General features: G+C 47.3%; 3 protein-coding genes across 5 annotated transcripts; 2 read left to right on the top strand and 1 right to left on the bottom strand.

The window, feature by feature from the left end:
* The first annotated feature begins 58,294 nt into the window (after window positions 1-58,294).
* On the top strand, window positions 58,295-63,857 carry WFIKKN1 (WAP, follistatin/kazal, immunoglobulin, kunitz and netrin domain containing 1). Its single transcript, XM_063932425.1, has 2 exons — window positions 58,295-59,579; window positions 62,357-63,857. The coding sequence occupies exons 1-2, from the start codon at window positions 59,421-59,423 to the stop codon at window positions 63,818-63,820; spliced, it is 1,623 nt and encodes a 540-aa protein (XP_063788495.1). The 5' UTR covers window positions 58,295-59,420; the 3' UTR covers window positions 63,821-63,857.
* A 10,305-nt stretch (window positions 63,858-74,162) lies between these two features.
* METTL26 (methyltransferase like 26) lies at window positions 74,163-119,712 on the bottom strand. Its single transcript, XM_063934692.1, has 6 exons — window positions 119,435-119,712; window positions 110,628-110,787; window positions 108,241-108,300; window positions 99,986-100,053; window positions 75,871-75,949; window positions 74,163-75,584 (listed from the first exon to the last, which is right to left on the bottom strand). Exons 1-6 carry the CDS (start codon window positions 119,629-119,631, stop codon window positions 75,537-75,539), a joined length of 612 nt encoding a protein of 203 aa, XP_063790762.1. The 5' UTR covers window positions 119,632-119,712; the 3' UTR covers window positions 74,163-75,536.
* On the top strand, window positions 106,080-227,965 carry MCRIP2 (MAPK regulated corepressor interacting protein 2). Of its 3 annotated transcripts, none has more exons than XM_063934694.1 (5): window positions 106,080-106,173; window positions 200,816-200,915; window positions 205,457-205,581; window positions 209,359-209,454; window positions 227,247-227,965. In XM_063934694.1, exons 1-5 carry the CDS (start codon window positions 106,095-106,097, stop codon window positions 227,309-227,311), a joined length of 465 nt encoding a protein of 154 aa, XP_063790764.1. In that variant the 5' UTR covers window positions 106,080-106,094; the 3' UTR covers window positions 227,312-227,965. The 3 variants fall into 3 exon arrangements, with proteins under 3 accessions (XP_063790764.1, XP_063790765.1, XP_063790763.1); XM_063934695.1 differs by lacking the exon at window positions 106,080-106,173 and adding an exon at window positions 199,970-200,127; XM_063934693.1 differs by lacking the exon at window positions 106,080-106,173 and having other exon boundaries at window positions 200,524-200,915.
* The last annotated feature ends 60,393 nt before the right edge of the window (window positions 227,966-288,358 follow it).

The following is a 288,358-nucleotide window of genomic DNA, read 5'->3' as shown; positions in this document are numbered from 1 at the left end:
AAGGCTCTCTACCCTTCTGTCTGTGACATCATTCAAAGAGGTAGATGACAGTGGTAAAGCAGATTTATGCACGAGTCGCAGAACATGTGCATCTACTTTTGGAGGAACTTCTCTCTTCGAACAATCCCCAGCAGGAAATGGATAATAAGAATCCCATCTCTTAGGAATCTTATACTTTTTACTGTGCGCTGCCCAAGACTTATCCGTCATTTCCGTCAACTCATCTGACGCTGAAAATTCAGCTTTCACTGATTTTGTTCGTTTAAATACAGGTGCTTTTGCTTTTAACGCTGTCTTGGCTGGCTCTTCCAAAGAAAGCACAGCCTTCACGGCATTAATAAGTTCAGCTACATCTTCTGAACTAAAGCTCTGCGACTGATCATCATACGGAGTTAATTCTATTGTTTCCTCATCATCATCCGATGTATCGTCTTGTGTAGTCTGCCACACAGACGTATCTGTCTTAGTCTTACCTGCCCCTTGGTTGCTTGTAGAGGCTACTGGAACCAAACCATAGGAGGGGAGCTGCATGTATGGGTTCATAGTGTAACCTAACCCTTGAGGTGGTGCTACCGGAGCTAACCTGTCCGCTATTGAAGACAGAGTCTTTGCGAACATATTCCATGGTGGCTCTGTTGGTGGTTGAACCAACTCCTGTTTTTTACTTCGCTGAAAAGCGAAACAGTTTGCACACAAACCCTCATAAGTGACCAATTGATTCATATCAATTACCCCTGACTTAGAAGATAAGCATGTTAGGGCTATAGGAGTGCTTGATAAATTCTCCTCATCACTTTTGCCGCTCACAGACATGGTATTAACCTGTTATCGACTACACAATTTGTGACTGAAGAACACCCTATATGTCAGTATATAGAGGTGAGATCAATCTGACCACAGTGCACCTGATTTGAGGGTCAGAACAGGACTGGCATTACACAGAAAAGTCAGCACACATACTAGCAGTCAGTCACATGTTAAAGCATTAGACATTGTCATATGAGAATACAACCTCCATAATAACATACATAAGTAGGAAAATTGTACTTCTGTTTTAACTGGTTCTATTTTCAACATAACATGCAGAAAACACAGTAATATACAGGTCTCATATGCAATAGGTACTAAAAATTAACAATGCATACTAAAAAAGTAGAGAGAATTTCTAGTACTGTACACCCTTCCTCTAGAGAGCGGGATACAGGGAGACTCACCACACTTCCATATCCAAGCAAATGCGCTCGTAAGACGCTGAGTGGATTCAGACGCTACTGGTGTACACTGCCGCTCTTGGTGAGCGTCCGTGTCCGTTGGTGAGCGTCCGTGTCCGTTATCAGTTATCAACGGACACGGACGCTGAGCGACTTCCACGTGTATGCAGACGCTAAGGCCTGCGATTTGGTCTGGGCGGTTATATCCAGTGTACACAACCGCAGCGTCTAAGCTGCGACCGAGTACCCTCGTGGTAGCGTCTGAGCCGGAAGTGAGGTCATTCAGTTCATGAAACGAGAGACACGCGGGAACTGGCCATGAACTCGGAGGAGGGGCGGCCAGGAGAGCGTCTGAATCCCCCTGTTGACTTAAACTCCCAGGATCGCGGCCTCTACCTAGTCCTGGCGCCTATGATCCCCGGAGCGTAGCGCTGTCACACTCGAGATGTTCGGCGCATCAACACACTGTTCGTAGTCTCCACCAAATCAGTGTAGCTGTGTCCTGACCCCTCTAGTAAGAGGAAGTCCATAGACTCACCGTCTCCCCATGCTCCGGCCACAGCCTGGTTACGTCTGCTGGACCTGCTAGAACATCCGACACAGACGCCCGTCGAGACAGCACTGATACCCGAAGGTAAGCGTTGTTGCGACCCGGTGGGGAGTTGTTGGAGCGACTCTTTCTAATATGCGTTTAAGACGCTGTTAAGAGAAGTCGCTCTAAAAAACATTATAGTAAGTCTATAAAAATAAAGTAATGAAAACTTGAGGCTGCTCTCACAGCAGCCGTGACCATGCGGCTTCCTGCCGCACCAAGCAAAAAAATGATCTGACTGAGTCAGTAGGCGGGACTATATAGTGGAGGCCCCAATGCATCCTGGGAGGCCAGAAAGCTCGTGACCGTGTTGGTGCCATTTTCGCTGTCGCTCGACAATATCCCAATGTTATCCTGTGGATAATCCTGTGGACCCAGCCAGAGAAACAACCTTACCCACTCTCTGTAGGGTAATTCTATCGGATGCCTATCCGAATATAAGACTCACCCATCTGCATGCAGTGCAAATAAGTCCAAAGTATAGAAATAAAATATAATTTAGCTTCCTGTGTATGATCCTTTGTGACCGGGCTCCGTGTCGACCAGGAGTTGACTGCCACAGTATTCTCTCCGCGTCGGGAAGAGAATAAACATTCGGACTCCTTGAGAGGATCGAAGACCAACTCGTCATGGCCGATCTAGAGCTTAATCAACAGAGCGACCAGCACATGAGAAGAAATACTATTACTTCAGCATTCATGAATATACATCATGTCATACACAATATAACATACATATCCTAACTATGTATAACATATACATAAGTGGATTGTCCAGATCCGCCAGGTCCCTAGTGACAGTAATGTGTTCTGAATGTGTATGACCATGTACTGACATGCCCCAGTTGTGGATCTACCAGGAACGTTATGGTCGACAGAAAACTTAGTAGTCGTCGACAGCAGGGAATAGTAAGCAGGCAAAAAATAACATTCTCGGAACCCCGAATAAACCCCTGAATAAAGTACCAACAGGCGTCGGCGATGCCAACAGTGATCCCCACAGCTGCTTGCGACAGAGCCCTCACACATGTCGACATATGTTGACTAAAAACTATAGTGTGTAATCTGACAGGAAAAACACAGAGATACATGCACCACAACAATGATTATACGCCCATTATTGAAAATAGTGCTATATTTCCCTCCATATAGCACTAAAACACTGTGCCCCCCCTCGTTTGTACTGTATACATAGCCTTGGCGGGGACATGGAGGAAAATGGCGCTGAATCTGTTGTGAGGGCTAAGCTCCGCCCCTTCCCGGCGCGCTTAAGCCCTGCCAAAATATACATATATGTTGAGCTGGGGGGGTCCATATACAGCACTACACCCTGTATATATATACATATCGCTGCCCAGGGCGCCCCCCCCCCCCCTGCGCCCTGCACCCTCGTAAGCCGTTGGTGTGTGGGAGCAATGGCGCGGCCGCTGCGTTACACTGGCGGGGTATCGTACGCGGTGCCCGGGCACCTAGTATGTCCTCTTGCCAGCAATTTTAGCCCTCAGTAACTTGCTGCCCAGAGCGCTCCCCCCTAGCGCCCCGCACCCTGCGAGAGCCGTTGGTGTGTGGGAGCATGGAGCGCAGCGCTACCTCCGTTACTTCTGCCGTCACTGAAGTCTTCTTTTCTTCCAATACTCACCCGGCTTCTTTCTTCTGGCTTCTGTGAGGAGGGTGACGGCGCGGCTCTGGGAACAAGCAGCTAGGCGAACCAAGTGATCGAACCCTCTGGAGCTAATGGTGTCCAGTAGCCTAAGAAGCAGAGCCCTTAACTAAGAAGAAGTAGGTCTGACTTCTCTCCCCTCAGTCCCTCGATGCAGGGAGCCTGTAGCCAGCAGATCTCCCTGAAAATAAAATAACATAAAGTCTTTTAGAGAAACTCAGTAGAGCTCCCCTAGTGTGTGTCCAGTCACTCCTGGGCACAAAGTCTAACTGAGGTCTGGAGGAGGGGCATAGAGGGAGGAGCCAGTTCACACCCATTTAAAGTCTTATAGTGTGCCCATGTCTCCTGCGGATCCCGTCTATACCCCATGGTCCTTACGGAGTCCCCAGCATCCTCTACGGACTAAGAGAAAAGGATTTACTGGTAGGTATTAAAATCCTATTTTCTACAATGCTGAATCTTGCCAACACATTTCCTAATTTGAAACACTGCTTTCAGTATCATTGATATTCCTTACTGACAGCAACACATAGAGGCTGTATGAATGGTTTCAGTAATACAGTAGTAAAATGAGTTTGGATGGGAATCTACATACTCAGACTTACAGTGCATCCGGAAAGTATTCACAGCGCTTAACTTTTACCGCATTTTGTTTTATGTTACAGCCTTATTCCAAAATATAATAAATTAATTTTTGTCCTCAAAATTCTACACCCGATACCCCATAATGACAACCTTGAAAAAAATGTTTTATTTTTTTTTGGCAAATTTATTAAAAATAAAAAACTAAGAAATCACATGTACATAAGTATTCACAGCTTTTGCTCAATACTTTGTTGACGCACCTTTGGCAGCAATTACAGCCTCAAGTCTTTTTGAATATGATGCCACAAGCTTGGCACACCTATCTTTGGGCAGTTTCGCCCATTCCTCTTTGCAGCACCTCTCAAGCTCCATCAGGTTGGATGGGAAGCGTCGGTGCACAGCCATTTTCAGATCTCTTCAGAGATGTTCAATTGGATTCAAGTCTGGGCTCTGCCTGGGCCACTCAAGGACATTCACAGAGTTGTCCTGTAGCCACTCCTTTGATATCTTGGCTGTGTGCTTAGGGTCGTTGTCCTACTGAAAGATGAACCATCGCCCCAGTCTGAGGTCAAGAGCGCACTGTAACAGATTTTCATCCAGGATGTCTCTGTACATTGCTGCATTCATCTTTCCCTCTATCCTGACTAGTCTCCCAGTTCCTTCCGCTGAAAAACATCCCCACAGCATGATGCTGCCACCACCATTCTTCACTGTAGGGATGGTATTGGCCTGGTGATGAGCGGTACCTGGTTTCCTGCAAACATGACAACTGGCATTCACGCCAAAGAGTTCAATCTTTGTCTCATCAGACCAGATAATTTTGGTTCTCATGGTCTGAGAGTCCTTCAGGTGCATTTTGGAAAACTCCAGGCGGGCTGCCATGTGCTTTTTACTAAGGAGTGGCTTCCGTCTGGCCACTCTACCATACAGGCCTGATTGGTGGATTGCTGCAGAGATGGTTGTCCTTCTGGAAGGTTCTCCTCTCTCCACAGGGGAATGCTGCAGCTCTGACAGATTGACCATCGGGTTCTTGCTCACCTCCCTGACTACGGCCCTTCTCTCCCGATCGCTCAGTTTAGATGGCCGGCCAGCTCTAGGAAGATTTCTGGTGGTTCTGAACTTCCATTTACGGATGATGGAGGCCAATGTGCTCAATGGGACCTTCAAAGCAGCAGATATTTTTCTGTACCCTTTCCCAGATTTGTGCCTTGAGACAATCCTGTCTTGGTGGTCTACAGTCAATTCCTTTGACTTCATGCTTGGTTTGTGCTCAGACATGCACTGTCAACTGTGGGACCTTATATAGACAGGTGTGTGCCTTTCCAAATCATGTCCAATCAACTGAATTTACCACAGGTGGACTCCAATTAAGCGGTAGGAACATATCAAGGCTGATCAGTGGAAACAGGATGCACCTGAGGTCAATTTTGAGCTTCATGGCAAAGGCTGTGAATACTTATGTATATGTGATTTCTTAGTTTTATATTTTTAATAAATTAGCAAAAATCTAAACAAAAAAACCTTTTCACGTTGTCATTACGGGGTATTGTGTGTAGAATTTTGAGAACCTCACAACACCAGGCACTAATTAAAATATATATATTTAAATATTGTTTATAGAAGTTTAATTATAAACTGCAATAAACACTAAAAACATGCTTGTGAACACGTGAGTGTGCGCTAACTTCATTAACCCCCGTCTGATATGACTAGATATGATAGAATTTTGAGGACAAAAATTAATTTATTCAATTTTGGAATAAGGCTGTAACATAACAAAATGTGGAAAAAGTGAAGTGCTGTGAATACTTTTCGGATGCACTGTATAAAAGGGGGTGCTGCCATAGAATAGTAAAACTCTATGAATTCTACAGATGCCGCTACAAGGCCCTTCCCTTGTGTACATCCATGTGTCTGAATGTGCAAGGGTTGAGACCCCCCACTGTCAGAGTCCCTACACGCTGTAATACAGATTGGTGCCTCTTTATGGCAGATGCAGTTTTTCCATCCATGTATGACCTCCTTTGTTAGTGGTTTAGCATCTGTACATGCAGCCACTTATACAGACATGCCCGCAACATTTCCATAACACCCATAAGACGGACCACCTCCGTGGGTGTGATTAGACACCTCCCTGTCATCTCCAATTACATCTTCAATACACTACTCTCTGTGAGCACCAGAAAATGCAACTGTATAGCCACAATTGGGACGCATGCGCAGTAGCAAAAAATAGCTCCACTGCATCTGAAATTTGCAGTGCACCCAGCACTGGATCAGGTGTAGGATGCCTTTAGTTCCACTGAGGAGATTAACTTATAACTTTTATTAGCATATTCATTTTAAAATGATAAAGGATCATAACATCAAACCGCAAAATATTTGAAGAACATAAGATTTATGGATTTATATGCACAATTCTGTGTCAGTTGTTCCCAAATATACCTTGGGACCTTCTATGGCTTATCTCACACAGGGCGGGATGTATTAAGATACATCGCCGCCCCTCGCCGCTTACCGCAGCGATGTTGATCGCATATGTACTAAGATATGCGATCAATATCGCAATGCGGTGACGGAGGCCCCCCGCGATACCTGTGAGGTGGTCTGCGGGGGGGTCTCCGTCACTTCCCTGGGGTCCCCACACTGCCTTGACGCCGGGTAGCAGCAGCAGGCTGCCCCCGGCACCTCCTCCTCACCCCTGCAGCCAGAAGGACGTCCGGCTGCGTTGCTAGGGGGAGGAGGAGACTACCTTCCGGGTCCAGGGCAGCCTGGAGGAAGGTAAGCCAGGGTGGGAGGGGGGTCAGCGTCTGCGGCTGGGTCGGCGGGTTGCGGCGGTCGGTGATAAGAAGCCCATAGGCTTCTATAGGGTATATACCCTGGACGGCGATAACACTGCGGTACGGTCTTAGTACATTTTAAAATGCGGTAAAAACCCAGTTTTCGGGGGTTTTACCGCATTTTTGCTTTAGTACATCCCGCCCACAGTGTAACCTTCGTCATAGGTATGCTCGCGGATGGATGAAAAATGCAAGGACCTGACTGTTATGTTAGGACCTTACTCCTAGCTGTAGGCTGCTGCTATCACCTCATTCTGTGTCCTCTCTTCTAGCTGTGACCAATTCCACCTAGGATAATCCTACATAGCACGCCCAACATGGCTGCCTCACCTGGTACCTTTCATGGGGGGGCAAATATATAACCCATGGAATTTATTATTCAAAATGACTGCTCCAACCCTGCATTATCCCTATTGTGCTGTCTAGGATTCATTTTTCTTTCTTTTATTTTGGTGTGGGTTTTCTACTTGCTATAATACGTCATCTGTTGTACCATATGCTATGTCTTTGATGTCTATGGGAGAAGGAGCGCTAGATAAATAAAATTATTATCTTATGTTCTCAAAATATTTAGCTTTTTTTTATAATGATCATATATCAAAAATTCTAAAATTCTAAATTTTGAGTTATATACCTAATTTTCCTCTGTGCACCCGCTATAGCCATTCATTGTCTTCTCGTGTATGGATGGAAGGTTTTCTGCCTGCCGCCCATCTATGGTACACACAAATAAAATGTGCAATTATTAATATTGGAATGAGTGTGTCCATCCCAGATGGAGCCCACCATTAATCAATACTCATCGCATTGTTCTGCACATCATCTTCATGTCTGGTGTAGTCAACCTGAACTGACCCCTCTGACTCTGAATTCCCTTGTCAAGACACTTGCCTCCTCACTTACATCTTAATGTATCTTGCACACGTGTGTGATATGTGTGAGAGGCTCAACAAAACATGATCTCGGCCTCTCCTTGGATTGTACTCTAAATATGCATGAAGGCCACATCTGTGTTCTCCTCCAGCTAATGGCTGTGTAAAGACCCTTCTTATAATTGATGAGTCCGTAGTGGAGGGTGAGCCTTTGTCTGATGGAGAACCCTGCAGGCTACAGGCTGTATGGAACCTTTAGGTGAACAGATGGGGCGGTTGCGAATCTCTGTGCACACAGTCTAAATGGAACATAAATTCCCCTCCGCTCAAAATGAGATGTCTAGCATAGGGCACAAATCTTATATCAGTCACAATAGAAGCAGGCCTAATGGGAACGATCAGGACTTTACCCTGATTTCAAAGCCTGCTTTATAATATACATTTACATTTAGTTAAAAAATTCTATGCACTCTTTATATGCTATATATGTACAAGCATATTAGTAGTGATTTACATTGAAAATGTCTATACCCCAGTGAAGTTTATAATCTAATTTCCCTAACAGACACAAACACCTGCCAAATTATTTAGAAGCCAATTAACTCACCATTATGTTTTTGGACGATGGGAGAAAACCCACATGGACATGGAAAGAACATACAAACTCCACACAATATCACCCTTGTCATAATAAAGATTAGCCACCAGCTCTGTATGGCAGAATATATTGCCACTGTGTCATTGGAGGACACATAAAACTAGCATTATATAATTAACTACTGTAAATAATAGTTGGTCCATTTAGCAGAATTATGTTGATTTCCTTTTTTTTTATACATATGTTGTCAGGCTTGGACTGGCCCACAGGGGTACAGGGAAAACCACCGGTGGGCCCCACTACCTGGAGGCCCACCTCCTGCTCTAAGGATCAGGTTCCAGACTGTGCACTTGAATTATACATTATACATATGTTACCTTATACTGGACTATGGTGTATTTTCTACAGTGCATTGCTGTTATTAATCTGGTACATTACCATGCATGCAGCAGCTGAATTTACTGTACATATTTATGAAGGGGCCCAGACGTTGCACTCTCCAATGGTTAGTCAAACCTATGAGGTGGCAAGTCACACCCCCTCTGCAGACTGGCCACACCCCTAACATGGGCCCCTACCACTGCATTTACCCGGTGGGCCCTACATGCCCCAGTCCGACACTGTATGTTGTATACCAATAATATATACCCTAGCCGGGTGTGGATCATTAGATCGACAGAGTCAAAAGGTTGACAGGGTCAGAAGGACGGCATTTTCTAGGTCGACAGGTCAAAAGGTCGACATGAGTTTTTACATTTTTGGGGTGTCATTTTCTTTGTAGAGTGACCGGGAACCCCAATTAGTGCAAATGTGTCCCCTCGCATGGCGAGCGAGCTTCGGGCAAGGTGCTCCGCTACCGCTTCGTTCGGCACAGATTACCGTTCCAATCGTAGTCCACGTGGATCGTTAAGTATTAAAAAGTAAAAAAACAAAGTAAAAAAAAAAACCTCATGTCGACCTTCTGACCCTGTCGACCTTCTGACCCTGTCGACCTAGTGACTGTCGACCTATAGTGGTTGACCTAAACATTGTCGATCTTCAGATCGGATCCCACCCTAGCCTACACAGGACTTTTTATTCATTGCTTCCCTGACTAATCAAACTTCCAGTGTAGTTCTGAGGTGCTTAGGTGATAGAAGACTGATGGTGACCTGTTCCTGTTCCAAGTTGCTAGGGGATTCTCAAGGATGTCTTAGAGTTTGCATCAATTCCATTCCATTAAATCAGTAACATGCAAGAAGCAGCTCTCCAAGGGGTCTATTTATTAAGCCTTGGATGGAGATAAACTAGATGGAGATAAAGTACCAGCCAATCAGCTCCTAACTGTCATTTCTCAAACACAGACCATAACATGGCAGCTATGAGCTGATTGGCTTGTACTTTATCTCCGTCAACGTTATCTCTATTCAAGGCTTAGTAAATAGACCCCAAGTCCTCACCTGCAGCTCCAGATCCTTCCTGATGTATTGTCAGGTTTGTTATAGCGTGTCTCACTTGTGTAACATGCCTGCTGGCAAGTTATTACTGATATGAATGAAAAGTTTCAGATCGCCTATCACAGCAAGAAGCTCTCTGATTATATAATAATTACACTCTAGAACCAAACACTACTTGATTGGCAAAGGAGTAACTTCAGGTCTAGTAAGTCATTGCTTCCACAATACAGAGAGGCACACCCAATCCTGCGCTTATGCTATATCTCCCAACATTTAGGAGGGAGGATTCAGGGGTATCCGTTCACATGGTCGACCATGTTATGGTCGACAGTCATTAGGTCGACCACTATTGGTCGACATTGACATGGTCGACATGGACACTAGAGATGAGCGGGTTCGGTTTCTCTGAATCCGAACCCGCCCGAACTTCATGTTTTTTTACACGGGTCCGAGCGACTCGGATCTTCCCGCCTTGCTCGGTTAACCCGAGCGCGCCCGAACGTCATCATCACGCTGTCGGATTCTCGCGAGGCTCGGATTCTACCGCGAGACTCGGATTCTATATAAGGAGCCGCGCGTCGCGGCCATTTTCACACGTGCATTGAGATTGATAGGGAGAGGACGTGGCTGGCGTCCTCTCCGTTTAGAAATTAAAATAGATAGGAGAGTGAGAGTGAGACACTTCATTTACTTACTGGAGCTTAGGAGGAGTTATACTAGTGACTGATGACCAGTGACCTGACCACCAGTGCAGTTTTATAATTTATTATTATTTAATAATCCGTTCTGTTCTTGTTCTCTGCCTGAAAAAAACGATACACAGTGACTCAGTCACACTCACATACCAAATCTGTGCTCAGCCCAGTGTGCTGCATCATCTATGTATAATATCTGACTGTGCTCACACAGCTTAATTGTGGGGGAGACTGGGGAGCAGTTATAGGTTATAGCAGGAGCCAGGAGTACATATTAAACAGTGCACACTTTTGCTGCCAGAGTGCCACTGCCAGTGTGACTGACCACTGACCACTGTGACCAGTGACCTGACCACACTGACCACCAGTATAGTATATTGTGATTGTCTGCCTGAAAAAGTACACTCGTCGTGTGACTTGTGTGGTGTTTTTTTATTCTATGTGTCCAGCAGGTCCCTCATTATATAATATATACCTGTCCGGCTGCAGTAGTGATATATATATATATTTTATATCATTATTTATCATCCAGTCTATACTAGCAGCAGACACAGTACGGTAGTTCACGGCTGTAGCTACCTCTGTGTCGGCACTCGGCAGTCCATCCATAATTGTATACCACCTACCCGTGGTTTTTTTTTTCTTTCTTCTTTATACATACTACATCTCATTATCATCCAGTCTATATTAGCAGCAGACACAGTACAGTACGGTAGTCCACGGCTGTAGCTACCTCTGTGTCGGCACTCGGCAGTCCATCCATAATTGTATACCACCTACCCGTGTTTTTTTTTTCTTCTTTATACATACTACATCTCATTATCATCCAGTCTATATTAGCAGCAGACACAGTACAGTACGGTAGTCCACGGCTGTAGCTATCTCTGTGTCGGCACTCGGCAGTCCATCCATAATTGTATACCACCTACCCGTGGTTTTTTTTTTCTTTCTTCTTTATACATACTACATCTCATTATCAACCAGTCTATATTAGCAGCAGACACAGTACGGTAGTTCACGGCTGTAGCTACCTCTGTGTCGGCACTCGGCAGTCAATCCATAATTGTATACCACCTACCCGTGTTTTTTTTTTCTTTCTTCTTTATACATACTACATCTCATTATCATCCAGTCTATATTAGCAGCAGACACAGTACAGTACGGTAGTCCACGGCTGTAGCTACCTCTGTGTCGGCACTCGGCAGTCCATCCATAATTGTATACCACCTACCCGTGGTTTTTTTTTTCTTTCTTCTTTATACATACTACATCTCATTATCAACCAGTCTATATTAGCAGCAGACACAGTACGGTAGTTCACGGCTGTAGCTACCTCTGTGTCGGCACTCGGCAGTCCATCCATAATTGTATACTAGTATCCATCCATCTCCATTGTTTACCTGAGGTGCCTTTTAGTTGTGCCTATTAAAATATGGAGAACAAAAATGTTGAGGTTCCAAAATTAGGGAAAGATCAAGATCCACTTCCACCTCGTGCTGAAGCTGCTGCCACTAGTCATGGCCGAGACGATGAAATGCCAGCAACGTCGTCTGCCAAGGCCGATGCCCAATGTCATAGTACAGAGCATGTCAAATCCAAAACACCAAATATCAGTAAAAAAAGGACTCCAAAACCTAAAATAAAATTGTCGTCGGAGAAGCGTAAACTTGCCAATATGCCATTTACCACACGGAGTGGCAAGGAACGGCTGAGGCCCTGGCCTATGTTCATGGCTAGTGGTTCAGCTTCACATGAGGATGGAAGCACTCAGCCTCTCGCTAGAAAACTGAAAAGACTCAAGCTGGCAAAAGCACCGCAAAGAACTGTGCGTTCTTCGAAATCCCAAATCCACAAGGAGAGTCCAATTGTGTCGGTTGCGATGCCTGACCTTCCCAACACTGGACGTGAAGAGCATGCGCCTTCCACCATTTGCACGCCCCCTGCAAGTGCTGGAAGGAGCACCCGCAGTCCAGTTCCTGATAGTCAGATTGAAGATGTCAGTGTTGAAGTACACCAGGATGAGGAGGATATGGGTGTTGCTGGCGCTGGGGAGGAAATTGACCAGGAGGATTCTGATGGTGAGGTGGTTTGTTTAAGTCAGGCACCCGGGGAGACACCTGTTGTCCGTGGGAGGAATATGGCCGTTGACATGCCTGGTGAAAATACCAAAAAAATCAGCTCTTCAGTGTGGAGGTATTTCAACAGAAAAGCGGACAACAGGTGTCAAGCCGTGTGTTGCCTTTTCAAGCTGTAATAAGTAGGGGTAAGGACGTTAACCACCTCGGAACATCCTCCCTTATACGTCACCTGCAGCGCATTCATAATAAGTCAGTGACAAGTTCAAAAACTTTGGGCGACAGCGGAAGCAGTCCACTGACCAGTAAATCCCTTCCTCTTGTAACCAAGCTCACGCAAACCACCCCACCAACTCCCTCAGTGTCAATTTCCTCCTTCCCCAGGAATGCCAATAGTCCTGCAGGCCATGTCACTGGCAATTCTGACGAGTCCTCTCCTGCCTGGGATTCCTCCGATGCATCCTTGCGTGTAACGCCTACTGCTGCTGGCGCTGCTGTTGTTGCTGCTGGGAGTCGATGGTCATCCCAGAGGGGAAGTCGTAAGCCCACTTGTACTACTTCCAGTAAGCAATTGACTGTCCAACAGTCCTTTGCGAGGAAGATGAAATATCACAGCAGTCATCCTGCTGCAAAGCGGATAACTGAGGCCTTGACAACTATGTTGGTGTTAGACGTGCGTCCGGTATCCGCCGTTAGTTCACAGGGAACTAGACAATTTATTGAGGCAGTGTGCCCCCGTTACCAAATACCATCTAGGTTCCACTTCTCTAGGCAGGCGATACCGAGAATGTACACGGACGTCAGAAAAAGACTCACCAGTGTCCTAAAAAATGCAGTTGTACCCAATGTCCACTTAACCACGGACATGTGGACAAGTGGAGCAGGGCAGGGTCAGGACTATATGACTGTGACAGCCCACTGGGTAGATGTATGGACTCCCGCCGCAAGAACAGCAGCGGCGGCACCAGTAGCAGCATCTCGCAAACGCCAACTCTTTCCTAGGCAGGCTACGCTTTGTATCACCGCTTTCCAGAATACGCACACAGCTGAAAACCTCTTACGGCAACTGAGGAAGATCATCGCGGAATGGCTTACCCCAATTGGACTCTCCTGTGGATTTGTGGCATCGGACAACGCCAGCAATATTGTGTGTGCATTAAATATGGGCAAATTCCAGCACGTCCCATGTTTTGCACATACCTTGAATTTGGTGGTGCAGAATTTTTTTAAAAACGACAGGGGCATGCAAGAGATGCTGTCGGTGGCCAGAAGAATTGCGGGACACTTTCGGCGTACAGGCACCACGTACAGAAGACTGGAGCACCACCAAAAACTACTGAACCTGCCCTGCCATCATCTGAAGCAAGAAGTGGTAACGAGGTGGAATTCAACCCTCTATATGCTTCAGAGGTTGGAGGAGCAGCAAAAGGCCATTCAAGCCTATACAATTGAGCACGATATAGGAGGTGGAATGCACCTGTCTCAAGTGCAGTGGAGAATGATTTCAACGTTGTGCAAGGTTCTGATGCCCTTTGAACTTGCCACACGTGAAGTCAGTTCAGACACTGCCAGCCTTGTCAAGTCAAGCGGAACGCGACCTGTCAACATCTCCTCCTTCACATTCTCCCGCAACTGGGGGTGCGAGGAAAAGGCTCAGAATTCCGAGCCCACCCGCTGGCGGTGATGCAGGGCAGTCTGGAGCGACTGCTGATGCTGACATCTGGTCCGGACTGAAGGACCTGACAACGATTACGGACATGTCGTCTACTGTCACTGCATATGATTCTCTCACCATTGAAAGAATGGTGGAGGATTATATGAGTGACCGCATCCAAGTAGGCACGTCACACAGTCCGTACTTATACTGGCAGGAAAAAGAGGCAATTTGGAGGCCCTTGCACAAACTGGCTTTATTCTACCTAAGTTGCCCTCCCACAAGTGTGTACTCCGAAAGAGTGTTTAGTGCCGCCGCTCACCTTGTCAGCAATCGGCGTACGAGGTTACATCCAGAAAATGTGGAGAAGATGATGTTCATTAAAATGAATTATAATCAATTCCTCCGTGGAGACATTGACCAGCAGCAATTGCCTCCACAAAGTACACAGGGAGTTGAGATGGTGGATTCCAGTGGGGACGAATTGATAATCTGTGAGGAGGGGGATGTACACGGTGATATATCGGAGGATGATGATGAGGTGGACATCTTGCCTCTGTAGAGCCAGTTTGTGCAAGGAGAGATTAATTGCTTCTTTTTTGGTGGGGGTCCAAACCAACCCGTCATTTCAGTCACAGTCGTGTGGCAGACCCTGTCACTGAAATGATGGGTTGGTTAAAGTGTGCATGTCCTGTTTATACAACATAAGGGTGGGTGGGAGGGCCCAAGGACAATTCCATCTTGCACCTCTTTTTTCTTTAATTTTTCTTTGCGTCATGTGCTGTTTGGGGAGGGTTTTTTGGAAGGGACATCCTGCGTGACACTGCAGTGCCACTCCTAGATGGGCCCGGTGTTTGTGTCGGCCACTAGGGTCGCTTATCTTACTCACACAGCTACCTCATTGCGCCTCTTTTTTTCTTTGCGTCATGTGCTGTTTGGGGAGGGTTTTTTGGAAGGGACATCCTGCGTGACACTGCAGTGCCACTCCTAGATGGGCCCGGTGTTTGTGTCGGCCACTAGGGTCGCTTATCTTACTCACACAGCTACCTCATTGCGCCTCTTTTTTTCTTTGCGTCATGTGCTGTTTGGGGAGGGTTTTTTGGAAGGGACATCCTGCGTGACACTGCAGTGACACTCCTAGATGGGCCCGGTGTTTGTGTCGGCCACTAGGGTCGCTTAGCTTAGTCATCCAGCGACCTAGGTGCAAATTTTAGGACTAAAAATAATATTGTGAGGTGTGAGGTATTCAGAATAGACTGAAAATGAGTGTAAATTATGGTTTTTGAGGTTAATAATACTTTGGGATCAAAATGACCCCCAAATTCTATGATTTAAGCTGTTTTTTAGTGTTTTTTGAAAAAAACACCCGAATCCAAAACACACCCGAATCCGACAAAAAAAATTCGGTTAGGTTTTGCCAAAACGCGGTCGAACCCAAAACACGGCCGCGGAACCGAACCCAAAACCAAAACACAAAACCCGAAAAATTTCCTGCGCTCATCTCTAAGGACACATGGTCGACACATGAAAATGATCGACACATGAAAGGTCGACACATGAAAAGGTCGACATGATTTTTTTTAACTTTTTTTTTCTTTTGGGGAACTTTTCCATACTTTACGATCCACATGGACTACGATTGGAACGGTAAAGTGTGCCGAGCGAAGCGAAGGCACCATGCCCGAAGCATGGCGAGCGAAGCGAGCCATGCGAGGGGACGCGGTGCACTAATTGGGGTTCCCAGTCACTTTACGCAAAAAACGACACCAGAAAAAGTTAAAACTCATGTCGACCTTTTCATGTGTCGACCATTTTCATGTGTCGACCATGTGTCCATGTCGACCATGTCAATGTCGACCAATAGTGGTCGACCTAATGACTGTCGACCATAACATGGTCGACCATTCATACCGGAACAGGATTCAGGACCCCATTACACACAAGTTAAGGGGAATGCCCTTCCTGAGCTGCCCCAGCCTCCCTCCATAGAGTATGGGTTGCGCAAGCATGGGCACAACATCCATTTACTGAAGCAGGGCAAGGATGACAGAGTGACCTCCCAACCTTTCACCATAAAAGGACACTGGGGCCCACGGGTTGAAGAGTGCCTGAAAAACAGGACTGTCCCACAAAAATCAGGATGGTTCAGAGGTAGTCTTATACACACACAGAACAACACTAGCAGCAGTATCAGAACATTTAGGACTGACTGTTTCCTACCCCTTATTTCCAGTCTACTTTCCTCTTGTAATAATGGCCAGCCGGCCACTCTCCATTCTGGCAGGGCAGGTGCAAGGTTTCGCGGCACCCTAGGCAAAACTTCTGCCTTCTGCCCCTTCCCCCTACCCACCCTTCAGATGAAAGGCATGCTGCTCTCACCCCCTCCCCCCTACTCTGTTAAATGTCTGCTGTTCTACCCCCCCCCCCCCCCCAAATCTGCGTGCATGCTGCTGCTCATCCCCCCAGTCTGTGTGCATGCCTGCTCCTCATCTCCCCCCTCCCCCCACCCCCTCGCCACACTGCTGCTCTCGCCCTCTTTCTTTATCAATGCAGAGAATGCACTGTGCAGCCACCTTATCTGCAGACTGCAGTGCAGGGTTGGAACTGAGTAGTCTGTGAAAGAGCCTGGAATGAAGAGCAGTGCTGCATGTCACCCCCAGCCAGGACTCCAGGAGCTGTCAAAGTTACTGCCTGTGCCGGTTGGAGGTGAAGCTGGAGGCTGCAATACGGGAGCTTAGCAGTCACGGCTACTGTAAAATACGCATTCTGGGGGATTACAGTGGCTGTGAAAGGTAGGACTATGCTACCTTTTTTAGGCAGCTGTAGTAGGCCGCCCCCTCAGGTCCCAGCGCCCCTAGGCAGCTGCCTAAAGCTGCCTAGTGGAAGCTCCGGCCCTGCATTCTGGCCACTCTGCTCTTCCACTAATCAAAGCTAGAAACTCTCCCCATTAAGCTCCTTTGCCTTGCCTTGCTAAGCCCGCTGCTGCCCCCTCACATGTTGCTGCAATTTATTTCTGGCAAAAAGCTTGTGCTGCAGACTGCAATCCCGGCTCATAATTATCAATCTTGGTCCTGTTGGCTACCGCCATCTTCATAGGGCCGGCCCCAGGTCTACTCACATCCTGCCTCAAGAACTTTTGGAGTGCCTCCCTCCTCAATCCAACTATGGGGGTAATTCCAAGTTGATTGCAGCAGGAATTTTTTTAGCAGTTGGGCAAAACCATGTGCACTGCAGGGGAGGCAGATATAACATGTGCAGAGAGAGTTAGATTTGGGTGGGATGCATTCAAACGGATATCTAAATTGCAGTGTAAAAATAAAGCAGCCAGTATTTACCCTGCACAGAAACAAAATAACCCACCCAAATCTAACTCTTTCTGCAAATGTTATATCTGTCACACCTGCAGTGCACATGGTTTTGTCCAATTGCTAACAAACTTGCTGCTGCGATCAACTTGGAATTACCCCCTATGTACATTATGAATCCTATTAAAAGAAGAAAACATGTCCCCCGACAGGAAAAATAATCCCACACATAGGGGTAGATTAAATTAGCTATGGGCCTTTACACCCGAAGCTCTAGCTTTAATCTTAAGTACCCGGAGCTATGAAATTACTGCACGGGGTAAGCCCCAGATGGTGCACTTAACACAGATTCTTCTTTGGAGCTCCTGAGCCTGTGAGGAAAAAAACACATTAAGTGCAACCTCTGGGGCCTACTGCAACGAGTAACGACAATAATTGAACAGCTCGGGGCAGAGCTGGAGATGCGCAGTGAGCAACTGAATGTGCCCCATTGCTGACGACAGGAAAACACACACACACACAGTCACACACACCCACATACACACTGGTCCCTCACAGGAAAAATAAAACACACAGCGCCCCCCCCCCCCCCCACACACACACACACACAGGAAAAATAAAACACACACTGATCACCACAGGAAACACACACACACACACACACACACACACACACACACACACACACACACACACACACACACACAAAGGCCCCTACAGGAAAATTATAGCGCACACTATAAAACACACACTGGTCCCCCCACAGGGAAAAAAATCAAACACACACTGCCCCCCCACAGGAAAAATAAAACACACTTTAAAACATACATACGGATAGGAGCAGTGGAGGCGAGGTCCTCCGGTGCTGCTGCCGGGTGTCTGAAGGCCGGGATCTGGGTCCTGGGGAGCAGAGAATGGCAGATGGAGGTGTCTGTTTCCATGTGTCCTGTTGCTGCAGTGCGGTATCTGGGAGGCTAAGGCCAGAGGTAAAGGCTGTGTGCTGGTTCCACTTATGTCCTCTGTGCAGGGAGCCATGTTGGAGACCAAGCCAAGCCAATAGGTATCCTAGGTATCCTAATTCGCATCCAGCCAATCCGGTGCAGTCTTCCCTTATAAAAAGGGGTTGATGCTTAGCTATGGTGCCAGTGCTTCAAGTTACTTGCTGCTGTAAGGTGCTCAAGCGCTGCGCTTCCAGGTTAACCCCTGGTATCCTGGTTCTGTTGTCACTGCCCGGTACACATCACAAGTCACCTCTTCGTTCAGTGTTCTTCAGCATCGTTTACAAATCACCTCTTCATTCAGTGTTTTTCAGCATCGTTTACAAATCACAAGTCATCTCTTCATTCAGTGTTCTTCAGCATCATTTACAAATCACAAGTCACCTCTTCATTCAGTGTTTTTCAGCATTGTTTACAAATCACAAGTCGTCTCTTCATTCAGTGTTCTTCAGCATCATTTACAAATCACAAGTCACTTCTTCATTCAGTATTCTTCAGTATCGTTTACAAGTCACGAACATTTCGTCTTTCAGAATTCACTCAGACTTATCTCCTAGTCATTGTGTATGATTGAGGTCTCATTAAAACTGAATTAATCTTTCTTCAGTGTATCATTCTCTGTCATTGTCCCCACTGCCTACCTCTCTACTTCTTGGGGCCCAAGTCTTCAATCCATGAGTAAGAATTACATTCAGCCACCTCGTTTCCTTCCTTTGTCGATAGCTGCTCCCGACAATTATCAGTCGTCATATCCCCAACTCAAGCCAAGTGTGACAATACACACTGGCCCCCCACAGGAAAAAATAAAACACACACTGCCCCCCCCCCACACCCACAGGAAAAATAAAACACACACTGGCACCCCACAGGAAAAAAATAAAACACACTGGCCCCCCCACAGGAAAAAAACAAAGCACACACTGGCCCCTCACAGAAAAATAAAACACACACTGGCCCCCCCACAGGAAAAAAAAATAAAGCACACACTGGACCCCCACAGAATAAAAAATACACACCGGCTCCCACATGAAAAAAAAAAAACACACACACACATTGGGCACTCACATGGGGAAGAAACCAAACAAAAAAAAAAAAACCACATTGGTCTGCCACAGTGGAAAAAAAACCACACACACTGGCCCCCGCAGAAAAAGTATAACACACACTATAAAACACACACTGGCCCCCCCACAGGAGAAATAAAACACACTATAAAACACACACTAGCCCCCCCACAGGAAAAATAAAACACACACTGGCCCCCACAGAAAACACACACACACACACACACACACACACACTGGCCCCGACAGGAAAATTTAAACACACTATAAAACACACACTGACCCCCAACAGAAAAATAAAATAAAACACACACTCCCCCCACAGGAAAAAAACCCCACTATAAAACACACACTGGCCGCACACAGGAAAAAAATAAAGCACACACTGGCCCCTCACAGGAAAAATAAAACACACACTGGCCCCCACAGGAAAAAAAATAAACATACACTGGCCACCCCACAGAAAAAAAACACACACCGGCTCCCACCAAAAAAACAACAACACACACACACACCACTCACATGGGGGGGAAACATTGATCCGCCACAGTGGAAAAAAAACCAGTAAAAATAAAACACATACTGGCCCCCCACAGGAAAAATAAAACACCCTATAAAACACATACTGGCCCCCCCACAGAATTACAAAAAAACAACAACAACACACTGGCACCCCCGCCTGGAAAAAAAACCACACACACACACTGCCCACTCACATGGGGGGGGGGGGGGGGGGGGGGAATAAATTATTGGTACGCCACAGTGAAAAACCCCACCAACACATTGGCCCCCACAAAAGACATATACTTGCAGTACACAGTACCTCATCTGAGTTATAGACACTGGCAGTGCCAGAGACTGAGACATGAATTCATCCTGCTGAGCTGTCTCACTCACTCTCCAGATCTGTAAAGGTGATGGTAGTTGTTACCTTATCACCAAGATCTTCACCAGGGCAGTTTCTTATTGAAGCTTCTGTCCTGGCAAGAGATCTTTGATAAATTGCCCCGGAAAAAAACACCTTAATTCCTTGTTGCCACAATAGGCAGTAATAACGAATGGTAATTTTCAAGACTGGACTGCACTTTTTGTTAAATAGGCCCCTATGTGTGTCTGTATGAGCTTGGCACTCTCTATGCACTCCAGAGCTATACTGTGACCGCTATGTCACGCATATAAGAAACAATTGCAAAATAACAGCACTGTGTTGTCTCCTAGGGGTCTGTTCATGAAGCAGTGAAAAGAGTGGAGAAGTTGCCCATGGCAACCAATCAGATGATCCGTACAATTGTATAGTATGCAATTATAAATGTTACTTCAATGCTGATTGGTTGCCAGGGGCAACTTTTCGACTGTCTCGCTTCTCCACACTTTTCACTGCTTCATGTCTAATGGGCTCATAGAACGTTGTAGCATATAATAACAAATGGTTTGGAGTACCAGAGCCGGATTAAGGGGGGGGCAGGGCAGGGGGACAGTACCCCGGGCCCCCCTGTCATAGGGCCCCCGCCAAAGCTGCCTCGCTCTGGTGGTGCTGCTGTCCCCTCTCCAGCCTCCGCTGCCAGCAGCCGCTCTCCTGGCTGCAGCGGAGGCTGGAGATTGCTGCCTGTATCAGTTCCTGATCCGAGCTGCAGCATGGATTCTCCCCACTGCAGCATGGAGCCTTTCCCCCGACAGCTCCTGTTGCCGGTGGCAGGCTTTGTGCGGGGGTATGCCGTGATTCGGTGGTCGGAGCAGAGGGGACGGAAGTAATATAAGCTAATTGTTATAGAATCATGTCATGTTGGCTCCGCCCCCTCCCCGCCGACCCACGAATCACGGCATTTTTTTCTGTGGGGGCGGGGCCTAATGGTGAACTGTGCCCCTGGCTCCCAGCAATATGTCCTGGCTGCGGCATGCTCACCCCTTTCCTCGGGGCAGGCTTTAGTGTAAGTGTACGCACAGTTTGTGTTCTATGTGTGTATGTGTTCTATCTGTGTATACTGTATATATGTTCTATTCGTGTATATGTGTGTATGTGTTTTATGTGTATGTATTTGTGTGTATGGGGGTGCATGAGTTCTATGTAATGTGTGTGTGTGTGTGTCTGTGTGTTTATACACACACACACAGTGGCGTAAGTTCGTCCCAGTTGCCCGGGGGCAAGATACATGTTGGTGCCCCCCTATTTCCTATATTAAGATAAATATTTGTGTGTGTGTATTAGTGATGAGCGGGTTCGGTTCCTCGGAATCCGAACCCCCCCGAACTTCAGCCTTTTTACACGGATCCGAGGCAGACTTGGATCTTCCCGCCTTGCTCGGCTAACCCGAGCGCGCCCGAACGTCATCATCCCGCTGTCGGATTCTCGCGAGGCTCGGATTCTATCGCGAGACTCGGATTCTATATAAGGAGCCGCGCGTCGCCGCCATTTTCACACGTGCATTGAGATTCATAGGGAGAGGACGTGGCTGGCGTCCTCTCCATTTAGATTAGAAGAGAGAGAGTGAGAGTGAGACACTTGATTTACTGGAGCTTAGGAGTACTCAGAGAGTGCAGAGTTTACTAGTGACTGACCAGTGACCACCAGTGCAGTTTTATTATATTATTATTTAATATAATCCGTTCTCTGCCTGAAAAAAAACGATACACAGTGACACAGTAACAGTATACCATATCTGTGCTCAGCCTCAGTGTGCTGCATCATCTATGTATATCTGACTGTGCTGAGTGCTCAGTGCTCACACAGCTTAATTGTGGGGGAGACTGGGGAGCAGTAGCAGGAGTACATATTATTTAACAGTGCACACTTTTGCTGCCAGAGTGCCACTGCCAGTGTGACTGACCAGTGACCACTGTCTGACCACCAGTATATTGTGATTGTCTGCCTGAAAAAGTTAAACACTCGTCGTGTGGTGTTTTTATTCTATAAACGCATTCTGCTGACAGTGTCCAGCAGGTCCGTCATTATATAATATATACCTGTCCGGCTGCAGTAGTGATATATATATATTTTTTATATCATTATCATCCAGTCTATATTAGCAGCAGACGCAGTACGGTAGTCCACGGCTGTAGCTACCTCTGTGTCGGCAGTCGCTCGTCCATCCATAATTGTATACCACCTACCTGTGGTGTTTTTTTTTTTTTTCTATCTTCTTGATACTAGTAGCTTACTTTAGGAGTCTGCAGTGCTGACAGTGTCCAGCAGGTCCGTCATTATATAATATATACCTGTCCGGCTCCAGTAGTGATATATATATTTTTTTTATATCATTATCATCCAGTCTATATTAGCAGCAGACGCAGTACGGTAGTCCACGGCTGTAGCTACCTCTGTGTCGGCAGTCGCTCGTCCATCCATAAGTATACTAGTATCCATCCATCTCCATTGTTTACCTGAGGTGCCTTTTAGTTGTGCCTATTAAAATATGGAGAACAAAAATGTTGAGGTTCCAAAAATAGGGAAAGATCAAGATCGACTTCCACCTCGTGCTGAAGCTGCTGCCACTAGTCATGGCCGAGACGATGAAATGCCAGCAACGTTGTCTGCCAAGGCCGATGCCCAATGTCATAGTACAGAGCATGTAAAATCCAAAACACCAAATATCAGTAAAAAAAGGACTAAAAAATCTAAAATAAAATTGTCGGAGGAGAAGCGTAAACTTGCCAATATGCCATTTACCACACGGAGTGGCAAGGAACGGCTGAGGCCCTGGCCTATGTTCATGGCTAGTGGTTCAGCTTCACATGAGGATGGAAGCACTCAGCCTCTCGCTAGAAAAATGAAAAGACTCAAGCTTGCAAAAGCACAGCAAAGAACTGTGCGTTCTTCGAAATCACAAATCCACAAGGAGAGTCCAATTGTGTCGTTTGCGATGCCTGACCTTCCCAACACTGGACGTGAAGAGCATGCGCCTTCCACCATTTGCACGCCCCCTGCAAGTGCTGGAAGGAGCACCCGCAGTCCAGTTCCTGATAGTCAGATTGAAGATGTCAGTGTTGAAGTACACCAGGATGAGGAGGATATGGGTGTTGCTGGCGCTGGGGAGGAAATTGACCAGGAGGATTCTGATGGTGAGGTGGTTTGTTTAAGTCAGGCACCCGGGGAGACACCTGTTGTCCGTGGGAGGAATAGGGCCATTGACATGCCTGGTGAAAATACCCAAAAAATCAGCTCTTCGGTGTGGAAGTATTTCAACAGAAATGCGGACAACATTTGTCAAGCCGTGTGTTGCCTTTGTCAAGCTGTAATAAGTAGGGGTAAGGACGTTAACCACCTCGGAACATCCTCCCTTATACGTCACCTGCAGCGCATTCATCATAAGTCAGTGACAAGTTCAAAAACTTTGGGCGACAGCGGAAGCAGTCCACTGACCAGTAAATCCCTTCCTCTTGTAACCAAGCTCACGCAAACCACCCCACCAACTCCCTCAGTGTCAATTTCCTCCTTCCCCAGGAATGCCAATAGTCCTGCAGGCCATGTCACTGGCAATTCTGACGAGTCCTCTCCTGCCTGGGATTCCTCCGATGCATCCTTGCGTGTAACGCCTACTGCTGCTGGCGCTGCTGTTGTTGCTGCTGGGAGTCGATGGTCATCCCAGAGGGGAAGTCGTGCTCGTAAGACCACTTTTACTACTTCCACCAAGCAATTGACTGTCCAACAGTCCTTTGCGAGGAAGATGAAATATCACAGCAGTCATCCTGCTGCAAAGCGGATAACTGAGGCCTTGGCATCCTGGGCGGTGAGAAACGTGGTTCCGGTATCCATCATTACTGCAGAGCCAACTAGAGACTTGTTGGAGGTACTGTGTCCCCGGTACCAAATACCATCTAGGTTCCATTTCTCTAGGCAGGCGATACCGAAAATGTACACAGACCTCAGAAAAAGACTCACCAGTGTCCTAAAAAATGCAGTTGTACCCAATGTCCACTTAACCACGGACATGTGGACAAGTGGAGCAGGGCAGGCTCAGGACTATATGACTGTGACAGCCCACTGGGTAGATGTATGGACTCCCGCCGCAAGAACAGCAGCGGCGGCACCAGTAGCAGCATCTCGCAAACGCAAACTCTTTCCTAGGTAGGCTACGCTTTGTATCACCGCTTTCCAGAATACGCACACAGCTAAAAACCTCTTACGGCAACTGAGGAAGATCATCGCAGAATGGCTTACCCCAATTGGACTCTCCTGTGGATTTGTGGCATCGGACAACGCCAGCAATATTGTGTGTGCATTAAATCTGGGCAAATTCCAGCACGTCCCATGTTTTGCACATACCTTGAATTTGGTGGTGCAGAATTATTTAAAAAACGAGAGGGGCATGCAAGAGATGCTGTCGGTGGCCAGAAGAATTGCGGGACACTTTCGGCGTACAGGCACCACGTACAGAAGACTGGAGCACCACCAAAAACGCCTGAACCTGCCCTGCCATCATCTGAAGCAAGAAGTGGTAACGAGGTGGAATTCAACCCTCTATATGCTTCAGAGGTTGGAGGAGCAGCAAAAGGCCATTCAAGCCTATACAACTGAGCACGATATAGGAGGTGGAATGCACCTGTCTCAAGCGCAGTGGAGAATGATTTCAACGTTGTGCAAGGTTCTGCAACCTTTTGAACTTGCCACACGTGAAGTCAGTTCAGACATTGCCAGCCTGAGTCAGGTCATTCCCCTCAGCAGGCTTTTGCAGAAGAAGCTGGAGACATTGAAGGAGGAGCTAACACAGAGCGATTCCGCTAGGCATGTGGGACTTGTGGATGGAGCCCTTAATTCGCTTAACAAGGATTCACGGGTGGTCAATCTGTTGAAATCAGAGCACTACATTTTGGCCACCGTGCTCGATCCTAGATTTAAAACCTACCTTGGATCTCTCTTTCCGGCAGACACAAGTCTGCTGGGGTTCAAAGAACTGCTGGTGACAAAATTGTCAAGTCAAGCGGAACGCGACCTGTCAACATCTCCTCCTTCACATTCTCCCGCAACTGGGGGTGCGAGGAAAAGGCTCAGAATTCCGAGCCCACCCGCTGGTGGTGATGCAGGGCAGTCTGGAGCGACTGCTGATGCTGACATCTGGTCCGGACTGAAGGACCTGACAACGATTACGGACATGTCGTCTACTGTCACTGCATATGATTCTCTCCCCATTGAAAGAATGGTGGAGGATTATATGAGTGACCGCATCCAAGTAGGCACGTCAGACAGTCCGTACTTATACTGGCAGGAAAAAGAGGCAATTTGGAGGCCCTTGCACAAACTGGCTTTATTCTACCTAAGTTGCCCTCCCACAAGTGTGTACTCCGAAAGAGTGTTTAGTGCCGCCGCTCACCTTGTCAGCAATCGGCGTACGAGGTTACATCCAGAAAATGTGGAGAAGATGATGTTTATTAAAATGAATTATAACCAATTCCTCCGTGGAGACATTCACCAGCAGCAATTGCCTCCACAAAGTACACAGGGAGCTGAGATGGTGGATTCCAGTGGGGACGAATTGATAATCTGTGAGGAGGGGGATGTACACGGTGATATATCGGAGGATGATGATGAGGTGGACATCTTGCCTCTGCAGAGCCAGTTTGTGCAAGGAGAGATTAATTGCTTCTTTTTTGGTGGGGGTCCAAACCAACCCGTCATTTCAGTCACAGTCGTGTGGCAGACCCTGTCACTGAAATGATGGGTTGGTTAAAGTGTGCATGTCCTGTTTATACAACATAAGGGTGGGTGGGAGGGCCCAAGGACAATTCCATCTTGCACCTCTTTTTTTCTTTCATTTTTCTTTGCGTCATGTGCTGTTTGGGGGGTGTTTTTTGGAAGGGCCATCCTGCGTGACACTGCAGTGCCACTCCTAGATGGGCCAGGTGTTTGTGTTGGCCACTAGGATCGCTTAGCTTAGTCACACAGCTACCTCATTGCGCCTCTTTTTTTTCTTCTTTGCGTCACGTGCTGTTTGGGGACTAGTTTTTTGAAGGGCCATCCTGCGTGACACTGCAGTGCCACTCCTAGATGGGCCAGGTGTTTGTGTAGGCCACTTGGGTCGCTTATCTTACTCACACAGCTACCTCATTGCGCCTCTTTTTTTTCTTCTTTGCGTCATGTGCTGTTTGGGGAGTGTTTTTTGGAAGGGCCATCCTGCGTGACACTGCAGTGCCACTCCTAGATGGGCCAGGTGTTTGTGTCGGCCACTTGGGTCGCTCATCTTACTCACACAGCTACCTAATTGCGCCTCTTTTTTTCTTTGCGTCATGTGCTGTTTGGGGAGTGTTTTTTGGAAGGGTCATCCTGCGTGACACTGCAGTGCCACTCCTAGATGGGCCAGGTGTTTGTGTCGGCCACTTGGGTCGCTTATCTTACTCACACAGCTACCTCATTGCGCCTCTTTTTTTCTTTGCGTCATGTGCTGTTTGGGGAGTGTTTTTTGGAAGGGCCATCCTGCGTGACACTGCAGTGCCACTCCTAGATGGGCCAGGTGTTTGTGTCGGCCACTTGGGTCGCTTATCTTACTCACACAGCTACCTAATTGCGCCTCTTTTTTTCTTTGCGTCATGTGCTGTTTGGGGAGTGTTTTTTTGGAAGGGCCATCCTGCGTGACACTGCAGTGCCACTCCTAGATGGGCCAGGTGTTTGTGTCGGCCACTTGGGTCGCTTATCTTACTCACACAGCTACCTCATTGCGCCTCTTTTTTTCTTTGCGTCATGTGCTGTTTGGGGAGTGTTTTTTGGAAGGGCCATCCTGCGTGACACTGCAGTGCCACTCCTAGATGGGCCAGGTGTTTGTGTCGGCCACTTGGGTCGCTGAGCTTAGTCATCCAGCGACCTCGGTGCAAATTTTAGGACTAAAAATAATATTGTGAGGTGTGAGGTGTTCAGAATAGACTGAAAATGAGTGGAAATAATGGTTATTGAGGTTAATAATACTTTGGGATCAAAATGACCCCCAAATTCTATGATTTAAGCTGTTTTTTAGGGTTTTTTGAAGAAGAAAAAACCCGAATCCAAAACACACCCGAATCCGACAAAAAAAATTCGGTGAGGTTTTGCCAAAACGCGTTCGAACCCAAAACACGGCCGCGGAACCGAACCCAAAACCAAAACACAAAACCCGAAAAATTTCCGGTGCTCATCACTAGCTGTGTATGGAGTGTTCTGAAAAAAATGTATATACTGTATTTATACATTTAATTGTCTTTTATTTTAATTCACACATTTCTTAGCAGTCATACCCAGGATTAGAAGCCATGACCTGTTACACTGACAGCAGACACTTTACTGATGGAGCTATTTGCTCCTGTAGAGGAAGTATGAGAATTCTAACTATATGAAGTTACGTGTAATTGTCAGAGAAGTATCTTCATATAGTTAAAATGCTCATATTTCCTGTACAGGAGCAATCAGCTTCATCAGTAAGGTGTCTGCTTCCAGTGTAATAGGTTGTGGTTTCTAATCCTGGCTATGACACTTGTAAAATGTGTATATTCAGTATAATAAAGAGGGTGTGATTTGTAAGGTGCAGGGACCAGTGAGGAAGTCAGCTACTGAAAAGATAGCGGCAGCTACTGTATCAATTAACTTAATTTAATGAAGTCACAGAATGGGAGGAGAGGTGCCCCCCTTCAGAGCAGGAGCCCGGCGGCAGATGACTCCGTTGCCTCCCAGAGTTCTGCCTCTGCACACACACACAAATACACATGCGTGCTTCAAAGGAAACCCCCCTTCCGAATCCTTCTTTTGCCCCTGCGGGGGGTGGTTGCTGGTGGGGAGGCCCTCTGTCTTGTGTGCCCTGGGCCCCCCAAGGGCTTAATCCGGCCCTGTGGAGTACAGTGATCCACAGTAAAAAGCCGCGCTTCGGGGCCTAATGACGTCCTGGCTCTGGCCCTCGAAGTATACAGCAGTGACTACCGGAGAGGAGACAGAAAAAGTAGATAAGTATGGGGTAAATACTGCTTCTGCATGTAGCCTAGAAATTCTGGGCAGCTTTATTTTCACAAAGCAATTTAGATTTGCATTTGAACACACCCATCACATATACTGTAACACACGTTACATCTCCCCCACCTCCAAACTCGGAATCAGTCACATTATGCGTAAGATTGTTAATAGGATATTGTTGAATTATATTGCAGTGCTAGACTGTGATAAGGGTATGTAGTTATAGGGATCAATCCAATTAGTTGTTTCATGAAACTCGCAGACATTCGCATGTGTGCTCCCAGAGACGTAGCGGGGAGACATGACACCCGGAGCATGGTCATGTCAAGGTGCCCCCCCACAACCACCACCACCACCACCACCACCACCACACACACACACACACACACACACACACACGTATACAGTAGGGCAAAAAAGTATTTGGACAGCCACTGATTGTGCAAGTTGATCCACTTAAAAAGATGAGCGAGGTCTGTAATTTCCATCCACTTCAACTGTGAGAGACAGAATCTGAAAAAAAAAATAGGATTTTGGTTACCTACCGGTAAATCTTTTTTCTCGTAGTCTGTAGAGGATGCTGGGGTCCACATTAGTACCATGGGATATATACGGGTCCACCAGGAGCCATTGCCACTTTAAGAGTTTGAGAGTGTGGTCTGGCTCCTCCCTCTATGCCCCTCCCACCAGACTCAGTCTACAAACTCTGCCCGAGGAGACAGACATCTTCAAGAGAAGGATTTAACACAGATAGGGGCAGATTCACACCAGCTCACACATACAAGGCACATCAAGCTAATTTAGCTTGAAAACTCAGCAACTGCTGACACATTACTTACCAAGTAACAATGCAGTACTCAACTAAAACGAAGTTGTACTGAACCAAATAATGAAAGCAGGAAAACGAAGCGCTGGGCGGGCGTCCAGCATCCTCTACGGACTACGAGAAAAGGATTTACCGGTAGGTAACCAAAATCCTATTTTCTCCTACGTCCTAGAGGATGCTGGGGTCCACATTAGTACCATGGGGATGTACCAAAGCTCACAGAACGGGAGGGAGAGCGCGGAGGCTCCTGCAAAACTGATTGACTGAACTTCAGATCATCAGTGGCCAAAGTATCGAAACTTGTAGAACTTTGCAAACGTGTTCGACCCAGACCAAGTTGCAGCTCGACAAAGTTGTAATGCCGAGACACCCCGGGCAGCCGCCCAGGAAGGCCCCACCTTACGAGTAGAGTGGGTCTTGACAGACGTAGGACACGGCAAGCCTGCCATAGAATACGCATGCGGGATAGTGAACCTGATCCAGCGAGAGATCATCTGCTTAGAAGCAGGACACCCAATTTTCTTGGGATCATACAGGACAAACAGAGAGTCCGATTTTCTGCGACGAGCAGTCCTCCTCACATAGATTTTCAAAGCCCTTACAACATCCAAGGACTTTGATGAAATTGAGGAGTCAGTAGTCACTGGCACCACAATAGGTTGGTTGATATGAAATGCCGACAAAACCTTCGGAAGAAACTGCTGACATGTCCGGAGTTCAGCCCTATCCTCGTGGAAGATCAAGTATGGGCTTTTACAAGACAAAGCCCCCAAGTCTGACACACGTCTAGCAGAAGCTAAGGCCAACAACATGACAGCCTTCCACGTAAGAAATTTGACCTCAACCTCCTGTAGAGTCCGATTGGAGGAACTGCAACACCACGTTAAGGTCCCAAGGCGCCGTAGGCGGTACAAAGGGAGGTTGAATGTGCAGAACTCCCTTCAAAAAGGTCTGAAACTCAGTTTTAACTCCAGTTGAAACTCCACCGCAGGAAATTTCTTGGTCTCACACCAAGATACATATTTTTTCCAAAGTCAATGGTAATGTTTAGACGTTACTCCTTTCCTAGCCTGTATCAGGGTAGGAATAACCTTGTTCGGAATGCCCCTTCGAGCTAGTATCAGGCGTTCAACCTCCATGCCATCAAACGTAGCCGCGGTAAGTCTTGATAGGCGAACGGCCCCTGCTGCAGCAGGTCCTCCCGAAGAGGAAGAGGCCTTGGCTCTTCTTGCAGTAGATCCAGAAGATCCACTTACCCAAGCCCTTCTTGGCCAGTCTGGAGCAATGAGGATCGCTTGAACCCTTGTTCTCCTTGCAAGTTTTAGAACTCTTGGGATGAGTGGAAGTGGAGGAAACACGTACACCGACTTGAACACCCACGGAGTCACTAGGGCGTCCACCGCCACTGCTTGCAGGTCCCTCGACCTGGAACAATACCGCCGAAGCTTCTTTTTGAGACGAGAGGCCATCATGTTGATTTGGGGTACACCCCAAAGATGTTACCTCCTTGAACACCTCCGGGTGGAGACCCCACTCCCTTGGATGGAGATCGTGTCTGCTGAAGAAGTCCGTTTCCCAGTTGTCTACTCCCGGAATGAAGACTGCTGACAGCGCCAACGCGTGCTTTTCTGCCCAGAGGATGAATCTTGTTACCTCTGCCATTGCAGCTCTGCTCTTCGTTCTGCCCTGTCGGTTTATGTAAGCCACTGTTGTCACATTGTCCGACTGCACTTGAATGGCCCGATTTCTCAGAAGATGGGCCACTTGGAGAAGACCGTTGTAGACGGCTCTTAGTTCCAGAATGTTTATCGGCAGGCCGGCTTCCAGACTTGACCACCTTCCTTGGAAGCTTACCCCTTGAGTGACTGCACCCCAGCCCCGGAGACTTGCATCCGTGGTTAGAAGGATCCAGTCCTGAATCCCGAACCTGCGGCCCTCCAGAAGGTGAGGTAATTGCAGCCACCAGAGGAGTGAAATCCTGGCCTTTGGCGACAGACGTATTTTCTGGTACATGTTTAGATGGGATCCCGACCACTTGTCTAGGAGATCCAGTTGGAAGGACCGCGCGTGAAACCTCCCGTATTGCAGAGCCTCGTAAGAGGCCACCATCTTCCCCAGAAGGCGAATGCACTGATGAACTGACACCCGGGCTGGCTTCAGGACATCCCAGACCATCGTCTGAATCACCAACGCCTTTTCCTCTGGGAGAAACAACCTCTGCACCTCCATGTCGAGGATCATTCCCAGAAAGGACAACCTCCTGGTTGGTTCCAAACGTGATTTTCGAAGATTCAGGATCCAACCATGGGGGTCATTCCGAGTTGATCGCTAGATAAAAATGTTCACAGCACAGCGATTAAGTGAAAAAGCGGCACTTCTGTGCATGCGTATGCGGCGCAATGCGCACGCGCGATGTACTTTCACAACAGCCGATGTATTTTCAGACAAGGTCTAGCAAAGCTTTTCATTCGCAATGGCCGCCGCAGATTGACTGTCATGAAGTGGGCGTTTCTGGGTGTCAACTGACCGTTTTCAGGGAGTGTTCAGGGAAACGCAGGCATGCCAGGAAAAACGCAGGCGTGGCTGGGCGAACGCAGGGTGTGTTTGTGACGTCAAATCCGGAACTGGACAGTCTGAAGTGATCGCAAGCGCTGAGTAGGTCTGGAGCTACTCTGAAACTGCAAAATGTTTATTAGTAGCCGCTCTGCGATGTATTCGTTCGTACTTCTGCTAAGCTAATATACACTCCCAGTGGGCGGCGGCTTAGCGTTTGCACGGCTGCTAAAAACTGCTAGCGAGCGATCAACTTGGAATGACCCCCCATGTTCCCTGAGAAGCTGGGTCGTGAGTGCTATGGACCGTAACAGCTTCTCTTTAGACGATGCCTTTATCAACAGATCGTCCAGATACGGAATTATGTTCACCCCCTGTCTGCGGAGGAGAATCCTCATTTCCGCCATCACCTTGGTGAATACCCTCGGTGCTGTGGAGAGGCCAAATGGGAGGGCCTAGAACTGAAAGTGACAGTCCAAAACTGCGAATCGAAGATTTCCCCCTCCTTCAGACTTGATATCACTGCCATTAGAGACTCCATTTTGAACTTGAACTTCCTCAGAAAGGGGTTTAGTGTTTTTAAGTTCAGAATGGGCCTGATCGAACCATCCGGTTTCGGTACCACGAAAAGGTACGAATAGTAAACCTTGTTTTGCATATGAGGCGGTACTAGCTCAATGACATGTGCCTCCACCAACTTCTGGACGGCTTCTTGCAGGACAGTCCTGTCTGCCTGCAGAGCTGGCAAGCCTGATCTGAAAAATCGGTGAGGAGGGAGATTTTGAAATTCCAGCCTGTACCCCTGGGACACAATATCTTACACCCAGGGATCCAGGCCGGAGGACACCCAGACATGACTGAAATGTCTGAGTCTCACTCCCACCGGCCCCACCTCCGGGGCGTGCAGTCCACCGTCATGCGGAGGACTTTGGTGTACCTGAAGCAGGTTTCTGTTCCAGGGAACCTGCAGCAGCAGGTTTCTTGCACTTGGGCCAACCTCCCCGAAAGAAGGTGTTGGACGGCTTGGCCTTTCTGGGCTTGGTAGACCGAAAGGTCTGTGATGTAACTGAAGAAAAGGGTTTCTTCGGAGCAGGTGTAGCTGAGGGGAGAAAGGGTGACTTACCAGCCATAGCCGTAGAGATCCACGCATCTAACGCTTCCGGTAGAGTCTCCACACTTCTCCTGGATTCCACGTCGGCAGACCACTGGTGCAACCACAGTCCTCGACAAGCTAATACTGCCATGGAAGAAATTCCCGCAGCCATGGAACCCAGGTCTTTCATGGATTCCACCAGAAATCCTGCTGAATCCTGAATGTTACATAAAAACAATTCAACATCACATTTCTCCATAGTATCCAAGTCCTCAAGTAACGTGCCTGACCACTTTACTATAGCTTTGGCAATCCAAGCACTGGCAATAGTGGGACGTAGTACTGCCCCAGAAGCCGTGTACATGGATTTGAGCGTATTATCAATTTTACGATCAGCCGGCTCTTTCAAGGCGGTAGATCCTGGAACAGGTAAAACCACCTATTTTGAGAGTCTGGATACTGACGCGTCAACAATAAGCGGGTTTTCCCATTTTTTCCTATCCTCTACCGGGAAAGGAAATGCCACCAGAACCCTTTTAGGTATCTGGAATTTTTTATCTGGGTTTTCCCAAGCCTTTTCAAAAATAGCATTTAATGCCTTTGACACAGAGAAGGTTAGCGAGGCTTTCTTATTTTCAGTGAAGTAAGCCTCCGCAACCTGCTCAGGTGTTGTATCAGCAATATTCAACACATCCCTAATAGCCTCAATCATCAACTGCACCCCTTTTTTCAAGAGATGCTGCCCCCCGCAACACATCCCCATCACCGTCTGTAGTATCAGAATCGGTATCATCCTGCATGATCTGTGCAAAAGCACGTTTATGTGAATATACAGCGGGGAGCCCTGATGTACCAGAACTGGGCCAGACTGCCATAGAGTTCTGTAAAGACTGAGTTGTAGACCACAGACACTCCACACACACACACACAGGGGAGGACAAAGTTTCACCCTCAAGAATGGCAAGAGAGACACAGAGATTGGAGCCAACCCACACAGAGCGCTTTTAATATAAAGGGAGACCCCCTATCAGCGCTGACTGTGCACCTTAATAGGTTACACAGTCGTCTTGCAGCCTCCTCCTCACCTTCTACAACCCCCTGGTACCGTGAGAGATAGCTGGAGTTGCTTTGGAGGGACTTGCTCTTCCTGGACAGCGCTGTACAGGCAGGAAAATGGCGCTGAATGCTGCTGGGTCCACTCTGAGAAGCTCCGCCCCAAAAATGGTGCTGTCTTCCCGCTCTTCATAGGATTATACTGGCCTGAGGATTTATGCTGGCTGATATCCCGGGACCCCGACAGGCTGTGTGACCAGTGTAGGCGCTGGCTCAGGGCGCCCCTATGTACCGCTGGGCGCCACTATGTACCGCTGAGCCTCCGGAGCGCAGTTAATACTGCGCGCCTACCCTGATGCCGCCATCTTCACACCGGCCCCCCGTTTGCTAGGGGGGTCAGTGACTCACTCGCCACTGATCTTCAGCTCTGTAAGGAGGTGGCGGCATGCTGCTGGGGTGAGCGAACAACTGTGGCGGGGAACGATCTATCCCTTCAGGAGCTCAGTGTCCTGTCAGCGGAGATAGTGGCTCAGACCCCGCAGGGCAGACACTACTCCCTCCCTTAGTCCCACGAAGCAGGGAGCCTGTTGCCAGCAGCCTCCCTGTAAAATAATAAACTCTAAAATAAATTTTACTAGGGAAACTCTGGAGAGCTCCCGTAGCTGTGACCGGCTCCTCCGGGCACATTTTCTAAATTGAGTCTGGTGGGAGGGGCATAGAGGGAGGAGCCAGCCCACACTCTCAAACTCTTAAAGTGCCAATGGTTCCTGGTGGACCCATCTATACCCTATGATACTAATGTGGACCCCAGCATCCTCTAGGACATAAGAGAAAAACCCAGGAAATTACATTGTATGATTTTTAAACAATTTACTTGTATATTCTTGTGGAAAATAAATATTTGGACACCTACCAAGCAGCAAGATTTCTGGCTCTCATGGACCTGTTACTTCTTCTCTAAGAAGCTCTTCTACCCTACACTCATTACCTGTATTAATGGCACCTGTTTGAACTGGTTATCTGTATAAAAGACACCTGTCCACACCCTCAAACAGTCAGACTGCTACCTCTCCACCATGGCCAAGACCAGAAAGCTGTGTAAAGACACCAGGGACAAAATTGTAGCTCTGCACAAGGCTGGGATGAGCTACTCAACAATAGGCAAGCAGCTTCATGAGAAGAGATCAACTGTTGGCGCAATTATTAAAAAATGCAAGAAATACAAGATCACTGACAATCTCCCGCAACCTGGGGCTCCATGCAAGATCTCACCTCGTGGGGTATCAGTGATCTTGAGAACAGTGAGGAATCAGCCCAGAACTACACGGGGGAACCTGGTCAATGACCTCAAGAGAGCTGGGACCACAGTCACAAAGGTTACCATTAGTAACACACTACATTGTCATGGATTGAAATCCTGCAGCGCCCGAAAGGGCCCCCTGCTTAAGCCAGCACATGTCCAGGCCCATCTAAAGTTTGCCAGTGACCATCTGGATGATCCAGAGGAGGACTGGGAGAATGTAATGTGGTCAGATGAGAACAAAATGTAACTTTTTGGTATAAACTCCACTCGCCGTGTTTGGAGGAAGAAGAATGATGAATGGCATCCCAAGAACACCATACCCACCGTGAAGCATGCATGGGGGTGGAAACATCATGCTTTGGGGCTGCTTTTCTGCAAAGGGGACAAGACGACTGATCCGTATTAAGGAGAGGATGAATGGGGCCATGTATCGTGAGATTTTGCTCGAAAACCTCCTTCTCTCATTAAGAGCATTGAAGATGGAACGTGGCTGGGTCTTCCAGCATGACAAAGGGCCTAATTCTGAGTTGATCGCAACAGCAAATTTGTTAGCAGTTGGGCAAAACCATGTGCACTGCAGGGGGGGACAGATATAACATGTGCAGAGAGAGTTAGATTTGGGTGGGGTGTATTCAAACTGAAATCTAGATTGCAGTGTAAGAATAAAGCAGCCAGTATTTACCCTGCACAGAGACAAAATAACCCACCCAAATCTAACTCTCTCTGCAAATGTTATATCTGCCCCCCCCCCCCCCCCCCCTGCTGTGCACATGGATTTGCCCAATTGCTAACAAACTTGCTGCTGCGATCAACTCAGAATTACCCCCAATGACCGCAAACACACCGCCCGGGCAACTAAGGAGTGGAGTGGCTCCGTAAGAAGGTCCTGGAGTGGCCTAGCCAGTCTCCAGACCTCAACCCAATAGAAAATCTGTGGAGGGAGTTGAAAGTCCGTGTTGCCCGGCGACAGCCCCAAAACATGACAGATCTAGAGAAGATCTGCATGGAAGAGTGGGCCAAAATACCTGCTACAGTGTGTGCAAACCTTGTCAAGAACTACAGGAAACATTTGACCTCTGTAATTGCCAACCAAGGTTATATTACAAAGTATTGAGTTAAATGTTTTGATTGTCCAAATATTTATTTTCCGCAAGAATATGCAAATAAATTGTTTAAATATCATACAATGTGATTTCCTAGGGTTTTTTTTTTCAGATTCTGTCTCTCACAGTTGAAGTATACCTATGATGGAAATTACAGACCTCTCTCATCTTTTTAAGTGGGTCAACTTGCACGATCGGTGGCTGTCAAAATACTTTTTTGCCCCACTGTATGTGTGTGTGTGTGTGTGTGTGTATATATATATATATATATATATATATACTGCTCAAAAAAAATAAAGGGAACACTTAAACAACACAATGTAACTCCAAGTCAATCACACTTCTGTGAAATCAAACTGTCTACTTAGGAAGCAACACTGATTGACAATCAATTTCACATGCTGTTGTGCAAATGGAATAGACAACAGGTGGAAATTATAGGCAATTAGCAAGACACCCCCAATAAAGGAGTTGTTCTGCAGGTGGTGACCACAGACCACTTCTCAGCTCCTATGCTTTCTGGCTGATGTTTTGGTCACTTTTGAAAGCTGGCGGTGCTTTCACTCTAGTGGTAGCATGAGACGGAGTCTACAACCCACACAAGTGGCTCAGGTAGTGCAGCTCATCCAGGATGGCACATCAATGCGAGCTGTGGCAAGAAGGTTTGCTGTGTCTGTCAGCGTAGTGTCCAGAGCATGGAGGCGCTACCAGGAGACAGGCCAGTACATCAGGAGACGTGGAGGAGGCCGTAGGAGGGCAACAACCCAGCAGCAGGACCGCTACCTCCGCCTTTGTGCAAGGAGGAACAGGAGGAGCACTGCCAGAGCCCTGCAAAATGACCTCCAGCAAGCCACAAATGTGCATGTGTCTACTCAAACGATCAGAAACAGACTCCAACCCCGTGCAGGACGTTTGGCATTTGCCAGAGAACACCAAGATTGGCAAATTTGCCACTGGTGCCCTGTGCTCTTCACAGATGAAAGCAGGTTCTCACTGAGCACATGTGACAGACGTGACAGAGTCTGGAGACGCCAAGGAGAACGTTCTGCTGCCTGCAACATCCTCCAGCATGACCGGTTTGGCAGTGGGTCAGTAATGGTGTGGGGTGGCATTTATTTGGGGGGGGGGGCCGCACAGCCCTCCTTGTGCTCGCCAGAGGTAGCATGATTGCCATTAGGTACAGAGATGAGATCCGTGACCCCTTGTGAGACCATATGCTGGTGCGGTTGGCCCTGGGTTCCTCCTAATGCAAGACAATGCTAGACCTCATGTGGCTGGAGTGTGTCAGCAGTTCCTGCAAGACAAAGGCATTGATGCTATGGACTGGCCCGCCCGTTCCCCAGACCTGAATCCAATTGAGCACATCTGGGACATCATGTCTCGCTCCATCCACCAACTTCATGTTGCACCACAGACTGTCCAGGAGTTTGCAGATGCTTTAGTTTAGGTCTGGGAGGAGATCCCTCAGGAGACCATCCGCCACCTCATCAGGAGCATGCCCAGACATTGTAGGGAGGTCATACAGGCACGTGGAGGCCACACACACTACTGAGCCTCATTTTGACTTGTTTTAAGGACATTACATCAAAGTTGGATCAGCCTGTAGTGTGTTTTTCCATTTTAATTTTGAGTGTGACTCCAAATCCAGACCTCCACGGATTAATAAATTTGATTTCCATTGATAATTTTTGTGTGATTTTGTTGTCAGCACATTCAACTATGTAAAGAACAAAGTATTTAATAAGAATATTTCATTCATTCAGACCTAGGATGTGTTATTTTAGTGTTCCCTTTATTTTTTTGGATCAGTGTATATATATATATATATATATATATATATATATATAGTCCACACGGACCGGCACTCCCACTATCTTCTGAATACGAGCTCCGGTGCCCTCCAAGGGAGATCCACAACCAGCAAAAAAGAGGCGGCACTCGGAGGCTTTAAAGTGCAAAATGAATTGTATTCCACAAGAGAAAACTAACGTTTCGGGGTCACAATACCCCTTTGTCAAAGTGAACAAATGTGTGCAAAGAAAGTGACGTACCTTAAATACCTAAAGGATCCCCCTCAGTGTGCAGACGCCGTCCCGGCCGCGCTGGCTGCTCGCTTCGCTTCCGGTCCTGCTAAGATGACGTCATCCACATCGCGTCTAGTTGCCGTGGTTACCGTAGACGCCAGGTGGCCCGGACACGGCGCTGCATAGGAAAAAGAGAGTGTAGCTTAAAAGTAGTGCCCTGTTACCAAGGTAAATAAAAACATAGAATGGATACAGACATTACCGAAACATCAGACAGGAATGCACAATGAACTCACTAATGATTAGAGCGTCTACCTAGTGTTAGTACAGAACGCTCAAGCGCTACCAATTTACCTTAAACTAAGGTTAATGGGCACACAAAGGGCCCGCCGATCGGTACAGAACAGTAAATCAGTAATATATAAATGATATATAAAGTAACGCTTCTGTATAGATTTTGTTGAGCATATTAAGTGGAGAATCTGACTGAGGTTTTGGTTATGGGTCAGACGACACATCCCCTGTATATGAAAACAGGGGTGAGAAAATGAAGTGGAAAAAAAGGGGAAAAAAAGAGAGAAGAACAGACAGGAGAGGCAGGAAGATAAGGGCCACTATTTAAAAATGTTGAGACTCAATTTTTCATTGAGGCCATGAGGGCTGGTGGTTCCAAGCTCAAAAATCCATCTGGTCTCAAGCCGTAACAATCTTCCATCCCTGTCGCCACCTCTGATGTGTCTGGGGACATGATCGATAATAAGGTGTTTTAAATCTTTCATGGTGTGGCCGGCAGATGCGAAGTGTCTGGCCACCGGCTGTTCAGATGCCTTGCCCTGCAGTGCTTGTTTGATGGCTGAACGATGGAGGGCCATCCTTTCCCGGCACGTTCTAATGGACTTCCCCACATAGTGGAGGTTACACAGACATTTGATGATGTATATAATGTGAGTGGTGGTGCATGTAAGAACATGCTTGATGCTGTAGGTTTTGTCACGGTGAGGATGTCTAAAACTGGAACCAGTGATCATATGCTCGCATGTGGTGCATTTGATGCATTTGTAGCAGCCCGGTTTCTTCCCCAAAAATACTGGCTCTGGCCGTCTTTGTCGGTCCAGTTCGGCTTGGAAACCTGTGATATCGGAATGGACTATTGTGTCCTTAAGATTCCTACCTCTTTGATAACACATCATAGGTCTCTTTCCATTCAGCGAGGGAAGCGATTTGTCGGTGGCCACTATAGGCCATAAGGCTCTGGTGGCCCTTTGTACCACTGGACTCGAGGTATTATATCTTGTAGGAAATGGTATGACAGAGTCTTGTTGTTTAAACTTGAAGGTTAAAAGCAACTCTCTGGGAATCTTCATCACTTCCTCCTTATGCTTAAGGAGGAGTTGCCTGTTATATCCTCTTTCCATAAATTTAGAAACCATATTATCCAGTTCTGGCTCCAATGTGCTACGGTCACTGATAATGCGGGATACCCTAATCATTTGGGACCGTGGAAGGCCCTCTTTTAGAGGTCTTGGATGGTGACTGCTGGCTTTGAGAAGAGTGTTCTTATCAGTGGGTTTACAGTAAAGGCTGGTATGTAGTGTCCCGTTTGTGATGGTTACTTGAACATCCAGATAATTCAACGTACTTGTGCTTGTCTGGAATGTATACTTAATACTAGAAGCCCTGGAATTAATGGACAACATGAGTGCATTGAATCGGTCCACTCCCCCTGTCCACAAGATGAACAAGTCATCTATAAACCGTGTGAACAGGAGGATTTGAGCGGCTACGGTCTCATCTTTGAAGAATGCTTCAAACTCCTCCTGGAACATAAAGATGTTAGCGAATGAAGGGGAGGCATTGCTCCCCATCGCACACCCAGTTCTTTGTCGATAAAATCTGCCATTGAAAAGGAAGTAATTTTTTTCAAGCGTTATACGCAAAAGGGACAAAAAAAGAGAATGATCAAGTGACTCCATCCTTTCATTTCTTAGGAAATCTTCCATGGCTGACAAACCAGCCTCATGGGGGATACTTGTATACAGGCTGACTACATCCACAACACAAATCAAAGTGCCAGCCGGAACTTGTTTAATTTCCATAAGACGATTGATAAAGCAGGTGGTGTCCTTGATGAAGTTCTTATGTTTAAGAATCAATGGCTGCAAGATGCTGTCCAAGAATATCGACACTGGTTGAAAAATTGAATCACGTGCTGCTATTATAGGCCTACCTGGAGGTGCGCGGAGGTTCTTGTGGACTTTAGGGACAGTAAACAAGATGGGTACCAGAGGATGCTCCTGTTTCAGAGCTTTGTACAACTTTGAGGTTATGGTGCCCTCCTGTTTTGCATTATCTAAAATGACCAATAGGGCCTTCTGATATTCGAGAGTTGGATCCTGTTGTAATTCCTCATATGTATCTGTGTTGCTAAGCTGACTATTAATTTCTGAGATATAATAGTCCAGATCAAGTACCACCACTCCACCCCCTTTGTCCGCCGGTCGTATCACGATGTCCCTGTACTCCCCCAGTTGTTTGAGCGCGGTCCATTCTGCTCGTGATAGGTTGCAATGAGCCTTCGGTGAATCTGGGGCCGCATTGTATTTTTTGACAGAGTCACCAACCAGTCTGGAAAATGACTTTATGGAGGCATTCGTAGATGTGGGGTCAAAGGAGGACTGGGAACGTTGGTTCAAAAATTTCTGATGCTTACTGTCCAGTGGATTAGCTGGGAGAACATCTGCAGCACTGGTTTGAAAAAACTCCTGACGTCTCAGTTTACGCGAGAACTGGTGTAATTCAATGTTCCACACGAAGTCATTGAAGGGGTTGGTGGGAACAAATGAAAGTCCTTTCTCAAGCACGGATTGTTCTGCACCTGAAAGGACCCTCTGTGACAGGTTGTACACTAAGGTTTTTTGCTTGATGAGGCTCCTCTGGTCCCTCGAGCTTTGGCCACCCCTGCGGGTGGTCGCCCTCTTCTTCCTTTCTCTGCCGGTGTGGCCACAGTAACCCCTAAAGGGGCCGTAGGTTGCTGGATAGGACCCTCCGAATCGACCGGTCCGAAGTCACTATCACTATTAGATGTTCCTGCAATATTCTGTTGGGCTTCTCTCCTTTTCCGCCAGCTGTGCTTACTCCGGTAATTATATGGTTTAGAAGAAGCTGCGTTGTCACCCATTAGCCATCTGTAGACCCTGTTCGTGTCATAATCTTCTTTAACGATGGCTAATTTATTGCGCTTGAATTTAATCAAATCGCCTTTGTATTTGTCAACTTGGGTTTGCAGTTTCTGCATCCAGTCGTGATTTGTCTCACTTTGCAAAACTTGCTTATGAAGGGTCTCAAAGATAGTGATCTTCTCGCGGGTAATCCCTAACTCCCTGCCTGCTTCCTCCACCACAAGCAGCATCAGGTCTAAGCTGCATTTGTTAAGGATCCCGACCCATTTTCTGCAAAAGTCGGGGCTAAAGATTTAAAACACCTTATTATCGATCATGTCCCCAGACACATCAGAGGTGGCGACAGGGATGGAAGATTGTTACGGCTTGAGACCAGATGGATTTTTGAGCTTGGAACCACCAGCCCCCATGGCCTCAATGAAAAATTGAGTCTCAACATTTTTAAATAGTGGCCCTTATCTTCCTGCCTCTCCTGTCTGTTCTTCTCTTTTTTTTTCCCCTTTTTTTCCACTTCATTTTCTCACCCCTGTTTTCATATACAGGGGATGTGTCGTCTGACCCATAACCAAAACCTCAGTCAGATTCTCCACTAAATATGCTCAACAAAATCTATACAGAAGCGTTACTTTATATATCATTTATATATTACTGATTTACTGTTCTGTACCGATCGGCGGGCCCTTTGTGTGCCCATTAACCTTAGTTTAAGGTAAATTGGTAGCGCTTGAGCGTTCTGTACTAACACTAGGTAGACGCTCTAATCATTAGTGATTTCATTGTGCATTCCTGTCTGATGTTTCGGTAATGTCTGTATCCATTCTATGTTTTTATTTACCTTGGTAACAGGGCACTACTTTTAAGCTACACTCTCTTTTTCCTATGCAGCGCCGTGTCCGGGCCGCCTGGCGTCTACGGTAACCACGGCAACTAGACGCGATGTGGATGACGTCATCTTAGCGGGACCGGAAGCGAAGCGAGCAGCCAGCGCGGCCGGGACGGCGTCTGCACACTGAGGGGGATCCTTTAGGTATTTAAGGTACGTCACTTTCTTTGCACACATTTGTTCACTTTGACAAAGGGGTATTGTGACCCCGAAACGTTAGTTTTCTCTTGTGGAATACAATTCATTTTGCACTTTAAAGCCTCCGAGTGCCGCCTCTTTTTTGCTGGTTGTGGATCTCCCTTGGAGGGCACCGGAGCTCGTATTCAGAAGATAGTGGGAGTGCCGGTCCGTGTGGACTATATTCATTTTGGAGTGATTCTGCACATTGTATGGTCGCCCCAGCTTGGGACAAGGCACCCCCTGCTTGTTTTTCAGCTTTAAATAGCTTAGGATCCATTGTTGTCAGGAGTGATCTTACTGCACTGTGCACACAAGCACTTTTTAGCCACCATATGCACTTTATTGACTTTTGTACAACCGCACAGTACGTAGCACTTTACTAACATGGACGCAGCCGACACCGAGGACACACCAGGATGTAAAGGAATGTTCTCCACATTAGGGGAGTCATTCAGTTTCACCGACGATGGCGCAGAGCGTCTCAGATTTAAGGAGCACCTCGATCCTAGTGAGACGACAGGGAATATTGAGGATCTGTACCACCATTTACTGAAACTCAAACGACGGGAAACTGACTTCCTGCTACACGGAATCTCTCTTTCTGATTATCATAGGCAAAAAATGGTGCCTAGAGGATTCCGTGTTAGAAATGTCCCCACCATAGGACGATTTAGCCCCGACTTTTGCAGAAAATGGGTCGGGATCCTTAACAAATGCAGCTTAGACCTGATGCTGCTTGTGGTGGAGGAAGCAGGCAGGGAGTTAGGGATTACCCGCGAGAAGATCACTATCTTTGAGACCCTTCATAAGCAAGTTTTGCAAAGTGAGACAAATCACGACTGGATGCAGAAACTGCAAACCCAAGTTGACAAATACAAAGGCGATTTGATTAAATTCAAGCGCAATAAATTAGCCATCGTTAAAGAAGATTATGACACGAACAGGGTCTACAGATGGCTAATGGGTGACAACGCAGCTTCTTCTAAACCATATAATTAACGGAGTAAGCACAGCTGGCGGAAAAGGAGAGAAGCCCAACAGAATATTGCAGGAACATCTAATAGTGATAGTGACTTCGGACCGGTCGATTCGGAGGGTCCTATCCAGCAACCTACGGCCCCTTTAGGGGTTACTGTGGCCACACCGGCAGAGAAAGGAAGAAGAGGGCGACCACCCGCAGGGGTGGCCAAAGCTCGAGGGACCAGAGGAGCCTCATCAAGCAAAAAACCTTAGTGTACAACCTGTCACAGAGGGTCCTTTCAGGTGCAGAACAATCCGTGCTTGAGAAAGGACTTTCATTTGTTCCCACCAACCCCTTCAATGACTTCGTGTGGAACATTGAATTACACCAGTTCTCGCGTAAACTGAGACGTCAGGAGTTTTTTCAAACCAGTGCTGCAGATGTTCTCCCAGCTAATCCACTGGACAGTAAGCATCAGAAATTTTTGAACCAACGTTCCCAGTCCTCCTTTGACCCCACATCTACGAATGCCTCCATAAAGTCATTTTCCAGACTGGTTGGTGACTCTGTCAAAAAATACAATGCGGCCCCAGATTCACCGAAGGCTCATTGCAACCTATCACGAGCAGAATGGACCGCGCTCAAACAACTGGGGGAGTACAGGGACATCGTGATACGACCGGCGGACAAAGGGGGTGGAGTGGTGGTACTTGATCTGGACTATTATATCTCAGAAATTAATAGTCAGCTTAGCAACACAGATACATATGAGGAATTACAACAGGATCCAACTCTCGAATATCAGAAGGCCCTATTGGTCATTTTAGATAATGCAAAACAGGAGGGCACCATAACCTCAAAGTTGTACAAAGCTCTGAAACAGGAGCATCCTCTGGTACCCATCTTGTTTACTGTCCCTAAAGTCCACAAGAACCTCCGCGCACCTCCAGGTAGGCCTATAATAGCAGCACGTGATTCAATTTTTCAACCAGTGTCGATATTCTTGGACAGCATCTTGCAGCCATTGATTCTTAAACATAAGAACTTCATCAAGGACACCACCTGCTTTATCAATCGTCTTATGGAAATTAAACAAGTTCCGGCTGGCACTTTGATTTGTGTTGTGGATGTAGTCAGCCTGTATACAAGTATCCCCCATGAGGCTGGTTTGTCAGCCATGGAAGATTTCCTAAGAAATGAAAGGATGGAGTCACTTGATCATTCTCTTTTTTTGTCCCTTTTGCGTATAACGCTTGAAAAAAATTACTTCCTTTTCAATGGCAGATTTTATCGACAAAGAACTGGGTGTGCGATGGGGAGCAATGTCTCCCCTTCATTCGCTAACATCTTTATGTTCCAGGAGGAGTTTGAAGCATTCTTCAAAGATGAGACCGTAGCCGCTCAAATCCTCCTGTTCACACGGTTTATAGATGACTTGTTCATCTTGTGGACAGGGGGAGTGGACCGATTCAATGCACTCATGTTGTCCATTAATTCCAGGGCTTCTAGTATTAAGTATACATTCCAGACAAGCACAAGTACGTTGAATTATCTGGATGTTCAAGTAACCATCACAAACGGGACACTACATACCAGCCTTTACTGTAAACCCACTGATAAGAACACTCTTCTCAAAGCCAGCAGTCACCATCCAAGACCTCTAAAAGAGGGCCTTCCACGGTCCCAAATGATTAGGGTATCCCGCATTATCAGTGACCGTAGCACATTGGAGCCAGAACTGGATAATATGGTTTCTAAATTTATGGAAAGAGGATATAACAGGCAACTCCTCCTTAAGCATAAGGAGGAAGTGATGAAGATTCCCAGAGAGTTGCTTTTAACCTCCAAGTTTAAACAACAAGACTCTGTCATACCATTTCCTACAAGATATAATACCTCGAGTCCAGTGGTACAAAGGGCCACCAGAGCCTTATGGCCTATAGTGGCCACCGACAAATCGCTTCCCTCGCTGAATGGAAAGAGACCTATGATGTGTTATCAAAGAGGTAGGAATCTTAAGGACACAATAGTCCATTCCGATATCACGGGTTTCCAAGCCAAACTGGACCGACAAAGACGGCCAGAGCCAGTATTTTTGGGGAAGAAACCGGGCTGCTACAAATGCATCAAATGCACCACATGCGAGCATATGATCACTGGCTCCAGTTTTAGACATCCTCACCGTGACAAAACCTACAGCATCAAGCATGTTCTTACATGCACCACCACTCACATTATATACATCATCAAATGTCTGTGTAACCTCCACTATGTGGGGAAGTCCATTAGAACGTGCCGGGAAAGGATGGCCCTCCATCGTTCAGCCATCAAACAAGCACTGCAGGGCAAGGCATCTGAACAGCCGGTGGCCAGACACTTCGCATCTGCCGGCCACACCATGAAAGATTTAAAACACCTTATTATCGATCATGTCCCCAGACACATCAGAGGTGGCGACAGGGATGGAAGATTGTTACGGCTTGAGACCAGATGGATTTTTGAGCTTGGAACCACCAGCCCCCATGGCCTCAATGAAAAATTGAGTCTCAACATTTTTAAATAGTGGCCCTTATCTTCCTGCCTCTCCTGTCTGTTCTTCTCTCTTTTTTTCCCCTTTTTTTCCACTTCATTTTCTCACCCCTGTTTTCATATACAGGGGATGTGTCGTCTGACCCATAACCAAAACCTCAGTCAGATTCTCCACTAAATATGCTCAACAAAATCTATACAGAAGCGTTACTTTATATATCATTTATATATTACTGATTTACTGTTCTGTACCGATCGGCGGGCCCTTTGTGTGCCCATTAACCTTAGTTTAAGGTAAATTGGTAGCGCTTGAGCGTTCTGTACTAACACTAGGTAGACGCTCTAATCATTAGTGATTTCATTGTGCATTCCTGTCTGATGTTTCGGTAATGTCTGTATCCATTCTATGTTTTTATTTACCTTGGTAACAGGGCACTACTTTTAAGCTACACTCTCTTTTTCCTATGCAGCGCCGTGTCCGGGCCGCCTGGCGTCTACGGTAACCACGGCAACTAGACGCGATGTGGATGACGTCATCTTAGCGGGACCGGAAGCGAAGCGAGCAGCCAGCGCGGCCGGGACGGCGTCTGCACACTGAGGGGGATCCTTTAGGTATTTAAGGTACGTCACTTTCTTTGCACACATTTGTTCACTTTGACAAAGGGGTATTGTGACCCCGAAACGTTAGTTTTCTCTTGTGGAATACAATTCATTTTGCACTTTAAAGCCTCCGAGTGCCGCCTCTTTTTTGCTGGTTATATATATATATATATATATATATATTTCACACACGTACAGACACAGACATACATGAACACACACATACATATACGCAGATATATACACAGACATACACATATACACACACATATACACGCAGATATACAGATACACATATATAAACAGACATACATAAACACACACATATACACTGACACATACTGTATACAAAGAAATAAACACATTTACACACAAGCACACACATACATATGCACATACATATACATACATATATACATAAACACACAGTATACACACATATACTCACAGTATACACAGATCAATTCTCACCAAGAGGGCAGCAGCTCCTCGTTCTAGCATGGAGGGGCGGAGTTTCTATGTGATTAACATGCAGGGCCTCCATGGGTAGGAAGAACGGGCTGAGGAAAAGGAAGGGGTGGCCATCACACTGCCTGCATGTTCCATATCACTGAATGCAGATACCTGACAGCCAGGAAGGTACTTCTGCGAAGCCTCCAAACCTCCCCTCTTCCCTAACAACACACCGCACTGCACTTGACTCTCTGCATTGCAATCAGTGACATGGAACATGCAGGCAATGTGGTGGCCACCCCTTCCCTCTCTTCCAGTCATCTCCTCCTATGCGGAGTCCTGGCTCCCAGCTCTGTTACAGAGAGCCGGCGCCTTCTATCCCCAGCGGTGCCTGGAGCTCAAACTCCACTAGCTCAACCCTCCCTACGCCCCTGTGTGCTCCTGAGCATTCTCCAATCCAATTAAGATTGTCTATTCACAGTACTTGCAGAGGGAGTTTGCAAATTGTCAGCAATATGCGATGTGAGAGAATTGCATGAAAAAGTGGGACAACCTTCCTGCAAACCAAAAAAGTTACAATTTTGAGAGCAGAATCATATAGAAGGATGTTAGGATGTTAGTGGGCAAAAAAGGTGTTAAATTGCAGATTTGTGCATTTTGTAATAAAAGTCCAAAACATGATAAAAAGCTAACTTTTTCTGTTTACTTTCATGCGAAAAAAAAACAAACCTAAAAGTAGGGGAAAAAAGGTAGGAAAAAAGATGATTTTGGGGTAATTTGAGCTGACTTAAAAATTTGTAAAAAATAAATAAATATACATATAAAAAGCAATTATTTTTTTCAACAAATAAATGCTCTACTTAAATTTGGGGTGAATAAAGCAACTAAAAAGTTGATATTGGCGTAATTTCAGGCTATTTTTTTAAACCCCAAAAAATGACAATGTAATTATTGGACTAATTAAACTAATTGGAAACTTCAAATTGCCTAATTAGTGATTAGGAGGGGTGTCCAAGGGGTTCTGCACAGTGTCCCACCATTTTAACCTTAAAATAAGGATTTTTCCTACCATCTCTCACCCTCAGTGAGGTGCAAATGGAAAAATGTGAGTTTACTCTGCCTGGTTCTATGCAAGTTTCTAATTGAATTGCAGTGCGAATTTGCAGAGACAACGTCAACTAACAACTCGCATTCTGCAACTCACTAATAGGATTGACCCCATAATGTCCCATTTGCATTGTCTACATTCCTAAAGTCGACATCACAATTTTGACAGTTATGATATCAACATTGTCAAAATTTAACATGTCGGCATGTGCAGAATTTCAACATGTTCACAATGTCCACATCTAAAATGTAGACATTTGATGTGAAATGAAAACATTCTGCACAGAACACAGACGGGGGGTTAGGATTAGGCACTAGGGCAGGTATTCCCAACCACGGTCCTCAAGGCACACCAACAGTGCAGGTTTTAGTGATATCCAGGCTGCAGCACAGATGGTTAAATCAAAATAACTGAGCTACTAATTAAGTCACCTGTGCTCAAGCCTGGATATCACTAAAACCTGCACTGTTGGTGTGCCTTGAGGACCGTGGTTGGGAATGCCTGCACTAGGGGGATGGTTAGGCGGAGGGGAGGGTTTGGCTATGGGAGGGTTAAGCTGTTTTTGGAGGGAGGAGATTAAGCTGAGCGAGAGTTAGATTGTGGGGGGAGGGTTAGGGTAGACACTAGGAGGAGGGTTACGTAGTGGAGGGGTTAGAGTTAGATTGAGGGAGGGGAGGTTATGGTTTGGCATTAGGGGGTGGGTTAGGCTGTGGGAGGGGAGGTTAGGCTGTTTCGTGAGGGGGAGGATTTGGCTGTGGGGGGGGGGAGGGAAAGGGTAGGCACTAGGAGGAGGGTTACGTAGTGGGGGGGGATTACAATTGAGTGAGGGAAGGTTATGGTTAGACACTAGGTGGTGGGTTAGGCTGTTGGAGGGGAGGTTAGGCTATTCCAGTGGGTGAATTAGGCTGTAGGTGGGGAAGGGGGTTAGGGTAGGCACTAGGTGGTGGGTTAGGGTTAGGCTGTGGAAGGGGAGGTTAGGGTTAGGCTGAGGGAGGGTTAGGCTGTGGGAGTAGGGTTTGTGTAGGCACTAGGTGGATGGTTAGGTCATGGGATAGGAGGTTAGGGTTAGGCTGAAGGAGGGTAGGCACTAGGAGGAGGGTTATTGTTAGGCTGAAGTAGGGAAGGTTAGGCTGAGGGAGGGTAGGCACTGGGAGGAGGGTAATACCGTGGGAGGAGAGGTTTGGATTAGGCTGAAGGAGGGTAGTCACTAGGAGGAGGATTAGGCTGAGGAAGGGGAGGTCAGGGTCAGGCTGGGGGAAGGTAGGCACTAGGTGGAGGGTTAGGCTGAGGAAAGGGAGGTTAGAGTTAGGCTGAGGGAGGGTTAGGCTATGGTGGTAGGGTTAGGATTAGGCTGTAGGAGGGAAATCAGGATTAGCCTGAGGGAGGGTAGACACTAGGAGGAGGGTTAGGCTGTTGGAGGGGAGGTTAGGCTATTCCAGTGGGTGAATTAGGCTGTAGGTGGGTAAGGGGGTTAGGGTAGGCACTAGGTGGTGGGTTAGGGTTAGGCTGTGGAAGGGGAGGTTAGGGTTAGGCTGAGGGAGGGTTAGGCTGTGGGAGTAGGGTTTGTGTAGGCACCAGGTGGATGGTTAGGTCATGGGATAGGAGGTTAGGGTTAGGCTGAAGGAGGGTAGGCACTAGGAGGAGGGTTATTGTTAGGCTGAAGTAGGGAAGGTTAGGCTGAGGGAGGGTAGGCACTGGGAGGAGGGTAATACCGTGGGAGAAGAGGTTTGGATTAGGCTGAAGGAGGGTAGTCACTAGGAGGAGGATTAGGCTGAGGAAGGGGAGGTCAGGGTCAGGCTGGGGGAAGGTAGGCACTAGGTGGAGGGTTAGGCTGAGGAAAGGGAGGTTAGAGATAGGCTGAGGGAGGGTTAGGCTATGGTGGTAGGGTTAGGATTAGGCTGTAGGAGGGAAATCAGGATTAGCCTGAGGGAGGGTAGACACTAGGAGGAGGGTTAGGCTGTGGGAGGGGAAGTTAGGATTAGGCTGAGGGAGGGTAGGCACTAGGAGTAGGGATACGGTTAGGCTGAGGGAGGGGAGGATAGGCTGAAGGAAGGTAGGCACTAGGAGTAGGGATAGAGTTAGGCTGAGGGAGGGGAGGATAAAGTAAGGCTGAGGGAGGGTTAGGCTGTCGGGGGAGGGTTAGGATAGGCATTAGGAGGAGGGATAGGATTAGGCTGTGGGACAGGAGGTTAGAGTTAGGCTGAGGGAGGGTTAGGCTGTGGTGGTAGGGTTAGGGTTAGGCTGTGGGAGGGGTGGTCAGGATTAGGCTGAGGGAGGGTAGACACTAGGAGGAGGGTTATGGTTAGTCTGTGGGAGGGGAAGTTAGGATTAGGCTGAGGGAGGGTAGGCACTAGGAGTAGGGATAGGGTTAGGCTGAGGGAGGGGAGGATAGGGATAGGCTGAGGGAAGGTAGGCACTAGGAGTAGGGATAGGGTTAGGCTGAGGGAGGGAACGATAGAGTAAGGATGAGGGAGTGTTCGGCTGTTGGGGGAGTGTTAGGATAGGCATTAGGAGGAGGGTTAGGATTAGGTTGTGGGAGGGGAGGCTAGGGTTAGGCTGAGGGAGGATAGACACTAGGAGGGTTAGGCTGTTGGAGGGGAGGTTAGGGTTAAGCTGAGGGAGGATAGGCACCAGGAGGAGGGTTAGATTGAGGAAGGGTAGGCTCTAGGAAGAGGGTTAGGCTGAGGGAGGGTAGGTAATGATTAGTATATGAGAGGGTCGGCACTGGGTGGAGGGTTAGGCTGTGGGAGGGGAAGTTAGGATTAGGCTGAGGGAGGGTAACCACTAGGAGGAGGGTTAGGCTGAGGGAGGGGAGGTTAGAGTAAGGATGAGGGAGGGTTCGGCTGTCGGGGGAGTGTTAGGATAGGCATTAGGAGGAGGGTTAGGATTAGGTTGTGAGAGGGGAGGTTAGGGTTAGGCTGAGGGAGGGTAGACACTAGGAGGGTTAGGCTATGGGAGGGGAGGTTAGGGTTAAGCTGAGGGAGGGTAGGTAATGATTAGTATATGGGAGGGTCGGCACTGGGTGGAGGGTTAGGCTGTAAGAGGGGAAGTTAGGATTAGGCTGAGGGAGGGTAGACACTAGGAGGAGGGTTAGGCTGAGGGAGGGGAGGTTAGGGTTAGGTTGAGGGTGGGTAGGCACTAGGAGGAGGGTTAGGCTGAGGGAGGGGAGGCAATGATTAGGCTGTGGGAGGGTAGGCACTAGGAGGAGGGCTAGGGTTAGGCTGTGGGAGGGGAAGTTAGGATTGGGCTGAGGGAGGGTAGACACTAGTAGGAGGGTTAGGCTGTTGGAGGAGAAGTTAGGGTTAGGCTGAGTGAGGGTAGACACTAGGTGGAGGGTTAGGGTTAGGCTGAGGGAAGGGAGGTTAGGGTTAGGCTGAGGAGAGTTAGGCTGTGGGGGGAGGGACTAAGAGGAGAATACATCGATAATACATATCAAGCATCATACTTCCGTACAAAAGTTAAGCGTCAAATCAGAACTCCGGATAGAGCAATGAAGTCATCACAGTGACACAATAATATGCTAGAGTATGCGGGAAGAATGTTGTGGGAATGTGATACAGGTTGAGTATCCCATATCCAAATATTCCGAAATACGGAATATTCCGAATTACGGACTTTTTTGAGTGAGAGTGAGATAGTGAAACCTTTGTTTTTTGATGGCTCAATGTACACAAACTTTGTTTAATACACAAAGTTATTAAAAATATTGTATTAAATGACCTTCAGGCTGTGTGTATAAGGTGTATATGGAACATAAATGAATTGTGTGAATGTAGACACACTTTGTTTGATGCACAAAATTATAAAAAATATTGGCTAAAATGACCTTCAGGCTGTGTGTATAAGGTGTATATGTAACATAAATGCATTCTGTGCTTAGACTTAGATCTCATCACCATGATATCTCATTATGGTACGCAATTATTCCAAAATACGGAAAAATCCCATATCCAAAATACCTCTGGTCCCAAGCATTTTGGATAAGAGATACTCAACCTGTACAATACAAAAACTGAGTATAGCTTCCCTTTTGTAGAGATCTGGGTACTGGCCAGGGTAATCTAATCCAGATTAGATTAGTAGGCTGTGAAAGTAAACATCTCAAAGGGGTTAATCAATTCTCAGAATCATTCCCTATCCTCTCATTTTCGCCAGATAGTATGTGCCACAGAATACTATCTGTGGCCAGTCTGTGGAATTTTCCTGGCTCTGCCCCAATCCCAGTCCCCTCCTACCCACATCAGACCAGACCACAAGTGACAAGCCGAAACACCTCGAGATTTTCTTAACTAGGCTGTGCAAATAACTGTATGTGACAACCTTCCAAGAACTTAGGTACATTTTTGGCCCATTAGGTTTCCTTGGCTAGACTGACATGGGGGTCATTCCGAGTTGATCGCTCGCTAGCAACTTTTTGCAGCACTGCAATCAGATAGTCACCGCCTATGGGGGAGTGTATTTTCACTTTGCAAGTGTGCGAACGTCTTTGCAGCCGACGGCACAAAATAGTTTTTTGCAGTTTCTGAGTAGCTCTGAACTTACTCAGCCGCTGTGATCACTTCAGTCTTTTTGGTCCCGGAATTGACGTCAGACACCCGGCCTGCAAATGCTTGGACACGCCTGTGTTTTTTTAAACACTCCCAGAAAACGGTCAGTTGACAACCACAAACGCCCTCTTTCTGTCAATCACCTTGCGATCGGATGTGCGAATGGATTCTTCGTTAAATACATCGGCCAGCACCGATCCTCTTTGTACCCATACGATGCGCCTGCGCATTGCGGTGCATACGCATGCGCAGTTTTGTCGAGATTTAACCTGATCGCAGCGCTGAAAAAAGATGCTAGCAAGCGATCAACCGGAATGACCCCCATAGTGCGCCTTCAGATTGTGAGGCAACATGAATACCACAGACCCTCCCACAACTTCTCTTCATTTGGATATAAGTTTTATTGCTCTCTGTTCCCTACCTGTCAGTTATAATGTGGAATTCCATCAACGGGTTAATTTCAAAGTGGTAAATAGGTGATTTGTATGTGACTTTTTTGGGACTGCACTGTATCCCCCTATTCCCTTCCCCTGTTGCTCCCTTATTTTCTGTAGACACTTTTCTCTTCTTTTGATGTTGAAGTCTCAATGAGTTTCCAAAAAAACAAACAAAAAAATGACATCAACTGTGTATGATTTGATATTTACCTGACACTTGTGCAAATGTGTAATATATTGGTAAGTGAATATATGGATGCGGTAATGTTACGGACGCCAAAATCCTGACCGCTGGAAATCCCCCCCCCCTCCACCAGCAATCTGGCGGCTGGGATCCCAGCGTTGATATGCTGACCACCGGTCTCCAAATCCCACCCCATCCGAATAGATATGTGTGCAGTAAAATCTTTCTTGTGAGAAGTATATGCCATGATTTGTGTTCCAGACCAGCCAGGGGTATCTCGCATTTATTGTGAGAGTTCCAGATCAAACTGAGGTATGAAAAATTTGAAGTCAACGTTTTGTGAGTAAACTTCTGACAGTGGGGGTCATTCCGAGTTGATCGCTCGATAGCAACTTTTTGCAGTGCTGCAATCAGGTTAAAACTCGGCAAAACTGCGCATGCACCGCAATGTGCAGGCGCGTCGTACGGGTACAAAGAGGATCGGTGCTGGGCAAAGGATTTAACAAAGAATCCATTCGCACACTCGATTGCAAGGTGATTGACAGAAAGTGGGCATTTATGGGTGTCAACTGACCGTTTTCTGGGAGTGTTTGGGAAAACGCAGGCGTGTCCAAGCGTTTGCAGGGCGGGTGTCTGACGTCAATTCCGGGACCAAAAAGACTGCAGTGATCGCAGCGGCTGAGTAAGTCCAGAGCTACTCAGAAACTGCACAAACTGTTTTTGTCCCGCTCGGCTGCAAAAGCGTTTGCACACTTGCAAAGCGAAAATACACTCCCCCATAGGCGGCGACTATCTGATCGAAGCGCTGCAAAAAGTTGCTAGCGAGCGATCTACTCGGAATGACTCCCAATGTGGGCTGTTTGCGTATTTCTCTGCAGCCCTGAGCTATCTTAATATAGCTGCATGGCAACAATGAAACATTTTTGGATGCTTTATACCTCTATTTAATTTGTGTTATAATTTCAACAAACTTATTCTTGGTTTCTGGTTTATTTCCTGGAAATTTCAGAAGTTCACAAAACTTATTGGGCCTGGGGCAGAGATGAGCTCAACTTGACTGCAGACGCTCCAGCTTTGGGGGTACGGCCGGGATATAATGCACATATTTTCCCGTATGCATCTTTGGTAGTGGACCACTGCTATCTGTACCCTTGGTTTGATACCGGCTAATATCATCAGTGCTCACTTGCACCATTGCCTATACTTTCTGCATAAGATGTGTCTGAAGACATGAGAATCCACACTTCCAGGAATACTCTGCGTAGTGCATAATTGAGCCAACAAGCCCTCACTTAACTTTGCCTATGTGAGAACGACCCATTAAAGCCAAATTATGCTTCCCCAGTCGCACGTGCAGGTACAATTGGAATGCACACAACTCTACATAGTCTGTAATCGCATGTATTTGGTTCCAGAGCATGCGCAGTGCGAATAGATGCATTCTGAAGTGGGCGCATATTCAACTATGTCCTTTTTCATGGTATAATACGGCTCTGCAAATTTACCCAGGTGCAGGGCATCTATATTCTGCAGGGTTAATGATGAGACAGCACTGCCTGGTAGTGGGTGCTGTTATCATGTCTATTGTCACCCCTGCACCTAATAACTTATGGGCACAAATGTCTGATAGATGGAGTTGTCAATTACAGGATCTGGTGGTGTTCTTTCCCCCTCCGTACCCCTCTGCCTTCATTTATGTATGAAGGGAGGCATCACGTCGAGGATGAAATCAGGTGCATGCCAATTAGACAGCAGATAGAGCTGGTCCCATTGGGCCTGATTTAGAGGTGGGTGCAATTGCTGCCTCGATTGCATTCTCTGATGGAGCCATTACTGCATCTGTATGCTAATACTACAGCCCATGGTTGACCTACTGAGATGTCCACTGGCTGCCACGTTAATCTGCCACTGTGTATTTTAAAACGCACCATCAGAAATTAACCCAGCCCTATTGAGGTTTGAACTCTCCACCTGAACATGGCCACCTGCATCAGTGCAACTGCATCAATCTGTGTCTTGTGGGGCAACCATTAGTATGCATGCGCAGTGTGACTTGGATACTGCACAAGTGGGGCCTACACAATCTTCAGCAGTTGGTTTTAACACCCCCCCCCCCCCCCCCCCACCCACATAACATTAAAACCACCTGCCTAGTATTGTGTAGGTTCCCCTTGTGCAGCCAAACTGCTCTGACCCATCGAGGCATGACCTCCACAAGACCTCTGAAGGTGTCCTGTGGTATCTGGCAGCAACACGTTAGCAGCATATCCCTTAAGTTCTAAAAGTTGCGAGGTGGGGCGTCCAGCTTGGACTTGGTTTTCTATCACATCCCACAGATGCTCGATTGGACTGAGATCTGGGGAGTTTGGATGCCAACACCTTGAACGCTTTGCCATGTTCCTTAAACCATTCCTGAACAATGTTTGCAGTGTGGCAGGGCGCAATATCCTGCTGAGAGAGTCCTCTACCATCAGGAAATACAGTTACCATGATGAGGACTACTGGGTCTGCAGCAATGTTTATGTAGGTGGTGCATGTTAAAGTAACATCACATGACTGCCAGAACCCAAGGTTTCACAGCAGAACATTTTCCAGAGCATCACACTGCCTCCGCCAACTTGCCTTCTTCCCACAGTGCATCATGGTGCCATCTCTTCCCAATGTAACAAAGACAGCACAAATCTTACATGGGTGTAGAACTTCAGGATTGTGTCTGGAGAGAATCCAGGCCAGGAGTTGCTGTTGGCCAGGGTTGAGAAGCAGCTGATTGCAGGCACCTGTCAGTTTCTGCTAAAAGGGTTTTAGACACAAGAAACACTGCTCCTGATGGTGGACAAGGAGCCCAGGTGATAAGCCAGGGGCTGGTTACTGTTAGGGGTCCTTGATCGTAGGGTTTACTGAAGAACTTGTGTTTTTTGCATTTTGAAGACTCTGTGAACTCTCCTTTGACCTGTGAATCCTGCACCTGCTTGTGTAACTGCCTGTGGATGAAAATAAACTTATCTTGGATTTTACTCCGGTTTATGTGATTCTTGTCACCCCAGGTAAACCCAGCCACTACATGATGTAAAATAAAACGTGATTCATCAGAACAGGCCACCTTCTTCCTTTGCTCCATCATTCACTTCTGAAGCTCACGTGCCCATTGTAGGTGTTTTCGGCAGTGGACAGGGGGTCAGCATGGGTACTCTGACCGGTCTGCAGCTACACTGCCCCATTCACCGCAACTGCGATGCACTGTGTGTTCTGACACCTTCGATCACATTCTGTCATAGCAGCATTACTTTTTTCACAACTAATGGATTTTCCTCCATCTCTGGACCAGCTGGAAAAAACTGATTGCTTTATTACCCATTGACATGTACAGTGGAGGGGCGCAGCTCTTACCATTCCATTTAAGATACAAAGTAGGAAGCGAATAATTCCGGATACATTGATACATAAATCTAAATACAGAAACTGAAAGTTTTGAGGAAGATGCATCAAAACCTTCTAAAGAAAACAGGTGATGAAGTTGCCTATAGTGACCAATCAGCTTCTAGCTATCATTTATCAACTAAATTCTATATGATCATTAAAAGATGATTGGCCATCTTCTCCACCAGTCTTCTTTAAAGGTTTTTAGGTACTCTTACAATGCCACCATTGCAGCTACTGATTGATAGATAATCTCTAAACTGTCTGTGAGGGCTTAAGGGCCCTACTCACTGGCCGACCCGCCGCCGAGCTGCCCGACGGCGGATACGGCCGACGAGCGACCCGGCGGCAGGGGGGCAGTGACGGGGGGAGTGAAGTTTCTTCACTCCCCCCGTCACGCGGCTGCATTGAAGTGCAGGCAAATATGGACGAGATCGTCCATATTGGCCTGCATGCACAGCCGACGGGAGACCAGCGATGAACGAGCGCGGGGCCGCGCATCGTTCATCGTAGGAGTCTCCACACTGAAAGATATGAACGAGTTCTCGTTCATTTATGAACGAGATCGTTCATATCTTTCCAAAAATCGGCCAGTGTGTAGGGCCCTTAAGGCCCAGATTTATCAAGCCTTGGAGAGTGATAAATTGCACGCTGATAAAGTACCAACCAACCAGCTCCCAACTATCATGTTACAGGCTGTGTTTGAAAAATGACAAATAGGAGCTGATTGGTTGATACTTTATCACCGTGCAATTAATCACTCTCCAAGGTTTGATAAATCTGGGCCTAATTATGGTAAAACATAAATGAACGCTATTTTACATTCTGTCTGGTCTTCCAACAGATTAACACGTTTTGAAGAATAGATCTGAAAATTACCCTGAACTTCTTGCACATTTTATCATGTATGTTTCCACAATTTTCACTAAAATTTTTGAAAATAAGGTGTAATAAGCACAAATTGGAATAATTTAGATTTAAGAAAGTTACGTAAATGTATTGTCATTTTTTAGATATCACTTTTATTTATTTAGTTGTTTTGTTGTGTTAAATTTACCTCAGGACCTGACTTTCCTGCTTTGCTTGCCCCACTGCATTGTGGGTTTTGTAGTCCCTTTAGAATAGCAATAGTAATGGATTTAGGCACATGGGCTGTTTTGTCAAGGACATGCCAATAGTGGTACTGCATAAGCGTGGGAAGGGGTTAAATGGCAGCGGCCTTTGATTCCCCCTCATTTAGTGTCTGCAAGTGGGAGGGGGATTTGACTGAAAGACACCAACTCTGAATGAAAGGAGACAAGGGGTGGAATTGGGTTACTCCCCCAATCACCCACTCCTATAACAGGGCAGCACTATGCTGCACCCCTTCCTCCCCCCCTCTCTCAGTGTATACCTCTGTGGCACACACTTATAAAACACACATGTAGACAGACTCCCTCTGTCTCCTATACACACTGCAGCTCTGTCACACATACATTCCTGAATATACTTGGGGATGCACACTGCCTGCTCGGACATCTCCTAAATACATACCACTGTGCACACTTTTTGCTGTTGTGTGGCACACTGGGATATTTGAGGCGCACAGAAATCCCATAGCCTCAGGCTTAAATTTAGACTTAGATCGGAGTACGGGTCCCCCAACACTGACCATTGCCTGGAAATATAGAGTGCATTACTTTCTGTCACACATACACACACCTGAGGAACACAGAAGCCGCTTTGCATCATTATCCCAATTACAATGTACTTACCACCCTTACGCTGAATTAATTTACCTGGGTACTCATACATTGTACAGGCACCAGTCTGCCACTCCTCCCTGCTGTCCACATCTCTCCCTATAAAAACAGACACACAACCCCCCTCTCCTCGCACAGACACAGGATCTGCTCCCTCCCTTCCAGGATTCTGCTTGGAAAGTTCTCCTGTCCCACACCAGGGCTGGGAGAGTGCAAGACAAGAGAACAAATTCGGTCATCTCTCTGGAGTCTGTGCCCACAGGATGCCCTGGTCCCTCTCTCACAACAGGCTGCCAGGGATGGCATTCTGATACAATCACCTGGACACATGTTCCTCCTCTAGGACGATGCCCAACTAAGGTTAGATGCCATCTACACATATAACATCACCAGCACCCACCTCTGCACCTACATCTACACACCAGCCTACATGCATAGTATATGGTACATTATACAAGTGTACAAGATGCCCCCAAACACAGAATGTGGAATTTTGTGGCCTTTGTGCTTCTATAACAGCATTTTTATAAATGGTGTTTCATTACAAACGTTTTTCACAGCCTAGTACAATGGAAGTATGTAATATGTTACATACATGCAGCTTTAAATATACATATATATAAACGTACATTTTGTCACGTTAATAAGCACCAAGGACCGGGGGCAAAGTACAACACAATCACATTTTATATGTCGAACTTGACAAAGACAGTGACAGAGCACATGTGTGTGCAGGACCTGGACTATTAGGTGGGGGAGATGCGGCCAGTACTTTATTTTGTTCTCCTTTGCCTGCAAGCACAAAGGGTCAGCTTCAGCCCAACCAGGGGGCACTTTGGCATCTGCCCCAACCAGCTGAATGCCAACCTGTGGGTGGACGCCCAGAGCACCTGTGAAAGAGAGTGTGAAACTGATCAGGTGAGGATGGATAAATACCCTGTACTCAGCTCCTTCTGTCAGCTTTCCAATTTAGAATATTCTGTATTTACCTATGCTCCATTGAATGTAACAATGAACGTTTATGCTGGTCATAAATACACTTTGGGTATGCTTGACCGACGGCCGGATCCTGACCGACAGAATGCCGGAACGGGGGCGAGCACAACGAAGCCCCTTTCGGGCTCGATGTGCTCGCCACAGGTTCTATTCCCACTCTATGGGTGTCGTGGACACCCATGAGTGGGAATAGCCCTCGGCCCCCTGCCGGCGTTCTGGCGTCCTGGATCCTGACGTCGATATGTTGACTGACGGGATCGTAACTACATTCCATAAATACAATATTGGCCCAGGTTGCGACATTATACCTGTAGGGCTTGTTCTATGAGATACTAATTATTATTATTATTGTTTATTTATATGGCGCCACAATGGTTCCGCACTGCCAAAGAACTGAAAACCAGCGATTTACAGTACAGGACAATGTAGAACAAGTGCATGGTATAAACATTGGGGACATCAGGGGACAGGACATTGAAATAATCAGGGTGGCAGAAACTGAGGGTGACGTGCCATTGTAGGGAGCATGGTGTCGATGTAAGTAAGAGAAGGAGAAGCACATGAGGGGAGAGGGCCCTGCTCATCAGAGCTTCCATTCATCATAAGTATCCATGTGCTCTTAACATTTGAAAAATGGCACAGGCGTTTTCGCACAGCGGGCAATCAGGTATGAACTGCGCATGCGCCGCAGTGCGCCGGCGCATGCCAGAGATGCGATCGGCAGCTCTGCCCAGCGATTCCCTCTGCCTAATTGACAGGCAGAGGCGTTCGTTGGGCGGGTCGGCGGCATTGGGCCGCCGTTTTGGGGGCGCGGTCCAGGCAAAGCAGGCATGCCCGGACTGTGCGGGGGGCGGGCCGCGGTGACTGCGTGACGTCACACGCAGCCACTGCGACCCGGAGAGCAACAAGTATCTCCCTGCCATCGCGCAGGCGCTGGTAGGGAGCTACTCTTCAGGTACAAAAGTATTGCCGCTGTGCAATACTTTTGTACCTGTGCGACGGGGGGAGGGCCTGACATGCGGGGCGGACTAGCCCTGTGCTGGGTGTCTGCCCGCATGTCAGGGTGGCTGATCGTAGCCGCGCAAAATTTTGCACGGCTACGATCAGGTCTGAATTAGGCCCATAAATCATATCCCTTCGGCACCATTCAGAACACAGCACATTTATAGTTACACAGCCTGCATCTTGTGAATACATCCAGGCTGGAATGTCCAATGTCTTTAGTGAATATAGCATAGCTGCCTATAACTTGGCACTTCCACCCTTACCTGTCTAAATATATTATTTGACATATAGAGGTGTTTTACTAAAACTTCGACATATGAAAAGTGGACCAATCAGGTTTTTGCTATAATTTCTCTGTTGCTTTGTAGAAAATGATATACAGAATCTGATTGGTTGCTATGGGCAACACCTCCACTTGACGGTTTTAGAAGATTTAGTAAAGCTACCCTATAGCATGTTTGTAATTTCATGATTGAACTTTTGTGTTTTGTGTATTTATATATTATATATTGTTTAACCTTTTCCTGATCACTTATGTTATTTAAATTAGTTAAATACGTTTGATACAGCCTATACTATGGACCGGGAGGCATTTGATATGCCGGCTGTCGGGATCCCGGCGCTCACCATACCGACGCCGGAATCCCGACAGCTGACATACAGACAACTATTCTCCCTCTTGGGGTATCCACGACACCCCTGAAGGGAGAATATGCGCACCACCGTGCCTTCATCGTGGCGAGCGCAGTGAGCCCAAAAGGGGTTCTTTTGCACTCACCCCGCTGCCTGCATGCCGGCGGTCGGGATCCCGGCGCCGGTATGCTGAGCGCCGGGATCCCAAGCGCCGGCATAACATACTACACCCGTATGGACCATCTATAGTGTTCATTATTAATACTGTAATCCATACACTATCCACTGTATAAAAACACAAATGTGTACATTTATGTCTTGGGTCTACTACCGCATCATGGGGGTCATTCCGAGTTGTTCGCTCGTTGGCGATTTTCGCAACGGAGCGATTAAGGCAAAAATGCGCATGCACATGGTACGCAGTGCACATGCTCTAAGTATTTTAGCACAAAACTTAGTAGATTTACTCACGTCCGAACGAAGAATTTTCATCGTTGATGTGATCGGTGATTGACAGGAAGTGGGTGTTTCTGGGCGGAAACTGACCGTTTTCTGGGAGTGTGGGAAAAACGCAGGCGTGCCAGGATAAAACGCGGGAGTGTCTGGAGAAACGGGGGAGTGACGTCAAACCAGGAACGAAACGGGCTGAGCTGATCGCAGTGTAGGAGTAAATCTCGAGCTACTCAGAAACTGCTAAGAATTTTCTATTCGCAATTCTGCTAATCTTTCGTTCGCAATTCTGCTAAGCTAAGATACACTCCCAGAGGGCGGCGGCTTAGCGTGTGCAATGCTGCTAAAAGCAGCTAGCGAGCGAACAACTCGGAATGATGGCCCATGAGTAATGAGAGATATTAGGGTGTACAGCAGTGCAGGTTATAAGGATCTGCTTAAATTCATAGATAGTCCTAACACAAGCAAAGAAGCATCCCAAGAAGGCCTCAGGAGCCGCCATTCAGCTGTCTGATCAACTAGCACACTGCACTCTCTCTAGAAAGAAAGAGCATTACTGAATTTGCTAGTCTATATATATAAAAATGTCTCTTTACAATAATGTTTTCCAGGATTGTGAAGCATTTGAGAAATGTTGCACAAATGTTTGTGGACAACGCAGTTGTGTGGCCGCCCGTTACCCAGACCCCGGCTTGCCAGCTCCTGGTTCCTTCCGTCCTGCTACCTGTGCCAGCTTTGCCTGTGTTCAGCAGGGATCAGTCTGCGAAATGTGGGAAGAGCGTCCGGTCTGTCGCTGCCGGGAGCGATGTGGGAAACAGCCAGGCTTTACTTGTGCCTCGGATGGCCTGACTTACTATAACAGTTGCTACATGGATGCTGAAGCCTGTGCCAGAGGCATCACCTTAGTGGAAGTGCCCTGTAAGTTTGTGTCCTCCTGGCCTCTCACAACTGCAGTCCCTTCTGAGACTACCCCACAACCAACCCAGTCTTCTACCCCTTTGGAAGTGCCAGTACCTCCAGCACTGTATCATTCACCAGCCTCCCAGTCGGTGACTATAGGTGGTACGGTAGGGCTACAGTGTGAGTCTAGTGGAAGCCCACGGCCGGAAATCCTCTGGGAGAAGTTAGGTGATGGACCTCCGTCTCCACTGATGCGACCAGACCAGATGTATGGCAATCTAGTAGTAACCAATTCTGGCCAGCTTGTCATCTACAATGCTCGCCCAGAAGATGCGGGAATTTATGTTTGTATGGCACGGAACTCAGCAGGGCTTCTTCATGGCCAGTTTCCCCTCTCTGTTGTCAGTAAAGGGGCCAACCCAGTGAGAGCAGTCCACCCATCTCAATGCCTAAAGCCCCCAAACCACAAGGAGTGCCAAGGTCTCCTGGTTCTTTATTGGTTCTATGACCAACAAAGTGGTGACTGCCAGACCTTTCTTCATAAGGAATGTCCAGGTACTACCAATATTTTTCATACTTACGAAGAGTGCCGGGCATCATGCCAGGCAAAACCACCTGATCCCTGTACATTACCACCTGTAAGAGGGCCATGTAAGGCTCCAGAGTGGAGGTGGGCATACAGTCCTCTCATGCGCCAGTGCTTTGCTTTCATTTACGGTGGATGCCATGGTAACCAAAACAACTTTGAAAACAGACAGGCCTGTGAAGATCGCTGCCCTGTCCCACGTGCCAAGCAGTGCCAGGGATGTCACCATAGAGGACGGCTTGCACCTAGCTTGTGCCGTAGTGACTTTGTGATTGTGGGGACGCTTGAGGATTCTGGGGAGGAAAGAGTGCTACGGGTGGTCCTTGTGGAGGTACTAAAGGACAACTACATGGGTCTCCATCTTTTCCACACCAAGTACCTGGAAGTGACTGTGGGAGAGAGTGGAGGGAGGGGGTGTGCTTGCCCCAATCTTGCTGTTTCAGGGAACAGTCAGCTCTTGATCATGGGAGAGGTACAAGACGGAATGGCTTTTCTGGGAGCCTATAGCTATGTTCGCCCCGCCAATGAGAAAAGACTGAGAAAAGTCAGAGACATGCTTGAAAAGGGGACATGTCAGATGTTGAGCTGATTTCAAGACTGACAGAGACAAGTTACCATGATATGTAATGACCTAATAGCAGTTCTAATAAAACTCTCCTCTGTGCTCTCATTGTGAGGAGACTGATAAAAACCCAAAAAGTTTACAATATCCATATGACAATATTACAATATATCCCGCAATGCAATGCACATCACAGTGTACCTATTGCCTGCATCCATTATCTCAGTGTACCTACTACCTGCACGCAGCCATTTTATGGGTTGACCCCCTGGTGACATGACTGAGGGGCTTTTGATTTGTTGGTAGTTTATCTCTCCCACGTTATCTCTCTCCTAGTTTTGATACATATGCCCCTGAGTTCCTAGGGAACGGATAGACTCCGTTCTTAGAAAAATTGTATCTAGCCACAAAATGGCAGCCTCCAGTCTGTGGAGATGGATAAACTTTCATGTTTTGGTTTTTATTTTCTTCACTTAATAAGCTCACAGATGTGGTAAATAATCTTTTTGGCTGTAATAGGTGATATATAAGTACATATGTTTTATATTTAAGATATTTTGGGCCAGATGTACTAAGCCTGGAAAAGTCACACATTTCACGGTGATAAAGTACCAGCCAATCAGATCCTAACTGCCATGTTACAGGCTGTGTCTGAAAAATGACAGGAGCTGGTTGGTATCACCGTGCAATTTAGCCCTATTCAAGGCTTAGTCATCTGGCCATTTGTCATCTGTCAACTGCATTTTATATGTGACAACTGCATTTGAATTTTAGCTTAAGCAGCAATCCCACATAGGGGTAAATTTACTAATGTGGGAGTTTTTTTTAGAACTGGTGATGTTGCTCATAGCAACCAATCAGATTCTACTTAACATTTATCTAGCTGCTTCTACAAGATAATAGATAGAATTTGATTGGTTGCTATGGGCAACATCACCAGTTCTAAAAAACTCCCACCTTAGTAAATTTACCCCATAGTTTTTTTTGTTTCTTTAAATAGCAACTTTTCAATACCCTCTGGAAAAACAAATATGGCTGCCAAAGGCTCACAGCATTTCATGTGATGGCAGAGGACGGAGGCAGAGCATGTCACAGTTCACAGAGCAGATGCAAATTACATTGGACCTGATTCAGATCCAGACAGACCGGGACGGATGTAGAACAGTGGGCGTTTCCGGGGTGTGCTGGTGTCCGTTCCACAGACATTGCTTAGAATGTCCAACGGAATTTGGCCACCAAAGTCAAAATGTGTTGCCAATATCTGAAAGATAGTGCAACTGTTTTGCATACAACTGTAGATTAGAGTAGTAGACAGGTCAGCGGACATCCCAGTAGAAAGGACAGTGGCTGCAGGTTTAGCAGAAAGAAAGTAGTCGCAGCCGCTACTTCTATAGCAGACACCTCTGAGTCACCCGCATCATCTGGCTGTCAGACTTTGACGCAGTCAGTTGGCTTCACAGACAGACCGTTAAGACTGTCCGCATGTCATTTGAAGACAGAGGGGGGAGAGGGGTGGGGAGGACGTCACAGTGAAAACAGAGTAACAGGTATTTCTAAAGCCTCTCTGCTCACTAGATTGTGAAACTAAGGTTGCCATCACAGACACAGAACACTTAAAAAAAACAGGCGAATTATCAATCAATAATAGCAGTCTGAAGAAACAAACTAAGCAGAAACTATCATTACCAAGCTGCTTCTCATAGCTGGACACAATGTTAAAAACACATCTAAAGACACGCCAAGCGTAATTACAACACCTATAGACTCTGTGGTGGGTGTCCAAGTCCTTGCACATACAGAGGCACGTCTGTACATCAGGGGAAGGGCTGGTACTAGTATTAGCATATGGTCACAGAAGTGACTATGGCAAAAGGCGCTAATGCGGTAGTAGCAGTTAGCAGCTCAGAATTAGGCCCCTCATTTTTCCATGTGATTGCGGCTTTCATTTCTGGTGTAAAAAAATATTAAAATGCCTATTTTCATTAGTTATTCAGTGGCCATATTTGGCTGTGAGTAAAATGGACGCAATAGTTATGTTCAAACCTGCACAACACTGACACTGCAGGCCTAATTCGGGCCGTTTTCGAACAGCAGCCGATCAGGTCTGAACTGCCCGGGCCGCGTGATGTCACACGCAGCGGCTGTGACCCTCACAGCGATGAGTAGCTTCCTGCCAGCGCACAGGAGATGCTCTGGTGGGGAGCTACTCTTCAAGTACAAAAGCCTTGCCGCCGTGCGACGCTTTTGTATTTGTGCGGGGGGAGGGGGAGACAGGGCTATGGGCCTGACGTGCGTGGCGGACTAGCCCTCTGCTGGGCGTCCCCCCGCATGTCAGAGAAGCTGATTGTAGATGTGCTAAATTTAGCACATCTATGATCAGGTCTGAATTAGGCCCTATATACATTGCATTAACTTTATCTAGGTAGACCAGAGTAATGTCAAATGTTATTACATCTGGAGATAAAGGGCATAAATCAGAGGCAATCGCACTATGAAGCCTTTTGGGGAACAGAGTGTGCACCCAGTGAGATGAGAAAGCATCTGGGTGTGGCATAGCATATAGACAATTAAAGACAGACAGTCATTAGGTAGACACCATATGGTCGACAGTCAAAAGTCAGACAGGGTCAAAAGTGTTTTTAAACATTTTTAACCCAAATTTGGTGAAATCCGGCCCGCTTCGGGCTAAAAGGTAATAGTTTGTGACATGGATAGTAAATGAGGCAAAAGTTGTAAAAAGATACAGAAAAACAAAATAATATATAATTATTTTTGTCTGACTTGACTGTCTGACTTTTGACTGTCGACCATATGGTGTCTACCTAATGACTGTCTTTCTTTTAACGGTCTATCTATAGACTGGAACCTAAAGCATCTCACTGGTGCGATCGCCTCTGCCTGATTGACAGGCAGAGGCGGTCACAGGGCGGGTGGGGGCGTTAAGATGCCGTTGAGGGAGGCGCAGTCCAGACAACACGAGCATGTCCAGACCGTTGCTGGGGCGGGCCACACGCAACCGGTGTGACCAAGAACGTGGCGGGTAGCTGCCTGCCAGTGCAAGGCGTGCCCCCGCATGTCAGCGTAGCCCTGTGCTGGGCGTTCCCCCGCATGTCAGCGTAGCCCTGTGCTGGGCGTTCCCCCGCATGTCAGCGTAGACCTGTGCTGGGCGTTCCCCCGCATGTCAGCGTAGCCCTGTGCTGGGCGTTCCCCCGCATGTCAGCGTAGCCCTGTGCTGGGCGTTCCCCCGCATGTCAGCGTAGCCCTGTGCTGGGCGTTCCCCACATGTCAGAGAATCCGATTGTAGATTTGCTAATTTTAGCACATCTACAATCAGCTCTGAATCACCTCCGTATTTCTCTCCTAGGGGTAAATTTACTTATTCCGTGTTTGCCTGAGCATAGTAAAATTCCAATCTTGGTAATTTACCAAACTCCTGTGCTTGGTCAAATAGAAGGACACAACACGGGTGGACAGGGATATTCGACCAAACACATCATCAATGAAACACAGATATTACCTAGAATAGTTTCTGCAAACACACCCTTAAATAGTGCAAACTCGGTTAAAAAATAATAACAATATTAATAATAATTATTATTATTTAAAAAAAACTGTGTGCGGTCCTTCCCTCCATAAGCATAACCAGCCCAGCGCTCTTTGAGCTGGTCCTGGGTCTAAAAATCCAGGGGAAAAACTGCACAGGGTTCCACAGTATTTCAGGACCGGTCCTGGTTCCAAAAATATGAGTGAAAAAAAAAACCCCATAGGGGTCACACGTATTTTTAAAACCAGCACTGGCCAAGGAGGTAATGCCACAACCGGGGGACACATTTATATTGGTCCCTGTAACCGTAGCATCCCCCCCAACGAGTCAGCCCTGGCCAGGGCACCCTGGGGAAGTGGACCCCCCCAATAAAGGGGTCCCCCTCCCTCTCCTGATTGGCTATGTCCTGTCACTCAGAAGCTCCGATAGAATTCTATAGGGCTTTTCTCCCATAGAACTCTATTGTGGGATTGCTACTATGTGGTAAACCTCAATCCACGAATTGACCTAGTCCAGTATTGCGGGTATTTTTTTATTTTATTTTTTTAAGGTCCCCTGGCTGCCTTCATGGAAAGAAAAGGACTGATCTACACTGGAATAGGCGAGTATAATTTTTTTTACAGATGTTGTGGATTTCTACTGGGCAAGACGGCCGTCAGGCCAACGGGGGAAGTGGGGGTAGTAGTGTGTGAGTATGAGTGTGCATGTATGCTTTATTAAAGTTGTACTTGGGGGGTCATTCCGAGTTGATCACATGCTGCAACTTTTTGCAGCTCGTGCGATCAACTAGAAGTCGTCTATGGAGGGATTGGATTTTTGCATAGCAAGGCTGCGAACGCTTGTGCAGCCCTGCTATGCAAAAGTAGACTAGGGTAAGAGTTACTCACCCTGTGCAATTACTTCAGCGTTGCAGGTCCCGGAATTGACGTCAAACCTCCGCCCTCCAAACGCCTCGACACGCTTGCGTTCGGATCTCCACGCCCTGAAAACGATGACTTGACGACCGGATCCGCCTTCCTCCTGTCAATCTTCTTTAAAGCTATGAACTCGGCACCCACAGCCCAGAAGTGCCAGCTATAGCACTGGGCTTCAGCTTTGGCCGTAGGTGGACCACTATATTGAGTGGGTCCCCACTCCCCCTAGGGTGCCCCAGCCAGGGTTGACTAGTTGGAAGGGGGAGGTGGGTAATGCTACGACTGCAGGGACCAATATAAACATGTCTGCCGGCTATTTTTGGAACCAGGACCAGTCCAAGAGCCCGGAGATGGTTCTTTAAATACAGGGAAACCCCACACATTTTCCTCTCTATGGGGGTAATTCTGAGTTGATCGCAGCAGCAAGATTGTTAGCAATTGGGCAAAACCATGTGCACTGCAGGAGGGGCAGATAAAACATTTGCAGAGACCGTTAGATTTGGGTGGGTTATTTTGTTTCTGTGCAGGGTAAATACTGGCTGCTTTATTCTTACACTGCAATCTAGATTACAGTTTGAACACACCCCACCCAAATCTAACTCTCTCTGCACATGTTATAACTGTCCCCCCCTGCAGTGCACATGCTTTTGCCCAACTGCTAACAGAATTGCTGCTGCGATCAACTCGGAATGACCACCTATGTTTTTAGAACCAGGACCAGCTCAAAGACCCCGGGGCTGGTTATGCTTGGGGGAGAGGGAGGGGACACTGCACACACTTTTTTTCAATTTTTTTTACCATTTCTTACACTTTTAAAACACAGAAGCACTGAACGAATCTCACTGATCAGTTCATGTACGGGAGTGTTTGGCTGCTGTCAAACGCGGCAGACAAACACATACACCATCGGAAAACACGATTAACTAAAGCACGGAACATAGTAAATCCCATTTATTTCGTTAAAAAAAAATTAAAAAAAATTACCCCCTAGAAGCTGAGGCTCCCTATCCATTCAAAAAAACCCTTTGAAATATATTAGTAGATCACATTATGAAATTATATCAGAATAATCAATTATCATCTAGTACAACATCATCCACAAAGTTATGTACAAGACTTTCTTTTAGATTCAAAAGTAGTGTAAAGAAACTATTGTAGTACCACAATTAGCCACAGTAGGGCGCACCATACCCAAAGTATAACTTATGTGTACAGAGTCTAAGGGGTTCATTTACTTGTTTATTGCATTTTACAGCTGAAAAATATAATTTCCTGTCGCCGCAGAATTAGGAAATAATAAATATTTTTTTCTGAGGGTATGTATTAAAAATGTCATGCAGAGATGGTCTCTGAAGACAGGCTAAGACCCGGAATTCTTACCGCACACTTGTGGGCTTTTCGAGTGCGCAGGTGCAGGTGGCACTGTAGCCCATGGGCTAATGCCAACTAAAGAAGGAAACCTTAAAAAATGCGTTTTTCATAAGATTTCCCGCAAAATATTGTTAAAAATTGGAACCACTAAGCCTAAGTTATCATTTTCCGAAGGATTACAGTGGGTATTTATTTTTTTAATACATTTAAGGAATCGTTTTTCTAATGCTATAGAATTACACTTCCATTGGTTCAGTATATGAACGTGCAGTCCCACTGTGCAAATGGCCTTTCCTGGCGTCTTACACCCACATTGTTTTTTTACTTTATTTAACATGAGATCCAAATATACAGTGATCGTGCATAAATGATAATGGTCATAGACCTACTGTTCTGCAAATTGTAGGGAGACGAGCTAAATTGTGATCCGAGATGACAGCGCATGCGGGGCGTAAAAGTGTGCACCAACATACCATTTAGCAGGAGGAGATCATCATCAATGAGCTTGCGTGAGTGAACAACATATATTTAGGGAAGCATTCCGCAATTTATGTATAAGGGAATAACCTTGAAAAAATAAGAATTTACTTACCGATAATTCTATTTCTCATAGTCCGTAGTGGATGCTGGGAACTCCGTAAGGACCATGGGGAATAGCGGCTCCGCAGGAGACTGGGCACAAAAAGTAAAAGCTTTAGACTAGCTGGTGTGCACTGGCTCCTCCCCCTATGACCCTCCTCCAAGCCTCAGTTAAGATACTGTGCCCGGACGAGCGTACATAATAAGGAAGGATCTTGAATCCCGGGTAAGACTCATACCAGCCACACCAATCACACCGTACAACTCGTGATCTGAACCCAGTTAACAGTATGATAACCGTAGGAGCCTCCAGTGGCACCTTGGGATCTCAATGTAGTTTTAGGGTTCCTAAAATCACATTGGTTTGAACCACACAGGGAAGAAATTTCCAGGGCTTGTGGTCAAGCATGGAAACGTCTCTTCACATAAATATCCTAGAGCTAAGGGCCATTTACAATGCCCTAAGTCAAGCAAGGCCTCTGCTTCAGGGTCAACCGGTATTGATCCAGTCGGACAACATCACGGCTGTCGCCCACGTAAACAGACAGGGCGGCACAAGAAGCAGGAGGGCAATGGCAGAAGCTGCAAGGATTCTCCGCTGGGCGGAAAATCATGTGATAGCACTGTCAGCAGTGTTCATTCCGGGAGTGGACAACTGGGAAGCAGACTTCCTCAGCAGACACGACCTTCACCCGGGGGAGTGGGGACTTCATCCAGAAGTCTTCCAAGTGATTGTAAACCGTTGGGAAAAACCAAAGGTGGACATGATGGCGTCCCGTCTCAACAAGAAACTGGACAGATATTGCGCCAGGTCAAGGGACCCTCAGGCAATAGCGGTGGACGCTCTGGTAACTCCGTGGGTGTTCCAGTCGGTATATGTGTTCCCTCCTCTTCCTCTCATACCAAAAGTACTGAGAATCATAAGAAGGAGAGGAGTAAGAACGATACTCGTGGCTCCGGATTGGCCAAGAAGAACTTGGTACCCGGAGCTGCAAGAGATGCTCACGGAGGACCTGTGGCCTCTACCTCTAAGGAAGGACCTGCTCCAGCAGGGACCTTGTCTGTTCCAAGACTTACCGCGGCTGCGTTTGACGGCATGGCGGTTGAACGCCGGATCCTGAAGGAAAAAGGCATTCCAGATGAAATCATCCCTACCCTGATCAAGGCCAGGAAGGATGTAACTGCAAAACATTATCATCGCATTTGGCGAAAATATGTTGCGTGGTGTGAGGCCAAGAAGGCCCCTACGGAGGAATTTCAACTGGGTCGTTTCCTACATTTCCTGCAGGCAGGATTGTCTATGGGCCTAAAATTACTACCTGCAGGATCCAGGGGTCCACTTGCGAGTGAGCCCACTGCGCGCTGAAATTCTTGAGACGGCCCCCCACCGTGCCCGAGTCTGCTTGCAGAGCCCCAGCGTCATGCTGAGGACTTGGCAGAAGCGGGGGAGGGCTTCTGCTCCTGGGAAGAGGCTGCATGGTGCAGTCTTTTTCCCCTTCCTCTGCCCCGGGGCAGGAACGAGCGGCCTTTTTCCCTCTTGCCCTTATAGGGACGAAAGGACTGGGTTTGAAAAGACGGTGTCTTTTTCTGCTGAGAGGTGACCTGGGGTAAAAAGGTGGATTTTCCAGCCGTTGCTGTGGCCACCAGGTCCGATAGACCGACCCCAAATAACTCCTCCCCTTTATACGGCAATACTTCCATATGTCGTTTGGAATCCGCATCACCTGACCACTGTCGCGTCCATAACGTTCTTCTGGCAGAAATGGACATCGCACTTACTCTAGATGCCAGGGTGCAAATATCCCTCTGTGCATCTCGCATATATAGTAATGCATCCTTCAAATGCTCTATAGTTAATAATATACTGTCCCTATCCAGGGTATCAATATTTTCAGTCAGGGAATCCGACCAAGCCACTCCAGCGCTGCACATCCAGGCTGAGGCGATCGCTGGTCGCAGTATAACACCGGTATGTGTGTATATACCTTTTAAGATATTTTCCAGCCTTCTATCAGCTGGTTCCTTGAGAGCGGCCGTATCAGGAGACGGTAACGCCACTTGTTTTGATAAGCGTGTGAGCGCCTTATCTACCCTAGGGGGTGTTTCCCAACGTGCCCTAACCTCTGGCGGGAAAGGGTATAGTGCCAATAATTTATTAGAAATCAGCAGTTTTTTATCGGGGGAAACCCACGCTTTATCACACACCTCATTTAATTCATCTGACTCAGGAAAAACCACTGGTAGTTTTTTCATACCCCACATAATACCCTTTTTTGTGGTACTTGTAGTGTCAGAAATGTTCAATGCCTCCTTCATTGCCGTGATCATGTAACGTGTGGCCCTACTGGACATTACGTTTGTCTCGTCACCGTCGACACTGGATTCAGTATCCGTGTCAGGGTCTGTGTCGACCATCTGAGGTAACGGGCGTTTTAGCGCCCCTGACGGTGTCTGAGACGCCTGAACAGGCACTAATTGATTTGTCGGCTGTCTCATGTCGTCAACAGTTTTTTGCAAAGTGCTGACATTGTCACGTAATTCTTTAATTACTACCATCCAGTCAGGTGTCGACTCCCTAGGGGGTGACATCACTAACACAGGCAATTGCTCTGCTTCCACATCATTTTCCTCCTCATACATGTCGACACAATCGTACCGACACCCAGCACACACACAGGGAATGCTCTGATAGAGGACAGGACCCCACTAGCCCTTTGGGGAGACAGAGGGAGAGTTTGCCAGCACACACCAGAGCGCTATATATATATACAGGGATAACCTTATATAAGTGTTACTCCCTGTTATAGCTGCTGTATTTATATATTAGCTGCCAATAGTGCCCCCCTCTCTGTTTTACCCTGTTTCTGTAGTGCAGGACTGCAGGGGAGAGTCAGGGAGCCGTCCTTCCAGCGGAGCTGTGAAAGAAAATGGCGCTTGTGTGCTGAGGAGAAAGGCTCCGCCCCCTTCACCGCGGCCTTTTCTCCCGCTTTTTTCAGGAAACTGGCAGGGGATAAATGCATCCATATAGCCCAGGAGCTATATGTGATGCATTTTTTTTAGCCATATAAGGTTTTTATATCGTTTTTATTGCGTCTCAGGGCGCTCCCCCCCAGCGCCCTGCACCCTCAGTGACCGGAGTGTGAAGTGTGCTGAGAGCAATGGCGCACAGCTGCAGTGCTGTGCGCTACCTTATTTGAAGATCAGGAACGTCTTCTGCCGCCGCTTTCTCCGGACCTCTTCGCTCTTCTGGCTCTGTAAGGGGGCCGGCGGCGCGGCTCCGGGACCCATCCAGGCTGAACCTGTGATCGTCCCTCTGGAGCTAATGTCCAGTAGCCAAGAAGCCCAATCCACTCTGCAGTCAGGTGAGTTCGCTTCTTCTCCCCTTAGTCCCACGATGCAGTGAGCATGTTGCCAGCAGGACTCACTGAAAATAAAAAACCTATTTAAACTTTTACTTCTAAGCAGCTCAGGAGAGCCACCTAGCTTGCACCCTTCTCGTTCGGGCACAAAAATCTAACTGAGGCTTGGAGGAGGGTCATAGGGGGAGGAGCCAGTGCACACCAGCTAGTCTAAAGCTTTTACTTTTTGTGCCCAGTCTCCTGCGGAGCCGCTATTCCCCATGGTCCTTACGGAGTTCCCAGCATCCACTAGGACGTCAGAGAAAATGTTTTTTTACAGAGAGTCTGGAAACCAACCTGTCCCTAGTGTTCATTCTAGCATCCTGCTCCTGTCACAACCCATGCAGTTCCTCTTTCCTGCCTGGGGTGTCACTCTCTGCTCTGATGCTTTTATCACACACTGGTCTGTATCTCAGCACTGAGTTACAGACAAGAGTGTGCTAGAAACACCAGAGCAGAGAGTGACACTCCAGGCTGGAAAGAGGAACGGGTTGTGACAGGTGCTAGAATGAACACTACTGTCCCTATGCTTTTACGGTAGACGAATAAAGAACCAACACACGTTTAGCAAGTTTCTGTCTTTAATCAGACGTTTCAGAACACTTACACTATTACCCCAACACCCAGTGATGTTGGGAAAAGCCTTAGCGCTATCAGAACAGGGCTGGCTCTCCCTGGTGTGTTTATGCAGCCACAATTTTACACATTATCCTCGGAAGATACAAACAGCTGAAAATAATCAGCGCAGTTTTGCAGACAACATTGTATGCGTATTTTTATGCAGATGCATTTGGCACCTTCCAGTTGCACTTATTTGCATCATTTTACCAATGTAATAACAAAATAACTTTGAAACACACATAAGCGGCACATTTCATAAAGAGTTCCCATTTCCCGAGTCCTGACTCATTTAAGCCATAAGTAAGACTAAACCGAGCAGTATGTTAATGTAATGGTCATATAGTGAAGTAGGTTGGACTTTGATGGATGTTTTACCATTCCGTGAAACTCTGCCAACATGCCAGCGTAGTCTCAGACTGAATTTATGCGGAAGAGTTTCCAAAGACTACAAAGTGGGATTGTGCCTGCACCTGACAACAAGACAGAAAAACAGGCACACTAGTGGGGGAATGAATAGCAATAATAATTATGTATATTAAAGGAAAACAATGATAACTCCTTTACAGCAGAAGCATTGACCTGTCGTGACACTCACATGGCACTAAAGCTGTATGCATAGTAACAATGGCTGTAAATGAGTATTAAGTAACTGGCTGTAGACTGAATGAGTATTAAGGAGAATGTAGCCTATCCATTTATCAGAAATCAGTGGATTCCCAGTGACCTGATAGGCTGAATTCAGATTGTCTGCAGGTGGTGGGAGGAGTGTAATGATTATGGCTGACTAGCAATGCATGATGGGAGTTGCAGTTTCCTGCTGGCACGCCTGTCAGGTAACTGCGCTTGCTGTAAGCATCACATATAGTTAATGTGCCCAGATTTAATAAAAATAATTAACGCTTGTCCATACAAGCACCTACATAACAAAAGCACCACAGCCATGGTAAAGCAACACCACCCACTGCTTCCCATGCTAAGCTATAACTAGTTAAATGAAGCTACCAATTACAAGTATATGTAAATGTATTATTTAATCAGTGCTGCAGATTGTCTTATACCAGTTACCAGCATAACTGAGGTCTGGGTCCTGGAGAATCTTGCCTAGAGGCATCAGAATGTAAATGTGACCTATATTTGACCTACAGTGCATGTGTGACTTATGTTTTTTTCTATATACTGCACATACAAAATACCTAGGCATGTGGATACCCACAACTGCGTGTATACAAGAAACAACCTCATGAAGGGTGTGCAAGGCTTTCTGCGTCTGTGAGAAGTCTCAGGTTACAGGCTCCTTTCACACAGGTAACCCCAGGTCATATCTTCCGGAAGATCAAACACTTGTTATTTGCTGGCATGTCCACCTGCAATACAGCACACAGTCTGGGGTCAGTGACACAAACGTGTGAGCGTGTCACAAGATGGGAGACAGACATTGGTTAGTTGTGCTCATGTGACTAGGGAGGGACAGTCTGTTGTCACATTCGGCGGACTCCAAAGTACAGGGCTAAGATGCCCTTGTGTCTGTCAGTCCGAGTCAGGGGAAGCAATTGTTACGCCAGGCTATACAGCTTTTCCCTGGTAGATTATTAATGTTAGATGGTGAAGTGTCACAGTGTTTGCATCGGTTTGTATCAGAGCAGACATTACCATGGTCTCCAGTGTCAGCCCGCAGGTTGTTGCCAGCTCCTGCAATTGTGAGGTGTCCCAGATTCCCCAATCAGGATTACTGCAAGGCAAAGACATATCTCAGCCTGTGTAGTATACATGCAAAGGACAGTAGCACTGGGAGTATTTTAGGAGGGGGACAATGGGTGTGAGAGGTTAGATCCATACACTCAACCAATATAGAGAGCAGAGGTTATGGAACTGGGGTGGCATATAAGCCTCAGTCATTAGCAATACCCCTGTCAGAAAGAAATGCCTGAAAATCCCAGCAATTGAGTGCCAGGTAGTTTTGCCAGTCCCTGTCGGACTCCCTTTCACACAGACAAGCGAATTACCAGGTCAAGAATTTATACTTGGTCATTTGCAGATCAACCCGGGTATTTGTGTAAAGGGGTCAACCCAAATCGAAATTCTCGGGTCGAAGTTCCAGGAATTTCAACCCGGGTTGGCCGTTTTTACACAGAAAAAGGACCCGTGTTAATTGGCAAATTACCGGTTAGAACTGCTTCACCGGGTAATTTGACTTTCTGTCTGAAAAGGGTATTAAATAATATATTGACAGGATGCATCTTGATGATAACTGGTTCAGCCCACAACACGGCAGGATCCACAGTGTACAAGCAAACTCAATAACATTGTAGCAAAGAGATATAACCAGTGGGTGGTGGAAGATGTCAGAGCAGGAATAACCAGGAATTAAGACTGTACATGGTTAAGCAGGGCTGCGTGTTTCCCGCTGTTCCAAGGACACTGTAACAGCAGGATACATGCAGCCCTGCTACTGGGAAGGGACACTGGGATCTAGCATGAGGTATATTAGGAATAACAGCAGAGGGGTAGCACTGGGATCTAGCATGAGGTATTATAGGAGTAACAGCAGTGGGGTAGTACTGGGATGAAGCATGGGGTATTATAGGAGTAACAGCAGAGGGTCAGCTCTGGGATCTAGCATGAAGTATTATAGGAGTAACAGCAGAGGGGTAGCACTGGGATCTAGCATGAGGTATTATAGGAGTAACAGCAGAGGGGTAGCAATGGGATATAGCAGTAAGTATTATAGAAGTAACAGCAAAAGGGAACCACTGGGATCTAGAATGGGGTACTATTGGAGTAACAGCAGAGGGAAAGTACTGGGATCTAGCATGCATTAGTACTTTAACAGCAGAGGATTAGCACTGGGATCTAGTATGAGGTATTATAGGACTAACAGCAGAGGAGTAGCAGTGTGATCTAGTATGAGGTATTATAGGAGTAATAATAAGATTTTACTTACCGGTAAATCTATTTCTCGTAGTCCGTAGTGGATGCTGGGGACTCCGTAAGGACCATGGGGAATAGACGGGCTCCGCAGGAGACAGGGCACTTTAAGAAAGAATTTGGATACTGGTGTGCTCGGGTGTGGTTCGTTTTATCGACAGTATCTAGGTCGACAATGTTTAGGTCGACCACTATAGGTCGACAGTCACTAGGTCGACATGGATGGAAGGTCGACAGGGTTTCTAGGTCGACAGGTCTAAAGGTCGACATGAGGATTTTTTTTTTTTGGTGTCGTTTTCTTCGTAAAGTGACCGGGATCCCAAATTAGTGCACCGCGTCCCCTCGCATGGCTCGCCATGCTTCGGGCATGGTGCCTTCGCTCCGCTACCGCTTCGCTCGGCACACTTTACCGTTCCAATCGTAGTCCACGTGGATCGTTAAGTATGAAAAAATCCCAAAAAAAAATGAGAAAAACTCATGTCGACCTTTAGACCTGTCGACCTAGAAACCCTGTCGACCTTCCATCCATGTCGACCTAGTGACTGTCGACCTATAGTGGTCGACCTAAACATTGTCGACCTAGACACTGTCGATCTTCAGACCGGATCCCGGTGTGCTCTGGCTCCTCCCTCTATGTCCCTCCTCCAGACCTCAGTTAGAGAAACTGTGCCCGGAAGAGCTGACAGCACAAGGAAAGGATTTTGGAATCCAGGGCAAGACTCATACCAGCCATACCAATCACACTGTATAACTTGTGATAAACTTACCCAGTTAACAGTATGAACAACAACGGAGCATCAGATCAACCCTGATGCAACCACAACATAACCCTTATTTAAGCAATAACTATATACAAGTATTGCAGAAGAAGTCCGCACTTGGGACGGGCGCCCAGCATCCACTACGGACTACGAGAAAAAGATATACCGGTAAGTAAAATCTTATTTTCTCTAACGTCCTAGTGGATGCTGGGGACTCCGTAAGGACCATGGGGATTATACCAAAGCTCCCAAACGGGCGGGAGAGTGCGGATGACTCTGCAGCACCGAATGAGCAAACACAAGGTCCTACTCAGCCAGGGTATCAAACTTGTAGAACTTTGCAAAAGTGTTCGAACCTGACCAAGTAGCTGCTCGGCAAAGCTGTAATGCTGAGACTCCTCGGGCAGCCGCACAAGAAGAGCCCACCTTCCTTGTGGAGTGGGCTTTTACCGATTTTGGAAGCGGCAATCCAGCCGCAGAATGAGCCTGCTGAATCGTGTTACAGATCCAGCGAGCAATAGTCTGCTTTGAAGCAGGAGCACCCAGCTTGTTGGATGCATACCGGATAAACAGCGACTCCGTTTTCCTGACTCTAGCCGTTCTGGCTACATAAACCTTCAAAGCCCTGACCACATCTAGTAACTCGGAATCCTCCAAGTCACGAGTAGCCACAGGCACCACAATAGGTTGGTTCATATGAAAAGATGACACCACTTTTGGCAGAAATTGTGGATGGGTCCGCAATTCTGCCCTGTCCATATGGAAAACCAGATAGGGGCTTTTATGTGACAAAGCCGCTAATTCTGAGACACGCCTAGCAGAAGCCAAGGCTAATAGCATGACCACCTTCCACGTGAGAAATTTTAACTCCACGGTTTTGAGTGGCTCAAACCAGTGTGACTTCAGGAAACTCAACACTACGTTAAGATCCCAAGGTGCCACTGGAGGCACAAAAGGGGGCTTAATATTCAGCACTCCCTTTACAAACGTCTGAACTTCAGGAAGAGAAGCCAGTTCTTTTTGAAAGAAAATGGATAGGGCCGAAATCTGGACCTTAATGGAACCCAATTTCAGGCCCAAAGTCACTCCCAACTGTAGGAAGTGAAGGAAACGCCCCAGCTGGAATTCCTCCGTAGGGGCATTCCTGGCCTCACACCAAGCAACATATTTTCGCCATATACGGTGATAATGTTTAGCCGTCACGTGCTTCCTAGCCTTTATCAGCGTAGGAATAACCTCATCCGGAATGCCTTTTTCTGCTAGGATCCGGCGTTCAACCGCCATGCCGTCAAACGCAGCCGCGGTAAGTCTTGGAACAGACAGGGCCCCTGTTGCAACAAGTCCTGTCTTAGAGGCAGAGGCCATGGGTCCTCTGTGAGCATTTCTTGCAGATCTGGATACCAAGTCCTTCTTGGCCAATCCGGAACAATGAGTATTGTTCTCACTCCTCTTTTTCTTATGATTCTCAGCACCTTGGGTATGAGAGGAAGAGGAGGAAATACATAAACCGACTGGAACACCCACGGTGTCACTAGTACGTCTACAGCTATCGCCTGAGGGTCTCTTGACCTGGCGCAATACCTCTGTAGCTTTTTGTTGAGGCGGGACGCCATCATGTCCACCTGTGGCAGTTCCCACCGACTTGCAATCTGCGTGAAGACTTCTTGATGAAGTCCCCACTCTCCCGGGTGGAGGTCGTGCCAGCTGAGGAAGTCTGCTTCCCAGTTGTCCACTCCCGGAATGAACACTGCTGACAGTGCTCTTATGTGATTCTTCGCCCAGCGAAGAATTCTGGTGGCTTCCGCCATCGCCACCCTGCTCCTTGTGCCGCCTTGGCGGTTTACATGAGCCATTGCGGTGATGTTGTCTGACTGAATCAGCACCGATTGGTCGCGAAGCAGGGTCTCCGCTTGACCTAGGGCGTTGTATATGGCCCTTAGTTCCAGGATATTGATGTGAAGGCAAGTCTCCTGACTTGACCACAGACCTTGGAAATTTCTTCCCTGTGTGACTGCCCCCCACCCTCGGAGGCTTGCATCCGTGTTCACCAGGACCCAGTCCTGAATGCCGAATCTGCGGCCCTCAAGAAGGTGAGCACTCTGCAGCCACCACAGGAGAGACACCCTGGCCCTGGGGGATAGGATGATCAGCCGATGCATCTGTAGATGTGATCCGGATCACTTGTCCAACAGATCCCATTGAAAGGTCCTCGCATGGAACCTGCCGAAGGGAATGGCCTCGTATGATGCCACCATCTTTCCCAGGACTCGCGTGCAGTGATGCACCGACACCTGTTTTGGATTTAATAAGTCTCTGACCAGCGTCATGAGCTCCTGAGCCTTCTCCATCGGGAGAAAAACCCTCTTCTGGTCTGTGTCCAGAATCATGCCCAGGAAGGGCAGACGAGTCGAAGGAATCAACTGCGACTTTGGAATATTTAGAATCCAGCCGTGTTGTTGTAACACTTCCCGAGAGCGTGCTACGCTGATCAGCAACTGCTCTCTGGACCTCGCCTTTATGGAGGAGATCGTCCAAGTATGGGATAATTGTGACCCCTTGCTTTCGCAGGAGCACCATCATTTCCGCCATTACCTTGGTAAATATTCTCGGTGACGTGGAGAGACCAAACGGCAACGTCTGGAATTGGTAATGACAATCCTGTACCACAAATCTGAGGTACGCCTGATGAGGCGGATAAATGGGGACATGAAGGTATGCATCCTTTATGTCCAGAGACACCATAAAATTCCCCCCTTCCAGGCTTGCGATGACCGCTCTGAGCGATTCCATCTTGAACTTGAACCTTTTCAGGTATATGTTCAGGGATTTTAAATTCAATATGGGTCTGACCGAACCGTCCGGTTTCGGTACCACAAACATGGTCAAATAATAACCCTTTCCTTGTTGAAGGAGGGGAACCTTGACCACCACCTGTTGAAGATACAATTTGTGAATTGCAGCTAACACTATTTCCCTCTCTAAGGGGGAAGCTGGCAGGGCCGATTTAAGGTATCGGTGAGGGGGCATCTCTTCGAATTCCAGCTTGTATCCCTGAGACACAATCTCTAGTGCCCAGGAATCCACCTGGGAGTGAACCCACTTGTGGCTGAAATATCGGAGAAGCGCCCCCCACCGGGCCTAGCTCCGCCTGTGGAGCCCCAGCGTCATGCGGTGGATTTAGTGGAAGCTGGGGAGGACTTCTGTTCCTGGGAACTAGCTGTGTTGTGCAGCTTCTTTCCTCTGCCCCTGCCTCTGGCAAGAAAGGACGCACCTCGGACTTTCTTGCCTTTTTGTGATCGAAAGGACTGCATTTGGTAATACGGTGCTTTCTTAGGTTGTGAGGGAACATATGGCAAAAAATTTGACTTTCCAGCAGTAGCTGTGGAGACCAGGTCCGAGAGACCCTCCCCAAACAATTCCTCACCCTTGTAAGGTAAAACCTCCATGTGCCTTTTTGAGTCCGCATCGCCTGTCCATTGCCGAGTCCACAGGACCCTTCTGGCAGAAATCGACATTGCATTTATTCTAGAGCCCAATAGGCTAATGTCTCTTTGAGCATCTCTCATATATAGGACAGCGTCTTTTATATGCCCCAGGGTCATTAATATAGTATCCTTGTCCAAGGTATCAAGTTCCTCAGATAAGGTATCCGTCCATGCTGCCACAGCACTACACACCCAGGCCGACGCAATTGCCGGCCTTAGTAAGGTACCTGAATGTATATAAATGGACTTCAGGGTACCCTCTTGCTTTCTATCCGCAGCATCTTTTAGGGTGGCCGTATCCTGTGACGGCAGGGCTACCCTCTTGGATAAGCGTGTGAGAGCTTTGTCCACCCTAGGGGAGGATTCCCAGCGTAACCTGTCCGTTGGCGGGACGTGATACGCCATAAGCATCCGCTTGGAAATCTGCAGTTTTTTATCTGGAGATTCCCAAGCCTTTTCACATAACTCATTTAGCTCATGTGAAGGGGGAAAGGTCACCACCTGCCTTTTTTCCCCATACATATGAACCCTCTTGTCAGGGACTGGGGTTTCCTCTGTGATGTGCAACACATCCTTAATTGCTATAATCATATAACGGATGGCTTTAGCCAATTTAGGCTGTAAGTTTGCATCATCGCCATCGACACTGGAGTCAGAATCCGTGTCGATATCTGTGTCAACAATTTGGGATAGAGGGCGCTTCTGAGACCCTGACGGCCTCTGCGACATAGGATCAGGCATGGGCTGAGACCCCGACTGTCCTAAGGTTTCAGCTTTATCTAACCTTTTATGCAAGGAATTAACATTATCATTTAAAACCTTCCACATATCCATCCAATCAGGTGTCGGAGCCGTCGGCGGCGACCCCACATTCATTTGCTCCCGCTCTGTTTCCACATAGCCTTCCTCGTCAAACATGTCGACACAAGCGTACCGACACACCACACACACACACAGGGGATGCTCTTTTTGAAGACAGTTCCCCCACAAGGCCCTTTGGAGAGACAGAGAGAGAGTATGCCAGCACACACCCCAGCGCTATATGTCCCAGGAATCACACAGTAACTTAGTGTTAACCCAGTAGCTGCTGTATATAATGTTTTTGCGCCTAATTTATGTGCCCCCCCCCTCTTTTTACCCTCTTCTACCGTGAATCTGCAGGGGAGAGCCTGGGGAGCTTCCTCTCAGCGGAGCTGTGGAGAGAAAATGGCGCTGGTGAGTGCTAAGGAAGAAGCCCCGCCCCCTCAGCGGCGGGCTTCTGTCCCGCGTTTCTGTGTAAAATTATGGCGGGGGCTCATGCATATATACAGTGCCCAACTGTATATATGCGCAACTTTTGCCAAGAGGTCCTAATTGCTGCCCAGGGCGCCCCCCCCTGCGCCCTACAGTGACCGGAGTATGTGGGTTTAATGTGGGAGCAATGGCGCACAGCTGCAGTGCTGTGCGCTACCTCAGTTTGAAGACTGGAGTCTTCTGCAGCCGATTTTGAAGTCTTCTTGCTTCTTTCACCGGCTTCTGTCTTCCGGCTCTGCGAGGGGGGCGGCGGCCCGGCTCCGGGATCGGACGACAAAGGGTGAGATCCTGTGTACGATCCCTCTGGAGCTAATGGTGTCCAGTAGCCTAAGAAGCAGGACCTATCTTCAGTGAGTAGGGCTGCTTCTCTCCCCTCAGTCCCACGCTGCAGAGAGTCTGTTGCCAGCAGATCTCTCTGAAAATAAAAAAACCTAACAAAATACTTTCTTTTTAGCAAGCTCAGGAGAGCTCACTAAGTAGCACCCAGCTCGTCCGGGCACAGATTCAAACTGAGGTCTGGAGGAGGGACATAGAGGGAGGAGCCAGAGCACACCAGTATCCAAATTCTTTCTTAAAGTGCCCTGTCTCCTGCGGAGCCCGTCTATTCCCCATGGTCCTTACGGAGTCCCCAGCATCCACTAGGACGTTAGAGAAAATAGGATTTTGGTACTTACCAGGTAAATCCTTTTCTTTGAATCCATAGGGGGCACTGGAGTACTCTTGGGATATGGACGGCTTCCGCAGGAACAGGGCACTGAATATTTAAATTTAGAACACTCCACCCCTCCATATCCCAGAGTACCTCAGTGTTTTTTACTGAGCCGAACAGGAGCTATAGAGAGGTTGACAATGGAGAATTACATATAACATAACGGACAACAATGAAGTTGACACATAACCGATAGAACTTGATAATTTGAACCAGTCGGTGAGAGTGTGTTACCATAAGATCCCCTGAACTTACCACAAACCAGGTAAAACTGCTCTGGGTGGGCGTCCAGTGCACCCTATGGATTCAAAGAAAAGGATTTACCTGGTAAGTACCAAAATCCTATTTTCTTTTTCATCCACTAGGGGTCACTGGAGTACTCTTGGGACGTACCAAAACTTCCCCCTTGGGCGGGAGAGCTATTTGGCACCAGTAACACTAGGCGGCCAAAGCTAGATGCTGATGCGCAAACGTATCAAACTTGTAAGCGCGCACAAACGTGTGCACTGATGACCATGTAGCCGCACGGCAAAGCTACGTCGTAGAAGCTCCACGACCAGCTGCCCATGAAGTTCCCACAGAACGTGTGGAATGAGCCGTTACTGATGTAGGCGGCTGTAACCTAGCATGAAGGTAAGCCTGACGTAAAGTCAGTTTTATCCATCTGGATAAGGTCTGCTTAGAAGCTGGCCAACCCATCTTGGCAGCATCATAGAGAACAAACAACGTATCCGTCTTACGAACTGTAGACGTTCGGGATACATAAACGCGTAATGCACTTACAACATCCAGAGTTCCAGAATGTCATGTTAACACAGGAACTACTATTGATTGATTGATGTGAAAAGATGACACTACCTTTGGTAAGAAAGCGGGATTCGTCCGAAGTTCCGCTCTGTCATCATGAAACACCAAATACGGTGGCTTGCATGACAAGGCACCCAAATCTGAAACACGCCTTGCCGAAGCTAAGGCTAGAAGAAAAATTGTTTTCCAAGTAAGAAACTTAATATCCACTTGCTGTAAGGTTTCAAAATATGAAGACTGTAAGAAATCTAAAACCAGATTCAAGTCCCATGGCGCTGTAGGTGGAATGAATGGAGGCTGTACTCTGAGGACACCTTGCAGAAAAGTGTGTACTGACGGCAATAGAGCCAATCGTCTTTGAAAATAAATGGACAACGCAGATACCTGCACCTTTAGTGTAGATAAACGCAGTCCTCCATCTAACCCCGTCTGTAGAAATAACAAAAGATGGGATAACTTGAAAGATGATGTCGGAAACTTCCAAACTTCACACCAACCTATATAGGCACGCCAAATTCTGTAATAATGAGCTGTCGTAACCGGCTTCCTAGCTCGTAACATGGTTGGTATAACCGTTTCTGGAATGCCCTCTCTTCTTAAGAGTGCGGTCTCAATAGCCACCCCGTCAAACGCAGCCGCGCTAAATCGGGGTAAAGGAACAGACCCTGTTGTAACAAGTCCGGACGTGGTGGGAGTGGCCAAGGATCGCCTGCGAGTAGTCCGCAGAGATCAGAGAACCAAGCTCTCCGAGGCCAATGAGGCGCCACTAGTATGACTCGCGTCCGTCGTTAGAATTATCCAATTCCAGGCGCCGAACAGTTTCCCTGCGGTTAAATGGTGTACTTTGAGCCACCAGAGTAGAGACACCCTTGCCCGTGGCGACAACCTCACCCTGTGGTGAATCTGCAGATGCGAGCCCGACCACTGTGCGAGCACATCCAGTTGAAACGGACGTGAGTGAAATCTTCCGAACTGAAGAGCTTCGAAAGCCGCCACCATTGTTCCTAAGAGGCGAATGCACAAATGTACCGAGACTGTGCGTAGCTTGAGCACTAATTGTACCAGATGGCGAATAATCTGTACTTTCTGTTGTGGTAGGTAAATTCTTTGATTTACCGTATCGAGAATCATACCTAGGAATTGAAGTCGTTGAGACGGAATTAGATGTGATTTCTTGAAGTTGACAATCCAACCGTGGTGAACTAGTACATTGTACGTTAGCAGCGCATGTTGGAGAAGCATCTGTTGAGACGGGGCTTTGATGAGCAGATCGTCTAAGTACAGAACTATTGTCACTCCCAGGGATCTGAGATGAGCTATCATCACAGACATCACCTTGGTGAATACCCGAAGCGCTGACGAGAGGCCAAACGGTAGAGCCTGAAACTGGTAATGTTTCTGGCGTATTGCAAATCGCAAGAACCTCTGATGAGGTTGCCAAATCGGAATGTGTAAGTACGCATCCTTGAGATCTAGTGCAATCATGAATTCCTTTGGCTCTAAACCTGCAATTACTGACCGCAGAGATTCCATCTTGAGTCTGTAGTAAGTGACATACTGATTGAGACCCTTTAAGTTCAATATTGGCCTGACTGAGCCATCCGGCTTCGGTACCACAAACAGACTGGAATAATAACCCTGACCTTGTTGGTGTACAGGGACCTGAATCAAAACTGCTGAATCCAGAAGGGACTGAATGGCAATTTGCAGAACCGCCCTCTTGTCGTCCGAGAGAGGTAGTCCTGTCTTGAAAAACCGCAGTGGCGGAAGACAGTCGAACTCTATTTTGTAACCTCTTAACACTAAATTGCGGATCCACCCATCTGTGGATGTCTGGAACCACGCCAAATGGAACGTCTGAAGGCGTGCTCCCACAATTGGAGATCCGAGATGGGCTGGGAGCCCGTCATGCCACTGGCTTGTCGGTGACCTTAGCGTCTTGACGACTTGTGTTGGTTTGTTGGAAACCACGTCCTCGACCCCGTCTACCAGGCGTGGCTGTTCCTCTGCCACGCACGCGAAAGGGCTGAGGTCTAAAGGATTTGAACGCAGGTCCAGAGTATCTCCGTCTTGGTACCGTTGGAGGCAATGGTAAGAAAACAGACTTTTCTCCCGTGGCCTCAGAAATCCATTTGTCCAATTCAGGACCAAACAACTTCTCGCCACCGTAAGGTAACGCCTCTATACCTCTTTTGACCTCTGCCTCCGCTTGCCAAGAGCGCAGCCAGAGAGCTCGTCGTACTGTAACCAGTGACGATGAAATGCGAGAAGTGAGCTGACAGACGTCAGTAGAAGCTGTACATAGATACTCCGCAGCCTCACACATTTGATCAGCAAGAAGTATAAGGTGATAGTCATGTAGGGCAGACTTGAGTTCTGTTATCCATACTATGAGCGCCTTAGTGACCCAAATGCCAACCAACCCAGGTCTCAGCAGCACTCCTGCTGCTATATACATGGACTTTAGCATAGTTTCTATTTTGCGGTTTGAAGGGTCTTTAAGCGTAGTAGCAGTTGGCACTGGTATGGTTAATTTCTTTGTAAGTTTCGACACAGACGAATCAACCATTGGTGGATTCTCCCATGTACATGTCACCGAGTCTGGAAACGGGTAACTAGACTTAAATCTGCGAGGTATAGAAAACCGTTTATCTGGATTCTGTCGTGTTTCTACTAACATCTTATTAAGAGACTCCGAAACAGGAAAACACATTGGAGATCTCTGTCGTTTAGTAAATACGACTTCATCATTTGTCAGAGGCTCCTCCGTTTCTGTAAACTTCAGAGACTGACGCACCGCGCTGATGAGATTATCAATGCCTGGGCTGTTAAAATCATCACTATCTGACTCCACTTAGCCCTCCTCACCCTCATCTTGCGCAGTGAGGTCTGGCATGGAATGCTCAGAATGCAACATAGCCGAAACAGATAAATCATAAGACATATGAAATTTATGCCGTCTACCCAAAATGGATTTGGACCTTTCGCAAGGCTGAGACGCCTCCGGTAGTTCTGGCGGTCTCACCCTAAACTCAGATCTTGCCGCTTCCCGCTCTTGTCGAGCGGCGGTCAATTCTGATTGCAACCCAGCCAGCACATTGGCTAGCATTTCCCATGGAGGGTCCGGGGAGGAAACTGGCTTTAAAACCGGAGCAGAAATTGTATTCGTAACTGAATCCACAAAACATACTTTACATGTGGTAGATCCATCCGGTAACACACTGCTACAGACCTTGCAGTGAACCTGCTTTTTAGTTTTTGCTGGTGCCTTACTCATTATGCAGACAGACAATACAATATACAAAAAAACAGACAATTGCACGACTCAGTAAAATAGTACGAAGGTGTGTGTGATATATATATCTGGCCAAGTGCAGTACACGTGGCCAGTCCTATGAAATGTGATCCCAAATTCCCACTAACACCCCTGCGCCTCCGGTGGAGTAGAGATGTAGTACTGGAACGTTCTGGAATCACAACAGGAAGACACAGGAAGCATGGTTTAAATGGCCCCCATGCCATGCTTACAGTATAATCACAGTACAGGTCATAATCTTTTAAACAGATATATAACCTTGGATAGTGTAACAAAAATCCTATGTATATTATCCATGCAGCCTAGCATACTGCTGCTGCTTGCCCCCTCCTCGTGCAGCTGCTTGCTACTTATAATGGTGCTGTGATTCTCCCCCCCCCTCTGTATGCTCCGTGGCAATGAGCATGTAAAAGGGCCGGGGCGCGGGTAGTGGCAACCAAGGGACGGCCAGCGGTAGTGCGGGGCGGCCAGCGGTAGTGCGGGGCGGCCAGCGGGAGCCGGGTAGCGGGACGCGCCGGAGAACAGACAGCGGGAGGCGGGGAGCGCGGTCCCTCTAAGCGGCTTTGAGCAGCGGCGGCGGCCGGAGCAGTGGCGGCGGCCGGAGCAGCGGCGGCGGGTGGGCGGTGGGCGCCTGTATGCTGTAAGAAACAGTGTCCCCACACAGCGGGGCGGCAGCGTGAGCTGACCGCCCCGTCCCCCAACAACCTGGACTCCTGTGGTGAGGCTCCGACGGGGCTTCTCTGTAAGCACCGGCCAGCCTTTCTGCAGGATGTCTGCTCTGGCTGTGAGGGAGCTCTTTTGGGGAGGACCGACACGCCACAGCTGCTTGTAGGAGCTTCCACTATTCCTGACCCTGGCCTTTTGGAAGGGGGAAAGGGATGTGGTATGAAAAAAGAAAAATAAGATTTTACTCACCGGTAAATCTATTTCTCGTAGTCCGTAGTGGATGCTGGGGACTCCGTAAGGACCATGGGGAATAGACGGCTCCGCAGGAGACTGGGCACATCTAAAGAAAGCTTTAGGACTATCTGGTGTGCACTGGCTCCTCCCCCTATGACCCTCCTCCAAGCCTCAGTTAGGACACTGTGCCCGGAAGAGCTGACACAATAAGGAAGGATTTTGAATCCCGGGTAAGAATCATACCAGCCACACCAATCACACCATATAACTCGTGATAGGAACCCCGGTTAACAGTATGATAACAATGGAACCTCTGAATAGATGGTTCGCAATAACAACCCGATTTGTGTAACAATAACTATTTACAAGTATTGCAGACAATCCGCACTAGGGATGGGCGCCCAGCATCCACTACGGACTACAAGAAATAGATTTACCGGTGAGTAAAAATAAGAATTTACTCACCGGTAATTCTATTTCTCGTAGTCCGTAGTGGATGCTGGGAACTCCGTAAGGACCATGGGGAATAGCGGGCTCCGAAGGAGGCTGGGCACTCTAGAAAGATCTTAGACTACCTGGTGTGCACTGGCTCCTCCCACTATGACCCTCCTCCAAGCCTCAGTTAGGTACTGTGCCCGGACGAGCGTACACAATAAGGAAGGCTTTTGAATCCCGGGTAAGACTCATACCAGCCACACCAATCACACCGTACAACTCGTGATATGAAACCCAGTTAACAGTATGAAACAGAGCCTCTCAACAGATGGCTCAACAATAACCCGATTTAGTTAACAGTAACTATGTACAAGTATTGCAGATAAACCGCACTTGGGATGGGCGCCCAGCATCCACTACGAACTACGAGAAATAGAATTACCGGTGAGTAAATTCTTATTTTCTCTGACGTCCTAGTGGATGCTGGGAACTCCGTAAGGACCATGGGGATTATACCAAAGCTCCCAAACGGGCGGGAGAGTGCGGATGACTCTGCAACACCGAATGAGAGAACTCCAGGTCCTCCTCAGCCAGGGTATCAAATTTATAGAATTTTGCAAATGTGTTTGCCCCTGACCAAGTAGCAGCTCGGCAAAGTTGTAAAGCCGAGACCCCTCGGGCAGCCGCCCAAGATGAGCCCACCTTCCTTGTGGAATGGGCATTGACAGATTTTGGCTGTGGCAGGCCTGCCACAGAATGTGCAAGCTGAATTGTATTACAAATCCAACGAGCAATAGTCTGCTTAGAAGCAGGAGCACCCAGCTTGTTAGGGTGCATATAGGATAAACAGCGAGTCAGATTTTCTGACTCTAGCCGTTCTGGAAACATATATTTTCAGTGCCCTGACAACGTCTAGCAACTTGGAGTCCTCCAAGTCCCTAGTAGCCGCAGGCACCACAATAGGCTGGTTCAGGTGAAACGCTGACACCACCTTTGGGAGAAACTGGGGACGAGTCCTCAATTCTGCCCTATCCATATGGAAAATCAGATAAGGGCTTTTACAGGACAAAGCCGCCAATTCTGATACTCGCCTGGCAGAAGCCAAGGCCAATAACATAACCACCTTCCACGTGAGATATTTCAGATCCACGGTTTTTAGTGGTTCAAACCAATGTGATTTTAAGAAACTCAACACCACGTTGAGTTCCCAAGGTGCCACAGGGGGCACAAACGGGGGCTGAATATGCAGCACTCCTTTAACAAATGTCTGAACTTCAGGTACTGAAGCTAGTTCTTTTTGAAAGAAAATCGACAGAGCCGAGATCTGTACCTTAATGGAGCCCAGTTTTAGGCCCATATTTACTCCTGCTTGCAGGAAATGCAGAAATCGACCTAGTTGAAATTCCTCCGTTGGGGCCTTTTCGGCCTCACACCATGCAACATACTTCCGCCATATGCGGTGATAATGAGTTGCTGTGACCTCTTTCCTGGCTTTAATAAGCGTAGGAATGACTTCCTCCGGAATGCCCTTTTCCTTCAGGATCCGGCGTTCAACCGCCATGCCGTCAAACGCAGCCGCGGTAAGTCTTGGAACAGACAGGGCCCCTGCTGTAGCAGGTCTTGTCTGAGCGGCAGAGACCACGGGTCCTCTGAGATCATCTCTTGAAGTTCCGGGTACCACGCTCTTCTTGGCCAATCCGGAACCACGAGAATTGTGTTTACTCCTCGCTTTCTTATTATTCTCAATACCTTTGGTATGAGAGGTAGAGGAGGGAACACATAAACTGACCGGTACACCCACGGTGTCACTAGAGCGTCCACAGCTATCGCCTGAGGGTCTCTTGACCTGGCGCAATACCTCTCTAGTTTTTTGTTTAGGCGGGACGCCATCATGTCCACCTGTGGACGACCCCATTGATTTACAATCATTTGGAAGACTTCTGGATGAAGTCCCCACTCTCCCGGGTGGAGGTCGTGCCTGCTGAGAAAGTCTGCTTCCCAGTTGTCCACTCCCGGGATGAACACTGCTGACAGTGCTAGTACATGATTCTCCGCCCATCGGAGAATTCTTGTGGCTTCTGCCATTGCCATCCTGCTTCTTGTGCCGCCCTGTCGATTCACATGGGCGACTGCCGTGATGTTGTCTGACTGGATCAGCACCGGCTGGTGTAGGAGCAGGGATTTTGCTTGACTTAGGGCATTGTAAATGGCCCTTAGTTCCAGAATATGTATGTGAAGGGCAGTCTCCTGACTTGACCATAGTCCTTGGAAGTTTCTTCCCTTTGTGACTGCCCCCCAGCCTCGTAGGCTGGCATCCGTGGTCACCAGGACCCAGTCCTGTATGCCGAATCTGCGGCCCTCCAGAAGATGAGCACTCTGCAGCCACCACAGAAGAGACACCCTGGTTCTTGGGGACAGGGTTATCAAGCGATGCATCTGAAGATGCGATCCGGACCACTTGTCCAACAGGTCCCACTGAAAAATTCTGGCATGGAACCTGCCGAATGGAATTGCTTCGTAAGAAGCTACCATCTTTCCCAGGACCCGTGTGCAGTGATGCACCGATACCTGTTTTGGTTTTAGGAGGTCTCTGACTAGAGAAGACAACTCCCTGGCTTTCTCCTCCGGGAGAAACACTTTTTTCTGGACTGTGTCCAGAATCATTCCCAGGAACATTAGACGTGTCGTGAGGACCAGCTGTGACTTTGGGATATTCAGAATCCAGCCGTGCTGGCGCAGCACTTCCTGAGATAGTGCTACTCCCACTAACAACTGTTCCTTGGATCGTGCCTTTATTAGGAGATCGTCCAAGTATGGGATAATTAAAACTCCCTTTTTTCGAAGGAGTATCATCATTTCCGCCATAACCTTGGTAAATACCCTCGGTGCCGTGGAGAGTCCAAACGGCAGCGTCTGGAATTGGTAATGGCAATCCTGTACCACAAATCTGAGGTACTCCTGGTGAGGATGGTAAATGGGGACATGCAGGTAAGCATCCTTGATGTCCAGGGATACCATGTAATCGCCCTCGTCCAGGCTTGCAATAACCGCCCTGAGCGATTCCATCTTGAACTTGAATTTTTTTATGTATGTGTTCAAGGATTTCAAATTTAAAATGGGTCTCACCGAACCGTCCGGTTTCGGCACCACAAATAGTGTGGAATAGTAACCCCGGCCTTGTTGAAGTAGGGGTACCCTGATTATCACCTGCTGGGAATACAGCTTGTGAATCGCTGCTAGCACCGCCTCCCTGTCTGAGGGAGCAATCGGCAAGGCAGATTTTAGGAACCGGTGGGGTGGAGCCGCCTCGAATTCCAGCGTGTATCCCTGAGATACTATTTGAAGGATCCAGGGATCCACCTGTGAGCGAGCCCACTGATCGCTGAAATTCATGAGGCGGGCCCCCACCGTACCTGGCTCCGCCTGTGGAGCCCCACCGTCATGCGGCGGACTTGGAAGAGGAAGCGGGGGAGGACTTTTGTTCCTGGGAACCTGCTGTTTGCTGCAGCCTTTTTCCCCTACCTCTGCCTCTAGACAGAAAAGACCCTCCTTTTCCCCGCTTGTTTTTCTGGGTCCGAAAGGACTGAACCTGATAAAATGGCGCCTTCTTAGGCTGTGAGGGGACATGGGGTAAAAATGCTGACTTCCCAGACGTTGCTGTGGAAACTAGGTCGGAGAGACCATCCCCAAATAATTCCTCCCCTTTATAAGGCAAAACTTCCATGTGCCTTTTGGAATCTGCATCTCCAGTCCACTGGCGAGTCCATAAGCATCTCCTAGCAGAGATGGATAATGCACTTACTTTAGATGCCAGCCGGCAGATTTCCCTCTGTGCATCTCTCATGTATAAGACTGAGTCTTTGATATGGTCAATTGTTAGCAGAATCGTGTCTCTGTCTAATGTGTCAATATTTTCTGACAGTTTATCTGACCACGCAGCGGCAGCACTGCACATCCATGCTGACGCAATAGCTGGTCTAAGTATAATGCCTGAGTGTGTATATACAGACTTCAGGATCGCCTCCTGCTTTCTATCAGCAGGTTCCTTAAGGGCGGCCGTATCCTGGGACGGTAGTGCCACCTTTTTAGACAAACGTGTGAGCGCTTTATCCACCCTAGGGGGTGTTTCCCAACGTAACCTATCCTCTGGCGGGAAAGGGAACGCCATTAGTATCTTCTTAGGAATTACCAATTTCTTATCAGGGGAAGCCCACGCTTCTTCACACACTTAATTTAATTCATCTGACGGGGGAAAAACTACAGGTAGTTTTTTCTCCCCAAACATAATACACTTTTTTGTGGTACCTGGATGTAAATCAGAAATATTTAACACCTCTTTCATTGCCTCAATCATGCAGTGAATGGCCTTAACGGGCATTAAATTTGACTCATCGTCGTCGACACTGGTGTCAGTATCCGTGTCGACATCTACTTGTGCCATCTGAGATAGCGGGCGTTTCAGAGCCCCTGATGACTTTTGAGACACCTGGACAGGCACGAGCTGAAGACTCGGCTGTCCCACAGTCGGCATGTCGTCAAATTTTTTATGTAAGGAGTCTATACGTGCACTCATTTCCTGCCATAAACTCATCCACTCAGGTGTCTGCCCCCCAGGGGGTGACATCCCTGCTAAAGGCATCTGCTCCCCCTCCACATCATTATCCTCCTCAAACATGTCGACACAGCCGTACCGACACACTCCACACACACAGGGAATGCTCAAACAGAGGACAGGACCCACAAAAAGCCCTTTGGGGGGACAGAGTAAGAGTATGCCAGCACACACCAGAGCGCTATATATATACAGGGACTAACTGAGTTATGTCCCTAATAGCTGCTTTTCAATAAAATATATATACTGCCAAATTTAATGCCCCCCCTCTCTTTTCCCTCTTACTGGTACTGTAGATTGCAGGGAAGAGCCAGGGAGCTTCCTTCCAGCAGGAGCTGTGAGGGAAAAATGGCGCCAGTGTGCTGAGGAGATAGGCTCCGCCCCTTTTTCGCGGCCTATTCTCCCGCTTTTTATGGAATTCTGGCAGGGGTATTTACCTCATATATAGCCCCTGGGGCTATATATTGAGGTATTTTAGCCAGCCAAGGTGTTTTTATTGCTGCCTCAGGGCGCCCCCCCCCAGCGCCCTGAACCCTCAGTGACCGGAGTGTGAAGTGTGTGAGAGGAGCAATGGCGCACAGCTGCAGTGCTGTGCGCTACCTTGGTGAAGACAGAGTCTTCATGCCGCCGATTTTCCGGACCATCTTCTTGCTTCTGGCTCTGTAAGGGGGACGGCGGCGCGGCTCCGGGACCGAACATCAAGGCTGGGCCTGCGGTCGATCCCTCTGGAGCTAATGGTGTCCAGTAGCCTAAGAAGCCCAATCCGGCTGCAAGCAGGCGAGTTCGCTTCTTCTCCCCTTAGTCCCTCGCTGCAGTGAGCCTGTTGCCAGCAGGTCTCACTGAAAATAAAAAAATCTAAGACTATTACTTTCTAAGAGCTCAGGAGAGCCCCTAGTGTGCATCCAACCTCGGCCGGGCACGAAATCTAACTGAGGCTTGGAGGAGGGTCATAGTGGGAGGAGCCAGTGCACACCAGGTAGTCTAAGATCTTTCTAGAGTGCCCAGCCTCCTTCGGAGCCCGCTATTCCCCATGGTCCTTACGGAGTTCCCAGCATCCACTAGGACGTCCGAGAAATCTTATTTTCTCTGACGTCCTAGTGGATGCTGGGGACTCCGTAAGGACCATGGGGATTATACCAAAGCTCCCAAACGGGCGGGAGAGTGCGGATGACTCTGCAGCACCGAATGAGAGAACTCAAGGTCCTTCTCAGGCAGGGTATCAAATTTGTAGAATTTTGCAACGTGTTTGCCCCTGACCAAGTAGCAGCTCGGCCAAGTTGTAACGCCGAGACCCCTCGGGCAGCCGCCCAAGATGAGCCCCCTTCCATGTGGAATGGGCTTTTACAGATTTAGGCTGCGGTAGTCCCACCGCAGAATGCGCAAGCTGAATAGTGCTACAAATCCAGCGCGCTATAGTCTGCTTAGAAGCAGGAGCACCCAGCATGTTGGGTGCATCTAGGATAAACAGCGAGTCAGTTTTCCTGACTCCAGCCGTCCTGGAAATATAATTTTTCAGGGCCCTGACTACGTCCAGTAACTTGGAATCCTCCAAGTCCCTAGTAGCCGCAGGCACCACAATAGGTTGGTACAAGTGAAAACCTGATACCACCTTCGGGAGAAAGTGAGGACGAGTCCTCAACTCTGCCCTATCCATATGGAAAGTCAGGTAAGGGCTTTTTTATGACAAAGCCGCCAATTCTGACACATGCCTGGCCGAAGCCAGAGCCAACACATGACCACTTTTCATGTGAGATATTTCAAATCCACGGTTTTAAGTGGCTTAAACCAATGTGATTCCAGGAACTTCAAAACCACATTGAGATCCCAAGGTGCCACTGGGGCACAAAAAAGGGGCTGAATATGCAGCACTCCCTTACAACGTCTGCACTTCAGGCTGACATCCTTCCTGGCTTTGATCAGGATAAGAATGACTTCCTCCGGAATGCCTTTTTCACTCAGGATCCGGTGTTCAACCGCCATGCCGTCAATGCAGCCGCGGTAAGTCTTTGAACAGACAGGGCCCCTGCTGCAGCAGATCCTGTCTGAGTGGCAGAGGCCATGGGTCCTCTGAGATCAACTCCTGAAGTTCCAGGTACCAAGCCCTTCTTGGCCAATCCGGAACAATGAGTATAGTTCTTACTCCTCTTTTCCTTATTATCCTCAGTACCTTGGGTATGAGAGGGAGAGGAGGGAACACATAAACCGACTGGTATGCCCGCGGTGTCACTAGAGCGTCCACAGCGATCGCCTGAGGTTCCCTTGACCTGGCGCAAAATCTTTTTTATTGAGGCGGGACGCCATCATGTCCACCTGTGGTCTTTCCCAACGGTTTACCAGCATTTGGAAAGACTTCTGGATGAAGTCCCTATTCTCCCGGGTGGAGTCTGCTGCGGAAGTCTGCTTCCCAGTTGTCCACTCCCGGAATGAACACTGCTGCCAGTGCTACCACATGATTTTCCGCCCAACGGGGAATCCTTGTGGCTTCTGCCATTGCCCTCCTGCTTCTTGTGCCGCCCTGCCTGTTTACATGGGCGAGCGCCGTGATGTTGTCTGATTGGATCAGTACGGCTGGTTTTGAAGCAGGGGCCTTGTTTGGCTTACGGCCTTGTAAAGGGCTCTTAGCTCCAGAAAATTTATGTGAAGTGAAATCTCCTGTTTGGACCACAGTCCTTGGAATTTTACTCCCTGTGTGACTGCACCCCAGCCCCGAAGGCTGGCATCCGTGTTTACCAGGACCCAGTCCTGTATTCCGAATCTGCGGCCCTCTAGTAGATGAGCCCTCTGCAGCCACCACCGCAGCGACACCCTGGTTCTTGCCGACCGGGTTATCCGCTGCTGTATCTGGAGATGGGACCCGGACCATTTGTCCAACAGGTCCCACTGGAAAATCCTTGCGTGGAACTTTCCGAATGGAATTTCTTCGTACGAAGCTACCATTTTTCCCAGGACTCGTGTGCATTGATGTACCGACACCTGTCCCGGTCTTAGGAGGTTTCTGACTAGAGATGACAACTCCTCGGCTTTTTCCATTGGAAGAAACACTTTTTTCTGGTCTGTTTCCAGAATCATTCCCAGGAACAGAAGACGTGTCGTCGGGACCAGCTGTGACTTGAATTGAGAATCCAGTCCTGCTGTTGCAGCACTTCCCGAGAAAGTGCTACCCCCTTACCAACTGTTCCTTGGACCTCGCCTTTATCCGGAGATCGTCCAAGTACGGGATAATTAAAACTCCCTTCTTGCGAAGGAGTATCATCATTTCGGTCATTACCCATGGTAAAGACCCTCGGTGCCGTGGATAATCCAAACGGCAGCGTCTGGAACTGATAGTGACAGTCCGGTACCACAATCTTGAGGTACTCCTGGTGAGGAGGGTAAATGTGGACATGCAGGTAAGTATCCTTGATGTCCAGAGAGACCCTGTAATCCCCCTCGTCCAGGAACGCAATAATCGCCCTGAGCGATTCCATCTTGAACTTGAATCTTTTGTTATATGTGTTCAAGGATTTTAAATTTAAGATGGGTCTCACCGAACCGTCCGGTTTCGGTACCACAAACATTGTGGGAAAAGTAACCCTTTTCCTGTTGAAGGAGGGGTACCTTGATAATCACTTGCTGTGAATACAGTTTTTTGGATAGCCACCAACACTGCCTCCCTGGCAGAGGGAGTTGCCGGTAAGGCAGATTTTAGGAAACGGCGGGGGGGAGACGTCTCGAATTCCAGCCTGTACCTCTGAGATACTGTTTGAAGAACCCAGGGATCCACCTGTGAGAGAGCCCACTGTGCGCTGAAAATTTCTGAGACGGGCCCCCCACCGTACCCGGGTCCGCCTGAGCAGCCCCAGTGTCATGCTGTGGACTTACCGGACGCAGGGGAGGACTTCCGCTCCCGGGAACTAGCTGTGTGCTGCAGCTTTTTCCCTCTACCTTTTCCTCTTGGCAGAAAAGATGAGCCTCTAGCCCTCTACTTTTCTGGGGCCGAAGAGACTGTACCTGATAATACAGTGCTTACTTTTGCTGTGGGGTAGCTTGTGGCAAAAGTTTTGATTTCCCAGTCGTAGCTGTGGAAACGAGGTCTGAAAGACCATCCCCAAACAGTTCCACCCCCTTCTAGGGCAAACTTCCATGTGCCGTTTTGAATCGGTATCGCCCGACCATTGCCGAGTCCATAACCCCCGTCTGGCGGCAATGGTTTTACATAGCGCTTATTAGTGATGCCAGTCGGCAAATATCCCTCTGTGCATCACGCATGTATAAGACAGAGTCTTTTATATGCTCTATTTTCAGCAAAATATTGTCCCTATCTATAGTATAAATATTATCCGACAGGGAATCTGACCACGCAGCTGCCGCACTGCACATCCATGCCGAGGCAATAGCAGGTCTCAATATAATGCCTGTGTGTGTGTATATAGCTTTAAGGGTAGTTTTCTGCTTTCTATCAGCAGGTCCTTCAGGGCGGCCGTATCCGTGACGGTAGTGCCACCTTTTTTAATAAGCGTGTAACCGCTTTATCTACCCTAGGGGTTATTTCCCAACGTGACCTATCCTCTGGCGGAAAAGGGTACGCTGCTTAGAAATTATCAATTTCTTATCGGGGGAAGTCCACGCTTCCTCACACACCTCATATCAATTCCTCAGATGCAGGAAAACTACTGGTAGTTTTCTGTCACCAAACATAATACCCTTTTTTGTGGTATCTGGGGTATTATCAGAAATGTGTAATACATTTTTAATTGCCTCAAACATGTAACGGGTGGCCCTATTGGAAGGTACACTAGTCTCATCGTCGTCGACACTGGAGTCGGTATCCGTGTCAACATCTGTGTCTGCCATCTGAGGTAGCGGGCGTTTTAGAGCCCCTGATGACATGTGAGACGCTTGGACAGGCACAAGCTGAGCAGCCGGCTGTCCTATGTCGTCAAACCTTTTATGTAAGGAGTGGACACTGTCACGTAATTCCTTCCATAAGTCCATCCACACCGGTGTCGACCCCGCAGGGGGTGACATCCCATTCACAGGCATTTGCTCCGCCTCCACATCATTATCCTCATCATACATGTCGACACAGCAGTACCGACACACACACAGGGAATGCTCTGACAGAGGACAGGACCCCACAAAGCCCTTTGGGGAGACAGAGGGAGAGTATGCCAGCACACACCAGAGCGCTATATATCACAGGGATATCACCTATAGAGAGTGTTTTCCCTTATAGCTGCATAATATATATATACTGCGCCTAATTTGTGCCCCCCCCTCTCTTTTTAACCCTTTTCTGTAGTGCAGGACTGCAGGGGAGAGTCAGGGAGCGATCCCTCCAGCAGAGCTGTGAGGGGAAAATGGCGCCAGTGTGCTGAGGGAGATGGCTCCGCCCCTTTTTCGGCGGGCTTTCTCCCGCTATTGTAAAAGTTCTGGCAGGGGTTAATAAACACCTATATAGCCCCTGGGGCTATATATGGTGTCAGTTCGCCAGCCAAGGTGTTAATATTGCTGCTCAGGGCGCCCCCCCCCAGCGCCCTGCACCCATCAGTGACCGCAGTGTGTGGTGTGCATGAGGAGCAATGGCGCACAGCTGCAGTGCTGTGCGCTACCTTGGAGAAGACAGAAGTTTTCAGCCGCCGATTTTCCGGACCACCTTCTTGCTTCTGGCTCTGTAAGGGGGACGGAGGCGCGGCTCCGGGAACGGACGACGAGGTCTGGTCCTGTGTTCGATCCCTCTGGAGCTAATGGTGTCCAGTAGCCTAAGAAGCCCAAGCTACCACTACTTAGGTAGGTTCGCTTCTTCTCCCCTTAGTCCCTCGGTGCAGTGAGCCTGTTGCCAGCAGGTCTCACTAAAAATAAAAAACCTAACATATACTTTCTTCCTAGGAGCTCAGGAGAGCCCCTAGTGTGCATCCAGCTCAGCCGGGCACAGAAATCTAACTGAGGCTTGGAGGAGGGTCATAGGGGGAGGAGCCAGTGCACACCAGATAGTCCTAAAGCTTTCTTTAGATGTGCCCAGTCTCCTGCGGAGCCATCTATTCCCCATGGTCCTTACGGAGTCCCCAGCATCCACTAGGACGTCAGAGAAAAAATATTAACAAAAAAATAAAAATATTCAAAATAATTGTGGACTAAGCCACACAAGCCTGTTGCTACTTGAGCACGGAAAAAACACTGAGGTACTCTGGGATATGGTATGGCTGGGACCTAGCATGAAGTATTACTGGAGTAGCAGCAGAGTGGTAGTGCTGGGACCTAGCATGAAGTATTATTGGAGTAGCAGCAGAATGGTAGTGCTGGGACCTAGCATGAAGTATTATTGGAGTAGCAGCAGAATGGTAGTGTTGGGACCTAGCATGAAGTATTATTGGAGTAGGAGCAGAATGGTAGTGTTGGGACCTAGCATGAAGTATTACTGGAGTAGCAGAAGGACGGTTAGCACTGGGATTTACGGTAAGGCATTAGCGAGGTGGGCGTGTAGTACTGGAATATGGTAAGAAGTATCAAAAGGAATAGCAGACAATATACACTGATTAATACCTGTTTTTCAAACTCTGGTGAAAATCAATATTACTCTGGGGAGTCAGGATGCCATTTACAGAGTATGGCTGTGAAGAAAACAAGTAGAATTAATGCATGGTTAAGGCATTCTGTATTCTGCCTACAGTGGATAATCAAGCTCAATTCAGCCTGTAAATGCCTTACTTTAGGATTACTCTGCTTGGCCTGACAATGTAAGCCAGTGGTAGCCAACCCTGGTCCTCGAGAGCTACCAACAGTTCACGTTTTCCAGCTCACCTAGTAGGTGCACAGATGCAGTCATTACTAACTGACACATTTTAAAAGATCCACAGGTGGAACTAATCACTTAACTTGCGATTCTGTGAGGAGACCTGGAAAACGTGCACTGTTGGTAGCTCTCAAGGACCAGGGTTGGCTACCACTGATGTAAGCCATGATGCAGGTGATGTGGAGATTATTTAACAGTAGTTTATTTCTCTCAGGATAAGCGCTAGTTTTTGGAACTGCTGAATGTCACTTGCTTTTCCTTAAAATCAAAACCAAAAACTTCGATTTATTTCAAGAACAAATATACACTATATTGTTACAGTATCTCTGGTGATAATGAAACATTCTCTGTGCCTTTACTAAGTGTAACAAGTAGGAAATGGATGTGGTCTCTACATCTGAAAATTCCATACGTCAGTGGTTCCAAAACTGGGTGCCGCAGGCCACTTGTAGATGTGCCCTGAGTTGGTGGTCCAGGACCAATACAAATTATTTATGGTCAATGCAATTGGCAAAACCGGTACTTATGGCTTCCAGTCCTAACATATGTGGACAAACAAGTGAATCCTGTCCCTCACACCAGGGCTGACCCTAGGACGACATAGAAACACAATTTAACACTTTTTTTTTTTCTCAGTAAGAAACGTTTGGTCTAGGGGCGTTATGAAAAAAAATCTGATACTCTATAGAAAACTTTGTATGGAGCATGGGTTATGATTCTGCACTGACCTTCATTAGATTCTAGGTACAAAAAAACAAGATTTTACTTACCGGTAAATCTATTTCTCGTAGTCCGTAGAGGATGCTGGGGACTCCGTAAGGACCATGGGGAATAGACGGGCTCCGCAGGAGATAGGGCACTTTAAGAAAGCTTTGGATTCTGGGTGTGCACTGGCTCCTCCCTCTATGTCCCTCCTCCAGACCTCAGCTAGAGAAACTGTGCCCAGAGGAGATGAACAGTACGAGGAAAGGATTTTTGTAAATCTAAGGGCAAGATTCATACCAGCCACACCAATCACACCGTATAACATGTGATAAACTACCCAGTTAACAGTATGAACAATAACATAGCCTCGGTTCAAACCCGATCAACTATAACATAACCCTTATGTAAGCAATAACTATATACACGTCTTGCAGAAGAAGTCCGCACTTGGGACGGGCGCCCAGCATCCTCTACGGACTACGAGAAATAGATTTACCGGTAAGTAAAATCTTATTTTCTCTAACGTCCTAGAGGATGCTGGGGACTCCGTAAGGACCATGGGGATTATACCAAAGCTCCCAAACGGGCGGGAGAGTGCGGATGACTCTGCAGCACCGATTGAGCAAACAGGAGGTCCTCCTCAGCCAGGGTATCAAACTTATAGAACTTTGCAAAGGTGTTTGACCCCGACCAAGTAGCAGCTCGGCACAGTTGTAGTGCCGAGACCCCCCGGGCAGCCGCCCAAGAGGAGCCCACCTTCCTAGTGGAATGGGCCTTAACCGATTTAGGCAATGGCAATCCTGCCGAAGAATGCGCCTGCTGAATCGTGTAACAGATCCAGCGAGCAATAGTCTGCTTTGAAGCAGGAGCGCCAACCTTGTTGGCCGCATACAGAACAAACAGAGCTTCGGTCTTCCTGATCCTAGCTGTTCTGGTCACATAAATCTTCAAAGCCCGGACCACATCCAGGAACTCTGAATCCTCCAAGTCCCGTGTAGCCACAGGCATGACAATAGGTTGGTTCATATGAAAAGATGAGACCACCTTAGGCAGAAATTGAGGAGGAGTCCTCAACTCTGCCCTATCCACGTGAAAAATCAGGTATAGGCTTTTATATGATAAAGCCGCCAATTCCGAAACCCGCCTTGCAGAAGCTAAGGCTAACAACATGACCACTTTTCCAAGTGAGGTATTTCAACTCCACTGTTTTGAGTGGTTCAAACCAAGGTGACTTGAGGAAACTTAATACCACGTTTAGGTCCCAAGGCGCCACCGGAGGTACAAAGGGAGGCTGAATATGCAGCACGCCCTTCACAAAAGTCTGTACTTCAGGAAGAGAAGCCAATTCTCTTTGAAAGAAAATGGATAAGGCCGAAATTTGAACCTTTATGGACCCTAATTTTAGGCCCAAATTCACTCCCGTTTGAAGGAAGTGAAGCAGACGGCCCAACTGGAACTCCTCCGTAGGAGCAGCTCTGGCCTCACACCAAGAAACATATTTTCGTCATATACGGTGATAATGTTTCAACGTCACGTCTTTCCTAACCTTGATCAGGGTAGGAATGACCTCCTCCGGAATCCCTTTTTCCGCTAGGATCCGGCGTTCAACCGCCATGCCGTCAAACGCAGCCACGGTAAGTCTTGGAACAGACAGGGCCCCTGCTGCAGCAGGTCCTGCCTTAGAGGAAGAGGCCACGGATCTTCTGTGAGCAACTCTTGCAGCTCCGGATACCAAGTCCTCCGTGGCCAATCTGGAACAATGAGGATTGTTCTGACCCTGCTTATTCTCAACACCTTGGGTATGGAAGGAAGAGGAGGAAACACATAGACCGATCTGAACACCCAAGGTGACACCAGAGCGTCTACCGCTACCGCCTGAGGGTCCCTTGACCTGGCGCAATATCGCTTTAGCTTTTTGTTGAGACGGGACGCCATCATGTCTATTTGAGGCAGCCCCCACCGACCCGTGATCTGTGCGAAGACTTCTTGATGAAGTCCCCACTCTCCCGGATGCAGGTCGTGCCTGCTGAAGAAATCCGCCTCCCAGTTGTCCACCCCCGGGATGAACACTGCTGATAGTGCGCTTACATGGCCTTCCGCCCAGCGTAGAATCCTGGTCGCTTCTGCCATGGCCACTCTGCTTCGCGTTCCGCCTTGGCGGTTTACATGAGCCAATGCCGTGACATTGTCTGACTGAATCAGAACCAGTTTTTCCCGAAGCAATTCCTCCGCTTGATGCAGGGCGTTGTATATGGCCCTCAACTCCAGGACGTTGATGTGGAGACAAGTCTCTAGATTTGACCAGAGACCTTGGAAATTTCTTACCAGTGTGACTGCTCCCCAGCCACGGAGGCTTGCGTCCATGGTCACCAGGACCCAGTCCTGAATGCCGAATCTGCGACCCTCTAGTAGGTGAGCACTCTGCAGCCACCACATGAGAGATACCCTGGTCCTGGGAGACAGGGGGATCCTTTGATGCATTTGTAAATGGGACCCTGACCACTTGTCCAAGAGGTCCCATTGAAAAGTCCTCGCATGGAACCTGCCGAAGGGGATGGCCTCGTATGAAGCTATCATCTTCCCCAGAACCCATGTGCAATGATGCACTGAAACCTTTTTTGGCTTTAATAGGTTCCTGACCAGGGCTATGAGCTCCTGAACCTTTTCGATCGGAAGAAAAACCTTTTTCTGGTCTGTGTCCAGAATCAGGCCCAAAAAGGTCAGACGCGTTGTAGGGACTAGCTGGGACTTCGGTATATTGAGAATCCAGCCGTGTAACTGCAACGTCTTCATGGACAGAGACACGCTGTCCAGCAACTTCTCCCGAGATCTCGCCTTTATGAGGAGATCGTCCAAGTATGGGATAATTGTGACATCCTGCCTGCGCAGGAGCACCATCATTTCTGCCATTACCTTGGTGAAAATTCTCGGGGCCGTGGAAAGCCCAAACGGCAACGTCTGAAATTGGTAGTGACAGTCCTGCACTGCAAATCTCAGGAACGCCTGGTGAAGGGGGAATATCGGAACATGAAGGTAAGCATCCTTTATGTCCAGGGACACCATCCAATCCCCCCCCCCCCCTCCAGGCTGGCGATGACCGCCCTGAGTGATTCCAATTTGAACTTGAACCTCTTCAAGTACAGGTTCAGGGATTTTAGATTTAAAATGGGTCTGACCGAACCGTCTGGTTTCGGGACCACAAACAGGGTTGAGTAATATCCCTCTCCTTGCTGGAGATGAGGAACTGTGATAATCACCTGTTGAATATACAATTTTTGGATTGCTGCCAACACTAGCTCACTCTCTGACGGGGAAGCCGGCAGAGCCGATTTGAAAAACCGGCGAGGAGGCAAGTCTTCGAATTCCAGCCTGTATCCCTGAGAAACAATCTCTAATGCCCAGGAATCCACATGCGAGCGAACCCAGACGTGGCTGAAAAACCGAATACGAGCCCCCACTAGATCTGCCTACCCTCGGGAAGCCCCAGCGTCATGCGGAGGACTTTGCAGATGCAGGGGAGGACTTCTGCTCCTGGGAACTAGCTGTGTGCAGCCTTTTTCCCTTGCCTTTTCCTCTGGCAACAAAGGACGATCCCTGTACCTTCTTGATCTTATTGGAACGAAAGGACTGCATTTGATAATTAGGTGCCTTTTTTGTATGCTGCGGGGGGACATAAGGTAAGAAATTTGACTTACCAGCCGTAGCAGTAGAGACTAGGTCCGAGAGGCCGTCTCCAAACAACTCCTCCCCCTTGTAAGGCAAGGACTCCATATGCCGCTTTGAATCGGCGTCTCCCGTCCACTGTCGGGTCCACAAGAGCCGCCTAGCAGAAATAGACATAGCGTTTATTCTGGAGCTTAGTAAACAAATGTCTCTTTGAGCATCTCTCATATACAAGGCAGCCTCCCTGATATGCTCTATGGTCATTAAAATGGCATCCCTATCTAAGGTGTCAAGCTCCGTAGATAAGGAATCTGCCCATGCCACGACAGCACTACAAACCCAGGCCGACGCCATAGCCGGTCTAACAATAGTACCGGAATGAGTGTAAATGTGCTTCATGGTAATTTCCTGTCTGCGATCAGCAGGATCCTTGAGGGAAGCCGTATCCTGCGAAGGCAGTGCCACCTTTTTGGATAAGCGTGTCAGCGCCTTGTCTACTTTAGGCGAAGATTCCCATCGTATCCTATCCGTTTGTGGAAAAGGATACGCCATAAGAATCCTTTTGGGAACTTGTGGTCTCCTATCTGGAGATTCCCAAGCCTTTTCGCACAATTCGCTCAGCTCAAATGAGGACGGAAAGGTGACCTCAGGCTTTTTCCCTTTATACATGTGTACCCTCTGTCACAACTGAGGGCTGGTGCTAACCAGGGGGAAGCCTCAGTTGTAGGGGCTGAGGTATATGTGTACCTAGGAGGCAGTACAGGGTTCTTGGACATGCAGGGAACCTTTAGAACAAATGCCCGAAGGCGTGACCACGACAACAAGGGAAAGTTCAAAGGTTTTATTAAATACAGTTCAGAGGAATACTGATGACTTGGTACTGGTAATAGGAAACACAGTTCAGAGAAATACTTGGGATCGATGACGGAACACCGCTGGTTACTTTGGGATCGCTGGTAAGCTTTGAGTGAAGCTGGGGTTCGCAGATAGAAATGCACTATTGTACTTAGAAGCACAGGTGAAGCATGAAGTGATGCTGGGGATCGCTGGAAATGGCTGCTGGGAAGCCGGAGTTCAGACACAGGTGAATCAGGGTAGACTGTAGAGGGTTAATCACTGGAGTGTCGGGTTACACTGCAGAGTATAATCACCAGGGAGTCAGGCTGTACTGCAGAGAAAGTCCATGGGAGAACTGCACACTGGAATCACTGAAGACAATTGAAGCACTGACATCTTTCCACCCCAGGAACAGGATATTTATACCTGCTGGGAAGCAGGGATTGGCTGGCTGATTAACCAGAGACCAGAGTGCAGCTGCTGTGTAATCAGGCTGGGAGCAGAGTGCAGCTGATAGGCTGAAAGGTAACATGTGGTTAGGAAAACATGGCTGCGCCCATGGTAGCTTTTGGAGGGAAAGATTGTTTGTAACTTGAATGTGAGCTTTAACCATGAAGCTGCCAGAATCACAGTAAAGAGATTTGAAACAATGAGATGCAGCGTGCTGCACACAGACAGTGCAGGTGGAATCCAGGTTTGGAACACTGGGACAGTCTCAGGAGGCATTTGGAAGGTAAATACTGATAAGGAATTACCTAGATCGTGACACCCTCGTGTCAGGGACAGGGGTTTCCTCAGTAATATGCAAAACCTCTTTAATGGCAATAATCATGTACCGAATACCTTTTGCCACCTTCGGCTGTAATTTTGCATCTTCATAGTCGACCCTAGAGTCAGTATCCGTGTCAGTATCTGTGTCATCGATCTGGGATATGGTGCGCTTCTGAGGCCCCGAAGGTCCTGGCGCCACAGGGACAGGCATGGTCTGGCTACCTGACTGATCCCTAGCTTCTGCCTTGTCTAACCTTTTATGCAATAGATTGACATTTGCATATCCATCCATTCCTGTGTCGGCGCTGCCGACGGCGATATGACATTCAAGCACTCCCCCTCCACATTAAGCGAGCCTTCCTCGTCAAACATGTCGACACACGCGTACCGACACACTACACACACACTCACAGGGAAACTCTTTTTTGAAGACAGTATCCCCTTTAAGGCCCTTTGGAGAGACAGAGAGAGAGTATGCCAGCACACACCCCAGCGCAATGACCCTGGAGACCAACACAAAATGTTTTTCCCCAGCCGCACTGTATAATATGTTATCCGCCAATTATGTGCCCCCCCTACTCTTAAACACCCCTTCACCGTGTGTAGGCAGGGGAGAGTCCGGGGAGCTTCCTCTCAGCGGTGCTGTGGAGAGAAAATGGCGCTGGTGAGTGCTGAGGGAGAAACCCCGCCCCCTCGGCGGCGGGCTTCAGTCCCGCTCAAAGTTATTAAAAAATGGCGGGGGCTCTTTTATATACATGTACAGTGCCCACCTGTACATGTATATTGTCTTTTGCCATAAGAGAGGTGTTATATTGCTGCCCAGGGCGCCCCCCCTGCGCCCTGCACCCTTACAGTGACCGGAGTGTGTGAGGTGTATGGGAGCAATGGCGCACAGCTGCAGTGCTGTGCGTTACCTCAGTGAAGCTCTGAAGGCTTCTGCCGCCTGAGACGTCTTCTGACTTTGTTTCTTCTGGCTCTGTGAGGAGAACGGCGGCGCGGCTCTGGGGGTGGACGCCCAGTAAGAACCTGCGTTCACCCCCTCTGGAGCTAATGGTGTCCAGTAGCCGATGAAGCAGAGCCTATCAATTAAGTAGGTCTGCCCCTCTCTCCTCAGTCCCTCGATGCAGGGAGCCTGTTGCCAGCAGTGCTCCCTGTAAAAATGTAGAAAAAATCCTAACAAAAATGCTTCCTAGGCAGAGAACTCCGGGGAGCTCCCTGCAGTGCACCCATCTTGCTCTGGGCACAGTGTAAAACAGAGGTCTGGAGGAGGGACATAGAGGGAGGAGCCAGTGCACACCCAGAATCCAAAGCTTTCTTAAAGTGCCCTATCTCCTGCGGAGCCCGTCTATTCCCCATGGTCCTTACGGAGTCCCCAGCATCCTCTAGGACGTTAGAGAAATAGTGAATAAGCCAGAAGTGGACAATAAATGTAAGTATTAAATATTTGCTATAAGTCCATATGGCGGTGCGCCCTGAGTCAAAAGATTTAGAGACAACAAAACATTTTCAAGAGTGCGCCCAAACAAGAGTCAACTTTCTCTTCCCCTTTTTTTGACTCTACAGAAAACCACTGTCATACGTTGTCATCAAACATATTAGGGGGGAGGGGGGGAGGCGGACTTGAAGGATTTGCAGTATCTTGAAAACACATAATTTAAGGTTAGTGTAAGTAACTTTAGAATATTTGTGAATTTCACCTTAACCACCAAACATATCAAAATGGTCATAATGGTTTGGAAATACGTGTAAACCTGTTGTACAAATCTGGTTACAAGTTGTTGATGCTAGGATGTACTAAATCTGGAAAAACTACTTTTTAGTAATAGACAGAACTTCCCCGTTAACCCATAGAGAGACCATATAGGAACGGGATGTAGTTATGTGACCGGCGGTCTCACAATACCTCCGCCTGCATCCCGAACCCTGAAAATCCCTATAGGAACACATACTGGCTGCCAGTCTATTATACATAGATGAGGAGTCTGATTGCTGCATAGACAGAATTTAGGGCTAGGAAGGGCCGTCTTACCCCATAGGTGAGGAGCACGCCGCCTCGCTGTAGAACCTGCCCAGCACCATTAAACAGACCCTGTTGGCAGAAATAAAGGTAGTGAGGACAGATAACTGCTACAGTAAAAGGGAATAATCAGGTACATATGTATGTATGGAGGCAAAGTATCGGTGCAGTAAAACTGAATAACGAGGGAATAGAATAAAATAATAAAACAGTAATTTAATGTCAAAGTGCAAGGCCATACACATAATGGAGCATGAAATGAGATACCAGTTGTATCGAACAATGACAGTATCTAACTGGAACCATAAATCTAGCACTACAAAACGGGATGCGGTCATGTGACCGGTGCTCGGGATCCTGGCGGTCACCATGCCGACGCCGGAAACCCGTGCGATCTCAATGCTGCATGACGAATCCCGACACACACGGAGTTGGAATAAAACCTATGGCGAGCGCTACCTGGCTACTGGGATTTGCCCGTCACGGATATAATTAGCTGGTAAAATAAGAACAATTGTACAGGAATAAGGGGGGTAATTCTGAGTTGATCGCAGCAGGATTTTTGTTAGCAGTTGGGCAAAACCATGTGCACTGCAGGGGGGGCAGATATAACATGTGCAGAGACAGTTAGGTTTGAGTGGGTTATTTTGTTTCTGTGCAGGGTAAATACTGGCTGCTTTATTTTTACACTGCAATTTAGATTGCAGATTGAATACACCCCACCCAAATCTAACTCTCTCTGCACATGTTATATCTGCCCCCCCTGCAGTGCACATGGTTTTGCCCAACTGCTAACAAACTTCCTGCTGCGATCAATTCAGAATTACCCCCAAGAACACTGCAATTAGGAGGCTGACACAACGAGGTATACAGCTAACTGTAATATAATGGACAAGGCCCTACGGACAACTGCATGGGATCCGGTCTGAAGATCGACAGTGTCTAGGTCGACAATGTTTAGGTCGACCACTATAGGTCGACAGTCACTATGTCGACATGGATGGAAGGTCGACAGGGTTTCTAGGTCGACATGTGCTAGGTCGACAGGTCTAAAGGTCGACATGAGTTTTTCACATTTTTTTTTCTTTTTTTGCATTTTTTCATACTTAACGATCCACGTGGACTACGATTGGAACGGTAAAGTGTGCCGAGCGAAGGGGTAGCGGAGCGAAGGCACCATGCCCGAAGCATGGCGAGCGAAGCGAGCCATGCGAGGGGACGCGGTGCACTAATTTGGGATCCCGGTCACTCTACGAAGAAAACGACACCAAAAATAAATAAATCCTCATGTCGACCTTTAGACCTGTCGACCTAGCACATGTCGACCTAGAAACCCTGTCGACCTTCCATCCATGTCGACCTAGTGACTGTCGACCTATAGTGGTCGACCTAAACATTGTCGACCTAGTCACTGTCGATTTGATGAACCACACCCCAACTGCATACCCTGGTGTTACGATAAGGGCACTCTTGTATGATGAGCGATTACATGTTGCAACGTAATGCAGGGACTACAGGAACAAATGTCTGAGCACTGAACAGATTTGTGTCAATAAAGATTCCCACTTGGCCAATATATTGAAAAAATGTGGGATGTTGCTGGTTTTCTATATTTAGGAACTACGCATGGATACAGGAACAGAAGTTAGGAGTCAGACAGTTTACAGTCCTCATTGATACACCTGCTGCATGCTTGGGGGGGGGGGAGAGTTGATCATTCTCCCACAAAGAGCGCTAACAGACAGATTCAAACTTCTGTTTAGAACTCGGTAAAGAATGAGCAGAAATAAGCGTTAACTGCTGCATCTGGGCTGCTTGCGTTTCTGCAACTGTATAGCTCTAGTCGCTCTGGAGATCATTCCGAGTTGATCGCTCGCTAGCAACTTTTTGCAGCGGTGCGAACAAATAGTCGCCACCTATGGGGGAGTGTATTTTCGCTTTGCAAGTGTGCAAACGCTTTTGCAGCCGAGCGGTACAAAAAAAGTTTGTTGCAGTTTCTGAGTAGCTCTGGACTTACTCAGCCGCTGCGATCACTTCAGACTTTTTGGTCCCGGAATTGACGTCAGACACCCGCCCTGTAAACGCTTGGACACGCCTACGTTTTTCCAAACACTCCCAGAAAACGGTCAGTTGACACCCACAAACGCCTTCTTCCTGTCAATCACCTTGCGATCGGCTGTGCGAATGGATTCTTCGTTAAATCCACTGCCCAGCACGATCCTCTTTGTACCCGTACGATGCGCCTGCGCATTGCTGCAAACAGTTGCTAGCGAGCGATCAACTAGGAATGACCCCCTCTATCCGGGAGGTCGGACCGCATGATACAGCCTGCAAGTAATTGAATCTGCCACTAGCAATGGATGGTGCGAATAAAAAATAGCAAATTAAACGTTTGTGACCTGGGTACAGCTGGGCTCAGAGATATGTATCATGTTGATGCAGACAACCATTTGCAGCGAGGAAGGAACCAGGCCCCAGGTCTTCCAGCTCTGAGAGGCGTCCAGTGTACGGGGCTGCTCCATGTTTACAAGAGACCCTTTCTGGATATATTCAGAGATACTGTGGGGGAGTGACAAGGCAGACAAGCTCACAGGCACATTCATGCCACAGTATTTATTCTTCATATACTGAGTATACACCAGGGGTGCCAATTAACCCAGTGCAATTACTAAACACAACACACTATAAACTTGAACAATCCAAACTTCATAGTTCTAGTTTCCAAAGCCCTTTTACTTGACATACTACTCTGATAATTAGCAAATTACATTTGAATGCACCTCACCGGTTACACATCCTTTTTATCACTGATAAAGAAAGAATACTATGAACTGGTTAATGACACTACTACCCCTTTCACATCGCACTAAAAATTGCCGTGTCGAAACGGGTCCGTGTGCGATGTGAAAGGTCCTTTGGTGAATTAGCGGGTCGCCTGACCCGGTAATTCATCCCGGTAAAAAAATAAGAATTTACTTACCGATAATTCTATTTCTCATAGTCCGTAGTGGATGCTGGGGACTCCGAAAGGACCATGGGGAATAGCGGCTCCGCAGGAGACTGGGCACAAAGTAAAAGCTTTAGGACTAGCTGGTGTGCACTGGCTCCTCCCCCTATGACCCTCCTCCAAGCCTCAGTTAGGATACTGTGCCCGGACGAGCGTACACAATAAGGAAGGATTTTGAATCCCGGGTAAGACTCATTACCAGCCACACCAATCACACCGTACAACTTGTGATCTGAACCCAGTTAACAGCATGATAACAGAAGGAGCCTCTGAAAAGATGGCTCACAACAACAATAACCCGATTTTTGTAACAATAACTATGTACAAGTAATGCAGACAATCCGCACTTGGGATGGGCGCCCAGCATCCACTACGGACTATGAGAAATAGAATTATCGGTAAGTAAATTCTTATTTTCTCTAACGTCCTAGTGGATGCTGGGGACTCCGAAAGGACCATGGGGATTATACCAAAGCTCCCAAACGGGCGGGAGAGTGCGGATGACTCTGCAGCACCGAATGAGAGAACTCCAGGTCCTCCTCAGCCAGGGTATCAAATTTGTAGAATTTAGCAAACGTGTTTGCCCCTGACCAAGTAGCTGCTCGGCAAAGTTGTAAAGCCGAGACCCCTCGGGCAGCCGCCCAAGATGAGCCCACTTTCCGTGTGGAATGGGCTTTTACAGATTTTGGCTGTGGCAGGCCTGCCACAGAATGTGCAAGCTGAATTGTACTACAAATCCAACGAGCAATCGTCTGCTTAGAAGCAGGAGCACCCAGCTTGTTGGGTGCATACAGGATAAACAGCGAGTCAGATTTTCTGACTCCAGCCGTCCTGGAAACATATATTTTCAGGGCCCTGACTACGTCCAGCAACTTGGAATCCTCCAAGTCCCTAGTAGCCGCAGGCACCACGATAGGTTGGTTTAAGTGAAATGCTGAAACCACCTTAGGGAGAAATTGAGGACGAGTCCTCAATTCTGCCCTGTCCGTATGAAAAATTAGGTAAGGGCTTTTATAGGATAAAGCCGCCAATTCTGATACACGCCTGGCTGAAGCCAGGGCTAACAGCATTACCACTTTCCAAGTGAGATATTTCAAGTCCACAGTGGTGAGTGGTTCAAACCAATGTGATTTTAGGAATCCCAACACTACATTGAGATCCCAAAGGTGCCACTGGAGGCACAAAAGGAGGCTGTATATGCAGTACTCCCTTGACAAACGTCTGAACTTCAGGTACAGAAGCTAGTTCTTTTTGGAAGAATATCGACAGGGCCGAAATTTGAACCTTAATGGACCCTAATTTGAGGCCCATAGACAGTCCTGTTTGCAGGAAATGCAGGAATCGACCCAGTTGAAAATCCTCCGTAGGGGCCTTCCTGGCCTCGCACCACGCAACATATTTACGCCAAATACGGTGATAATGTTGTACGGTTACATCCTTCCTGGCTTTGATCAGGGTAGGGATGACTTCATCCGGAATGCCTTTTTCCTTCAGGATCCGGCGTTCAACCGCCATGCCGTCAAACGCAGCCGCGGTAAGTCTTGGAACAGACATGGTCCCTGCTGGAGCAGGTCCTGTCTTAGAGGTAGAGGCCACGGGTCTTCCGTGAGCATCTCTTGAATTTCCGGGTACCAAGTCCTTCTTGGCCAATCCGGAGCCACGAGTATAGTCTTTACTCCTCTCCTTCTTATGATTCTCAGTACTTTTGGTATGAGAGGAAGAGGAGGGAACACATACACTGACCGGTACACCCACGGTGTTACCAGAGCGTCCACAGCTATTGCCTGAGGGTCCCTTGACCTGGAACAATATCTGTCCAGTTTTTTGTTGAGGCGAGACGCCATCATGTCCACCTTTGGTTTTTCCCAACGGTTTACAATCATGTGGAAGACTTCTGGGTGAAGTCCCCACTCCCCCGGGTGAAGATCGTGTCTGCTGAGGAAGTCTGCTTCCCAGTTGTCCACTCCCGGAATGAACACTGCTGACAGTGCTATCACATGATTTTCCGCCCAGCGAAGAATCCTTGCCACTTCCGTCATTGCCCTCCTGCTTCTTGTGCCGCCCTGTCTGTTTACGTGGGCGACTGCCGTGATGTTGTCCGACTGGATCAATACTGGCTGACCCTGAAGCAGAGGCCTTGCCTGACTTAGGGCATTGTAAATGGCCCTTAGTTCCAGGATATTTATGTGAAGTGACGTTTCCATGCTTGACCACAAGCCCTGGAAATTTTTTCCCTGTGTGACTGCTCCCCAGCCTCTCAGGCTGGCATCCGTGGTCACCAGGACCCAATCCTGAATGCCGAATCTGCGGCCCTCTAGGAGATGAGCACTCTGTAACCACCACAGGAGAGACACCCTTGTCCTTGGAGACAGGGTTATCCGCTGATGCATTTGAAGATGCGATCCGGACCATTTGTCTAGCAGATCCAACTGAAAAGTTCTTGCGTGGAATCTGCCGAATGGAATAGCTTCGTAAGAAGCCACCATCTTTCCCAGGACCCTTGTGCACTGATGCACTGACACCTGGCCTGGTCTTAGGAGTTTCCTTACTAGGTCAGATAACTCCCTGGCTTTCTCTTCCGGGAGAAACACCTTTTTCTGTACTGTGTCCAGAATCATCCCTAGGAACAGCAGACGTGTCGTCGGAATCAGCTGCGATTTTGGAATATTTAGAATCCATCCGTGCTGTCGTAGTACTATTTGCGATAGTGCTACTCCGACCTCTAACTGTTCTCTGGACCGTGCCCTTATCAGGAGATCGTCCAAGTAAGGGATAATTAAGACGCCTTTTCTTCGAAGAAGAATCATCATTTCGGCCATTACCTTGGTAAAGACCCGGGGTGCCGTGGACAATCCAAACGGCAGCGTCTGAAACTGATAGTGACAGTTCTGTACCACAAACCTGAGGTACCCTTGGTGAGAAGGGCAAATTGGGACATGGAGGTAAGCATCCTTGATGTCCAGAGACACCATGTAGTCCCCTTCTTCCAGGTTCGCTATCACTGCTCTGAGTGACTCCATCTTGAACTTGAACCTTTTTATGTAAGTGTTCAAGGCTTTCAGATTTAAAATGGGTCTCACTGAGCCGTCCGGCTTCGGTACCACAAACAGCGTGGAATAATACCCCTTTCCCTGTTGTAGGAGGGGTACCTTGATTATCACTTGCTGGGAATACAGCTTGTGAATGGCTTCCGATACCGCCTCCCTGTCGGGGGTAGACGTTGGTAAAGCAGACTTCAAGAACCGGCGAGGGGGAGACGTCTCGAATTCCAATTTGTACCCCTGAGATACTACCTGCAGGATCCAGGGGTCCACTTGCGAGTGAGCCCACTGCGCGCTGAAATTCTTGAGACCGGCCCCCACCGTGCCTGAGTCCGCTTGTAAGGCCCCAGCGTCATGCTGAGGACTTGGCAGAAGCGGGGGAGGGCTTCTGGTCGTGGGAAGAAGCTGTATGTTGCAGTCTTTTTCCCCTTCCTCTGCCCCGGGGCAGATATGAGTGGCCTTTTGCCCGCTTGCCCTTATGGGGACGAAAGGACTGAGCCTGAAAAGGCGGTATCTTTTTCTGCTGCGAGGTGACTTGGGGTAAAAAGGTGGATTTCCCAGCCGTTGCCGTGGCCACCAGGTCTGATAGACCGCCCCCAAATAACTCCTCCCCTTTATACGGCAATACTTCCATATGCCGTTTGGAATCCGCATCCCCTGACCACTGTCGCGTCCATAATCCTCTTCTGGCAGAAATGGACATCGCACTTACTCTTGATGCCAGAGTGCAAATGTCTCTCTGTGCATCTCGCATATATAGGAATGCATCCTTTAAATGCTCTATAGTCAATAATATATTGTCCCTGTCCAGGGTATCAATATTTTCAGTCAGGGAATCCGACCAAGCCACCCCAGCACTGCACATCCAGGCTGAGGCGATTGCTGGTCGCAGTATAACACCAGTATGTGTGTATATACTTTTAAGGATATTTTCCAGCCTCCTATCTGCTGGCTCCTTAAGGGCGGCCGTTTCTGGAGACGGTAACGCCACTTGTTTTGATAAGCGTGTGAGCGCCTTATCCACCCTAGGGGGTGTTTCCCAACGAGCCCTAACCTCTGGTGGGAAGGGATATAGTGCCAATAATTTTTTAGAAATTAGCAGTTTTCTGTCGGGGGTAACCCACGCTTCATCACACACTTCATTCAATTCATCTGATTCAGGAAAAACTACGGGTAGTTTTTTCACACCCCACATAATACCCCTTTTTGTGGTACTTGCAGTATCAGAGATGTGCAAAACCTCCTTCATTGCCGTGATCATGTAACGTGTGGCCCTACTGGAAAATACGTTTGTTTCTTCACCGTCGACACTGGAGTCAGTGTCAGTGTCTGGGTCCGTGTCGACCCACTGAGGTAACGGGCGTTTAATAGCCCCTGACGGTGTTTGAGACGCCTGGACAGGCACTAACTGAGCTGCCGGCTGTCTCATGTCGTCAACAGTTTTCTGTAACGTGCCGACACTGTCACGTAATTCCTTAATTACGGCCATCCATTCAGGTGTCGACTCCCTAGGGGGTGACATCACCATTATAGGCAATTGCTCCGCCTCCACATCATTTTCCTCCTCATACATGTCGACACACACGTACCGACACCCAGCACACACACAGGGAATGCTCTGATAGAGGACAGGACCCACTTAGCCCTTTGGGGAGACAGAGGGAGAGTTTGCCAGCACACACCAGAGCGCTATATATGTATAGGGACAACCTTACAATAAGTGTCTATCCCTTATAGCTGCTTATATCTGTTATTTTGCCAAAAAGTGCCCCCCTCTCTTTTTTACCCTGTTTCTGTAGTTGCAGGATGCAGGGGAGATTCTGGGAGCCTTCCTACCAGCGGAGCTGTGTGGGAAAAATGGCGCTGTGTGCTGAGGATATAGGCCCCGCCCCCTTCACGGCGGGCTCTTCTCCCGCTTTTTTCTGGAAAACTGGCAGGGGTTAAATACATCCATATAGCCCAGGAGCTATATGTGATGTATTTTTCGCCAACTAAGGTAAATTCATTGCTTCCCAGGACGCCCCCCCCCCAGCGTCCTGCACCCTCAGTGACCGGAGTGTGAAGTGTGCTGAGAGCAATGGCGCACAGCTGCAGTGCTGTGCGCTACCTTATGAAGACAGGAAAGTCTTCTGCCGCCAATTTATGGACCTCTTCTTGCTTCAGCATCTGTAAGGGGGCCGGCGGCGCGGCTCCGGGACCCATCCATGGCTGGGCCTGTGATCGTCCCTCTGGAGCTAATGTCCAGTAGCCTAAGAAACCCAATCCACTCTGCACGCAGGTGAGTTCGTTTCTCTCCCCTAAGTCCCTCGATGCAGTGAGCCCGTTGCCAGCAGGTCTCACTGAAAATAAAAAACCTATTTAAACTTTTACTCTAAGCAGCTCAGGAGAGCCACCTAGATTGCACCCTTCTCGTTCGGGCACAAAATCTTAACTGAGGCTTGGAGGAGGGTCATAGGGGGAGGAGCCAGTGCACACCAGCTAGTCCTAAAGCTTTTACTTTGTGCCCAGTCTCCTGCGGAGCCGCTATTCCCCATGGTCCTTTCGGAGTCCCCAGCATCCACTAGGACGTTAGAGAAAGAAGGGTTATTACCGGGTTGATTACCGGGTCAGGCGCAGTGTGAATGGGAGCCGTTCCGATGCGACACGGCTCCCATTCACAGCATAGGCAGAGGCGGCGCAGGAGATGAGCTCATCTCCCGGCGCCGCCTCCACCCCTGCCGCTGCTGCGCCCTACACTGCTATGGCAACCGACCCGGTATATTGCCGGGTCGGAAAGCCAACAACGGAGCGCAAATGCCGGATCCCACCCGGTAAGTACACGTTTCTCTTACCGGGTAGGATCCGGCATTTGCGATCTGAATGCAGCATGAGTGTACACACTGGACGAGATTGTGAACGATCTTACACAGATCGGCCCTTCTGAGCGAGATCTTTCATTTTCTCCTCTAGTGTGTATGGGGGCTTTACAGCTGCCTCCAGTAAGTACTGCAGTGTGTAACGGAATGCTAAAAAAACACAACATAAGGATAAATACAGCACAGGAACGACTGAGCTGGAGAACCCAGCCATACTTTTCATTTGTGTACTAAAATCGTAAAAGTAGGCGGACTGTGATTTTCGGGGTAGTGGCAATGATACAAAGACACAGATAATAAAAATAAATAAAAATGTGTCAGCTGGATGTGTGTATGCGAGTCCGGCATATGCATTCCAGACGCCAAATTCAGACAAATCTCCTGCACCTAACATGGGGGGGGATGTGCGGTGGGGTGAGACTGGGGAGGCAGAGCCTTTCCTGCCATACTAACGCATAAGCCAGAGTTCTGTCTATATTAAGTAGAAAGAATATATATTATAAATATCTCGTCTGTATTATTCTAATGATTTTTATAATCAAAACTCTGGAGTAAAAAGTCTATGGCAGCTATCTTTTTCGCACATCTCTGATCAAAACTCACCAAATTTCCAGCAGTATATACTGCTGCACCTGTGTATAATGCCCACATGTATATACTGCTGCACCTGTGTATAATGCCCACATGTATATACGGCTGCACCTGTGTATAATGCCCACATGTATATACTGCTGCACCTGTGTATAATGCCCACATGTATATACGGCTGCACCTGTGTATAATGCCCACATGTATATACGGCTGCACCTGTGTATAATGCCCACATGTATATACGGCTGCACCTGTGTATAATGCCCACATGTATATACGGCTGCACCTGTGTATAATGCCCACATGTATATACGGCTGCACCTGTGTATAATGCCCACATGTATATACGGCTGCACCTGTGTATAATGCCCACATGTATATACGGCTGCACCTGTGTATAATGCCCACATGTATATACGGCTGCACCTGTGTATAAGGCCCACATGTATATACGGCTGCACCTGTGTATAATGCCCACATGTATATACTGCTGCACCTGTGTATAATGCCCACATGTATATACTGCTGCACCTGTGTATAATGCCCACATGTATATACTGCTGCACCTGTGTATAATGCACACATGTATATACTGCTGCACTTGTGTATAATGCCCACATAAACAATTTAGCTCACATATGGTGTGTCAATCTGGCTCTGGTACTAGCCAGCGCCTCCTCAGCCATTTACCTCACCACATGTCCCTGAGTGTAGGCGTTAATGCAAATGATAATGCAGACGATTGCTTGTACAGAATAAAAAATGTGTATGCATTAGGACTTGCGTATAGCACTATATACTAGTGTTGGACATCTTGATGGTTCGCAACCATTCATGTTTGGTTGCAATGGCAGTGGTTTTACCATTTGATGGCGGCATTCCAATGTTTGCTGCCATTGTTAAAATTTGATGGCTTTATGATGGTCCCGCCCCCAGTCCCATCCCCGTCCAGCCATGCTGCAGAGGTCTGGCGCATGCGCAAATCATATGAATTTTTTCTCTATCAAATTCTGTTGATGTGATGATCAGTTACCAATGCATCAAAGGATTCGACGGTGGAAACCCAGCCATCATTTCATGGTGGGCTTCCGAAGTCCATCCCTACAATGTTCTACGTCTCTGAGCGCTTACAATCAGGACGCATGCGCTGTGCGCTCCAAACCACGCACAACCCTAGACTTAAACCACCAGCTGCGTGCAGCAGCGACACTGCGACCAGCTCAGAATCAGCCCCATAGTGTCATATTATTACCACATACCTCCCAACATGACTTTTCTCTTAATGTATGATTGCCAGCACCTGTGTTGAACAGGTTAATGGATAAGAAAGGTGTTTCACTACAGGTGCTGGCCATCATACATTAAAAGTCCAGAAGCAGAGCTTTCTGTCCCTCCTGGAGAGGGTCATGTTGGGAGGTATGTTGCCAGTAGAACCACTAATCTCCTCTTCCCCCCCAAATATCATGGACGCTTTTATATGATGCCTCTTTAATCATACCACCTATGCACCCACTGATCACCACTATGTGCTAGTGAAGGTGTATGGATACAGAGATAGGTGTGTCCTGGTCATGTCGTTGTGGAACTAGAGGGGCTCCGGCTGACAGGGCATGCTGGCACTTGTAGTTTCCAGTGCTTGTAGAGCAGCCGGCGTCACGTGGCGCTGCCCCTATCACGTGACTCCCCAACCTGGTGCCGGTCACATGACTCACCTCCGCAAACAGCGCCGGTCCAGCTCGGACGGCAGCCAGCGCACATTGGGAAGAGCCCGGGCGAAGTGGGCGGCGTGTTGCCCGGTGCCGGAGGCCACCTCCAACGCACGCACCTCGGGAGCCGTCGGGCTTATGTACTGCCGCAGGACGCCGAGGATCGGCTCCTTGTTCCTGTCCGCGGCCGCAGCCACCAGCATCTTCCCCAGGCTCGCTGTACCGCCTTCCAGCCTGCTGTGCGCCAGACTCAATGATGGCGGAACGAGCACTCCCACAATTCCCCAGTACAGGTCCTTCTAATGTACAGGGTAGCGTCTAGTTTCCCTTCGTTGAGAGTTCCTTTCCCATAAGCCCCTCAGTCCATATAACAAACTATTTGGAATAGTAACCACAAGCATATCCAGCATACCTCCCAACATGACCCTCTCCAGGAGGGACAGAATGCTCTGCTCCTGGACTTCCCTCTTAATTTATAATTGCCATCACCTGTGCTGAAACACCTTTCTTATCCAAATCTGTTCAAAACAAGTGCCGTCAAGCATAAATTAGGAGAAAAGTCCAGAAGCAGAGCATTCTGTCCCTTCTGGAGAGGGTCATGTTGGGAGGTATGATCCAGCACTGCTGCATTGTCCTATTAAGAAGCTCTATGTGACATTAAGGGGGCATATTCAACTACCCGCACTAACTGTTGAGTTTAAAAGTATTGCTCTGGGGCTATTAAATTAGCCCCGATGAATCGGCACATGGCGTGACTTTACAAGGATTTGTTTCACCTGCGAACGGCAGGCAAAGCAAAATCACAGAAAACGGGGCTGTTTCTACCCAAAAACAGGGTGAATGAAGAGTCGCACAGACGCCTATTTTCGTTAAGTATTTTTGTTAAATATTTTTCTCTGACGTCCTAGTGGATGCTGGGCCTCCGTAAGGACCATGGGGAATAGCGGCTCCGCAGGAGACAGGGCACAAAATAAAAGCTTAAGGATCAGGTGGTGTGCACTGGCTCCTCCCCCTATGACCCTCCTCCAAGCCTCAGTTAGATTTTTGTGCCCGGCCGAGAAGGGTGCAATCTAGGTGGCTCTCCTGAGCTGCTTAGAATAAAAGTTTAGTTTAGGATTTTTTATTTTCAGTGAGTCCTGCTGGCAACAGGCTCACTGCATCGTGGGACTAAGGGGAGAAGAAACGGACTCACCTGAGTGCAGAGTGGATCGGGTTTCTTAGGCTACTGGACATTAGCTCCAGAGGGACGATCACAGGTTCAGCCTGGATGGGTCACCGGAGCCGCGCCGCCGTCCCCCTTACAGAGCCAGAAGAGACGAAGAGGTCCGGTGAAATCGGCGGCAGAAGACGATCCTGTCTTCAGACTAAGGTAGCGCACAGCACCGCAGCTGTGCGCCATTGCTCTCAGCACACTTCACACTCCGGTCACTGAGGGTGCAGGGCGCTGGGGGGGGAGCGCCCTGAGACGCAATATTACAGTATATACCTTAGGTGGCTAAAAAGAATACATCACATATAGCTCCTGGGCTATATGGATGTATTTTACCCCTGCCATTTTACACAGAAAAAGCGGGAGATAAGGACGTCGTGAAGGGGCGGAGCCTATCTCCTCAGCACACAAGCGCCATTTTCCCTCACAGCTCCGCTGGAAGGACGGCTCCCTGACTCTCCCCTGCAGTCCTGCTTCAGAATCAGGGTAAAAAAGAGAAGGGGGGGCACGTTTGGCAGCAAATAAATATATTAACAGCAGCTATAAGGGAGTAACACTTATATAAGGTTATCCCTGTATATATATATATAGCGCTGGGTGTGTGCTGGCAGACTCTCCCTCTGTCTCTCCAAAGGGCTAAGTGGGGTCCTGTCCTCTATCAGAGCATTCCCGGTGTGTGTGCTGTGTGTCGGTACGCGTGTGTCGACATGTATGAGGAGGAAAATGAGGTGGAAGCGGAGCAGTTGCCTGTGTTAGTGATGTCACCCCCTAGGGAGTCGACACCTGACTGGATGATTGTATTTAAACAATTAAGTGATAATGTCAGCAATTTGCAAAAAACTGTTGACGACATGAGACAGCCGGCAAATCAATTAGTGCCTGTCCAGGCGTCTCAGACACCGTCAGGGGCCCTAAAACGCCCGTTACATCAGTGGGTCGACACAGACCCAGACACAGATACTGAGTCTAGTGTCGACGGTGACGAGACAAACGTGATGTCCAGCAGGGCCACACGTTACATGATCACAGCAATGAAAGAGGCATTGAACCTTTCTGACACTACAAGTACCACAAAGAAGGGTATTATGTGGGGTGTGAAAAAACTACCAATAGTTTTTCCTGAGTCAGATGAAATAAATGAGGTGTGTGATAAAGCGTGGGTTTTCCCCGATAAAAAACAGCTAATTTCTAATAAATTATTAGCACTATATCCTTTCCCGCCAGAGGTTAGGACGCGCTGGGAAACACCCCCTAGGGTAGATAAGGCGCTCACACGTTTATCTAAACAAGTAGCGTTACCGTCCCCTGATACGGCCACCCTCAAAGAACCGGCTGATAGAAGACTGGAAAATATCCTAAAGAGTATATACACACATACTGGTGTTATACTGCGACCAGCAATCGCCTCAGCCTGGATGTGTAGTGCTGGAGTCGCATGGTCGGATTCCCTGACTGAGAATATTGATACCCTGGATAGGGACAGTATTTTGTTAACTATAGAGCATTTAAAGGATGCATTGCTATATATGCGTGATGCACAGAGGGATATTTGCACCCTGGCATCAAGAGTCAGTGCTATGTCCATCTCTGCCAGAAGAGCGTTATGGACGCGACAGTGGTCAGGGGATGCAGATTCCAAACGGCACATGGAAGTATTGCCGTATAAAGGGGAGGAGTTATTTGGGGCTGGTCTATCGGACCTGGTGGCCACGGCAACGGCTGGAAAATCCACCTTTTTACCCCAGGTCACTTCACATCAACAGAAAAAGACACCGTCTTTTCAAACTCAGTCCTTTCGTTCCCATAAATACAAGCGAGCAAAAGGCCACTCTTTTCTGCCCCGGGGCAGAGGAAGGGGAAAAAGACTGCACCATGCAGCCGCTTCCCAGGAGCAGAAGCCCTCCTCTGCTTCTGCCAAGTCTTCAGCATGACGCTGGGGCTTTACAAGCAGACTCAGATATGGTGGGGGCCCGTCTCAAGAATTTCAACGCGCAGTGGGCTCACTCGCAAGTGGATCCCTGGATTCTACAGGTAGTATCACAGGGGTACAAACTGGAATTCGAGGCGTTTCCCCCTCATCGGTTCCTGAAGTCTGCTTTACCAAAGTCTCCCTCCGACAGGGAGGCAGTTTTGGAAGCCATTCACAAGCTGTATTCCCAGCAGGTGATAATCAAGGTACCCCTCTTACAACAGGGAAAGGGGTATTATTCCACGCTGTTTGTGGTACCGAAGCCGGACGGCTCGGTGAGACCAATCTTAAATCTGAAATCTTTGAACACTTACATAAAAAGGTTCAAATTCAAGATGGAGTCACTCAGAGCAGTGATAGCGAACCTGGAAAAAGGGGACTATATGGTGTCTCTGGACATCAAAGATGCTTATCTCCACGTCCCAATATACCCTTCTCACCAAGGGTACCTCAGGTTTGTAGTACAAAACTGTCATTATCAGTTTCAGACGCTGCCGTTTGGATTGTCCACGGCACCTCGGGTCTTTACCAAGGTAATGGCCGAAATGATGATTCTTCTACGAAGAAAAGGCATCTTAATTATCCCTTACTTGGACGATCTCCTGATAAGGGCAAGAACCAGGGAACAGTTAGAAGTCGGAGTGGCACTATCTCAGGTAGTGTTACGTCAGCACGGGTGGATTCTAAATATTCCAAAATCGCAGCTGATTCCAACGACACGTCTACTGTTCCTAGGAATGATTCTGGACACAGTCCAGAAGAAGGTGTTTCTCCCGGAGGAGAAGGCCAGGGAGTTATCCGAGCTAGTCCGGAACCTCCTAAAACCAGGACAGGTCTCAGTACATCAGTGCACGAGGGTCCTGGGAAAAATGGTGGCTTCTTACGAAGCGATTCCATTCGGAAGATTCCATGCAAGAACGTTTCAGTGGGATCTACTGGACAAATGGTCCGGATCGCATCTTCAGATGCATCAGCGGATAACCCTGTCGCCAAGGACAAGGGTGTCTCTCCTGTGGTGGCTGCAGAGTGCTCATCTTCTAGAGGGCCGCAGATTTGGCATTCAGGATTGGATCCTGGTAACCACGGATGCCAGCCTGAGAGGCTGGGGAGCAGTCACACAGGGAAGGAATTTCCAGGGCTTGTGGTCAAGCATGGAAACATCTCTTCATATAAACATTCTGGAACTAAGGGCCATTTACAATGCCTTAAGTCAAGCAAAACCTCTGCTTCAGGGTCAGGCGGTGTTGATCCAATCGGACAACATCACGTCAGTCGCCCACGTAAACAGACAGGGCGGCACGAGAAGCAGGAGGGCAATGACAGAAGCTGCAAGGATTCTTCGCTGGGCGGAAAATCATGTGATAGCACTGTCAGCAGTGTTCATTCCGGGAGTGGACAACTGGGAAGCAGACTTCCTCAGCAGACACGACCTTCACCCGGGAGAGTGGGGACTTCACCCGGAAGTCTTCCACCTGATTGTAAACCGTTGGGAAAAACCAAAGGTGGACATGATGGCGTCACGTCTAAACAAAAAACTGGACAGATATTGCGCCAGGTCAAGGGACCCTCAGGCAATAGCAGTGGACGCTCTGGTAACGCCGTGGGTGTACCAGTCAGTGTATGTGTTCCCTCCTCTGCCTCTCATACCAAAAGTATTGAGAATCATAAGAAGGAGAGGAGTAAGAACTATACTCGTGGTTCCGGATTGGCCAAGAAGGACTTGGTACCCGGAACTTCAAGAGATGCTCACGGACGAACCGTGGCCTCTACCTCTAAGAAAGGACCTGCTACTGCAGGGGCCTTGTCTGTTCCAAGACTTACCGCGGCTGCGTTTGACGGCATGGCGGTTGAACGCCGGATCCTAAAGAAAAAGGGCATTCCAGAAGAAGTCATCCCTACTCTGGTCAAAGCCAGGAAGGAAGTAACCGCAAAACATTATCACCGCATTTGGCGTAAATATGTTGCGTGGTGTGAGGCCAAGAAGGCCCCTACAGAGGAATTTCAACTGGGTCGTTTCCTGCATTTCCTGCAAACAGGACTGTCTATGGGCCTAAAATTAGGGTCCATTAAGGTTCAAATTTCGGCCTTGTCGATTTTCTTCCAGAAAGAACTGGCTTCAGTACCTGAAGTTCAGACATTTGTGAAAGGGGTGCTGCACATACAGCCTCCTTTTGTGCCTCCAGTGGCACCTTGGGATCTCAATGTTGTATTGAGTTTTCTAAAATCACATTGGTTTGAACCACTTTCCACTGTGGACTTAAAATATCTCACGTGGAAGGTGTCGATGCTGTTAGCCTTGGCTTCAGCCAGGCGTGTGTCAGAATTGGCGGCTTTATCATATAAAAGCCCTTACTTAATTTTTCATTCTGACAGGGCGGAATTGAGGACTCGTCCTCAATTTCTACCTAAGGTGGTTTCTGCATTTCACATGAACCAACCTATTGTGGTGCCTGCGGCTACTAGGGACTTGGAGGACTCCAAGTTGCTAGACGTTGTCAGGGCCCTGAAAATATATGTTTCCAGGACGGCTGGAGTCAGGAAAACTGACTCGCTGTTTATCCTGTATGCACCCAACAAGCTGGGTGCTCCTGCTTCAAAGCAGACGATTGCTCGTTGGATTTGTAGTACAATTCAGCTTGCACATTCCGTGGCAGGATTGCCACAGCCAAAATCAGTAAAAGCCCATTCCACAAGGAAAGTGGGCTCATCTTGGGCGGCTGCCCGAGGGGTCTCGGCTTTACAACTTTGCCGAGCAGCTACTTGGTCAGGGGCAAACACGTTTGCTAAATTCTACAAATTTTATACCCTGGCTGAGGAGGACCTGGAGTTCTCTCATTCGGTGCTGCAGAGTCATCCGCACTCTCCCGCCCGTTTGGGAGCTTTGGTATAATCCCCATGGTCCTTACGGAGTCCCAGCATCCACTAGGACGTCAGAGAAAATAAGATTTTACTTACCGATAAATCTATTTCTCGTAGTCCGTAGTGGATGCTGGGCGCCCATCCCTAGTGCGGATTGTCTGCAATACTTGTATATAGTTATTGTTACAAAAATTCGGGTTATTATTGTTTGAGCCATCTTTTCAGAGGCTCCTTTGCATTTATCATACTGTTAACTGGGTTCAGATCACGAGTTGTACGGTGTGATTGGTGTGGCTGGTATGAGTCTTACCCGGGATTCAAGATCCTTCCTTATTACGTACGCTCGTCCGGGCACAGTATCCTAACTGAGGCTTGGAGGAGGGTCATAGGGGGAGGAGCCAGTGCACACCACCTGATCCTTAAGCTTTTATTTTGTGCCCTGTCTCCTGTGGAGCCGCTATTCCCCATGGTCCTTACGGAGGCCCAGCATCCACTACGGACTACGAGAAATAGATTTATCGGTAAGTAAAATCTTATTTTCATATGTAGTGTATGTCCTTTCCCTTATATTCAATAGTCCAGGTATGTACCTTTTATATATTGGCAGGTGCTTCAAGGAATAATATAAATGTAGAAAGTCAAAAAGAAGAAGATTCCCTATATTGGGCACACTCGGACTTGTGTAATTTCTTTTTTTTTTTTGTATAATCGATTTTTTATTAAAGATTTCAAAAACAAACAATAAAGAAGAACACAGACAAATTCAAATTTAGAAACATTGATACCGCTAAAATATATAGTCACAGATCTGAATGTAAAAAAAATGCTTAGAGCAAGAGTAGCAGGCCAGCAGAGAAATAAAGAGCCTTCAAAAGTAGCAGCAGCAAAGTGGGCTGGCAGGTTGTGTAATTTCTTAAAGTCAAATATCTATTTTGATAGATGACCACAAATTCTAAAATATAACTTTTATTATAATCTTTAAAACATTAGCGAAATATAGTGCATGTGGATTACATTGTGAAGGTTGTGAAAATTAAATAAAGTGAATTAAAAAGCTAAGCCACTGTAATTGTGTATTACTTCACTGTCTCTAATGTCTTGAACAGTGTTTCAATTATGTAACAATATTAGTTGCCAAATATCTTGCAATGATACATTCATATCTGGGAGTGGACAGCTCCCAGGTGTAATAAGATTGTGTCACCACTATTCTAATTCAGCTCCGTGTTTCCAGCGTGCGCATCACTGGCTATAATACACTCTATTTTTGCTTAAGTGGTGAACCAAGTTATTTATAAAGTGCCTACTATAATTGTATTTATTTATTGCTGCTAGGGGGATTGATGTCCCTATGCTCCTGTCTCTGGCAGATAGCTATATGATGGCTTGTGCGTATCTTAATTCTCTCCTTATCTTAAACTCCCTTACATTATGTCTACCAAAATGTAATACACGGACAAATGGAGCTTATTCTCGTTCTCTTTACCTTTTATGTGTGTATATCACTTATGTTACAGGTGCTCCGTTCTGTATGACCGTAAGCCGTATTGTTTCACATTACTTGCACAGACATATGATATGTTATTATAAGATCTTTAAAGTGCATATCCATACAGCTTTTATTTATTGTGGGTAATAGAACAGTTATTCCTTTTATATAATAATAAAGATACTCAATTTTGCATAGCAATCACCCCTATTTATGACCGCACCAAATACACACACATATGTAACATATTGTAGATTAGTTTATATCACATTTGCCATATAGCTTTTGTTTGTATTGGAACAGTGTTTATTATTGTGTTTAGCACATGTATTTAATTTTATTCCTATATATGGTAACGCAGTGCATTTGTACTACCTACACACTGTGCTGAATATACCAGAGACCATAATTTCTCCCCTCATGTATTGCCGCTAGCACACATTATACCAAATTTACAGAACCACCACACTTATTTAACTCTATGGAGCCCTAATGCGGCATTGCCCTTCGGCTCCCTCACGCTGTGTGTAACAGCGTGTATTAGCGGGAAGCCGCTGGCCGCTGCTCTCCTGTATGAGACCACCCGCGTGGCTTGGTGATCTAAGTGGGAGCCGTCTCTAGTGTGGAGTGCGGGCGGTCGCACCCGCAGCGGCAGCAGCTTTTGCTATGAGGCACAGCACTTAATTATAAGAACATCATTGCTAGGCAAACATAAATTTATACAGTGGCTAGGCTAACATTAAAAGGACACAGAGTAAGTGCGTCCGATCTCCTAACGATCGTTTCGCATTTGCTTAGTCATAGGAAATGTTTTAAAGATTATAATAAAAGTTATATTTTAAAATTTGTGGTCATCTATCATAATAGATATTTGACTTTAGGAAATTACACAAGTCCGAGTGTGCCCAATATAGGGAATCTTCTTCTTTTTGACTTTCTACCCAAAAACACACAGGTTTTCGCTGAACCTACGTGTTTTCAGGTGAAAAGGATGTTTTTTATCTGAGTGAAAAAACATTGATGAAACATCGGGAAATATCAAGCGACGCTTCATTGGCGGTAATTGAATATCCTCCACAGGGGCGTAAGTTATTATAAGACGCCCGGAGGCGAAAAAGTTTATATTGCCCCCCCGCGGCCCAGTCCAGGTATACACTCACAGCTACATATACACGCACTCACATATATACAAATACACACCCAACCACATATACACACAGCATATATACGCACACACATTATACCACTCATACACACACAGCCACATATATCCACACACATAGCCACATATCTACATACTCACAGTCACAAACACATCTATACAAATACACACATACATATACACACACACACCCACACACATTGACACACACACTGTCCCCCACCCTGACACTTTCCTCCATAAGATACATCTTCTCACCTGCCTCAGTGTAAGCATGCAGGAGGAGCTGGGCAGCGGCGTTGTGCGGCAGGAGCTGAAGCCGGGAAGCTGTGCTGTGGTGGTGCAGGAGCTGGGTAGCGGCACTGTGGGGCGGGAGCCGGCCAGCCGTGATGTCATCAGGCTGGCCGGGTAGCTGCGTTATGGGGAGCTGAAGCGTCGTATCATTATCCTGGTGCCGGGCGGGAGCCGGGGTGTCATTCGGGAGACGGGAGCCACAGCCGGACAACCACACTATCGGAGGCAATGGAGAAGGTGCCCCCTTCATTGCTGGAGCCCGGCGGCATCCGACTCCATTGCCTCCCAGACTTCCGCCACTGATCCTCCATAATCTAGATTAGTCTCTGTTAGGCCCTGTTACAGTAATCTAGATTAGATTGATATGCTCTAATCAAAGCTCTATGTGACACAAATCTAGATTAGACTCTGATATGCCCTAATCAAAGTGTGTTTTGAAGAAATCTGCACAGATCAGTGCTTAAATAAAAGTTAAAAAATTAGAAAAATGAAGAGCTCCTCTCAAAGGTTTCTTTGAGATGGGCCTGCTTCTGAAAATATGGGTGGAAAATTGCATAGGGCTTGTCCGTATTTAAAGTAACAGCAGCGGGCTCTACTAGCAAGATGGCAATGCCACATCCAGGGGACTTGCTCTACTGGTTCCATGCCGGGAAAAGCATTATCTACCCACAAACCCCCCCCTCCCCCCAACTATACATACAGTCTGCTACTCCTCCCCCCCCCCCCCCCCCCCCCCGCTCCCCACCCCAACTAGTCAGCCCAGGTTGGAGAGTCCTCAGGAAGTGTGACTGCTCCCCATGAGTATACCCCAGGCCTGGGGTATACTCATGTTGTAAAGTAATATTGTCCGTTACAGTGTGACTACTGTTCCCAACAAGCCTGTCCCACGTACCAGCACTTCGAGAATCACAAGTGCCAGCATGCGCAGCATTAAGTGCACGCTGACACCTATAATCCCACTGTAAAGGACATAATAATAGGATTTTGGTACCTACCGGTAAGTCCTTTTCTCTTAGTCCGTAGAGGATGCTGGGGACTCCAAAAGGACCATGGGGTATAGACGGATCCGCAGGATCTTAAACTGGGTGTGAACTGGCTCCTTCCTCTATGCCCCTCCTCCAGACCTCAGTTAGAAAACTGTGCCCAGGAGAGATGGACATTTCGAGGAAAGAATTTATAATTTAAACACAGTGAGTGTAATACCAGCGCACACCACAAACATGCCGCTAGACATGGCCTTCAACAGAATACCAGCCCACGGTATGAAAAACATACAGTCATAAACTGAGAGAATATGTAACACAACCTGTGTGTCAACCCAACCAATAATAAGAAACCACATGCCATGGCATGAACAACGTCAGCAATAACCTGACAGAGAAGAAACACCATAAAGTGCAACCAAATCAAGAACTGCAGACACAGTGCGCACTGGGCCGGGCGCCCAGCATCCTCTACGGACTAGGAGAAAAGGATTTACCGGTAGGTACCAAAATCCTATTTTCTCTTACGTCCTAGAGGATGCTGGGGACTCCAAAAGGACCATGGGGTCTATACCAAAACTCCAGAACGGGCGGGAGAGTGCGGACGACTCTGCAGCACCGATTGAGCAAACATGAGGTCCCCATCATCCAGGGTATTGTAGAGCTTAGCAAAGGTGTTTGAAACCCAACCAAGTAGCCGCTCGGCAAAGTTAACCCGCCAAGACACGTCAGGCATCCGCCCAAGACGAGCCCATCATCCTAGTAGAATGGGTCTCCCCCGACTTCGGTAACGGCTATCCAGCCGTCGAACGAGCACACCGAAACGTATCACAGATCCAGCGTGTAACAGACTGTAGAGACGCAGGCGCCCCAAACACGCTGGGAGCATACCGGACAAACAGTCTCTGTTTCCCCAGACTGAGCCCAATTGGCAACATAAATCTTCAAAGCCCTGACTACATCGAGATACATTGAATCAGCCAATGCTGAAGTTACCACAGGCATCAAACTAGGCAGGCTTTTGATAAACCCCGAAAACCCTTTTCGGCAGAACTACTTACCGAGTTCTCAATTCTATCCACTTGGAAGATCAAACAGGAGCTCTTGTGAGACAAAGCCGCTACTTCCGACAACCGCCTTGCGGTTGCCCAAAAAACAAAAGCATGACCACTCTCCAAGAGAGAAATTTTAACACAACCTTTAATAAAGGTTCCAATCAGTGAGACACAAGAAACGCAACACCACGTCAAGAGCCCACTGTGCCAATGGGGCACAAATGGAGGTTGGATGTGCAGTATTCCTTTCACGAAAGTCTGAACTTCCGGAAAGGTGGCCAATTCTTTTCTTTTTTTTTTTTCTTTTTTTTAAAGAAAATGTATAAGGCCAAAACTGCCCTGAAACAGCCTAACTGTAGGCCTGCCTCCACCCTTGCTTACAAAGAATGGAGAAGAACGACTCAGCTAACAATCTGCTGTAGGAAGCTTCTTAGATTTACACCAAGACACATTCACGGCAAATACGGTGTTAAGGCTTCGCCGTTACTTCTAATTTAGCCTGAAGAAGTGTGGAAATGACCTCACTGTGAATACCCGATCGGACTAGGATATGGCGGTCAACCACTACGCCGTCAAACGCAGCCGCGATAAGTCCTGATACACGCCCGGATCTTGCTGTAACAGTTCCTCCCGTAGAGGAAGAGTCCAGGGATCTTCTATAAAGAAATCTTGAAGAACTGGATACCAAGCCCTCCTTGGCTAGACCGGAACCATGAGAATCGCCGGAACCTCTGTTCTTCTTACGTTTATCACCTTCAGCAGAGTGAAAGTGGAGGGGATACATAGACCGACTGAAAACACCCAAGGTGTCACGAGGGCGTCCACTGCTACAGCTTGAGTGTCCCTCGACCAGGAACCATATTCCTGAGGTCTCTCGTTGAGGCGAGATGCCAACATGCCCAAATGAGACACTCCTCAAGGACTTGTCACTTCTGTAAAAACTTCTTGATGACGACAGTATTTCTCCGGGATGGAGAGCGCGGCTGCAGAGGAAATCTATTTCTCCGTCGTTTACGTCCGGAAGTAAGACTGCTAATATAACGTTTACCAGTCTTTCCACCTAGCGGAAAACTATATCAGCTTCTGCTATTGCCGCTTTGCTCCTTGTTCCGCCATAGCAGCTTACTTACGCCACTACTGCCAAGTCGCCCGACAGAATTATCACGGACAGATCACGAAGAATGTATTCGTTGAAAATATCTCTTACTTCAAGAAATCTTATCGTAGACAAGCTTCACAGCTTGACCTTTTAGTCTGAAAATACTTCCCATGCAAGAACCGCTCCCCAGCCTCGGAGATCTGCCCACATGTATACCAGGCTCGTGAATCCCGAACCTTCATACCTCTAGGAGGTGAGAACTGAGCAGACATCACAGGAGCGATATCTTGGCCATTAGAATTATATTCCGGTGCATGTGCCGGTGAGACACGGACCACATTCCCAACAGGTCCCTTGAAAACCACTCTGGCACTTGACCTGCTCACCGAAAAGGCCTCTTAGGCTGCACCCAACTTCTTCATCAATGGAACATACAGATGGATTGTCACTGCAAATCTGATCCGACTCCAGATCCTCAGACCTCTTTCCACAGGAAAGCACAGAACCTCAACCGTTCAGTATCTACCCTGATACCACCTCCGACCTCTGTGTCGTTGGGAACAACAGTCCTCCCCTGTGTTGAAGAACAGTCAGAGAGAGTAACAATGATTTGCTCCACTTGCTTCTTGGCCTCGCCTCAATCAGGCGAATAACTCATCACAGAATAACAATGGCTCTTACTATTGAAAGGAAACCATCATACTACCATCCCTCCAGTGAAATGGCAAAGACCATCCTGGCTATCCCTCCAGGTAATCTGAATGCGTAGAACAACGCATGTAAACCTTCTTCTTTTTTTTTTTTTTTCCAAAATATATTTTATTGAGGTAAAGGTACAAGCCAAATAAGCAATACACACAGTAGATACAGAACCCGACATACTGAGATAAAAGCCTACTAGTATAGAGTGAAGACTGGGTATCTGCATAATCTCGAAAATACCTCACATTTTCCATTTTCAAACAAATAACATAATTACTACAAAGGTGACCAGAACATTATGTGGAAAATTTAGTACAATAAGAGGCAAAAATATAAATTTACCTCTACTAAAATAGTAACTGGTCTGAGAAGATATTAAAGCTGTAATTACATACAGGCATCCTACAACATGGAGGACGCATAACATAAATAAAACACATAAAGTCAACCAAAAAGTAAACATAAGAAAAACAGTGTCTACCTAGGCCAGGGGGCCACCGACCCATCCATGGAGAGAGTATCCGAGCCAAAGAAAAAGAGAAAGATACAGGCACTGGAGGTCTGAGAGAAGTCAGAGTGGGGGTAGAGGGAGGAGGAGGATATCAAGAGAGAGAGAGAAAAAGAGTAAGTAAAAAGAAGAGAGAGGACGGTGTGGGGAGTAGGGAGAGGGTATTTGCAGCACTGAGTTATGGAAGGGAGATGGGGGGTCTATGATCTAAAAGTTGAAGGCAGTACCACGTGGTGTGATGGAAGCACTGTTGAATGGCAAATTTGGTGGGTGTAGGCAGTGTATGTATGAACTTTTCCCAGCATTGGAACAATGCGGGGGTTAGAGTCTCTTTATCAAGAGTGGTCTCCAACCAGTCCATGGTAAAGAGGAAGAGCAGCCTAGAGGTGGCCATGGCTAAGGAGGGGGGAATATCGTGTATCCATTGTTGAAGAATAGCTTTCCTCCCCACAGCCGATAAAAGCATCACTAGTTTTTTGTCGGGAGAGGGGATGTCTGGTTGATCTAGGAGGTAACCAAAGAGGGCCCAAGGTGCGGTACAGTGAAAGTCAATGCCTAGTGTAGAGGAGCTGTATGTCTGTAAGTCACCCCAAAATTTTTGTATATGAGGGCAATGCCAGAAGCAATGCATAATGTCAGCTACTGGTGCGGAGCATTTGATGCACGCTGCAGACTCAAAGAGGCCCATCAAGTGACCTCACTTCGGGGAAATGTAAGCCCTGTGTAAAATCTTGTACGACATTTCCTGGTAAATACTTGCCGGAATAAGCTTCAAAGATAAGTTAAAAGAGTCCAATACTGCTTCCGGGGACATGGAGGGGAGTTGAGATGACCATTTTTCAAGCTGCAAAAGGTCAACAGAAGGAACGATGTCTGTGCGGATTCGGGCGTAAATAGACGAGATGGAATATGTGCCGGAATGCAGAAGCGTGTCTAGGGGATTAAGGAAATAATTTTTATCAAGTCGTGTCAGAACCGAACGGATATAGTGAGAGGCCTGGAAGAAGTAGAACCTGTGGCAAGGGCTAATGTTATATTTGTCCATGGCCTCAGTGAAAGTGAGTGGTTCGTGTAAGGAGTTAAGGAGATCGCGAATATGTGTGATACCCGCCACATGCCATCTATTAAAAGGAAAGGAAGCATGTCCATTATGGAAGTCTAGGTTTCCCAGAAAAGGGAGAAACGGAGAGTGAAGGTCGTGTATCTTAAGTAATTTCCTAGATCTCTTCCAAGCCAGAATAGTAGAGGTTAAGAGGGTATTGTCTAATTGAGGCTCCTTCAGAGCGGAATTACTGGCATGCAAGATGTAGCTAAGGGATAGAGGGGCGCACAGTTGAGAGTCTAGCTGTGAATTTGTGAAGATGTTCCTGGTACTGAGCCAGTCCATGGCTATGCGAAGAAGGCAGGCTCTATTGTACTGTTGTTTGTTGGGCAAATTTAATCCACCATTATGAACGGATTGGGATAGTTTGAGAAAACTTATCCGGGGCCGTTTATTGGCCCATATAAACTTAGAAATATTTGAGTTGAGAAGGGACAAGTCAGATTTCGTGAGCAAGAGGGGGACCATTTGAAGCACATAGAGCAATTTGGGAAAGCTTGCCATTTTGACAAGATTGCAGCATCCTAAGAGGTTGAGGGGAAGATTTTGCCAGAGACCAAGCTCAGTCTGAAGTTTGGCAAGAATAGGATGGACATTGTAGGAGTAGAGGAGGGAGGGGTCCGCGGGTAATTGAATCCCTAGGTAAGTGAGGTGAGTAGGGGCCCATCGAAACGGAAAGGGGGATTTCCATCCAACAGTGGCTTGTGGAAATATGGCTAGAGCTTCCGATTTGTCAAAATTAATCGAGAAGCCCGCAAAGGAAGAAAAGCAGCCTCCTGTAGTATCGGTATGGACTGTTTAGGGTTTGAGGTGAGAAGGAGGATGTCGTCCGCGAACGCTATCATTTTTAGTTCCTGAGTGCCAATTAGAATGCCTTTAAAGCTGTTTAAGTTTACAATGTATCGTATAAAGAGTTCCAGGGCTAAATTGAAAAGGAGGGGTGAGAGGGGGCACCCCTGTCTAGTTCCTCTCTCAAGAGTAAAGGGGGCGGAGGAGATGTTGTTAACCAACACCTGCGCGGTGGGGTTAGTATAGAGGGAGGTGACAAGACCACAAAATTTGTCTCCAAAGCGTTGATGGCGTAAGACCCGATCAAGGTGAGGCCAGGCGATCTTATCAAAGGCCTTTTCAGCGTCAAGATTAATCAAAATATTATCAACCAGATTGTGGGAGCGAGAATAGGTGATGGCGGCCAGGGCCGCCCTGATGCCCTTAACCGACTGTCTATTTGTGAGGAAGCCTAATTGGGCCGGTGATATGATTCGAGAGAGACAACGTTGTAGGCGAGTGGCCATTAATTTAGTCAGGATTTTAAAGTCCTGGTTCAGGAGGAATATCGGCCTGTAGGATCCAGGAAGGAAGGGATCTTTGCCAGGCTTCGCTATAAGAATTATCTTAGCTTCATTAAACCTAATCGGAGTTTGTTGAGAAGAGAGAATGTGGTTGTAGAGGAATGTAAGTGTGGGCGCAAGTTCATCACGCATCATCTTGTAGAATTCCGCACTAAAGCCATCAGGGCCAGGGCTCTTGTTGTTGGGCAAACACTTAATAGTATCTATAACTTCCTCGGCAGTGATTGGGCTGTCTAGTAGCTCTCTTTCTTCCTGGGAGAGGACCGGGAGGTCGGCAGCTTCAAGAAAGGAGTAATTAGGGGTTATCAGGGCCTTTGGCGTATAGGGAGCGATAGAAATGCATAAATTCAGAGCAAATAGATTCAGGGGCTGAAGTCAATTTACCCGAGACAGCGATGGTGTTAATCCAAGTGCGTGATTTGGGTCCCTTAATCAAGTTAGCTAACAATCTGCCTGACTTATTACCCCATCTATGAAACTTATTCCTTTGATAATCATAAGAGAGCTGGGCTCGTTCAGTTAGGAAGGTGTCGTATATGAGTTTCGCTGAGAGATACGCCTCCTTGTGGGCTGGAGTGTCGTGTCGTTTATAATTCCGATACGAGGAGGTTAACGACGTGCTCAGAGTCTGCAGCTGCGAGGAAAATTTTTTCCTCTTGGAATGTGTGTAGGACATGACATGACCTCTCAGGACCGCCTTAGCCGCGCCCCAAAATATAGGAAAGTCCAGTGACTGGTCAGTATTGTCCAGAGTATAATTGAGCCAAGATTGTTTGAGGTGGAGAAGAAAGTCAGTGGATTGGCGGAGGTATGCAGGGAAGCGCCAGCTTGGGGCGGTGCGAGGAGTCAGGGTCAGTCGAATGTCTAATGAGATGGGAGCGTGATCGGAGATAATGATGTCTGCGATAGACGAGTGTGTAACCCTAGGAAAGAGGGATGTTGAGGTGAAGATGTAGTCTATGCGAGAGTGGGACGAGTGGGGATGAGAGTAAAAGGAGAAGTCTTTCTGAGTCGGGTGGAAGATGCGCCATGGGTCGAGTAAATCGAGTTGTGTACAGAAAGAAGTCAGTATTTGAGAGGTGGAAGTGGAGGTACTCACCCGAGACCTGTCCATGGATGGGTTGGCCACCATATTGAAATCACCACCCACAACCAAGTTGTGACCGCCCCATTGTAGGAGCATCGACAGAAGAGCTGCAAAAAAAGAGTCAGGGGAAACATTGGGGGCATATACATTAAGAAAAGTATATACAGTATTGTCAATCAATGCGTCAAGCAAGACAAACCTGCCGTCCGGGTCAATATGTTTCCTGCTAATCGAGTGTTGTAAGCTAGCGTGAAAAATAATGGCCACTCCTCAGGATTTGGTGTGATATGGGGCCGAGATGCATTCTCCTATCCAAGGAGCTCGTAAGGAGTTCCGAGGGTTATCTAGCCAATGTGTCTCCTGAAGGAACACAACTTGGGGGTTCATACGTTTTAAGTGTGAGGCTACTTTCTTTCTTTTAACGGGATGGTTGAGTCCCTCTACATTCCAGGAGACTATGCGTAATGGGGCAGTGTTAGAGACTCCAGTATCGTGAGAGTGCGGGGCGGCCGGGGAAGCCATATCAACCCACACCTACAGTCGGAAAAAATATAGTGAATACGGGAAAGTCAAAACAGGGCCTCACCCCGTCCCAGCGAGCGGGGGGAAGGCAACCTAGGAGGGGGATGAGTCCCCAGGTCAGGCAGACACAACAAATAAAAAAAAAAGAAAAACATTGCTGTAAACATCAGAAACATAAAACAAGAATTGAGTGAGCTAGGGGTGGCCATGCCTCACAAACACGGCCCCCCACACATGAGACCCGAAATCAGAGAATGGGGCAGTAATGAGTGAGAAGCAAGTATATAACAATTACAGTCAAGTATCGGGTAGGGAGAAATGCAGTCTTGCCTCTCCTGGGTCGTCAAAGAACAGCGGTTTACCATTCTCCAAGATTCGGAGGCGGGCTGGGTAAAGAAGGGAGAACTTGACTTTGGTATCGAAAAGGTGCTTACAAATGGGAGCGAACTCTCTACGTTTGGTAGCCACGAGGGCAGAGAAATCTTGGAAGATGAGGATACGGTCTCCACTGTAAGATAAGGAGGCCGTTTTACGATAATGGTCGAGGAGCTTCATCTTGTCAGCATAGTTCAATATTCTCACAATGACGGGACGGGGTCGCCCATTGGGTGTCATGACTGAGGTTTTGTGAACCCGGTGTTAGTGAAGTCTGTGCGGGCGACTGGAGGATTATATGAATACTACCACTGACCTGGTTTGGGAGTGTTGTGGACTCGGGGTTTCTTCTGGTGACTGGGAAGAGGAACCGCGGCAGAGATGGCCGAATCTAGGTTCTTCTCATGCAGGATTAGGTCGGCAGACAGGAAGCACGTGTGGGCGCTGAAGGTCTCCTGAAAGACAGAACTGGAAAGGCGCTGATAAATCAGTGAAGAATACCAGGTACAACTGAGCTAAAGTGCACTGGATGCTTGGAGACACTGAGGTGCTAGGAGGCATGGAAGTGCTTGGAGACACTGAGGTGCTAGGAGGCACAGAAGTGCTTGGAGACACTGGGGTGCGTAGAGACGCTGGGGTGCGTAGAGACACTGGGGTGCGTAGAGACACTGGGGTGCGTAGAGACACTGGGGTGCGTAAAGACACTGGGGTGCGTAGAGGCACTGGGGTGCTTGGAGGCACTGAGATGCCGGAAGCACGGAGATGCTGAAGCACGGAGACGCTGGAGGCACGAGGTGCTGAGGCATGGGGGTGCTGAGGCACGAGGTGCTGGAAGCACGGAGGCGCTGAGGCACGGAGGTACTGGAGGCACGAGGTGCTGAGACACGGAGATGCTGGAAGCACGGAGGTGCTGAGGCACGGAGATGCTGAGGCACGGAGGCACGAGGATCCGAGACACGGAGATGCTGGAAGCACGGAGATGCTGGAGGCACGAGGTGCTGAGGCACGGAGGTGCTGAGAGGCACGGAGGTACTGAGAGGCACGGAGGTACTGAGAGGCACGGAGGTACTGAGAGGCACGGAGGTGCTGAGGCACGGAGGTGCTGAGGCACGGAGATGCTGAGGCATGGAGATGCTGCAGGGATACGGGAGCTCTGGAGATCACAACTACAACAGAGTAAAGATGAACCACGGCAGCTGTGGTTTTCAGTTGAGACTATGGAATATAATACTGTGCCTTTAAGATGAACCACTGCAGCTGTGCCTTTACTTTGAGACTCGTGGAAATAGTGATCACCAGTGGCAACACAAAAGTAAACCAAACAGGGTAACAAGGAACAGAGTTTTCACAGGAACTAGAGTATAAAGGTTACCTTTAGGGAGCTCAGCTTGAAGACTCACACATAGCTGTGAGTGTGACACAAGGAACTGGCCCAGTTTCCAACTCAGTCTCCCAATTTATACTTCCTGGTCCTTGGTGATTGGTGAGCAGGATTAGGTGATGCAGAGAGTCTCAGGCTGGCAGAGGATTGGACAACTCTGGGTCAGGTGAACAGTCACTGTCATGTGACTACTCTAGCCTAGGCTGTGATGTAGAATGAGGCCTAGCAGGCCGAGAGAACACTGAAGCCTGAACTTCTGCAAAACATAGGATGCTGGCTTTTAGGCCCAAACTTCAGATTAATGAATTCAGCCTCACACAGGAGGAGATCACCACAGGTGGAGCTAATTAACTATTACCTTTCAGGCAGAGAACACAGGAAAACTCATAGTGCTGACAAGCTGTTTAACTCAGTGAGAAAAAGACAGGATCCGGGACAGATGGCAGGGGTAAGTCACTAAATATGAAACCTACAGTCAGGATTGTGACATTGGGGTTCCTTCGCTCCGGTCCCAGCCTGTGGGCTCTCTCAATAACCAGTGGGACTCCTTTAAGGTCCATGGCTAATTGCTCCGGGATGCCAGATGCGAGGAGATCCGTAAGTTCATGACCCTTGACCGATTCCGGGATGCCAATGACCCTCAGGTTGTTATGCCTGCTGCGATTTTCAAGGTAATCGATCTTCTCTGATAGGTCGGCAATTTCGGATTGATTGGCTTGTATGGTTCGCTGGGCTGTAGATAGGTCATCTTCCAGCGTGGATATTCGCTGCTCTGCTTCATCCAAGCGAGTAGAGTGTTGGCTGAGTTGGGTCAGCGTAGACTCAATGGCCTCCTTGATACCAGCCAGTTTTTCGTCCAACAGGGGTCCCAAGACAGCCACCAGATCATTGTGTTTCATCTTCGGCTGTTTCGCGGGTGGTCTGGATCTACGTGTGCGTCGGGATGCAGAGCGAGAGGTCGAGCGGTCAGAGTCGGAGGAATTGCCACCAGGAGTTCTGTCACAGGATGGTAATGGAGCCCCAGTAGAGGTCATTGATGAAGGAATCAGGAACTTTTCCATGCAGTCGTATAGATGCCACCGTTGGTAAAGGTGTATAGAGAGCAAATATGTCGCGAGCGTATGGGGTCTCACATGTGAAGCGTCGGGCCAGCACGCCGTCACATCACAGCAGGCTCAGCGTAAGATACAGCCATGGAGGGGGCCAGTCACAAAAAGGGGTACATTTATAGAATGGAGCAACTCCCTCCGTGAGGCCCAGTGGCATCGGAGGGTAACTTTGAGTGTCCAGCAGCGGGGATCAGTAAGAGGGCCCCCAGCCGTAAGGTAAGCCTAATGAGGTCTTGCAGCCCCAGTGCAGTCCGGGAGCGATGAGCCTGAGCTCTAATGTACATTGCTGTGGGGTCAGAGGCAGTGAGGGTGTCGAGCCATATATATATATAGAAGGGAGGAGGGAGAGTTCCTCACCGCACCATCAGTAGGTCTCAGCGGCGATAGTGCGGCTCCCGTCACCCACCCTCAAGGAACCGCAAGGCAATCTCTGGGTGGAGGGAAGATGGCTGGCTGAGGGAGCGAGGTGCCAGGGGTCTGCGCCTGTATGTGCAGCAGCTGAGCTCTCCGGGCGGCTGCGGGGGGAGGCAGAGAGCGCCCTTCAGTGTCCTCCACGCGGATTAGGCCGATGGGCAACAGCTAGAGGTGCAGGAGGTGGGATAGGGAGGAACACCTTACCAGGACTTAGACCGGCTATGTGGCAGTGGTGTCCTCCCTTCCGATCCCACGAAGCCGCCCGTAGCAGTGGCGGGAAGATGGCCGCCGGGACCCCCGTCACGAAGGTGAAACACAGCGCGGTCTCCCAGTGTAGGTCCTTCCGCAATGGCAGCGGTCGCGGGCCGAGCAAGGCCAGCTGTAGTCAGTGACTCGGGCCAGGGATGCCCAGGGAGATAGCAGGTCCAAGTGCCGCCAACACGGTGCGCCCGGAGGTCCGGCGGGCGTGCTCCAAAATTGAGGCCCCGGCTTGTGCACCCGATGTAGGCTGCAATCCGCGGGAGCGTCCACGCCGCTCCCCGACTCCGCGGCAGCAGGTATTCCACAGTGGGGGGACAAGAGGAAGGTAGGAGAGGGGTGGAGGGGGCAATAATAGCAGGATTGAGCGGGCGAGGAGGGATAAAGGTGACACAGAAGCAGGAGCTGTGGAAAGCTGCAACTGCTCTCCTACGTTGCTAAGCCACGCCCCCAACCTTTTCTTTTTTATAGTTTATAACCGGGACAGGAGGACAAGACCCTGAATCTGACGCACCCCTGGAGTGGCTTCGCGTATTACCTCCCCTTCCAGAGAGGAAACGGTAAGATCTATCAGAAAATCAGTGAGGGGAAACATCTGTAACTCTAGACAGTCCCCCTCCAGATTCTATAACTAACTCACGGTCCTGGTCTATTCCCGGACTAACTAAAAAAGGTAGTAGACGAGTCCCCACCGGAATGGGGTCCAGTCAGGCAGATTCAGCACCATGTGGTGGATGTGTGAGAACAGAAAAACGACCTCCGCTTCTGCGAACCTAACAAGGCTGCAGAACACTTACCTTTTCACCTTCTATCTGCACAGAAAAGGAAAAGAAAACGGTCTCGAACTAGGTAAAGCGACTGCATCCCACAAAGGAATGCGTCACCAACCATTGTGAGGGAATCTAACACACTAAGTTAGATTTACCAGCAGTATCCGCCGAGAGTGACTGAACTAAGGCATCCCCAAACAGCGCACACCACCCTAGGGAAAAAACTCCAGTATCTCTCGGAGTCAGCCTCAGCATTTCCCCGGCCACCTCCTGTATACGCACTGCAGCTTGCCACGGTGTATAGAGAAGACCCAACATCAGGAAAATCCCCTATCTCTGCAGGATAATTCTATCGGACATCCCTCCGAATATAAACACTCCCTCATGTGCATGTAATGCAAATAAGTCCAAAGAATAGAAATAAAATGTCACTTAGCTTCCTGTATCCGATCCTTTGTGATAGGACGCCGTGTCGACCAGGAGTTGACTTTCACAGTATTCTCTCCGCCGCGGGAAAAGAATAAACATTCGGACTCCTTGAGAGGACGGGAGACCCACTCGTCACGGCCGACCTAGAGCTTTATCAACAGAGCGACCAGCACATGAGAAAGAATACTATTACTTTAGCATTCATTAGAAACCATAAGATGAATATACATATTGTAATACACATAAACACACATATCCTACCTATATATACATATAACATACATATAAGCGGATTGTCCGGAACCTTCGGGACCCAAGTGACATTAATGTGTTCTGAATGTGTATGACCATGTACTGAATCCACAGTTGTGGCTCTACCAGGAAACATTATAGTCGACAGAAAACCTAGTAATCGTCGACAGCAGGGAGTAGCAACCAGGCAAAATAACATACTTGTGACCCCGGGGGATCCAAGGGAATTATACATATATAATTTTAATAACCATGTCTGTTTACACCCGGTAATAACAGTTGGTGCCGACAGGGCCACCCACATTCTACTGTGTCTCCCATACCGTGTTTACTATGAACAAGTATAACACAACCGATCTGTTGACATAGTTATCAAGTACCAAGCATGTGTCGGCGATGCCGTCAATGAACCCCAGAGGCGTTATTAACAGAACATTCACACATGTCGACACAAGTGTATTTCTGACAGGGAGCACACAGAGAGTATACACAACCAAAAGTACATGCCCATTTTCAACTTAAATAGTGTAATACATTCCTATATAACACTAACAAATATGTGCCCCCCCTCTTGTCTGTGCTGTACACACGTTTTGGCGGGGACATTGCTTAAAATGGCGCTGTCTCTTTCTGTGAGGGCTACGCCCCGCCCCTTATCGGCGCGCGGTAGCCCACTATATTTAACCCTTTATATGCAGGCAGGGGAGCATATACAGTGGCTACCCACTGTATATGTATACTGGGAGTGTAAAAAACAAGGTAAACCTACTGCCCAGGGCGCCCCCCCCCCCCTGCGCCCTGCACCCGATACCAGCCGTTGGTGTGTGGGAGCAAATGGCGCGCCGCGGGACTGCTGCGATATGCTGGCGGGGGTAGCGGACACGGTGCCCGGGCACCGGAACAAACTCAAGCCAGCCTTTTCTTGCTTAAAGATCCTCAGTAACTTGCTGCCCAGGGCGCTCCCCCCCCAGCGCCCTGCACCCTGTGAGTGCCGTTGATGTGTGGGAGCATGGAGCGCAGCATGACCGCCGCATGTTACCTCCGTCACTGAAGTCTTCTGCCGTCACTGAAGTCTTCTGTTCTTCTAATACTCACCCGGCTTCTGGCCTCTGTGAGGGGGGTTGACGGCGTGGCTCCGGGAACAAGCAGCTAGGCGCACCAAGTGATTGAACCCTCTGGAGCTAATGGTGTCCAGTAGCCGAGAAGCAGAGCCCTTGAACTAAGAAGAAGTAGGTCTGCTTCTCACTCCCACGCTGCAGGGAGCCTGTAGCCAGCAGGTCTCACTGAAAATTAAAAACCTGACATAAAGTCTTTCCAGAGAAACTCAGTAGAGCTCCCCTAGTGTGTGACCCATCACTCCTGGGCACAAAGTCTAACTGAGGTCTGGAGGAGGGGCATAGAGGGAGGAGCCAGTTCACACCCAGTTTAAGTCTTTATAGTGTGCCCAAGCTCCTGCGGATCCGTCTATACCCCATGGTCCTTTTGGAGTCCCCAGCACCCTCTAGGACGTAAGAGAAAAAAACAATACACACACCAAATGTAATACACGCTCACTACATACTTCCCTGGCGCAGGTCGGTCCCCTTGTCCAGTAGGCATGCTTGCTTGGCAAAATGGAAAAAAACAAATCACAGTAGTAGTGCACCTTACACATTATGCCACACAGTAGTAGTGCCCCTTACACATTATGTCCAACAGTAGCAATGCCCTTTACACATTATGCCCACATGATAAGTGTGCCCTTTACACATTATGCCCACACAGTAGTAGTGCCCCTTACACATTATGTCACACAGTAGTAATGCCCTTTACACATGCCCACATAGTAAGTGTGCCCCTTACACATTATGCCCACACAGTAGGAGTGCCCCTTACAAATTATACCCACACAATAGTAGTGCCCCTTACACAATATGCCCACACAGTAGTCGTGCACTTTACACATTATGCCCACAGAGTAGTAGTGCTCCTTACACACTATGCCCACAAAGTAGTGTCTCATACACATTATGCCACACAGTAGTAGTGCCCCTTACACATGCCCACAAAGTAGTAGTGTCTCTTACACATTATTCCACACAGTAGTAGTGCCCCTTACACATTATGCCCACACAGTAGAAGTAACAGTTTCTGAGGTTGAAAAAATATTATTCGAGTAGTGCCCCTTACATATTATACCACACAGTAGTAGTGCTCCTTACTCATCGTGCCCACATTGTAGTAGTGCCACTTACAGATTATGCCCACAAAGTAGTAGTGTCCCTTACACATTATGCCACAGAGTAGTAGTTCTCCTTACACATTAAACCTAACAGTATTTATTTTTACACCAGTGGTTCCAAAACTGGGTGATTCAGTGCACTTACCGGGGCACTTGCAAGACCAATTAAAACTATGGTCAATTTGATAGTAAAAACCAGTGCAGGAAGCTGCCAATCATAAAATATGTGGACAAACAAAGCGAATTCTGTCCCTCACCACATAGTTGACGCTAAGGTTGACAGGTAAGCACAATTTACTTAATTTAATATGTTTTCTGAATTCATCATTAAACTTTTGGCCTGGGGGAGGTATAAAAAGAATTCTGATACTCTAGATCGCTGTAATTCAAAAAACTTTGGAAACCACTGACTTACACACTGCCACACAGTAATAATGCCCCCCCCCCCCCCCCATTTGCTTGGTGTCTCTCCTATATGCAGAACTCACCCAGTCTCTGTCACAGTGTCAGTCTAACACACTGTTAGTGTGTCTGGACTCTCGTCTCTGCCACCTTACACAGCTCCTCACTCTAAGCGTGTCACTGTGGGAGTGTGGAAAAGAGAGACAACATGATGTCTCTCCCTATAGAGCAAGGGGAAGCCATAGCGGAGATTAGAGTGAGTCAGTCTGCTCAGGTGGGGCTTCAGTAAAGGAACTGGGTGCCTGGCAAATAGAAATTGTGTCAACGACAGGTTCTGCCCCAGGGCGTCCTGCGCTCTGTGCAGCAGCACCAGCTGCACTGGCTGCACTTTCTTAGTTACGCCCTGCTCAGAGAATATTGGATGGGTTCATCTAAAGGCCCTACACACTGGCAGAAAACATGCACGATATGAACGTTCTCGTTCATTAGTGAACGAGAACTCGTTCATATCGTGCAGTGTGTAGGCACCAACGATTAACGATGCACGGCCCCAGGCTCGTTAATCGTTGGAGCCCCGTCGCTTATACATGCAGGCCAATATGGACGAGATTATCAATATTAGCATGCATTGCTATGGAGCCGGGTGATGAGGGGGAGTGAAGAAACTTTACTCCCCCCGCCGCCGGGTTGCCCGTATCTGCCGTCGGGCAGCTCGGCGGTGGATCTGTCAGTGTGTAGGGCCCATAAGTCCAAATGATCTTTCATCTCTGTTTTGGGATAGATGCTTTTGTTTAGCATCTCGAACCAACGTTCTGCTAGAGCCATCTAGTGGACATTTTTGGTAATTTCCTTCCCTCTAACTTAGTATCGATCTCTGGTAGTGCCATGAGGTATGGGGCTTGGCAACATATGATGTGAATCACAGCCCCTATAAGTATGTTCTCTAGCAATGTACCACTAAGGATGGTGTGCCATACGAACCATTTTGTGGGCATTGATGTGCCCCTTTAGCATGCCTGGGCCTCCCAGCAGGCTTAAGGCCTAGAACTTTGTACATAGAAACATAGAATTTGACGGCAGATAAGAACCACTTGGCCCATCTAGTCTGCCCATTTTTTTTATCTTTTAGGTAATCGCAACCCTCTTTGAACCCTAATTCTTTGTAAGGATATTCATATGCCTATCCCAAGCATGTTTAAACTGCTCCACAGTCTCAGCATCTACTACCTCTGATGGGAGTCTATTCCACTTATCCACTACCCTTTCTGTGAAATAATTTTTCCCTTAATTTCCCCTGAACCTGCCTCCCTCCAGTTTCAGTGTATGTCCTCGAGTTCTAATACTTCTCTTCCTTTGAAAAATGTTTCCCTCCTGAACTTTGTTAAAACCCTTGGTATATTTGAAAGTTTCTATCATGTCTCCCCTTTCCCTTCTCTCCTCCATACTATACATGTTAAGATCTTTTAGCCTTTCCGGGTAAGTTTTGTGATGTAGGCCATGCACCATTTTAGTTGCCCTTCTTTGTACACTCTCTAATGTATTTATATCCTTATGGAGATATGGTCTCCAGAACTGGACACAGTATTCCAGATGAGGCCGCACCAATGACCTATACAGTGGCATTATTACTTCTCTTTTCCTGCTACTGATTCCTCTCCCTATGCAACCAAGCATCTGACTTGTCTTTCTCATTGCTTTGTTGCATTGCTTTCCTGCCTTTAAGTCACTTGAAATAGTGACTCCTAAATCCTTTTCCTCCTCAGTAGTTTCCATTATAGTACCCTTGATACTATATTTAGCCTTTGGGTTTTTGAGACCCAAGTGCATGATTTTGCATTTTTTAGCATTAAACTGTAGTTACCATGTTCTTGACCATTTTTCAAGCCTAGCTAGGTCATCAATCATTTGTTTTACCCCTCCTGGTGTGTCTACCCTGTTGCATATCTTTGTATCATCTGCAAAAAGGCATACTTTCCCTTCAATACCATTTGCAATGTCACCAACAAAGATATTAAAGAGAACTGGTCTGAGTACAGATCCCTGGGGTACTCCACTGGTAACATTTCCCTCCATAGATTGCACTCCATTAACTACAACTGTCTGTTTCCTATCCTGCAACCAGGTTCTTATCCATTGAACTATTCTATAATCCACCCCCACGCTTTCAAGTTTATTTAGCAGTCTGCGATGTGGGACAGTGTCAAATGCCTTACTAAAGTCTAGATATGCTACATCTACAGCTCCCCCTTGATCTATTATTTTCATCACAGAGTCAAAAAATTCAATAAGATTTGTTTGGCATGATCTCCCACCAGTAAATCCATGCTGTTTTGGATCCTGTAAGTTGTTTGATTTAAGATATTCCACAACTCTTTCTTTTAGTAGTTTTTCCATTACTTTCCCTACTACTGATGTAAGGCTTACTGGTCTGTAGTTACTTGCTTCTTCCTTGCTTCCACTTTTGTACAATGGAACTACATTTGCTCTTTTCCAGTCCTCTGGAATGGCACCTGTATTTAGTGACTGGTTAAATAATTCTATTTATGGTGCCACCAGCACATCTTTTAGCTCTTTTAGTATCCTTGGGTGTATCCCATCTGGCCCCATTGATTTATCCACTTTCAGTTTTGAAAGTTCAGTTAGGACCTTCTCCTCTGTAAATGTACTTTCATCTACCTTATTTTTATGAATGTCCTTGCAACATAACTGGGGCCCCTTCCCTTCTTCTGCAGTAAATACTGAGCAAAAATAATTATTTAGGTGATCTGCTATTGCCTTGTCTCCCTCCACCAAATTCTCACTCTCTGTCTTAAGTCTGAATATTCCTCCACACAAATTTAATTTTCTCCTTTCATTTATATACTTAAAAAAAGTTTTGTCCCCTTTATCTACCGACTGGGCCATTGTCTCCTCAGCTTCTGCCTTTGCACGTCTGATCACTTTCTTAGCATCCTTCCGTCTGTCAAGATACACCTCTTTGTCATTATTATTTTGAGTCTGTTTGTATTTCCTAAAAGCCATCTTTTTTGCTTTCACACTAGTTGATACTTCTTTTGTGAACCACATTGGCTTCCTTTTCCTGGTGCTTTTCCTAACCCTTTTGATACAAAGGTCTGTTGCCCTTAGTATTGCACTTTTCAGTTTTCCCTATCTCTCCTTCACTCCTTCCAAGTTACTCCAGTCCGCCAATCACTTAAACATCTACCCATTTTTGCAAAGTCAGCATTTCTAAAATCCAACACCTTTGTTTTTGTGTGACAGGAGTTGGATCCTGTCTTTATACTAAACCATACTGTTTGATGATCACTGGATCCCGGGTGCTCACCCACATATATGTCTGATATCCTGTCACCATTTGTAAGAATCAAATCTAATATTGAGTCTTTGCGAGTGGGATCCCTCACCAATTGCTTGAGAGATGCTCCCTGTAAGGAATTTAGAAATTTGCCACTTGTAGCTGAACTTGCAAAGGACCCCTCCCAATTTACATCAGGTAAATTAAGGTCTCCCATGATTATAACTTCTCCCTTTAAAGCCATTTTAGAGATGCTCAACAATAGGTTCCTGTCCAAATCCTGCCCCTGGCCTGGTGGTCTATAGATCACCCCAATGCGAATAATGTCCTTCTCCCCAGTTTCCGTGGTGACCCAAAGGGCCTCAGTTTTGTCCTCAACATTTTGTATTAAAGTAGCATATATGCTTTTTTTCACATACATTGCTACCCCTCCTATTCTTCCCATTCTATCCTTCCTAAATAAATTGTATCCTGGTATAGCTATGTCCCAGTCATGATTCTCATTGCACCATGACTCAGTAATTGTGACAATATCCAGGTTATCCCTTGTCATTATCGCAATTAGCTCTGGAATTTTGTCTCCTAAGCTCCTAGCATTTGCACACATAGCTTTAAGAATTTTGTCTGTGCATCTGTTATTAGTAGCCATGTCCAGACAGTACAAAAAATAACAAGTTTAAAGTTGAAATTACCTGTTTGGTGATGTTGTTCAGTGTTTGTTTTTTCCTTCCCCCCCCCCCCCCCAATCAGGAATCACACTCTATCCCTTACACCACGACTACACCTCACTAAATGAAAAGATATAGTACACCTGTCCACAAATGGTCAAAGGAGGTAAACACCAGACAGCATGCAGTAATAAAACTGTTTCACTGAACAACTTCCCCACACATGCAATGCCAATTACAAGCAATTCATTACATCAAAAACATACATGAGTTTGCATAATAGAGAACTGTAGTGAGCAGATTGGGGATGTCTTTTCTTAATTTAGAAGACCGATAATATGCATAAGATGAATTACATACTTTTGAGGCATTAAGGCAGTCCATATGTCATAGTTTTGGTGTGTTATTGTTTTCCTTCTGTTCTCCTTCGGTTTAACGCAGGTATAACGCTAATATTATAATAACTAGTGATGTGCACCGGAAATTTTTCGGGTTTTAGTTTTGGATTCGGTTCCGCGGCCGTGTTTTGGATTCGGACGCGTTTTGGCAAAACCTCCCTGAAAATTTTTTGTCGGATTCGGGTGTGTTTTGGATTCGGGTATTTTTTTACAAAAAACCCTCAAAAACAGCTTAAATCATAGAATTTGGGGGTCATTTTGATCCCATAGTATTATTAACCCCAATAACCATAATTTACACTCATTTTCAGTCTATTCTGAACACCTCACACCTCACAATATTATTTTTAGTCCTAAAATTTGCACCGAGGTCGCTGGATGACTAAGCTAAGCGACCCAAGTGGCCGACACAAACATCTGGCCCATCTAGGAGTGGCACTGCAGTGTCAGGCAGGATGGCACTTCAAAAAAATAGTCCCCAAACAGCACATGATGCAAAGAAAAAAAGAGGCGCAATGAGGTAGCTGTGTGACTAAGCTAAGCGACCCAAGTGGCCGACACAAACATCTGGCCCATCTAGGAGTGGCACTGCAGTGTCAGACAAGTTGGCAGATTTAAAAAATAGTCCCCAAACAGCACATGATGCAAAGAAAAAAAGAGGCGCAATGAGGTAGCTGTGTGACTAAGCTAAGCAACCCAAGTGGCCGACACAAACACCTGGCCCATCTAGGAGTGGCACTGCAGTTTTCTAGCGAGAGGATGAGTGCTTCCATCCTCATGTGAATCTGAACCACTAGCCATGAACATAGGCCAGGGCCTCAGCTGTTCCTTGCCACTCCGTGTCGTAAATGGCATATTGGCAAGTTTACGCTTCTCCTCAGACGCTTTTAATTTTGATTTTTGGTCATTTTACTGAACTTTTGTTTTTTTGGATTTTACATGCTCTCTACTATGACATTGGGCATCGGCCTTGGCAGACGACGTTGATGGCATTTCATCGTCTCGGCCATGACTAGTGGCAGCAGCTTCAACACGAGGTGGAAGTGGATCTTGATCTTTCCCTATTTTACCCTCCACATTTTTGTTCTCCATTTTATAATGTGTGGAATTATATGCCAGTATCAATAGCAATGGCCTACTACTATATATACTGCGCACAACTGAAATGCACCACAGGTATGGATGGATAGTATACTTGACGACACAGAGGTAGGTAGAGCAGTGGCCTACTGTACCGTACTGCTATATACTGGTGGTCAGCAAACTGTGCAAAACTGAAATGCACCACAGGTATGGATGGATAGTATACTTGACGACACAGAGGTAGGTAGAGCAATGGCCTTCTGTACCGTACTGCTATATATTATATACTGGTGGTCAGCAAACTGTGCAAAACTGAAATGCACCACAGGTATGGCTGGATAGTATACTTGACGACACAGAGGTATGTAGAGCAGTGTCCTTCTGTACCGTACTGCTATATACTATATACTGGTGGTCAGCAAACTGTGCAAAACTGAAATGCACCACAGGTATGGCTGGATAGTATACTTGACGACACAGAGGTAGGTAGAGCAGTGGCCTTCTGTACCGTACTGCTATATATTATATACTGGTGGTCAGCAAACTGTGCAAAACTGAAATGCACCACAGGTATGGATGGATAGTATACTTGACGACACAGAGGTAGGTAGAGCAGTGGCCTTCTGTACCGTACTCCGGGCCGGCAACAGAAATCTTGGGGCCCCATACAGTGATATCTCAGGGGCCCCCTCAGATGATATATGTGTATATATATATATATATATATATATATATATAAAGTGCAACAGAATTTGCGCTATATAAGAAACTTAAAAAAATAATATTTATATAAATTTGTAAATACTGTATGTGTATCTCTCCTTCCTCCCCCACACACCACAGTCTGCGTCTCCCTCTCTCCTTCCTCTCACACACCCCACAGTCTGTCTTTCCCCAATGATTCCATGCAGCATTTCCAGATACTCCAGCCCATCCCAAAGCCCTGTATCCCCTCACTATGCCACTCTTACCCCAGGGAGAGACTCACCTTTGCTGCACTCCCCAGACAGTAACACTGCACATCAGACCCTACCAGAAGAGGCCAGTGCAGGGCACGAGAATCCTGGCCAGCGGAGGTACTGCCATGTCCCGTCTCTGCCTCTAACAGAGCAGAACCCGGAAGAGTGGACGCACACTCGCTCTGCACAGTCACTGTGTGTAAGAGGCTCCGGTCAATAAAACTGAGAGGACGCCAGCCACGTCCTCTCACTATCCTTTCCAATGCACAAGTGAAAAATGGCGGCGACGCGCGGCTCCTTATATAGAATACAAATCTCGCGAGAATCCGACCGCGGGATGATGACGTTCGGGCGCGCTCGGGTTAACCGAGCAAGGCGGGAAGGTTCGAATCTGCCTCGGACCCGTGTAAAAAGGGTGAAGTTCGGGGGGGTTCGGCAGTGCCGTAACTAGGTGTGTGCCGATTGTGCCTTGCCCACAGCGCACTTGCACTGAAGGCGCACCATCGGCAGCACCCAAACCCCCCCGCCCCCCGACACTGTCACAGCCACTGTCACTACAGCGCTGCTGCATATCATCTGCCGCCCGCCGGAGCCGCCGCTGAAGTCTTGAGAGCTCCGCATACTGCATAATCACAGTGCCGCCTGTCTCCCGTCATCTGCCGCCCACCGGAGCTGCCGCTGAAGTCCTGTGAGCTCCGCATACTGCATAATCACAGTGCCGCCTGTCTCCCGTCATCTGCCGCCCACCGGAGCCGCCGCTGCTGAAGTCCTGTGAGCTCCGCATACTGCATAATCACAGTGCCGCCTGTCTCCCGTCATCTGGCGCCCGCCGGAGCCGCAGCTGCTGAAGTCCTGTGAGCTCCGCATACTGCATAATCACAGTGCCGCCTGTCTCCCGTCATATGCCGCCCGCCAGAGCCGCCGCCGCTGAAGAGTCCTGCCAGTGCCTGTCTCCTCCTGCCGCCTCTGCAGGGGACACGGGAGCGCTGCAATCAGCTCCCGGGTCTCTGCCTCTCTCAGCAGCCAGCCTGCCGAATCAACACAGCAGATGGATGCCAGGTCACAGGTAAGTCTCTCTCTCTCTCGCCCCCACCCCCTCTCATAAAAAGGGGACTGCTGTCATAATGTGTAAAAAAAACAACAACGGGGACTGCCTGCCATCATGTGTGTAGGGGGACTGCCTGCCATAATGTTTTTTTTTTTTAAATGGGGACTGCCTGCCATAATGTTAAAAATAAAAATGGGGACTGCCTGCCACAATGTTTTTTTTTTTTAAATGGGGACTGCCTGCCAATGTTTTTTTTTTTTAAATGGGGACTGCCTGCCATAATGTGCAAATAGGGGGAATGCCTGCCATGTTTTTTTTTTTTTTTTTTTTTTTAAATAGGGGACTCTGCCTGCCTAATGTGTAAAAAAAGGGGACTCTGTCTGCTTAATGTGTAAAAAAAAAAGAATAAAGCCCATGAAGCCACGCTCCTGTATTTCCGCACTGGCCCTTATTTATGTGTGTGTGTGTGTGTGGGGGGGGGGGGGGGCGCCGTTGCTGTTTCTTGCACACAGCGCTAAAATGTCTAGTTACGGCACTGGGGTTCGGATTCCAAGGATCCGAACCCGCTCATCACTAATAATAACACTTTTATGTCAGCACTTCTATGGAAGCACTCCCAGCCGACGGCTTCCAGCCGTATACTAGACTTTAAATAGGAACAATTTCCATGTGAATGCAATGATTGCAAACTCCTCCCCCAATACAATCCCACTTCAAACTAAGGCAATAAATTAACTTACACAAACAAGCATTACATACCAATAAGGCAGCCAACTAAGGCCCTCATTCCGAGTCGTTCGCTCTGTATTTTTCATCGCATCGCAGTGAAATTCCGCTTAGTACGCATGCGCAATATTCGCACTGCGACTGCGCCAAGTAATTTTACAATGGAGATAGTATTTTTACTCACGGCTTTTTCATCGCTCCGGCGATCGTAGTGTGATTGACAGGAAATGGGTGTTACTGGGCGGAAACAGGCCGTTTTATGGGCGTGCGGGAAAAAACGCTACCGTTTCCGGAAAAAACGCAGGAGTGGCCAGGGAAACGGGGGAGTGTCTGGGCGAACGCTGGGTGTGTTTGTGACGTCAAACCAGGAACGACAAGCACTGAACTGATCGCAGATGCCGAGTAAGTCTGGAGCTACTCTCAAACTGCTAAGTAGTTTGTAATCGCAATATTGCGAATACATCATTCGCAATTTTAAGATGCTAAGATACACTCCCAGTAGGCGGCGGCTTAGCGTGTGTAACTCTGCTAAAATCGCCTTGCGAGCGAACAACTCGGAATGAGGGCCTAAATCTTTACATAGTTAAAAAACAAACAAAAAAAAATAAATAAAAACTCTCTCAATGTACCTAAACTATGCAATCATGGTATTCATTTGAGATAATCAGCAGATGCAGTACAACTTGCTGGTACCTGCCTTCCCTCACAGAACCCCTCAAAACTGATTCGGGAAAAGTGAGAAAAAATAAGGCTCTGCAAACCATACCATCTTATTGTCTAAGCCACTCTCCAATAATAGGGGCACAACTTGAGGCATTTGACTTACAGTATAGCTCTTTCTATGAAACCTGCAAGTGACACTTCTTATGTGAAGACTAGAGCATTCATCACTGGCACAAATACTCAGCTGAGTAAATAGTGACCTGCAGGCTCTTCCAAGGAAGAAAAACAAATATTGATGTTTAACTCTCAAGTCTTTAGAATTTATTTCCTATTGGATTTGTTTTAAAACTGGATTTAGCTCTTGACTTAGTGCATCCCAAGATGTGATTTTTATATATTCACTTATATATATCTAAACACCAATGCATTCTTATTTTGCATTGGTCATAGTTGTGCTGAAGCTCATTATCTGTCAGCTGTCTAAACGGGATGTAGTTATGTGAACAGTGGTCAGAAGACCGCCGGTCACAATACCGACACCTACATCCCCTCCCCTCACAATCCCGGCAGTTGGGATGTCGACTACCAGGGATTATTCCCATTCGTCTGTGTCCACGACACCCATAGAGTGGGAATAGAACCTGTGGCAAGCGCAGCTCCCCACCGAGCCTGCAAGGGATTCATTGTACTCGCCCTCCCACCGGGATCCCGGCGCCGGTATGGTGACCGGACGCGATACCAACCAGTCTCTACAGCTCCTTCGTATTCCTCTTTACCTCAGTAACTGATGCAAAACGGGTTCCCTTGAGTACAGAATTGACTTTAGGGAAAAGAAAAAAGTCACACAGGTCTGGTGAGTATGGAGGGTGTTCTAGCACTGCAGTCTGTTTCTAGGCCAAAAACTGCTTCACAGAGAGAGCTGTGTTGGCTGGTGCGTTGTCCTAATGGCAGATAAAACCATTTTTCCACAACTCTGGCTTCTTTCTTTTGATTCTTTCCTACAAAGTTTCTAGAACATTTTTGTACCTATTCTGCGAAAAATTGCCCCCTTGATATCAAAGAACACCATTAACATGGCTTTGAATTGGATTTGCTTTGATGTGCTTTCTTCATTCTTGGTGATGATGGTGTTTTCCAGTGCATGGACTGGCGTTTAGTCTCAGGATTGTACTGGAAGATATATTTCATCACAGGTAATAACTTTAAAAATGCAAATCCGTTTGAATTTGTTCTAAAATATCTGTACAAATTCTCATTCAGTTTTCTCATACGTCCTAGAGGATGCTGGGGTCCACTTCATGACCATGGGGTATAGACAGTTCCGCAGGAGCCATGGGCACTCTTAAGACTTTTCAATGGGTGTGAACTGGCTCCTCCCTCTATGCCCCTCCTCCAGACCTCAGTTTTAGAAATGTGCCCAGGTAGACTGGATGCACTCTAGGGGAGCTCTACTGAGCTTCTCTGAAAAGATTTGTTAGGTTTGTTGTTTTCAGGGAGAACTGCTGGCAACAGTCTCCCTGCTTCGTGGGACTGAGGGGGCAGAAGTAGGAACCAACTTCCTGAAGAGTTTCATGGCTCTGCTTCTGGCTGACAGGACACTATTAGCTCCTGAAGGGTACTGAACGCTAGCCGTGTCTAGATGCTCACTCCCACAGCACGCCATCACCCCCCTCACAGAGCCAGAAGTCAGAAGACAGGTGAGTAGAAGAAGACAGATCTTCTATCATGAAAAGTGACGGCTGAGGTACAGAGCGGCTGGCGGGAGCACAGTGCGCCATTGCTGTCCACACACACAGGCACTGCAGGGTGCAGGGCGCGGGGGGGCGTCCTGGGCAGCAAAAACACCTCTATAAACTGGCAAAAAGGGGGCATAAGATGCCCAGGCACAGCCCTGAGGTAAAATGGGCGGAGCGTCTTCCTCAGGCAGCCAGCACACTGCTCAGTGCCATTTTCTCTCCTCAGGCTGCAGAGACATCGCTGGTCCTCCTTCACTTCTGTCTACAAGTATCAGGGTGCAAAACGGGGGGGCACAAGCAAATTTGGTGCTTTACAAGTGTGTTTTACTGTGTAAAAAGCGCTGCATGTCAGTGGGCATTCTGTGTTCACAGGCATTAGATACTGGCGCTGGGGTTGTGAACTGGCTGCTCCTAAATTGTCCCTCTGACAGATTTTACTGTGGGTCTGTCCCCTATAAGTCCCAGTGTGTCTGTGTGTGTGTTGTACACGTGTGTAAGACATGTCAGAGGCAGGGAGTTCCTCCCCGGAGGAAACCATTTTAGGGACACAGAAGTGTAATGTGGTGGCGCTGCCGGCACACCAAGAGCCTGCATGGGTGAAAGAAATACGTGATAGTATGCATCATATCAATAGATGATTAGATAAGTCTGAATCTCATGCTGAGTGCTGGAGAAAATCTGTGGAGGATGTGATTTTTCATGGCTCTGTTCTTCCATCCGCAGGCAACCCCTGTGGTTCACATAAGAGACCATTTGCGAATATTGTGAATACTGATACCGACACGGACACTGATTCTTGTGTCGACGATAGTGACTCCAGAGAAATAGATCATAAATTGGCGAAAAATATACAATATATGATTGTGGCTATAAGGGTAGTTCTGAAAGTCACTCCTGTACCTCAGGAGAAGGCTTATTTCTATAAAGAAAAGAAATCCAAGGTCACCTTCCCTCCTTCCCACAAGCTTAATACACTCTTTGAAGGGATGTGGGTGAATCCCGAAAATAAATTTTGTATTCCCAAGAGAATTCAGATAGCTTATCCTTTCCCGGTGGAGGACAGGAAAAAATGGGAGTCACCCCCTGTGTTAGACAGTGCACTGTCCAGGTTGACAAAGAAGGTAATTCTCCCTGCACCTGGCACGGCTTCACTAAAAGAGCCGACAGACCGAAAGATGGAAACTACATTGAAATCCATTTATGTTGCCAATGGTACGCTGCTCAGGCCACAATTGCTTGCGCGTGGGTGAGTCACGCTATTGAAAATGGTCAGAAAGCGTGTCATCAGAAATTGACACAATTGATAAAGATGAGATACTCCTTAAGTTAGGGAATATCAAAGATGCTGCCGCATACATGCTAGAAGCGATGAAAGATATTGGACTCTTGAGTTCACAAGCCGCTACAATGGCAGTATCGGCTCGGCGGGCGTTGTGGAGTCACCAGTGAAACGCGGATGCAGATTCCAGAAGAAATATGGAGGCTCTCCCATATAAAGGTGAGGCCTTATTTGTCGATGGACTGGATGCGTTAGTCTCGGCGGCTACCGCAGGTAAGTCGACATTTTTGCCCTCTGCGCCTGCACTGGCAAAAAAGACATATCACCCGCACATGCAGTCCTTTCGGCCCAATAAATACAAAAAAGCGAGAGGTTCTCCCTTCTTTGCGGGTAGGGGAAGGGGAAAGGGAAAGAAGTTCACAGCAGCTTCAGGTTCCCAGAAGCAGAAGTCTACCCCTACTTCTGCCAAATCTTCAGCATGACGCTAGGGCTCCTTTGCGGGAGGCTGCTCGGGTGGGGACACGTCTCAAACTGTTCAGCCAAGGTTGGATTCTGTCTGGCCTGGATCCCTGGGTGTTGCAAATAGTGTCCCAGGGATACAAGCTGGAGTTTCAAGACGTTCCCCCATGCCGATCTTTTAAATCGACCTTACCAGCTTCTCTACCAGAAAGGGAAGCGGTAACAGCAGCAATCCAAAAATTATGTCAGGATCAGGTCATAGTCCTGGTACCTTTGTCACAACAAGGGGAGGGGTTTTATTCAAGCCTTTTTGTAGTTCCGAAGCCGGACGGCTCGGTTAGACCGATCCTAATCCTGAAAAATCTGAATCTCTACTTGAAACGATTCAAGTTCAAAATGGAATCACTGAGGGCAGTGATTTCCAGTCTGGAGGAGGGGGACTACATGGTGTCTGTAGACATAAAAGATGCTTACCTGCAATTTCCCATTTATCCTCCTCACCAGGCTTATCTGAGATTCGCGGTTCAGGATTGCCATTACCAATTCCAGACGTTACCTTTCGGTTTCTCCACGGCGCCGAGGGTATTCACCAAGGTGATGGCGGAGATGATGGTTCTCCTGCGTCAAAAAGGAGTCAATATAATTCCTTATTTAGACGATCTCCTGATAAAGGCGAGATCCAGGGAGCAGTTGTTACAAAACATCACACTCTCCCAGTCAATACTCCAACAACACGGTTGGATCATAAATTATCCAAAGTCACAGTTGGAACCGACGAAAAGATTGTCTTTTCTCGGGATGATTCTGGACACAGAAGTTCAGAGAGTATTTCTTCCGGTGGAAAAGGCTCTGGAAATCCAGAAAATGGTAAAACAGATATTGAAACCATCAAGTGTGTCTGTTAGGGTCTCCTGCCCTGTGCTGCCACGTCGTCATGGCAACCGGGAGACAAGTGCTAGCGGAGTAACCTGAGCGCAGCTGATACTCCGGTTCGGGTCTTTTGCTGTGCAGTGGTTACAGGCTCTGTGCATGGCAGGGGATCCGGTGCTGGTTTTTGTGCTCACAGTCTGTGAGGTCTGAGTGGGGCGTGGACAGCACCTGCTTTATAAGGCCTCTTCTCAGGTTAAGCAGATGCTGCTGAATCTTTGTTGGTTAGTCAGTTCCTGAAAGTTAGCCAGTACTGTGTAGCTTTGTATTTATTGTTGCTTACTGCAAATAGGCCTGGGGATTTGGTACTACACTCTGCCAATCCAGACCTAGCAGTAAGACTGGAGTCAGTCGTTTAGCTTGCTGGGGTTCTTTTACTACTCTGTGAACTTAGCAAGTTTGCGGCTGTATTCTAAGACTTGCCTGCCTAAATCCTGTCTCACTGTGCAAGGTGTCAGTTTAGTGGCAGTAAGCTGAACCTGTGCACTGCAAGTGAGAATTAGGATTGTGGAGACTCTCCTTGTGTCTATCATTCCATTTCTGACCAAGGAGTTTACTGCCACACCCGTTGGTAACCCTTTAGGGTTTTGCTGTTGCCCTTAGCAACAGCATTTCGGGTTCTCTACGTATTAAAACACAACATCTTGCTTTTCCCATCTGAGCATTACTAATACTAGGGAGACACCCAGTTCCTTAGCCTCTGGGATTCTCTGTTCACTTTGTGTGTATTTTGTTACCCTATCACCTTCTGTGTACGTAATGTCATATTCCCCAGTCTGTCTGTGAGTTCATTTGTTTTGCATACCTATCCGTTCAGACACCAGTACATTCCTGCAGGCACTGGTGTGCATAACAGTTCAAATACCAGTACATTCCTGCAGGCACTGGAGTGCATAACAGTTCTGACACCAGTACATTCCTGTAGGCACTGGTGTGCATAACATATTCAGCAGCCAAATACTCCTGTTGAAATTTTGTGGGAATATGGAGCATACCCCTCAAAATAAGTTGCAACAGGTGGTCGATCAGGTGCAGGTCCTGACTCGACAATTTAATGATTTGTCCATTAAAATGCACACCTCCCAGGCCGCTGGCGGAGCTCCCGCAGCAGCAGCACCTTCAGGGGTTAAGGAGCCGAAAGTAAATCTCCCGGATCGTTTTTCTGGAGATCGCTCGCAGTTCTTTTGTTTCAAGGAGAGCTGCAAGCTATACTTCCGGCTTAGGCCTCAGTCATCTGGGTCGGAGATTCAGCGGGTGGGCATAGTGATTTCCTTGCTACAAGGAGACCCACAGGTCTGGGCATATGGGTTGCAGCCTGACTGTCCGTCGCTTAAAAGTGTTGATGCTTTTTTTACGGCACTGGGCATGTTGTATGATGACCCTGACAAGACGGCCTCAGCCGAGGCCCAGATTTCGATCCTTAAGCAAGGGCGAAGGCCAGTTGAGGTTTACTGTACGGAGTTTCGGAGGTTGGCCCATGATACCCAGTGGAATGACCCAGCCCTGAGACACCAGTACCGAAGAGGTCTTTCTAACCAGATAAAGGACCAACTGGTACAATATCCCTTGCCTGATAGCTTGGATCAGCTCATGCAGTTATCCATCCGGGTGGATAGACGGCTGAGAGAGCGTAGGCTTGAAAGGGAGACTGAGGTTTCCTTCTTTCCCAAGGGAACCTCAGACTCTGAGGAATTTTCCGAGGAGCCTATGCAGATTGGGGCTACCCGCCTCTCCTCGTGTGAGAAGACGCGGAGGAGACAGCAGGGGTTGTGTTTGTACTGTGGGAATAAAGGTCATGTGGTAGTATCATGCCCAGAAAAGCCGGAAAACTTCAGGGCCTGAGGGTGATGGGAAATATCCTGTCAGGCCAGAAGTCAGAATTTCCCAAGAAGACTTTTATCATTCCGGTGACCTTTAAGATCCTCGGTCAAACTGTCAAGACTGAGGCCTTTGTGGACAGTGGGGCCGACGGGGTTTTTATGGACCGCCAATTCGCCCTGAAACACTCTGTTCCCTTAGTACCCTTGGCATCGGAAATTGAGATTTGTGGGTTAAACGGGGAACCATTATCCCAAGGTAAATTACCTCTTGCACTAGCCAGATTTCTTTGTTTATTGGAGCCACACACTCTGAAAAATTGTCCTTTTATGTGACTGTCTGTACTTTTGCCCCATTGGTGTTGGGGTTACCCTGGTTAAGGGCCCACAATCCTCAATTTGACTGGGTCTCTGGGGAGATTCTTAGTTGGGGTACTGATTGTTTCAGGAGTTGCTTGAGCCTTCCAGTCAGGCTCTCGCAGCTAAGTTTGCCAGGATTGCCAGGGTGTTATGCAGATTTTGCGGACGTGTTCTCCAAAAAAGTTGCAGAGGTACTACCTCCCCATCGCCCCTATGACTGTGCCATTGATTTGTTGCCAAATGCTAAGCTTCCCAAGAGCAGGTTGTACTCCCTGTCACGTCCTGAGACTCAGGCTATGGCAGAGTACATTCAGGAGAACTTGGCTAAGGGATTTATCAGACCTTCACAGTCTCCAGTTGGGTCGGGGTTCTTCTTCGTGGGTAAAAAGGACGGTTCGTTGCGACCCTGCATCGACTTCAGGGAATTGAACCGTATCACGATTAAAAACTCATACCCACTGCCTCTCATTTCGGTCTTGTTTGACCAGCTTCGTACTGCCACCATTTTTTCTAAGATTGACCTACGCGGTGAGTACAATCTAATCCGAATAAGAGAGGGGGATGAATGGAAGACTGCCTTTAATACCCACTCAGGGCATTATGAATATTTGGTGATGCCTTTTGGGCTCTGTAATGCCCCGGCAGTCTTCCAGGATTTCATGAATGATGTGCTCAGGGAATATTTGGATAGATTCTTAGTTGTATACTTAGATGACATCCTAATCTTCTCCCATTCCCTGGAGGAACATCGGAAGCATGTACGCTTAGTCCTCCAGAAACTCAGAGACCACCGGCTTGGGGCGAAGCTGGAGAAGTGCGAATTTGAAGTTCAGCAAATCGCATTTCTAGGATATATTATCTCCCCAGAAGGTTTCCAAATGGAGGGTTCCAAGGTACAGGCAGTCCTGGATTGGGTGCAGCCCACTAGTTTGAAGGCGCTTCAGCGTTTCCTGGGCTTTGCGAATTTTTATAGACGATTTATCGCTGGATTTTCGTCTATAGTGGCGCCCTTGGTGGCACTCACTAAGAAAGGGGCGGATGTTGCTCACTGGTCTTGTGAGGCTAAAGCGGCTTTTGCCCGTCTCAAAAGGGCATTTGTATCGGCCAAGGTGCTGCGACACCCAGATCCAGAGCGTCCTTTTGTGGTGGAGGTGGATGCCTCTGAGATGGGTATTGGGGCAGTGCTTTCTCAGATGGGAGTGTCTGATAATCGCCTTCATCCCTGTGCTTACTTTTCCCGTAAATTTTCGCCTGCCGAGATGAATTATGACGTGGGTAACCGGGAATTGTTGGCTATTAAGGATGCACTCGAGGAGTGGAGACACTGGCTTGAGGGGGCTAAGTTTGTGGTCTCAATTCTCACCGACCATAAGAATCTGGCATATTTAGAGTCAGCGAAGCGTCTCAATGCCAGGCAGGCACGATGGGCTTTGTTTTTTGCTCGCTTTAATTTTTTGATAACATATCGCCCTGGGTCAAAAAACATCAAGGCTGATGCGCTCTCGCGGAGTTTTGCTCCAATTCAGGAGACCACCGAGGAGCCGTTGCCCATTGTGTCCCCATCATGTATTAAAGTGGGCATTACCCAGGACCTCTTATCATTAGTCCTTAGAGCACAGGAGCAGGCTCCTCCAGACCTTCCGGTAGGTCTTTTGTTTGTGCCTCCTAGGTTAAGACAGCGAGTGTTCCTGGAATTCCATGCCAAGAAGTCGGCAGGTCACCCGGGTATTGCCAGAACTCGGGAGTTGCTATCTAGGGCGGTGTGGTGGCCCTCGGTGGCTAAGGATGTGGATCAGTGGGTTCGGGCATGTGACATCTGTGCCCGAAATAAGACTCTTAGAGGGGTTCCTGTTGGCCCATTACATCCACTCTCTATCCCATCTAAGCCATGGACCCACATTTCAATGGATTTTGTGGTGGACTTGCCCATATCCTCGGGGATGACAGCCATCTGGGTTGTCGTTGACAGGTTTTCGAAGATGGCGCACTTCGTTCCACTGGTTGGGCTGCCATCGGCCAGACGCCTGTCTGAATTATTTATGCTGCATGTTGTGCGTCTCCACGGGTTGCCACTTGATGTGGTCTCTGACCGCGGATCCCAGTTTGTGGCCAAATTCTGGAGGGCATTTTGTTCCGATCTCCAGATTTCTGTCAGCTTGTCGTCAGGCTACCATCCGCAGTCTAATGGGCAGACTGAAAGGGTGAACCAGTCCTTGGAGCAGTTCCTCAGGTGTTATGTCTCCAAGTGTCAGACTGACTGGGTTGCTCATCTGTCCATGGCGGAGTTTGCCTATAACAACGCGGCTTACTCTGCTACAGGGATCTCTCCCTTCCTTTGTGTGTATGGGCATCATCCTAAGGCCAATTCTTTTGACCCCCTGGACTCCACGCCTGGTGGTTCCTCTGTGGTTTCGGTCCTTAGAGGTATTTGGCGGAAAGTGAAGAAAGCCCTTGTGTATGTGTCATTAGTGACCAAAAGGGTTTTTGATAAGCGGAAAAGACCCTGCAGCTTCAAATTAGGAGACTTCGTCTGGTTGTCTACCAAGAATTTGAAGTTGAGACAGCCATCTCATAAGTTAGGCCCCCGGTTCATCGGCCCTTATAAGATCACCAGGGTTATCAATCCGGTGGCATTTCAGTTAGATCTGCCCCGTTCTTTGGGTATCAATAAAACATTTCATTGTTCCCTTTTAAAACGGGCGATTAGTAATCCTTCTTCCAGTGGAAGACCTTCCCCTCTTCTGATACGTGGCCAGAGGGAGTTTGTTGTTGAAAGGATTCTTGACTCCAAGATGGTTCGGGGTCGGCTGTCATTTTTGGTGCACTGGAAGGGGTATGGCCCGGAGGAGCGGTCGTGGGTGCGCAGTTGTGATCTTCATGCCCCCAGACTGATACGCTCTTTCTTCTCGCAGTTCCCCGATAAACCCGGTGGTAGGGGTTCTTTGACCCCTCGTCAGAGGGGGGGTACTGTTAGGGTCTCCTGCCCTGTGCTGCCACGTCGTCATGGCAACCGGGAGACAAGTGCTAGCGGAGTAACCTGAGCGCAGCTGATACTCCGGTTCGGGTCTTTTGCTGTGCAGTGGTTACAGGCTCTGTGCACGGCAGGGGATCCGGTGCTGGTTTTTGTGCTCACAGTCTGTGAGGTCTGAGTGGGGCGTGGACAGCACCTGCTTTATAAAGCCTCTTCTCAGGTTAAGCAGATGCTGCTGAATCTTTGTTGGTTAGTCAGTTCCTGAAAGTTAGCCAGTACTGTGTAGCTTTGTATTTATTGTTGCTTACTGCAAATAGGCCTGGGGATTTGGTACTACACTCTGCCAATCCAGACCTAGCAGTAAGACTGGAGTCAGTCGTTTAGCTTGCTGGGGTTCTTTTACTACTCTGTGAACTTAGCAAGTTTGCGGCTGTATTCTAAGACTTGCCTGCCTAAATCCTGTCTCACTGTGCAAGGTGTCAGTTTAGTGGCAGTAAGCTGAACCTGTGCACTGCAAGTGAGAATTAGGATTGTGGAGACTCTCCTTGTGTCTATCATTCCATATCTGACCAAGGAGTTTACTGCCACACCCGTTGGTAACCCTTTAGGGTTTTGCTGTTGCCCTTAGCAACAGCATTTCGGGTTCTCTGCGTATTAAAACACAACATCTTGCTTTTCCCATCTAAGCATTACTAATACTAGGGAGACACCCAGTTCCTTAGCATCTGGGCTTCTCTGTTCACTTTGTGTGTATTTTGTTACCCTATCACCTTCTGTGTACGTAATGTCATATTCCCCAGTCTGTCTGTGAGTTCATTTGTTTTGCATACCTATCCGTTCAGACACCAGTACATTCCTGCAGGCACTGGTGTGCATAACAGTTCAAACACCAGTACATTCCTGCAGGCACTGGAGTGCATAACAGTTCTGACACCAGTACATTCCTGCAGGCACTGGTGTGCATAACAGTGTCGACCCATCAGTGCATCGGTTGTTGGGGAAGATGGTGGCGGCCTACGAGGCCATACAGTTTGGCAGGTTCCATGCCAGGGTATTCCAGTGGGACCTGTTGGACAAGTGGTCGGGATCCCACCTACACATGCACCGGAAGATAATCCTGTAGTCAAAAGCCAGGATTTCGCTCCTGTGGTGGCTACACAGTTCTCACCTACTAGAGGGACGCAGGTTCGGGATTCAGGATTGGGTCCTGGTAACCACGGATGCAAGTCTCCGAGGCTGGGGAGCTGTCACTCAGGGGGAAAGCTTCCAAGGAAAATGGTTAAGTCAGGAAGCCTGCCTTCACATAAACGTGTTGAAATTGAGAGCCATTTACAACGGCCTTCAACAAGCAGTACATCTTCTTCAAGATCATCCCGTGCAGATCCCGTTGGACAATGTAACAGCAGTCGCGTACATAAACAGGCAGGGCGGAACGAAAAGCAGAGCTGCAATGGCAGAGATGACGAAGATCCTCCTCTGGGCAGAAAGACATGTAAAGGCTCTGTTGGCAATTTTCATTCCGGGAGTAGACAACTGGGAAGCAGACTTCCTCAGCAGACACGATCTCCATCCAGGAGAGTGGGGCCTCCACCAAGAAGTCTTCGCAGAGGTGACAAGTCTTTGGGGAGTTCCTCAAGTAGACATGATGGCATCTCGTCTCAACAAGAAAAGCTTCAGAAATATTGTTCCAGGTCGAGAGACCCTCAAGCAATAGCAGTGGATGCGCTAGTGGCCCAGTGGGTATTCCGGTCGGTGTATGTCTTCCCTCCACTTCAGCTGATCCCAAAAGTGCTCAGGATCATAAGGAGAACAAAAGTTCGAGCAATCTTCATTGCCCCAGACTGGCCAAGGAGGGCTTGGTACCCAGATCTTCAGGAGTTGCTCATAGAAGATCCTCTGCCTCTTCCTCTTCGCGAGGACCTGCTGCAGCAGGGTCCGTGCGTGTATCAAGACTTACCGTGGCTACGTTTGACGGCATGGCTGTTGAGCGCTGGATCCTAGCCCGTAAGGGTATTCCCAAGGAAGTCATCCCCACCCTTATTCAGGCCAGGAAAGGAGTAACGTCGAAACATTACCACCGTATTTGGAGAAAATATGTGTCTTGGTGTGAATCCAAGAAGGCTCCTACGGAAGAGTTTCAGTTGGGACGTTTTCTCCATTTTCTGCAGGCTGGTGTGGAGGCGGGTCTCCGATTGGGATCAGTCAAGGTCCAGTTTTCGGCCTTGTCAGTGTTCTTCCAAAAACAATTGGCCTCTCTTCCAGAAGTTCAGACCGTCGTGAAAGGGGTTCTGCACATCCAGCCTCCATTTGTGCCTCCAGTGGCACCATGTAGTGTTGCAGTTCCTTCAATCGGATTGGTTTGAGCCTCTACAAGAGATAGAGTTGAAGTTTCTCACTTGGAAAGTGGTGATGCTTTTGGCATTGGCATCTGCACGGCGGGTGTCTGAGTTGGGGGCCTTGTCTCACAAGAGCCCTTACCTGATCTTCCATGAAGATAGGGCAGAGTTGAGAACTCGTCAACATTTGCTTCCAAAGGTGGTTTCATCTTTCCACATAAACCAACCTATTGTGGTGCCAGTAGTTACTGACACGTTCACTGAGTCAAAGTCTCTAGATGTGGTTAGGGCTTTGAAGATTTATGTCGCTAGAACAGCTCGAATACGGAAAACAGAGTCTTTGTTTGTCCTGTATGCTCCCAACAAGATTGGGTGTCCTGCTTCCAAGCAGACTATTGCGCGTTGGATCAGAAGTACGATTCAGCACGCTCATACTACGGCTGGATTGCCGTTACCGACGTCGGTGAAGGCCCATTCCACTAGGAAGGTGGGCTCATCCTGGGCGGCTGCCCGGGGAGTTTCGGCATTACAACTTTGCCGAGCAGCTACTTGGTCGGGGTCAAACACATTTGCAAAATTCTACAAGTTTGACACCTTGGCGATGAAGACCTCAAGTACGGTCAATCGGTGCTGCAGGGTCATCCGCACTCTCCCGCCCGTACTGGAGCTTTGGTATAAACCGCATGGTCATGAAGTGGACCCCAGCATCCTCTAGGACGTATGAGAAAACAGGATTTTGTTACCTACCGGTAAATCCTTTTCTCCTAGTCCGTAGAGGATGCTAGGCGCCCGTCCCAGTGCGTACTTTACCTGCAGTTTTTGGTTAATAGATACACAAGTTGTGTTATATTAGTTTCAGCATGTTGCTGTAATTGATTCATACCTGTTGGCGTGTGTTCTGTTGAATGCCATGTTGTGCGGCATGGTTGAGGTGTGAGCTGGTATGTATCTCACCACTAGTTTAAAGTAAATCCTTTCCTCGAAATGTCCGTCTCCCTAGGCACAGTTCCTATATCTGAGGTCTGGAGGAGGGGCATAGAGGGAGGAACCAGTTCACACCCATTGAAAAGTCTTAAGAGTGCCCATGGCTTCTACGGAACCGTCTATACCCCATGGTCATAAAGTGGACCCCAGCATCCTCTACGGACTAGGAGAAAAGGATTTACCGGTAGGTATCAAAATCCTGTATTCTTTCATCTTGGCTTTGGAACCATCTTAGCACAAATTTTGTCATGTTAAAATCTTGATGTAAAACTTGCTTAACAGTACTTTGTCGATGTTTACCATTTCTGCTATCATCAGGAAGCTGAGTCGACGGTCAATTTGAATAATTGTCTAAATTTTTTCCACATTTTCATTTGTTTTTGATCTTCAACATCCTCATGACCGTTACTAAATCTTTAGTGCCACTCTGACACATGTGCACATGACATGCAATCTACCTCGGATAGCAAACATAAAGATTCGGTGGCCATTTTGTTCAATTTAACGAAACATTTTAAGTTAACACATTGCTGTATTTTTTTATTTTTTTTTAAATTGTTTATTTTAATTTTCAGGTTACATATATCACAGCAGCTCCCCACCACACGTGGGGTGAGCTGCTTCGTGTATCAATATACTACCAGAAGTAGAGATATAACCGTAATACAAAGAACATGCAGTTCCCAACATGCAAAAAATAAAATAAAAAAATAAAGTAAAATAAGAGCCCTTAACCCAGCATTTGTTAGAACGAGAAACAGCAATGAATTATGCGTCAGGGTGAACAGAGGCTATTCAGTCTTATGGGAACCGGAAATTAGACTCATAACTATAGCAATATAAAGAAAAAGACTAAGGAGAAAGAGAGCATAAAGAGAGAGAAGGGGAGACGGGGAAAGATGGGGAGGGAATAGAATAGGGGGGTGAAGAGACAGGGTTGGAGGCACCTCCGGCGCGCCCCCCGCATTCCGCTGATCTCGTACCGGGCGCTAGTACAAAAAGGGAGAGTGTTACTTGAGGGACACGAAGAGGACAAATTAAGGGTAAGCCTGTATCTACTCGTCAGGTAAGGAGATTGCAGAGATCATAGTAGGAGAGCCATCGAGCCTCCAGGGGATCTTGCTCCACCTGCGGGAGCCTGAGAGTCGAACCATAGTTCCCAACTCAGGAGAAACTGGAAAGATCTATTATGAAGGTATGCAGTGATTTTTTCCATGCTTGCGAGGTACCATACTTTGTTGATGACCTGTTTAATAGGGGGGGGCTCCCTCTGTTTCCATTGGAGGGCAATTGAGCACCTAGCCGCGTTTAGAATCTGTGTCAGTAGTTTACCGGAGTTTGGAGGTGCGTTGGCAATGGGGAGGCCTAGCAGGAAGGACCAAGGGTCTTTTTTCACCTGGGTCTTGAGTACTGCGCTTAGCAGGCGTGCGACTGCGTCCCAAAATAGCATGATTTTAGGGCACGTCCACCATATGTGGAGGAAAGAGCCATGACCGCCGCAATCTCTCCAGCACATGGGCGATGAGGAGGAAAACATTTTGTGGAGTCTAGAGGGGACAAAATACCACCTGTATAAGATTTTATATGCGTTTTCCTTTACTAGGGTTGAGATCGAGGACTTCGCGGCCGCGGTGAAGACGTCCGACCAGTCATAGTCATCGGGCATCGGACCTAGGTCCTGCTCCCATTGGAGTATGAAAGCCGGGGTCGTCGTCTGGCCCCATGTATGGAGAAGGGAATACAGTAGGGAGATGATTCCTCGAGCGAGCGGTTTGTGGTAGCAGTAGGACTCCAGAGTGGTGAGAGGCTGGAGCGGGGACGAGTTCGATAGAGAGGTGACAAAGTGTCTTAACTGGAAATAGGTAAAAGGATTCGCCTCCGGGAAGTCAAATTTCGACATGATATCCGGTAAAGGTGCACAGGCACCCTCAGAGAGCACATCCAGAACAAAGCGGATATTCCGTTCCAACCATGGACGCGAGCGGGTCAGAGACTGACCCGGGGCGAAAGAAGGATTGTCCCACAAGGGGGTAAGCACCGAGGGATATGATAGCAGGTGAAAGCGCGTGCAGTAGTCCCAGGTCTGGCAAGTGAATTCCAGCACCGGGTGCAGTTGTAGATGAGGAGATCTAGTTCTAGGAGGGGATAAGAGTAGGGACGACAAAGATGGAATGTGACTAAGCGCTGTCTCCAGCTGGAGCCAGCGTATGGACTGCGTAGGGGCGAACCAGGTCACTGCTTGGCTGAGATGGGTGGCCAAATAGTAAAGACGGATGTCTGGGAAGCCTCTTCCTCCATCTTGCACTGGTTTGCGCAAAGTGGAGAAACCTATCCTAGGAACCTTGTTTCTCCACACAAAGCGGAGCAACCATGAGTGGACTTGTGCTAAAACTGAGTCCGGAACTTTCACTGGCAGCGTCTGGAACAAATAAAGTAGGCGGGGGACAATGTTCATTTTCAGAGCTACGATACGACCCAGCCAGGAGATAATTAGTGATTGCCATTTATGGAGGTCGGCTTTAAGGTTTTTAAGCAATGGCGAGAAGTTTTCCTTATATAAGTCTCCGTATCGGCGCGTAATAAAGATCCCCAGGTAACGGATTTTAGAAGCGCACCAGGAGAATTTAAAGTTGTTTTTCATGTGGGACAGTCGGGGAGGGGGGATGTGGAAGGGGAGAGCTTCCGTTTTGGACCAATTAACTTTGTAACCCGAAACATGGCCATATTCAGACAGGAGGTCAAAAAGGTTCGGCACTGAGGTGTGCGGCGAGGAAAGCGATAGGAGGACATCATCTGCGAACAGAGAAATCTTGTAATCAGAGCCCCCCACCTCCAGCCCACCAATATCGGGCGAGGCTCGTATGCGGGCTGCTAATGGCTCTATTACTAAAGCAAAGATCAGAGGCGAGAGTGGGCAGCCCTGTCTGGTACCGTTGGAGATGTCCAGAGGGTCCGACTGCACTCCATTCACAGATACTCTGGCGGAAGGGTTCGAGTACAAGGCCTGAATTCCCGTGAGAAATTCCCCCTGAAAGCCAAAATGAGCAAGAGTTTCGAACAAAAAGGGCCAGCCTATCCTGTCAAATGCTTTCTCCGCGTCCAGAGAAAGCAAAAGAGCAGGAGTGTGTGTGAGGTTAATGTGGTGAGCAAGGCTAACAACGCGCCTCGTGTTGTCTCGGGCTTGGCGGCCGGGGATAAATCCCACCTGATCGTTATGGACGAGGTGGGGTAAGACACTATTCAATCGGAGGGCTAGGATTTTTGCGTATATCTTGATATCCGAGTTAAGTAGCGAAATAGGTCTATAGTTAGCGCAGTTAGATGCGTCTTTGCCGTCCTTGGGAATTACTATAATCTTAGCCTCCAGAGCCGATTTGGAGAATGGAGCTCCCTGTAAAACGGCGTTGAAGAGGGATGAAAGGTGGGGCGCAAGCTGGGGGAGAAAAGTCTTGTAATAGGCAGCCGTAAAGCCGTCTGGGCCAGGCGCCTTGGTAAGTTTTAGGGACTTAACCACGGTGGCAATTTCTTCGTCGGAGATCTTTGAGTTTAATTCTGCAGCAGCCGATGAGCTCAGACAAGGCAGTTGGCAGTGGGATAGGAAGGTACGAATAGCCCCAAGAAAGTCCGGCCTCGTTTGAGTGGGCCCATGTGCGTTGTACAACTTTTCGTAGAAGCGAGAGAAAGTTTCAGTGATACGTTTGGGATCAGCTGTTTTCTTGCCAGGAGAAGACTGGATAGATAAAACGTTGTTCCTTGCAAGCTTCGCCCGAAGCCTGGAGGCTAGTAGTCGATCAGCTTTATCTCCTTTTTCGTAAAAGGACTGATTAAGCCATTTCAGGCTGGTTTCTACCTTCGCCGTCAGGAGCATGTTTAGTTCCCCCCTGGCCGTGGACAAGGATGAGAGATCTGCTTCGGACCCTGTTTTTTTATGTTTCAGTGAGAGGGAAGCGACCAAGTCCGAGAGCTCCCGGATGCGTTTGGATCTGGTCCTCTTATTATAAGAGGAGGTACTGATCAAACATCCACGTATTACCGCCTTGTGGGCGTCCCACAATAACATAGGAGAAAAAGACGGGGATGTGTTTGTCTCAAAGTAATGGGAGATTTCGGCGGCTATGTGGGCTTTCGTTTGGGGATTGAGAAGGAGTCTGTCATTCACAGTAGCCGGGCCGTGGTCTGACCACGTGCTAGGGTGGATGGAGGTGTCAAGGATACATTGAGCAGGTTCCGAGCTTAGAAATATCATGTCCAGTCTTGTGTAAACATCATACATGGGGGAATAGTATGTGTAATCCTTAGCATTTGGCTCTTTCACTCTCCAAGTATCAAAGAGAAGGTGTCGTGATAGCAGGAGATTCAAAGCAGCTGCATTGCGCGAGTGAGAGGAGCGCATTGATCTGGGCAGAGGTTTAGATCTGTCCAGGGTGCTATCCATAGTGACATTAAAGTCCCCTCCCAAAACCACGTTACCGCGTCTGTGCAGGGCTAAGAGGCTATTTAGGGAGTGGAAGAAAGGGGCCTGGAGCTGATTTGGAGCATATACATTCAGGAATGTATAGGGGGATCCGTTCAACAACCCCACTAGCAGCAGGTATCTACCTTCAGGGTCCCTCCATATGTCAGAGGGGGTGAAATCTAGGTGGCTAGCAAAGAGTATAGCGACCCCCTTTTTCTTGCGTATGGGGTCGCAAGCATGGAAAGTGTGTGGGAAGGATTTTGACCTAAGTTCTGGATGTGATTTACCCGAGAAGTGGGTCTCTTGCAGAAATACGATGTCGCCTTTAAGTTGTTTAAGGGACTGAAATAGGAGGGAACGTTTACGTGGGCTATTCAAACCCTTCGTGTTCAGAGTAACTATTCTAAGAACCATGGTATAGGAGTGGAGCGCTATTCATGCGGGAGCGCACCAGCGGAACCCCAGGGGAGATAGGGGAAAGGAAAGGGGAGGAGACCAGAGAAAGAGGAGGAGAAAGGGTAAGAGAACAGAGGAAGAACAGGCATAGGTTAGTATCAGTAACTAGAAGACAGAGAAAGTCCATTCTCATTAGTCGGACCCAAGGAAGAAATAGACCTGCAGGTCTAGTTCGTCCGACGTCGACCTCGGAGGTCGAGTGGGGGGTGGGTGAGCCCAGTCGATCGGAGAGGAGACCGGGTCCCGTGTGTGAACAAAATCGATTTAAGTGTACATATTTGCAGTTAGTAGGCTAAAGGAGCAAACGGGGAAGGGAAGAGGGGGGGGAGGGAGGAGAGCATACTTAAAGGAACTGAGGTTAAACATGTCATGGCGATTGCATAGCAACAGTATTAACACTAGGACTAGTTTGAAATAAGAAAAGAAGGCGAGGTCCAGTCGGGCCGCCCGGGACAGGAGCCCACGCGGTCAGCCGCGAAGAGCCCCTGCCCCGAGGGCCCGAGAAGGCCCACCCACCATATATTCAACAAGACAACAAATGGTAAACAACAGTTATATAGAGGGGCCCGCACCACACGGAAATCCCGGTGAAGCGCAACGAGCCCCCCTGGGGTCTGCTAAGAACCCGTGTAGGCATCAAGTTCCTGTAAGGCCATCAACACATGCTGAATCAAGTGTCTGAAGAGGCATGGGTAGCCGGTCCGACGGTGTTCCAACTTGGGGAAGGGGCTGCGGGGGGAGGGGAGGTGTTGACTGGGAGAGAGCGCTGAGATGCGGCTGGAGGGCCGGAGATGTTCAATTGATGGAGTAGTTGTAGGGCCTCGTCAGGGGACCTGGCAGAGAGGAATTTGCCGTCTGCTCTGACCTGGAGGGCAAAGGGAAATCCCCATCTATATCTGACGTTGTTGTCTCTCAGGGTTTTGGTTATGTCCTTTAGTTCCCTTCTTCTATTTAGCGTAACCGGTGACAGGTCCTGGAAGATCGAAAGGTTGGACCCTTCGAAAGAGGTGGTCGGTGACCTCCGGGCTTTGGCGTAGATTTGGTCTTTAACAGCAAAGTAGTGAAAACGTAGAATCACATCCCTTGGTGTTTTAGCGTCTTGAGATCTAGGGCGCAGAGCTCTGTGGGCCCTATCTAGGAGTAGCATGTCATCCGGGATGGAGGGGGCAAGTGAGCGGAAGAGGCGGAGCAGGTAATCCATGAGGTGGGTTTGTTCAACCGTCTCGGGGACGTTACGGATTCGAAGATTGTTCCGACGACCTCTGTTGTCCAAATCTTCTTGCTTATCCGCTAGTAGCATGACATCTGTACGCATTTGCGTCACCTCCTGTTCCGATTCTTGTTGGAAGGCGATGAGCTCCTCTTGTTTTCTTTCAATGGCATCAACTCTGGAGCCCAGGCTGTCAACATCAGTTTTCAGACCAGAGATAGCCTCCTGCACCTCCGCACGAATTGATTTTTTAATATTGCGCATTTCGGACAGAAGAAGGGCGACGTCTGCTTTTGTGGCGGGGGTAGAGGAAGAGTCATCCTCTGAGTCACGATCAGAGGTGGGTGGAGGTGAGGATGATTTCCGGGTGGAGGATGGCGTAGAATTCTTGAAGTAGCCCACCAGGTTATGGGCGTTCGTCTTTTTCCCCCCTTTAGGCATAGTGGTGGTGAGAGGTGAAGTAGGTTGGTAGTCAACACCTGGGCAGGTATGGGGGAGCTCCTATAGCATTAGAATCACACACGGGATCGGGTGCATTACTTAGTGAGATCACATGGTAGGCGGTTCACAGAGGATGGCCCGGCAGGTCCGGCCGGGTGCGCTAAAACGTGTAGGTGCACCTCTAAGCCCCAACCAATTTGGGATCTTCTGATGGCTGAGGTTTCTATTAGGGTCAACCTATGCACCGCAGCCGTTGTATGTGTGGGTGTAAGAGGTAGCGCCTTGAGGGTGCCCCGGGTGGCACCGGTATTTATATGCCCACTGTTATTTATCAGATCCCTGCTTGGGTGCAGCGTCACCTTCAATAGTGATTATTTATTATTTATTTAGGGGGGGAAGAAGCGTGTGCAGGGAAATATGTTTCCCCTGCAGCTGTGCAGTGAGTTACCCCGTTGTTTTGCTGCGTAAGGCTATGCAGGTGGCCCAATTCTGTGGGAGCTCAATTCGAGCGTGGTATAGTGAGTCAGGACCACAAAGTTGGTATGAGCAGCTTATCCCCGTGTGAGCTCGGTCAGAGGATGTACTGAGGGGGAGAGAGTATGCTCGTGTGTTCTACCAGCAGCAGTGCAGTGAGCTTTACAGCTGTTTGATGTAAGGCTGTTTAGAGATATTCACTCCCAGGGGTACCCAGCAGGCATCCCGGGGGTCAGTGGGAGCCACTATGCTGCGCACCGCACAGCCCGGTTATCTGCAGGAGATCCAGGCGAGAGCTGAGATCCCTCCAAGATGGCCGCCGGGCGTCTCTCAGCTCCGCCAAGCAGCACGGACTGAATCAAAGGGAGCAGGGAGGCCTCCACGAGGGAGTGCTGCGGCGTGCTGGGCACCTGGGAGTGAAGGTAAGGAGCCTGATCCGCGGGTCCCGGCTTGTGGGAAGCTGCTAAGCCGCTATCCGCGGTCTGCTTCCCGATTCGCGCCCGGCAGCAGCAGGTGGGTCGTGAGGGGTAGGGGCAGCGATGTGATAGGGGAAGGCTCCCCGATGCTGCGCCGGAGTGAACCCGCGAGGGGGGACTCACCCGCCGTACGGAGCCGCCGCCGTCCGCACTCCTCGATCCAGAGATCAGCTGTTCGTTCACTGGAGGTCACAGGCTCTGGGGAAACCGCCGGTCACCGCTCCGGAGTATTTGTGTCCTCGCCTAGTTTCCTCCTTCAGTCGGCCACGTCTCCGGGCTGGTGGGGGGGGGTAGTCCCACTACGGTCCCCGGCTTCTTGTGGAGGGGAAGGCCGCAACCTGCCGGAGCCCTGAAAAGGGCACCCCGGCTCTGCAGTCCAGACCCTCCAGTCCCAGGTGTAATAGGGAGAAGGTACACTGCGTTGTGGTCGTGTGTAAGCTCCCAAATCACTATTTGAAGGTAATAAAAGAGCAGGGCCAGCAGGAGCTCATAGAATTCACCTCCTCACAGCTCACAGGCCAGGCCACGCCCCCCATTGCTGTATTTTTTAACTAAGCATTTTTACGACAAGTGTGAACACTGCGTGACCACGATCTGTGTGAGAAGGGTGAAACTTGGAGTTATATGGCAGTACCACTGGACATAAGCTTTTTTCCGACAAGTACAGGAACAGGCAGAGGCTCAGCATTAGCAGCATGTGCTGTGCTCCCAGGATGAGAGCCTTATGCTGCTTCCCAGTAAGAGGGATGGTGGTGGGAGTGCGGCAGACCAGGGTCCGTGCTGGGCCACTCCATAAGTCCCAGGCCCGGGTAATTAGTACCCGCTCCCCCCCCCCCCTCGGCATCACTGCCGACATCCTACAACCGCTGCTGCTGAAGTAACGGAGCCTGCAAGAAACCGGAGGCGGAGAAGAGGAGCAGCGCCTGAGCCGGGACCTCTTGCAGGTACTGGGGCCGCACTGTGGTGGGAATGAGGGCTGTACCTGGCATAGCGGGTTATTCAGAGATGAACGCAGATGGATACATAGGCAGCCAGATCTGCGTTCATCTCTGCACATGTTGAGGGCTGCCCAGCACAAGGCAAGGCCGCCAAGCATGTGTGGCGCCACCTCCCGATGCTTCCGCAATTTGATTGAGGACGCATCTGATCTAAGGTTGACCCCTGGCAGCGCAGCCTGGTCAGTAGCCATTTTTGGGGGAGAGCGGCTGTGTGTGATGTCCCGGCCTGCCCCCGTTTATTCAGCGTTCCCCCCCGCAACACCTTAACTCCGCTACGCTGTCGCCTATCAATCACATTGTGGTTGCATCCATTGGGGAAGTGACCACAATGTGTGTGGCCTCACGCCCACTGCGCATGCACAGTTTGCTGCCACTGGAAAACTGCGCTAAGGGCCACTATTGCAGTGGGGTCTCAATGACCTTCATAATGTGTATAATGGGCTGTACCTGGCATAATGTGTATAATGGGCTGTATCTGGCATCATGTGTATAATGGGTTCTACTCTTGCGTAATGTGTAATAGCGGCTCTCTTGTATGGCGTAATGTGTATAAGGGTACTACTGTGCAGTGTAATATGACTAACGGACACTGCTGTGCGGTGTAATGTGACTAACGGACACTACTGTGCGGTGTAGTGTGACTAACTGACACTACTGTGCGATGTAATGTGACTAACGGACCCTAATACTGTGCGGTGTAGTGTGATTGACGGACGCTACTGTGCGGTGTAATGTGACTAACAGACACTGCTGTGCGTGTGCGGTGTAACGTGACTAACGGATACTGCTGTGTGGTGTAATGTGACTAACGGACACTACTGTGCAGTGTAATGTGACTAACAGACCCTAATACTGTGCGGTGTAGTGTGAATGACGGACGCTACTGTGCGGGGTTATGTGACTAACGGACACTACTGTGCGGTGTAATGTGAATAACGGACACTACTGTGCAGTGTAATGTGACTAACAGACCCTAATACTGTGCGGTGTAGTGTGACTAACGGACACTGCTGTGCATGTGTGGTGTAACGTGACTAACGGACACTGCTGTGTGGTGTAATGTGACTAATGGACACTACTGTGCGGAGTTATGTGAACTGGTATTATTCTGTGGCCCCTATATTTTTGGCGCGCGCCTTCAGCGTGCACTGTCCCTGTTCTGAGCATGGCCAGAGGAAACTGTTGCCCTGAGCTCTTCAGATCTAGAACTGGCCCTGTCATCGATTTTAAATGTGAATAAGGGGCACTATTATGTGGCATAATATGAATCGGGGGCACTACGTTTAGGTTAATGTGCATAAGATTGTAATACTGTGTGGCGTAATTTGAATTGTGGGTACCTATGTGGTCACGCCCCTTCCTTGTGTGACCACACCCCTTTTTGCAGTGCGCGCTATCCCTTTTCACGGATGGGAGGGCGCAAATGTATTATGTGCAGGGGGGCACCAAACACTCTATCACCGGCCCTGCTTAGGAGCTTGTTATATAGATAACATTATTGTTTAATTTTAACATTTAATAAAACCAAAACATATTGTATGAAGATTAAACACGTGGGTGTGAGGGGCAGAATCTCCCTAAAGACCAGCCTTTGTCAGTGGGACCCATTGTTAACTTTTTCATTCAAAATCTAATTTGTTTTAATTATGTAACTATTATCAATAGTCTATGAGGAACAGGAAATGTGGGAACTTGTATTAAACAATTAAAAGATGAATCCAAAAAGTTATTTGTGTCAGAAGATGGTGCTATTACGGTACATTGGTGCATATAGTAACACGACATATCTGAAAAGGCATACGGTACTTCCTTTATGTTAGAGTAGCTACCAAATCATAAAATCTCTGCTGTGGATCCAGGTTAAGTGTGAAGCGAAATTTTGTGACAATTTCTAAGCAGATGCAAGGTATATACATGTCATCTTAAATTGGGGTTATTTGGCTTGTATTTCAGTCCTCACTCTTTACTAAGGCTGGCTTCTTATTCCAGGAGAAGATGACAGAGCAGAGACATATCCACAGTGCAGTACGTTTAAAACAATATTTAATGATAATGCAGGTACAAGATATTTCCTGTACAGTTAAAAAATCCCAAAACATCTAATCTAAGGACAAGATAATCAATTTTGCAAGTTTGCAGTCCATAAGTACCGAATGTTTTTTTCCTTATGGAGAAAGTCCTAAGGAGAGGTTCTATAAGCATTGGGTCATATGTTACCCCACCCCCACCCCACCACCACACACACACACACACACACACACACACACACAAAAGTATACCCTATGAGTTTTATCTAGATAAGTTAGCATGTGTACTTCATCAGGGAGAGTCTCAAAATGTTCTCAGATCTCTATAGAGAAAAAAAGTGTGAAAACCCATCCAGATCTAGGACCACTTGCAAATTACACTTGTTATGCAGATTACCTGTTCCTTCAATATTTTCAACTCATTTAGTATACTAGGAGATGCCTATCAACTATAATTTCTTCACAAATAATAAATTATGATTTGAAGTTAGTGTGTTTGCTGAAGAGCTGTAACAGAGCTACATGAGAGAGAGAGAGAGAGAGAGAGAGAGAGAGAGAGAGAGAGAGAGAGGCTTGACAGCAGGCTTCTGATTGGATGAGTGCATAGACCCCAAGTATAAACTAGTCTGGGAGATAAATGCATCTTGCTAACAGCGGAGGATCCCCAGAAATTTACTAATTTGGAGGGAGAACCTTTTAAGAGATAAATAGAATATCTTTGTATTGTTAAATATTAATCTGAAATGGAAGAGGTTGACGAACGGCTGTTTTACTCAATGTGAGTTGGAATGGATTCTGACTTTTTCATGATAATTTAGCCACAGGGCGGCACAAATACATTTTAAAAACAGAACATTTAACATACAGGCTGCATCTGATACACATCTGTGGCAAAATACAGGTCAGTAAGTGTCTGTGGGCAGCAGAGTAAGGCTTACTTACTGAAAATAAAAATCAAACAAGATGACATTAATATTTAATTTTATTCTCACTCGTAGGCTGGGTACACACTAGATCCTGGTCAGTCGGCCGTGCACACTGAATAATATATTACACGATCATGCGCTATATCATTCATGACTGCATCACACCCCATCGGCGAGGCAGAACAGCAGATGGGAGGACCCCGATGCGTGCAGTAGTGCATACAGATTACATGATATGGCCGATATGTTGCTCCGAAACGCGGGATCGGACAGCATATCATCTAATGTGTACCCAGCCTAAATCAAAATAATTCAAATTTATTTCAGACTTATTGGGGGGAATTCAATTGTTTCTCCCAGTGGCCGCCACTAGATGGGGCCCAACAAAGCAATTCAATTGTTGCTCCGTTTGGGCGTGCCGAGCCTCGGGGAGACACATTTCAGCTCGGAGCACCCTGTGCTGGTGAGCTGACGTGTTAAAAGTGACCCATTTGGGCGCTCAAACTGCATTTTTCATGTCGCACCCTGCACTTTGCCCATTTTACCCGGCTAAGCCCTATCTGGGCACGATTAGCAAGATTAAAAAAAATTTAATTGCGCCCCATGACCTCCCGTCACTTTAACTATCTGGGCGCGCAAGACAATTGAATTGCCCCCATTGTGTCTGGCGTAGGGAATATTCCCTGCCATTAAATTCCTGGATGATCTGAACTGTTATTGATAAACAAAAAAGCAAAAAAAAATTCCCAGAATTCCCAAACACTGACTGTGAACAAAGCACCCTGGGAAACACCGACTCATTTTTCCAAGGACGTCCTTCACCAAAGGTCATACAAGACATGTCTCCTGTCTACATGAAAATGGTTAATGTGATGTTTCCCACAATCCTTTGTGATTCTGTTTTTTGACAAATGTATTTGCAAACGTATAAAACTTACAATGACACACCAAGGCATATGTGTAGGAAATAAAATAGTGTCAAATAAAAGACAAAGCAGAGAATGGTTGTGCTGCCTTATATACGTTTTATGTTCTTGTTAGTGTCACATACTATCATATATACCCACAGGAATATTACCACTAGTCACGTCAGTTCTGTGCAAACTAGAACGTGTTATTGGTTTGCTACAGATTCACACTCCTCGTATTTAAAGGAATTTAACATAGTGTATTTTATCTGCTTGTTTAAACAAATGGGGATCATATGTCTTAGCTTTCTGGCTGTGTCATGTTTATCCCATTCCGTCCTACTAATGTTTTAACCAAATTTGAAATATAGGGCCTAATTCAGACTTGGTCGCGGTAGCGATCGCAGGCTGAAACCCTGTGCTGTGTACACCTGTGCAGCAGCCTCACTGTGCGTGCGCATAGTGAGATGCGAAGGCATCATACTTGTGCAATCGCCTCTGATTGGTAGGCAGTGGCGGTAAGGGGCGTGTCGGCGGCATTGGGACAGCGTGAGGGGGTGCGCAGTCCGGACAACGCAGGCATGTCCGGACTGTTTGCAGGACACACAGTCGCTGCGGACAAAAACATGGCAGGTAGCCGTCTGCCTTCGCTAGGCAGAGAGCTACTCGGCAGGTGCGATGCTTTCGCATGTCTGCAGGGGGAAGGGGGGTGGAGGGCCTAGCATGCGTGGCGGACTAGCAGGCTTAAGATTTTGATCTTAGATGTGCGTTTTTTTCCCACACATCTACGATTAGCTGTGAATGAGGCCCATAGATTCATCATCTTCATCATCATCTGTGTATTATTTTTTTGTCATTTAAGTTGCATTATGGCTGAAGTTATTGTAGTAGAAATATATTTTTTACGTTTTTAGTCTTGGGATCTTTTGAATTTACAGCCAGATGGAAAACATCTAATTATTCACTTATAGCACAGGCCCCAAATCTGGCACTGATTGTAACTCCTCACGCTCTGTGCTTGGAATAGAATGTAATAAGTCCCTTTGCGTCAGTACTTACAAACTGACTGAAAGTCACTAACTTCGCTGTATTTGGATGAAATTCTTTCAACATTGGAAGTCATTTACTAACATACTAGATGCAAAAGCGTTGTATTCTACACCAACCAATCAGCTTTAATTGATCTCATACGAGGTAGAACCTAAAAACACCTGTATCAGGGGTGGCCATCCAGTCAGAGGCAAAGAGCCAGAAAAGATCCATAGGCAAGGGCAAGAGCACTATCACGCACGTGCCTAAGGCGCGCGTGCAAAAATGGGGGTGTGGCCTAGCTGTCACAAAGCTACGCCCCATTTTTGTGCGCATACCTTTCGGTATGACGTTTGTAGGAGTGTGACCTTGTGTCATAACCCCGTTTAGTCATGTTGTACAGTGCCACATACATATAAAAATGCCAAAACAATGGGTGCTCCCACAGTGCCAGATACATATATGCCCCCAGTGCCAGATACACATGTCCTTACAGTGCCAGATATGCCCCCAGTGCCAGATATGCCCCCACAGTGCCAGATACACATGTCCCCATAGTGCCAAATATGTCCCCCAGTGCAGACACACATGCCCCCACAGTGCCAGATATGCCCCCAGTGGCAGATACACGTCCCCACAGTGCCAGATATGCCCCCAGTGCAGATACACATGTCCCCACACAGTGCCAGATATGCCCCCAGTGCAGATACACATGTCCCCACACAGTGCCAGATATGCCCCCAGTGCAGATACACATGTCCCCACACAGTGCCAGATATGCCCCCAGTGCAGATACACATGTCCCCACACAGTGCCAGATATGCCCCCAGTGCAGATACACATGTCCCCACACAGTGCCAGATATGCCCCCAGTGCAGATACACATGTCCCCACACAGTGCCAGATATACCCCCAGTGCAGATACACATGTCCCCACACAGTGCCAGATATGCCCCCAGTGCAGATACACATGTCCCCACACAGTGCCAGATATGCCCCCAGTGCAGATGCACATGTCCCCACAGTGCCAGATGATATGCCCCCAGTGCCAGATATGCCCCCAGTGCTAGATACACATGTCCCCATAGTGCCAAATATGTCCCCCAGTGCAGACACACATGCCCCCACAGTGCCAGATATGCCCCCAGTGGCAGATACACGTCCCCACAGTGCCAGATATGCCCCCAGTGCAGATACACATGTCCCCACACAGTGCCAGATATGCCCCCAGTGCAGATACACATGTCCCCACACAGTGCCAGATATGCCCCCAGTGCAGATACACATGTCCCCACACAGTGCCAGATATGCCCCCAGTGCAGATACACATGTCCCCACACAGTGCCAGATATGCCCCCAGTGCAGATACACATGTCCCCACACAGTGCCAGATATGCCCCCAGTGCAGATACACATGTCCCCACAGTGCCAGATATGCCCCCAGTGCCAGATATGCCCCCAGTGCCAGATATGCCCCCAGTGCCAGATACACATGTCCCCATAGTGCCAAATATGTCCCCCAGTGCAGACACACATGTCCCCACAGTGCCAGATATGCCCCCTGTGGCAGATACACGTCCCCACAGTGTCAGATATGCCCCCAGTCCAGATACACATGTCCCCACACAGTGCCAGATATGCCCCCAGTGCAGATACACATGTCCCCACACAGTGCCAGATATGCCCCCAGTGCAGATACACATGTCCCCACACAGTGCCAGATATGCCCCAGTGCAGATACACATGTCCCCACACAGTGCCAGATATGCCCCCAGTGCAGATACACATGTCCCCACACAGTGCCAGATATGCCCTCAGTGCAGATACACATGTCCCCACACAGTGCCAGATATGCCCCCAGTGCAGATACACATGTCCCCACACAGTGCCAGATATGCCCTCAGTGCAGATACACATGTCCCCACACAGTGCCAGATATGCCCCCAGTGCAGATACACATGTCCCCACACAGTGCCAGATATGCCCCCAGTGCAGATACACATGTCCCCACACAGTGCCAGATATGCCCCCAGTGCAGACACACATGTCCCCACACAGTGCCAGATATGCCCCCAGTGCAGATACACATGTCCCACAGTGCCAGATATGCCCCCAGTGCAGATACACATGTCCCCACAGTGCCAGATATGCCCCCAGTGCAGACACACATGCCCCACACAGTGCCAGATATGCCCCCAGTGCAGATACACATGTCCCCACAGTGCCAGATATGCCCCCAGTGCAGACACACATGTCCCCACAGTGCCAGATATGCCCCCAGTGCAGATACACATGTCCCCACACAGTGCCAGATATGCCCCCAGTGCAGATACACATGTCCCCACACAGTGCCAGATATGCACACAGTGCAGACACACATGTCCCCACAGAGCCAGATATGCCCCCAGTGCAGATACACATGTCCCCACACAGTGCCAGATATGCCCCCAGTGCAGATACACATGCCCCCACAGTGCCAGATATGCCCACAGTGCTGATACACGTCCCCACAGTGCCAGATATGCCCCCAGTGCAGACACACATGTCCCCACAGAGCCAGATATGCCCCCAGTGCAGACACACATGCCCCCACAGTGCCAGATATGCCTACAGAGTCAGATATGCCCCCAGTGCAGAGTGCAGACACACATGCCCCCACAGTGCCAGATATGCCCACAGTGCTGATACACATGTCCCCACACAGTGCCAGATATGCCCACAGTGCAGACACACATGTCCCCACAGAGCCAGATATGCCCCCAGTGCTGATACACATGCCCCCACAGTGCCCCCCCCAAAAAAGAAAAAATATATAGCTGCTCACCGTGCTGCTCAGTCTCCGGCGGTGGTGTCTATCTTCAATTTGGCGCCGGCCCGTGAGCCAATCAGGGCTCGTGGTCCGGCAGCCAATCAGGAGCCTTAGCTGCCGGTCTGCAAGCTCTGATTGGCTCACGGGTCGGCGACGAATTGAAGATAGACACCACCGCTAGAGACCAGTCTGTGCCGGGCTGTGAGTGTCGGGCAGCGGTGGCTGGGAGCGGATCGAGCCGCATGCGGAGGATGAAAGAGCCGCATGCGGCTCGAGAGCCGCGGGTTGGCCACCGCTGACCTATATGATAGTACAGGTATATATCATCTAGCCTATGTTCCCTTATTCATACCTCCCAGAATTTAAAGGGAAAGACTGGCTAAACCTTTTAATTGCCCATCCATGCCCCTGTTTGTCCTAGACCACTGACAAATGGTATCTCCTCGGGAGGGTCATGTAGCATGTTGAGCAGCAGTAAAAGTGAAGTGACTGTATTTGTGTTTCTCCAGTGAACACTTTCCCGATTACAGGCCCTATTCAGGCCCACGGATCGCAAAATTGAGAAAATGCAATCTGGCTGATTATCGAACAACTGCGCATGTGCAGAATTCGCATTGCGTGTGCGCACCCGCGATTAGCTATTATTTCTACGAAGGCATTGTGCTACACCGCAGTCACATTTTGATTGACATGAAGCCAGCGCTTATATAAGGAAACATGGCTTTTTGTGGGTGTGTTTGTAAAAACACAGCTTGGCAGTGCGTTTTTCGAGTGGGTCTCTGACGTCCAGCCTCTTGCATATGCAGAATTGTGGACGACCTTGCCTGGTGCAGATGGAAAACTCTTCAATGCTCCGCTATTTGCGTATGGTTATGCGATCACATCGCGCATTATGATGCATTCGCAATTTCTGAAATGGGCGTTTTTTCTCTGTTTCTGGACAGCGACTATTTGATCGCAGCAACTGCTTTTTAGCAAGATTAGCGATCCGTGCTGGATCAGGTCCTCCATATGGGAAGTATGCCAGTGCAAATAAGTGCTTGCTAAAAATGTATTGGTTCCTATTTTACAACTGTGGATCACACATTAAGGGGTCTATGGAGGTATCCAATTAGACAGGAAAACTTTTCGGGCACAAATTTTCTATCCAAATAGCCCCCAGTTTTTTTTTGCACCCGAAAGAAAATTCCTTTTTTGTGCCAAAACACATAGGATCCGTGAAAAGTTGCAGACCTATATATTTTCATGGCCATGATCAGCAAGTAGATTGAAGAGAAACTAAAAAAGAGTTCTGAGTCATACTGTAGAAACTTAAAGTTGCTATACAGAAAAAAATAGTATTTTTATTATTAGTAATGGAAAATTGACAATAAATAAATGCACCTAGCATATATAGTGTGTACGGTATATATAATATGTAGTGCTTACATTATTATTATTCCGGGCACATAAATTACAGCTTTATTTTGGGTTCCAAGTGCAGTAAAGCTGTTTTGCAGTCCTGGCTCTTTTTGCATTGTATTTACATTGGAGGGTATTGTGGGGGCCATTCCGAGTTGATCGCTCGCTAGCTACTTTTTGCAGCCATGCAAACGCATAGTCGCCGCCCACTGGGGAGTGTATTTTAGCTGTGCGAGGGTGCGATCGCATGTGCAGCCGAGCGGTACAAAAATGGTTTGTGCAGGTTCTGAGTAGCTCAGAACTTACTCAGCCGTTGAGATCACTTCTGCCTGTATGGTCCCGGAATTGACGTCAGACACCCGCCCTGCAAACACTTGGACACGCCTGTGTTTTTCCAACCACTCCCAGAAAACGGTCAGTTGACATCCATAAACGCCTTCTTCCTGTCAATCGTCTTGCGATCGGCTGTGCGAATGGATTCTTTGTTAAATCCATCACCCAGCAACGTTCCGCTTTGCACCCGTACGACGCGCCTGCGCATTGTGGTGCATACGCATGCGCAGTAGTAACCTGATCGCTGCACTGCGAAAAACGGCAGCGTGCGATCAGGTCGGAATGACCCCCTGTGTCTCTTATAAGTGCACATCCCTATAGATTGTAAGCTTGCGAGCAGGGCCCCATTACCTCTATGTCTGTTTGTTATTACCCAGTCTTGTTGTATTACTATATGTCTCCAATTGTAAAGTGCAACGCAATATGCTGACGCTATATAAGTAGCTGAATAAATAAGATCTTACAGTCTATCCTGACGCTTACCAACAAAGGAGGCAGCCATTTTGAGGAATGAACCAAAATTCAGCCTAGCAATCCACCTCGTGCCCCAGTGATATCACTGGATTCTGGTGATATGATGAGCTGCTTTCTCATTATTATTACTCGATAAGATGGCTGCCGCCACTGTGTGTACACTGTAATGCATACCCGTCAGCCCTGACTTTCTATGGAAAATACTGAAAGGACGCCATCCAGTGGGTTGCCAAAAAACGTCAATTTGCTTATTTGTGGACTATTATATCCTGATTATCCTAGTCAGTAATGCTGGCAGTTTGGATGCTGGCGGTCATGTGACCGACGCTAGAATCCTGACACCACTCGCAATCATGGCACTAGAACACCGACCACCACACACTGAGCGTAAGTATTGGGGTTAGGAGCCGGGGAGGGGGGGGGGGGGATTTAAAGTAAACACTAGAGGGGGGGGGGGGGGGTTAGCCGTGACCTAACACCCTTCCCCTATATATATATATATATATATATATATATATATCTGTATATAGATATAGATATATATAGATTTTTTTTTTTTTTCTGAATTCCTGTCCAAGAAAAGGACAATTCCAGGATCAGTATGAAATACCTACAGTAAAAAAATCCCAAGGTCAAAATGCCGACATTTAAAATACCGACATGGTCAAAATACTGTCATTTCAAATGTCAACTGGTAAAAAAGTCAACATGAGTTTTTCATTTTGGTCAATGGTTGTCGGGATTTTGATTGTAGGTAAATTGACCGCATCCCATAATTCCATATTACTATTGGTGAAAGCCAGGACTCATCGTTACACTTGTGTTGTGCCAGTAGTCTGCTCCTCTGCTCTGATGCTGGTTCTGACCTTGACTACTAACAAGCTCAGGGCCAGCTGTCATACTGTAGCAAAACAAATGCTTATTTTTTTTTTTTTTTTTTGCAAGTCCTCATTTAACCCTTTACCCATTACTTGAAAATGGGAATTAAATTAAGGGAGAATTAGCTAACAAAATTCCCAAAGCAAAGTTAAGATTTAAACTAGGATGTAACAGGAGCTGTTTAAAGGAAAATTGTAAAGGACACGTTTTGGGTGTTCCCACATCTCCCCTAAATCATATTCCCCACGTAAGTCCTATACTGTCCTATACTGTCACAACAGCGATCAGTGGTAGATAATAATATGGATGTTTCAGTCAGTAGCATAAGTCTCAGGCATACTTGCCTACCCTCCCGGAATGGCCGGGAGGCTCCCGAAAAACGGGTGACCCTCCCGGCCCCCCGGAAGAGCAGGCAAGTCTCCCGATTTACGGGGGTCACCCCCTGCCCGCCGCCCACTTAACGAGTAAAGTGGGCGGTCCGGGCAGGCGATGACGCGATTCTTGTTGAATCGTGTCATCGTAACCACGCCCCCTGCTGTATAATGCCTGTAATCGCGGCATTACACAGTGGGGGGCGTGGCTTAAATGACGTGTTCCAAAAGTCACGCCCCGTTCCGCACCCGTTCCGCCTCCGCCCCGCCCCCTTGCACGTCACCTGACTGCCAGCCCCCCCTGCTGAGCCGACGGGCTGCTCTCTCCCGGAGAGAGCAGCCCAGAAGTCGGTAAGTATGGTCTCAGGGCTGTAAGGAGGCCCTGACCTTACTCATTCACACTGAGGGGTAAATGTATGAAGCAGTGATAAGTGTGGAGAAGTGAGCCAGTGGAGAAGTTGCCCATGGCAACCAATCAGCATTGAAGTAACATTTCTAATTTGCATACTATACAACTGTACGGAGCAGCTGATTGGTTCCCATGGTCAACTTCTCCACATGCTCACTGCTCCATTCTTATCATTGCTTCATACATTTACCCTCAGTATGACCTTCAAGTGAGATACATAGGCACCTTATATAGGCTGTATAGACACGTGTGGATTAATATTGTTTCATTTTATACTGTGTATTGCAAATATGCTTAAAACATAAAGCCGGATGTGTATACATCGGCGCACTATTACAAAACATGATAACGCAGAAGTACAGTATAATTCAGATTGTGGCACAGAATGTGACTGTAACCTGTAAATTAATAAGTCCAGCAGGGCCATAGCCAAATATTTAAGTGACGTTAATGGCAATCAAGCCATAGTTGCCTACCCTCCCTCATTCTGCAGGAGACTCCCTGAAATAGTAGCAATCTCCCTCATTCCCTGACAGTGGCGTAAATTCGTGCCAGACGCCCAGAGGCAAAATAGTCGATGGTGCCCCCCCACCGGTACACACACAGCCACATATATACATATACACACACCCACATATATACTTATAAACAATTATATATATATATATATATATATATATATATATATATACACACACATAAAACAATCGGATAAAGGGGGTAATTCCAAGTTGATCGCAGCAGGAATTTTGTTAGCAGTTGGGCAAAACCATGTGCACTGCAGGGGAGGCAGATGTAACATGTGCAGAAAGAGTTAGAATTGTGTGGGTTATTTTGTTTCTGTGCAGGGTAAATACTGGCTGCTTTATTTTTACACTGCAAATTAGATTGCAGATTGAACACACCCACCCAAATCTAACTTTCTCTGCACATGTTATATCTGCCCCCCCCCTGCAGTGCACATGGTTTTGCCCAACTGCTAACAAAATTCCTGCTGCGATCAACTTGGAATTACCCCCAAAGGCAGCACTCTGCAGTCTTTCAGCATGATTTAAAAATGTGTCCTTTATTTAAGGTCCTACGTTTCGAGGAACAGCTCCCCATCGTCAGGGAAAAGCAGATGACGACGGGAACGTAGGACCTTAAATAAAGGAGAAATGTTTTAAATCATGCTGAAAGACTGCAGAGTGCCGCCTTTATCCGATTTGTTATACCTGAACCTGCACAAGTTCTAGGAGGGCACCTCAGCAAGCTACATTTATCTCCCAGTGAGTGCCGGACTACCTTATACAAGATAGATAGATAGATAGATAGACAGATAGACAGATACACACAGCCACATATATACTTATACCCCTTTCAGGCCACCAGCTTTGAACACGGGTTATTGGCACATGAGTGCACATAACCCGTGTTCCTGTGCGGTCTGTAAGGTGCCAGGGGAAATATAATGGATCGAGCGACCCGGTATTTCAACCTGACTTGCTGTACAGTGTTAACAGGAACCGGGTCGATGCAACCTGTTTCCCGTTCACACTGTGTGGACGGGCGGCTCTTGGAGATCATGTGATCTCCAAGCGCCGCCCCCACCGCTGACATCACCAGTGCGGCTATATGCCGGGTTGCAGACAGCAGCAGCGGGGAGCCTGAGGCGGGTGGCACCCTGGGAGCTCAGGCGATCTGAAAGTGGTATTATACACACACAACTTTACTACATATATATATATATATATATATATAGATATATATATAGATAGACACACACACACACACACACACACACAGCCTCATATAAACACACAGAGATACATATATACATGCTCAACCACATATGTACATATACACACACGCAGCCACATATAAAACACATAACCACATATATACATATATACAGTACACACACAACCATAGGCGTTTCTATAATGGGTGCAGTGTGTGCGGTGCACATGGGCTCCTGGGTCCAGGGGGGCCCACACCGCACACACTGCACCCATAGAATATACTTACCCCTCCAGAGATCCGCAACGGAGGCCCCGCTATGCGGGCACAGATCACTCGGAAAATGGCCGCCGCGGCCATTTCCGAGTGATTTGTGCATGCACACTGGAAGTGTCCCTGGGAACAAGGCGTGGGTGCCATGTTCCCAGAAACCTGCACATGTGCAGTAAACTCTGGCATTATGCCAGAGTCTACTGCTGCCGGGGAGGAGGGGGCCTGCGACGGAGGCTGCACGCGGGTCCCCTCCTCTCTTAAAACGTCCCTGCACACAACCACATATAACATATACTGTACACACACACACACATATATACACACACACACACACACACACACATATACACACACACACACACACACACACACACACACACACACCCCGACATACTGTATATACGTTACCACATGTATAAATTCACACACACAACCACATGCTGTACATATACACACAGTCACAGCCACATATAAAAACACACAAAACATCCACGTGTATACATATACACACTCAGCAATATATATACTTATACAAACACAGCCATAGATATTCTTTCTCTCACTACCCCGTCACTCCCTTCTTCTTACTAGTTGCTCTTCATGCAGCTGCGGCTCCGCTGCTGAACCTGCCGCTGCGTGCGGGAGGTGGCCAGCCGGTGTGTCAGGAGCCTGGAGGCGATAGCCAGCCGGGGTAACGATGCACGAGCAAGGCAGCCGGAGTAGTGTGGGGGCGGGAGCCGGACAGCCGTGTGGTCAAGATGCGGGAGCGGTGCGGCGATGTTGGGGCGGACGCTGCACAGCAGGGTTGTCAGGGGGCGGGCAGTGACTGTAACTGGCTGGCGCACTGTGATTGAAGTCCCGGAGGCAATGGAGAAGGTGCCCTCTTCTCTGCTGGAGCCCGGCGGCAACCGACTCCATTGCCTCCGAGACTTCCGCCCCTGCTCCCTGAATAGTCCCTCAATCTCCCTGAAAAAAAGAGAAATCAGAAATACATACATTCAAATGGGATCATCAGTGCCATTTCCCTGTATTGGTTATAAGGCACTCTGGGGCAGATGTATTAAACTGGAGAAGGCATAAGGAAGTGATAAACCAGTGATAAATGCAAGGTGATGCACGCACCAGCCAATCAGCTCCTAACTGTTAATTTACATATTGGAGCTGATTGGATGGTGCGTGTATCACCTTGCACTTATCACTGGTTTATCACTTCCTTATGCCTTCTCCAGGTTAATACATCTGCCCCAATGATCCCCATTGCTACATGCATTGTAAAGGTTTCTTGTGGCCACTTACAGTATATGGAACCTCTTGTAAAACACAATACACAACAAAATCCTGCAAAATATCTGTCTTTTCTTCAACCAGTAGATCTTACTAACTTTGGGGCTCATTTACATTTAGATGTAAGTCATTTTCATGACAGGCCTCTCAGATGTAGCAGTATATGTCCGCACTGATAGGTGTTACTTTCACAATCTCCCTGAAATGCTTTTTTAAAAGTAGGTAAGTATGAATCAAGCCCTATATCTCAGTACAAGACAGGTGGGCAATGCCTTACTCTAAATCAGGGGCGGGGAACCTCCGGCCCGTGGGCCTTATCCGGCCCGGCAAAGCAGCCACCGAGATGTAAAGCCGTCCGCCGCGCACGGCATCCTGGGAGATGTAGGTTTCTTACACTGCACTGTATTCAGTGGACAGCGGGGCTAATTCAGACCTGATCGCTGCTGTGCGTTTTCACACAGCGGGAGATCAGGTCTGAACAGCGCAGGTGCTGCAGTGCGCTGGCGCATACCAGAGATGCGATCGGCATCTCAGCCCAGCGATCGCCTCTGCCTGGTAGGGAGCTACTCTTCAGGTACAAAAGCATCGCCGCCGTGTGATGATTTTGTACCTGGGTGGAGGGCAGAGCCAGACATGCGGGGCAAACTAGCCCCATGCTGGGCATCCCCCCACATGTCTGTAAAAGTGATCGTAGCTGTGCTAAATTTAGCACAGCTACGATCAAGTCTGAATTACTCCCTGTATGAGAAAACTACATCTCCCTTGATGCAGTGCATGGCTTTGTGGGGCACCTGCCAGCGGCTCCGCTCTTGCGCTGCCTGCCTGAGCAGAGATCGGCTTGGGGAAGGAGGCAGCCGGCAGCTCAACAGAGATCGGCGGAGCTAAGGCTGCAGCGGGAGATAGCACCGGAACTACTGTAGTGGCTCAGCTGGCTGCCAGTAATAAATGTGCAGCTCCGATTGAGCAGCCGCCAGCTAGGCAACTCACAGCCTCACACATTTAAACCAGTAGTGGGAAGGAGCGCTGGAGCAGATAGGCTGCCCACACACTGCAGTGCCAGTGCAGACTGCTTAGGCTGAGGATGAGGGAGTCGAGGAGCCAGCTTCACTTTGTTGCTGGTGATGCCACATAACTTTGCCTTCACTTCATATCAGGTCATTTTTTTTTTTTAGGGTGGGCAATGAATATGTTTTATTATTCTCCAGTGGGGGCAATGTGTTTTATTCTGTCACTGTGATGGCAATGTGTGTGTTTTTTTTGTCATGTGTGGGACAGTGGTGGGGTTGATTATGAGTGATATACAACCGCTCCATCTCTGCGTCTCTTTGCCGCTCACGCATCTGCGACTTGTTGCAAATGCTGCTACATAGCCCTTCCCTAAGTACTAATGTGGACATTATGTGTAAGGCCACGCCTACTTTCCGGGGGAAGGGGGGGGGGGCTTAAAAAATGGCCTGCATATGATGTTAAAAAAATCCAAATGGCCCTTGGCTAAATAAAGGTTCCCCACCCCTGCTCTAAATACAGTGGTCATATATTATAGGAACTAAAGAAGGCGTTCACCCCTAGATATCTGTGCCTTAAAAAGAGGGACAATTCAGAACAAAATTGGTGTGTGAATATTTTAATCCATAGGGAGGATGGTTTGAAGGCACACTTGTACAAAATGGTATCAGGCCGTTATATCAGGGCCGTAACTAGGTGTGTGCAGAGTGTGCTCTCATGACCGCCCCTGTCTCCTACTCCCACCCCTTTTGTCGCTAATACCTATAAAACATTCATGGACTTGATTGCTATTTGTTGTTCAGTCGCACTGTCCTTTATTACATTTCGGGATGCTGATGCGCATGGGATTCAAACCCATTGCTTATGACATTGCAGTCAGACACTATTCATTCAGCTATCTGCCCTTGCATAGAAAACTAGAGAATTCCAAGATGGAGAGTTTTAACTATTTGAAGCTTACCTTGTACTCTGTGAAGGGGCAATCAGCGTTGCGGCTGGGCAGATCTATGTAGTGTGTAGCTGCACAGGGATTGGATATGTGGCTGCACATACTGCATGGATCTTCTCAATTATGGTGTTTTTTTTTCTTTTTTTAACGGGGTACAGGTAGCTTCATATAGTTAGAAATCCCATAGTTATTATGTGGGATCAAATGGCTCGGTGGGTGGGGTGTTTGGCTGGGATACAGCAGGTTGTGGGTTTGAGTCCTGGGTGTGGCAGTATATTGAAATATGTTATTTAAGGAGGGGTATTGTGGCTGAATTGTGGCAAGCTCTCGGGTTGAGCGCATGAATGTAGTATAAAGACGATTTGTGTCCAAATCCATTTTCTTGCAGTGTTCCATAAATGTATGTGTATAAATAGTGGGAAGGAGCATCACCTTCTGTCCCTATCGGAAAAATAAGGGGAACGCCAATTCTCTAGCTGGCACAGGGCACCAAAAAGTCTAGTTATGGCTCTGCGTAGTATCATGAGATCCATGTACCACCCCTCCCCCAGTGATCCCTACTTTCTTCTATATTCAGAGAAGCTAATTGTAGCAACAACATGGTCCCTAAGTACAATATGTATACAGTGATACAGGGGGGACAGCGGGACATACATAGAAACAGAGAATTTGACGGCAGATAAGAACCACTTGGCCCATACCCACGCTAGTGATGAGCGCCGGAAATTTTTCGGGTTTTGTGTTTTGGTTTTGGGTTCGGTTCCGCGGCCGTGTTTTGGGTTCGAACGCGTTTTGGCAAAACCTCACCGAATTTTTTTTGTCGGATTCGGGTGTTTTTTTCAAAAAACCCTCAAAAACAGCTTAAATCATAGAATTTGGGGGTCATTTTGATCCCAAAGTATTATTAACCTCAATAACCATAATTTCCACTCATTTTCAGTCTATTCTGAACACCTCACAATATTATTTTTAGTCCTAAAATTTGCACCGAGGTCGCTGGATGGCTAAGCTAAGCGACCCAAGTGGCCGACACAAACACCTGGCCCATCTAGGAGTGGCACTGCAGTGTCACGCAGGCTGGCCCTTCAAAAAACTACTCCCCAAACAGCACATGACGCAAAGAAAAAAAGAGGCGCAATGAGGTAGCTATGTGAGTAAGCTAAGCCACCCTAGTGGCCGACACAAACACCTGGCCCATCTAGGAGTGGCACTGCAGTGTCACGCAGGCTGGCCCTTCAAAAAACTACTCCCCAAACAGCACATGACGCAAAGAAAAAAAGAGGCGCAATGAGGTAGCTGTGTGAGTAAGCTAAGCGGCCCTAGTGGCCGACACAAACACCTGGCCCATCTAGGAGTGGCACTGCAGTGTCACGCAGACTGGCCCTTCAAAAAACTACTCCCCAAACAGCACATGACGCAAAGAAAAAAAGAGGCGCAATGAGGTAGCTGTGTGAGTAAGCTAAGCGACCCAAGTGGCCGACACAAACACCTGGCCCATCTAGGAGTGGCACTGCAGTGTCACGCAGGCTGGCCCTTCAAAAAACTACTCCCCAAACAGCACATGACGCAAAGAAAAAAAGAGGCGCAATGAGGTAGCTGTGTGAGTAAGCTAAGCGACCCTAGTGGCCGACACAAACACCTGGCCCATCTAGGAGTGGCACTGCAGTGTCACGCAGGCTGGCCCTTCAAAAAACTACTCCCCAAACAGCACATGACGCAAAGAAAAAAAGAGGCGCAATGAGGTAGCTGTGTGAGTAAGCTAAGCGACCCTAGTGGCCGACACAAACACCTGGCCCATCTAGGAGTGGCACTGCAGTGTCACGCAGGCTGGCCCTTCAAAAAACTACTCCCCAAACAGCACATGACGCAAAGAAAAAAAGAGGCGCAATGAGGTAGCTGTGTGAGTAAGCTAAGCGACCCTAGTGGCCGACACAAACACCTGGCCCATCTAGGAGTGGCACTGCAGTGTCACGCAGGCTGGCCCTTCAAAAAACTACTCCCCAAACAGCACATGACGCAAAGAAAAATTAAAGAAAAAAGAGGTGCAAGATGGAATTGTCCTTGGGCCCTCCCACCCACCCTTATGTTGTATAAACAGGACATGCACACTTTAACCAACCCATCATTTCAGTGACAGGGTCTGCCACACGACTGTGACTGAAATGACGGGTTGGTTTGGACCCCCACCAAAAAAGAAGCAATTAATCTCTCCTTGCACAAACTGGCTCTACAGAGGCAAGATGTCCACCTCATCATCATCCTCCGATATATCACCGTGTACATCCCCCTCCTCACAGATTATCAATTCGTCCCCACTGGAATCCACCATCTCAGCTCCCTGTGTACTTTGTGGAGGCAATTGCTGCTGGTCAATGTCTCCACGGAGGAATTGATTATAATTCATTTTAATGAACATCATCTTCTCCATATTTTCTGGATGTAACCTCGTACGCCGATTGCTGACAAGGTGAGCGGCGGCACTAAACACTCTTTCGAAGTACACACTTGTGGGAGGGCAACTTAGGTAGAATAAAGCCAGTTTGTGCAAGGGCCTCCAAATTGCCTCTTTTTCCTGCCAGTATAAGTACGGACTGTCTGACGTGCCTACTTGGATGCGGTCACTCATATAATCCTCCACCATTCTTTCAATGGGGAGAGAATCATATGCAGTGACAGTAGACGACATATCCGTAATCGTTGTCAGGTCCTTCAGTCCGGACCAGATGTCAGCATCAGCAGTCGCTCCAGACTGCCCTGCATCAGCAGTCGCTCCAGACTGCCCAGCATCACCGCCAGCGGGTGGGCTCGGAATTCTGAGCCTTTTCCTCGCACCCCCAGTTGCGGGAGAATGTGAAGGAGGAGATGTTGACAGGTCGCGTTCCGCTTGACTTGACAATTTTCTCACCAGCAGTTCTTTGAACCCCAGCAGACTTGTGTCTGCCGGAAAGAGAGATCCAAGGTAGGTTTTAAATCTAGGATCGAGCACGGTGGCCAAAATGTAGTGCTCTGATTTCAACAGATTGACCACCCGTGAATCCTTGTTAAGCGAATTAAGGGCTCCATCCACAAGTCCCACATGCCTAGCGGAATCGCTCTGTCTTAGCTCCTCCTTCAATGTCTCCAGCTTCTTCTGCAAAAGCCTGATGAGGGGAATGACCTGACTCAGGCTGGCAGAGTCTGAACTGACTTCACGTGTGGCAAGTTCAAAGGGCAGCAGAACCTTGCACAACGTTGAAATCATTCTCCACTGCGCTTGAGACAGGTGCATTCCACCTCCTATATCGTGCTCAATTGTATAGGCTTGAATGGCCTTTTGCTGCTCCTCCAACCTCTGAAGCATATAGAGGGTTGAATTCCACCTCGTTACCACTTCTTGCTTCAGATGATGGCAGGGCAGGTTCAGGCGTTTTTGGTGGTGCTCCAGTCTTCTGTACGTGGTGCCTGTACGCCGAAAGTGTCCCGCAATTCTTCTGGCCACCGACAGCATCTCTTGAACGCCCCTGTCGTTTTTTAAATAATTCTGCACCACCAAATTCAAGGTATGTGCAAAACATGGGACGTGCTGGAATTTGCCCAGATTTAATGCACACACAATATTGCTGGCGTTGTCCGATGCCACAAATCCACAGGAGAGTCCAATTGGGGTAAGCCATTCCGCGATGATCTTCCTCAGTTGCCGTAAGAGGTTTTCAGCTGTGTGCGTATTCTGGAAAGCGGTGATACAAAGCGTAGCCTGCCTAGGAAAGAGTTGGCGTTTGCGAGATGCTGCTACTGGTGCCGCCGCTGCTGTTCTTGCGGCGGGAGTCCATACATCTACCCAGTGGGCTGTCACAGTCATATAGTCCTGAGCCTGCCCTGCTCCACTTGTCCACATGTCCGTGGTTAAGTGGACATTGGGTACAACTGCATTTTTTAGGACACTGGTGAGTCTTTTTCTGAGGTCTGTGTACATTTTCGGTATCGCCTGCCTAGAGAAATGGAACCTAGATGGTATTTGGTACCGGGGACACAGTACCTCCAACAAGTCTCTAGTTGGCTCTGCAGTAATGATGGATACCGGAACCACGTTTCTCACCGCCCAGGATGCCAAGGCCTCAGTTATCCGCTTTGCAGCAGGATGACTGCTGTGATATTTCATCTTCCTCGCAAAGGACTGTTGGACAGTCAATTGCTTGGTGGAAGTAGTAAAAGTGGTCTTACGGCTTCCCCTCTGGGATGACCATCGACTCCCAGCAGCAACAACAGCTGCGCCAGCAGCAGTAGGCGTTACACGCAAGGATGCATCGGAGGAATCCCAGGCAGGAGAGGACTCGTCAGAATTGCCAGTGACATGGCCTGCAGGACTATTGGCATTCCTGGGGAAGGAGGAAATTGACACTGAGGGAGTCGGTGGGGTGGTTTGCGTGAGCTTGGTTACAAGAGGAAGGGATTTACTGGTCAGTGGACTGCTTCCGCTGTCGCCCAAAGTTTTTGAACTTGTCACTGACTTATGATGAATGCGCTGCAGGTGACGTATAAGGGAGGATGTTCCGAGGTGGTTAACGCCCTTACCCCTACTTATTACAGCTTGACAAAGGCAACACACGGCTTGACAAATGTTGTCCGCATTTCTGTTGAAATACTTCCACACCGAAGAGCTGATTTTTTTGGTATTTTTTTCACCAGGCATATCAATGGCCATATTCCTCCCACGGACAACAGGTGTCTCCCCGGGTGCCTGACTTAAACCACCTCACCATCAGAATCCTCCTTGTCAATTTCCTCCCCAGCGCCAGCAACACCCATATCCTCCTCATCCTGGTGTACTTCAACACTGACATCTTCAATCTGACTATCAGGAACTGGACTGCGGGTGCTCCTTCCAGCACTTGCAGGGGGCGTGCAAATGGTGGAAGGCGCATGCTCTTCACGTCCAGTGTTGGGAAGGTCAGGCATCGCAACCGACACAATTGGACTCTCCTTGTGGATTTGGGATTTCGAAGAACGCACAGTTCTTTGCTGTGCTTTTGCCAGCTTGAGCCTTTTCATTTTTCTAGTGAGAGGCTGAGTGCTTCCATCCTCATGTGAAGCTGAACCACTAGCCATGAACATAGGCCAGGGCCTCAGCCGTTCCTTGCCACTCCGTGTGGTAAATGGCATATTGGCAAGTTTACGCTTCTCCTCCGACAATTTTATTTTAGATTTTTGAGTCCTTTTTTTACTGATATTTGGTGTTTTGGATTTTACATGCTCTGTACTATGACATTGGGCATCGGCCTTGGCAGACGACGTTGATGGCATTTCATCGTCTCGGCCATGACTAGTGGCAGCAGCTTCAGCACGAGGTAGAAGTGGATCTTGATCTTTCCCTATTTTTGGAACCTCAACATTTTTGTTCTCCATATTTTAATAGGCACAACTAAAAGGCACCTCAGGTAAACAATGGAGATGGATGGATACTAGTATACTTATGGATGACGAGCGACTGCCGACACAGAGGTAGCTACAGCCGTGGACTACCGTACTGCGTCTGCTGCTAATATAGACTGGATGATAATGAGATAAAAAATATATATATATATCACTACTGCAGCCGGACAGGTATATATTATATAATGACGGACCTGCTGGACACTGTCAGCTCAGCACTGCAGACTCCTAAAGTAAGCTACTAGTATCAAGAAGATAGAAAAAAAAAAAAACACCACGGGTAGGTGCTATACAATTATGGATGGACGAGCGACTGCCGACACAGACACAGAGGTAGCTACAGCCGTGGACTACCGTACTGCGTCTGCTGCTAATATAGACTGGATGATAATGAGATAAAAAATATATATATATCACTACTGCAGCCGGACAGGTATATATTATATAATGACGGACCTGCTGGACACTGTCAGCTCAGCACTGCAGACTCCTAAAGTAAGCTACTAGTATCAAGAAGATAGAAAAAAAAAACCCACCACGGGTAGGTGGTATACAATTATGGATGGACGAGCGACTGCCGACACAGAGGTAGCTACAGCCGTGGACTACCGTACTGCGTCTGCTGCTAATATAGACTGGATGATAATGAGATAAAAAATATATATATATCACTACTGCAGCCGGACAGGTATATATTATATAATGACGGACCTGCTGGACACTGTCAGCTCAGCACTGCAGACTCCTAAAGTAAGCTACTAGTATCAAGAAGATAGAAAAAAAAAAACACCACGGGTAGGTGGTATACAATTATGGATGGACGAGCGACTGCCGACACAGAGGTAGCTACAGCCGTGGACTACTGTACTGCGTCTGCTGCTAATATAGACTGGATGATAATGAGATATAAAATATATATATATCACTACTGCAGCCGGACAGGTATATATCATATAATGACGGACCTGCTGGACACTGTCAGCTCAGCACTGCAGACTCCTAAAGTAAGCTACTAGTATCAAGAAGATAGAAAAAAAAAACCCACCACGGGTAGGTGGTATACAATTATGGATGGACGAGCGACTGCCGACACAGAGGTAGCTACAGCCGTGGACTACCGTACTGCGTCTGCTGCTAATATAGACTGGATGATAATGAGATAAAAAATATATATATATCACTACTGCAGCCGGACAGGTATATATTATATAATGACGGACCTGCTGGACACTGTCAGCTCAGCACTGCAGACTCCTAAAGTAAGCTACTAGTATCAAGAAGATAGAAAAAAAAAAAACCACCACGGGTAGGTGGTATACAATTATGGATGGACGAGCGACTGCCGACACAGAGGTAGCTACAGCCGTGGACTACCGTACTGCGTCTGCTGCTAATATAGACTGGATGATAATGAGATAAAAAATATATATATATCACTACTGCAGCCGGACAGGTATATATTATATAATGACGGACTTGCTGGACACTGTCAGCTCAGCACTGCAGACTCCTAAAGTAAGCTACTAGTATCAAGAAGATAGAGAAAAAAAAACACCACGGGTAGGTGGTATACAATTATGGATGGACGAGCGACTGCTGACACAGAGGTAGCTACAGCCGTGGACTACCGTACTGCGTCTGCTGCTAATATAGACTGGATGATAATGAGATATAAAATATATATATATCACTACTGCAGCCGGACAGGTATATATTATATAATGACGGACCTGCTGGACACTGTCAGCAGAATGCGTTTATAAAAACACCACACGACGAGTGTTTAACTTTTTCAGGCAGACAATCACAATATACTGGTGGTCAGCAGACAATCACAATATACTGGTGGTCAGTGGTCACTGGTCAGTCACACTGGCAGTGGCACTCTGGCAGCAAAAGTGTGCACTGTACTTAAAATATGTACTCCTGCTATAACTGCTCCCCAGTCTCCCCCACAATTAAGCTGTGTGAGCAGTGAGCACTCAGCACAGTCAGATATACCGTATTACATAGATGATGCAGCACACTGAGGGCACACTGAGGCTGAGCACAGATATGGTATGTGACTGTGTCACACTGTGTATCGTTTTTTTTCAGGCAGAGAACGGATTAATTAAACTGGTGGTCACTGGTCACACTATCAGCAAGTAGTACTCCTAATATGCTCCCCAAAATTAGTAAATCAAGTGTCTCTAGTACTCTAGTCTAAACGGAGAGGACGCCAGCCACGTCCTCTCCCTATCAATCTCAATGCACGTGTGAAAATGGCGGCGACGCGCGGCTCCTTATATAGAATCCGAGTCTCGCGATAGAATCCGAGCCTCGCGAGAATCCGACAGCGGGATGATGACGTTCGGGCGCGCTCGGGTTAACCGAGCAAGGCGGGAAGATCCGAGTCTGCCTCGGACCCGTGTAAAAAGGCTGAAGTTCGGGGGGGTTCGGTTTCCGAGAAACCGAACCCGCTCATCACTAACCCACACTACAGTAACACGCTGTATAATACAGTGATAACTGAGCTGCAGTGTAGAGATGCATTATGTCTGACACCAGCAGTGATCTGATGCAATATTTGTGTAATGCCTTCCTAGGCATCATGAAGCACAGACAGCAGTGTGGGTGGAATGGAGTACACGCTCTGGACTATAGGATGTGAACAGACTTATGCCAATCACTATCAGGGCTTCTGTCATGTTTATATAGACTGTGCAGCCTGTAATCAGCTGATATCTATCTATCTATCTATCTATCTATCTATCTATCTATCTATCTATCTATCTATCTATCTATCTATCTATCTGTGTGTATCTTGGTAGATAATGTCTATCATCATGCATGTAAACATGGTGTTTGCACAAACAGGCATATGCGGTTATATAGCTGTAGGAGAGTAAATATAACTAATGTACCGAGCAGAGGGTAGCCATCTAGCTAGTGTGGGACTAGAAGTCGCAGCATGCCCGGTCACTGGTTAGGACTGAATTGTATTTGGCAGGAGCTTAGGTAGATAGCCCAGCCTGGCGTTAGCGTTACGCAATGTCTTAGATAAGCACAAAATAATAATATATGCTGCAGTCCCTTTAAGAGTGAGGAGGGGGCGTGTCCTCAGCACATGTCTCCTTAAAGCGCCCGCAGCAGCGGCCACAGCAGCAGGCAGCCTGCAGATTCTACCGGTGTCAGGGGGTATCTAACCCTACAGCCGGTTCTCTCCCCTCCCCGTCATGTACACCATCACCCGAGGACCCAGCAAGCTCACCACCCAGAGGAGGACAGGTAACCCTCACCCTGTGTGCCTGCTGCAGCCACCCCAGCACCACTGGCAGTAGCAGTAGGCTGACCTTGCACCTCTATAGCGCTACACAGCACCCTAAGCGGGTCACTGGGGGAGAACAACCATCTGCTACCCTGCAGCTGACCACTGGGACATGGCACCTCCAACATAGGAGCTGCAAGGTCTATATGTATCGTACCTAGGTTATATATATGTATGTATATTATATATATATATATAAACACACACACACACACACACACACACACACACACACACACACACACACACACACACACACACACACACACACACACACATATACACCAGTGACTACCCACACCTTGTGTCCTATTGTAGAGAAAAACTATTAGATTTTTGTATTTAAAATACTCACATATTAATGATCTGTTAATCAGTCTTGGTTTAATGCTGTGACTGTGAGAAATTGTACAGCGCTACGGAATATTGCTGTCGATATAGCAATAAATGTGTGCCTCCCTGCATCATCGCTATGTGTCCAGCATGCATCATTTCCATCTGCTTCGGTTCCAGCAATACCTTTTGGAGATCAGGCGATCTATAATTTTACCATCTGAATGCTCTGTGCTTCATGTTACATGTCTGCGTTTCCATTACATCTGTGGCAAGTAATCTCTGGGTTTTTTTTTTTGGTACTTTCCTCACCAGGTCCCAAGCAGCAGCTGGACACTAAACTGCAGGAGCTGAAGAGCAGGCAGCAGCAGCTGCATAGCCCCACTTCTCCCAGCGCCTGTGAACCACTTCCAAGGTCAGCACACGCAGATTTGTCTCTGGGGGCTGGGCTGGGGGGTGACCAGAGTCTGCACCCTAGAACCATTCTCTGGGGGTGAAAGGCAACGCCGCTACATGACCTTGTGCAGAGGTTACCATGTGCACAGTGTCATTGTCACATGATTGGGAAGGGGGTAGGCAGGAGGGAGTGTCAGGGGCTGGGTTCCCTTAACTCTACACTGCCTGCCCTGCCGTCTTGCATAGAGACCTTTAGACGTCTGCATTGGCTCAGAACAATGAACAGTGTATCATGTACTAATAAATAACAGTATTATATAAAGCCAGCCAGTTCCGATTAATGTAATGTATTGCATGGGATTACCAGCCTTCCCTTATATTAAAGCGTGTTATTGAGCATTTTCTAGCATAGACGAGGCCTCTTATCTCAAACAACAGTATATAAAACCTAAATGAATGAAGTTAGTGTAAATGCATATTTTGGGTATGAGGTCGCTATCTCTTTCTTCATTCATTAGGTATTCTAGTTGTGTTACAAGTCTAACCTGCCCTACTTGTAGTCATTACCTGTTGTGCTGTGTTGGTGGGTAATCAGGAGTCACCCTTTGACCTTCCTGATGACAGGTCCTTTATGACCCTAGAGAACATGATCAGTGTACTGTAAGATATAATGTACCTCTTACTGTAACAAGCCAAGGACATTAGATGCTGCGTGACCTGTAGGAGATTTGTTTTATATAGTTATGGAAATATAAAGTGGTTTATAATCGTCTTATTTGACAGGAGTATTCCTGTACGGGTTTATACGGGTGGTATTCATGTGACCGCCGGTCAGCTGACCGTCAGTCACATGAATACCACCCGTATAGGGTGTAGTACTGGTGACCGGTGGTCTCCTGACCGCCGGTCACCTTACCGACGCCGGGATCCCGGCAGCATACCGACGCCGGGATCCCGGCGGGGAGGGGCGAGTGCAGCAAGCCCCTTGCGGGCTCGCTGCGCTCGCCACGCTGCGGGCTCGGTGGCGACCTGCGGTCGTCACGGGTTCTATTCCCACTCTATGGGTGTCGTGGACACCCACGAGTGGAAACAGTCCCTGTTGGTCGGCATGCCGACCATCGGGATAGTGAGCCGCCGGGCTCACGGAGGAGGTCATGTGACTGTCGGTCAGCTGACCGGCGGTCACATGAATACCACCCGTATAAACCCGTACAGGAATACTCCTGTCAAATAAGCCCCTCCCCGCCGGGATCCCGGCGTCGGTATGCTGCCGGGATCCCGGCGTCGGTAAGGTGACCGCCGGTCACCAGTACTACACCCGTTTATACTCCCCTCTGACCCACATCCTGCCTATAGACTTGACACAGACTGATCCTGAGCAGAGATTACCATGGGTACAATGTACTGTATTTCCCAATATAAAGTGTAATACCTCACATGTGACGTCCCCATATGGGGCTGTGTTCCCTGGCATCAGATTCTTACCCTTTCACGCTTGCCAGTATTTGGATAAGAATTCCATGGCAGCAGAACAGGTGTCTCCACGTGATTGTGGGAAAGAGCAGGGATGACCCCTGTATAGCCAGAAGCTATGCAGGATAACCTGCTCTGTCTCCTGTATTTCCTGCGTCTATTGTGTATGGGGCTAATTCAGGTTGGGTCGCAGTATGCGATTCAACCACAAAAATTACAAAAAAGATGTGGGCGCAGGAGGCATCCGTTAATTTCTGCTAACAAGCAGAAATTTCGATGCAGTCGCAATTTCTGCTTGTTGAAGGGGGGGGGGGGGGGGAGGCGGCGGTCAGCATGCTGGGTGGCCTTGCCCTGCGATGAGCGGCCCCCAGCTTGCGAACAGAAGGATTGAATTCTGCTAATTAGCAGATTTTGCAATCTTTACTGAATTAGGCGCATTGTGCTCTTTTGCTGCTAACGCCTGAAGACTGCAGTCACAATTGAATGGTTTCTTATGGGCCTGTTCCTACCAATTGCTTTGGAGGCCTCTCACACTGCAAATATACTGCAGCCACCGATCTAGCCCTGTTATCTCAACATGTGGCCCCAAACAGCAGCTTCAGAATAGGATATTAAGCTAAATGCAAATAGTTAATGATTGCTGCAGACCTTTAACCTTCTCGTTCAGTCGTCTTATGACCTCAGTAGGCCCCGGTGATGCTGGAAGAGGTCAGGCTGTTTTTGTAGGCCTGCTGCATTTACCTCAGCTCAGCAACCCAGTGCGGCCATTCTGGTGGTACTCCGCGTGTGCAGTACTAGCACCTTTTGGGGGAAATAATTTAAAATTCTTCCATCTAGTTCTGGAATCAGGAAGAAATCTGTAAAATAATTTCAGAAATAAATAAAGTAAGTGTCTGGAAGCTGCTATATAAATCTTGTAGTAACTTGATAGGAGTACTAAATCACTATTGGTATCTGTAATGGGTGCCGGGTATGTGGGGCACACGTGTCCCTCTACCCAGGGGGTCTGCATCACCCACTCACACACCCAGAACGAAGTCTGACTGTGCGGCTGCCAGTGCCATATTATTGAAGCAGTTGCTAGAAATACGTCCCACTGTGCAAAATTCTTCAGTATCCTCTTAACCGTCATTGGCTCCATATTCACATTGGGCTGATGCCCCTGCTTTCTTAATATGCCTCTATAGCTACCTTTGTATATGGTCAGATGGGTCCCTGGTACTCGGGTAAAGCTAAAGGCTCATCCCCTGTGTGTTATGTCACGTAAAATCCTCCAAGGAAAATGAATGGCAGTTTGTGAGGGATGCAGCTCATTTACCGGCTGTCATGATCCTGGCAGAAACCGCCTGAATCCCATCAGTCGGGGAAATGCCAATGGCCGGAATAACGTCCAAAGCCCCTTATTCCCACTCGTACCACCCGAGTGGGAATATAATAGTGTGGCAAAAGCAGCAAGCCCACGAGGGGACTTTCTGCGCTCGCTGACTGATTCCGGCGTTGCTCTACTGACTGCCGGGATCCTGACTGCTGGTATTTTATACTGGATTAGTTTCTGAGTCCCTAGATATAATAGTGAATGGTTGGTAACTATGTCATCAGGTTTAAGATAAGTGTAGAATTGGGTATCTGCAAGAATCTTTGGGGGAAGGGGGGGTTACACTAAAATCAGCTAGTGAATGGGGCATGGTCAGGCTAAAGAATGGTCATTGCCCTCCCCAATTACAACAAATGAATACCCTTGATCTACTACCCCTCCACCACCCCCACCACCACACACACTCTCGCCTAGAACGTGATTAAGCTGCATATCACCTCTACCATACAGTAGGCTCAGTGATAAGTTTATCTAAAGACAAAAGGACCGGCTGCCCAAGTGCTGACTGCATGCCTGCAGCCCTATCAGGAAGGCGGCCTATTATCTCTGTTTGCCCTGGCCAGTGTATACATATAAGCCTTACAATGATTAATAGGACACTTACACCACTGCACACATGTTGGGTGAGTTGTAGGTTACACATGATGTCAGATAGTCATGTGACGTTTTTAGGAGAAAATACAATGACACAAAAACCAGGGTTTTTTTTTTGTTTTTGTTTTTTAAATGGCCTCATTACATTGTTCCCTGCCCTGTCTACCCCAGCAGTTATATTATATTATATTATATTATATTATATTATATTATACAGAAGAAGGAATGAATACCTTCCACTTCAATTTGGCATTAGAGAACACTAGGATAATATATAGTTCCTTTTATCTACTCTTTGTTGAATAATGTATTGCTTCTTCTTACGGCATGCATTTTACAGAAGATGAGGCTTGCAGAGCTTGGTTCTGCGGTGGGTGCAGTGGCAATGTCGGACACAGGCACCCATTGTTTTCAGCCTGTACAGGTGTCGGAGACTCACTTCGCACGCGTCCTGATGGTCACCGCTGTAAGATGCAGAGAGTTGCAGTATCAGTGGGCGCTAATGGTGGGGATGGCTAGCAGGAAGCTTTCAGCGGCTTTGTCAAAAGACGCAGTTGCACTGACGTAGGCGACCATAGTTAGATGGCGAAATTGCACCCGCCATAGAGTAAATGCAATCTTAGGTGGTGCAACAGTGATGCGTCTTAGTACATGCCACAGCTATCGGGTCAGGTCCGTAGTGTATGTTCCTGTGTTTCCTTACTTATTGTGCTCCACTTTGGGTTTGATGGTGAGCACAGTGTATCTCCATTTATATTCCAAAGTGACGTAGTGGGTGGATCAAAGGACGTGACCGTTTTGTTTGTCATAGTCTCCCCCCCCCAAAAAAAAAACCCCAAACAGTTACCAGAGAAACAAATCTGATTATTGCCATAGAGAGATTATTTTGGAGATGTATCAAGCCTGCAAGAGGTAAAGAGGAGAATTCGCCCATTTTTATACCAGTCAGCGTCTGACACTTTATGTACTGTGACATCTGATTGGTTACAATGGGCAACTTCTCCGCTGTATCTCTTCCAATAATTCATCCCCCTTCCCATTGGTCTGCATGGTGTAGGTGCTGCTGTGGTCTGTCTGACGCACTTTAATGTATCCAGTATCTTTTTCCTTCTGTGCAGCCATTCTACTCCAAAACTAGTGTTCAATCGTGTGAACGGGAAGCGCACCCCGGCAGTCAGCCCCCCTGCAGAGGACGAGATTTACACGCCAGCGCATGAAGAGAACGTCCGCTTTGTATATCAGGGTAAGAGAGTGACTGCCCCATTTCCCTTGTACTCGGGCTGTAGTCGGTCAGTATATCCATCTGTCGGAGATTGTGCACTTTATGGTGGCTGGAGATTAGAACTGTGCAGTAATTTTAGCCTATACTGTAAATTCTGGTGCAGTATTTTTTTTATTGTTAGCATTGTTAGCGGTCAATTCAGTTCAGCGCGATGCTGTCCCCTACTAGAGGATTTCTTCTTGCACCCCTCTGGGGGTGCAAGCAGAAATCCGACAAAACTAGATCCACAATGCTTTTTTGTGACCTGGTGCCGTGCAAACAGCATCGCAGTAAGGCAGTTTAGTCAGAGAATGTTTAGTACGGAAGTACGGCATTCTCCGACGTAGCATTGTGCTGAATTGAATAGCTTTGGAAGCTCCCTCCTGGTGTTATTACAATCCGCAATTAATTGAATTGACCCCCTAGATTGCTAGCTCCGGTGGCCAGCATTCCCTGACTTCATTCTTAAATTTAACAATACTAGTATGAAAAATGCAGAAATTAATTAGACGATTGCTTGTTTTTTACTCTGATGTTATATCAAGATAAAAAAATGGTAACGCACATTACAATTTTGTTGTAACGGAACAGAGATGTTTTACAAACTTCTGATTATCTAATTTTCTTATGTTATAAACAGTTGAGCTACACATACCCCTTTTTTATTCAATCGTTCCTTACTGAATTGTTAACTAAGAATGAAGATGGATAAAATGTAGATGGTAAAATTGATCTATAATCCAATTAGGGAAAAATGATTGTGTTGTAATCGTATGACTAGTCTAATCATCCTGTCACTGTCCTACATTGCACACGCACCGGAGATCATCTGGGGATTACATTTACAATTGTAGTGTGGTTTATTTATTGGCAGCCACTGTTCCGTACTGCTGGCTGTGTGACTAGTGTAAAAAGGAAAAATATAGGCGTGACCTGTTTCAACCAATCAGATTCTACCAATCATTTTCTAAACTGTATTTGATAAATGGAAGCTAGACTCTGATTGGTTTTTATGGGAAACACCCCCATTTGTTCTTTTAGAAAAGTTTTTTAATAAAAGTGCCCCTTTAAATCCTGTTAAATGAGCTATTCACGAAGTATTAGGGCACCTGATGTCCAGAATTCCTAAAGACTAGAAATATTCAGGGTGAAAAGTGAGGTGCTTATATTACTGGTGCCTTTCAGGCAGGCTTGGACTGGCCCACAGGGGTACAGGGGAAACCAGCGGTGGGCCTCTCTGCTTGGGGGGCCCACCTCCTGCTCTAAGGATTAGGTTCCAAACTGTGCACTTGAATTATACATATGTTACCTTTCTAGAGTGCATTGCTGATAAGTAATCTGGTACATCATCATGCATGCAGCAGCTGAAATTACTGTATATATTTATGAAAGGGCCCAGACGTTGCATTCTAATCATTGGTCAAACCAATGAGGTGGCAGGCCACACCCCCTGTGGACTGGCTACACCTCTAAACATGGGCCCCTACCGCTGCATCCTCCCGGTGGGCCCTACATGACCCAGTCCGACACTGTTTTCAGGCCAGCATTAGCTACATAGCCCTTTATAGCTATCCACTAGTTACCGCTTGGTTTAGACTATTGTAGGACAGGATTTTAAACTACCTTTACATTTCTTGTCCTTTAAGTGTTTGGGCCAAATGTAATAGAGTGAGAATTTCAAAAAGTGAGAGATTAGGTAAGGTTTTGCAGGTTTTTTTTTTTAAAGTGGCAATCATTTACACAGCAAGATCAACCTGGTTTTGCAGTGTAAATGATTGACACTTTAAAAAAACCTGAAAAACCTTACCAAATCTCTCACTTTCTGAAACTCTCACTCATTACATTTGGCCCTTTGTGTCTACTGTATGTTTGGATTATAGATGCCAAATGTTGTTCCACACGCTGGATAAACTGCTTTGGCATTAAAATAGCTTTTCAACCTTTTACACACGTTTGGAAATGCATAGATGTGTGTTGTACCTTATGACACATAGGGGGTAATTCTGAGTTGATCGCAGCAGCAAGTTTGTTAGCAATTGGGCAAAACCATGGGGGTAATTCCAAGTTGATCGCAGCAGGAATTTTTTTAGCAGTTGGGCAAAACCATGTGCACTGCAGGTAGGGCAGATATAACATGTGTAGAGAGAGTAAGATTTGGGTGGGTTATTTTGTTTCTGTGCAGGGTAAATACTGGCTGCTTTATTTTTACACTGCAATTTAGATTACAGATTGAACTCACCACACCTAAATCTCTCTCTGCACATGTTATATCTGCCTCCCCTGCAGTGCACATGGTTTTGCCCAACTGCTAAAAAATCTCCTGCTGCGATCAACTTGGAATTACCCCCATATTTGCTGCTGCGATCAACTCAGAATTAGGCCCATAGCTGAAAAGCAGGAAAGGAAGCTATATAGTAAAACGGGATATGGTCCTTAGGTCGACCACTATTGGGCGACATACATTAGGTCGACACATGAAAAAAAAGTCGACATGAGCATTAGGTTGACATGGTAAAGATCGACACATGAAAAGATCGACAATTTTTTTCCCATTTTTTAAACTTTTTAATACTTTACGATCCACGTGGACTATGATTACCCAAAGCATGGTGAGCGAAGCAAGCCATGCGAGGGGACGCGTGTACTAATTGGGGTTCCCAGTTACTTTACAAAGAAAACGACACCAAAAAAAACTTACACTGATGTCAACCTTTTCCAGGTGTCGACCTACTGCCTGTCGACCTAATGAGTGTCAACCTAAATAGGGTCGACCCAACAAACCCATTCCAGTAAAACATCATCACGTCTTCTAGCACACATTCATAACTTGTCTAACCTTCAGGTGATATTAGTCCTTAAGGCCCTTAAGGTTCTCTTGAACGGCCGATATATCGCGGGACCGTCGGCCAGTGTTGGCCGCGCAGCTCTACCGATATATTGGCGCGTCGCTGTGTGTGTACGGCCACCCGTACACATGCTGCGGCGGCCGGCGGTGATTGACAGCTGAACTGGGCGGGCGTCTACACACGCCCGCCCAGTTCACGACGTCAGTCCCCGACGGATCGAGCAGTGTGTATGCTTAACACACTGCCCGATCCATCCATAGACATATCTGCCGATCAATTGATCTGCAGATATATCTATTAGTGTGTACCCACCTTTAGAGTACCAAATGCCACGCCTCATTTCCTGTGTATGGATTATATCTGTATTCCTTATTATGTCATATAAAAAAAAAAACTTGTACTTGTAACTGTGGACACATTACAGATTAGCGGGGTAGTGTTCCCAAGACACGTATCTTTCCCATACACTAGCCTCATGCTGTACTTCTGAGGGTAAACCGCGGTTGTGTTAGGAAGGTAGTCTATCTTATGTAATAGCACATCTGTGTACTGCGCCCAGATCAGGCTTCAACAGCTGCTAATCTGGATTTAATTTATTTTCTACGTGGGTGAATTTTGTCTAAATAATTTGTAATAAGTCAAGGAGTCTCCCAACCATTATATGTTCCTTGAGCTGCAAAATGGCTAGTGTGCTCTGCACAGGCAATAACTATGGGCTTGCCTGCTCTGTGCTTGTGGAACTACAAGTTGAATAATGCCAGCCAGAAGTTGTGGTGTAATGTTGGGATGTTGAGCAAACTGTAGTCTATAGGCTGCTGCGCATCTTCTGGTCTGTAGGGTGCTAATTTAGGGTAGAGTTTGTATTTGATGAAGAACCTAACACTTGCAGGCCTTTCTTACTACTTCTTCGCAGCCTGGCAGGAGGTGCAGCATCAGTTGAATAAACCAGAACTCGATGAGTGCGGTCCTCAACAATATCAAGATCAATCACCAGATCCTACGCTTAACGGTACGACCACACAGTAATCACACAGCTTTACAGAGTTATCCGGCGAAATGCGTAGTGAAACACTGATTGGGGTGTCACTGCACATATGCTGGTTCCATGCATGCTAATGTGTACTATGATGTTTTACTGGTTACCATCCCGCCAAAATGACGAAACAGAACCGCAGTGTCGGTGCCGGTAGCTGTGCATGCCTGAACGGAGCAACAGTTGAATTGCTCCATCAGGTGCCATCTAGTGGCCGCCGGTGCACACTTGAATCCCCCCCAGAGGTGAGGAGCAGCGTTAGCCTTTATTATATAGGATAATCATACTATAGCATATTCTAACACATTTACTGTATATTGAGCAGATAATTATTGTTGCTTTATATATACATGCCTTCTATAATATAACAACGTCCGTGTGATGGGAAGGGGTAGGGGGCTGTGTAGATTCGTATTGCTCCTGCGGAGAGAGGTTGGGGGTGATCAAGCACATATAGAGCTGACCCTTAGGCCCAAATTTATATAGCATTAAGTTGCCCACACAAACACTGTGACCTCGGGAAATTGGTCCTGTATCACAGTATACCGACTGCAGGCAGACTTGGTCCCTGATAAAATTATCCTGTCTATTCTGAGAGGCCGCAGTTGCTTCCCAGTCTGCTGTCTGTCTGTGTTTGTAGTCACCTTGGCATGAACAGCCTGCAATGAGATGTGGCCAGCTTTCTCTTACGTCCTAGAGGATACTGGGGTTCCATTTGGTATCATGGGTATAGACTGGTCCACTAGGAGCCATGGGCACTTTAAGTATTTGATAGTGTGGGCTGGCTCCTCCCTCTATGCCCCCCCCCCCCCCCCCTTCCCCCTTCCCCTACCAGACTCAGTTTAGAAAATGTGCCCGGAGGAGCCGTTCACGCTTGTGGAAGCTCCTGAAGAGTTTTCTGCATTTATTTTATATGTTTGTTATTTTCAGGCAGGACTGGATGGCACCAGCCTGCCTGCTTCGTGGGACTTAGTGGGGGAAACGGTCCAACCTCTTGAAGGGTTAATGGTCCCGTTCCCCGCTGACAGGACACTGAGCTCCTGAGGGAACTATTTGCAAGCCCCACCACGGCGAGCGTACATTCCCGCAGCACGCTGCCACCCCCAACAGAGCCAGAAGAATGAAGATTGGTGAGTACTAAGCCGGCGTCCCTACTAGCGGGTCGCCGTCCATTATGGTGGCATGAGGGTATGGAAATGCATGGCTTCTAACCGGGGCGGAATGCGTCTCCAGACACAGTACACAGCTGCGTCTCAGTACACTGTACACAGTACCCACACTGGCAAAAAACAGTCTTAAAACGGGTTTCTCTCCATTTTAAGCAACAGATTACCTCAGCCAGTATAAAACAAGCGGGAAGACCGCGTGCCATTGAAGTGGCGGGGCTTCACTATGAGAGGATCCAGCAGCTCACCAGTGCCATTTTCCCTCTGCAGTGGGCACAGATGCTGACTGACAGGGACGCCAGCTCCTCCAGTGTGACTCCAGATTACCTCAGCGGTACCAGGGGGTCATAGAAGGGGGCGGAGCGATTATTAGTGTACTCGGGGACATGTACTAAGCAGTGATAAGAGTGGAGAAGTGAGCCAGTGGAGAAGCTGCCCATGTCAACCAATCAGCTGCTCTGTATATGTTTTATAGTATGCAAATGATAAATGTTACGTCAGTGCTGATTGGTTGCCATGGGCAGCTTCTCCACTGGCTCCCTTCTCCACTTTTATCACTGCTTAGTACATATACCCCTAAGTCCCCTATCAGGGTACTTAGTCTGTGACCCGGCTAAGCTTGGCATTAGCGATAGGGCACGGTGGGGGCTGGCTCCAATTAACTCTGTGTCTCCCTGAAGGGCTCTTTGTGGGTTAATTGTGCTTAACCTTTTCCTATGTGTGTGTGTGCTGTCACATTTACATTATGTCAGGCAAAGAGTGTGTTTCTTGTACAGCGGAGTGTTCCTCTTCACCAGGGGGGCTCACTAGTGGTTACTTGGGGCAGTGCACCTTCCCAGAATAGCGGGGCTGAACCAGAATGGGTTAATTCCATTAAGGGAATGAACTCAAATATCTCTACAAAACTATTCCGCAATGAGAAAGAGACGCAATACTTAAGACAGACTGTGGGTGAGTTTATGAATAGAGACTCTGTCCACAAACCAGCGTCTCAATCCCCTCTCATTTGTCCGCAAAAACGATCTCTGGTCCATATCCTGCAGTCTGACTGTGATGGGTCAGACATGGAGGAGGGTATGGTGGACTTGGAGGGGGGGGGATGCTACTCTGTCACAGGGAATAGAGGTTCTTATAGAGGCTATCAGAGATGTTCTGCAAATTCCTGATAAAGTGTCAGAGGAGTGTGAGGAATCTTATTTTAATGTAAAAAAGAAGTCCTCAGTCACTTTTCCTTTGTCAAAGGAATTGAATACCCTGTTTGAAGAACCGTAGGTTTAATCCTGATAAGAAATTTCAAATCCCTAAAAGGTTGCTCTCATCTTTTCCTTTTCCTCTGGAGGATAAGAAAAAATGTGAAAAGCCACCGATAGCGGACGCATCAGTCTCTAGGCTGTCAAGAAAAATTGTATTGGCTGTCCTGGTGCAGCCTCCATAAAAGATACGGCTGATCGTAAAATTGAGACTACACTCAAATCATTGTACACAGCTGCTGTGGTGGCCCAGAGACCCACTATTGCATGTGCGTGGATCACAAAAGCCATTGCTAAATGGTCAGGCAACCTAATTGAGGGGTTAGATTCCTTGTCTAGGGGGGATGTTGTTTTACTCCTGCAGCATATACAGGACTCTGCGAACTTTATGGTGGAAGCCATAAAAGAGATTGGTTTCCTTAATGCATTCACCACCGCTTTGGCAGTGTCGGCACGCAGGGGCTTGTGGCTATGCCAGCTGACTGCTGATGCGGACTCCAGGAAAGGCATGGAAGGCCTAACATTCACAGGAGAGGCCTTGTTTGGAGACAAACTAGACAAATGGATCTCCAAAGCTACTTCGGGTAAGTCTACGTATCTTCCTTCCACAGCTCCCCCAGCCAGGAAAGCTTATTCAGCTTCAAATTTACAGTCCTTTCGGACAGGCAAGTTTAAGGGAAAATCCAGAGGTGCTTCTACGGCTTCCAGAGGCCCAAGAGGTAAACCACACAAACCAGCAACTGCAGGTGTTTGGGAACAGAGCTCAGGCTCTGCTTCCTCAAAGCCTTCAGCATGACGGTGGACCGCAAGGCCTGGAGGTCTGTCAGGTGCGAGCCCGACTACAATTCCTCAGTCACATCTGGTCAAGTTCGTGCCGGGATCCCTGGGGTATAGATCTTATTTCCCAGGACTACAGACTGGAGTTCCAAGAGCTCCCACCTCACAGATTCTTCAAATCGGGCTTACCAACTTCACAAGAGGCAAGTATGACTTTACAGCAGGCCATCCAAAAACTGGTACAGACTCAAGTCATTGTTCCAGTTCCACCTCCTCTACACAACAAGGGGTACTATTCCAACTTGTTTGTAGTACCGAAACCGGACGGTTCGGTACGACCAATTCTGAACCTCAAGTTCTTTAACCCATTCTTAAGAGTGTTCAAATTCAAGATGGAGTCTCTGAGAGTAGTGATCTCAGGTCTGGAGGAGGGGGAATTCCTAGTGTCGCTGGATATCAAGGATGCATACCTTCACATTCTGATCTGGCCGCCTTATCAGGCTTATCTACGGTTTCACTGCAGGACTGTCACTACCAGTTCCAGGCCTTGCCATTTAGTCTCTCCACGGCATCGAGGGTATTCACCAAGGTGATGGCAGAGATGATGTTTATACTCCACAAGCAGGGAGTTAACATAATTCTGTACCTGGACAATCTTCTGATAAAGGCACCATCCAGGGAAAGGTTGCTGGACAGCATTGGCCTCTCAACCAAACTTTTCCAGGATCATGGGGGGATTCTGAACCTTCCGAAAACTCACCTAGAGCCAACACAGAGGCTCCCATTCCTGGGAATGATACTGGACACGGAGTCGCAGAAAGTGTTCCTTCAGTTTGAAGAGGCATTGGTAATCCAGTTGATGGTTCGGGATGTCCTGAAGCCAACCTGGATATTGGTGCATCTATGTAGTCGCCTTCTGGGGAAAATGGTGGCCTCTTACGAGACGCTTCAGTACGGAAGGTTTCATGCAAGACCTTTCCACGATCTGTTGGATAAATGGTCCAGATCGCATCTTCACATGCACCAGAGGATTCATCTGTCGCCAAAAGCCAGGATCTCCCTTCTGTGGTGGCTACAGACCTCTCACCTAGTCTAGGGTCGGAGTTCGGAATTCAGGACTGGATCCTGTTAACCACGGACGCAAGCCTCCAAGGTTGGGGAGCAGTCACCCAGGTGGTGCAGTTTCAAGGAAGATGGTCAAGTCAGGAAGTCATCCTTCCAATCAACATTCTGTAACTCAGGGCCATATACAACGCCCTTCTGCATGCCTCTTATCTTCAGGATCGGGCCATTCTAGTCCAGTTGGTCAATGTGACGGCAGTGACGTACATAAACCGACAGGGCGGAACGAAAAGCAGAGCAGCAGTGTCAGTGTCACAGCGGGGTGTTTCTATGGATCCGTTGGAGTTTGACCAACCGAAGGAGCAGATGCTCCTGAGTACTGGAAACAAGGAGGACGAAGATAATTCCTTCTCATATATTTATTAAAGATAACGGATCACAATGAGACTGTAGGAAGACGGAGTCCAATCAGTTCTGGATTGGAAAACTGCCGGAAAGGAAGTCACTGAATGATGCGAGGCCGAGACTGAAGAAGAGTGATGAATATCCCTTAGTTGGTACAAGACGTGGCTGAAGAATCGTGGTATTGAGTTGTTGAGTGATACGAAGGCGAAGCTGAAGAACTGAGAAGACTGTGCCGAAATAATATAAAGATGTGGATGTGGAACTTGTGAAGACTGGTTGCTGGATGATGCAAAGACGTGAATGAAGAGCACAGGCTGAAGCGAGAGAACCACCGCGGGAATCCCTACGGTATCCGAAAGGCACCGGTGGAAGAGCAGTTGACCGTGACCGTGCGTTGGAGAACCGGCGAGATCCTTGCAGCGGGAGACGGCGGGCAATCACTGAGAGCGGAGATAGGACCAAACAACTGGAAATGCACAGGTATAATCTGCAGGAGCACAGAGCTAGGGTACAGAGTATCTACAACGAAGCACTGGCACAGAATGCTAAATTACCAGCCTATTTATAGGCCACAAGGAAACAGGATTGGCTTACACTCACCCATAGACTCTCTCATTGGTGCACACTTGGGGGGAAATTTACTAAGCTCCCGATTTTGACAGAGATGCCGTTTTTTCATCAAAGTGTCATCTCGGTAATTTACTAAACACTAATCACGGCAGAGATGAGGGCATTCGTAATTTTTTGCAAGTCCAAGTAAAAAATTACGAATGAATACACCATCGGTCAAAACGCGGCTGTTTAAGTATGAATCTCGGTCATTTACTAAGAAGTGCAAAGCAAAAAAAAAACAAACACTGCCGTGAAAAATTACAACTCGTAAAAAAGTGCTAAAAAAACCCAGACCTTTTTTTTTTTATTCGTGATTGGATAGGCATGCACGGATCCATGAGATCCGTGCATGTATATCAGTGGGAAGGGGTGGGAAAGTGCTTATTTTTTCAAAAAAAAATTGCGTGGGGTCCCCCCTCCTAAGCATAACCAGCCTCGGGCTCTTTGAGCCGATCCTGGTTGCCGAAATATGGGAAAAAAAATGACAGGGGTTCCCCCATATTTAAGCAACCAGCATCGGGCTCTGCGCCTGGTCCTGGTCCCAAAAATACGGGGGACAAAAAGAGTAGGGGTCCCCCGTATTTTTAAAACCAGCACCGGGCTCCACTAGCTGGACAGATAATGCCACAGCCGGGGGTCACTTTTATATAGTGCCCTGCGGCCGTGGCATCAAAAATCCAACTAGTCACTCCTGGCCGGGGTACCCTGGGGGAGTGGGGACCCCTTCAATCAAGGGGTCCCCCCCCCCAGCCACCCAAGGGCCAGGGGTGAAGCCCGAGGCTGTCCCCCCCCCCCCCATCCAATGGGCTGCGGATGGGGAGGCTGATAGCCTTTGTTGTAAAAGAAAAGATATTGTTTTTAGTAGCAGTACTACAAGGCCCAGCAAGCCTCCCCCGCATGCTGGTACTTGGAGAACCACAAGTACCAGCATGCGACGGAAAAACGGGCCCGCTGGTACCTGTAGTACTACTACTAAAAAAATACCCAAAAAAAGACAAGACACACACACCGTGAAAGTATAATTTTATTACATACATACACACATACATACATACTTACCTTAAGTTCCCACGCAGGTCGGTCCTCTTCTCCAGTAGAATCCAAGGGGTACCTGTTGAAGAAATTATACTCACGAGATCCAGGGGTCCAGGCTCCTCGGGAAATCCAGGGGTAATCCACGTACTTGAAAAAAATAACAAAACGGTGTCCCGACCACGAACTGAAAGGGGACCCATGTTTGCACATGGGTCACCTTTCCACGAATGCCAGAAACCCACTTTGACTTCTGTCTAAGTGGGTTTCTTCAGCCAATCAGGGAGCGCCACGTTGTAGCACTCTCCTGATCAGCTGTGTGCTCCTGTCCTCACTGACAGGCAGCACACGGCAGTGTTACAATGTAGCGCCTATGCGCTACATTGTAACCAATGCTGGGAACTTTCTGCTCAGCGGTGACGTCACTTTAGGTCAACCGCAGGGCAGAAAGTTCCCATCATTGGTTACAATGTAGCGCATAGGCGCTACATTGTAACGCTGCCGTGTGCTGCCTGTCAGTGAGGACAGGAGCACACAGCTGATCAGGAGAGTGCTACAACGTGGCGCTCCCTGATTGGCTGAAGAAACCCACTTAGACAGAAGTCAAAGTGGGTTTCTGGCATTCGTGGAAAGGTGACCCATGTGCAAACATGGGTCCCCTTTCAGTTCGTGGTCGGGACACCGTTTTGTTATTTTTTTTCAAGTACGTGGATTACCCCTGGATTTCCCGAGGAGCCTGGACCCCTGGATCTCGTGAGTATAATTTCTTCAACAGGTACCCCTTGGATTCTACTGGAGAAGAGGACCGACCTGCGTGGGAACTTAAGGTAAGTATGTATGTGTGTATGTATGTAATAAAATTATACTTTCACGGTGTGTGTGTCTTGTCTTTTTTTGGGTATTTTTTTAGTAGTAGTACTACAGGTACCAGCGGGCCCGTTTTTCCGTCGCATGCTGGTACTTGTGGTTCTCCAAGTACCAGCATGCGGGGGAGGCTTGCTGGGCCTTGTAGTACTGCTACTAAAAAACAATATCTTTTCTTTTACAACAAAGGCTATCAGCCTCCCCATCCGCAGCCCATTGGATGGGGGGGGGGGCAGCCTCGGGCTTCACCCCTGGCCCTTGGGTGGCTGGGGGGGGGGGACCCCTTGATTGAAGAGGTCCCCACTCCCCCAGGGTACCCCGGCCAGGAGTGACTAGTTGGATTTTTGATGCCACGGCCGCAGGGCACTATATAAAAGTGACCCCCGGCTGTGGCATTATCTGTCCAGCTAGTGGAGCCCGGTGCTGGTTTTAAAAATACGGGGGACCCCTACTCTTTTTGTCCCCCGTATTTTTGGGACCAGGACCAGGCGCAGAGCCCGATGCTGGTTGCTTAAATATGGGGGAACCCCTGTCATTTTTTTTCCCATATTTCGGCAACCAGGATCGGCTCAAAGAGCCCGAGGCTGGTTATGCTTAGGAGGGGGGACCCCACGCAATTTTTTTTTTAAATTTTACAGTGTTTAATTAAAAAAAAAAAAAAAATAGAACCCCAGCACGGATCACACAGATCCGGCCGAGATTAATTGTAAAAAAGTCGGCAGTGTTTTGCTAATCACTGCCGTAAAAAACACAAAAAAAACACGAATGACATCGACATCGGAAGAAAAGAAAAACCCGAATACGACAGCTTAGTAAATCCATCGTAACAAATTCAAAAAGTTGCAGTTTTACACTTTCGATGTCATTCGTGATTGAACTTTAACCTGAAACGGGAAAATACGAATCTTAGTAAATTTACCCCTTGGTCTCCAACATGGCCACCCCCATGCCGCAGACAAACAGGAGCGCCGCAGGCCACCAGGTCTCCACACTCCCGGAAGCCGCATCATCCCCGCCAACGATCGTGCCGAGTCCCCACGCGGGCACACAGCACCCCAAGCAGCCGCACCGGTAAAGAATGGACCCAGGGACCTACAGCGGTAAGCGACCGCTTCGTGATAGAGGTGTCAAGAATTCTTCTCTGGGCAGAAAAAAACGCTGTGGCGTTGTCAGCGGTCTTCATTCCAGGAGTAGACAACTGGGAAGGAGACTTCCTCAGCAGATACGACCTGCACCCGGGTGAGTGGGGCCTTCACCCGGAAGTGTTCAGGTGCTTGACACGTTGGTGGGGATATCCACAAATCGACATGATGGCCTGTCGTCTCAACAAGAAGTTCAAGCGGTATTGTTCCAGGTCGAGAGACCCACAGGCAGTAGCGGTAGACGCTCTGACGACTCCATGGGTCTATCAGATGGTGTATGTGTTTCCTCCACTTCCTCTGATCCCAAGAATTCTCAAAAGGATACAAAGGGAAAAGGTTCAAGAAATACTCATTGCACCGGACTGGCCAAGAAAGGCCTGGTACGTGGATCTTCTGGAGATGCACCTCGAGGATCCGTGGCCTCTTCCTCTTCGCGAGGATCTTCTGCAACAGGGTCCGTTGGTCTATCAGGACTTACCGCAGCTACGTTTGACGGTATGGAAGTTGAACGACTGATTCTAGCCAGAAGAGGGATCCCTAATAAAGTTATCCTGACTATGATCCAAGCCAGGAAGGGGGTAACGTCTAAACATTACCACCGTATTTGGAAGAAATATGTCTCTTGGTGTGAGAGCAGAACTTATTCTGCAGTGGATTTTCACCTGGGTCTTTTCCTGCTTTTTCTGCAGGCAGGTGTGGATGTGGGCCTATGTCTGGGCTCAATAAAAGTCCAGATTTTGGCCTTGTCCATTTTCTTTCAAAAATAATTGGCTTCTCTCCCTGAGGTCCAGATGTTTTTGAAAGGTGTTCTGCGCATCCAACCTCCCTTTGTGCCTCCCACGGCACCTTGGGATCTCAATTTGGTGCTGCAGTTCCTCCAATCGCACTGGTTTGAACCATTACAGGAGGTGGACGTAAAATATCTTACGGGGAAGACCGTCACACTGTTGGCCTTGGCTTCATTAAGATGTGTGTCGGAGCTGGGGGCTTTGTCTCACAAGAGACCCTATTTCATTTTCCATGAGGACAGAGCTGAACTTAGAACTAGTCAGCAATTTCTTCTGAAAGTGGTGTCTGCGTTTCACATCAACCAACCTATTGTGGTTCCGGTTAACACTGACACTAACACTACTTCAAAGTCTTTGGATGTTGTGAGGGCTTTGAAGGTATACGTAAAGCGAACAGCTCGTCACAGGAAATCTGACTCGCTGTTGGTCCTATATGATCCCAATAAAATTGGGTGTCCTGCTTCAAAGCAGACAATTGCACATGCTTATTCCACGGCAGGCTTGTAGGTTCCAAAATCTGTGCAGGCCCACTCTACTAGGTCGGTGGGTACTTCCTGGGCGGCTGCCCGGGGTGTCTCTGCTTTACAGCTCTGCCGAGCAGCTACTTGGTCAGGTTCGAACACGTTTGCTAAATTCTACAAGTTCGATACTTAGGCCTCTGAGGACCTTCAATTTGGTCAATCAGTTCTGCAGGAACCTCAGCACTCTCCCAACCGGTTTGGGAGCTTTGGTACATCCCCATGGTACTAAATGGAACCCCAGTATCCTCTAGGATGTAAGAGAAAAATAAGAATTTACTTACCGATAATTCTATTTCTCATAGTCCGTAGTGGATGCTGGGACTCCGTAAGGACCATGGGGAATAGTGGCTCCGCAGGAGACTGGGCACAAAAGTAAAAGCTTGAACTAGCTGGTGTGCACTGGCTCCTCCCCCTATGACCCTCCTCCAAGCCTCAGTTAGGATACTGTGCCCGGACGAGCGTACATAATAAGGAAGGATCTTGAATCCCGGGTAAGACTCATACCAGCCACACCAATCACACTGTACAACCTGTGATCTGAACCCAGTTAACAGTATGATAAACGAAGGAGCCTCTGAAAAGATGGCTCACAACAATAATAACCCGAATTTTGTAACAATAACTATATACAAGTATTGCAGACAATCCGCACTTGGGATGGGCGCCCAGCATCCACTACGGACTATGAGAAATAGAATTATCGGTAAGTAAATTCTTATTTTCTCTAACGTCCTAAGTGGATGCTGGGACTCCGTAAGGACCATGGGGATTATACCAAAGCTCCTAAACGGGCGGGAGAGTGCGGATGACTCTGCAGCACCGAATGAGAGAACTCCAGGTCCTCCTCAGCCAGGGTATCAAATTTGTAGAATTTAGCAAACGTGTTTGCCCCTGACCAAGTAGCTGCTCGGCAAAGTTGTAAAGCCGAGACCCCTCGGGCAGCCGCCCAAGATGAGCCCACCTTCCTTGTGGAATGGGCTTTTACAGATTTTGGCTGTGGCAGGCCTGCCACAGAATGTGCAAGCTGAATTGTACTACAAATCCAACGAGCAATCGTCTGCTTAGAAGCAGGAGCACCCAGCTTGTTGGGTGCATACAGGATAAACAGCGAGTCAGATTTCCTGACTCCAGCCGTCCTGGAAATATATATTTTCAGGGCCCTGACTACGTCCAGTAACTTGGAGTCCTCCAAGTCCCTAGTAGCCGCAGGCACCACAATAGGCTGGTTCACGTGAAACGCTGAAACCACCTTTGGGAGAAATTGAGGACGAGTCCTCAATTCTGCCCTATCCGTGTGAAAAATCAGGTAAGGACTTTTATAAGATAAAGCCGCCAATTCTGAGACACGCCTGGCTGAAGCCAGGGCTAACAGCATTACCACTTTCCATGTGAGATATTTTAATTCCACAGTGGTGAGTGGTTCAAACCAATGTGATTTTAGGAACCCCAAAACCACATTGAGATCCCAAGGTGCCACCGGGGGCACAAAAGGAGGCTGTATATGCAGTACCCCTTTTGACAAACGTCTGGACTTCAGGCACTGAAGCCAGTTCTTTTTGGAAGAAAATCGACAGGGCCGAAATTTGAACCTTAATGGACCCTAATTTTAGGCCCATAGACAGTCCTGTTTGCAGGAAATGTAGGAAGCGACCCAGTTGAAATTCCTCTGTAGGGGCCTCTTTGGCCTCACATCACGCAACATATTTTCGCCAATTGCGGTGATAATGTTTTGCGGTTACATCCTTCCTGGCCTTTATCAGGGTAGGGATGACTTCTTCTGGAATGCCTTTTTCCTTCAGGATCCGGCGTTCAACCGCCATGCCGTCAAACGCAGCCGCGGTAAGTCTTGGAACAGACAAGGCCCCTGCTGGAGCAGGTCCTTTCTTAGAGGTAGAGGCCACGGTTCCTCCGTGAGCATCTCTTGAAGTTCCGGGTACCAAGTCCTTCTTGGCCAATCCGGAACCACGAGTATAGTTCTGCCTCCTCTCCTTTTTATGATTCTCAGTACTTTTGGTATGAGGCAGAGGAGGGAACACATACACTGACTGGTACACCCATGGTGTTACCAGAGCGTCCACCGCTATTGCCTGAGGGTCCCTTGACCTGGCGCAATATCTGTCTAGTTTTTTGTTGAGACGGGACGCCATCATGTCCACCATTGGTTTTTCCCAACGGTTTACCATCTCTTGGAAGACTTCTGGATGAAGTCCCCACTCCCCCGGGTGAAGGTCGTGTCTGCTGAGGAAGTCCGCTTCCCAGTTGTCCACTCCCGGAATGAACACTGCTGACAGTGCTATCACATGATTCTCCGCCCAGCGAAGAATCTTTGCAGCTTCTGCCATCGCCCTCCTGCTTCTCGTGCCGCCCTGTCTGTTTACGTGGGCGACTGACGTGATGTTGTCCGATTGGATCAATACCGCCTGACCCTGAAGCAGGGGTTTTGCTTGACTTAGGGCATTGTAAATGGCCCTTAGTTCCAGAATGTTTATATGAAGAGATGTTTCCATGCTAGACCACAAGCCCTGGAAATTTCGTCCCCGTGTGACTGCTCCCCAGCCTCTCAGGCTGGCATCCGTGGTCACCAGGATCCAATCCTGAATGCCGAATCTGCGGCCCTCTAGTAGATGAGCACTCTGCAGCCACCACAGAAGAGACACCCTTGTCCTTGGCGACAGGGTTATCCGCTGATGCATCTGAAGATGCGATCCGGACCATTTGTCCAGAAGATCCCACTGAAACGTTCTTGCATGGAATCTTCCGAATGGAATCGCTTCGTAAGAAGCCACCATTTTTCCCAGGACCCTCGTGCACTGATGCACTGACACCTGGCCTGGTTTTAGGAGATTCCTGACTAGCTCGGATAACTCCCTGGCCTTCTCCTCTGGGAGAAACACCTTTTTCTGGACTGTGTCCAGAATCATTCCTAGGAACAGGAGACGTGTTGTTGGAATCAGCTGCGATTTTGGAATATTTAGAATCCACCCGTGCTGACGTAACACTAACTGAGATAGTGCTACTCCGACTTCTAACTGTTCCCTGGACCTTGCCCTTATCAGGAGATCGTCCAAGTAAGGGATAATTAAAACGCTTTTTCTTCGAAGAAGAATCATCATTTCGGCCATTACCTTGGTAAAGACCCGAGGTGCCGTGGACAACCCAAACGGCAGCGTCTGAAACTGATAATGACAGTTTTGTACTACAAACCTGAGGTACCCTTGGTGAGAAGGGTAGATTGGGACGTGGAGATAAGCATCTTTGATGTCCAGAGACACCATATAGTCCCCTTCTTCCAGGTTTGCTATCACTGCTCTGAGTGACTCCATCTTGAATTTGAACCTCTTTATGTAAGTGTTCAAGGATTTTAGATTTAAAATTGGTCTCACCGAGCCGTCCGGCTTCGGTACCACAAACAGCGTGGAATAATACCCCTTTCCCTGTTGTAGGAGAGGTACCTTGATTATCACCTGCTGGGAATACAGCTTGTGAATGGCTTCCAAAACTGCCTCCCTGTCGGAGGGAGACTTTGGTAGAGCAGACTTCAGGAACCGGCGAGGGGGAGACGTCTCGAATTCCAGTTTGTACCCCTGTGATACTACCTGCAGAATCCAGGGGTCCACTTGCGAGTGAGCCCACTGCGCGTTGAAATTTTTGAGACGGGCCCCCACCGTGTCCGAGTCCGCTTGTAAAGCCCCAGCGTCATGCTGAAGACTTGGCAGAAGCAGAGGAGGGCTTCTGCTCCTGGGAAGAGGCTGCCTGGTGCAGTCTTTTTCCTCTTCCTCTGCCCCGGGGCAGAAATGAGTGGCCTTTTGCCCGCTTGTACTTATGGGAACGAAAGGACTGAGTTTGAAAAGACGGTGTCTTTTTCTGCTGAGAGGTGACCTGGGGTAAAAAGGTGGACTTTCCGGCCGTTGCCGTGGCCACCAGGTCCGATAGACCGGCCCCAAATAACTCCTCCCCTTTATACGGCAATACTTCCATATGTCGTTTGGAATCCGCATCCCCTGACCACTGTCGCGTCCATAACGCTCTTCTGGCAGAAATGGACATAGCACTCACTCTTGATGCCAGGGTGCAAATATCCCTCTGTGCATCACGCATATATAGTAATGCATCCTTCAAATGCTCTATAGTTAGTAATATACTGTCCCTATCCAGGGTATCAATATTTTCAGTCAGGGAATCCGACCACGCCACTCCAGCACTGCACATCCAGGCTGAGGCGATTGCTGGTCGCAGTATAACACCAGTATGTGTGTATATACCCTTCAGGATATTTTCCAGCCTTCTATCCGCTGGTTCTTTGAGGGCAGCCGTATCAGGAGACGGTAACGCTACTTGTTTAGATAAACGTGTGAGCGCTTTATCTACTCTAGGGGGTGTTTCCCAGCGCGCCCTAACCTCTGGCGGGAAAGGGTATAGTGCCAATAATTTATTAGAAATCAGCACTTTTTTATCGGGGGAAACCCACGCTTTATCACACACCTCATTTAATTCATCAGGAAAAACTACTGGTAGTTTTTTTTTTTACTCCCCACATAATACCCTTCTTTGTGGTACTTGTAGTGTCAGAAATGTTCAATGCCTCCTTCATTGCCGTGATCATGTAACGTGTGGCCCTACTGGACATTACGTTTGTCTCCTCACCGTCGACACTGGACTCAGTATCTGTGTCTGGGTCTGTGTCGACCCACTGAGGTAACGGGCGTTTTATCGCCCGTGACGGTGTCTGAGACGCCTGGACAGGCACTAATTGATTTGTCGGCTGTCTCATGTCGTCAACAGTTTTTTGTAAAGTGCTGACATTGTCACGTAGTTTAAATACAACCATCCAGTCAGGTGTCGACTCCCTAGGGGGTGACATCACTAACACAGGCAATTGCTCTGCTTCCACTTCATTTTCCTCCTCATACATGTCGACACAATCGTACCGACACCCAGCACACACACAGGGAATGCTCTGATAGAGGACAGGACCCCACTAGCCCTTTGGGGAGACAGAGGGAGAGTTTGCCAGCACACACCAGAGCGCTACATATATATAGGGATAACCTTATATAAGTGTTACTCCCTTTTATAGCTGCTGTTTATAATTTAGCTGCCAATAGTGCCCCCCCTCTCTCGTTTTTACCCTGATTCTGTAGGGACTGCAGGGGAGAGTCAGGGAGCCGTCCTTCCAGCGGAACTGTGAGGGAAAATGGCGCTTGTGTGCTGAGGAGAAAGGCTCCGCCCCTTCACGACGGCCTTATCTCCCGCTTTTTTCTGGAAAACTGGCAGGGGTTAAATACATCCATATAGCCCAGGAGCTATATGTGATGTATTTCTTTTGCCATCCTAAGGTATTTCTGTTTTTATTGCGTCTCAGGGCGCTCCCCCCCAGCGCCCTGCACCCTCAGTGACCGGAGTGTGAAGTGTGCTGAGAGCAATGGCGCACAGCTGCAGTGCTGTGCGCTACCTTAGTTGAAGACAGGAACGTCTTCTGCCGCCGATTTCACCGGACCTCTTCGTTCTTCTGGCTCTGTAAGGGGGCCGGCGGCGCGGCTCCGGGACCCATCCAGGCTGAACCTGTGATCGTCCCTCTGGAGCTAATGTCCAGTAGCCTAAGAAACCCGATCCACTCTGCACGCAGGTGAGTTCGCTTCTTCTCCCCTTAGTCCCTCGGTGCAGTGAGCCTGTTGCCAGCAGGACTCACTGAAAATAAAAAACCTATTTAAACTTTTACTTCTAAGCAGCTCAGGAGAGCCACCTAGATTGCACCCTTCTCATTCGGGCACAAAAATCTAACTGAGGCTTGGAGGAGGGTCATAGGGGGAGGAGCCAGTGCACACCAGCTAGTTCAAGCTTTTACTTTTGTGCCCAGTCTCCTGCGGAGCCGCTATTCCCCATGGTCCTTACGGAGTCCCAGCATCCACTTAGGACGTTAGAGAAATAGGATTTTAATTACCTACCGGTAAATCCTTTTCTCGTAGTCCGTAGAGGATACTGGGCGTCCGACTGGTGCTTCGTTCTTCCTGCACTGTTACTTGGTTAAGTATTGTTGGTTCAGCTGTTGCTGTTCCTGTTTAAAGTTGGGTTAGCATAGCTTTCCTCTGTTTGTGTGTGCTGGTTTGGAATCTCACCACTATCTTTATCTATCCTCCTCTCAAAGTATGTCCGTCTCCTCGGGCACAGTTTCCTAGACTGAGTCTGGTATGGGGGACATAGAGGGAGGAGCCAGCCCACACTATCAAATTCTTAAAGTGCCCATGGCTCCTAGTGGACCCATATATACCCATGGTACTAAATGGATTCCCATTATCCTCTACGGACTATGAGAAAAGTATTTACTGGTAGGTAATTAAAATCCTATTTAACCTTGTCCTGTACAGCACCAGAACCTGTTTGGTCTGCATGAACTGAACCACGGAAGATTGCGATTTGTCTTATTTGTTAGCTGGTTAGCAGTACCTGATTGTTGTTTTTTTCCAGAGGAAATGATTGCTTTGATTTGCAACTTGCAGCAAATTCGTTTGCCCTTTATTACATTCTATAAAATAAAGTTTAAAAAAACAAAACCTAATAATGTAATTATTAACCAGTGGCAAAGATATGTATCGGTAAATGTACCGATTTCATATATAAATGTAAATGTTTTTGTTTTTGTTTGCCTTTCTCCTGTAATACAATGTGTGCGTGTGACTTCTCTGTGCCCAGTGATTAGTTTAATCCATTTGCAGCTTACAGTAAGGCTGAGGCCACACATAGCGGTTTAGCAGGTCCCGTTCAGCAGGACCTGCTTGGCAGGAAGGAGCCTGCACATGGTATTCTATGCGGCCGTTTACATATCCTGCTGAACCGCACCCACCATATGCAACCGCAGCATGCAGGAAGACCGCACGGCCGGATAACAAGTACGACACATACATTTGAATGTATGTGTGTACACAGTGCGGTTAAACCGCAAACCCACCTGCCAGAAGCTTGCAGTATTGGAAGCAGACAGTCCTTGGCTCAGGTGTAACTACAGGTCCTGTTCAACTGCATCCTGCTAAAATGCATTGTGTATCCTGCTAAACCACTATGTGTGGCCCCAGCCTATACCATACCTCCCAACATGACCCATTCCACAGGAGGGACAAAATGCTGTTTCTGGACTTCCCTCTTAATTTATGATTGCCCCCACCTGTGTTAAACTAGTTAACACATAAAGCTGGGCAAACACTATACAATTATCTGGTTGGAATGAGATCACAGATCCAACCAATCTGTATGAAGGACAGGTTTTGTCCATTTTCTAGTGTTTGGGATCAAAGCTTCTATTGTCATTTGCTCTCATCCATTACCAGATTTTCATTCCAACCAGCCAGATCTGGCAGATGATCGGCCAGATAATTGTATAGTCCATGCCCAGCTTTAGTAAGGTGTTTCACTGCAGGTGATAGCAGTCATATTAACAGAGAAGTCCAGGAGCAGAACATTTTGTTCCTCCGGGGAAAGGTTATTGTTGGAAGGGGTCGGGTATGTGTGACTGCCGGTCAGCATACTTCCGCCGGGATCCCGGCATTGGATTGCCGGCGCTGGGGGTAGGTGGGGCAACGGCAAGTGCAACAAACCCCTTGCAGGACTCACTGCACTCGTCACGCTGCGGGCTCAGTGGCGACTGCAGGTTCTATTCATATTTCATGGGGTTTCATAACTACATCTCGTTGGGAGATATGTACTGTTGTACTAGGGCAGTGGTTCTCAAACTCGGTCCTCAGGATCCCACACGGTTCATGTTTTGCAGGTCACCTGTAGATTTTTCAAATGTGACAGTTGGTGATGCACAGTGCACCTGCTGGGTGACATGGAAAACGTGAACCCTGTGGGGTCCTGAGGACCGAGTTTGAGAACCACTGTACTAGGGTATTTGGTTTCCCTCCTTGTTCCAACGTCCGTCACTCTTTTATGGAAATCTTAATTTTGCCGACTAACCAGGCTGCTGCTTGGCTTCTGACGTGGAATCCTTTGGCTGATCTAATTGGTTGCTTTGAGCAACTCCTCCACTTTATCCCTCTCCAAGGCTTGATACGTCTTTCCCATAATGAATTATCAGGATTGGTATTGATTTAAATGACAAAACGTCTCTGGGCTGACCATTACCCTTTTTTCTTCCCCTCTTCCTTGTCTGCAGGTTTTGTTCCTCTTGACCTTGATGAGTGGTGGGCTGAGCGCTTCCTGGCCAATATTGAGAACTAAGATGAGCGAGGAGACCCCTCCACCCCCTATTTATATGCACATTTTTGCCTCTCGTATTAGAACAACTGAATGGGGTTTCAGTCTGCAGCATTCTTCCTGCAGCAGGAAACCACGCAATGGACGCACAAAGACACTTTCCTGACCATATGCCTTTTCCGCATTGGCTGTGATTCATCCTTTACAAAGATTTCAGGTTTCAAGGTTACTTGAGAAAGCACAGAATGATTACGTACAGGACACTGACCTAGAGGTGCTCCAGGAGTTGTAGTACGAGATGGGGTGGGAGATGGCATTAGCCACTTGTGGGGATTACACAGAGGTGGAGCAGTGCACTACAGTTTACTGAAGGGGTACGAATCCTAGAAATATTTAAGTGATATTAATCCTGAATATGACTATAAAATGTCTCCTGCGCACAGTGGTACAACCATTTGCCGACCGTCTGCTAGAGTAGGCAGATCCTTTCTACCGAGTGGTATTCCTGTCCGCGTCAGTATGGTGTCAGGTCTTTGTCATGTGTTGCAGACACATGTGAAGGCCAAGACTTGTCTCCCTCGTGTCTTGTTCTTTATGTTTTTTTGTAAAATCGGAGGGGTCTGTACAGTGCGGGGAAATGTCTATTTTTCTAAATAAAGGTCATGTTTTGCCTTGAAATGTAAATCCTTGATGTATAAATGACAGAACAGAAGTTTTGATTTTCTCTGAAACTGCAAAGTTTTTACATGAAATGTAACTTGACAGCTGTCTGAGGATGCTGGGTAATATCTTTGTAGAGTTTTCAGCCGAACAACAGACTTATCACAATGTGAGCTGTTCTCCAGCATATGTACAGCAGGATTATTGGTAATGTGGATCATTAATCCTATGGCGAAGTACACACTTCGTTGGCCACTGGATATTCCATGACTGCTAGGCCTTGTGTTCCAGGAGTGAAGTAACACAGAACAAAATTGAAATTTACTATGCAGCACTTTTTTATTTATTTATGTTTATTAAGAAAAGAAAAATCAAGCCGTACATATGAAATAAATGGCACAGTATGGTAGGAAATATAAAAGAGTCCACGTAGGGTTACACAGGGTTGCTAATAATTTAATCAACAATCAGCTTCACATGGGAGAGCCTCAAGTAAAATTAAGCAGTTGAGGATCAACATACAATAAAAAATACAATACATCCAGAGCATACTTGCCTACCTGACCCTCTCCATGAGGGAGAAAATGCTCTGTTCCTGGACTTGCCTGGTAATGTATGATTGCCATCACCTGTGGTGAGCTAGTTTATTGATAAGAAAGGGGTTTCACCACAGGTGATGGCAATCATACATTACCAGGAAAGTCCAGGAACAGAGCATTTTCTCCCTCATGGAGAGGGTCAGGTAGGCAAGTATGATCCAGAGAGACTACGTAGGTAAGCATAGCTAAAAAGACTTCCAAACGACCCAGTTAGAAAGGTGTGTTCCCTGCCAGGGTCGCCATGTTATACCATGTAGTAAGGTGAACAATTTTCTCAATAGTAGATAGCGTAACAATATAAGGCAGCCATATGTCAAAGAATTTTGATGCTCGTGACTCAACATCCAACGAGCATTCAACCCAGTCCATTCTATAGACATAGTTAAGTCTCGGAAACATACATGACAAAGCGATATGGTCAGGGTGTATCCATTTTGAGAGAATGGTTTTCTTAGCAACAGCAATAAGCGACGTTCACCCATTGTTGGTTCAGTGGACCTTGAGGAAGGATAGTGATTCCACAAAGCTCATGATACAATCACTGAGAAAGGAATGTGCAAAGTATCATTAACATACATCTGTATCTCTTTCCAAAACAACTGAACAATGTCACAATACCACAGACAGTGAAAGATATCGGCCTCCGGAAGTGAACATTTAAAACGATTAGAATTATCTGATATGACAATTATAAAACGCAGTCTGTGGGTGTAATAGGCCCTATGCAAAATTATGCAAAAGAAGACGATATTAATTGTTTGTTCAATGAAACCGAAGACTTAACTATAGCCTGCAAAGAAAGTTCAGGAAAGGAATCCAACCACTTAACCATACCAGTAATAACCGCAGACAGGTCGAGGTTTTTCCTAATCTGATCATAAAGCATAGAAGTGGGGAGCAGACCCCCTTTACTTCCCAATACTAAAGCATCAAAAGAGTTAGTTCTATCAATTTGCAAAAACCCCAACATTAATTTCAAAATATAGCTGTGGGATTGAAAGTATGCCAACAATGGAATTGTAACAGTAGAGTATAATTCTGTGAACTTAGACAGAGTAAGGATAGAGGATCGATCATCCTCAAGAAATTGATGCACTGAGCAGAGTCCATGGAGGTGCCAAGTATTAAAAATAATGTCCGCACTCCCATTATGCAGGTCACGATTATGAACTAAAAGCAAAAACAACGACTTGGTAAATGACAGACAAAGTCTCCTACGTGAAAGACGCCAGGTCAAATATGGGGTATAGAGTAATGGATTATCGCGTAATTCCACTGGAAAAGAAGTTAACGGTAAATGTAATAAAGCATCTAAAGTAACATCGAAAATAAATGCTTGATCAAAAGAAAAACAGACGTAAATGTCCACACCCCTCACCCAATCCAGTGCCTATCGTAGGTTAGATGCCAGGGCATAATCCTGAACATTCGGGAGGTTAATGCCTCCCAGCACCAACGGCTGTTGCAATTTATATAATGATATCCTAGGGCGTTTACCAGCCCATATAAATATGGTTATAGCCCTATTAATATGTGTAACATCGCGGTCAGTCAAAAGGAAAGGCAACATCTGGATTGGGTAATGAAGTCTGGGAAAAGAGACTATCTTAAACAAATGACAATGGCCAATATATGATAATGGCAAATGACGCCATTTATCAAAATCAGTCAACATTTGATTAATAAAATAAGTAAAATAAACCGAATAAAGAGTGGAGATATCCCTTGGAAATCGGAGTCCCAAATATACCAAAAAAGTCTGGTGCCCAGCGGAAAGGGAACGAGTTTCCCCACCCCAGTTTGGCAGTAGAGTGTATTGCCAATGCCTGTGTTTTGTTAAAATTAATAAGAAAGCCAGAAACACAATAAAAATCACCCAAAATGCTTTGTAAACTAGACAATGCCAGTTTTGGGTCACTAACATATAATAGCAAATCGTCTGCAAAAGCCGATAATTTTACCTCAGTATCACCCAACACAACTCCCTTCCATGATACATCCTGACAGAAAGTACGTATTAAGGGGTCGCGGGCCAAATTGAACAACAACGGGGAAAGAGGGCAGCCCTGGCGAGTCCCTCTAGACAGTCGAAAAGAAGAGGAATTTAAACCATTAATCATTATATGGGCTTCTGGAAAAGAATATAAAATTTTGAAGATTCTAATAAAATCAGGGCCAAATTGTTGAACCTGGAGAACTCTCAGAATATGTGACCAGGAGACACGATCGAAAGCTTTATCTGCGTCACGACTAACAATAATAGCCTCAGTATTACGAAGTTGGCAAATGCGGTGCATATCCGCCACAAACATACGTACATTGTGTACCGAGGTACGACCATTAACAAAGCCATTTTGTGCCAAGTGTAATATTCTAGGGAGGAACGATTGTAGACGTTGAGCCAATAAATTGGTGAACAATTTATGATCTTGGTTTAACAAAGATATGGGCCTATAAGATTGTACCTGAGTGAGGTCTTTACCTGGTTTCGGAAACACCACAATCCTGGCCTCAGTAAAAGTTAAGGGAGGCGATTTCCCAGAAATTAAGGAGTTATACAAAGCTAGAAGATGGGGAAGTAGGTGGTCCCTACTCTGCCCCAAAGCTGTCAGGGCCATGGGACTTACCGGTAGCTAGAGATTTAATAAGAGTGAGTAATTCCTGTTCAGTCACGGGCGACGTTAAATATTTCCTTTCCTCATCAGTTAATGTCGGCAGATTGGCCTTCTGAAGAAAGCGCATGCCATCAACCGGGAAATCAGGGGGAGCGTCATACAGATGTTTGTAATAATCACAAAACTCCTTTGAGATTTCTAGCGTGTCCAAAACCAGGGACCCAGAATGAGAAGAAATTTGTAAAATATGGGAAGGTGTAGTGTGAGAACGAACCAAATTGGCCAACAGTCTCCCTGATTTATTACACCCACGAAAATATTTATTACGTTGAATGTCAAAAGTAAATTGGGCCCTCTCCGTACACAAGGCATCTTAAACATGTTTAGCATCTAAGTAGGCCTGACGTGTCTCATCCAAACCATGAGAAAGTAGGCTATCATATGTGGACGCTAATCGTTTGCTGTGTTCGGCTATAATAGAATTCAAACGCTTACACTTCCTGGCCACATATTCCATAATCTGATCCCTAACCACCGGCTTAGCCGCAGCCCAAAATAAGTGAATATCCTCCAAATATTGTTTATTATCTGCTGCATAAGAGAGGAACGCCCCTTCCAAATGGCATCGGAAATCAGTAGAGTTGGCTAGATAATAAGAATTTACTTACCGATAATTCTATTTCTCATAGTCCGTAGTGGATGCTGGGAACTCCGTAAGGACCATGGGGAATAGCGGCTCCGCAGGAGACTGGGCACAAAAGTAAAGCTTTAGGACTACCTGGTGTGCACTGGCTCCTCCCCCTATGACCCTCCTCCAAGCCTCAGTTAGGATACTGTGCCCGGACGAGCGTACACAATAAGGAAGGATTTATGAATCCCGGGTAAGACTCATACCAGCCACACCGATCACACCGTACAACCTGTGATCTGAATCCAGTTAACAGCATGATAACAGAGGAGCCTCTGGAAAGATGGCTCACAACCACAATAACCCGATTTTTGTAACAATAACTATGTACAAGTATTGCAGACAATCCGCACTTGGGATGGGCGCCCAGCATCCACTACGGACTATGAGAAATAAAATTATCGGTAAGTAAATTCTTATTTTCTCTGACGTCCTAGTGGATGCTGGGAACTCCGTAAGGACCATGGGGATTATACCAAAGCTCCCAAACGGGCGGGAGAGTGCGGATGACTCTGCAGCACCGAATGAGAGAACTCCAGGTCCTCCTCAGCCAGGGTATCAAATTTCTAGAATTTAGCAAACGTGATTGCCCCTGACCAAGTAGCTGCTCGGCAAAGTTGTAAAGCCGAGACCCCTCGGGCAGCCGCCCAAGATGAGCCCCTTTCCGTGTGGAATGGGCTTTTACAGATTTTGGCTGTGGCAGGCCTGCCACAGAATGTGCAAGCTGAATTGTGCTACAAATCCAACGAGCAATAGTCTGCTTAGAAGCAGGAGCACCCAGCTTGTTGGGTGCATACAGGATAAACAGCGAGTCAGATTTTCTGACTCCAGCCGTTCTGGAAACATATATTTTCAGGGCCCTGACTACGTCCAGCAACTTGGAGTCCTCCAAGTCCCTAGTAGCCGCAGGTACCACAATAGGCTGGTTCACGTGAAACGCTGAAAACACCTTAGGGAGAAATTGAGGATGAGTCCTCAATTCCGCCCTGTCTGGAAGATCAGATAAGGGCCTTTACAGGATAAAGCCCCCAATTCTGACACGCGCCTGGCCGAGGCCAGGGCCAGGGCCAACAACATGACCACTTTCCATGTGAGATATTTTAACTCCACAGACTCAAGTGGTTCAAACCAATGTGACTTTAGGAACCCCAAAACTACATTGAGATCCCAAGGTGCCACTGGAGGCACAAAAGGAGGCTGTATATGCAGTACCCCTTTTACAAAACGTCTGAACTTCAGGAACTGAAGTTAGTTCTTTCTGGAAGAAAATTGACAGGGCCGAAATTTGAACCTTAATGGACCCCAATTTTAGGCACATAGACACTCCTGTTTACAGGAAATGCAGGAATCGACCTAGTTGAAAATTCCTCCATCGGGGCCTTACTGGCCTCGCACCCCGCAACATATTTTCGCCAAATGCGGTGATAATGCTTTGCGGTTACATCCTTCCTGGCTTGATCAGGGTAGGGATGACTTCATCCGGAATGCCTTTTTCCTTCAGGATCCGGCGTTCAACCGCCCTGCCGTTAAACGCAGCCGCGGTAAGTCTTGGAATAGACAGGGTCCTTGCTGGAGCAGGTCCCTTCTTAGAGGTAGAGGCCACGGTTCCTCCGTGAGCATCTCTTGAAGTTCCGGGTACCAAGTCCTTCTTGGCCAATCCGGAGCCACGAGTATAGTTCTTACTCCCCTCCGTCTTATGATTCTCAGTACTTTTGGTATGAGAGGAAGAGGAGGGAACACATACACTGACTGGTACACCCACGGTGTTACCAGATCGTCCACAGCTATTGCCTGAGGGTCCCTTGACCTGGCGCAATACCTGTCCAATTTTTTGTTTAGGCGGGACGCCATCATGTCCACCTTTGGTTTTTCCCAATGGTTTACAATCATGTGGAAGACTTCTAGGTGAAGTCCCCACTCTCCCGGGTGGAGGCCGTGCCTGCTGAGGAAGTCTGCTTCCCAGTTGTCCACTCCCGGAATGAATACTGCTGACAGTGCTATCCCATGATTTTCCGCCCAGCGAAGAATCCTTGCAGCTTCTGCCATTGACTGCTTCTTGTGCCACCCTGTCTGTTTACATGGGTGACTGCCGTGATGTTGTCCGACTGGATCAACACCGGCTGACCTTGAAGCAGAGGTCTTGCTAAGCTGAGAGCATTGTAAATGGCCCTTAGCTCCAGGATATTTATGTGAAATGATGTCTCCAGGCTTGACCATAAGCCCTGGAAATTTTTTCCCTGTGTGACTGCTCCCCAGCCTCGCAGGCTGGCATCCGTGGTCACCAGGACCCAGTCCTGAATGCCGACTCTGCGGCCCTCTAGAAGATGAGCACTCTGCAACCACCACAGGAGGGACACCCTTGTCCTTGGTGACCGGGTTATCCGCTGATGCATCTTAAGATGCGACCCGGACCATTTGTCCAGCAGGTCCCACTGGAAAGTTCTTGCGTGGAATCTGCCGAATGGCTTTGCTTCGTAGGAAGCTACCATTTTTCCCAGAACCCTTGTGCATTGATGCACTGAGACTTGGCTCGGTTTTAGGAGGTTCCTGACTAGCTCGGATAACTCCCTGGCTCTCTCCTCCGGGAGAAACACCTTTTTCTGAACTGTGTCCAGAATCATCCCTAGGAACAGAAGACGAGTCGTCGGAACCAGCTGCGATTTTGGAATATTGAGAATCCAATCGTGCTGTCGCAACACTACCTGAGATAGTGCTACACCGACCTCCAACTGTTCCCAGGATCTTACCCTTATCAGGAGATCGTCCAAGTAAGGGATAACTAAAACTCCCTTCCTTCGAAGGAGTATCATCATTTCGGCCATTACCTTGGTAAAGACCCGGGGTGCCGTGGACCATCCAAACGGCAGCGTCTGAAACTGATAGTGACAGTTCTGTACCACAAACCTGAGGTACCCTTGGTGAGAAGGGTAAATTTGGACATGAAGGTAAGCATCCTTGATGTCCAGAGACACCATGTAGTCCCCTTCTCTTGAATTTGAACCTCTGTATGTAAGTGTTCAAAGATTTTAGATTTAAAATCGGTCTCACCGAGCCGTCCGGCTTCGGTACCACAACAGTGTGGAGTAATACCCCTTTCCCTGTTGCAGGAGGGGTACCTTAATTATCACCTGCTGGGAATACAGCTTGTGAATGGCTTCCAACACTGCCTCCCTGTCTGCTTGTAAAGCCCCAGCGTCATGCTGAGGGCTTGGCAGAGGCGGGAGAGGGCTTCTGTTCCTGGGAACTGGCTGATTTCTGCAGCCGTTTCCCTCTCCCTCTGTCACGGGGCAGAAATGAGGAACCTTTTGCCCACGTGCCCTTATGGGAACGAAAGGACTGCGCCTGATAATACGGCGTCTTCTTATGTTGAGAGGCGACCTGGGGTAAAAACGTGGATTTCCCAGCTGTTGCCGTGGCCACCAGGTCTGAAAGACCGACCCCAAATAACTCCTCCCCTTTATAAGGCAATACTTCCATATGCCATTTGGAATCCACATCACCTGACCACTGTCGTGTCCATAACCCTCTTCTGGCAGAAATGGACAGCGCACTTACTCTTGATGCCAGTCGGCAAATATCCCGCTGTGCATCACCCATATATAGAAATGCATCTTTTAAATGCTCTACAGGCAATAATATACTGTCCCTATCTAGGGTATCAATATTTTCAGTCAGGGAATCCGACCACGCCAACCCAGCACTGCACATCCATGTGATTTAAATTATAAGTTTAAAATATACCAACAACGTCACTAACTTCTATCTAGGGGTTTGCCCTTATGGTCTCATTTGACCTCACTTTAACATCCTTTATTACTGTGAAACCAACAATAGAATATTATCTATCAATTTTAAGATGCCTTGTGACACTGTTATTAACATCTACACCAGCAAGCAGAACACCCTTTGCGACCTTGGGACTAATATAGTATCCACTGTACATACTCGTTCATTTTAGATAAGTACTCATTTATTCTTCATTAGCTTTTTTCTACACAATTATACCTGGAGGGTCTTTATATGAACATCTCTCCCCTACATTATATTTGCACTTACCTTTTTTTAAGGGGGATCATAGCTAGAAATTCCCCCATCTTCTTTCTGAATTGCACTTTTCTGTTTTTCACTGTTTAATTTTTATATATATATTTTTTTCGTTCACACCCCACTCACAACCCAAGTAAGGAGACACACACAGTGTTATCATCATATTATATTTATTTTATTATACACACCCATTTACGTCATGGATATTTGAGTTTATAGGTTTTATTCATAATATTAATTTTTATAGTATGTACAATCAATAGGTGACGATAGAGAATTATTACAAGAGGCAGATTATTATGACTATACTGTTTAATTAGGTTATGTGTCAATTAGGACCCCTCTATTTAATATAATTTTACCATCAGATAGGTGACGGAGGGATAATTATATTTAAATACCGAGTGTCATCATGAAGTCATCCTCTTTTTATCTTTGATCTTGGTTCAGGATAGATCCTTAACTACGGGGAATTACTTGCACGTGAGATGTGGATTCACATCAAAGAGATGATGAATATAGTGCACGCACGGAGAAGGATAGAGGATCCATTGTTTATCCTGCTCGATCATTTGACGAGCGATTAGTACGGGACGCGTGAGCCGCAATTACACGAGAACGGCCCAGATTCGCTAGTTTGAATTCTAACGGCCATACATACCCCTATTTAAACCCAGCCGACCCCACAGTCGGGTCGGCTCCATGATTAAGCCACGAGCGAAATGCGCATTGGAGTAATGCGCTGTGGCCCGCGATATGCTCCCATGAAATTGTACTAATAATGCGTGTTTGTGTAAATTAAAGTGATCAGATCGAGGGCACCATTGTGTATGGTACATAAGATTGTCTCCGTGAACAAGAGACATTAGATACCTCCAGCCTCCCCTGATATACACTGTATAGACCAGGATTACCTAGTGTTGTTCTATACAGCACGACTTACAATGTGTATATTTAGTTGATTGCTAATAAAATATAGTGTAAGAGCAAGTACATGTGCTCACACTCGCATTGCGAGATTTATGCTGACAAGAAAAATTATTATAACACTAAACATCTCTGCCCAACAGTGTGGATGTTAATTTAACTATTCTAAATGTTAGGGAATGAGTCACTAATTAGTGTTTACTCAGCCTCATATTCTGTGTGTAATAAAACCGCGTCTAATTAGTGATTGAACCAGACGGTACATCACACACCCCTAAGAGGATTTTAGTACACTTATAATCTGTACTAACAGCTTAGTGTGATAGGTAGGATACAGACTTTAATTTAATAAAGAGAAAGTGATATTATCCTATTTTACACTATCACTGAGTCCCTGTTTGTAAAATCAACCACTAGAATTTCATACTGCTTTACCTTGTTGGATGCTTAATAAATATAGTGACTCCTATACTGTGAATAATTATAACTGCAGATGATGTTTTATATCATAGCAGCATAAAGATACATAGAGCACATAGTTTACCCGCTACATTTGTCACGAGGACCTGATCACTCCCTGACAGGGGATAGGCTAGTCCGTTACAATTTATATATCTTTTGCAACAGTGTCTTGAGGAGACATAGTATCCTATCTTACTAGGATTTTTCAATATAAGATAATCCATCTCCATCCTCTGAATCACTTCTAAATCTGAAGTTAACATTGACCCTATACATGAGGAGTGCTCCACACTGTTGCCCTTGCTGGTGACAATTGCACAATATATACATTGGGGACAATTTACACATCACGACACAATATTACCATCGATATTTGAATCGCTTATAGAGTAATAAGGGGAGTTATATTAGGTGCCTCAGCGCTTAATTTTAATATCTTATTTCCTACTATTCTTCTTTATTTTTAATATATTTCGCTTTTTAGATAGGTGGGGAGTTTATTTAAAATTATCTAATAAAAGTTACGTTTTAATTCATGACTTAATAAATGGTCAGAATCAAGTGACCTCGTGCACCATAATGCTACCTCTTTTTCTTCTTTTTTCTTTTTTGATGTTAATATAGGTATTCTAGGTAGCAGGTAGCACATCCCTGTCATATATATATATATACACATGATAATATGTTATATAGGGATTAGGTCTCATACCGGTGCGGAAACATTTGTTTTTGTTTGTATAACGTGTTCTCCACAAACTGAAGTCTTCAGTTTCACGTTTCCAGCACGGTCTGCCCACTTAATTTGGGCATATTTGTGAACAATCTAGCAAATAGATGAAATTCCACTTGGCTTCTTCTCCCCACCATATTCAGGCCTAAGAAGCTTAAGAAAAACAGATTATTTAGGGGTGTGTGTCAATATGGCCTCCTTTAGCATTAGTCAGGATCTGACCAACCGACAGGAGAAATGGCAAAGCGAGGCTAACAACCTATTTGCCAATGAAAATATTTCCAACTTGGGGGATAAAAATGACTGGTCTACAGGTCTATATGAACTTAAAAAAATTCTACACAAACAATCCAAAACACGATGGAACAGAATGACATTTGATAGTTATGTAAAGAGTAATATGGTACCTAGGGGTTTAAGACCTAAGATCTTTCCTGCGTTTGAACTAGTTAATGAAACCCTCAAAAAAGAATGGGAAGATACCCTCACCAAATGCTCTTTTGAATTAATTAATATCTTGATCAAACATGACGAATTAATATTGGAACAATGCACAAAAGAGATTGAGTGTATTGGAGAAAAACTTAAACCATTTGAGAAACTGGAAAGTTTCCAGAAATTATATGGAAAATATATGACAGAGGTAGAGGAAATGGAACAACAAATCATAGAAAGGAAGAAACGCAAACTGCAACGTGATAGGAATGATTATTCAGAGAATAAAGTATACCGATGGAGAAAACCACAGATGAAGGAAAGGCGGGAGGAACATAATTACACGACTTCGGAGGTCGATTCATCTGACTCTGATAATCCTAACATACCTTCCACATCAAGATACTCTACCAACAATCAGAAAGCTTTTTTAGACCGAGGTTCAACAGACTACCATTCCAATTCAAGAGGACCAGGAGAGGGAGGAAGAGATTTAAGAACTCGAAATACAAGAGGGAGATGGGAAAAACCCAGGAACTACAGGAAGAGGTATTGAAAGAAGATGCCACAGCCCTACAGATTATTAATCTGAGTGATAAGGTTTTGACAGACCCACAAATCAATATACTTAGGAGAGGTCTTTCCTTCTCCCCTACACAGAAAATGAATAGGTTCGAATGGGAGAAGGACCTAAACCTTTTCGCCAGAAAACTACTCCTCAAAAAAATTTTCGCCAAAAAAGAAGAGATCCCGGGTGAGATTGATATGGAAATGAGAAGGGATCAGACTAATATTGATGAATTCTTCTCCCCTATTGTCACAGAATTTGAGACAATGGAAGAGAGGAGGGCCCTGGAAACTCTGATTGAACTACAGGGAGCTGATTTAACATCTGCACCATCATCATCCACCCCTACAGTACCAATACTAAAGAAAAAATCCTCATTTTTTCCTGACATTAACACCAACGCACACATTAGGATTTTCACAGAACTTGTTTCTCGTGATCTGGATCAGATTAAAGGAGCAAGAACGATACATACTCGCAATTTGAGCAAAGAAGAAGATCTGGCAATCCTAGAAATACAAAAATGGCCAGACATTCTGGTCAAACCGTCTGACAAAGGCGGCAATGTGGTATTATGGCCTAGGAAAATGTATATTCAAGAGGCATTAAGACAACTCCAAGACCCCACTTGCTACAAAAAACTCACGGGCAATCCAACAGAGGAATACCTGAAACAGTATAATTATCTTCTCCAACAGGCACGTGAAGAGGGAATTCTAGATAAAAATCAATTTGAATACCTGGAGACTAAAGAACCTAAAGTAGCTACTTTTTATATGCTACCTAAGGTGCATAAGGATCGCAACAAGCCTCCCGGCAGGCCTATTGTTTCAGGCATCAATAACTTAACTGAGAAGGCTAGCTACTTTCTGGACAAACATCTGAGAGAAATAGTAGTCACCCTCCCATCGTATGTGAGAGATACGATGGACGTACTGGCCAAAATAGAAAATCTACACATAAGCCCGGGAACTTGGATAGCCACATGCGACGTGGAGTCGTTGTACACAAGTATACAACACTCCAAAGGCCTACAGGCAACGGAATTCTTCCTTAACATGGAAGCCCGTAAGGATTTTAATAGATTTCTACTCCAACTACTCGAGTTTGTACTCACTAAAAACTACTTTATCTTTAATGGAAGCTTTTACCTACAACAGAGAGGATCGGCGATGGGGACGGCGTGTGCACCAACCTATGCAAATTTATACATGGGTTGGTGGGAAAGGGAACACGTCTTCACAGAAACCCATGAGACCTATACACAACACGTCCTCTTATGGCTACGCTATATAGATGATCTGTTCATCATCTGGGAAGGAGAGAAAGAACTCTTCCTAGAATTCATTCAGATCCTGAACACTAACCCCTTTAATTTAAAGCTGACCACTGAGATGAGTCAAAAAGCAGTCAATTTTTTAGACCTTACAATCTCAGTGGAAGAAGATGGGCGACTGACAACAGATATGTTCAGGAAAGAAACAGCTACTAACAGCATCTTACATGCCACTAGCTTCCATCCGAAGGCAGTTATTAGGGGAGTACCAAAGGGTGAATACCTCAGGACACGTAGGAACTGCTCAAGTGAATATGCATTTGAACAAAGGGCCAAGGAACTAGAAAATAGACTTACTGCTAGGGGTTATAGCAAAAGATCTACACGGAAAGCATACCATCAGGCAAGTGGGAAATCTAGGAGTATGTTAATTTATCCTCAGAAAGAACATGCCACACCGAAAATTGACCAGCAACCCATCAGATTCATTGGCACTTATTGCCAGGAAAATCAAGCAATCAGACAAAGCATTCAGAAACACTGGCATATACTGAAAGCCGATCCTGACCTTTCCGAAATTCTGGGAGATAAAGTTCAGATGTGCTGGAGGAGGTCCAGAAATTTGAGAGATTCCCTTGTGCATAGTCACTTCCAACCTGAATCATCGATTAGAATACCGCTTAAGGGTTTCCACAGTTGTGGACACTGTAAAGCGTGCCAATATACTGTGAAAACGCAACAATTCAGAGATAAATACGGATATATATGGCAGATCCAAGACTTTCTGAATTGCAATTCACAGAACGTCATATACTGCCTTACATGCCCATGTAATCTTCATTACGTAGGCATGACAAGCAGACCCTTTAAACAGCGATTACTAGAACATGCAGGTAATATCCGGAGAGCAAAAGAAGATCAAATGAAATGTAAGATTTTATCGACAGTAGCCAGACATTTCATGATCCATCACCAAAGTAATGCGCGACATCTGAAGGCTTTTGTGATGGAAAAAGCCAAAACGGATAATAGGGGAGGAAATATGACTAACCAATTACTGAGGAGAGAAGCACGCCTCATTTTTCTGATGGGAAGTATCCAGCCGAAAGGATTGAATGAGAACATTAGCTACTCTGCCTTTCTATGATACTGGATACATTAGAGAACAACACACTCGATCTAGTCCGGATACAACTGTGATTTAAATTATAAGTTTAAAATATACCAACAACGTCACTAACTTCTATCTAGGGGTTTGCCCTTATGGTCTCATTTGACCTCACTTTAACATCCTTTATTACTGTGAAACCAACAATAGAATATTATCTATCAATTTTAAGATGCCTTGTGACACTGTTATTAACATCTACACCAGCAATCAGAACACCCTTTGCGACCTTGGGACTAATATAGTATCCACTGTACATACTCGTTCATTTTAGATAAGTACTCATTTATTCTTCATTAGCTTTTTTCTACACAATTATACCTGGAGGGTCTTTATATGAACATCTCTCCCCTACATTATATTTGCACTTACCTTTTTTAAGGGGGATCATAGCTAGAAATTCCCCCATCTTCTTTCTGAATTGCACTTTTCTGTTTTTCACTGTTTAATTTTTATATATATATTTTTTTCGTTCACACCCCACTCACAACCCAAGTAAGGAGACACACACAGTGTTATCATCATATTATATTTATTTTATTATACACACCCATTTACGTCATGGATATTTGAGTTTATAGGTTTTATTCATAATATTAATTTTTATAGTATGTACAATCAATAGGTGACGATAGAGAATTATTACAAGAGGCAGATTATTATGACTATACTGTTTAATTAGGTTATGTGTCAATTAGGACCCCTCTATTTAATATAATTTTACCATCAGATAGGTGACGGAGGGATAATTATATTTAAATACCGAGTGTCATCATGAAGTCATCCTCTTTTTATCTTTGATCTTGGTTCAGGATAGATCCTTAACTACGGGGAATTACTTGCACGTGAGATGTGGATTCACATCAAAGAGATGATGAATATAGTGCACGCACGGAGAAGGATAGAGGATCCATTGTTTATCCTGCTCGATCATTTGACGAGCGATTAGTACGGGACGGGTGAGCCGCAATTACACGAGAACGGCCCAGATTCGCTAGTTTGAATTCTAACGGCCATACATACCCCTATTTAAACCCAGCCGACCCCACAGTCGGGTCGGCTCCATGATTAAGCCACGAGCGAAATGCGCATTGGAGTAATGCGCTGTGGCCCGCGATATGCTCCCATGAAATTGTACTAATAATGCGTGTTTGTGTAAATTAAAGTGATCAGATCGAGGGCACCATTGTGTATGGTACATAAGATTGTCTCCGTGAACAAGAGACATTAGATACCTCCAGCCTCCTCTGATATACACTGTATAGACCAGGATTACCTAGTGTTGTTCTATACAGCACGACTTACAATGTGTATATTTAGTTGATTGCTAATAAAATATAGTGTAAGAGCAAGTACATGTGCTCACACTCGCATTGCGAGATTTATGCTGACAAGAAAAATTATTATAACACTAAACATCTCTGCCCAACAGTGTGGATGTTAATTTAACTATTCTAAATGTTAGGGAATGAGTCACTAATTAGTGTTTACTCAGCCTCATATTCTGTGTGTAATAAAACCGCGTCTAATTAGTGATTGAACCAGACGGTACATCACACACCCCTAAGAGGATTTTAGTACACTTATAATCTGTACTAACAGCTTAGTGTGATAGGTAGGATACAGACTTTAATTTAATAAAGAGAAAGTGATATTATCCTATTTTACACTATCACTGAGTCCCTGTTTGTAAAATCAACCACTAGAATTTCATACTGCTTTACCTTGTTGGATGCTTAATAAATATAGTGACTCCTATACTGTGAATAATTATAACTGCAGATGATGTTTTATATCATAGCAGCATAAAGATACATAGAGCACATAGTTTACCCGCTACATTTGTCACGAGGACCTGATCACTCCCTGACAGGGGATAGGCTAGTCCGTTACAATTTATATATCTTTTGCAACAGTGTCTTGAGGAGACATAGTATCCTATCTTACTAGGATTTTTCAATATAAGATAATCCATCTCCATCCTCTGAATCACTTCTAAATCTGAAGTTAACATTGACCCTATACATGAGGAGTGCTCCACACTGTTGCCCTTGCTGGTGACAATTGCACAATATATACATTGGGGACAATTTACACATCACGACACAATATTACCATCGATATTTGAATCGCTTATAGAGTAATAAGGGGAGTTATATTAGGTGCCTCAGCGCTTAATTTTAATATCTTATTTCCTACTATTCTTCTTTATTTTTAATATATTTCGCTTTTTAGATAGGTGGGGAGTTTATTTAAAATTATCTAATAAAAGTTACGTTTTAATTCATGACTTAATAAATGGTCAGAATCAAGTGACCTCGTGCACCATAATGCTACCTCTTTTTCTTCTTTTTTCTTTTTTGATGTTAATATAGGTATTCTAGGTAGCAGGTAGCACATCCCTGTCATATATATATATATACACATGATAATATGTTATATAGGGATTAGGTCTCATACCGGTGCGGAAACATTTGTTTTTGTTTGTATAACGTGTTCTCCACAAACTGAAGTCTTCAGTTTCACGTTTCCAGCACGGTCTGCCCACTTAATTTGGGCATATTTGTGAACAATCTAGCAAATAGATGAAATTCCACTTGGCTTCTTCTCCCCACCATATTCAGGCCTAAGAAGCTTAAGAAAAACAGATTATTTAGGGGTGTGTGTCAATATGGCCTCCTTTAGCATTAGTCAGGATCTGACCAACCGACAGGAGAAATGGCAAAGCGAGGCTAACAACCTATTTGCCAATGAAAATATTTCCAACTTGGGGGATAAAAATGACTGGTCTACAGGTCTATATGAACTTAAAAAAATTCTACACAAACAATCCAAAACACGATGGAACAGAATGACATTTGATAGTTATGTAAAGAGTAATATGGTACCTAGGGGTTTAAGACCTAAGATCTTTCCTGCGTTTGAACTAGTTAATGAAACCCTCAAAAAAGAATGGGAAGATACCCTCACCAAATGCTCTTTTGAATTAATTAATATCTTGATCAAACATGACGAATTAATATTGGAACAATGCACAAAAGAGATTGAGTGTATTGGAGAAAAACTTAAACCATTTGAGAAACTGGAAAGTTTCCAGAAATTATATGGAAAATATATGACAGAGGTAGAGGAAATGGAACAACAAATCATAGAAAGGAAGAAACGCAAACTGCAACGTGATAGGAATGAATAATTCAGAGAATAAAGTATACCGATGGAGAAAACCACAGATGAAGGAAAGGCGGGAGGAACATAATTACACGACTTCGGAGGTCGATTCATCTGACTCTGATAATCCTAACATACCTTCCACATCAAGATACTCTACCAACAATCAGAAAGCTTTTTTAGACCGAGGTTCAACAGACTACCATTCCAATTCAAGAGGACCAGGAGAGGGAGGAAGAGATTTAAGAACTCGAAATACAAGAGGGAGATGGGAAAAACCCAGGAACTACAGGAAGAGGTATTGAAAGAAGATGCCACAGCCCTACAGATTATTAATCTGAGTGATAAGGTTTTGACAGACCCACAAATCAATATACTTAGGAGAGGTCTTTCCTTCTCCCCTACACAGAAAATGAATAGGTTCGAATGGGAGAAGGACCTAAACCTTTTCGCCAGAAAACTACTCCTCAAAAAAATTTTCGCCAAAAAAGAAGAGATCCCGGGTGAGATTGATATGGAAATGAGAAGGGATCAGACTAATATTGATGAATTCTTCTCCCCTATTGTCACAGAATTTGAGACAATGGAAGAGAGGAGGGCCCTGGAAACTCTGATTGAACTACAGGGAGCTGATTTAACATCTGCACCATCATCATCCACCCCTACAGTACCAATACTAAAGAAAAAATCCTCATTTTTTCCTGACATTAACACCAACGCACACATTAGGATTTTCACAGAACTTGTTTCTCGTGATCTGGATCAGATTAAAGGAGCAAGAACGATACATACTCGCAATTTGAGCAAAGAAGAAGATCTGGCAATCCTAGAAATACAAAAATGGCCAGACATTCTGGTCAAACCGTCTGACAAAGGCGGCAATGTGGTATTATGGCCTAGGAAAATGTATATTCAAGAGGCATTAAGACAACTCCAAGACCCCACTTGCTACAAAAAACTCACGGGCAATCCAACAGAGGAATACCTGAAACAGTATAATTATCTTCTCCAACAGGCACGTGAAGAGGGAATTCTAGATAAAAATCAATTTGAATACCTGGAGACTAAAGAACCTAAAGTAGCTACTTTTTATATGCTACCTAAGGTGCATAAGGATCGCAACAAGCCTCCCGGCAGGCCTATTGTTTCAGGCATCAATAACTTAACTGAGAAGGCTAGCTACTTTCTGGACAAACATCTGAGAGAAATAGTAGTCACCCTCCCATCGTATGTGAGAGATACGATGGACGTACTGGCCAAAATAGAAAATCTACACATAAGCCCGGGAACTTGGATAGCCACATGCGACGTGGAGTCGTTGTACACAAGTATACAACACTCCAAAGGCCTACAGGCAACGGAATTCTTCCTTAACATGGAAGCCCGTAAGGATTTTAATAGATTTCTACTCCAACTACTCGAGTTTGTACTCACTAAAAACTACTTTATTTTTAATGGAAGCTTTTACCTACAACAGAGAGGATCGGCGATGGGGACGGCGTGTGCACCAACCTATGCAAATTTATACATGGGTTGGTGGGAAAGGGAACACGTCTTCACAGAAACCCATGAGACCTATACACAACACGTCCTCTTATGGCTACGCTATATAGATGATCTGTTCATCATCTGGGAAGGAGAGAAAGAACTCTTCCTAGAATTCATTCAGATCCTGAACACTAACCCCTTTAATTTAAAGCTGACCACTGAGATGAGTCAAAAAGCAGTCAATTTTTTAGACCTTACAATCTCAGTGGAAGAAGATGGGCGACTGACAACAGATATGTTCAGGAAAGAAACAGCTACTAACAGCATCTTACATGCCACTAGCTTCCATCCGAAGGCAGTTATTAGGGGAGTACCAAAGGGTGAATACCTCAGGACACGTAGGAACTGCTCAAGTGAATATGCATTTGAACAAAGGGCCAAGGAACTAGAAAATAGACTTACTGCTAGGGGTTATAGCAAAAGATCTACACGGAAAGCATACCATCAGGCAAGTGGGAAATCTAGGAGTATGTTAATTTATCCTCAGAAAGAACATGCCACACCGAAAATTGACCAGCAACCCATCAGATTCATTGGCACCTATTGCCAGGAAAATCAAGCAATCAGACAAAGCATTCAGAAACACTGGCATATACTGAAAGCTGATCCTGACCTTTCCGAAATTCTGGGAGATAAAGTTCAGATGTGCTGGAGGAGGTCCAGAAATTTGAGAGATTCCCTTGTGCATAGTCACTTCCAACCTGAATCATCGATTAGAATACCGCTTAAGGGTTTCCACAGTTGTGGACACTGTAAAGCGTGCCAATATACTGTGAAAACGCAACAATTCAGAGATAAATACGGATATATATGGCAGATCCAAGACTTTCTGAATTGCAATTCACAGAACGTCATATACTGCCTTACATGCCCATGTAATCTTCATTACGTAGGCATGACAAGCAGACCCTTTAAACAGCGATTACTAGAACATGCAGGTAATATCCGGAGAGCAAAAGAAGATCAAATGAAATGTAAGATTTTATCGACAGTAGCCAGACATTTCATGATCCATCACCAAAGTAATGCGCGACATCTGAAGGCTTTTGTGATGGAAAAAGTCAAAACGGATAATAGGGGAGGAAATATGACTAACCAATTACTGAGGAGAGAAGCACGCCTCATTTTTCTGATGGGAAGTATCCAGCCGAAAGGATTGAATGAGAACATTAGCTACTCTGCCTTTCTATGATACTGGATACATTAGAGAACAACACACTCGATCTAGTCCGGATACAACTGTGATTTAAATTATAAGTTTAAAATATACCAACAACGTCACTAACTTCTATCTAGGGGTTTGCCCTTATGGTCTCATTTGACCTCACTTTAACATCCTTTATTACTGTGAAACCAACAATAGAATATTATCTATCAATTTTAAGATGCCTTGTGACACTGTTATTAACATCTACACCAGCAATCAGAACACCCTTTGCGACCTTGGGACTAATATAGTATCCACTGTACATACTCGTTCATTTTAGATAAGTACTCATTTATTCTTCATTAGCTTTTTTCTACACAATTATACCTGGAGGGTCTTTATATGAACATCTCTCCCCTACATTATATTTGCACTTACCTTTTTTAAGGGGGATCATAGCTAGAAATTCCCCCATCTTCTTTCTGAATTGCACTTTTCTGTTTTTCACTGTTTAATTTTTATATATATATTTTTTTCGTTCACACCCCACTCACAACCCAAGTAAGGAGACACACACAGTGTTATCATCATATTATATTTATTTTATTATACACACCCATTTACGTCATGGATATTTGAGTTTATAGGTTTTATTCATAATATTAATTTTTATAGTATGTACAATCAATAGGTGACGATAGAGAATTATTACAAGAGGCAGATTATTATGACTATACTGTTTAATTAGGTTATGTGTCAATTAGGACCCCTCTATTTAATATAATTTTACCATCAGATAGGTGACGGAGGGATAATTATATTTAAATACCGAGTGTCATCATGAAGTCATCCTCTTTTTATCTTTGATCTTGGTTCAGGATAGATCCTTAACTACGGGGAATTACTTGCACGTGAGATGTGGATTCACATCAAAGAGATGATGAATATAGTGCACGCACGGAGAAGGATAGAGGATCCATTGTTTATCCTGCTCGATCATTTGACGAGCGATTAGTACGGGACGGGTGAGCCGCAATTACACGAGAACGGCCCAGATTCGCTAGTTTGAATTCTAACGGCCATACATACCCCTATTTAAACCCAGCCGACCCCACAGTCGGGTCGGCTCCATGATTAAGCCACGAGCGAAATGCGCATTGGAGTAATGCGCTGTGGCCCGCGATATGCTCCCATGAAATTGTACTAATAATGCGTGTTTGTGTAAATTAAAGTGATCAGATCGAGGGCACCATTGTGTATGGTACATAAGATTGTCTCCGTGAACAAGAGACATTAGATACCTCCAGCCTCCTCTGATATACACTGTATAGACCAGGATTACCTAGTGTTGTTCTATACAGCACGACTTACAATGTGTATATTTAGTTGATTGCTAATAAAATATAGTGTAAGAGCAAGTACATGTGCTCACACTCGCATTGCGAGATTTATGCTGACAAGAAAAATTATTATAACACTAAACATCTCTGCCCAACAGTGTGGATGTTAATTTAACTATTCTAAATGTTAGGGAATGAGTCACTAATTAGTGTTTACTCAGCCTCATATTCTGTGTGTAATAAAACCGCGTCTAATTAGTGATTGAACCAGACGGTACATCACACACCCCTAAGAGGATTTTAGTACACTTATAATCTGTACTAACAGCTTAGTGTGATAGGTAGGATACAGACTTTAATTTAATAAAGAGAAAGTGATATTATCCTATTTTACACTATCACTGAGTCCCTGTTTGTAAAATCAACCACTAGAATTTCATACTGCTTTACCTTGTTGGATGCTTAATAAATATAGTGACTCCTATACTGTGAATAATTATAACTGCAGATGATGTTTTATATCATAGCAGCATAAAGATACATAGAGCACATAGTTTACCCGCTACATTTGTCACGAGGACCTGATCACTCCCTGACAGGGGATAGGCTAGTCCGTTACAATTTATATATCTTTTGCAACAGTGTCTTGAGGAGACATAGTATCCTATCTTACTAGGATTTTTCAATATAAGATAATCCATCTCCATCCTCTGAATCACTTCTAAATCTGAAGTTAACATTGACCCTATACATGAGGAGTGCTCCACACTGTTGCCCTTGCTGGTGACAATTGCACAATATATACATTGGGGACAATTTACACATCACGACACAATATTACCATCGATATTTGAATCGCTTATAGAGTAATAAGGGGAGTTATATTAGGTGCCTCAGCGCTTAATTTTAATATCTTATTTCCTACTATTCTTCTTTATTTTTAATATATTTCGCTTTTTAGATAGGTGGGGAGTTTATTTAAAATTATCTAATAAAAGTTACGTTTTAATTCATGACTTAATAAATGGTCAGAATCAAGTGACCTCGTGCACCATAATGCTACCTCTTTTTCTTCTTTTTTCTTTTTTGATGTTAATATAGGTATTCTAGGTAGCAGGTAGCACATCCCTGTCATATATATATATATACACATGATAATATGTTATATAGGGATTAGGTCTCATACCGGTGCGGAAACATTTGTTTTTGTTTGTAGCTCGGATAACTCCCTGGCTCTCTCCTCCGGGAGAAACACCTTTTTCTGAACTGTGTCCAGAATCATCCCTAGGAACAGAAGACGAGTCGTCGGAACCAGCTGCGATTTTGGAATATTGAGAATCCAATCGTGCTGTCGCAACACTACCTGAGATAGTGCTACACCGACCTCCAACTGTTCCCAGGATCTTACCCTTATCAGGAGATCGTCCAAGTAAGGGATAACTAAAACTCCCTTCCTTCGAAGGAGTATCATCATTTCGGCCATTACCTTGGTAAAGACCCGGGGTGCCGTGGACCATCCAAACGGCAGCGTCTGAAACTGATAGTGACAGTTCTGTACCACAAACCTGAGGTACCCTTGGTGAGAAGGGTAAATTTGGACATGAAGGTAAGCATCCTTGATGTCCAGAGACACCATGTAGTCCCCTTCTCTTGAATTTGAACCTCTGTATGTAAGTGTTCAAAGATTTTAGATTTAAAATCGGTCTCACCGAGCCGTCCGGCTTCGGTACCACAACAGTGTGGAGTAATACCCCTTTCCCTGTTGCAGGAGGGGTACCTTAATTATCACCTGCTGGGAATACAGCTTGTGAATGGCTTCCAACACTGCCTCCCTGTCTGCTTGTAAAGCCCCAGCGTCATGCTGAGGGCTTGGCAGAGGCGGGAGAGGGCTTCTGTTCCTGGGAACTGGCTGATTTCTGCAGCCGTTTCCCTCTCCCTCTGTCACGGGGCAGAAATGAGGAACCTTTTGCCCACGTGCCCTTATGGGAACGAAAGGACTGCGCCTGATAATACGGCGTCTTCTTATGTTGAGAGGCGACCTGGGGTAAAAACGTGGATTTCCCAGCTGTTGCCGTGGCCACCAGGTCTGAAAGACCGACCCCAAATAACTCCTCCCCTTTATAAGGCAATACTTCCATATGCCATTTGGAATCCACATCACCTGACCACTGTCGTGTCCATAACCCTCTTCTGGCAGAAATGGACAGCGCACTTACTCTTGATGCCAGTCGGCAAATATCCCGCTGTGCATCACCCATATATAGAAATGCATCTTTTAAATGCTCTACAGGCAATAATATACTGTCCCTATCTAGGGTATCAATATTTTCAGTCAGGGAATCCGACCACGCCAACCCAGCACTGCACATCCAGGCTGAGGCGATTGCTGGTCGCAGTATAACACCAGTATGTGTGTAAATACATTTTAGGATACCCTCCTGCTTTCTATCAGCAGGATCCTTAAGGGCGGCCATCTCAGGAGAGGGTAGAGCCCTTGTTATGACAAGCGTGTGAGCGCTTTATCCCCCCTAGGGGGTGTTTCCCAACGCACCCTAACCTCTGGCGGGAAAGGATATATGCCAATAACTTTTTAGAAATTATCAGTTTTTTTATCGGGGGAAACCCACGCTTCATCACACACCTCATTTAATTTCTCAGATTCAGGAAAACTACAGGTAGTTTTTCCTCACTGAACATAATACCCCTATTGGTGGTACTCGTATTATCAGAAATGTGTAAAACATTTTCCATTGCCTCAATCATGTAACGTGTGGCCCTACTGGAAGTCATATTTGTCTCTTCACCGTCGACACTGGAGTCAGTATCCGTGTCGGCGTCTGTATTTGCCATCTGAGGTAACGGGCGCTTTAGAGCCCCTGACGGCCTATGAGACGTCTGGACAGGCACAAGCTGAGTAGCCGGCTGTCTCATGTCAATCACTGTCTTTTGTAAAGAGCTGACACTGTCATGTAATTCCTTCCAGCAGTTCATCCACTCAGGTGTCGACCCCCTAGGGGGTGACATCCCTATTACAGGCAATTTGCTCCGCCTCCGCATCATTTTCCTCCTCATACATGTCGACACAAACGTACCGACACACAGCACACACACAGGGAATGCTCTGATAGAGGACAGGACCCCACTAGCCCTTTGGGGAGACAGAGGGAGAGTTTGCCAGCACACACCAGAGCGCTATATATATACAGGGATAACCTTATATAAGTGTTTTTCCCCTTATAGCTGCTGTATTGTTTATACTGCGCCTAATTAGTGCCCCCCTCTCTTTTTTAACCCTTTCTGTAGTGTAGTGACTGCAGGGGAGAGCCAGGGAGCTTCTCTCCAACGGAGCTGTGAGGGAAAATGGCGCCAGTGTGCTGATGAGATAGGCTCCGCCCCTTTCTCGGCGGCCTTTTCTCCCGTTTTTCAGTGTAATCTGGCAGGGGTTAAAATTCATCCATATAGCCCTGGGGGCTATATGTGATGTATTTTCGCCAGCCAAGGTGTTTTTATTGCTGCTCAGGGCGCCCCCCCCCTAGCGCCCTGGGCACAAAAGTAAAGCTTTAGGACTACCTGGTGTGCACTGGCTCCTCTCCCTATGACCCTCCTCCAAGCCTCAGTTAGATTTTTGTGCCCGAACGAGAAGGGTGCACACTAGGGGCTCTCCTGAGCTGCTTAGTGAAAAGTTTAGTTTTAGGTTTTTTATTTTCAGTGAGACCTGCTGGCAACAGGCTCACTGCATCGAGGGACTAAGGGGAGAAGAAGCGAACTCACCTGCGTGCAGAGTGGATTGGGCTTCTTAGGCTACTGGACACCATTAGCTCCAGAGGGATCGAACACAGGCCCAGCCATGGAGTCCGGTCCCAGAGCCGCGCCGCCGGCCCCCTTACAGAGCCAGAAGCAAGAAGAGGTCCGGAAAATCGGCGGCAGAAGACATCCTGTCTTCACCAAGGTAGCGCACAGCACTGCAGCTGTGCGCCATTGCTCCTCAGCACACTTCACACTTCGGTCACGGAGCCGCTATTCCCCATGGTCCTTACGGAGTTCCCAGCATCCACTAGGACGTCAGAGAAATGAGGGAAACCTCCAATTGTATGATGTAGACACCGAGTCTTGTAAGGACAAAGTAAACCATACTGGAGCATGATCAGATAACGCAATGAGACCAATACCCGAATCAATCACTCTATGATAAAGAGAAACTGATAATAACCAATAATCAATACGAGAAGTGTTGTAGGGGTGGGAATAAATGGTAAATTCACGGGACAACGGGTGTGACCGAAGTGTGAAGTGTGCTGAGGAGCAATGGCGCACAGCTGCAGTGCTGTGCGCTACCTTGGTGAAGACAGGATGTCTTCTGCCGCCGATTTTCCGGACCTCTTCTTGCTTCTGGCTCTGTAAGGGGGCCGGCGGCGCGGCTCTGGGACCGGACTCCATGGCTGGGCCTGTGTTCGATCCCTCTGGAGCTAATGGTGTCCAGTAGCCTAAGAAGCCCAATCCACTCTGCACGCAGGTGAGTTCGCTTCTTCTCCCCTTAGTCCCTCGATGCAGTGAGCCTGTTGCCAGCAGGTCTCACTGAAAATAAAAAACCTAAAACTAAACTTTTCACTAAGCAGCTCAGGAGAGCCCCTAGTGTGCACCCTTCTCGTTCGGGCACAAAAATCTAACTGAGGCTTGGAGGAGGGTCATAGGGAGAGGAGCCAGTGCACACCAGGTAGTCCTAAAGCTTTACTTTTGTGCCCAGTCTCCTGCGGAGCCGCTATTCCCCATGGTCCTTACGGAGTTCCCAGCATCCACTAGGACGTCAGAGAAATGAGGGAAACCTCCAATTGTATGATGTAGACACCGAGTCTTGTAAGGACAAAGTAAACCATACTGGAGCATGATCAGATAACGCAATGAGACCAATACCCGAATCAATCACTCTATGATAAAGAGAAACTGATAATAACCAATAATCAATACGAGAAGTGTTGTAGGGGTGGGAATAAAAGGTAAATTCACGGGACAACGGGTGTTGGCACCTACATGGATCACAGAGCAACAATGATTCAATTAATAACGTTAAGGGAGAAATAAATCACCTACCTTCGGAAACCGGCAAATCCGACGATCTATCCAAGCCCCCAGATAAAACACAATTAAGCTCACCCCCTCATATTACATCCCCTTCCTTCCAAGACTGCAAGTTGACATATAAGGAGGTAAAAAATGGTTTGTTCGGGCCAGTAGGGGCATACACAGCAGCGAAAGATTATATGGGAGCCAAAAAGTAAAAGCTTTATAAACAAAAAAATGGCCTTCCGAGTCTAACCATGTATCTTTAATGGTGTATGACAAATGTTTGCGAAAAAGAATCAGAACACCCCTACGTTTAGCGATAAAGGAGGCCGCCTTATATTCACCTATCCATGAATCCCTAAGTGTATTAAGGTCCTTACTATCCCAATTAGTTTCCTGTAGAAACGTGACATCGGGTTTAAGGCGTTTCAAATGGGTCAATACCTTACGTCTTTTAAGTGGGGAGTTAAGACCCTCAACATTCCAGGTGACAAATTTAAATGAAGAGCATACCCTTGTGGAACTAGCATGTGTAGTGGGTAACATTACCCAACACCCACCCTAGGCCAACAGAAAGCAGTTGAAAATAACCATGACAATCTCCAGCCTGTCCCAGTGAGCAGGCACAGGAGAAACAAAGTGGCCTAAGGTGCCATGCCATACCTGTGAACAAAATACTGAATTACATCATAAAATGCTTAACAATAGAAACATTCCATAACATTTTAAATAATTTATGAACCCAACAGGGCAATGCAGTGGATCGCCGAACACAAAGAAAAATATGTAGGTGCCCCAGAGGGAAAGAAAAGGGGGGGGGGGGGGGGGGGGGGGGGGAACAGTAAGAAAGGGAAAAACAGACAAACAAAACCAACAAAATTCATCCAGTTGGCACGAGGCGTATCAGAAGCATCTAGCAGAAGGGACCCGACCATGGGGTATATTTACTAAGGTCCCGATTTTGACCGAGATGGTGTTTTTCCTTCAAAGTGTCATCTCGGGAATTTACTAAACTCAAATCACGGCAGTGATGAGGGCATTCGTATTTTTTTGGAAGTCCTTGGAAAAAATTACGAATGAATACACCATCGGTCAAATACGCCTGGAATTTGGTAGAAATCGGTCATTTACTAAAAAGTGCAAATCACAAACACTGCCGACATTAGCCAAACACTAACGTGAAAAAATACAAATCGTGAAAAAGTGCTAAAAAAAACCCAGACCTGTTTTTTTTTTACCGTGTTCGGATAGGCATGCACGGATCCATGAGATCCGTGCATGTTTTTCAGTGGGAAGGGGTAGGAAAGTGTTAATTTAAAAAAAAAAATGCGTAGGGTCCCCCCTCCTAAGCAAAACCAGCCTCGGGCTCTTTGAGCCGGTCCTGGTTGTAAAAATATGGGAAAAAAAGTGACAGGGGTTCCCCCATATTTAAACAACCAGCACCGGGCTCTGCGCCTGGTCCTGGTTCCAAAAAATACGGGGGACAAAAAGCGCAGGGGTCCCCCGTATTTCTGAAACCAGCACCGGGCTCCACTAGCCAGATACATAATGCCACAGCTGGGGGACACTTTTATATTGGTCCCTGCGGCCCTGGCATTACATACCCAACTAGTCACCCCTGGCCGGGTACCCTGGAGGAGTGGGGACCCCTTCAATCAAGGGGTCCCCCCCTCCAGCCACCCAAGGGCCAGGGGTAAAGCCCGAGGCTGTCCCCCCCATCCAAGGGCTGCGGATGGGGGGCTGATAGCCTTTTTGTCAAAGTTTGAATATTGTTTTTAGTAGCAGTACTACAAGTCCCAGCAAGCCTCCCCCGAAAGCTGGTACTTGGAGAACCACAAGTACCAGCATGCGGTGGAAAACCGGGCCCACTGGTACCTGTAGTACTACTACTAAAAAAATACCCCAATAAAAACAGAAGACACACACCTTGAAAGTAAAAGTTTAATACATACATCCACACCTCCATACACACATACTTACCTATGTTCACACGAGGGTCGGTCCTCTTCTCCATGTAGAATCCATGGGGTACCTGTTGGAAAAATTATACTTACATAATCCAGTGTAGTTCGGTCCTCTTCTTTTCTATTTGTAATCCACGTACTTTGCAAAATAAAAAAACGGATACACGACCACGCACTGAAAGGAGCCCCATGTTTTCACATGGGACCCCTTTCCCCGACTGCCAGGAACCCCCCCTGACTTCTGTCTAAGAGGGTTCCTTCAGCCAATCAGGGAGCGCCACGTTGTGGCACCCTCCTGATTGGCTGTGTGCTCCTGTAGTGTATGTCAGGCAGCACACGGCAGTGTTACAATGTAGCGCCTATGCACTCCATTATAACCAATGGTGGGAACTTTGTGGTCAGCGGTTGACCGAAAGTAACCTCACCGCTGACCACAAAGTTCCCACCATTGGTTATAATGGAGCGCATAGGCGCTACATTGTAACACTGCCGTGTGCTGCCTGACATACACTACAGGAGCACACAGCCAATCAGGAGGGTGCCACAACGTGGCGCTCCCTGATTGGCTGAAGGAACCCTCTTAGACAGAAGTCAGGGGGGGTTCCTGGCAGTCGGGGAAAGGGGTCCCATGTGAAAACATGGGGCCCCTTTCAGTGCGTGGTCGTGTATCCGTTTTTTTATTTTGCAAAGTACGTGGATTACAAATAGAAAAGAAGAGGACCGAACTACACTGGATTATGTGAGTTTAATTTTTCCAACAGGTACCCCATGGATTCTACATGGAGAAGAGGACCGACCCTCGTGTGAACATAGGTAAGTATGTGTGTATGGAGGTGTGGATGTATGTATTAAACTTTTACTTTCAAGGTGTGTGTCTTCTGTTTTTATTGGGGTATTTTTTTAGTAGTAGTACTACAGGTACCAGTGGGCCCGGTTTTCCACCGCATGCTGGTACTTGTGGTTCTCCAATTACCAGCTTGCGGGGGTGGCTTGCTGGGACTTGTAGTACTGCTACTAAAAACAATATTCAAACTTTGACAAAAAGGCTATCAGCCCCCCATCCGCAGCCCTTGGATTGGGGGGGACAGCCTCGGGCTTCACCCCTGACCCTTGGGTGGCTGGAGGCGGGGACCCCTTGATTGAAGGGGTCCCCACTCCAGGGAACCCCGGCCAGGGGTGACTAGTTGGATATGTAATGCCAGGGCCGCAGGGACCAATATAAAAGTGTCCCCCGGCTGTGGCATTATGTATCTGGCTAGTGGAGCCCGGTGCTGGTTTCAGAAATACGGGAGACCCCTACGCTTTTTGTCCCCCGTATTTTTGGAACCAGGACCAGGCGCAGAGCCCGGTGCTGGTTGTTTAAATATGGGGGAACCCCTGTCACTTTCCCCCCCATATTTTTACAACCAGGACCGGCTCAAAGAACCCGAGGCTGGTTTTGCTTAGGAGGGGGGACCCCACGCAATTTTTTTTCTAGATTTTAACAATAATTTATTTTTTTATAAAGGTGCACAATGAAGCCCAGCACGGATCTCACAGATCCGGCCGAGATTCATTGTGTTAAAGTCGGCAGTGTTTTACAATTCACTCACGTAAAACACTGCAAAAAAATACGAATTACATCGACATCGGTAAATACGAAAATACAGAATACGACAGCTTAGTAAATTAGTCGTAATAAATTCAAAAAGTTGCAACTTTACACTTTCGATGTCATTCGTGATTGAACTTTAACCTCAATCGGGAAAATACGAATTTTAGTAAATATACCCCCATGAGGGTTCCAACACACAACCTAAAGCATAACCAAACAGTACAGAAATTGTTTCAACATATCAAAGAAACAGAATCAGACCATTTGTAGCGCAGAAGAAACAGTAAAAAAATATACAGAAATCAACAACTGAAAAGGCATGAATTGAAAACATTAAAAGGATATGGTAGCAGCAGTAACATAGTGGAATCAGTCTGCGTCATCCAGACGTGACAAAGAGCCGAAGGGGAGTGAATCCACAAAGTTTTTTGCCGCAGAGTATCCAAAAAGTAGGGGTTCCATTATGAAAAATCCACAATTTGGCCGGGTACAGTAAGGCAAAGCGATGTCCCAAGTCAAACAACTTCTTACAGGTAGGAGCAAATTCCCTCCTCTTCGTAGCCAGTAGATAAGAGAAGTCTTGAAATAAAAGGAGTTTGGCGCCATTATGTCGAAGATCAGAGCATTTCCTGTACGCTTCCAGTAAGCAAACTTTATCCGCGTAGTTTAAGATCCGTAAAATAACTGGACGTGGTCTGTTGCGAGACAGTTGTCTGTCGGGACCAACCCGATGAACCCTATCCACCATCAACAAACCATCAGCAGGCACGCAGCCTAACTCACGAGGAAGCCATTCCGACACCAGAGGCATGAGCTCAGCAAATTTGACGGATACAGGGAGACCAATAATATGGATGTTATTTCTTATATTTCTGTTCTCCAAATCCTCAGGTTTATTGTGTACGGAGGCCAACATCTTCTCTTGCGCGGTGACAGTCGCTTTAGCAGCAGAAAACTCATCTTCTAGGTCCGAAATTCTTTGCTCCACTTCCGATAGTCGCTGATCATGTTGTGTGAGCTGAGTCAGCGCAGAATCTATGGAATCCTTGAGTGGCGCCAATTTCTGATCCAATAAAGATGCCAGAATAACTGTAATCTCCAGCGTCGACACTGCATCAGGAGCCGGTGATCGAGGAGGGTCAGATTCACTGTCTCTAGAGCAGTCTCCGGGTCGAGATGCAGGGGATGAAGGGGCGGTCTCTGATGGGGTGTCTTTACCCCGACCCTTACCTTGTTGATCCCCTTCAGAACCCCGCACTGGCCTTCCTTGCCACATATTTACCTATCCTGAACACAATGAGAATAGGGCACAGGGCTGTGGATGGAGGGCGATGGAAAGATACAATAATCCACAAAATCTTATGAAGAAATGAGTGAGCAGAGAAAATGAGGATGTTGTGTATTGCAGCACAGTGTCCCTGTCCAGCAGTGGAAAACTGCACCACACCACATGCAGGTAATCTATCCCCAATAAAAAATAAAAATAAAGTAAAAAAACCAAAAACAAAGGGGCACCAGGCAGGGAGTAGAGGTGCAGAATGGGCAGCCTGGCAGACTGCCACAGCCAAAAGCCTATCTAATGGGAGGCAGGAAGCAGCAGACTCACCCCTCACAGGGACTCCAGTGTAGCCGCAGAAAAGGGATCACTTCCCCCACCAAGGACTCCGCACACTGCTCCATCCTGGCAGTCAGCCCGCAGATTAGAGCCGGCTGGGAGCCCCACAGAGGAAGAGAGCCGGGTCCCTCGATTCGTGTACCAGAGGGAGAGGGTCCGCCCCGGTACAGGTCAGTACTTCAGGCCGCAGCTCGGCACGGGGAGCAGGTCGCAACCCATGGGAACCTTAGCAGTGTTCCCCCGGCTCTGTGACCTTCCCTCCCTGGCTTGCTGAGATGTTATAGCAGTTGGCCAAGCAGACAGGGCGCAATAGCTCTAAAAGGACCAGTCCCAGATAATATAATAGGAGACTCGGTCTGGGAGCTCAGCTCATAGACGTCCTCCCTGTCTGCCTGCTAGGCCACGCCCCCTATGCAGCACTTTTAAAAGCTGCTTTGGTTGGTTTCATATTTAATATGATTGCCCCTTTAAAGCCAGCAGCTGTAGATACAGCAACTTTGAAATAGGCCACATACTGTAGTAAATGTACCTCTTACTGTGTATTGTAGCTGTATAGTGTTTCCTATACTTTACACCGATTTCCTTTCTCTGGCCAGCTGTTCACGTGGAAAGATGCTGGAAATTGTAAAATGTAATAACATTTCTCAGACACTATGACCTCAAATGTGTACGTTGTACAATCAGCAATGGAACCGGGTTTGAACTTGTAGTTTGTGTCTAATAAAAATATTAGCTAACAAAATAATATCTCTAATTAGTATATAAGTGAACATTTAATTTATCTTAATCGAGCTGGGAACACGCTTATGCTTGGGGTTCACAGTGAAGGAACACTGAAATTATTCCACTCTACCTTTTGTACATGAGTACGTTTGAGGTTTTTATTAAAGAAATTGAGACTTACTTCAGAACTAGTGCAAGCATCTCTACTGCTGAGTACTACTGAGAGTGGGTATCGCAGGAACTGGCAGAAGCACTCTCACTATGCTGGTGATAAACTTTTTGTGACATCACTGGAACTTCTGGGTAAATCATCGCATGGTACCTTACGCTGGCTACATGATATTGCAAGGAATGTTGCAATGGCGGCAACGTCACCACTATTCGATTGCCAGCCCTAGTTCTTGTTAAGTACAGAGTCGGTGCACAGGTTTGAAGAACGAGAATATTAAATTGAGACTTACGGCCTGACTTGGAGATGGAATTTTGATGTTGTATGCAGTGATTATTTGCCACTGTGCATGCTCAGCGTTTGATTAGTTAGTGCATGCACAGAGGATTTATTTGCAAAATGAGTGACAGGTCGTCAGTGTTTCGGGAGGCAATGAAGGGTGGCTATAAAAACACAGGTGTGTCACGACCATATTCTGTGTGTGCCAAAATCTGCCACTGCAAATTTGCTTGGGGCCAAAGAGCCCTCTGAGGACAGGCGATATGCTTGAGACAGCGTGGTCTTACTCAGAAGTTTGATGGCTGACCAATGTTTTCATTTTTGCACACAGGTGGAGGATGTAAAATACCAGCAGTGAGCGTCTCTATGCACAAGACGGCGTCTGAGCATTAGCATATTTTTGCAATTGCACATTTGCGTACATCTCTGAAACAGGTCCATAGTGCCAGAAGATAATATTTTTTTGGAGACAATTTTACTTTAGAGAAGGGCGTACAGTTTTTTTGTTTTACAAAAAAGTTTGATCTTTGCACCATCATGAAGCTGGCAGAGATAGTGAACTGTCCCTACAATTAATATTTAATGAGATGCACTTTGCTCTGTTACAGGGAATAAGATGTACTTCAAGTATCATATCAAATAAAAAAAAAGTGACATATAAAAACAATGCCGTACATAAGATAATGAGGCCAGTCCTGGTCACCCATCACTTTCATGAGAAATTTAAATAACGGTAAATCAACTGGAGAAAATTCAATGAAATGGGGTGTTGTAAGTGATTTAGGGGGTAATTCAGATCTGGTCGCTGCAGCAATTTTGTTAGCAGTTGAGCAAAATCATGTGCACTGCAGGGGGGGCAGATCTAACATTTACAGAGAGAGTTAGATTTGGGTGGGTTATTTTGTTTCTGTGAACACACCCCACCCAAACCTAAATCTCTATGCACATGTTATATCTGCCCCCTCGGCAGTGCACATGGTTTTGCCCAACTGTGAACAAATTTGCTGCTGCAATCATATCTGAATTAGGCCTATAGTGTGACATTTATAGTCGCACACAATGGGGGTCATTCAGAGTTGATCGCTAGCTGAATTTGTTCACAGAGCAGCGATCAGGCTAAAAATTGGCAGTTCTGCGCTTGCGTATGTGGCGCAATGCGCATGCGTGACGTACAGGCACAACAAACGATGTAGTTTTGCACAGGGTCTAGCGATGCATTTCAGTCGCACTGCTTGCCGCAGAGTGATTGACATGAAGTGGGCGTTTCTGGGTGGCAACTGACCATTTTCAGGGAGTATGCAGAAAAACGCAGGCGTGCCAGGAAAAACGCAGGCATGGCTGGGCGAACGCTGGGCGGGTTTGTGATGTCAAATCTGGAACTGAACAGTCTGAAGTGATCGCAAGAGCTGAGTAGGTTTTTAGCTACTCTGAAACTACACAAAAATTTTTTGCAGGCGCTCTGCGATACAACCGTTCGCACTTCTGCTAAGATAAAATACACTCCCAGTGGGCGGCGGCATAGCGTTTGCACGGCTGCTAAAACTAGTTAGCGAGCGATCAACTCAAAATGACCCCCAATACTCACTATCAACACACATTTACTAACTGGCAGCGGGGACTACAAAGCCTGGAGAGATGAGGGCACCATGCTGACCAGTGCAAAGCCAAGGCAATTTGTGGTGGCCATCCAGAGTTTGTGTCAACTGCTGCATGTACATCACAATAGGAACCAATAATCAAATAGTATGTTAGCTGCCTGCGGACCACTTGTAGAGGGGGATACCTCTGTAGCTGGCGTATTAGCTCACAGGTGTCACTGTTACCGCTCTCCTTACATATAGCTTCCTAAAAAGAAAGCGGAACAGGAATACTACAAATATAATGAAAACTGAATATTTCTTCTGCAGGGTCGATCAAGACAGCATTAGCTATGCCATGCTGTAACCCCCACTACACCCCGCAACTGCAAGTGTGTATGCACTTCCTGATGCAGGGTCCCGCTGGCCAGGTACACGATTATCTGTCCAATCTCACTGGTTAGAGCGAAAATCTGGAAATGTTTGGAAGCAAATAACAAATCAAATGAGTAACAAATAAAATGTGCTCCCAAACACCGGAAAACAGACAAAAATAGACAATTAAATCCGTTTGATTTAACCAGTTTATCCAAACGACCGCTTTTGTCCGTTTTCCGGTGTTTGGGAGCAAATGGTTGATTGTCATTTGCTTCCAAACATTACCAGATTTTCGCTCCAACCAGCCAGATTGGACAAATAATCTTAAAGTGTGCTTCTGATGAAGCCGCTGATGATTGTCATAGGCGGGGAAACGCGTAAAGGACTTTTCTCTACAGCTCCAGCTGCCTGGGACTCTAACCAGAAATCACAGCTCATAAACTCCAGATAAGGCTGTAACTTTGGACGGTACCAGTGGATACAGTAGGAGCACATTGGGTGCCTGTCTGTTTACAAATAAGCACCTTGTTATGCAAAGTTATTTCCTGGCCAGGAATTGAAACAAGAGCAGGTAATAAATGTTACACCCATTAATCTACTAAAAGTGAAGATATCAAGTATTTGTAAAGCTTAGCATACACTATATCAATGCCGTAACTAGACATTTTAGCGCTGTGTGCAAGAATTGGCATCGCCCCTCCCCCTCTTATCTAAATCGGGCAGTGCGCTAATTTTTTTTATAGGGGCGTGGCTTCATGGGGAAGGGGTGTGGCCACAAAACAATACCAGTTCATATTACGGTGCACAGTAGTCTCCATTATTTAAATTATGTCGCAGTAGCGCCACTACACCAGGTATAGCCCCTTTTTACACATTACGGCAGACAGTCCCCTTTTTACACATTATGGCAGACAGCGTCCCCCTTTTTACGCATTACGGCAGCCAGTCCCCCTTTTTACACATTACGGCAGCCAGTCCCCCTTTTTACAGCACACAGCCACCCATTTATCACACACACATAACCCCTGGCCTTATCCCCTATAACCCCTGTCCCCCTACAAACACCCCATATTCTTCTAACCCCTCAAACCCCTTAGTCCTCCTGTCCCCCCCACATACACAGCCACGCACCTGTCTGGTGACCACCTCCAGTTTGGGTCAGAGCTCCCTCAGCAGCTGCGTGGCCCCCTCTAGCCTGGAGGCTTCAGGTAGCCCCTATGCAGCATGGTCATCTCCACACAGAAGGAGCCGGGCAGGACGTGGAGGCGGAGCTGACACTCGGGCACCGGCGCTGTCTAGTATACATAGCTGCTGGTTGCACCCCAGCTCATCCTGCGCTGTGTGCAAGGCACAGAGCGCACATACCTAGTTACGGCTCTGCACTATATCATTATCTGGCAGATCATCTGCCAGATCTGTCTGATTGGAATGAAAATCTGGTAACGGATGAGAGCAAATGACAATCAACCATTTGCTCCCAAACACTGGAAAACAGACAAAAACGGTAATTCATACAAATTGGTTAAATCTGTAATTTAACTAATTTGACTGAATGAGTTTTTGGCCATTTTTTGGTCATTTGCTCCCATACATTATATGATTTTCATTCCAACCTGCCAGATAGGACAATAAATCTTTAGGTGTATGGCCAGTCTAGATGATTAATATCTTCTTGCTTGGTTACTAACAAATAGTGTCACCTGGACATTTTCCCTGAATGGTGAATATAATTAATCAGAACTAAAGATCCATGTACTTATGATTGAGTACTCAGTGGCATTCAGGAGTGATTATGCTGTTTTTAATATTTTTTTTCAATGTGAATAATACCGACTGGTGTTTATGTGATATTGCTATATATATATATATATATATATATATTAGTATTATCATTTTTTGGATTTTATTGGGTAATTAAAAACATCAGGCATAAACACGATCAGAAGTCCCGGGTTTGCTTCGTGAATCAACCCCATAGAGTGCATTACCAGGCGCCTCAGCACTTTTAAAATTATATCCAAAATATATCCTCTCCTCTCTGTGAACTTTAATATTCTTCTAACTCAGGGGTGGCCAAGTGAAAGAGCCATTATCATGCGTGTGCCAAAATGAGGCGTGGCCTAGTTGTCACAAAGCCACACCACATTTTTGTGCTCACACCTTTCGGTATGACATTTGCAGGAGTATGACTTTGTGTCACACCCTGTTTTAATCACGTTGTACAGTGCCACATATATATACAGTAAAGCCCCAGTACAGTGCCACATACATATAATTCCCCAGTACAGTGCCACATACATATAATGCCCCCAATAATGCTCACCACCGCTGTTGCTGGGGTGGTCTGGGCGGCTGCTGAGGGCTGGCCTCTGAGCCTGAGGGGAGGAGAGCACACGCCTCCCCTGCTCCTCAGCAAGTCTCTTGCGCATATTGGCCCTCATTCCGAGTTGATCGGTCGCAAGGCGAATTTAGCAGAGTTACACACGCTAAGCCGCCGCCTACTGGGAGTGAATCTTAGCTTCTTAAAATTGCGACCGATGTATTCGCAATATTGCGATTACTAACTACTTAGCAGTTTCAGAGTAGCTCCAGACTTACTCTGCCTGTGCGATCATTTCAGTGCTTGTCGTTCCTGGTTGACGTCACAAACACACCCAGCGTTCGCCCAGGCACTCCCACCGTTTCTCCGGCCACTCCTGCGTTTTTTCCGGAAACGGTAGCGTTTTCAGCCACACGCCCATGAAACGCCGTGTTTCCGCCCAGTAACACCCATTTCCTGTCAATCACATTACGTTCGCCGGAGCGAAGAAAAAGCCGTGAGTAAAAATACTTTCTTCATAGTAAAGTTACTTGGCGCAGTCGCAGTGCGAACATTGCGCATGCGTACTAAGCGGATTTTCACTGCGATGCGATGAAAAATACCGAGCGAACAACTCGGAATGAGGGCCCTTATGTCGCTGGCTCGTGAGCCAATGAAAGGTTATGGTCCGGCAGCTAATCAGAGGTCGCTGCTGCCGGTCCGCGAGCTCTGAGTGGCTCACGGGCCGGCGCCCTTAGAAACGTTGCTGCAGCACTCCGGAGCAGTGTGCCAAGCAGCGGGAGGCGGAAGCAGGGAGCCGAGCCGCATGCGGATGGAGAAAGAGCTACATGCGGCTCGAGAGCAGCGGGTTGGCCAGCGCTGTTCTAACTAATTACCGATGGTTTGCGTATTACTCTGATGTTTGAAGATCGGTGCAGGAGCTGTACTGCGCATGCGCTGGCTTCTACTGCAAGATCTTGTGGTTTCCCATTCGGGGGTGGGCTGTGGATGGACAGTATTCCAGAAAATGGGCATGTCACCCCAATTTTCTGGGAGTGCCGAGGCCAGGGTTTGCATCGTCCTGCGACGGCCAATATACATGGCCTCAGGCTCACGCAGATGGTCAATGCTGCGTCTAAAGGGGGGTACACACGGAGAAATCCGTGCTTAATTTCTAAGCAATCTGACTAGTGTAAATGCCTCATAAATGCTATCGCCAGTACTCGATTGGCCTGCATGCAGGCACAATCTAGTAAATCGCTCACTTCTCCATTGTGTGAAGTGAGCGCCCCCCCTCCCCTCTCGCTCAGCCCACATCGCGCCGTGTATTGAGTGGGGGAAGGGGGGGGGGGGATGTGTGCTGAGCGGTCTGTGCTAGATCGCTCAGCACACATCTTTCCGTGTGTGGGGGCCTTTAGGACACAGCACTGGGTCACAGAAGCCGGCAGGAGGCGCCTAATTACACAAGATACCTCCTCCTGTGGCACTACCATATTTTCACCTCACTGCTCCGTCCAAAAACGCAACAACGTTGTGAACTGCGTCGCTCTCTAAATCAGGCCCTAAGCATCAAGGGCAGAAAAAGAACAGAAACAAGTTTAACCACTTGCCTAGCGTGGTTGCATCAGATGCGACCACACCTGGCTGGGCTTTGCCTAACCTGATCGCATCTGATGCGACCAATCAGAAAGCACATTGTGCGGCTGCAGGAAGAAAATCCCAACCCCTCTGCTCCCTGGTTTCCTGCCCCCAGTGCCCATCATTTTTGATCGCTCAGCCCAGCAGTACCCCTACCCCGCAGCTGCAGACAGTAGCAGCTACTGGAAAAGTGTCAGTCACCTTTCCTCTGGATCCCTGGCTGCTGCAGAGAGGAGCAGGCACCGAAAAAAACGTGAAGTTGCGATGGTCCAATTATCAAGGTTCGTACTGATGTTTTTTTTTTACTTTTATTTTATAAAATTGTATTGGATATATTTAAAAACATGTTCTTAACCTAATTCAGTCATAAAACCCCCCCAACAATTTCTGAAGGTTTTTTGAATAAACATTAGCCAGTGAAGTGATTAAAAGAGAAGGCTGTTCTGTATCCCCAATGGTCACTGAACGCTAAGTATAAAAATCCAATTTTCTGTTTCATCCTATTGGTGGATACTGGAACACTGGGGACATCCCATGGGAGTGAATGCGCAGCTGTTGGATGTAAAATGTTGAATGTGTAGAATTCTGCTAAAGTGTGTACCGAAGACCAGGTGGCCACCCAACACAGCTGCTCAGTCGAGGCTCCAATGGTCTGTTTAGGGCCAGCAATAACTGGAAACTGTACTGTAGTAATCCCCTTCATTTTAAATTTAGATGAATGTCCTCAAAATCCTGTAGTCATTCTTAATACTAAAAGCTCTGGTGATGAAAGGGGACTTGACTTCACAGATCTGATTTTGAAGTCAGGCGCCATGATTCTCCAGCCTAGAATGCCTGTGCGCCATGAGGATCATTCGGACCCGGCCATCGGTGATTCAACGGCAAACAGTGCTGCTGACCACATCCGCCACATTGCGGGCACACATTGCGGTCGCATCCCCGATGGATGCGACCGCAATGTGATTGACAGTGGCGGGCGTTGGTGAGGCGGTGACGCAGCATTGAGGGGGAGGGGGTTCCGAACAGGAGCAGGCCAGGACAGTTTCAGGGCGGCTCTGTGACATCACACTGTCGAAGTCGAAAAATATTGCAGTACACACATCACATACAAACTACACACAGATGGCCTCCGTGCACGTACTTGTTCTGCCGTGCGTGCGCATATTCGCAATTTGCGTATGGTCGCTCCCGCGGTCCTGCGTATTAGCGTGTGGTATGAGTAATTACGGTAGTGTTTGTAATCACATGGAAAAGCCATAAAAGCACATTACATATTTAAATCCAAATAGTGCACAATGTACACATAGTCTCCCTGCACCACACCAGCGAGTTACACTTGTTTAAATGGTATAAGAACAAAGGGATTCACCTTTACAGGATAGGAGGGGACAGAACTAGGTTATAAGGTGGTGTTTGGTATCCAGCTGTAGGGTATTTTAAGAGCAATATTCCGGTGTTAGTTTGCAGAAGATCGCACGCTCCTGCGAATAGTTATGCGCAGGAGCAGAATATAAATGTTAACTGTATACTTGATATGCGGCGGAAACCCAGAGGAGAACATCTGCAACTGCACCTGAAACAGACATCGCCCACCTATTCAAACCGACCTATGACCTCTCCTGTACTGTAAATAACCATCCCAGTGTCCAACGGACAAAGAGATTACAGTTCCCATTGTGTTAGGTTTTGGACAAATGTATAAAAAGCCAGCTGCGGGCCAGGTTACTCTCTCAATCTCTGAAGGTCATCTACCTTGATGACTGAAGACCGGACTGGGAAGCGCAGGCGAAACCAAACATATGTACCATTGACTGTAGCCATTTTCTTATTGTATTGTATTGTTATTATTGTAATCCCCTGCTAGTAAAGAACCGTTGGTGGGTCAGATCCCAACATAGTCTTTGAAATACACATTGGTGTCGTGTCTCTCTTTCCCTGCTAGTGTTATATAAGTGTAATCTAGTCACACGTGTAGCTGCAAAGTGCTCACGGGGTGTTTTTGTGTGTGTACGCACCGCGTGTACTTTGTACGACCATCGCAGCGTTTGTACGCAAAGTGCGTACACGGTACGGGGCTTTGTATGCAAACTGGGTAAAAAGTACATAGGCTAAGGATTGATTACAGCGGCCGCAGCAACTCCATTTAAAGTGTATTGAATGTCTTTTTAAAGTGTTGCTTTTAATCCTGTAAGTAAATCAACGTTTACAATACGCAGCCACTCAGATATAAAAAAAAAAAAATGGCGGCTGACTGCCTCACAGCGCAGCTGAGCTGCACTGCCAGGGGTCAACCCTAGTTCCTATTGGGAGGAGGCCTCGCACATGCTGAGCGGCCTTGCCCGGTGTTGGGCAGCCCCCAGCATGTGAGGAGATGGACGGAGGTCTGGCTGAGAATGCAGTGATCTGCGTCCATCTCTGAATAAGGCCCTATGACCTTTAGAACAGTCTGATACTGCCAGAATTGCCTATTCCAGCAGTTCCCAAAGATGATCTTCAACAGGCCAGGTTTTAAAGATATCCATGGTTAAAAACAGATTGTTAAATCAAAATGACTGAGGTACTAATTAAGTCACATATGCTCAAGCATGGATATCATTAAAATGTGGAAACCCTGACCTAAAGGGGAGCAGAAAACGGACTTTGGAAATCTGACACTTGTAATGATGAAACAAGTGGTACTGGGGATGTTTGGGTCTAGGTCTACACAGCAAGATGGTGTCAGCACTGGTGAAAATTAGAATATAATAAAAACTCTACAATAAAAATACGAAGACAACTATTATTTTTACTGTATTGCCTATAATGCATTTTTTCAGATTTGTACAAAAAAAGAAAAAAAAAAAAGAAAGAAAATAAAGAAGGCTATAAGCAGCCATCAAACCCAGCACAGACGGGCACTTAGAAAAAACGGAGTTGCCATGCCAGTAGTACCACAGGGTATAATGGGGGACGAGATTGAGCATTTCACCTGTAAAATAAGAATTTACTTACCGATAATTCTATTTCTCGTAGTCCGTAGTGGATGCTGGGAACTCCGTAAGGACCATGGGGAATAGCGGCTCCGCAGGAGACTGGGCACAAAAGTAAAGCTTTAGGACTACCTGGTGTGCACTGGCTCCTCCCCCTATGACCCTCCTCCAAGCCTCAGTTAGGATACTGTGCCCGGACGAGCGTACACAATAAGGAAGGATTCATGAATCCCGGGTAAGACTCATACCAGCCACACCAATCACACCGTACAACTTGTGATATGAACCCAGTTAACAGCATGATAATAGAGGAGCCTCTGAATAGATGGCTCACAACAACAATAACCCGATTTAGTTAACAATAACTATGTACAAGTATTGCAGACAATCCGCACTTGGGATGGGCGCCCAGCATCCACTACGGACTACGAGAAATAGAATTATCGGTAAGTAAATTCTTATTTTCTCTGACGTCCTAGTGGATGCTGGGAACTCCGTAAGGACCATGGGGATTATACCAAAGCTCCCAAACGGGCGGGAGAGTGCGGATGACTCTGCAGCACCGAATGAGAGAACTCCAGGTCCTCCTCAGCCAGGGTATCAAATTTGTAGAATTTAGCAAACGTGTTTGCCCCTGACCAAGTAGCTGCTCGGCAAAGTTGTAAAGCCGAGACCCCTCGGGCAGCCGCCCAAGATGAGCCCACCTTCCTTGTGGAATGGGCTTTTACAGATTTTGGCTGTGGCAGGCCTGCCACAGAATGTGCAAGCTGAATTGTACTACAAATCCAACGAGCAATAGTCTGCTTAGAAGCAGGAGCACCCAGCTTGTTGGGTGCATACAGGATAAACAGCGAGTCAGATTTTCTGACTCCAGCCGTCCTGGAAACATATATTTTCAGGGCCCTGACTACGTCCAGCAACTTGGAGTCCTCCAAGTCGCTAGTAGCCGCAGGTACCACAATAGGCTGGTTCAGGTGAAACGCTGAAACCACCTTAGGGAGAAATTGAGGACGAGTCCTCAATTCTGCCCTGTCCGTATGAAAAATCAGGTAAGGGCTTTTATAGGATAAAGCCGCCAATTCTGACACACGCCTGGCCGAAGCCAAGGCCAACAGCATTACCACTTTCCATGTGAGATATTTTAAGTCCACAGTGGTGAGTGGTTCAAACCAATGTGATTTTAGGAACCCCAAAACTACATTGAGATCCCAAGGTGCCACTGGAGGCACAAAAGGAGGCTGTATATGCAGTACCCCCTTGACAAACGTCTGAACTTCAGGAACTGAAGCCAGTTCTTTCTGGAAGAAAATCGACAGGGCCGAAATTTGAACCTTAATGGACCCCAATTTTAGGCCCATAGACACTCCTGTTTGCAGGAAATGCAGGAATCGACCCAGTTGAAATTCCTCTGTAGGGGCCTTCCTGGCCTCGCACCACGCAACATATTTACGCCAAATGCGATGATAATGCTTTGCGGTTACATCCTTTCTGGCTTTAATCAAAGTAGGGATGACTTCATCTGGAATGCCTTTTTCCTTCAGGATCCGGCGTTCATCCGCCATGCCGTCAAACGCAGCCGCGGTAAGTCTTGGAACAGACAGGGTCCTTGCTGGAGCAGGTCCCTTCTTAGAGGTAGAGGCCACGGGTCCTCTGTGAGCATCTCTTGAAGTTCCGGGTACCAAGTCCTTCTTGGCCAATCCGGAGCCACGAGTATAGTTCTTACTCCTCTCCGTCTTATAATTCTCAGTACCTTGGGTATGAGAGGCAGAGGAGGGAACACATACACCGACTGGTACACCCACGGTGTTACCAGAGCGTCCACAGCTATTGCTTGAGGGTCCCTTGACCTGGCGCAATATCTGTCCAGTTTTTTGTTGAGGCGGGACGCCATCATGTCCACCTTTGGTTTTTCCCAACGGTTCACAATCATGTGGAAGACTTCTGGGTGAAGTCCCCACTCTCCCGGGTGGAGGTCGTGCCTGCTGAGGAAGTCTGCTTCCCAGTTGTCCACTCCCGGAATGAACACTGCTGACAGTGCTATCACATGATTTTCCGCCCAGCGAAGAATCCTTGCAGCTTCTGCCATTGCCCTCCTGCTTCTTGTGCCGCCCTGTCTGTTTACGTGGGCGACTGCCGTGATGTTGTCCGACTGGATCAGCACCGGCTGACCTTGAAGCAGCGGTCTTGCTAGGCTTAGAGCATTGTAAATGGCCCTTAGCTCCAGGATATTTATGTGAAGTGATGTCTCCAGGCTTGACCACAAGCCCTGGAAATTCCTTCCCTGTGTGACTGCTCCCCAGCCTCGCAGGCTGGCATCCGTGGTCACCAGGACCCAGTCCTGAATGCCGAATCTGCGGCCCTCTAGAAGATGAGCACTCTTGCTTCTGGCTCTGTAAGGGGGCCGGCGGCGCGGCTCTGGGACCGGACTCCGAGGCTGGGCCTGTGTTCGGTCCCTCTGGAGCTAATGGTGTCCAGTAGCCTAAGAAGCCCAAGCTGGCTGCAAGCAGGCAGGTTCGCTTCTTCTCCCCTTAGTCCCTCGATGCAGTGAGCCTGTTGCCAGCAGGTCTCACTGAAAATAAGAAACCTAAAACTAACTTTTTCTAAGAAGCTCAGGAGAGCCCCCCAGATTGCACCCTGCTCGGTCGGGCACAAAAATCTAACTGAGGCTTGGAGGAGGGTCATAGGGGGAGGAGCCAGTGCACACCAGGTAGTCCTAAAGCTTTACTTTTGTGCCCAGTCTCCTGCGGAGCCGCTATTCCCCATGGTCCTTATGGAGTTCCCAGCATCCACTAGGACGTCAGAGAAATTGAGGTTTTTTTTAACGAAACCACTGACTGAACCATTGATGGTTTGCACCCAAAGATGACCCATCCATGCTGTGGGGCATGGCAGGCTGTAGACCAACCAGGTTCAGGGGGTGGGGCATAGTATTGCAGGGGACGGGACAGTCAGGGTAAAGCAGACAGGCAGAATTATCAAAGGTCGTTAACTATCAATGGTCAATGTCCAACCTAATTTAGGGTGCCCAAGCTTTCTGCAGCTGAATTCTATTCCCCATTGCACTCCAGTATCCAGCAACGTATGAGCAGCGATAAAAATAGGATTTTGGTACTTACCAGGTAAATCCTTTTCTTTGAATCCATAGGGGGCACTGGAGTACTCTTGGGATATGGACGGCCTCCATAGGAACAGGGCACTGAATATTTAAATTTAGAACACTCCACCCCTCCATATCCCAGAGTACCTCAGTGTTTTTTAACTGAGCCGAACAGGAGCTATAGAGAGGTTGACAATGGAGTATTACATATAACATAACTGACAACAATGAAGTTGACACATAACGTTACTGACAACTAAACAGTTGACACCATAACCAGCACTTGATAATTTGAACCAGTCGGTGAGAGTGTGTTACCATAAGATCCCTGAACTTATCACAAACCAGGTAAAACTGCTCTGGGTGGGCGTCCAGTGCCCCCTATGGATTCAAAGAAAAGGATTTACCTGGTAAGTACCAAAATCCTATTTTCTTTTTCATCCACTAGGGGTCACTGGAGTACTCTTGGGACGTAACAAAGCTTCCCCCGTGGGCGGGAGAGCTGTTTGGCACCTGTAACACTAGGCGGCCAAAGCTAGATGCTGATGCCGCAAACGTATCAAACTTGTAAAAGCGCACAAACGTGTGCACTGAAGACCATGTAGCCGCACGGCAAAGCTGCGTCGTAGAAGCTCCACGACCAGCTGCCCATGAAGTTCCCACAGAACGTGTGGAATGAGCTGTTACTGATGTAGGCGGCTGTAACCTAGCATGAAGGTAAGCATGACGTGTGGTCAGTTTTATCCATCTGGATAAGGTCTGCTTAGACGCTGGCCAACCAATCTTGGCAGCATCATAGAGAACAAACAACGTATCCGTCTTACGAACTGTAGACGTTCGGGATACATAAACGCGTAAAGCGCGTACCACATCCAGAGTTCCAGAATGTGCTGTTAACACAGGAACTACTATTGGTTGATTGATGTGAAAAGATGACACTACCTTTGGTAAGAAAGCGGGATTCGGCCGAAGTTCCGCTCTGTCATCATGAAACACCAAATACGGTGGCTTGCACGACAAGGCACCCAAATCTGAAACACGCCTTGCCGAAGCTAAGGCTAGAAGAAAAATAAGAATTTACTCACCGGTAATTCTATTTCTCGTAGTCCGTAGTGGATGCTGGGAACTCCGTAAGGACCATGGGGAATAGACGGGCTCCGCAGGAGACTGGGCACTCTAAAAAAAAGATTAGGTACTATCTGGTGTGCACTGGCTCCTCCCTCTATGCCCCTCCTCCAGACCTCAGTTAGGAAAACTGTGCCCGGAAGAGCTGACATTACAAGGAAAGGAAATTTTGAATCCAGGGTAAGACTCATACCAGCCACACCAATCACACCGTACAACTTGTGATAACCTTACCCAGTTAACAGTATGAACAACAACTGAGCCTCACTAAACGGATGGCTCATAACAATAACCCTTAGTTAAGCAATAACTATATACACGTATTGCAGAGAGTCCGCACTTGGGACGGGCGCCCAGCATCCACTACGGACTACGAGAAATAGAATTACCGGTGAGTAAATTCTTATTTTCTCTGACGTCCTAGTGGATGCTGGGAACTCCGTAAGGACCATGGGGATTATACCAAAGCTCCCAAACGGGCGGGAGAGTGCGGATGACTCTGCAGCACCGAATGAGCAAACACAAGGTCCTCCTCAGCCAGGGTATCAAACTTGTAGAACTTTGCAAATGTGTTTGAACCCGACCAAGTAGCAGCTCTGCAAAGCTGTAATGCCGAGACCCCTCGGGCAGCCGCCCAAGAAGAGCCCACCTTCCTCGTGGAATGGGCTTTTACCGATTTTGGATGCGGCAATCCAGCCGCAGAATGAGCCTGCTGAATCGTGCTACAGATCCAGCGAGCAATAGTTTGCTTTGAAGCAGGAGCACCCAGCTTGTTGGGTGCATGCAAGATAAACAGCGAGTCAGTCTTCCTGACTCCAGCCGTTCTGGAAACATATATCTTCAAAGCCCTGACTACGTCCAGCAACTTGGAATCCTCCAAGTCCCTAGTAGCCGCAGGCACCAGAATAGGTTGGTTCAAATGAAACGATGACACCACCTTTGGGAGAAATTGGGGACGAATCCTCAATTCTGCCCTGTCCATATGGAAGATCAGATAAGGGCTTTTACATGACAAAGCCGCCAATTCCGACACACGCCTAGCCGATGCCAAGGCCAACAGCATGACCACTTTCCACGTGAGATATTTTAGTTCCACGGTTTTAAGTGGCTCAAACCAGTGTGATTTCAGGAAATCCAACACAACGTTAAGATCCCAGGGTGCCACTGGTGGCACAAAAGGGGGCTGGATATGCAGCACTCCCTTTACAAAAGTCTGAACCTCAGGCAGTGAAGCCAGTTCTCTTTGAAAGAAAATGGATAAGGCCGAAATCTGGACCTTTATGGACCCCAATTTTAGGCCCATAGTCACCCCTGACTGTAGGAAGTGCAGGAATCGACCCAGCTGGAATTCCTCCGTAGGGGCCTTACTGGCCTCACACCAAGCAACATACTTCCGCCATATACGGTGATAATGTTTTGCTGTCACGTCTTTCCTAGCTTTTATCAGCGTAGGAATAACTTCATCTGGAATGCCTTTTTCCGCTAGGATCCGGCGTTCAACCGCCATGCCGTCAAACGCAGCCGCGGTAAGTCTTGGAACAGACAGGGCCCTTGTTGCAACAAGTCCTGTCTGAGAGGCAGAGGCCATGGGTCCTCTGTGCGCATTTCTTGCAGTTCCGGGTACCAAGTCCTTCTTGGCCAGTCCGGAACAATGAGTATTGTTCTTATTCCTCTCTTTCTTACTATTCTCAGCACCTTTGGTATGAGAGGAAGAGGAGGAAACACATATACCGACTGGAACACCCACGGTGTCACTAGGGCGTACACAGCTATCGCCTGAGGGTCCATTGACCTGGCGCAATAACGTTTTAGCTTTTTGTTGAGGCGGGACGCCATCATGTCCACCTGTGGCAGTTCCCATCGGTTTGCAATCAGTTGGAAAACTTCTTGATGAAGTCCCCACTCTCCCGGGTGGAGGTCGTGTCTGCTGAGGAAGTCTGCTTCCCAGTTGTCCACTCCCGGAATGAACACTGCTGATAGTGCTTGCACGTGATTCTCCGCCCATCGAAGAATCTTTGTGGCTTCCGCCATTGCCATCCTGCTTCTTGTGCCGCCCTGGCGGTTTACATGGGCGACCGCCGTGATGTTGTCTGACTGAATCAGCACTGGCCGGTTTTGAAGCAAAGGCTCTGCTTGACTCAGGGCGTTGTAAATGGCCCTTAGTTCCAGTATATTTATGTGTAGAGAAGTCTCCAGACTTGACCACAGCCCTTGGAATTTTCTTCCCTGAGTGACTGCCCCCCACCCTCGGAGGCTTGCATCCGTGGTCACCAGGACCCAGTCCTGTATGCCGAACCTGCGGCCCTCGAGAAGGTGAGCACTCTGCAGCCACCACAGAAGAGACACCCTGGCCCTTGGGGACAGGGTGATCAGCCGATGCATCTGAAGATGCGATCCGGACCACTTGTCCAACAGATCCCACTGAAAGATCCTCGCATGGAACCTGCCGAAGGGAATGGCTTCGTATGAAGCCACCATCTGTCCCAGGACTCGCGTGCATTGATGCACCGATACCTGTTTTGGTTTCAGGAGGTCCCTGACCAGAGATGCTAATTCCTGGGCCTTCTCCACCGGGAGAAACACCTTCTACTGTTTTGTGTCCAGAATCATGCCCAGGAAAAGCAGACGCGTCGTAGGAATCAGCTGCGACTTTGGAACATTTAGAATCCAACCGTGCTGTAGTAACACTTCCTGAGAGAGTGTTATGCTGATCAACAACTGCTCCCTGGACCTCGCCTTTATGAGGAGATCGTCCAAGTACGGGATAATTATAACCACCTTCTGCCGAAGGAGTATCATCATTTCGGCCATTACCTTGGTAAATATTCTCGGTGCCGTGGACAGGCCAAACGGCAACGTCTGGAATTGGTAATGACAGTCCTGTACCACAAATCTGAGGTACTCCTGGTGAGGTGGGTAAATGGGGACATGCAAGTAAGCATCTTTGATGTCCACCGACACCATAAAATCCCCCTCTTCCAGGCTTGCAATCACCGCTCTGAGCGATTCCATTTTGAACTTGAATTTCTTTATATAAGTGTTCAAGGACTTTAAATTCAGAATGGGTCTCACCGAACCGTCCGGTTTCGGTACCACAAACATTGTGGAATAGTAACCCCTTCCCTGTTGAAGGAGGGGGACCCTGACAATCACTTGCTGGAGGTACAGCTTGTGAATTGCCGCCAGCACTACCTCCCTTTCCATGGGGGAAGCTGGCAAGGCTGATTTGAGGTAACGGCGGGGGGGTTTAGTCGCTTCAAATTCCAGTTTGTATCCCTGAGATACAATTTGTATAGCCCAGAGATCCACCTGTGAGCGAACCCACTGGCTGCTGAAGTTTCGGAGACGCGCCCCCACCGCACCTGGCTCCGCCTGTGGAGCCCCAACGTCATGCGGTGGACTTAATGGAAGCAGGGGAGGACTTTTGTTCCTGGGAACTGGCTGCATGGTGCAGCTTCTTACCTCTACCCCTGCCAAGAAAGGATGCACCCCTGACCCTCTTGCCTTTTTGGGAACGAAAGGACTGCATTTGATAATACGGTGCTTTCTTAGGCTGTGAGGAAACCTGAGGCAAGAAAGTGGACTTTCCAGCTGTCGCTGTAGACACGAGGTCCGACAGACCGTCGCCAAACAATTCCTCACCCTCATAAGGCAAAACCTCCATGTGTTTTTTAGAATCAGCATCTCCTGTCCATTGCCGAGTCCATAAGACCCTCCTGGCAGAAATGGACATAGCATTAATTCTAGATCCCAGCAGGCAAATGTCCCTCTGAGCATCTCGCATATATAAGACGACGTCTTTGATATGGCCCAGGGTTAGCAAAACAGTATCTCTGTCGAGGGAATCTATGTCGTCTAACAGAGTATCTGTCCACGCTGCTACAGCACTAAACATCCAGGCTGAAGCAATAGCAGGTCTCAGTAGAGTACCAGAGTGTGTATACACCGACTTCAGGATAGCTTCCTGCTTTCTATCCGCAGGCTCCTTTAGGGCGGCCGTATCCTGAGACGGCAGGGCCACCTTTTTAGATAAGTGTGTCAGCGCCTTGTCCACCCTAGGGGATGTTTCCCAACGTAACCTGTCCGTTGGCGGGAAAGGGTACGCCATCAGTAACCTCTTAGAAATCACTAGTTTCTTATCAGGGGAACTCCACGCTTCTTCACACAATTCATTTAATTCATCAGATGGGGGAAAAGTCACTGGCTGCCTTTTCTCCCCAAACATATAAACCCTTTTGGTAATAACCGGGTTACTCTCAGAAATGTGTAATACATCTTTCAATTCAATAATCATGTATCGGATGGCCTTAGTCATTTTAGACTGTAAATGTGCCTCATCATTGTCGACACTGGAGTCGGACTCCGTGTCGGCATCAGTGTCAACCATCTGAGCTAGAGGGCGTTTATGAGCCCCAGACGGTTTCCGAGTCGCCTGGGCAGGGGCGGGCTGAGACCCCGGCTGTCCCAAGGCTGCAGCGTCATCAAACCTTTTATGTAAGGAGTTTACATTGTCATTTAAGACCTTCCACATATCCATCCAATCTGGTGTCGGCCCCGACGGGGGCGACACCACACTTATCTGCCCTTGCTCCGCCTCCATGTAACCTTCCTCATCAAACATGTCGACACAGCCGTACCAACACACCGCACACACACAGGGAATGCTCAGACTGAGGACAGGACCCCACAAAGTCCTTTGGGGAGACAGAGAGAGAGTATGCCAGCACACACCACAGTGCTATATAACACAGGGATTTACACTGCTAATAAGTGATTTTCCCAATAGCTGCTTGTCTGTATCGATTTGCGCCTAAATTTATGTGCCCCCCCTCTCTTTTTAACCCGTCTTGTACCTGGATACTGCAGGGGAGAGCCTGGGGAGCGTGCTTCCAGCGGAGCTGTGAAGGGAAAATGGCGCTGGTGTGCTGAGGAAGAAGGCCCCGCCCCCTCAGTGGCGGGCTTCTGTCCCGCTTTCAGTGTATAATAATGGCGGGGTTTTTTACATATATACAGTGCTAGACTGTATATATGTATGATTTTGTGCCAAAGGTATCTCAATTGCAGCCCAGGGCGCCCCCCCCCAGCGCTCTGCACCCTACAGTGACCGGAGTGTGTAAGTGTGCTGAGAGCAATGGCGCACAGCTGCAGTGCTGTGCGCCACCTTAATGAAGACAGGAGTCTTCAGCCGCCGATTTTGACGTCTTCCAGCTTCTGTTCTTCTGGCTCTGCGAGGGGGACAGCGGCGCGGCTCCGGGAATGGACGATCGAGGACAGGTGCCTGTGTTCGAACCCTCTGGAGCTAATGGTGTCCAGTAGCCTAAGAAGCACAAGCTAGCTGCAAGCAGGTAGGTTTGCTTCTCTCCCCTTAGTCCCACGTAGCAGTGAGTCTGTTGCCAGCAGAAACTCACTGAAAATAAAAAACCTAAAAATACTTTCTTTTCTAGTAAGCTCAGGAGAGCCCACTAGGAGCACCCAGCTCTGGCCGGGCACAGATTCTAACAGGTCTGGAGGAGGGGCATAGAGGGATGAGCCAGTGCACACCAGATAGTACCTAATCTTTTTTTTTTTTTTTTTTAGAGTGCCCAGTCTCCTGCAGAGCCCGTCTATTCCCCATGGTCCTTACGGAGTTCCCAGCATCCACTAGGACGTCAGAGAAAATTGTTTTCCAAGTGAGAAACTTTATATCCACTTGCTGTAAGGGTTCAAAATATGAAGACTGTAAGAAATCTAAAACCAGATTCAAGTCCCATGGCGCTGTAGGTGGAATGAATGGAGGCTGTACTCTGAGGACACCTTGCAGAAAAGTGTGTACCGACGGCAATAGAGCCAATCGTCTTTGAAAATAAATTGACAACGCAGATACCTGCACCTTTAGTGTAGATAAACGCAGTCCTCCATCTAACCCCGTCTGTAGAAATAACAAAAGACGGGATAACTTGAAAGCTGATGTCGGAAACTTCCGAGCTTCACACCAACCTATATAGGCACGCCAAATTCTGTAATAATGAGCTGCCGTAACTAGCTTCCTAGCACGTAACATGGTTGGTATAACCGATTCCGGAATGCCCTCTCTTCTCAAGAGGGCGGTCTCAACAGCCACCCCGTCAAACGCAGCCGTGCTAAATTGGGGTAAAGGAACGGACCCTGTTGTAACAAGTCTGGACGTAGAGGGAGCGGCCAAGGATCGTCTGCGAGTAGTCCATGTAGATCCGAGAACTAAGCTCTTCGAGGCCAATGAGGAGCCACTAGTATGACTGTGACAGACTCTCTTTTGATCCGTTTTAGCACCAGAGGGAGCAGCGGAAACGGTGGAAACAGATACAATCGCGTGGCCGTACAGCCTAGTGTGAGAGATCCGCCACTGCCTTTGGATCTCTCGTTCTGGACACATACTGGAGCGTTTGGTGATTGTGGCGAGACGCCATCAGGTCCACCTGAGGGTAACCCCACCGCTGAACCAACATGTGAAACACCTCTGGATTTAATGCCCATTCTCCTGGATGAAAATCCCGACGGCTGAGATAATCCGCCTCCCAGTTGTCCACTCCCGGAATGAACAAAGCCGACAATATCACCTGGTGGTATTCTGCCCAATTGAGGATTCGAGCTACTTCCCGCATTGCCATGCGGCTTCTCGTTCCTCCTTGTTTGTTGATGTATGAGACTGCCGTTGCGTTGTCTGACTGCACTTGGACAGTCTGAGAGCGAAGCATGTGTACTGCTTGTCGTAGTGCATTGTAAATTGCGCGGAGTTCCAGGACATTTATAGACAGCAATCTTTCGTCATCCGCCCAGAGACCCTGGAGTTGACAATTTTGAACTACAGCTCCCCAACCTCTGAGACTCGCGTCCGTCGTTAGAATTATCCAATTCCAGCCGCCGAACAGTTTCCTTGCGGTTAAATTGTGTTCCTTGAGCCACCAGAGTAGAGACACCCTTGCCGACAACCTCACCCTGTGGTGAATCTGCAGATGAGAGCCCGACCACTGCGAGCACATCCAGTTGAAATGGACGTGAGTGAAATCTTCCGAACTGAAGCGCTTCGAAAGCCGCCACCATTGTTCCTAAGAGGCGAATGCACAAATGTACCGAGACTGTGCGTGGCTTGAGCACTAATTGTACCAGATGGCGAATAATCTGTACTTTCTGTTGTGGTAGGTAAATTCTTTGATTGACCGTATCGAAAATCATACCTAGGAATTGAAGGCGTTGAGACGGAATTAGATGTGATTTCTTGAAGTTGACAATCCAACCGTGGTGAACCAGTACATTGTACGTTAGCAGCGCATGTTGGAGAAGCATCTGGTGAGACGGGGCTTTGATGAGCAGATCGTCTAAATACGGAACTATTGTCACTCCCAGGGATCTGAGATGAGCTATCATCACAGACATCACTTTGGTGAATACCCGAGGCGCTGACGAAAGGCCAAACGGTAGAGCCTGAAACTGGTAATGGTTCTGGCGTATTGCAAACCGCAAGATTCTCTGATGAGGCTGCCAAATCGGAATGTGTAAGTATGCATCCTTGAGATCTAGCGCAATCATGAATTCCTTTGGCTCTAAACCCGCAATCACTGAGCGCAGAGATTCCATCTTGAATCTGTAGTAAGTTACGTACCAATTGAGACCCTTTAAGCTCAATATTGGCCTGACTGAGCCATCCGGCTTCGGTACCACAAACAGACTGGAATAATAACCTTGACCCTGTTGGTGTACAGGGACCGGAATCAAAACTGCTGAATCCAGTAGGGACTGAATGGCAATTTGCAGAACCGCCCTCTTGTCGTCCGACAGAGGCAGTCCTGTCTTGAAAAACCGCAGTGGCGGAAGACAGTCGAACTCTATTTTGTAACCTCTTAACACTAAATTGCGGATCCACCCATCCGCGGATGTCTGGAACCACGCCAAATGGAACGTCTGAAGGCGTGCTCCCACAATCGGAGAACCGAGATGGGCTGGTAGCCCGTTATGCCACTGGCTTGTCGGTGACCTTAGCGTCCTGACGACTTGTGTTGGTTTGTTGGAAACCACGTCCACGACCCCATCTACCAGGCGTGGCTGTTCCTCTGCCACGTCCACGAAAGGACTGAGGTCTAAAGGATTTGAACGCAGGTCCAGAGTACCTCCGTCTTGGTACCGGTGGAGGCAATGGTAAGAAAACCGACTTTCCTCCCGTGGCCTCAGAAATCCATGTGTCCAATTCAGGACCAAACAACTTCTTGCCACCGTAAGGTAACGCCTCTATATCTCTTTTGACCTCTGCCTCCGCTTGCCAAGAACGCAGCCAGAGTGCTCGTCGTGCCGTAACTAGCGACGATGAAAGGCGAGAAGTGAGCTGACAGACGTCAGTAGAAGCTGTACAGAGATACTTCGCAGCCTCACACATTTGATCAGCAAGAAGTACAAGGTGTTCGTCATGTAGGGCAGACTAGAGTTTTGTTATCCATACTATGAGCGCCTTAGTGACCCAGATACCAACCAAGCCAGGTCTCAGCAGCACTCCTGCTGCTACATACATGGACTTTAGCATAGTTTCTATTTTGCAATCTGAAGGGTCTTTAAGCGTAGTAGCAGCTGGCACTGGTATGGTTAATTTCTTTGTAAGCTTCGACACTGACGAATCAACTATTGGTGGATTCTCCCATGTACATGTCACAGAGTCTGGAAACGGGTAACTAGACTTAAATCTGCGAGGTATAGAAAACCGTTTATCTGGAGGCTGTCGTGTTTCTACTAACATCTTATTAAGAGACTCCGAAACAGGAAAACACATTGGAGTTCTCTGTCGTTTAGTAAATACGACCTGATCATTTGTCAGAGGCTCCTCAGTTTTTGTAAACTTCAGAGACTGACGCACCGCTCTGATGAGATTATCAATGCCTGAGCTGTTAAAATCCTCACTATCTGACTCCACTTCGCCCTCCTCACCCTCATCTTGTGCCGTGAGGTCTGGCATGGAATCGTCAGAATGCAACATAGCAGAAACTGGTAAATCATAAGACATATGAAATTTATCCCGTCTACCCAAAATGGATTTGGACCTTTCGCAAGGCGGAGACGCCTCCGGTAGTTCTGGCGGTCTCACCCTAGACTCAGATCTTGCCGCTTCCCGCTCTTGTCGAGCGGCGGTCAATTCTGATTGCAACCCAGCCAGTACATTGGCTAGCATTTCCCATGGAGGGTCCGGGGAGGAAACTGGCTTTAAAACCGGAGCAGAAATTGTATTCGGAACAGAATCCACAAAACATACTGTACATGTGGTAGATCCATCCGGTAACACACTGCTACAGACTTTGCAGTGATGCTTTTTAATTTTTGCTGGTGCCTTACTCATTATGGAGACAGACAATACAATACACAAAAAAACAGACACTTGCACGACTCAGTAAAATAGTACGAAGGTGTCTCTATATATATATATCTGGCCAAGTGCAGTACACGTGGCCAGTACTATGAAATGTGATCCCAAATTCCCACTAACACCCCTGCGCCTCCGGTGGAGTAGAGATGTAGTACTGGAACGTTCTGGAATCACAACAGGAAGACACAGGAAGCATGGTTAAAATGGCTGCCATGCTTAAAATCATAGTCACAGTACAGGTTACAAGCTTATAAACTGATATATAACTCTGTATGAAAATCCTGTGTAATCATCCCTGCAGCCTAGCATACTGCTGTTGCTGCAGTTTAACCCCCCTCGTGCCGCTGATTGTACCCTCTGCTTGCAGCCTGTAATGCCCCCCCCCCCTGTATGCTCCGTTGCGGATGCAGTATGCGGGGCGGGCAGCGGGTGGGGCCGCCACCGGGAGCCGGATAGCGGGACGCGCTGGAAACAGACAGCGGGGAGCACGTCCTGAAGCGCTCTGAGCAGCAGCGGCGGCGGGCGGACTGTAGAGGGATCCCAGCGCCATCAGCGTTAAAGAAAACCTTGTCCCCACACAGCGGGGCGGCAGCGTGAGCTGACCGCCCCGACCAACATACCTTGACTCCTGCTCCTGTGGTGAGGCTCCGACGGGGCTTCTCTGTAAGCGCCGGCCAGCCTGTCTGCAGGATGTCTGTATGGCTGTGAGGGTGCTCATTTATTGAGGACCGACACGCCACAGCTGCTAGTAGCAGCTTGCATTATCCCTGACCCTGCCTTTTGGAAGGGGGAAAGGGATGTGTATGAAAAAGAAAAAATATTAACTTAAAAAAATCAAAAAATATTCAAAATAATTGTGGACTAAGCCACAGACCTTGTTGCTACTTGAGCACAGAAAAAACACTGAGGTACTCTGGGATATGGAGGGGTGGAGTGTTCTAAATTTAAATATTCAGTGCCCTGTTCCTATGGAGGCCGTCCATATCCCAGGAGTACTCCAGTGACCCCTAGTGGATGAAAAAGAAAATAGGATTTTAATTACCTACCGGTAAATCCTTTTCTCGTAGTCCGTAGAGGATGCTAGGGTCCACATTAGTATCATGAGGTATAGACGGGTCCACCAGGAGCCATTGGCACTTTAAGAGTTTGAGTGTGTGGGCTGGCTCCTCCGTCTATGCCCCTCCTACCAGACTCAGTCTAGGAACTGTGCCCGAGGAGACGGACAACTTCGAGAGAAGGATATTACACAGATAGTGGCGAGATTCACACCAGCTCACACATACAAGGCAAGCCAAGCTAACCAGCTTGAAAACTCAGCAACAGCTGAACAATATTACTTAACCAAGTAACAAAACAATACTTAACCAAGAACTAAGCAGTACTGAACTAATAAACCACTGCAGGATAACGAAGCGCTGGGCAGGCGCCCCAGCATCCTCTACGGACTACGAGAAAAGGATTTACCGGTAGGTAATTAAAATCCTATTTTCTTTTATGTCCTAGAGGATGCTGGGGTCCACATTAGTACCATGGGGGTGTACCAATGCTCCCAGAACGGGAGGGAGAGCGCGGAGCCTCCTACAGAACTGATTGACCAAACTTTTAGGTCCTCAGAGACCAAAGTATCGAACTTGTAGAACTTTGCAAAAGTGTTCGACCCAGACCAAGTGGCCGCCCGGCAAAGCTGTAAAGCCGAGACACCCCTTGCAGCCGCCCACGAAGAACCCACCTTACGAGTAGAGTGGGCCTTAACAGATGTAGGACACGGCAATCCTGCCGTAAAATACGTATGCTGGATAGTGAACCTGATCCAGCGAGGGATCGTCTGCTTAGAAGCAGGACACCCAAGTTTCTTGGGATCATACAGGACAAACAGAAAGTCCGATTTTCTGTGACGAGCAGTCCTCTTCACATAGATTTTCAGAGCCCTTACAACATCCAAGGACTTTGATGAAATTGAGGAGTCAGTAGCCACTGGCACCACAATAGGTTGGTTGATATGAAATGCCGACACAACCTTCGGAAGGAACTGCTGACATGTCCGGAGCTCAGCTCTATCTTCACGGAAGATCAAGTAGGGGCTCTTACAAGACAAAGCCCCCAACTCCGACACACGTCTAGCAGAAGCTAAGGCCAACAAAGTGACAGCCTTCCACGTGAGAAACTTGACCTCAACCTCCGGTAGAGGTTCGAACCAATCCGATTGGACGAACTGTAACACCACGTTAAGATCCCAGGGTGCCGTAGGCAGCACAAAGGGAGGCTGGATGTGCAGAACCCCTTTCAAGAAAGTCTGAACCTCGGGGAGGGCAGCCAATTGTTTCTGGAAGAAAATGGATAGGGGCGAAATTTGGACCTTTACAAATCCCAACCTCAGGCCCACATCAACACTTACTTGCAGGAAGAGGAGAAACCATCCCAGTTGAAATTCCACAGTAGGAAACTTCTTGGACTCATACCAAGATACATATTTTTTCCAAATACGATGGTAATGTTTAGACGTTACTCCTTTCCTAGCCTGTATCAGGGTAGGAATAACCTTGTTCGGAATGCCCTTCCGAGCTAATATCTGGCGTTCAACCTACATGCCATCAAACGTAGCCGTGGTAAGTCTTGATAAGCGAACGGCCCCTGCTGCAGCAGGTCCTCCCGAAGAGGAAGATGCCTCGGCTCTTCTAGCAGTAGATCCAGAAGATCCGCGTACCAAGCCCATCTTGGCCAGTCTGGAGCAATGAGGATTGCCTGAACTCTTGTTCTCCTTATAAGCTTTAGAACTATTGGAAGTGGAGGAAACACATACAACGACTGGAACACCCACGGAGTCACTACGGCGTCCACCGCCACGGCTTGCGGGTCCCTTGACCTGGAACAATACCTTTGAAGCTTCTTGTTGAAACGAGAGGCCATCATGTCTATTTGAGGTACACCCCAAAGATCTGTTACCTCCGTGAACACCTTCCGGATGGAGTCCCCACTCTCCTGGATGGAGATCGTGTCTGCTGAGGAAATCCACTTCCACGTTGTCTACTCCCGGAATGAAGATTGCAGACAGTGCCACCGCGTGCTTTTCTGCCCAGAGGATGATTCTTGTTACCTCTGACATTGCAGCTCTGCTCTTCGTTCCGCCCTGTCGGTTTATGTAGGCCACCGTCGTTACATTGTCCGACTGGACTTGAATAGCTCGATCTCGCAGAACATGAGCCGCTTGGAGAAGACCGTTGTAGACGGCTCTTAGTTCCAGAATGTTTATTTGAAGACTGGATTCCAGCCTTGACCACCTTCCTTGGAAGGTTTCCCCCTGAGTGACTGCGCCCCAGCCCCGGAGACTTGCATCCGTGGTAAGAAGGACCCAGTCCTGAATCCCGAACCTGCGGCCCTCCAGAAAGTGAAGCATTTGCAGCCACCAGAGGAGTGAAATCTTGGCTTTCGGTGACAGACGTATCCTCTGGCCATGTGTAGGTGAGAACCTGACCATTTGTCTAGGAGATCTAGTTGGAAGGACCGAGCATGAAAACTTCAGTACTGTAGAGCCTCGTAGGAGGCAACCAGATGCACTGATGGACCGATACCCGGGTTGGCTTCAGGACATCCCGGACCATTGTTTGAATCAACAACACTTTCTCCTCCGGCAGAAACACTCACTGCACTTCCGTGTCGACTGCACTTCCATGTCGAGGATTATCCCCAGAAAAGACAATCTCCTTGTCGGCTCCAAATGTGACTTTGGAAGATTCAGGATCCAACCATGTTCCCTGAGCAGATGAGGCGTGAGAACCATGGACTGCAACAATATCTCCCGGGACGATGCCTTTATCAGCACATCATCCAGATATGTAATTATGTTTATCCCCTGTCTGCGGAGAACCATCATCTCGGCCATCACCTTGGTGAACACCATCGGTGCTGTGGATAGGCCGAATGGCAGTGCCTGAAATTGATAGTGACTGTCTAACAGTGCAAATCTGAGATAAGCCTGGTGTGGCAGCCAAATCGGAAGGATGTGGAGGTATGCATCCTTGATATCCAGGGATACCAGGTACTCTCCCTCCTCTAGACCTGAAATCACTGCTCTGAGAGACTCCATTTTGAATTTGAACACCCTCAGGTAAGGGTTCAACGATTTCAAGTTCAAAATTGGTCTGACTGAAACATCTGGTTTCGGTACCACGAAAAGGTTTGAATAATAACCCTTGTTTTGCATACGAGGTGGAACTGGGACAATGACCTGTGACTTTTCCAATTTGAGGATGGCTTCTCGTAGAATAGCCCTGAATAGCAAAGCTGGCAAGCCTGATTTGAAGAATCGGTGAGGCTGGAGTTTTTGAAACTCCAGTCCGTACCCCTGGGACACAATATCCTGTACCCAGGGATCCAGGCCGGACGACACCCAGACGTGTCTGAAACGTCTGAGTCTCGCACCCACCAGCCCGTTCTCCAGGCTGTGCGGTCCACAGTCATGTTGAGGATTTTGAAGAACCAGAAGCAAGTTTCTGGTCCTGGGAGTCTGCGGGGGCAGGCTTTTTGGATTTTGCACAACCACCTCTAAAGAAAGTGGTAGGAGGCTTGGACTTTTTTGCTTTAGCGGTCCGAAAGGACTACGACACAGCTGAAGAAAATGGTTTCTTCGTAGAAGGTGTAGCAGAGGGAAGGAAAGGTGACTTACCCGCGGTTTCCGTGGAAATCCACGCATCCAACGCTTCCCCAAAAAGAGCCTGACCTGTGTAGGGTAGGTTCTCCACACTTCTCCTGGATTCCGCGTCTGCAGACCATTGGCGTAGCCAGAGTCCCCTGCGAGCGGAGACCGACATGGAAGTTATCCGTGCAGTCAGTGTACCCAGGTCCTTCATGGATTCCACCATGAACCCCCCAGAATCTTGTATGTTACGTAGAAACAATTCAATGTCACTTCTATCCATTGTATCCAAATCCCCTAGTAATGTGCCTGACCACTTTACTATGGCTTTAAAAATCCATGCACAGGCAATAGTGGGCATTAACGCCACTCCTGAAGCAGTGTATATGGATTTGAGCATAGTGTCAATCTTACGATCAGCCGGTTCTTTTAACGCGGTAGATCCTGGGACAGGTAAAACCATCTTTTTTGACAGTCTGGAGACAGATGTGTCAACTATGGGTGGGTTTTCCCATTTTTTCCTATCCTCCTCAGGGAAGGGAAAAGCAACCAGAACCCTTTTTGGGATCTGGAATTTTTTCTCCATGTTTTCCCTGGATTTTTCAGATATAGCGTTTAATTCTTAAGACGCAGGGAAGGTTAGCGAGGCTCTCTTATTATCAGTGAAGTAAGCCTCCTCAACCTGCTCAGGTGGCGTGTCATTAATGTTTTACAGATCTCTAATGGCCTCAATCATGAGCTGCACCCCCTTTTCAAGGGATGCCGCCCCCCTCAGCACGTCCTTATCACCGTTTGCTATATCAGAGTCGGTATCCGTGTCATCTTGCATAATCTGGGCAAGTGCACGTTTCTGTGGGAACATACTAGGGGATTTTGCAGGAATAGGAACAGATCCTGACCAAACTGCCATAGACTTCTTTAAAACCTGCGTTTCAGTCTCAGTATAAGCTACCTGGTAGAGATCTGAGAGATCATCCCCTTAATAGAGGACAACCACTCAGGCTCATTAATTGGGATCTGAGACAAAACATTACATTCCTGTGTACATGGAATGTATTCCTCCTGAGAGGAAACATCCTCTGCAGCATATGACACAGAGTCCTTAGACATGACTATTTGAGACAACACACACACACACACACACACACACACACACACACACACACACACACACACACACACGGAAATGTCAGACACAGTTTCCCCCCCCA

This window comes from Pseudophryne corroboree, chromosome 7 (assembly GCF_028390025.1).
Source record: "Pseudophryne corroboree isolate aPseCor3 chromosome 7, aPseCor3.hap2, whole genome shotgun sequence".
In the NCBI taxonomy this organism is placed as follows: domain Eukaryota; kingdom Metazoa; phylum Chordata; class Amphibia; order Anura; family Myobatrachidae; genus Pseudophryne; species Pseudophryne corroboree.
Note: the sequence above shows the minus strand (reverse complement) of the source record. Positions and strands in the feature narration are given on the sequence as shown.

Coding starts and splice junctions, on each gene's coding strand:
- WFIKKN1 (XM_063932425.1), top strand. CDS start 59,421: ATGCGGCCAGTACTTTATTTTGTTCTCCTTTGCCTGCAAGCACAAAGG. Junction 59,580..62,356: donor GAGAGTGTGAAACTGATCAG/GTGAGGATGGAT, acceptor AATGTTTTCCAG/GATTGTGAAGCATTTGAGAA.
- METTL26 (XM_063934692.1), bottom strand. CDS start 119,631: ATGCTGGTGGCTGCGGCCGCGGACAGGAACAAGGAGCCGATCCTCGGC. Junction 75,950..99,985: donor CACCAGAGTTTGAAAAACAG/GTATTAATCAGT, acceptor TTTGCCTTGCAG/TAATCCTGATTGGGGAATCT. Junction 75,585..75,870: donor GGCTGACACTGGAGACCATG/GTAATGTCTGCT, acceptor GCTGTATTGCAG/GTGGACATGCCAGCAAATAA.
- MCRIP2 (XM_063934693.1), top strand. CDS start 200,725: ATGCTCTGTGCTTCATGTTACATGTCTGCGTTTCCATTACATCTGTGG. Junction 200,916..205,456: donor GCCTGTGAACCACTTCCAAG/GTCAGCACACGC, acceptor CCTTCTGTGCAG/CCATTCTACTCCAAAACTAG. Junction 209,455..227,246: donor ACCAGATCCTACGCTTAACG/GTACGACCACAC, acceptor CCTTGTCTGCAG/GTTTTGTTCCTCTTGACCTT.